This window comes from Ursus americanus, chromosome 13 (genome assembly GCF_024610735.1).
Source record: "Ursus americanus isolate L20-20 chromosome 13, mUrsAme1.1.p, whole genome shotgun sequence".
In the NCBI taxonomy this organism is placed as follows: domain Eukaryota; kingdom Metazoa; phylum Chordata; class Mammalia; order Carnivora; family Ursidae; genus Ursus; species Ursus americanus.
The window spans coordinates 41,472,472-41,719,865 of NC_142139.1; the positions used below are offsets into that span (position 1 = coordinate 41,472,472).

Below are 247,394 nucleotides of genomic sequence, written 5' to 3' on the forward strand. Positions count from 1 at the left end.
AGGGTTCTTCAGAGAAGCAGAGCCTATTGGGTACGTATTATTATTTTTTTTTTCCAAGATTTTATTCATTTATTTGACGGAGTGAGAGAGCACAAGCAGGGGGAGCGGCAGGCAGAGGGGGAGGGCGAAGCAGGCTCCCCACTGAGCAGGGAGCCCAATGCGGGGCTCAATCCCAGGACCCTGAGATCATGACCTGAGCTGAAGGCAGACACTTAACCGACTGAGCCACCAGACGCCCCTGTATGATTATTATTGTGATAAAGATGATAATGAATTTGCTCACATGATTATGGAGGTTGAGAAGTCCAATCTGTAGGGTGGGACATCAGGCTGCAGACCAAGGGAGAGTCGATTTTCTAGTTCAAAAGCCATGAGGCAGGAAGAGCCAATGTTGTGGATGAAGTCCAAAGGCAGTCTGCTGGTGAATTCTCTCTTACTCAGCAGAGGGGCCATCTTCTCATTCTATTCAGTCCTTCAACAGATTGGATGAAGTCCACTCACATTATGGAGGACATATTCTATCCAAATCATTAATCTCAGGGCACCTAGGTGGCTCAGTGGGGTGCATGGGTGGCTCAGTCGTTAAGCATCTGCCTTCGGCTCAGGGCATGATCCCAGCGTTCTGGGATCAGCCCGCATCGGGCTCCCTGCTCTGCTGGAAGCCTGCTTCTCCCTCTACCTCTCCCGCTGCTTGTGTTCCCTCTCTCAGTGCCTCTCTCTCTGTCAAATAAATAAATAAAATCTTTTAAAAAACTCATTAATCTCATCCAAAAACAACTTTGCAGAAACAGAATAATGTTTGACCAGATACCTGGGCACACTGTGGCTCGGTCAAGTTGATGTATGAAATTAACCATCACAGTAAGTGGGTGAGTAAATGAGAAACAGCGATTTCTGAGCTGTGGCACAGCAAGTGGAATGGCTCTCATTGGTCTTTATCACTGTCGGCTTCAGTTAAAATGATGTCTTGCGAATAAGAAGACACCTTCTTTCCTATCGAGGCAGCCCCAACAGACTACACAGATTGAAACCATGATGCCGTTCCACGTGGATCTTCCTTGGTCACTTGTGCCCAAGTGATCAAGTGAATTAAAGAAAGGGGTTGAGACATATACCGTGGTCTCCAGAGTCGAGGGATGACAGGGCATCTCTATAAGGGGTAAGATTTTTTTTTTTTTGGTGGTGGAATCCTAAACACATGCAATTACCTAGTTTTTCCAAGAACTTAAAATAAAAAGAAACTTTTGCTACCCAAGTGTATGTAGCCGTATTAAGACTAATTTGTTTCATTGATTTAATGCAATTAGGTGGTTCCGGTAAATTTCTGAAACTTGTAGATCATTGATTCTCTAAAATTAAACTCATGTTACATAGTCTGAGATCAGTTTTCTAGACTGACACTTTAGAACATGAGCTGCAAAATAAAGAAGGCTGGGAAACATGCCCCTGCTTTGTGATTTAAGTTGTATTTCTTGTTGTTACGTACTTAACACTGTACATTTTTAGACAAAAAGTGGGAGGGGGGGAAGTATTATTACTTCTCTCACCTAACTTAATTTACCTCTCCAATTAAACTAGCTTCTCCCCGAAAAGTGTTCTCATATTCTGATGTTGCTTTAACCTTTTGTTTATATAAATAAATACATGGACTTAATTTTTAAGGTAAAATAGAAATTTTAAAAACTTACACCTAAATACAGCTCTTACGTCTCTACTCCCCCAGCCCTCTATTTGCTGTTTCATGTTTCTAAAAATTATCCTCTTTCTGCTATTTCTTTTAAATTATTTTTTATTCAAAAATGCTAATATATTTACATAGTTCAAGATTTGAAAGAAAAAAAGGATAAAAACAACGAAAAGTCTCCTTCTCACCCTGGTCCCAGGTCTTCCTCCTTCCATCTCTGGAGGTGACCAATAAACCAGCCTCTCATTTATTCTTCCTGAGATTTCCTTGCATATACATACACTATTATTTACTGATCAATTTCAGGTATTAGCTATTGACTTTCAATCACAGTAGATGAAAATTTCTCTTTCTCTCCTACACTCTATTTTCTCTTTCCTTCCCCACAACTTATAGTACAAATCTTGACTAAATGACTACCTCCATTATTATGACTATACAAATATTATCACTGCAGAGCCAAGTAGTTTACTATAATTATGTTTCCTTTAGTATACTGTATTTTGCTTTACTCAGAGCTAATAATCACTTCATTTTTTTCATTAGCTTTTCTATGGACTTATTGTTAATGTTTTTTCAAGTGTTCCAGGAGATAGGTCACATGGTTATTAATAATTTCTTTCATTAAAAAAATTCCAAACATTTTATTGGTTCTACTTTCCTCCCCTCTGAGATTTTCCTGTCTTATGTTTCTGTTCTATTCCAATTTGGATGGTTTCTTTCTCTCCACTTCCGGTACGCTATTGTTTGCGGACTCATTTTTGTCATTCTTCTGTGTTTGATTCTTTTTTCTGGAACCTCAGTGTCTTTTTATTTCTTGATTTAATTCTGTTTTTCTAAAATATATCCTCTAGTAGTTTTTTTTTTAAAAAAGGGCACATACAAGGTAATTTTTGAGTCTTCAAATATCTGAAAATGTCTTTATTCTACCACACACTTTATAGTTTGGCTGGGTATAGAATGCCCAGATGAAAACCATTTTTCCTCAGGATTCTGAAGGCTCCTCCACTGCCTTCTAGTCCCTATTATTGCTGCTGGGAAGTCCTTTGCAGAATTCCCTTTCTGTTTCCTTCAGTATTTTTTTTTTTTAAGATTTTATTTATTTATTCGACGGAGAGAGAGACAGCCAGCAAGAGAGGGAACACAAGCAGGGGGAGTGGGAGAGGAAGAAGCAGGCTTATAGCGGAAGAGCCTGACGTGGGGCTCGATCCCAGAACTCCGGGATCACGCCCTGAACTGAAGGCAGACGCTTAACCGCTGTGCCACCCAGGCGCCCCTCCTTCAGTATTTTTTATACCAATGTATTCTGATATGTCAGAGTGATTTGCCATGAACTGAGCGTTTTTTTTTCATTAATCATTTTGGTCACTTAGCTCTTCTTTTCAAAAATTTCTTATTTAAATTCAATATAGTTAACATATAATGTATTATTAGTTTCAGGGGTAGAATTTAGTGATTCATCAGTTGCATATAACACCTAGTGCTCATTATATCCAGTGCCCTCCGTAATGCCCATCACCCAGTTACCCCATCCCCACACCCTCCCCTCCAGCAACCCTCAGTTTGTTTCCTATAGTTAAGAGTCTCTTATGGTTTGTCTCCCTCTGTGATTTTGTCCTATTTTCTTTATCCTTCCCTTCCCCTGTACTCATCTGTTTTGTTCCTTAAATTCCACATATGAGTGAAATCATATTACTTAGCTCTGCTTAGTATGGAAACCAATGCCTTTCATTTCTGGGAAAATGCACTCTTTTCACTTTGTTTATTTCTTCCCCTTTATTTCCTACTCTTTTCTGAAACTCTAGTTAGCTAAACATTATACCACTCAAATTGATCTTCTAATTTTCTTATCTTTTATGCTATTGAGATCGTCTGTTTTCAAATTTGTAATTTCTAAGGTGTCATTTCTGTTTTTTTTTTTTTTCTTATCTATCCTGTAGTTTCATGGACGTTATATGGCGAGGGGAGCACTGAAGATATTAAATACAGTGGATTTTTAAAAACATTTCTTCTAGTCCTTGTATTGTTTCAGTGGCTTCTGAATTTCTATTTTCTGCTTGTTTGTTTCAGACTTTCTCTTTTCTCGAATGTCTGATGATCATTGACTGCCCACATACTTAAGAGTGAGCCTCTAAAATGTTGTATTGAGGTCTTTGTGTGATTGGTGGTATGGCAATTGGTGGACCTTCTTTGAAGAATGATCTGGCAGTAAGCCAGGTTTTCTTTGGGAGACCCCAAAAGGTAGTGTTGGGAGAATTTTTCTTTCATGGGAATATTTAGTTTCTTTTAAGACTAAGAAGTCTCCTGAGAATACTTCTGCTTTGGATAGATAAATTGATCTCCACCATTCTGTAAGCATGAAAGGAAAGAGAATCTGGAATGCCTAGCATTTAATATACAGACCCACTTTATTCTCCAGCTTTCAGTTCAGTGTGCTTCAACCTCCCAGGAGTCTGTCTTAGATTACAATTCTGCTCTTGTTAATTTTTAAATCTTTCTTACCTAGCCACAGAACCCTGTGTGTGTTGTGGAATCAGCCATATAGTAATGTCAAGAATTTGGACTCTGCAGCTAGAATGTTTGGGTTCAAATCTTGGCTCCACTAATTACCAGCTGTCTGACTTCTCTCAAGTTCCCTAAGCCCTGTAGTTGGTGACTTCATGCTAAAGGTGAATAGTACAAGGCCAAGGGAGGAACAGAGCCCATAATTTGGATTTCATTTCTTTTTAGTCTGGGCTATTTTGTCTTTTTTTTTTTTTTTAAGATTTTATTTTCAAGTAATCTCTACACCAACGTGGGGCTTGAACTTACAACCCCGAGATCAAGAGTCAAATGCTCCGCTAACTGAACCAGCCAGGCGTCCCTGGGCTATTTTGTATTTTTAAAATGCTTTCTTTTATAACACACAAACCAATGAAAGCACAAAGGAATACAATTGCACACATGATCTTTCTGCAAAGATGGCATGGAGTTTTCCACTGAAGTAATTCATTGTTCACAGAATTTGGCAATAAGGAAAGGAAAAAGTCTCTAAACAAATAGCCCATTGAAAACCATACCACGATAGGAGGATGATGCAATGGCAAATGGCAGCATGGAAAGAAATCCTGAATGAAAATTTTGTGTTACAAAAGGATCAAAAGCTGTCCCACAAAATAGCAAAGAAACAATGTTTGTTTTGAAGTCTTTTTTTTTTTTTTTAAGATTTTATTTATTTATTTGACAGAGATAGAGACAGCCAGCGAGAGAGGGAACACAAGCAGGGGGAGTGGGAGAGGAAGAAGCAGGCTCATAGCAGAGGAGCCTGATGCGGGGCTCGATCCCATAACGCCGGGATCACACCCTGAGCCGAAGGCAGACACTTAACCGCTGTGCCACCCAGGCGCCCCAAGAGAGCACAAGCAGGCAGAGTGGCAGGAGGAGGGAGAGGGAGAAGCAGGCTCCCCTCTGAGCAGGGAGTCCATCCGATGCGGGGCTTGATCCCAGGACCCTGGGATCATGACCCGAGCCAAAGGCAGATGCTTAACCAACTGAGCCACCCAGGTGCCCCCTGTTTTGAAGTCTTACTCAGTTGTCATGTTTGACTTCACCCATGGAGTTTTTAAGAAGTTATTTGTTTTTCCTTCACTGCCACACTTAGAATCAGCATGGTGGACTTCTCAGCTCCTGAAGTCCTTTTGCCTCTGGGATAAGTATGAGACTATGGGGTGCAGAGAACCCTACACCTCCCATCGTAAGAGTGGAAGAAGGGAAGCAGCTGCTGGGAGGAAAGTGCAGGAGAGAAGAGATATAGACAGATTTCGGTCAAACCTTTATAAATAACACAATTTAGGGAGAAGACATGCCTAGGGTTCTATCCCCCAGTGAGCCTAGGCTTGCTGGGGTTGTTGAAAGTGGTCCTAAAGCCCTCCACCCAGAATTTCCCTTCTGCAGATTTTCTGGCTCAGAAGCATAGAAAATGACAAAATATGTGTTTGAATAACATGAAATATAAAAATATGTACTTTCCAAGGCTCATTTACCAATTTCCTTGTCATTTACTTAATTCTTGATTTATCTGTGGTGATTAAAAAAAAAAAAAAAACAGAGGGGCGCCTGGGTGGCACAGCGGTTAAGCGTCTGCCTTTGGCTCAGGGCGTGATCCCGGCGTTATGGGATCGAGCCCCACATCAGGCTCCTCCTCCATGAGCCTGCTTCTTCCTCTCCCACTCCCCCTGCTTGTGTTCCCTCTCTCGCTGGCTGTCTCTATCACTGTTGAATAAATAAATAAAATCTTTAAAATAAAAAAAAAAAAAACAGAGACAATATAGCCAGCTACTTATACATAATGAAAACATTTTAAATAGGAAAAATGTGCACAGGTGTATGTAAAGGAATTTTTTTTTTGCATTTCTAATATTAATTTACCCACAGTAGGGGACTGGTTAAATCAATTGTGCTACGTTCATAAAATAGCACACTATGCAAATACACACCAAGAAATGGGCTTGTAGAGATAAACATTTCCATAAGGAGAGTTATCCATGGTATGTTATTGGTAGTAAGGTAAGGAAATTATAAATTACTGTGAATTATTTGGTTTTAGTAAGCACTGTTTTTTAAAGAAGCTTTATTTATTTAAGGGGGGAGGGGCAGAGAGAGAGGGAGAGGGAGAGAATCTCAAGCAGACTCTCCACTGAGCACAGAGCCCTACACCGGACTCGATCTCACCACCCCGAGATCATGACCCTGAGCTGAAATCAAGAGTCAGACATTCAACTGGCTGAGCGACCCAGGAGCCCCTTAATAAGTGCTGTTTTAATAATACGTTTGTTTAGAAATTCATCTGGAATGATGCTAAACTGTGAAAGAATCATTTCCCTGTGGTAGGATAATAGATATAACTGAATTATTGCAAAGAACATTTATTGCTTTTGAAATTAGAAAAAACATATATATAGCTATAAAAGTGACAAAGACAGGCAGTGGGAAGCACAAAGTTAGAAGAAAATTACCTTAATACACACGGACTGGATAATCATGATTGACGATCAAACAGCAGACTTTCCTTGAAATAACTCAAAATGTTAATTTTTCACTTTCTCAAATGAAACCAGTTTAATAGGCTTAAAGATATAAAATAATGTCTTAATTTAGAAGGCATGGTGGTATGTAGACAGTGGTTGATTTAATTACATTGTTAAAAGGTCTTTAAAATACATTCTCAAAGTGTTGATTTTTCCAGCTATAATCTAGCACTTGTTTAAAATTCCTTAAAAGATTTTCATTTGATATAAATTCTGTAGTAGTGGGGGCGACTTGCTCTCTTCAAAGAAATCAGTCTATACTGAAGAGCAGAGAAGTTGCTATTCATGACAGAGTTGGGACCAAAATTTCAGGCAGATTCTTGAAAGCAATGTATTGTTGTGACTCGCATGCTTCAGAAAATGCAGACCCACACACCATGCTTTAATGTACAGATGGAACATACCTTCTTTGCTTTACTTAACTATCCCTATCCTTGTTATCTGGGAGACAACAGGCTTGGTTATCGAATTATAGAAAGAAAAACTGTAATTTGCCCTGCTTTTTTGCACTCTACCATGATAGATGAATTTCGATTTGATTCTACTTGACCGTTTGAGGTAGTGTTTTTTTACCTGTCATTTCTCTGGCGTGATTCAAGTTTTCTAAATGTATACAAATGTATATGCATGAGTGTAGCGTGTAGATGAGTGTGTGTGCAGTTATAGGACGTTTTACTCAAAAAGATACCCCCAAAGCACAGCTTTTATAAAGATTTTTATACTGATGAAGGTTCCCCGTCATCCTTCACCATCCTTCATAACATTGTCAGAAGTGCCAACTCTGTGAAATATTTCTCCAACTTTCCAGTCTGTAATTGGAATGTATTTGAATCTTTGACTTCTCAGTGTCTACGCCTGGCATCTACCCATGCCTAAGTATGGTACAGGGAAGCCATGTGCATTTCCCTCTACGGCACAGCACTGAGCAGGAGTGAGGGGTGTGTCTCTCGATAATGGCATCCGCGTAGTCAGGCATATTCTAGCCTCATCTGCATCTACACAACAGATGTGCTTGTGTCACTGCCCATGGAAACATTGATGGCACCTGCAGCTGGGATGCGTGCATGGTACATTTCGATCCACTGCATAGCAAAGTGCATGCTGAAGTGAATGGCCCAATTGTTGGGGTTAACAGTGTTAGCCTTTTAATTAAAGGAGAAGAGGGCAGAGGAGGAGGAGGGAGGGGGAGGGATATAATAAATAAGGAAAGGGAGGCTTAGAAGGGGTGGCATGCCCACAGTCTCCTGGTTAGCATGGGGTGTAGCCAGCTTTAGAACCGAGGCTGTCCGGTTACAGATCGGCATATCCACTCTCTGAGAAGGGACAAGGGTTTTTCCCATGTTCACGTGGCCAAATATAAGCCATTATAGATATTTACCCTGTACATAGTTGTTACTTGATTGCTTCTTATGTATTCTGTATCTCTCACCGTTCCTGCCGCCATGCTTTTGACATAACAGAGTTTCTTTTTTGAAATATTTTATTCATTTATTTGAGAAAGAGTGAGCGAGAGAGAGAGAGAGAGAGCACGCGCAAGCACAAGCAGGGGGGAGGGGCAGAAGGAGAAGCAGACTCCCCGCTGAGGGGGGAGCCCAATGTGGGCTTGATCCCCGGACTCCAGGATCATGACCTGAGCCGAAGGCAGACGCTTAACAGACTGAGCCACGCAGGCGCCCCACATAGCAGTTTCAATAAATATGCACTTAATGACCTAATAGAAAAAAGATGGTAATTCCTAGTTCAAGGCTTAGAGATTGTGGATTCAGTGACTTTTAAAATATTTTTTCTTTTGGAAGATTTCAAAATTAAACAAAAGTAGAAAGAAGAGTATAACAAGCCTCCATGAATCCAAACCAAGTGTCAGCAATTATCAACCTTTTGCCAACCTTGTCCCTCCTCCCCACAAGTTTTTGCTGTTTTGTTTTTTGCTGATATATTTTAAAGAGAATCCCGGATATGGCATTTCACCTATAAATACTTTGGTATGGATAACTAACAGACAAGGACTTTTTAAAAAATCAAAATCTTAACCACCATACAATTATCATACCTAATGACATTTACAGTAATTTTTAAATATCATCTAATATCTCATCCATATTCCAATTGATTGTCTCAAAACCATCTTTTGATGCGTTGTGGAATCAGAATGTAAATTATGTGCACATTACATTATGTCTCTTGTATTTTTTCCTCTATAGTCCCACCTGCCCCTCTTTTTCTAGTGACTTCTTCTTTTTCTTTCTTTTCTTTTTCCCTTTCTCCCTACCCCCTCCTCCCTCCCTCCTTTCTTTCTCTTTCCTTCCTTCTTCCCTCTTTCTTTTTCTCTTTCTTTCTTCTTTCCTTTCTTTCTTTCTCTTCCTTTCTTTCCCTCCCTCTCCCTCCCTCTTTCTCTCTTGTCTTTTCCTTCCTTCCTTCCTTCCTTCCTTCCTTCCTTCCTTCCCTCCTTCCTCCTTCCTTCCTTCCTTCCTTCCTTCCTTCCTTCCTTCCTTCCACTAGCGGACATTTGTCCACTACAGTGATTTTTCACTGGCTCTGCGAACACTTCCAGGAGGCAGTTGATGATGCCCGGTTTTCAGATTTTCCTTCCTGCTAGCCTCTGGAACGGTGTTTGTGCTGATGAGATTCTGGGTTCCACCTGACCTGTTCTTTCAGCGCACACGTGTGTATTGAAAGCCCACGGTGTGCCCACAGAGATACGGCGGCGTCCCAGTGCCCTCTCTACTGCGGTGACGAGTTGCCGAGAAACAGGTTGAGAGCACAGAGAACCACCAGGCTTAGAAAAGGGAGAGCGTGCCCTTGAGTTGGGATAGTTTCAGAAGCAATGTGGTGGTGATATTTCAATTCAAGGGCTCAGGAGCAAGTTCTGGAGTGGAATGTTCCAGGAGGACAGGACCTCGGAATGCACAAGGGTGGATGGAAGGAGCTTGGTGGGTAAGAGCAGGGAAACAAGCACAGTGAGTGAGCGCAGGAAGGGCGGAGGGCTTCACCCCAGGGGCTTGGGAGGAGAATGTATTTTAACCTGAGCACAAATGCCTCTTGACATGTCATGAGCCCGGATTAAAGCACGTTTTAAAAATTCCCTGACTAGGTGAAGGCATGGGGATGTGGCTGGATCGGAGTGACGGTGTTCAGGGCTGGGTCCCAAGGTCTGCAATCTCCCTCAGGTGGACATGTTCCCTCCCAGTAGTGAGATTTAGGGGTTGAGGAGGGAGAGCTGGAAGGTCATGGAAGACAGAGTGCTGATGTCTCCATGTGCAGATTCACAGGCTTAAGAAAAGAAATGCAGGTGCACATGGTGGCCAGAACCAGAGGAAGGACAGAAGCAGGAGTCCCAGCAGCTGCTGATCCTGCTTGGGCTGGTGCTCCCACCTCCTCCTTGCACTCTCCCACACCTTTTCTCTCTGCTTTCTGGACTGCAGAAGCTTGTCTGGAAATCCCTTCCCACTTGGAATCGGTCTCCACTAATAATCGCAGCACAAGGGTGCCTAAGGTGCTGGGCTGCAGAATGAGGGGCTTTCAAGGATGTTGTGGATAGGGCAACTCCATTCTCCATGGAAATGTTTGCACCGCCTGTGGTCTTCTTTTTCTTTCTCCTTGCACTTCTGGTGATTCTAAGTCAACGGGACGGTGGTTTGAAGATGTGGCAGCAATTACAGAAGACAGTGGCCTGCACTGAAAGTGCAATCAATGCATTTAATTTGACAGAAAAACTTTACCTTCCCACCCTGTCCCTTATTCATTCCAGCTGGCTGTGGGACCCCCGTTGAATGGAGAGTGGAGGGATATAAGTATCCGCCAGGACAGGTGGGGATATCCTTAGGTAAGGGGCTTCCCTAGCCCCTCATCAGGCCCACCAGGGGTGTCTGAGGGAGCTGGTTTTTGCTACCCATGTATCAGGCAGACTCCCCACCCTACAACAGCAGAGTGATGGCCAGCCCCCCAACACTGTGATTCCTTAGTAACTATTTCCTGAGAACAGGACGATTATTTTAGTAAAACAGTCACCTACTCATCTTAATTTCATTAATAGCATAAATTGTTTCTTTTCATTACAAAATGCAGATAATTGAGGAGTGCGCAAGGAATTAGCTCAATGACCTTGTGGAGAGCTCTGCCGCACATCAATGAATAGGCTATCAGCAAACCTGGTTCTTGCCGTAAAGACAGATAAGATGCAAATACACTCTCAAGGACAAGTGCACTGTATCTTCTAAAGTGTCACCTTTATCAAATGCATTGCACGATATTGATTGCTACCACATTCAAGCAGAACTCAACTGCTTAATGGCTAGTTACGTTCAGGGGGCCTAAATGACCCATGTTCCCACCTCTTGGTCAAGGGCCTGTGCAATTTTTTCAAGTGTATTGCTTCTATCAGGCAGTTATTGGAAATGATGTGCACGGTGGGCTATTCTCCGCTCTTGACTGCTGCGTAAGTGAGGATTTCTAACACGGCAGTAACGATGACCTCACTGTGACTGGAATGGGCGGCAGTCATGGAAGCAGGACTGGGGACTAATGAGAGGAGAATCTTGTCTGGTAGATCTAGGAAAACACACTGGGGGAAGCTACTGCTTTCAGGGGCCTAGAATCGAGCTTGATAGCAGAATGGCAGATTCATGAATTGTAAAGAGAAAAGAGGTAGAAGTGGCAATAAGCTAGAAATGCAAGCAATATGATTTCTTTTTAATTTGGATTTTTCCTTTAAAAAAAAGAAGAAATATTCCCTTAAGATTTGATATCTGAGTCATGATAAATAAATGTGTGATTCTGATTGGATTCTGGGCTGGAAAAGACACTGTTGTGACAATTGGTAAAATTGGAATATGACTATAGATGAGGTAGTATGATAAAATTCCTGAATTTGGTAACTATGGTTGTGTGGGAGCTTCTGTCCTTGTCCTTGTTCATTTTGAAGTGTTTAAGAGTAAGAGGACATGGTGTATGCAGTTCCCTCTAAAATGGTTAAAAAATATGTGATAAAATTAAGAACAATAAAGCAAATGTGGTACAATGCTAGTAATCGCTAAACCTGGATAAAGGGTATACCAGACTTCTCTACCATTCATGCAACTTTTCTGTAAGTTTAAAATTATTTCCCAATAAGAAAACTGTTGTGTGCTCTCAATTGTATTGGTTAAGACTTACTTCAGCTGTGACAGAAGACTCACAGTAGCTTGATCAAGAGGGAAATATATTTCTCGCTGAGGCAGAAGGAATCCAGAGGTGATTAATCCAGTTTATAAAGTTGTCAGGGTCTAGGGCTCCATTGCTTTTGTTATTTGTGTATCCTAGTAACTGACTTCCACCTCATGGTCTAAAAGAGCTGCTTAAGTGCCAGCCATTGCCCACATTCTAGCCAACAGGAAGGGGAAAGTTTTGAAGAAAAGGGTGAGGGGGAACCAAATGGCCATGGCAGCTGTGATAACACAGAGTTTCCTGGAAGACATCCTTTAGCCTTTCCAGGTGCATCTCATCAGTCAAAACATAGTCTTTGGCCACAGTTAGCTGCAAGAGAAGCTAAGAAACAAACCCTCTATTCTAGCGTTCCTGGGCTACATACAAATCAGGGGTTCTGGCATATGGAAGAAAGGGAGGATGATGGTGAACCAACAACAAACAGTCTCTACCATGAAGTCACCTTAAAGTAGACAGCTTCTGCCCAGGCAATCTATAAACTTGTGATCCACGAGCCTGTGGGGCGATGGGCTGGTCCTACCGTGTGAACGCAATCAGTTAATGCAGCAGGCGATGTGTGCGGGCTGTAGCTTGTGTAGTCCGCCACCATTTCCGATAGCCAAACTCTGCGGACTCATCACAGACCCACTTGCTAACAACCAGCTACTGGACTTGTTGAAGACCAATCCCTCAAATGGCTTTGATCTAAGAGAACAAACTTAAAAAAAAAAAAAAAAAAAGGCTGAAGAGGATACTGTGAGTCAGAATAAAGTCTGGAGGGCTTTTTGGCTGCTTCCCATGCTTACAGGGAAATAGGAATAATATTTATTTTGCAGTTGATAGAGGGTGAAGAGGCCTATTTTGTGGGAGAGTTTGCTGTGCTAACAAGCAGTTTTTCTATTCCTTGAGATGTTGACTTTGAGGCAAGGGGTAATACGAAATGATTCCTGGTCAAACAAACTTGAGAATCATGGCTACTGAAATCTTCTCGTAGATATTCACAGAGCATGTTAATACATTCAGGGCTCTGAGAAGTTCTGCAGTAAGGAAGTCAGTTTCACTCAGAATTGTCCAGTCTTTTTTTTTTTTTTAAGATTTTATTTATTTATTTGAGAGAGAGCACGAACAGGGGACAGGGAAAGGGAGAAGTACACTTCCCACTGAGCAGGGAGCCCTAACATGGAGCTAGATCCCAAGTCCCTGGGATCATGACCTGAGCCAAAAGCAGATGCTTAACCGACAGAGCCACACAGGCGCCCCCAGAATCATCCTATCTTAGTTACAACTTTGTGTTTTTCTTGGTGTCACTTATTTACTTCTCTCCAGGGGAGACTACCTCTGTCTTGGGAAATGCTCTGTCAAAGCATCTTTTGAGTCACGAAGCTCACCGAACTGCCTTTCGCTTCATTCTGAAACACTCATTCTGGACTCTGCTCGTTCGTATTTCACAGAAAAGGGGACTTCAGTCACTGCTTAAGCATAAAGACAACGTTTTTTTCAGAGGGCTGAATTTAGAAGCAAATGGAAGCCACAGCCCTGTGGGGATCAGTGGCTTGACACCTAAGAGTTTTTTAAGGGATCTTTCGAAAGTCAACACTTTATTTGTATCACAGCAAGACTGGACGGAGTCGCTGTGCCCCTGAGCCTCAGTGCATCAGCCCCTCCCCCCGGCCCTAGCACCCCCGCGCCCCCCAGCACTCCCAGCACCCCCAGCAGGGACTTGAGTGCAGACGGACAGCTGCTCTGTGCTTAGGATGCTCGTTAGGAGGAGGACAACCTTTAACTATAATAGACTTTTGTTGCCGGATCTCTATGGTTAACTGGACAAGCATCACAGCCCTGGAATTCTCTTCCAAACCATGCCAAATTCTCAGAATACTAAATTGAGTTTTATTTAAGCTGGTGAGATGAGGACAGATATTTTCCCTTGCCGTTTGAAACCTGCAGAGAACAAAATGAACTTGCTTTGTCTTCGGAGGGCTCACTGATAAACATAATTTTGCCTCTGTGAAGCTAACTAAACAAAGGGAATACTTTACCCTCAGTAAATTAAGAGCCCCATTAACTCAGTGCATTTTTGGTAGATTTTAAATAATTTTGCTATATTGTAACATAAGGTTTTCTTTTGTGAAGTTCATGGCGCATTTCACAGGCCAACTCCTTAATTTTTACCGTACCCCTAGGAGGTGGGTATTATTATTCTTACCAGGAAAATGGAAGCTCAAGACAGCCTCGGGTTGTGCAGCGAATTAGAAGATGGCCAGAAGCAGAGGCAAGAGCTCCCCAGTCCCACGTGTCAGCTGTCTAGCACATGGCCTTTAAAAGGCCAGTTTTTAGTGCTGCAATCTTGCCTAGGGGAAAAAAACCCCATCCCTTGGGAAAAATACTAACTAACCACTCCTGCTTGCTCCTTTAGGCATTCATGCATGCATGCATTCGTTCATTCACTCTACAAATACGTATCAAGTGCCCACTTGCATGAGGCATTGTCCTGAGTACTGGAGATGCCCTTGCCCTCACAGAGATATGCCTATATACTTGTCTCAAGTGGCACATAGAGCGCTCTGGAACGGGCTAAGGAAGAGGACCGCAGGAGGATGAACAGGTGTAATTGTAATAATAATGATAATAAGAGGTAACTCTTACAGAATGAGCCTTGCACTGTTCTAAGTACCAACTCACAGGGCACCTGGCTGGCTCAGTTGGAGAGCATGCAACTCTTGATCTCGGGGTCATCAGTTCAAGCCCCATGTTGGGGGTAGAGATTACTAAAACAATAAATAAGCTTTAAAAAAAAGTACTAACTTATGTATTCTCATAACAACTCTTTGAGGTGGCTACCATTATTAATCCATATTACAGATGAGGAAATTGAGGCCCATAACAGTTCAGTTGCCCAGTTCACACGGTACAGGTGGGATCCCGGCCAGGCAGTTGGCACTAACCGTGAGGCCTAATGTCTCTCTAGAAAACCTCTCAAAGGCAGGGGAAGGAGGAGAGATGATTCTGGGGGCCCTTTGGGCTCTGATCACAAGTGTCAGGCTGGGGGAGTGGCCCCAACACACAAGGTACCAACTGTGTGGTGGCCAGATTCTGAGTCAGGCTGGGACAGCCATGTGAACAGAGGAGGGGCTCACTGACCTCTTCGCCCCCAGTGGACACATTAGGCAGACTTATCCCAAGCAAAGACCTCCACAGCGGGCCACCTCCCATTCTGAAAACAGCTGTGGCTTTCAACTTGCCCTTGTCCACCAAGGATAAGATGTGCGGAGTTAGCGTCAGGAGGCAGAAGGTGGGGAGTGGCAGTGATGAGTACCGGGCACGCTTATCCTCCTTTGGACTCAGTCTTTCTCAGAAAGTGCTTCCCTATCTCAGGGCTGTTCCTTCTCTCTGGATAGGGTGCCCCCCCCACCGCCTCAAGATGCCTTTCCTGTCCCCTGGCACCTTCCATCACATCACCCTGGATTCCTTCAGAATTATTGTCGCAACGTATGGTCTTATTTATCGTCTGACTTTCCCAGGGAGCTTGTTCACTGCTCTATCTCCAACACTCAGCATAGCAGCTGGAACGTAATAAAGATTGATGAATGAATGAATGAATAAGTGACAAGGTTGGCTCTTGGTGTCTGACCCCAAAGCCCGAGCCTCACCGCCTGATGCTGTCATGGATGGCACTTGTTCCAGAACCTTCCCTGCCCTTGCTAGTACAGAGCCACCGCGCTCTCCCCTGAACACACACGCAGCCTTTGTGGTCTGTACCATCACCGGGTGATGTTGCCCAGGCTGCTTCTCACCTCTCACACTTGCCTTCATGGTTTAACGATTGCATTATTTCACATTCCCGTGACCAGGCCCCGTGGCCCCAGCCGGATGATAAATTTTCCTAGAGGGTGTGTGTTGGGTAAAGTAGAAAAAAGAGACACCTGCGAAGGGTGTGTGTGAGGGGTGGCGGAGGGCTGTAGTAAAGTGGGAGCAGTGTCTGAGGCCCCAGCTCTGCACGGAGGTTGTGGGAACCTGAGCTACACCCAAGGGGTGGGACGGGATTGTCCAGAGGGCTACAGAGGAAGGGAGCGGGAGGCTGTGGGATCAGGGCCAGATCCGAGTTTATGACAGTGTTGGCAAACTCACTCAAGAGAGGCCCTGGATGAAAAAGAGCCCCGGGCACCCCATGAAGAAATAAAAGAAGGTCAGAGATTGGTGATAGCAAACACATGCCAAGCAAAGATTAGGATCCCTTGCAGGTGCATATCAGACGATCATAAAGAACTTTCAGATCTGTGTTCTAGTTTCATCTCCACCACTTAGATTAGTCTTACCTTGGACAAGTTTCTTGACTGTTCTGAGCTTCGCCTTCCTCATGTGTGAAGTGGGGATAATAGTTGCCAACCTCGTAAAGATTAAATGGCAGAGTCAGGGTAGAGCACGGAGTACTACCGAGTAATGTAATGTCTATGACAAGGGAAAGCCGAGTGGAATGGTGATGAACTTCCTGAACAGAATGGGTGAACCAAGGGCCTTTTAGCTTGACCAGGGATTCTAGGTTGTGGCGGGGAGAGAATGTAATGTAACCTGCCGGGCTGCCATGACAAAATACCATAGCCTGTGTGGTTTAAACCACAGAAATGTGTTTCCTCACAGCTCAAGAGGCTGAAGGCCGAGATCAAGGTGCCTGCATGGTCCTGTTGGACCAGGGCCCCACCTTTATGACCTCATTTAGACTTAATCACTTCCTAGAGGCCCCAGCTCCAAATATAGTCACACCCGGATTGGGGTTGCAACATAGGAGTAGGGGGATGCACAAATATCTAGTCCGTAACGGGAGGATAAGGAATCACTTGAGTGACAAGAAGTCCTCTGGGCACTTCGGGGAGAGAGCCCGTTCTCCCCAGCTGTGGCCAGGGTGGGCTTCTGAGGGCAGGACAAGGATGGATGAGTTCGGCCTTGCTCACCTGTGATTGGCCTAGCGGTGACATCCCACTGCATGCACAGCCAAGATCGGCCCTTTGGGAATCGGGATGTTACCATCCATATGCTGCTTTCCTTCTGTCCTCAGGAAGTGGAGTGGGGGCTCTCAGATGGGAGAAACCTCATCAGAAGCACAGACCTGGCCGCCATCCTCCTGCCTCGTGACGCATTTCCATCCAGAGCTTCTATCAGCCCCCATCATTTTCTCTGTGGTGGGGAAGGCCGTTCCTTCTTTTTGGAATGCAGTAGTGTCTTATTCCACCCAAATACTATTTCTAGGACAGATTCCCTCCCCAGGCATTCTTTTCCTTTTCCTTTTTTCATTAATTAATTTTCTCCCCAGGTTTCTTGAGAAATAATTGACCTGTATCACTATGTAAGTTGAAATTATACAACATGATGGTTTGATTTGCATACATTGTGGAATGAGACCACAAGACGTTCAGCTAATATCTACCTTCCAATATAGATACAATAAAAAGAAAGGATAAAGGGAAAAAACTATTTTTCCTTGTGATAAGAACTCTTAGGATCTACTCTCTTCATTTTCCCGTGTATCGCACAGCAACGCTAGCTGTAGTCATCGTGTTGTACGTGACATCACTAGTACTTACTTATCTTATAACTGGAAGTTTGTACCTTTTGACCACCTTTCTCCAATTCCCCCTCCCCCTACCCAGCTACCCCTCCCCCCACCTCTGGTAACCACAAATACAATTCCTTTTTCTATGAATTTAGTTGTTTGTTTTTTTTTTTTTAATATTTTTTATTTGTGAGAGAGAGAGAGATACAGAGTACAAGCAGGGGGAGGGGCAGGCAGAGGGAGAAGCAGACTCCCTTCTGAGCAGGAAGCCTGATGCTGGGCTTGATCCCAGGGCCCTAAGATCATGACCTGAGACGAAGGCAGATGCTTAACCAACTGAGCCACCCAGGCATCCCTGGTTGGTTGTTTTTTAGATTCCATATGTAAGTGAGATCATACAGCACTTGTCTTTCTCTTTTTGACTTATTTCACTTTGCATAATGTCCTCAAGTTCCATCCATGCTGTCACAAATGCCAGGATTTCCTTGTTCTTTATGGCTGAATGCTACTCCATTGTATGTCTGTACCACAACTTCTTTAGCCATCCATCCACTGATACGCACTTGGGTTGTTTCCATGTCTTGGCTATTGTAAATACTGCTAGCTGTGGTCCTGAACATGGAAGTGCAGGTATCTTTTCGAATTCATGCTTTCCTTCTCTTTGGATATATTCCCAGAAGTAAATTGCTGGATCGTATGGCATTTCTGTTTTTGAGGACACTTCATACTGCTTTCCATAGTGGCTATACCCTAGCCAGGCATTCTTTTTTTTTTTTTTTTTTAATTTTTGTTTGTTCGTTTATTTATTTATTTGCCAGGAGTTCTTGATGTTCTCTTGGTAACGTTCCTCCATGGCGATTTGCTCTTTGTGCCCATTTTTCATATATACATCCTTCCTATGTATTTATCGAATGAATTACAAAACCAGTGAGTGAATGAGTGAATGAATGGGTCCTTTCTATTGACGTGTAATTGGCATGTAACATCATATTGTATCCAGTTGTACAATGTAATGATTCAATATTGGTATCCACTGTGACATGATCGCCACAGTACGTTGACCTACGATCTGAGTCTCTTTCATTTTGACTGTAGTCACCTGAGAGCAGAGTTTATTCTTTCTTTCCACAGAAACATTGTGGCCAAAAGAGCACCCGACACGACAGGCTTGTCATCAAACCAGCTAGCCACTTAGGATATAAATATGGCAATCTCGGGAATATTTTTGTTTTCACTGCATTGGCCTTTTTGCTCCAAGTTTACTCAGTTCCAACCTCGCTTACGTAAAGCAAAAAAGAACATCAGTCCTAGAGGCTTCAGCCTTCCCAGCTCGATTGTCCTTGGCCTTCTCAGGGTGACTCCGTACGTGGATCCTGAGCTGTAGAGGGGACTGCCGCCCAGTCATTTTCCGGGGTATGCTCCTTTCACATTCGCTCTGATGTTTACACATGGAGCAGCTGTGCCTTTGTGTTTGCCAAGAGCCAGCCTCCCTGAAGAGTTGTTTAGCCAATCGTACTCACTGTGCTTCTGCTTTGTCCCCAGCACCATAGGCAGTAGGGACGATCTGGGATGAATTATGCCAGCCGGGGAGGACACGCCTCCACTGTCAGGGAGCTCAGAGAGGACATAGACGCAGGAAATTACCTAAGGGAAACTGCAGAATCAGAAAAGGATTTCATGGTTCCTGTGGGCCTGTTAACCATGACCAGGGCTTATCTCTCACTGAGGAGGCATTTGATAAGAAAGATTGGGTTCAATTCGCAGGGGAGTGGGAGAAGCGAAGCAAGCAGGGTGCACCCTACAGACCGCTGTTGTCCTTAACACTGACCATCCCCTAGCTCACTGTGGTGGGGGGCTGAGGAAATTGGTAGACAAGTGGTTCTCAAGCAGGGGACTTTGTCCCCACAGGACACTTGGCAATGTCTGGAGATATGTTTGGCTGTCACAATGAAGGAGGGCAAAGAGATCCTTCTGGCATCCAGAGGGTAGAGGCCAGGGATTCTGATAAACATCCTGCAATGTATGGGACGGCCCCTCACAACAAAGAATTATCTGGTCCAAAATGTTAACAGTACTGAGCTTGAGAAACCCAGTGAGAGCCTGAGGGAGAGTCTGGAGTCTCGTCTGAGTGGTGGGAACTGGGTCACTTCAACTTTCTTGGGTCATCGCTTACTTATCTGTGACATAACTAGCTCTTGGGTTACATTTGGCTCTAACAATTCTGTGATTCAGTGAGGCTAACTGGAGATTAAAGATGAGATGTGACTATCTCCAGAATTTTGTGTTTTTTTAAAAAAGCAGAAGAAGTATGGAAAGTTTTAAGAGACTTTCCAGGAAATAGTGCTTAAACCTCAGATGAATCTTTAAAAATTAGAACCATCTTATCCCCATAAAACCTGTAAAAGAAACTGGAAGAGCGTTGTTCTCATGCTTTGTGGCTAAAGAAGGAATTCTTGTTGGGGCTCAAGGGACGGCCCAGAGCAGAATCTTCTAGAATTACACAGAAACTAAGATGCCAGACAGGTACACCTGAGGGCTGCTTTTCAAGTATTGTCTCAGCTGCCAAGTTCCTGAAAGGGGAAGCACAGCTTTCCCTAGCCTGGGCCATTCTTCCATGTCCTCCGACTGAATTAGAGCCACACCCTGTCTGCCACAGGTCTTCTTCATATCAAAAGTCACCTGTTCCTCTAGACCTTTAGAACTGACCAGAAGGGAAAGACTGAGAAAATAACCTTTATCTACTCAGGGAAGCTGGCCTAAAGACAGCACAAATTGTTAGAGTTGTCAGTAGATTGATCATACTATATTTATCAGTACTTCCCAGAAAAAGCAACAGATTCTAGCAAAATGCCCTTGCCACAAAATAGTAGACTTTTTTTTGTACTGTTAAAACTTTTTTCCAATATTAAAAATTCAAATCATGCTTGTAAAACATGCTGTTTATAAAGAAAAAATTCTATATGAAGATAACTCTAATTAAGGATCTATTACCGGAAATACAAATCAAAACCACAATGAGATACCACCTCACACCAGTCAGAATGGCTAAAATTAACAGCTCAGGAAACAGCAGATGTTGGTGAGGGTGTGGAGAAAGGTGAACGCTCTTACACTGTTGGGAATGCAAGCTGATGCAGCCACTCTGGAAAATAGTATGGAGGTTCCTCAGAAAGTTAAAAATAGAGCTACCCTATGACCCAGCAATTGCACTACTGGGTATTTATCCAGAGTATTTATCACACAAAAATAGTGTATTGTGTGGGTATTTATCACACAAAAATAGTGATTCGAAGGGGCACATGTACCCCAATGTTTATAGCAGCAATGTCCACAATAGCCAAACTTTGGAAAGAGCCCAGATGTCCATCAGCGGATGAATGGATAAAGAAGATGTGGTACATAGATACAATGGAATATGCTCAGCCTTCAGAAAGGATGAAATCTTGCCATTTGCAATGACGTGGTTGGAACTGGAGGGTATTATGCTGAGGGAAATAAGTCAGTCAGAGAAAGACAATTACCATATGATTTCATACATGTGTGGAATTTAAGAAACAAAACAGAGGAACAGAGTGGAAGGGAAGGAAAAGGAAATAAGATAAAAACAGAGAAGGAGACAAAGTATAAGAGACTCTTAGCTCTAGGATACAAACAGGGCTGCTGGAGGGGAGAAGGGTAGGGGGATGGGGTAGCTGGGTGATGGGCATGAAGGAGGGCACATGACGTAATGAGCACTGGGTGTTATATGCAACTGATGAATCACTAAACTCTACCCTGAAACTAATAATATACTATATGTTAACTAAGTTGAATTTAAATTTAAAAAGGATCTATTACCATGTCATAGTATGATAAATTTGAATTTCAGAATGTTTGAGCAACATTTTCATGAAAGTATCAGAATTTATTTGTAGGTATTTACCCTCACAAATCATATATATGTAATTAAAATTCTAAAACAGAATGCTTTCTGTACCAATGTAAACAGAGGCCCCAAAGGTCAAGAAAAAATGAGTAGATGCCATTTACACTGAGGAGCCAAAGCAAGGTTAAGTCCACTGTGAAGGACTTACTAAATGAGCAGCGAGTAACTGTTTTGTGACGAGGCTTTCTCTGGATCTTTGGAGAGGTTGTCAGTGTGTGAGCTTCCTGTCCCACCCCACCCTGTGGCAGAGGGAGGGGGTGCTTCCTCCCCACCTGAAACCAAGCGACAAAGGGGAATTCAAGAAAACCGGGGGCTTGACACTCTTCCCAAAGTTTGTGAGAGCATGAAGGCTGGTATGAGAACAGAGAGAAGGCCACATTAACATCATTGCTCCCCCTAGTGGTGGGGGCAAGAATGCAGCGTTTTCCAGTAGGCCAAGCCAGCCTCTCCTGAGGGTCCACTGAGGAGTCATTTCAAGAGAGCCTTGCCCAGTAGGGCTGTGTGGAGGAGTGATTGGGCCTCAACGAAGGGAAAATCTGTGTGAGGTACATCCTTGCATGAAAGGCACTGAGGCTCAATATCAGCCGGAGAAATGTCAGCCATGTCTTGGGAATTTCAGCAGGGGTTCACAACAGAGCAATCTCCCAGACCATAAAAGCTTTCCAGGAGACTAAGCGCCAGCTTCCGACATCTGCCAAGTCCCAAGTGGATAAATATCCTATTATGTCTGTACCCAAAGGCTGTGACCATCTTTCCCTAATTCTCCCTCCTTAGCCCAAATCTGGAAGGTCAGAAACAGAAGCTATGTGAGGAGGAAGTAGAGTCTGGAAGAAAGGATAAAATCCAATCTTCCTTCATAGCTCCACTTCAATTTTCCAGGGTGAAAGCATAGAAGAACTTGGGGAAGGAGAAGCTCTAAATAAAACAAGAGGTTGGAGTTGTTATTATACTGGAAGGGGTATATTTAAAACTACCTTTATGAAGAAGTCTAACTTACATATAATAGACCATCCATTCTAGGGGGACAGTTCTATGAGTTTGGACACATGTGTGTACCAGCATAACCACCGTACAATATTTCCATCATTTTCCAAAGTTGCCTGTGCCCCTTAATAGCCATTCCCCGTCCTCCTCCAGCCCAGGTGACCACTGATCTACCTTTTGCCTCTGTAGGTTAATTTCAATTTTATAGAAAAATGAAAATTTCAGAACTTCATATAAATGGAATCATACAGTATGCACTCTGGTATCTGGCTTCTTTCACTCTGTATAAAATTTCTGAGGTCTCTCCATGTCGTGTATATCAGCAGTTTGTTCCTTTTTATTCCTGAATAGTGCTCTATTGAATGGGTCTATTATAGTTTATTTTCCATTCACCTATTGATGGACATTTGAGGTTTTTTTTTTCCAGATTTGGGCTGTTATTAATAAGCTATGCATATTCTTTTACAAGTCTCCACACAGACACGTTTTCATTTCTTCTGGGTGATTACCTATGAGTGGAAATCACTGGGCTGTGTGGTACATGGGTGTTTACTTCTATGACAAATTGTGAAATGTTCATCCTTAATGGTCGTTCCATTTGATAGTCCTGCCGTAAACAATGCGTGGGAATTCCGGACTTCTAAATTCTAGCTATTCTAGTGGCTGTGTGGTGGTATCTCATTGCAGTTTTAATTATCATTTTCCAGATGACTAATGGTGTGGAGCATCTTATTATGTGCTCATTGCCATTTGCATATTTTCTTTTGTCCATGTCTCTTCAATATTTTATCCCATTTTAAAAAATCGATCTACTAGTTTTCTATTTTCTATAGAGCTGTAGCTCAATAATCAGAGTCTTCCTATAGTCTGGACGCAAGTTCTTTGTCAGATACATGTTGCTAGTATTTTCTTCCAGTCTGCAGCCTTTTCATTTTCTTAGTGTTGCCTTTTGAAGAACGGATTTTTAAAATTTGAGAAAGCTCTCTCAATTTTTTCCTTTTCTTGTTTATCCTTTTTTTTTAATGAGACATTCAAATCACTGAAATGAGATTGTCACTGCTATTCAAAGTGCTCAGAAGACTTTTGATTACCTAAGAGTAACTGGAAAAGTTCCTGGAGACCTGCCTGAGATTCCATTCAAAGGACCACCCCCTTCCCCCCGCCCCGGGGCCATCCCAGAAAAGGACTGGACAGCTGTTAGGCAGAAATTCTAGGAAGGTGTTAGCTCAGCTTCCTATTTTTTGTAGTTTTTTTTTTTTTAACAAAAACTTCTGTTTTCTGTTTGTAGTAATGTGTCACGGCAGCCCTAGCAAATGAATGCCGCGCCCCTAGGTATTTTTACTCCTTACTATCCTTAATTAATTCTACCCTCATATCTTATTTTTGCTGTTTGTTCTTCCTTCTCCAAAGTGATCCTCTTAGAATTTTCCCCTCTCGGTATTTGGCCGCTTCTGCCTAGATGTATGTTCACTAACTGCTCTAAACGTCACTTCCCTCCTTTGGAAAGTGGATCTGCCTACTAACGCCCAGGGCTGGGTGGGAGGATTAAATGGACTAATACATGTGCACGTTCTTAGAACAGTGCCTGGCATGTAGCAGGTGCTGTATGTATATTATGACCATGATTATTAAGTTCTGCCCCCAGTTCTGAGGGGGTGGCTCAGCTTTAGCTTCTTTAAAAATAATGGTACATTTTCTTCTATCATTTAGGTTATTGAAATTATTGCATTACTCTTTTTTTTTTTAAGATTTTTTTATTTATTTATGTGACAGAGAGACAGCCAGTGAGAGAGGGAACACAGCAGGGGAGTGGGAGAGGGAGAAGCAGGCTCCCAGCCTGATGGGACTTGATCCCGGAACGCCGGGATCATGCCCTGAGCCAAAGGCAAATGCCCAATGACTGCGCTACCCAGGCACCCCTATTGCATTACTCTCAGATCTAGAAGGACCCTTTTATGCATTCCTGGGATCAATTCTGAGCTAGGTTTTCAGCAAATCCCTTCATGGTCTTCAGCAACTAATTGAAAACTTTCGTGGTGTTGAAGCCTGTCATCGTTTAGCTCTTTGGGCTGGGTGATGAGCAAATGAGCCCAAGGCCATTGCCTGCCCACCAAATAAGTAAGTTTATTGCTCTTTTCCATGGCTACAGCCTGACTTTAGGCATCATTTTGCAAATGTGGGCCATTGGTTGTATAAAGACAGAGCAAAAGACTATAAGAGGCTTGTAAAAAGTCATTGGCGTGGTCAGAAAAATGAAAGTATGTTTATGTTGGTGTGTGGTTAGCAGAGTGCACTTCATAGCTCAAATTCATATGACATCTGACTTTAAGCCTTACCTTTCTCCGAGAGGTACAAAGCAATCATATAGAATCAAAAACATAGGGGCGCCTGGGTGGCACAGCAGTTAAGCGTCTGCCTTCGGCTCAGGGCGTGATCCCGGCGTTATGGGATCGAGCCCCACATCGGGCTCCTCCGCTATGAGCCTGCTTCTTCCTCTCCCGCTCCCCCTGCTTGTGTTCCCTCTCTCGCTGGCTGTCTCTATCTCTGTCAAATAAATAAATAAAATTAAAAAAAAAAAACACAGAACATCCACATCATCAGTTATAAATTTCCTCATCTACGAAGAATAAATGCATTTGAAGATAATGAAAGTTTAATGGAATGTGTTTAGAACTTTTCATTTCATTTCAGGTTGTGGGCTGACCTAAGAGGAAGTGATTTTTATCCATAATGTACAACGCATTGAAGAATGGCTAAGCGGAACAAAATCAAAAACCTTGTCAAAGTGAAGAAAGATTGTAGCTTTCATTCTTTCCGTCTGCAAAGTCCTTCAATGTCATTGATGGTTAAATCTTCAGCTTCTCCTCTTTATGAAGCCATGTTGCTAGGCATCCTTTTTATTGCCTTAAAAAAGAAAGTAAAGGATTTTAAAAATATATAATTTAGGTCTTGATGTTAGTAATTTCTGGAATCATCTGAGAAGTCTAATCGTCTGAGAAGGGGTCTGACCATTCATCCATACAGTATCCAAACTTCTTCTGATGTGATTTCACCCAGTTCCATTAACCATATTGTTACATGATCTCTTAAGATAAGAATCTAGTATTGTGTGTGTATCATTTCTTAAAAACTATCAGCAGACAATTTGATATTTTCCCTTAGGTACAGTGTTTTGTATGTTGGCAAATCAGGGGCTTGATAATGAGTGCACTGTGGGATGCTGAACTAAGTCAGTTAATTGGGGCTTCAGCCCTTTCGAAGGGTTTGGTGAAGATCTGCTTATGGGTAATTGAAGCTTCAGGTTGCCAAGAGGTGGGTGACTCAGAGGTGACTGTTGCGGATCAAGGGCAACATTTTAATTGGATGATGGGCATTCTCAAAGGGCATATAGTAATTTTCTGAATTGCATAATCTAGTAGTTAGAAATTTAGAAAGTACTGATGTCATCTCCCCAACTTTTAAGAGGACAAGCATCTCCCTCTGTAATTATTTTGTTTATTATTTTTAATAATGGCAGTAGACAAACGCCAAGGGATATAGCATGGTCAGGGATGTGTGGAACAGCTTTGCTAGGGTTTCAGTCCTATGTAGTTGCATTTTCTTGATGAAATCCCTGACCAAGTCTTTTATGTTTTCAAATCCTCCTTATCCTCCTTGTTTCAGTTCATTTCTTATTCCAACTTTCCAAAAGGTTTACCTGTGTTTAAATGAGCTAATAAATATAGTCCTGCCCAGGTTATAACTTGTGAATCTCTCTCTTCCCTATTGATTTTTAACAAAATATATGATGAAAGAAATAGTAAACTCACTGAGAATCAAACATATTCTGCAGGTCATTACACTCAGAGTTTATAGAGAATGGGAATTTTGTCTACTGATCCTATGGAGAGGTAGAGAATTTGAGATCTACTCAGTAGAAGATTAATCTAGGATCCGTTTCTAAATTTCTGTGTGTGGCAATAGTAGAAAGAACTCTGGACCAGGAGCTAAGACGCCTGATCCTGATCCTGGTTCTGCAACTATCTTGCCATCTGACTCTGGGCATATCATTTAATTCTGCAGGGCATCAGATTTCCCATCTGAAAAATGAGGGTGTCCGGTCAGATTACTTAGAAAATCTTTAAAGTTCCATGGTTGTTTTCTGAAAATGAAACTTTCTGAGTAAAATTTGGACGATTAGTTTTGGGCTTTTTCCCTGGTTTGTGTCTTTATCCCACTAGAAAGAGTCCCACTGCTCTTTTGGACATCTAAGATGCTTCTTAATAAGTTTGAGTCATTCATTCATTCATTCATTCATTCATTCATTCATTCATTTACATTGGGAAACATCTTTTTCCCAACAGATTCAGTTCCTCACACACTCTGCTCAGGGAGCAGCATGATGGAAGAGAAAGGACTTGGCTTCATTGCCTACAGGCTGGCTGACTTCGGGAAGTTAATTAAACTCTCTGACTCTCAGTTTCTGTAACAATAAAATGGGAATAATAACTCCTGCCACCACTCCTCCAAGTGGCTTTGACCGGTAAATGGAATCAAGCACGAGAGGAGCCCGCACGCGGTGGATTTGCTCACCCTGCTTGCCACCGCCCTTCCCCATCCAACGGTCTTGCTCTATCTCACCTTTCGTAGACAGGGTGCAAGGCGATCTGGCACCCAGCTGCCCCACAGTATCTGGCGCTTAATAGATGCCGAACAATGCATAAATGTTGAATGAATGAATGGATTGAATAAATCTTAAAAAAAGAAAAAAAAACCTTCCGTAAACTTGTGGGATGCCCTTACAAGGAAGGATCCTGTTGAACCCAGAAGATACTGAGGCTTTAAAAACCCCCATAAAATTAACCATTTTTAAGGGAACAATTCAGCCATACATAGTATATTCACAATGTTATACAAACACTACCTCTATTTAGTCCCACAATAAAGCCTGCACCCACTAAGCATTTTCTCCCTATTCCCCCCTCTCAGTCCCTGGCGATCACCAATCTGCATTTTGTCCCTATGGATTATCTGTTCCGGATACTTCATATAAATGGAATCATATCCTATGTGATCTTTTATGTCTGGCTTTTTTCACTTAGCACAAAGTTCTTGAGGTCCATCTATGTCGTAGTATGAATCAGTAGTGTGTTCCTTTCTATGGCCCAATACTATTCCACTGCACGTATGGACCACAATTTATTTATCTGTTAATCTGTGGATGAACATTTAGGTTGTTTCCACCTTTTTATCATGAATAATGGTGCTCTCAATGTGAGTATACAGGTGATGGTTTGAGTATTTTCAATCCTGTGCAGTCCATTTTTTCAATCCTTTTGGTATATACAGAGGAGCGGACTTGCTGGGGCATATGGTGAGTCTGTGTTTGACCTCTTGAAGAGCTGTGGTTTTCCTACACCGGCTGTACCATTTTACATCCCCACTAGCAAGGTATGAGCGTTCCAGTTTTGCCTCATCCTTTTTGACACTTTCCCTTTTTTAAAAAATCGCTATCCTAGTGGTTGTAAAGTGGTACCTTATTGTGTTTTGATTTGCGTTTCCCTAATGAGTAATGACACTGAGTATCTATCTTTTCATGGGCTTGTTGGCCATTTGTTTATCATTTTTAGAGAAATGTCTGTTCAAAACTTTTGTCCATATTTAGACTGAGTTGTTTCTCTTTTTGTTGTGGAGTCAAAAGAGTTCTTTATATATTCTGGATATTAGACCCCTATCGGATACATGATTTGCAAATATTTACTCTTAGTCTGTGGTTACCTTTTCACTTTCTTGATAATGTCCTTTGATGCACAAAAGGTCTTAATTTTGGTGAAGTCCAGTTTATCTATTTTTCCTTTTGTTGTTCATGATTTTGTTGTCTTGTAGCTTTTTTTTTTTTAATGACAGGATCATAATGCTTTAGAGGAAAACTACACCTTTTCCAGAAGGTAACCTGTTCTTTATTTTTTTTAATAATATTTTTTATTATATTATGTTAGTCACCATACAGTACATCCCTAGTTTTTGATGTAAAGTTCCATGATTCATTACTTGTGTATAACACCCAGTGCACCATGCAATACGTGCCCTCCTTACTACCCATCACCAACCTATCCCATTCCCCCACCCCCTCCCCACTGAAGCCCTCAGTCTGTTTCTTTAAAGTCAAGAGCTATGAGAGTCCAAATACAACAGCTCCTTTGGAATCATTAGAAGAATCAGAGGCAGCTTCATACCCTATTTGGAAAGGCCACCAGAGGAATCTGACTTTAATATGAATTAAATATCAGTGGCAGAATCATAAATTTTTTTAAACTGACAGAGATTAGAAAGGACAGTGCCTTTTGATGATTATTTTTATGATCAAAGTCAGAAGGACTCCGTATAGAATTTGTGGAAAATGAGTATATTTCAACATTTTTTCTGTGTCTTTGCTAGTTAATTTTGATAGCTGCTATGTTTCCCTATGTAAATAATGAGACTGTTCCAAATTGTAATGACTGTACTTTTCTGAAAGTTTGTATGGCTATAATTTATGCAATGCCACAAATCAAGCAAATAGCTCTTAACTTTATTTTTACCTCAGTGTATTATTTAGAAATCATACACAGAAAAAAAGCCACAGTTTATTTTCTTGTTCTTGGTTATTATCATAGGGTATTGAAAGGTTAAACTGGCATCATAGCTTTAGAAGCAGAATTTAGTTAAGATCAAAAAAGAGAGAAAAAGAAAAAAAAAAAGCCATGGCTATCCTGTCTTCTTCTTCCAAACATACCGAACTAACTTCTGCTTAGTTTGCCTGTGTATGATCGCATAAAGTGAGTATTTAGAAAATGAATGTGAACCATTTCTATTTGGGGACAAAAATAAGCCTATTTCTCTGGGTTCTGAAGACAAAGCAATCAAATCAAACATCGTCTCTGGGGAGCTAGTGAGTGCTTCTCCTCAGACACTGTGTTCAACCAAAGAAGCATGTCAGAAAGGCATCTTCCGAATTGGATTTTGTTTTTTGGTTGAAAAACTCCTGTCCACCTCAATAAACAGCCCATTTATTGACCCCAGAAGCATGAAGATGCTAATGCCACACCAGTGGTTGTGACTTTTAAAATACATATTATTATGTGTGAGGCATACGAACTTTTCCTTGAAATTGGTCTGCAGGCGGTGATTAAACTTTTCAACTTGGACTCCTTTCATGCTGCTGGGCTATAAAGATGAGGACTTGGCCCTTCCAGTTTGGCTCCGTCTCCAGCTCTCTGGTCTCCCCGACTTCAGGATGAAACATAATATCTTAAGCTGACAGAGCCTGAGGAGGCGGATCATTGGCTCCCATTGTCCCCTGATACTGCAGCCCCGCCCCTTTGGCTTGTGCTGACAAGCTGTTTATATTTTTGTAAGGGCCACCCTTTAACTCAGCAGCCTGATGACTATAATGGGCCCAATTGTCTGTGGGCCGCAGAGAGCTGAGTCCCCACATCCGAGGAGGCCGGGGCCAGTCTCTGATCCACAGGAGTGGCCGTTATGGAACACGGGTAAGGACGATTCTGGTGTGTGATGATGCTTTTTATGGGCTAGTTGGTTAATCCTGGGCACCGTTTAAGAGAAACAAGTTGCAATTGAATTGCTAGCTTTTTCTTGGTTTTCATGTGTTGCCTGCTAACCACGGAAGGAGAAGATCATTTCTCTGGGGTTTGCTGACAAAGCTCCTAAGGGTCCTGGTCAACCCAGGCAAGAAATGCGCAGGGAAGCGAAAAACGAGGGGAGAGAAAGTGGGCTTGACACCAAAGCAACATGGGAGAAGCAAAGCACACGGCTGCTTCAGTGATGTGGTGAGGCTCAGAGGCTGTTTTGTTTCCTGACTGAAGTGTTCACAGTCAGGAGTTTGGCTCTGCCACTATGGGACTTCTGTAAGCCGGCTGTTAGCCGATGGAACTCTGTCGACCCGCTTGGAAGGGGTCTCGTATCTGCTGTGTTTTCAAAGGGCAAACCCTAGTCGTCTTGTGTGTCATAAATAGTTCTATTCAGAAATGTGGGAATGGTTTGGAGCCGGCAGGCTGTAAAGTTTTACTGCCCATAAAAGTGTTCAAAGGGTACTCTGGCTGTCTGCAGTGGGGCTCAGGAATGAAGGAACAGCCCCAGGCGATTCGAGCATTTGTCCTTGACTACCCAAGAGAGAAGTCAGGGGAGCCAAGTGGCCGCCATGGGAGAGGGGGTGAAACCTGAAATGGGCTTAGCTAGCCCACCTGGGGTTCTTTCTGGTTTCGTGCTTGTATATAAATGAGCGAGGGCAGAAAACTGCTCGGGCTCCAGTCTTTGCTGCCTGAGTCCATCATCCCGGCTTCTCCATTGGGCGCTAAGACGCCCTTCGTGGCGCAGAGGGGGGCGGGAGGCAAGGGGGGTGTGCTGTGTTCCTCGGGCCACAAGGGGGAGGGGATGGCGCAGGGAGAGCCCTGGGAATCTCGTTGGAAATAACTGCCTCCTGCTAACGGGAAAATCACCCATGGCAGCTCTGATCAGAGAATTTTGTTCTGGCTTTTCTAAGGAGCCTCACGATGTGAAGTCGGTGAACTCACTGTCAGTGTTTGTATGGACAAGAGCCCGAGAAACTGGAAAGGTGGATTTTTAACTTTCAGAGAAACTAAAGGCAACTCATGGGACTTGATGACATCTGGCACTTTATACATCTTCCCACTTCTTTTTTTTTTTTTTAAAGAGATTTAATTTTTTTAAGATTTTATTTATTTATTTGACCGAGAGAGAGACAGCCAGCGAGAGAGGGAACACGAGCAGGGGGAGTGGGAGAGGAAGAATCAGGCTCCCAGCGGAGCAGGGAGCCCGATGCCGGGCTCCATCCCAGGACCCTGGGATCACACCCTGAGCCGAAGGCAGACGCTTAACAACTGAACCACCCAGGAGCCCCACATCTTCCCACTTCTAAGCCCCAGAATTTGTATTTGTTATCTGGATACACCTCATTTAAAGCCAACACGTTTGGGGGATCCTGGAGGAATTAAGTCAGATGCAGAGGTGTTTTTTAAATGAATTTGACCCAAAGCAACCTGAATGTTTCAGCTCAGTGTATGAGAATAGCAGGAGGTCTCTAAGTGAAGCCATCGTCTCCTGCAGTGGCCTGAGAGCCCAGGAGAGGGGGGATGAGTTGCCCCATGGGTGGTCTTGTAAAGGGACAGGCAGGTGGGGTGGAGGCTCAGCAGGGAAAGGACAGGGCTGCCTCATCCTGGCCTCCCGCCTCAGGCCTCACACACCTTAGCCTCCTTCAGATCTGTGCATTGCCCATTCCCACTGGGCAAACACCCCCAAATGGCAAGATGGCAGAATGAGGAAGGACAAAGTGGAGGGCCAGTGACAGAGAGGATGGGGTGAATTCCAGGAGACCCCACAAGACACAAATGTCCAGCATCTTTTATCAGAATGGTGGGCATGCCAGGTTCCCGGAATTTCAGAGGCAGAATTTACAGAGGCTAACGCCCACATAAGAGATGTACAATAACAGTGTTCTAGAGGCTTTAAACACTGAGGACTGTTCTCATGGGAGCACAAAATCAAATAAGCAAGCGTGTGTGGATGAAATACTCTGACATGGCACATATCAATGGTAATAACAAGGACCATTTATTGAGCACTTACTTTGTGCCAGAGTTTTATCTCACTCAGTCCTCACCAACTCCTTAAAGTAAGGACAGGTATTGTCCTCGTTTTACAGAGAAGGGAGCTGAGGCCGAGAGGTTAAGTAACTTGCACAAAGTCACACAGCCAGTAAGCCACCTGAAATGTGAGTCACCAGGAAGGGATCCAGGACATAGCCTTGTGTTATGAACTGAAGATTTCCTGTGGACTATAGCTGGCATTTATACTCACAGCTTTTCAAGAATTCATCTAGTCACTGCTACCAAAATGTGTCCTCCTGAAGAAGCTAATTGGCAATTGGGAAGGAAAGCCAAGAACTACTTCCTTTAAATGGGTGAGAGTGCCGAATCTAACAGTCTAGCCCCACTGAGCCAAAGGCCAGGAAGTGCCAGCTGCGGGGAGGCGTTTGGGGCCTGGCCCAGCCACATGGGTGGGCCCATGTTGCGTGATGTGGTGCCACAAGAGGGATGACACACAGAAGCAGACACTCAAGAACACGGAAGTTGAAAGGACAACCTCTGGTTTGGACAAACCTGGTTCAAGCCTACCTTTGCCTGCGTTCTTGTATAACATCGGGCAAGGTGCCTCTTCACTCTAAGACTCAGCTTCCCCAGCTAGGTGGTGGGGGCACAATGTCTGTGTCCCTGGCCTAAGGTAAGGCTGAAATGTAATGGGAACGAGTTCTCACAAATGCTCAGTCAATATGAATTCTTTAGTTATGACTGCTCCCAGCACCCAGAGGCAGTCCAAAATACAGACCGAGTTTGTGGAATGCCTATCTGGTTTGCCGGTGGCATCTGGAGAAGGGGAATGGTGGGAGGGCGCGGCATGGCAGACAGAGCTGCCAGCTGGCCCTCTGGTCTCTGCTCCTCCACCAGCCATCGGGAGGCTCCGGATAAGCACACCTGCTCCGCACCACGGTTTCCTGATCTTGTCCATGAGGTGACATCTTCAAGGTCCATTCTAGCTTCCCATCTATGACTCTAGATCTGACAGAAATCTCCCTCACAGGGACCTGTAAGCATCACTTCTTCATGGTGTGAAATCACCCCAGAGCTCACTGTTGATCATGCTTATCCATACGGAGGGATCATCTGAGAAGTAATAGATGGGCCTGAAATACTCTCCTGGAATCTGCTAGTTTGAGAATGTCCTTTGAAAAATACGCTTCTTATTTTCTCAGGAGGTAACACATTCAAGTCTGTTACTTTATGTGATAAGAAGACACCCATGTCTTTGGATGTTTGAAGATAATTGGAAAATGCATTAAACAGATACAGTTTTCTAGAGGCAAAACTTGGGCGCAGCTAGAAAAAAAGCAGCTCTGAGTAGCAGGAGATCCATTGCTCTATGTGTGGCCACAGGTGCTAGTCTCATATTTTCTTGCTTCTTCTCTCTGCCCATCTTCTGGCTGCTGCAAGACCCATGCCGCATCCGTACAATGGTGAACGTTCTTGGTGTGCCAAACACAGAAGAGGTTCGAGGGGCTCCTCATAGCCAGAGACCTGCCAGGTTAGGAACTCAGATGGTGTCATGTTCATTCCTTTCTCTCCTGCTGCTCTCTTTGTCTTCCTCCCTTCCTCACTCAAACATTTACTGATCACCTGTCACTGTGTGCTAGTCTCTGGGGATAGAGAGCTCAAAACCGTGGTGTTGGCTCTAGAGGAATTCACATTCTGTTGAGGAATTCCATGGGGCAGTGTTATGACAGACATATGTACAAGATGGGAGGGAGCACCCGTAGCCAGACTTGGGACATCAGTGAAGGCTTTGTGAGGAATGGATAACACAAGAAGGGAGGGAGTATGGAAGATTGAGGAGGAGTGGGTTAAATGGAGGTGGAGGGAAGAGTGACTGGTGCTCACAGTTTCTGATTCGTTTGGTCAGTGGTGGGTCTTGTGGACATCAGTGTACCAATGGTGGAAGCTGTTGAGTCAAGGGAATCGGCCGGTGCAAAGGTGCAGAGGCAGGAGACAATATTCAGGGAAAAACCAGTTGTTTGGTTTGTTTGAAACCCAGCATGTGAATGAATGAGTAATCCTGGATGAGATGGAACCGACAGGAAACGGAACCAAAGAAAATTGTCTCATGAGGACGAAGCACATGTGGCAAGATCTTGAGTGCTGAATATTTCAGGATCCATTGTACTATTATGTCTACTTCTGTGTTTATTACAAATGTTCATGGTAAGTTTTATGGAAAGTAGAATATCCCATAGAGGCACCAAGACCAGAACATAGCTCAAAGAGATCTGAACTTGAATCACTGGTCTGCTGGTTTCTAGTGACTACTGAGGACTCTGGGAAGTTACTTAACCTCTCCAGTTCTTGTTTTCCTCACGCAAACGTGGGAATAATAATCATATCTACCTTCTTGGGCTTTGATGAGGATTGAAAGGATAGAACACGGAGAAGGCCCTCCATAGTGTTTGGCGTGGAGCCATCCCTCTTCCATCACAGATGGATCATCTCGTTCATTCTGATTGAGGTTTCTAGATGATGCCCCGCGGAGTGCCAAGCAGAGAAGATTTAAATGTCTGACAAGTTACAGAAGTATGAACCTGCAAGGCAGGGTCTGGAGCTGGGAACAAATCTGGCGCAGTGGTGGGGAGTGAAGAATATAGCTACACCACAGACTCATGTGTGTGAGTTTGGAGGGTTTAGTCCCTGCAGATGATGGCTAAGGAACAGAGAGCCTGCTGACCTCCCTGAGTGGAGCAATGGAACACCGATTTCATTCATAATCCTTTGCATTCCATGTATTTTCTGTCTACCTAAATTTTCAAATGCGGCACATCGACATCGTCACGTTCACTTAATAGACATACTATTTTGTTATCCAGGATGTTAAAGGGACCTATCAAAAAAGATGGAAGGTGAATTTGGGATTGCACACTCTGGGGAACCCCTGGGAGCCATTGAGACACACCTCAAGTTGCACCTGCTGGAACCCCTATCACACCCTTATTACACCTGCAGCCCTGATCAGCTTTTCAAGGAGAACGGTTCCTGGTAGGTCTTTCACTACCAGGTGTGTTTGCCCACTCTCAGCCTGCACTTTCTAGTACCGTACCTGACAAGCTGACCCTTAAGGAAGGACACACTTCACATTTTACAGCTGAGAACTGCAAATAGAACTTGAGTGAAATTACTCAAACAGTTGACTCTAGAAACCGCAAGGAGCCAAACGGCCGACCTCTGACTTTACAAACAGCAGATACGCTCTTGGACACCAATCTCTGGAACTCACTTGGAAAATGTTATGTATCTCTTAAGGGGTGTGTAGGAGGAAAACATTTAAATCTGTAGCCTCCATGTAAATAAACGCAGGGCTGGCAGTTTTCATGTGTTCTTTGAAGTGTTAAAGAGCTAAATACGTATATCCTGAGATCCCACCAAGGACCCTCTGAGGATGGAGTTCTCACCACATGGGAACTTTCCTTCCCCCAACCTCTCTGCTCTTCCCAGAAGAGTAAAACACAGAGTGGAAACTGAACTCTGAAGCTGTAACCTGACTTTGGAACTATATACCGTAAAGAGCACCGTGTATTTTCCAAGATAACTTCAAGTCATAGAGTTTTCCAAGGTATTCCCAGTTGCAACATTGAAAGACAATTTTTTTTTTATTTATTTGAGAGAAAGAGAGAGCACAAGTGGGGGGAGGGGCAGAGGGAGAAGCAGACTCCCCACTGAGCAGGGAGCCCAACTCGGTACTCAATCCCAGGACTCCAGGATCATGACCTGGGCCAAAGGCAGACACTTAAGCAACTGAGCCCCCCACCCCCAGGCACCCTGTAATTTTATTTTTTACTTTTTATTTTTTTTTTAAGATTTTTTTTTTTAAGTGATCTCTACACCCAACATGGAGCTCGAACTTACAACCCTGAGATCAAGAGTCGCGTGCTCTCCCGACTGAGCCAGCCGGGGCCCCTGGCTGAGTTGATTTTAAATACAAGAGCTTCAAAATGTTGCTGAGGAGTTTCTGTCTGTCGCCCCAGTCCGGTGAAATCTGCAAGGCTGGCTCCTGCCGGGGCCCTCCAGTGTCTCACCAGCAGTGGGCAAGAGTGCGCTTCCAGAAAGGCCCAGGAGAGCCAAATGTAGTTACCGAGTCACTGACATACTGGTTCCTCCCCTGGGACCCGAGCATAAGAACGAGGGCTCTCAGGATAAGATTGTTGACCTGCACTCCTCACTGGATGATTCGATTTCCTTAAGAGCATTTTTTTTAAGGTTTATTTTATTTATTTGAGAGAGAGAGAGAGCACGAGAGGGAGGGGCAGAGGGAGAGAGAATCTGAAGCCCACTCCGCACTGAGCCCAGAGCCCGGAGCCCAACGCAGGGCTCGATCTCACAACCCTGACGTCAGGACCTGAGCCAAAACCAAGAGTGGGTTGCTCAGCCGACTATGCCAGCCAGACGTCCCTCCTTAAGCGCATTTTTAACAACAACAACAACAAAGCAGTGATCAGTGATTCCTTCGAAACATGGCCCCTTTGTGTCCTCCACAAGGATAACTATGACGTCTTCTGGAGACTATCTGTGGTCTGGGCACACTGGGGGCACAGCATAAATATTCATTAACGCTGGTCCATTGCGAAAAGAGAATGGAAAGACCCTGTAAGGTGGCAGTGACCCTACACGCCCCAGAAGTCTGGTTGGAACTGTGGCGAGGAAAGATAGCGACAAGGCCTGGACAAAGCAGCTCTCTTCCCACACTCCGCGCCCGCAGTGAACCAAGGGCCGCCATTGTCTGAGCTGTCACTGGCGGGCCCGGAGGGGGCCGTGGCAGCCGCCCAGCCTTCCCCGTTGCTGTCCAGGGGTATTCAGGGAATACGGGCCTCCAGTGGAAGCTTCCTTTCTCTCCCAGGCCCTGCCGCCCAGGGCTCCAGGGCGGCCCTCTGCACAGAGCTGGTGCTGTCTGGGCTTCTGGTGTGCCTTTGGAGGAGCAAGTTCTTGGCGGACGGGAGAGGCTGACAGTGAAGGGACTAGGGCTTGGGGACTGCTGGCCTTTGTCCTATCCAGAAATTGAGGTTACTGGGTCACAGCAGTGCCGCAATACCGTGTGAATTTCCAAGGCTGGCTGTAAACCTGGTCCTTTGGAAGGAAAGCACATCTGGCTTGTGTCCACACTCACACCGAGAGCTTTAAAAGTGGGGCAGGGGTCACCTCAGCGCAGCCCCCCAGGTCGTTTCTGTGGGAGCTGGGGTATGCATGCCTCCTTCCCCAAGTGGTGGGAAATCTCCACTCCCTGTCCTGCAGTCCCTGGGAAGCCCAAGGCGACGAGGGGAGGGGGGCAGGGGGCAGGGAGAAGAAAAGAGGAGGTGGGGGGTGCTGGAGATTAGGGAAAGCAGCCCAGCTTTTTTCTCTCCCCAAGTCTTGTCTGTTGCTGTGGCGGGAGTTCTTGTTTGGGGGACTTTTTTTTTTCCTTTTAGTCAAAGCAATGCATTCTGGTGCTGCCAGTGGAACAGCTCTTTCCAGTTCCTTCTCATGGTAAATGTGCACATAGCATCCAGGCCTAGGCTTGTATCTGTAATTCCCTTACTAATTCCGAAAGGGATTTAGGTTTTGTTCCGTTCACCTTCTCCTCACAGAGCACGTACTTTCTCAGCCACTGACTGGAAACCTTTGTGCGTGTGGTATCACCAGGCCATCAGGCTACAACTCTTCGACTAACGATGGCGAGGACTAACACTGCTTAAGCACTAACTGTATATCAGGGACTGTTCTAAGTGCTTTATGTTTACAAGCTAGTGAACACTCCAAGATAGATATTCTTATTCTCTATTTTCTTTCTTTTTTTTTTAAAAAAAATATTTATTTGAGAGAGAGAGAGAGAGCAAGCTGGTGGAGGGGCAGAAGGAGAGAGAAACTGAAGCAGACTCTGAGCTGAGCGTAGAGCTTGACCTCATGACCCTAAGAGCATGACCTGAGCCAAAACCAAGAGTCAGATGTGTAACCAACTGAGCCATCCAGCGCCCTTTAGTCTCTATTTTCAAATGAGGAAACTGACGCTCAGAGAGTTAAGAAAGTTGCCCAAGGTCACACAGCTGGTCAGGGGCAGGCTGGCATTTGGGCTCCAGAACCTGCATTTTTAACCCCTGTGCCATCCCCCGAGGGGTGCTTCATATGCTTTTGTATGGGTGCGCAAGAGTGTATGCATTTATTCCCCTATTTCTGGTCATTTCACATCTTTCAAACATTGTTTCTGTTATAAATAATGTGATGAATGGTTTTGTAATAATAACTAATAGTTCTTAACAAGTGTTAAACCACTATGTGACAGGCACTGTTTCAAGTTTTTTATGTGACTCTTTGTAACAACCTACTATTGTTACCATGTAACAGATGAGGAAACCGAGGCACAGAACAGTTGGTGAAATATTTTGTCCCGGATCGCACAGTTAGGAAGGGACAGAGCTATCCCAGAGCTACTACCCCTATGTTGTGGTCCAGACAAATACCCATCAGCGCACCTCTGATACTGCCTTGAGAAAAATTTTTAAGCTGGAATTACTAGAGCATAACGTACAAACATTTTTAAGGATCTAGATACATATCCTTAAACTACTTTCCAGTAACACTGGATGGTTATGCTAGTTTGTGTTCCCACGAGCACCCTGCAATTGATTAAGGAATCTAAGTTAGATAAGAAAGGCCTTGGTAAATGGAGATGTCCCTCCAGCCCCGGGCAATGTATTCATAAACCATTTAGCTTTCGTGGACCGATCTAGGCACTTCCTATCATGACAAAATATATCTAGCTCAAAACTACACTTGGAAAGGGGGGATCGGTGGTGCTGGTCATGGTCTGTTTCTTGATCTGGCTGGTGTTTACCCTGTTTTCGTTCCTTTGTGATAATTAATGGAGCTGTTGCTTTAGGACTTGTGCACTTTCCTGTTTGTAATTTATACTTATTAAAAGCTTATTTTATTTTAAAGATTTTATTTATCTATTTGACAGAGAAAGAGGGAGAGAGCACGAGCCAGGGGGAGAGGCAGAAGCAGACTCCCCACTGAGCAGGGAGCCCGACGCGGGGCTTGATCAAGGAACCCTGGGATCATGACCTGAGCCAAAGGCAGATGCTTAACTGACTGAGCCACCCAGGCGCCCCTAAAAGTTTATTTTAAAAAAAGAATCTATGTATCCGATATACATGTTTTGGATGTTAGCCTCAGAATACATTGAAATCGATCATAAAGAATAAGAAAGTGACTCAATTGTCACCATATTTTCTCCTTATGTTGGATAAAAGGACATTTTGAAAGAAACATTTTCATGGTTTCTTCTTTTGAATCGCTAATGCAAGAATTGAAAAGACATTGAATTACAACAGTTCTAAGAAGTAGGGTTCTCAAAAAGCCCTTTGCCTCTTTTTATTGTGTTTGTTTTGTCCAAGTAAGATTTTTTTGTTTGAGACTTCAAAAGCATGACACGTATTTAACATATGCAGAGCTTATGATGAGTGAGTTTTTGGCAAGGACCTGAGAACAAATACTAAGATCCCAGAGAGAATTATTCTCTTCCTGTCTTGCCTTTCTAATGTGTTCTTCCTTAAGGCTTGGTTTTGAAGTCATCTGTGGTTCTGTGATCTGGCCTGATGCCCCGATTGAGTAATGTCCCTGGAGGCTCAGGACCATCTTTCTGTGGCTAATGCATGGTCCTTCCAAAGGACCCTGATGCATGGGATGCATCAAGAAGATCAATATAGCATCCAGAAAACACTGTAAGAGAGGATGCTCTTACTCTCGTGGAAGCCAGTGGTCATTTCCTTGTCAGATTCCCAATTGTTTGGAAATATTATTTTAGCGCTCATTTCCCTTTGCTGATTTTATATCTGATCTAAAATTAATTGTTTAGCCCCACTCAGTTTCTCAGTCCCTGGACTCCAGTTGTAATTTTTATCAGTTATTCCTTTGCCATAGGGGATTTAAAAGGATGCAGAATAAGAGAGTATCTTGTGCCTTTTAGGACAAGACAAAAGGAGGCATGTTTCCCAGTTCCTCCTTTATTTACCACCCCCTAAATGGTCTCTCCATGAGATTCTGTGAGCTCTTTGATTAGGTTACTAATATTCCTTTGTTTAGACTGACTGTCTTCCATTTCTACCTAACATCTTACCATTACCTCTGTTATCAGTCGGCTCAGGTTGCCATAACAAGATGCCACAGCCTGGGTGATTTAAACAACAGAAACTTATTTTCTCAGAGTTCTGAAGGCTGAAAGTCTAAGATCTAGATACCTGCATGATCAGGTTCTTGTGAGGAATCCAGTCCGGGTTCAAAGATAGAGGTTGTGCCTTCACGTGGCCCTTTAACCGTGCACACAAGTGGAGAGAGAGAGCTCTGTGTCCCTTCCTCTTCTTATAAAGATACTAATCCTATTGGATTAGGGTCCCATCCTTATGACTTCATTTAACCTCAATTATTTCCCCATGGTCCCTATCTCTAAATATCTTAATGGGGGGGTTAGGGAGTCAATGCATTAATTTGGCCCTCCCTGGGGGTGGCAGGTGGGGGGGGGTACAAGACACAATTCAGTCTGTAATATTACCATAGCCAATACAATTAAAATTAAGGTTTGTTTTCCCTTTCAAAGTAGCTCTCTTTCCTCCTAGTGTCTCTGTTAAATGACTTTTAATTTTTTAGTTTGTCGAACACTTTTGGATTTCTGCTAACTCTATTACAGAAATCCAGACATACAGGAAACATAGACCCTATGCAAGTAGACTCTTCAAGGAGTTTATAAAGTCGTGACATAGGGGAACGGCACGCACAAGTAACCAGAACATTACATTACATGTTAGAAAACACTGTCAATGAACTACAGTGTGCTCTGAGAGTCAGAGGAAGAGATTACCTTCATCCAAGGGCCACTCTTTGAGCGTCCTCATCAGGATTCGGTCTAGAGAAAATGTAGGAACGGCCACACCAGGCTCAGCAGGAACAGACACCATGAAGGCAGGAAGGTACAGGTCAGTTGAAACTTGGGAAATCAAGAGAGGAACGCTGTGGAGTTTAATCTTGGGTCTTAGGTTCTAAAGTCAGCGCTGAAGGAGAGAGGCTCAGTGACAAATGGCCCCTGACAATGTGGACATACTGTCCCAATAGCACATGTTTTACCTCCAGTGTTAGAGGAGAGCACGGTTTCTTTGAGCACCGGATGAAGTAGGTGGCTATGTTCGGGGGCTGTCCTGGAGGTGCGTAGGGAGAAAGAAGAGTTGGGGGAGAGGGAGGGAGAGAGAGGAAAATGAATGAATGAGACCACGCTTACCGTGGCTGATGCTCACACAATGATAACCATGGGAGAGCCAAGATCGACTGAGAGAATTGCAGATTCTCCCCAACTTCCTCCCCCAAAATGGACAAAGAACATGAACTGGAAACTTAAAGGAAATATTAATGGAAATGATCATATTTAAAATGTTCCACATCGCTAGTGATCAAATAAATACAAATTGAAAAAAATGTTATTTTTAATTGAAGTATAAGTGACATATATTATATTAATGAATAAATACAAAATTTAAAAACGATTTACTATTTTCTCCTTATCAGAGTAGCAGATATTTTATTTATTATTTTTTATAATAATTTTGTATTATGTTATGTTAGTCACCATACAGTATATCCTTAGTTTTTGATGTAATGTTCCATGGTTCATTATTTGCGTCTAATACCCAGTGCACCATTCAATATGTGCCCTCCTTAATACCCATCACTGGCCTATCCCAATCCCCCACCCCCCTCCCCTCTGAAGCCCTCAGTTTGTTTCCCAGAGTCCATAGTCACTCATGGTTCATTCCCCCTTCTGTTTACCCCCCTTCATTCTTCCTTCCTTCTCCTACCAATCTTCCTGCTATTTCTTATGTTCCATAAATGAGTGAAACCATATGATAATTGTCTTTCTCTGCTTGACTTATTTCACTTAGCATAATCTCCTCCAGTCCCGTCCATGTTGCTGCAAATGTTGGGTAATCATTTTTTCTGATGGCTGAGTAATATTCCATTGTATATATGGACCACATCTTCTTAATCTAGTCATCTGTTGAAGGGCATCTCAGCTCCTTCCACGATTTAGCTATTGTGGACAATGCTGCTATGAACATTGGGGTGCATATGTCCCTTCTCTTCACTACGTCTGTATCTTTGGGGTAAATACCCCGTAGTGCAATTGCTGGATCATAGGATAGTTCAATTCTTAACTTTTTAAGGGACCTCCACACTGTTTTCCAAAGTGGCTGTACCAACTTGCATTCCCACCAACAATGTAAGATGGATCCCCTTTCTCCACATCCTCTCCAACGTTCGTTGTTTCTTGCCTTGTCAATTTTTGCCATTCGAACTGGCATAAGGTGGTATCTCAATGTGGTTTTGATTTGAATTTCCCTGATGGCTAATGATTTTGAATATTTTTTCATGTGTCTGTTAGCCATTTGTATGTCTTCACTGGAAAAGTATCTATTATCTTCTGCCCAGTTTTTGATTTGATTATTTGTTTCTCGTGTATTGAGTTTGAGAAGTTCTTTGTAGATCTTGGATACCAGTCTTTTATCTGCAGTGTCATTTGCAAATATCTTCTCCCATTTCCGTGGGCTGCCTCTTAGTTTCTTTGACAGTTTCCTTGGCTGTGCAGAAGCTTTTTATCTTGATGAAGTCCCACAAGTTCATTTTTTCTTTTGTTTCTCTTGCCTTTGGAGATGTGTCATGAAAAAAGTCAGATTAGCAGATACTTTAAAGGAACACCGTTGGTGAAGATGCATATCTCAATTTCATACATTGCTAATGGGAATGTAAATTGATATAACCTTTCAAGAAAGTAATTGTGCAGTCTTACTCTCTTGAGAGCCCTAGAAATGTGAATACACCTTGACTTGATAATTCCACTTACAGGGGTCTGTCTTGAAAATATAGAGATGTGGACAAAGATTTGTGTTTAGCAATTTCATTGAAGTTTCATTTATAATAATTGGAAGTTTAGAAACAATCTAAATGTGAACAGTCTGGAAACTTGCTGTATAAATGATACATCAATTAATGGCATATTCTTGGTTATTTAAAAAGGTGTTTTCTAATAATTTGATATAAAATGAATATTATAGGATTTTTTAAGATTTTATTTTTTATTTTCTTATTTTATTTTTTTTTAAAGAGTTTATTCTTAAGTAATCTCCACACCCAACTTGGGGCTCAAACCTACAATCCCAAAATCAAGAGTCCCACGCTCTACTGACTGAGCCACCCATGCACCCTTGACAGGATATGTTTTTTAAAAACAGGTTCCAGGGGCACCTAGGTGGCTAAGTTGATTGGGCCTTGGGGTCTTGGGATTGAGCCCCGCATCAGGCTCCTTGCTCTGCGGGGAGCCTGCTTCTCCCTCTCCCTGCCACTCTCCCTGCTTGTGCTCTGTCTCTGTGAAATAAATAAATAAAATCTTCTTAAAAAAAAGTTCCAGATTATATGTATAGTAAAAATATGCACAGGGGCGCCTGGGTAGCGCAGTGGTTGGGCATCTGCCTTGGGCTCAGGGCGTGATCCCAGCGTTCTGGGATCGAGCCCCACATCAGGCTCCTCCGCTAGGAGCCTGCTTCTTCATCTTCCACTCCCCCTGCTTGTGTTCCCTCTCTCGCTGGCTGTGTCTCTCTGTCAAATAAATAAATAAAATCTTTAAAAAAAAAAAAGTAAAAATATGCACAAAGAAGAAAAAGAGAGACAATAAATGGTAATGTCATTTACTAATTCTATTCATATTCGAATATGTACTAAGCATATTGTATGTCTTGCAATTTATTTATCATAGATAGTAGGTCTATAGATAGATTTCTGTTTTATTCTTTATACTTTTCTGGGTTTTCCAAATTCTCTAGAGCATCTAATTGCTTTTTATCTGAAATATGCATTTTAATAAATTCATTTCATCTCTTAGGGCCCAAGCCCACCCTTCCCTGAAGTTCTGGTTACTGGAGTAGGAAGTGATCTCAGTTTCCGGTGACTTTCAAATCCCTTTTATCTCATATGGTCTTGAATTACAGCCGCATGTACATGTGATTTTCTTTGCCACTAGTGTGGGAGCTCCTGGAGAGCAGGGATCAGGCTTAGAGGTCCTAAGTTTGTAAGCAAAGCCTAGCTCTCCCTCCCCACCTTTTCCGTAAAGCCTCTCCTGCTACTTGAAAAAGTGGGTGAGTTCTGCGTGTGAATCCTCAAGACAATTTTTTATACCTCTGTAATTCTGCTTTGGGCTGCAGTTAATTGTATTTTGAGCATCCTACTCATCATCCAGCTCCTTATTCCGGGAAGTAAACCTTGTTCCTTTTTGTGCCCAGAGAGGCGCCTTGCATTTAAAGTGTGTGCTCAGTAAACACCAGTTGGACTTATGACTGAATGAACCCAGGCCCTTTCCAGCTATTTCAAACAGGTGCCTTTCAGCTGGCCCTGAATCTGGAAAGTTTAAGATTTCTGTGCAGGTGCAGGGGCAGGAGGGCGGGATAAGAAAGCCTACAAAAACTAAGCAGACTCAAACCCTGAGCAGTGCCAGTCATGAAGCCCCATCCACCAGAAAAATCTGCCAGGAAATGCCTTCACCTTGACTCATGATGCCCCAAATAATAGTCTTTGCTCCTCTCTGGGTCCTGAGAACTTTCTCTGGGAAGCTTTCCCTTTTTTCACCATTTCACAAACTCCTAGAGATTAACTCCCAAAAGAATTCCATTCTTCCAGCCATAAATTGAACACTGTACATTCATCCTGCATCCCAGATTAAGTCCTAATCCTCCAAATGTGACCATTAAGAGAAGAGTTGAAAATCAAAGATTGTATACATGTTTCAGAATTTAAAAAAATAAGAAAATAAGTCACAAGGTTCAGTTCAGTTTAACACGTTGTGCTCCAAGTTTTGGCAAAGCCTTGTCCTGCACACTACGGATGGTGTAAAGATTAAATAGGACACTGATATCATTCATAAGATCCCACACGGTGATGGCAGTGTAACAGAGGGAAGGGAGGGGTGGAGTGGGAGGGGTCTGGAGAGAGGGAGAACACTGCACATGACTTCCAAGGTTCTGGGTCAGGACTGGATAGAGGTGGGAATAGTTGGGGGGGGCTGCTGGTAGCTATAATTGTGTTGGTGGTGGCCATCGATACTTTGGGTCTGTGCCCCGGAAATGTAAGATGTGGGCGAGTGGGATTCAGATAGAATAAGATAAAGTTCTGGGGTGCCTGGATGGCACAGTCAGTTGAGCATCTGACTCTCGCTTTCGGCTCAGGTTGTGGTCTCAGGGTCATGAGATCAAGCCCCACATCGTGCTCCACTCTCAGTGGGGAGTCTGATTGAGATTCTCTCTCCCTCTGACTCTCCACCCCTCCCCCAAACAAATAAATACATGTTTTAAAAAAAAAGAATGAGAAAAGCTCTAGGGGAAAAAAAACAAAATTCTGAGGCACTATTGGATAGAAGATGAGAAATGAGACAGATTGTTATAGAAAGTAAGATAGTAAAGGATTGTATTTAATAGAACTCAGTGCATCTGCCAGTGTTCTTAACTACTGACAATAGAAACTACTCTAGTTGGTTTGACCATAAAATGAATTTATTAAAAAATATAAGGACACCACAAAGAAAGTGAAAGGACAACCTACAGAATAAGAGAAAATATTTTCAAATCATATATCTGATAAAGGACTTGTATCCAGAATATAAAAGTTCAATAATAAAAGATAAATTTTAAAAGACAATTTAAAATGGGGGAAGAGGGACACCCGGGTGGCTCAGTCAGTTAAACATCTGCCTTCAGCTCAGGTCATAATCCCAGGGTCCTGGGATCGAGCCCCGCATCAGGCTGTCTCCTCAGTGGGGAGTCTGCTTCTCCCTCTCCCTCTGCCTGACACTCTGCCTACTTGTGTTCTCTCTCTCTGTCAAATACATAAATAAAATCTTTTTTTTTCAATGGGGAAAGAATGGTGGTTGCATAACATTGTGAATGTACTTCATGTCACTGAACTGCACACATAAAAATGGTTAAAATGGTAAATTCTAGGTTATGTATATTTAACTGCAATTTTAAAAATTATTTTTTAAAAATGTGCAAAAGATTTCTGGGGCTCCTGAGACACTCCGTCAGTTGAGCATCCGACTCCTGATTTCAACTCATGGCATGATATTAGGGTCCTGGGATCGAGCTCCTATGTTGGGCTCCATGCTCAACAAGGAGTCTGCTTCTCTCTCTCTCTCTCCCTCCCTCCCCTTCTGCTCCTCCCCACTCATACACCTGCGCATGTTCTCTCTCTCTCAAATAAGGAAATCTTTTCTTTCTTTCTTTCTCCCTTTCTTCCTCTCTTCTTTCTTTCTTTCTTTCTTTCTTTCTTTCTTTCTTTCTTTCTTTCTTTCTTTCTTCTTTCTTTCTTTCATGACTTTATTCATTTGAGACGGACAGACACCAAGAGAGAGCATGAGCAGGGGGAGAGGCAGAGGGAGAGCCAGAGGGAGAGGGAGAGGGAGAGGGAGAAGCAGACTCCCCTCTGAGCCGGGAACCCTGCACAGGGCTCTATCCCAGGACCTGGAGATCATGACCTGAGCCGAAGGCAAACCCTTAACCATCTGAGCCACCCAGGCGCCCTTAAATAAATCTTTAAAATAAAATAGAATGTGCAAAAGATTTCAACGGACATTTCTTCAAAGAAGATACACAAATGGCCGATAAGCACATGAAAAGATACTCAGCATTATTAGTCATTAGGGAAATGCCTAGCTAAACCACAATGAATACCACTTCACACCCACTAGGAAACTGGAACCCTCGTACATTGCCAGCGGTAATATAAAATGATGTAACTGATTTGGAAAACAGTCTGGCAGTTCCTCAAAATTTTAAACACAGAATTATCCTATGACCCAGCAACTCTACTCTTAGGAATATCCAAGAGAAATGAAAATACATGTCCAAACAAAAAACCGTACTCATGTGTTCATAGCAGCCTTATTCACACTGGCCAAAGAGTGGAAACAATCCACACGTCCATCAACTGATGAATGGATAAACAAAATGTGGTCTATTCATACAATGGAATATTATTTGCCACTAAAAAGGAATGAAGTACTGGAACGTGTTGCAGTATGGATAATCCTTGGAAAAAATTTGCTAAGTGAAAGGAGCAAAACACAAAAGGCTGCAAATTGTATGATTCCATGTATATAAAATGTCCAGAATAAGCGAATCCTTAGAGATAGAAAGTGGATTAGTGGTCACCAGGGGCTGAGAGGAGGGGGGAATGGGGAGTGACCACTAGTGTGCATGAGATTTCTTTCTGGGGTGATGAAAATGTTCTGGAATTAGATAGTGATGACGGTTGCACAGCTTTGTGAATATACTAAAAACCACTGAATTGTACACTTAAATAGATGAATTTTATAGTATGTGAATTTTATCTAGATAAAACTATTCTATTCAAAAAGAAGGATATTGGGGTACCTGGGGGGCTTAGTTGGTTGGGCGTCCGCTTTAAGCTCAGGTCGTGATCCCAGGGTCCTGGGATTGAGCCCCACGTCGGGCTCCCTGATCAGCGGGGAGCCTGCTTCTCCCTTTCCCTCTGCTCGTGCTGTCTCCTGCTATCTCTCTCCGTCTCTCAAATAAATAAATAAAATCTTTAAAAAAGTAAATGAAAAAGAAGAATACTAAGTGGCTCAGAGAATCTCCAAGAAATCTAGAGAATCAGGCTCGGAGGCTACTCAGCTGAGAGTAATACCTAAATTAGACCATTGGATGGTTCCAGAATGAGCCCTAGTTCTGCTCCTCTGAACACAGCCACCACAGACCCTGTGGTGGACCTTCGCCCCTGTGGGCCCTCAGGGTCCATGTCACTCTGCCAGGTCCTACCACCAGACAGAAAATGGCTTCTCTGGGGTCTGTTGTCTCTTATTGCCTTCATCCCAACTGAAGTCTAATGTCTATCCATCTGATTGCCAGAGTCCACATCACAGTTTCAAGCCCTACCTGCAAGGGAAGCTGAGAAAGCAGGATGTGGTGTGGGAGGCGAGACTCAAACAAATGTCTGCTATCCCACACTTCTCTCAATGGGTTTGCCTGGACAATGGTTTTAAAGTCATAAAATGTTGGAGTTAAGTGGGCCCTTTGAAGTTCATCTACTAGTCCGGCCATTTGATCCCATGATTGCAACAACCCAAAAGCAATAGGCAATTTCTAACTTTATCTTTCCTGGCTTTTTAAGCATGTGGCAGTGTTAAATACTCCTTTTTAAAAACATGCCCCTTCCCTGTGTGTGGGTCATCCCTCATGGACCTTTCCATCAGTTTTTCTCAGTTTCCACCCAGAGCTGCTCTCTGCGCCTGCTTAAAGCTGGTGTTTCTCCTCATCAACATGTTCAGTCCTGCTCCGAATAACTCAGTCCAAATTGTGTGAATGTCGTGGGTTAAATGGTGTCCCCCTGAAACTCGTAGGTTGAAGTCTTAACCGGCACTACCTCAGAATGTTACCTTATATGGAAATAAGGTCATTTCCAGATAGGAAATAAAAATAAGGACAGATGTAATTAATTAAAATGAGATCACCCTGGAGTAGGGTGGGCCCCTAATCCAATATGACTGGTGTCCTGACAGAAAGGGGAAATGTGGACACCCTCCCGCAGGGAGAGTACTATGTGAAGATTGTGGTTATGATGCCACAAGCCAAGGAACTACACAAGCCAAGGAACTACCCGAAGCGAGGAGAGAGTCCTGGAACAGATTCTTGCCTGGCACTGTCAGATAGATCATGGTTCTGCTGATACCCTGGTCTTGGATATCTAGCCTCCAGAAGCGTGAGACAATACATTTCTGTTGTCGAAGCCACTCAGTTTGTGGAACTTTGTTATGGCAGCCTAGCAAACGAAGTGAATTGTTTTCTACTCCTGTATTTACCTTCTGCTTAAAGGTGGACAACTCTTGAATTTGCATTCTAGTCCATAACACCGGAACTGCCTTACAGATCCAAGGGGCTGTCTTGCCTGCTGGGATATCTGCATGTGGATATCCTACAAAAGCCATACGGTCAACTTGCCTAAACTCAGCTCATCGTTTCTCTGGTCCCACTTGCTCCCCCTTCATTTCTCTGTCTTGGCAGAGGGTACTCTCCATCCACATGCGTGCACATGCGTGTCAGAACCTGGCTGAGAGCCTCCAGCTCGACTCTCCTCCTTGTTCCCAGGCACCACATCCTAACGGTTTCGCCTCTCTCACGTCTTTAGAGTCCTTCCCATCTGTCCTTGCCCACCTCCACCCCCTTCCTAGGCTGTCTTCCTTCCATTTACCTTCCTCAGTAATCTGTCCAAAACACAAAGGTTCCCATAGCTTCCAAAGGTCAAATCCCAGACTTTAGCAGATGAAACCTTAGAGGTCTGACTCCATAATCATATCTCTCACCTCTGTTTCTCTCACCTGTTTTCTGCAGCCATACAGAAGTTCAGATCCTCCCCCTGCCTCTCTCTCTACATTCTGCCTGATGCCTGCTCAGTTTTCAAAACTCAAATGCAGCCTCCTGTGGGAAGCCTTCCTTGATTTCTAGCATGATTGCAAACCTGCTTCTATGTTCCCTTAACCCTCTGGGCGTACACTCTATCATAGCAATTTCTCCATGCGCTGAAATTGTTGGTGTCCTCCACTCACCCCCCCCCCCACCGCTCCCCAATAGTAAGGCGCTTTAGAGTACAGACTGCAGGCTTTTTCCAACTTTCTCTTTTCAGCCTAGTGCCTGGCACATGGGAGGCACGCATGAACGTTTCTAGAAGGAATGGAGAAAGTCGGGGGTGGGGAGTGGGGAGAGACTTCCGACCCCAACCTATTTTACAGAATAAACAATAATTCCCTAAGAGGTAGTAATTTCTCATCATTTTCAGTGCTGATTGTGTCGCAGTTGACTCATTGTCAGAATTTACTAAAGTAAACGCAGAGGCTTTTTCCTGTCTCACATTCAGGCGTCGTGACTGCTTTCAATAGTATAAACTGTCCTGTAATGGACGCTGGCCCTTTTCAGTTCTCTCAGCCTCATCAAACAAGTCATTTCCCCGGGAGGGACAGAGTTTGCATTTGTGTTTACAGGACTGGCAGGGAGGACGGGCTTGCCGGACTAGACCTGCAAACCGAGCCAACCCCCCTCCCCTGCCCCCCTGGGCTGCGATTGGCCCTTCGCCGGAGGCTGGGCGCAGGAGCCTTTAGTCATCGCACTGGGAAACCTTTCTGGAACTGAGCACCCACTTGCGTGTTGTTCGCCTGCTCTTTGTGCGGGGATTAGCTGCGGTGCGGGGTTTGGGAATGCTGCGAGGGCTGGGCAACACGTAATCCAGGATTTGCCTGTGCCTCGCGGCTTATGGAAAACAGATGTCTGTCCGCCCTGCGCCTCGGCACAGAATGGAAATGACCAACCAGAGAGCCTTGCGGAGCCGGGGACCCCGAGCGAAGGGCCTCCAGCGTCCAGCTGGGAGGCAGCTTTCCTCCCGCTCGGCTGTTTCGGCCACCTCAGCCCGGCTCTCGGAGCACATCAGGCGGTGAAGCAACTCCACCTCCAGGCACGGCTCCGGGAGGAGCGGGCGCGGAGGAGCGCGCCGGCCGAGGTCGCCTGCCGCCGCCGGGGCCGCGCGCGAGCAAACCCCGGCCCGGGAGGGGACCGCCGCCCGAGCCGAGGCGGAGCCGCCGCCCGCCGCCCGCCGCCCGCCTCCGGCCGCCGCCCGCCGGCGCGCCAGTTCTCCGCCGAGCGAGTCGCCCACAGGCAGTAAGTCAGCGCCGGGGCTGGGGCGGCGCGGCCCGGTCCACCTGAGCCTTGGGCTCCGGGCCAGGTCCGGACGGACTGCGGTGTGGGCAGCCTGTCGCGAATCCGCTTCCGGATCCTTCCCGCGGTGCTGCGACGCCGGGCCGGAGCGGGCGCCGGTGAGGACGCGCGGCTGCCGGCGCTGTCAGCCCGGGCCGCGGAAGTGCTAAGCCTCGACGAGGCGTCGCACTCGGGCCCGGGCTGGCCCAGGTCCCCCGGGGACCGGGCCCCTCCGCCCTGCCTGCGGTATCTGTGCACAGCTTCGGAAGTGAAGCTGTTAACGTCGTTTTGCACCGAGGGGGAAAAGTGGATATTCTGCGATCTTAAAAGCGGTTGCTTTAATAATTTTAAAAAGATGGGTTTCCTCTCCCTCTTAAATTTGGGTCGTGTTGCAAAACTACTCAGATTTCCTTTCTATTAGCTTCCGTGGGGCTCTAGTTCATGCTACAGCTCTAGCTAATTAGAGAAGGGAGATGTTGATTTTTGAGGGTTTGCAGGATGGATATGATTTATTTTTGATGGATATGATTTATTTTGAAAATGCATGCCCCATGGTGAAAACCCGCATGTTGCTGACAAATTGGGGTGGAGAGAAAGGTTTGTCGCATGAAACGCCTGTCAGATTCAAAGCATTCTGGGAACCCCAAATTTGTTTCCACCTGTAATCCAACCCCATAGAGCAACTGGTAGCATTTTTACCCCTCCACTCCCCCAGGAAATCACCAGCTTTAAATTATGAAACAGAGACAGCTTTAGATTCAAATGCTTTTTACACAGTTAATTTTAAAGTCCTTAGAGTTCCAGACATCCAAAGATGAGGTTAGCCCCTAGTGAAAGAGGCATTATTGTTCTTGTGGCCTATGCACACCAGTGCTTTTTTTCACTAGACAATTTTTGACCTATAAAAATGGAGACTAATTTTTCCATCAATATTTTTAGAATGTGGTTATGGGATTGATGCACCATAACTTGTATTTCCAGGTTCCTTCACCAGGGGATGGGAGGAAGGACTGTGCCTGGGTCACTACCTCCTGGCCCTACTTGACCTCTAGTTTCAGATTTCCACTTGATTTCACCCTTAACAGATGTAATACCTGCCCTTCAGCTGAAAGAGACAAAAGAGCAGGAATGATTCAGAACACTTTGACTGTCACAACCTCAACCAACGAGGCAAAGAATTTGATTGAATTTTTTATGACGCACATTATGTTTCCTTCCTCTGCAAACGTAGGTACATTTAGCAATTAAGGATCAATTTAAAAACAACCAAAAACCTCTGCCTTCCTCCTCTCTTAAGGTAAATTGGGATTTGGCTGAGTTGGGCAAGGCCACATAGATTAGTGGATGTCTTCACGGTGAGATAACTCAGTCATACTCTGGACTCGGTGGAGGGTTAACACCACACCTCACTCACCTTCATATGTGCACATTCTTTTCCTTGTGCTCTCACTTTTCTTTCTACCCTTTTCTACACTATTCCTTTCAGGTACATACCATGACTCTATTTTGGATCATGGAATATATCATTACCTTCAGTGTCAAGGTTTGTTTAATGACAGTGTTCCTTATTAGTATTCTCAGATTTCCCCAAGTCCTGTCTTATTTTCCTGGAAAATTCTATGTTTATTAAATCCTCCATTGGAAATTCCACTGTATCTTTCAAAAGTAAACACGGCATCTACATCTTGAATTGTTTTTCTTGCATTATCATTTTAATGCTGTCTTCCATGGTTTCCTGATTGTCTGGTCAGCTTGTCATTTCTGCTTTGTCTTGGAACACTAGTGGAAGGAACTTCTCATAAGGCGCTGAATATAAATGGGGTAGGGAGTCTTTCTGAGAATTAACAGCATAGATTCTGACCTTTTCTTTGGTCTGCCCTTGGGTTGAATTCTGTCCTTTGAATTTCTGTCCGCTGACTACACTAGAAAGAGCTGGATATTTACCTTGGGGCTCAGGAGTGATCTGTTTATTGGCCTTTTCAGAGCGGCTGTAATTCACTACTCTCCAAGTGCTGCTTGGTGAGAATTTGCCTGTTGAGTGGAAATAAACCAATCGGGTAATACAGTAATGCCCAAGGAACCTTTGAAAATGCCATCCTGAAATCCTGGGGCGATAACAATGTCAGAACTCTCTCCTCTCACCACTCCACTAAAAATGACACTGCTCGCTGCACACCAAATCTATCCCTAAAGACAATTTTTAGCTTGATTTGTTCAGTCTCTAAAAGTTTATGCTGGCAGGTACTGGCAAGACGCTTTCGATGCCGCCGCTAATGATGTGGGTAGGAACAATGACTGTTTTCTTTTGGGTTTCTTTTCTTTTTTTTTTTTTAAAGATTTTATTTATTTATTCTACAGAGATAGAGACAGCCAGCGAGAGAGGGAACACAAGCAGGGGGAGTGGGAGAGGAAGAAGCAGGCTCATAGCGGAGGAGCCTGATGTGGGGCTCGATCCCATAACGCCGGGATCACGCCCTGAGCCGAAGGCAGACGCTTAACCGCTGTGCCACCCAGGCGCCCCTCTTTTGGGTTTCATGAGAAGATAGATTCCTGGATGTCCGTTTGAGAAGCCTCTCTGAGACTGTTATCTTAAAAGCCTGGGTCAAGGGGTGCTGGGGTGGCTTAGTCGGTGAAGCACCGGATTCTTGGTTTCAGGTCAGGCCATGATCTCAGGGTCCTGAGTTAGAGCTCCACGCTCAGCGTGGAATCTGCTTGAGATCCTTTCTCTCCCTCTGCCTTCACTCATGCTCTCTCTCAAAATAAATAAATAAACTCTTAAAAAAAAAAAAAAACTCGAGTCAAGGCTGAGGTACAGTCATGCTCTGTTATCAACATTTTTTGTGCCCTTATATATTAGACCTTGAGACTGACCTGCTGGATGGAAAGTCTAAATAAGCTCCTGCAAGTCTGTGAGTTTAGTTCATTATTTTCTCTGGAAGACAACAGAAGGTCTTTGATTCGGATAGAATTTGGTCTTAGAAGAACTGACAAGTGCCCCTCTGAGATAAACAAGAAGAGGGGAAGCGAAGGGGAGGAAATCTAGTGACAATGAACCACTGTGTACTACCCGCTCGGCTTTTATGTGTTTTTTGAGAATTTAGTGGAAATCAAACCTCAGAAACTGCGCTTTCATGGGCAAATATTTTGTCATACGAATGCTGGTTCTTTCCTGTGGAAAACTATCATTTTTGCATATCCTGCCTGTGAATCTCATCTTAATCCTTGAACAGAAATATCCCCTCCCTAGAATTTTCACTACATGGTTCTTTTTCTGAACATACTGGATGTCTGGATGCAATTCATATAGGCAGGAGGGCTGGCCAGGAAGATTAGGATGTGTCCTCGACGCAAACAAAAACACTGTCTGTCAGCGTCTTTATTAACTTAGGACCGTTTAGAAGTGCTCCGATAGCAGCTATGGCTTCTGCCTTAGCTGCAGGAAAACGAAGGAACCTAAGAAGTGCAAACTTCTGGAACCAGAGCAGTTTGTAGAAATATGGTGGAGGCACTTGGAATTCTGGGAGGTGATTCACCTTTTAAATCACTATCTCCTTATTGTAAACGATTTCCAAGTTTCAGAATGTTTGCTGTTTGGGGGATGTCTTGTTTAGCTTAAACATGGTCACTGGTTTAAACCAAAATATCGAGAGAGGCATAAAATTTTGCTGACCGGCTTATCTCCCGTTAGGGAAAGGTCTAGCACTTTAGGACTCTCATTACCAACCTTCAGGGATGATGATTTTGAGGACCAGGAAGTAAAGCAACTGGAAAATGTTTCCGATTAAGACTCCTGAAAAGAGAGATCTGACGTGAGATCAAAAATGTGAAGGACTAGACCCATTTTTGTTTCAGATTATTCTGTCCAATCAGGTAGAAGAAAGGAAAGATGTTTTCAAGCCCAGTCTGTCAGCTAACAGGATTATTGGACACATATTACATTTCAAGCCCCCTGCGTTATGACCTGAAAGGTACAATCGAGTAAAAGGCGGCCATCCGCCTTGGAAGCAATTTCAAGCCTCGGTGGTAACTTTAGACATTAGTGGGCAGCCTCCTCCCACCTGTGCACTGAGTTCCTCACCTTGGAAGGTAGGTCCAAGGCTGTGGGAGGACCCTTTTTAATAGTTAACTACAACCACTTCCTGAGGGAATCAGGTAGAGGGGTAGGGAGGGGGGAGTTGAGAGGGCCACCTCCATTCTGGGGGTAAATTCCCCTTGCCATGGGCTTTGCTTCCATTGGCAGAGAAAGTTGTGTCCTTGTCTCTTTCAGCACAATGTGGGTGAAATGACACTTGCTACATAATTCCAAGACCCCTATTCGATGCATGCCACTGTTCCTAGAACGTTTCTTCCCTAGCCACCGAGCAGTTCTGCAGGGACCAGGCTAGCACCCAAATGACCCACGATGCGGGCATTCCTGGAGGGTAAATGATATGTATCCTTGAACCTCACCTAAGGACATGAGATCAGGTCTCTTTAATCATGAAAATAACTTTGCAGACTAAACAAAGACAGAACTGTCTCTTTTGCTAACCACGTGTGATTTATTTAAATTAGTGTTACACGTTCAACAATGGTGTCAGAGCTAGATTATAAAACTGCCTAAAAGAATGAGTTTTCTGGGCCTTTGCATAGGGATAGAACAAGGCATTAGCCGCATTGAATAGGATTTGCATCTTGTTAGCTTGCCTGCGTGTCCTCGACTACTGGACACAATGGGAGTGTGCACGTCTATCTTTGTAGCTGGGCAGTCGGCCGTACTTATGATTCTGCTCTGCTGGGAATTAAAATAGAGAACTCGAGGCATGAGGAGTGGGGGGGAGGGGGACAAAAGAGGTAGGAATTTGTAGGATACTCAAAAGAAGGGGAGCTTGGGGTCAATCTGATACCACCCCCCCTTTTTTTTGCTGTACTTTTCATCTCCGTGACTTAATTATTTTATAAGCGGAAGTGGTGTTGTAATTCAAAATCAGTGTACAGTTGGCCTCAGCAACAGCACAGGCTACCTCGGTGTTTAGTAATCTCCACGGTGTTGGCAAGGGAATCGTCTCCATGCAGCATTGTGCCAGCTGGCTCCCCTTTATCGCTCAGCCCATGTTCAGAGTTTCCTTTCCTTCACTCACTCCGTGCATTGGATTCTGTTAGGAAAGGCAAAAATAATTACCATTTTAGTCAAAGGAGGAGATTAGAAAAATGAAGCTCTTAGGAAATGTTAGCATTTCTTGGCTACCCCCTTATTTAGCATGGCCAATCAGAGGTCATCCCAAGGAAAGTGGATAAAAAGGTACTCGAATGGGCTGAATGCTCGTGTCTTGATTGCTGCAGAAAACAAATGGCAAAAAATTCAGGGCCTTTCTCTTCTAAATCTCAGCCAATAATGCAGCCGCTGATCAAAACCAAATTTCATAGTTATAAAATGTGGCCTCCAGATTCCCGGTACCATTAAAAAGAATTCTTTACAAAGCTCTTTCCGTTTGAGAGAAGCAATGAATGCTTCATCAGTCTGATGGGCCACACACTCTACAACAAATGAGCCTTAAATAGGAAATCCTCTCTTTTGCCTCAGGTCACACGGAAGCCACACAGTCACCTTGCCTGATGAGGTGATATGACAGGTGCCATTTGCTTAGAGGAAGGATGAGAAGTTAATTGCACTCTTGTTGCTATTTTTCCCTATTTTTGGCTATTAAGTAGCAATTACCCTTGGAGTGTCCTTCATCCCTTTCCTCCTCAAACCTCTCAATCCAGAAACCTAAAGTACAAAGTAATTGATGCCCGAAGGCTAAAATCCATACAAAGCTGCCAAACCACCCACAAAAACAACATGAAAAAAATTAGAAGCCCAGAAAGGGAAGAGGTGGGAGTGAAGGGTGTGGGGGCCCTGGGCAAAGTGCCCCTTCCGCTTGGGACATTTACTCCAGTATCTCCACTTCAGCTACAGATCCCAGAAGAAATTTTTTTTTTAAGATTTTTTTTTTTTTAATTTATTTATTCGACAGAGATAGAGACAGCCAGCAAGAGAGGGAACACAAGCAGGGGGAGTGGGAGAGGAAGAAGCAGCCTCATAGCGGAGGAGCCTGATGTGGGGCTCGATCCCATAACGCCAGGATCACGCCCTGAGCCGAAGGCAGATGCTTAACCACTGTGCCACCCAGGCGCCCCCACAGAAGAAATTTTTAACACAATTTCATTGAGAGAAAAAAAAAACAGATTTCTCAGGGATTTCCTCGACAAGGATCTTACTTGTGGTCCACGTACGTTGTTTTGCTTCAACAAAGATTCTGAATTTTTGCTAAGCATCTATCACAGATCGAATTCATCCTACTTTCTAAAAAGCCTTTACATGTCAAGAATGGGAAATCCTTAAGAATTTGCTTTGACTACTTAAAGCAGTTTCTGTCCTAGGAGGAAGGCAGATTTATGGGGTTATGAAATTCTCAATTCCATCTGCATGGGAGCTGGTTTTCATTTGTAACGCAGTACAAAATATTCTTGGCATGTTGGGGGCTTATTCCACACAGAATAAGCTCCATGCTAGAACTAAGTCTACATAGAACTAAATTTCTTTTCCTAGACTTTTTTTTTCCTAAGCCATTTTCTCTTCACCTAGTCCCTTGGATAAATGCACTCACCAAAGTGCTGCCAGATCTGTCTATGACTAGGTTAGTCTTCAATCTTCATTATTTAGCCATTCTGCTAGTATCTGTTGATGGGTGATGGGGGGGGGGGGGATGGACGGACAGGAATTCACCAGTGACCAGAGGAAGGGAGCCATTCTAGGTGGAGACACTCAGTTCTCCAGCTTGTGTCCTAGATCTATTTTCTTTTCTTTTTTTAAAAAAATATTTATTTGAGAGAGAGGGAGAGAGAGAGAGGGTAAGCACATTGGGGGGGGGGCAGGGAGCAGCAGACTGCCCGCTGAGCAGGGAGCCCAAAATGGGGCTCGATCCCAGGACACCAGGATCATGACCTGAGCTGAAAGCAGACACCCAACCGACTAAGCCACCCAGGCACCACCCCCCCGCGCCTCATTTCCAGTCCCTAGAGATCCAGGGCTCAGCTTTCTGAATGTTACACATAATCTCTGCTATAATACTTATGTACTTTACTTGGCATGTTGTATTTGGTGTCTGCAACTTAAGAATGATCACTTGATTCACTCGAAATCACTGGCCAGTGTATAAAGTTCATGGGACAAATACCGAAGGTGAAGTAAAAGAAAAAGTTACTGGCACCCCTTTAAAATAGAAACATTTAAATTTAAAAACAACAACACGTCCAAATTCATATGGCTGGTTTTGTAGGGAAGGTTTGGGGGTTTTAGGATGTGAATACTAACCAAACACTTAGAGTCTGTATACTACTAAATCTCATCCTCACTGGAAGTTGGAGCGAGGGTTTGGCTCTTCCTGTTTCAATATGCTCATGGGAGGAACCATATTGGAATTCTAAATTGACAGAGATTAGCTTGCTTTTTGTATTGCAGGCCCATGTAGCAATTCTTGGTTAACTTTCAGTCTTAAAGCCGGTAGAATACAATGACCAAAGCAAAACAACACATTAAACTCTTGAATTAGTCATACTGTATTATCTTGTGGATTTATTGTACCAGAGCTGATTACATCAGGGCCTGTCTGTTATTTCTTCCAAAAGTCTGGGATCCTGCATGCTTTAGGTAGATTGAGGTGACTGTATGCTATCTATCTTTTATTTAGGAAGATAACCCTGCTGACCCACCAGGATGTGCTTTGCAGCTTTCCCCATCCTTCCTCTCACTCTGTATTAGTCATGAAAATTATTGGTCCCTGTGCCATGAATCTAGAAGAAGAACCATCTCGCTTGGCTCACGGGCATGATTTCATTAGCATAGCCACTAACTAGCTGAGCTAAATTGGCCCTGAGATGATAATAATGATTTAATCTCATGTTTGAGCACATCTTTACCTTTTAATAACCACTTCCACATAAATTATTCCATCTTACCAATGACTCTGAGAGATAACATTTTAGAGATGAGGAAACCAAGACTCTAAGAAGTCCAGTGACTTTTCCAGTAAAGGAGGAGTTAGGACTCCCATCTACGATGTCCTTCTCACTAAACCAAAATGCGCAGTAAAACTCAATTGGATGACATACGATAAAATAATACAAAAATTATGGGAAGCTCTAGATGAAAGGATGTTTTATCGAGGAAGCAAATTTAGGAAGGGGTCTAGAAAAGTGGTTTCCAGTAGAGAATAGTCACTTAGAATTTCACTCTAAACCTGAGAATACCACACAAAAAGTCATGAGGGAGCTACGTAAACAAGACATAATCGAGTGTCAACTTATATGATATAGACGAGAAGTACAATGACAATTCAGAGAAGAGAGAGAAAAACATAGGTTGAGAAATCAGGGACAGTGTAAATAAGAAAGAGGGATGAAAGAGCTTAAAGAATGTCGAGATTTAGATGGAAGAGAGAAGTGGGTAGGGCATGATAGACTGGGAACATCCCAAGAAAGAGTACAGAGCCATAGTCCAGGTGGAAATGAGCAGGGAGACGCCTCTGATTGGAGGAGGGACTGACCAGTAGGTCTAGGTAGGGAAGTCTTGGGAATTGAGGTTGAAGAGAGAGGATGGGGCCACACCAGAGAGGATCTGTAGTGCCAGACAGAGAAAGGTGAACTGCTATTTGGGTGCTGTAGTGTGTGGGCAGGGTAGGTTCCTTCTGAGGGCTGTGAGGGAGACTCTGTTGTGCCTCTCTCCTGACTTCTGGTGGCCTCACGCATTCCTTGGCTTGGAGGGGCTGTTCTCCTTGTGTCTTCACATTGTCTTCCTTGTACGTATGTCTCTGTGTGCAATGTCCCTTTTTATAAGGACACCAGTCATGCTGCATTAGGACCCACCCTAATGATCTCATTTGAACTTGATTACCTTTATGAAGACCTATTTCCAAATAAGGCCACATTCTTAGCTATTGGGGGCTTCAACATATCTTTTTCAGGGGGACAAATTCAGCCCATACCAGAGCCTTTAAAGAGTATTGAGCTGCAGAGTAAGAGGGAGAAAGGTTGTTTAAGTAAAGATGTCCTATCAAGAGAACTCAGAACACGCTGCGAGGAAGGAAGGGAGCCATGGGCTCGGAGTGGAGGATGGAGAGAGAGTAGGTAAAAATCTGCCGACATTTTAAAGGAAGAGTTGAAAAGATTAAAGTAGTTGCAATGCTAATACATTATAAGCCGAGAACGGGACAGTTTACTGAGCACTCTACCTCCTTCGGTCTTGATGACGCAGAAGGCTAACTGGTGTCTCCGGGCTTTCTGGTCTGGGAGAAGGACCGGTGGGGAAGTCATCGGCACCAGTGAGGGCAGCTGCCAAAGGGAGCATGTGAGGTGGGGACAGAGCCGAGGGCAGATGTCCCCAGGAACCATGTGTCCTCTCTTGAGGCATAGATTTGGGGAGTCACATGCATTCGAGCGATCCTTTGGGCCTTGGGAGTGGGGAGATCTCTGAGGGAGAGAAGTTAGAGAAAGCAGTGAGCTTTCTATTTTGGCACATTCCCAGAGTTAGAGGATTACGAGTGAGCCAAAGCAACATTTAAAGAGGCAGAGGAGAAACTGTCAAGTTCTCTACCTCCAAAGCTGAAGAGAAAGACGGTTTCATGTGGACGTTTCGGCATCAGGAGCCACAGGAAGGTGGGAGGAGAACAGGAAGAGAACTGGCTGGGGACCAACTGTGGGGAAGACTATGGGTTTATCAACTATGGGCAGTGAGTGGAAGGAGAAAGTGTCAGGGAGAGGGAGGGAGGGAGAGGACGGCCTTCACAGGGTGGCAGGATGGCAAGGAAAGGGTCAGGGGGCTTTTATTTTGCAGCTGTATTTTTGAGATACGGTTTATGTAGAGTAGTGCCACCCCTCCGAGTGTTGGATTCTGGGAGCTGTGACAACGCACCAGCATCAAGACAGAGAACAGTTACGTCACCCCCATCATTCCTTCGTGCTGAGGGGCTTTTCTAGAGGCTACTCATGTGTGGTCGAAGCCAGAGGGGAGGGGAACCCTGCTAAAGGAGAAAGTGATGATGCTAAAGAGGGAAGGAAGGGTTAACTCAGGGAGTGAGGCCCCAGGGAGGTGAGAGGAGGCAGATGGGCCACTCAGAAGGCGTTAGTGCCAGTGAAAAGGAACATTTCTCCTCTTCCCGTGAGGTGGAAGGAAGGACGAACATGTACATTTAGGGTAGGGGGGTAAATTCCTTGAGCCCTGCCAACAAAACCGTTTCCTGCTGAGCAAGATGTTAAATGTCATATTCCATAACTTCCGCCTTGGCAGTATTATTTCCTATTGCAATTACTGTCCGCAGGAATTACATCAAAGTGGAGGCCAGACCCATGGCTGCTGTCCTTTGGGCCGTGTGCCCAAAGCCTGCTGCCATGTAATCCTGTAGCAATTGTAGGACCAACACTTCAACGTTCTCCAAAGTTAAGGGCATCTGCATCTTTTCCGGTTCCCTACAGTGGAAAAACTTGGCAGCAAAAATGGCTTCCATCCCCATAAAAGCGAGTGACAGCCGTAAATGACTCACTGCTGACGAGCCAGCTTCCACAGACGTGTCCTCCGGGCATGATTTGGTGGAAGAGATTCGCTTCTCATCTTGTTCTGCTTTTAACTTAAAATCACCCTGAAGTGAATTTCCCTCCTCACGTCTGTGATGTCACTTACATCGCCTCATCCTCGCTGTCCCACTGCCATCCCCCGAGTCAGGGGTGGGAGTCAGGAGGGTGTTCAAGAGCAGTGCTCCAACTGTGGGTTTCAAGAGAGCGTTGGGAATCAAGCTGTGGGCTGTAACCAGCCTACTTCAAAAGTGAAATAGAATAAGAAACAGCAGAGGGCTCAGTGTGATCTCATGCAACTTATGTTTCAGGGAAGTATATATATATATCTGTACTGAACGGCAACAGAAAATATGGCTGTACTGTGGATCACAGGCACAAACATTTGGCAAGTGAAGGTGTAGAAGTGTATGGGTCCTCTACCAATAATGTGGCCCTAGGCAGGGTACTGAACGTCCTTGGGGCTTGGTTAGATCCACAGTCTGTAAAATGGGGATAAGAACAGTACCTATCTCACATGGTTGTTGAAAGGATTAAAGAGAAAATGCATGAAAAGCATTATGGACCGCGCCTGGGTGGCTCAGAGGTTAAGCATCTGCCTTCGGCTCGGGTCATGATCTCAGGGTCCTGGGATCGAGGTCCGCATCAGGCTTCCTGCTCAGTGGGAAGTCTGCTTCTCCTGCTCCCTCTGCCCCTCCTCCTGCTCATGCTCTCTCTCATTCTCTCTCACTGTCTCTCAAATAAATAAATACTTTTTTAAAAAGCATTATGGACTGCACCTGGTTAGTGGTCAATGCTTATTATTACAATCTTTTCCTGCCCAAATTTCCAGCTCAAATCTTTCTTTCTTTCTTTCTTTCTTTCTTTCTTTCTTTCTTTCTTTCTTTCTTTTTCTTTTCTTTTCTTTCTTTCAGATTTTATTTATTTATTTGACAGAGAGAGAGACAGCCAGTGAGAGAGGGAACACAAGCAGGGGGAGTGGGAGAGGAAGAAGCAGGCTCCCCGTGGAGAAGGGAGTCCAGTGCGGGGCTCAATCCCAGGACCCTGGGATCACGCCCTGAGCCGAAGGCAGACACTTAACAACTGAGCCACCCAGGAGCCCCCAAATCTTTGTTTCTTACCTAGACCTTTCTTCTGAGCCTAGAACTGTGAACCCAGCAACCCATTTGACATCTCCGCATGGTGGTCCCACAGTCATTTCCAGCTCAACATATCCAAACTTGAACTCAACTCGTCCCCACTTTTTGTCTCCAGTCCTCACCACCCCATTCCCCCTCCTGCCTCCGAGCATGCAGGCCCCTCTGCTGCTCCTCCTGAATTCACTTTTCTCTGGGGGTGGGGTGTGGCCCTTCGCCCCCCACCGAGGTTGTCTGAGCATCATCTTACTAATGCTTCTCGTAGAGAATTCTAAGCTTGGGTCACCATCATCAAACGCTTGATTAGTGAAATTCTGCCCCCAGTCTTGCCCCGTTCACCACACCTCGCTGTCGTGTTTCTAAGTCTTCAGGGGCTCTCAGAGCTTTCAGGTCAAAGTTCCTACCTTCAGCCTACAGAGCAAGGCCCATCATGGCCTGGCCTCTGCCTGCCTCTCCACCCTCATCTCTTGCCCCCAGCCTTGTCCTGCACACCATTGTGATCCCAAACAGCCTGTGGTTGGTCTTCCCCCTGCTGACACACATACCTTCAGGCTTCCTCTGCCTGGAATGCCTGTTCCACCTTTCCCTGTATGGCTAACTCTTACTTGGCCTTCGTGGCTCAAGACTGATGCTCAAGGCAAAGAGACTTAGGTTTGAGTCCCCTAATCAATAGTTAGTAGCCATGCGATTCTGAGAAGTGAGTTTCTGAAGCAGTCGATGTCAGTGTGTGGATCTGTAAAATGGGAATCACAATGCCGTGCTCATAGAGTTGTGAGACTTAAATGAACGATCATGGGTAAAGAACAGTGTCTGACACATAGTGAATAAGTACTTCATAAATAAATGGTTGACTATTATTTTCTTTATAATAGTCATTTTTAATTTTAAAAAAAGGCTCAGCTCACTTCCTTCTGCGCCGGAGCTCCTGACAGACCTGAATGTGTCAGGCTGTTCAAGAGCTGAGTTGTTTGTCCCGACTGACTCTCCTTCCCTCTCTTCTTCCCTCGACCAACCCCTACCTGTCCCTCAAGACTCAACCCAAGGGTCGCCTCCTTGGGGACTCTTCGCAACCTCCTGGGCTCCCAGGGTTGTCTTACGCCATCAGAGTTCTTGGCTGCCTGAACAGTGATACGCTCTTACCCCCCAGAGTCCAGGTCTCCTGAGGGCTCCATGCCTCGTTTGTTGCTGCATACCAGGCTCCCTCAGTGCGTGCAGATGCCTGACACATAGTACCCGCTGAATAAATGTTTCACTGATAAATGAATGAGCAAACTCTGGTAATCACTTCCTTACTGGTGCCCCTGCTTTCTCTCTTTCAAGAAACTTATCCTGTTCATTGCAACCAAATTCATTCTCTGAAAGTAGAGTTCTGTCGCTCACCTGTGCTTCTCAAATTTTGCTGTCAGTCACTCTAACACTGGCAGTTAGGGCCCTCTACAAGATGGCTTCTATTTAGTGTTCCAGCCTTTTCTTCTATTTTCCCCAGATCTTGTATCTTATGCAAAACTAGGCTGTTTTCACTCCCTTTGTGCCTATCCACACTGTCTCTTTCTGCGTGGAAACACCTATCATCTTAACTGCCTACTGTTCACCCACTCATCTTCACCTGTCACAGTCCCATGACCTTGGAAATCCCCTCACATGCTACCACACAACAATTCCAGAAGCTTTTTGATCCTTTTTCTGTCTTTTTTAAAGATTTTGTTTTTAAATAATCTCTACATCCAACATGGGGCTGGAACTTACAACCCGAGATCAAGAGTCACATGCTCTGCGGACTAGGCCAGCCACACCTTGATCCATTCTCTAAACAAACAAAAGTAGGTTTCCTCAATCCTCCTTTGCACCCTATACAACCTGCCATGAACTTCTCTCCTGAAGAAAGATCGCCCTTTATCTACCAACTTACTTACATACTTATTTTTTTTTTTTAAGATTTTATTTATTTATTTGACAGAGAGAGACAGCCAGCGAGAGAGGGAACACAAGCAGGGGGAGTGGGAGAGGAAGAAGCAGGCTCATAGCGGAGGAGCCTGATGTGGGACTCGATCCCGGTACGCCAGGATCACGCCCTGAGCCGAAGGCAGACGCTTTAACGACTGCGCTACCCAGGCGCCCCTTACATACTTATTTTTGATGACAAGTTCCTGACTCTAAGGATTGTGACTTAAATGTCTTTGTAAACCTAACGGCATCTAGAATATTGTTACTTATTGCTTCTCACAAGTGTTTGAGGAAATGAGCAGAACTGAATATCAGTTAAATCTGGTTCTCCTTTCTGCTTGCCTATTTAACTTCTAGGGGCTGAGGTAGGAAGAATTAGGTTTTAACTCTTGCTTTTTGACTCTTTTTTTTTTTTAAAGATTTTATTTATTTATTCGACAGAGATAGAGACAGCCAGTGAGAGAGGGAACACAAGCAGGGGGAGTGGGAGAGGAAGAAGCAGGCTCATAGTGGAGGAGCCCGATGTGGGGCTCGATCCCACAACGCCGGGATCACGCCCGGAGCCGAAGGCAGACGCTTAACCGCTGTGCCACCCAGGCGCCCCTGCTTTTTGACTCTTAAGTATTTTTCATTAACTTTACATTGACATCATGCTGTAAACGCATTGTATTAGGTGTTCAATAAGCATGTTTAATGGATTGAAGTTTAATTAGTAGTTTGTTTTCTTTTTTTTTTTTTTAAGATTTTATTCATTTATTTGACTGCCCACTCAGCAGGGAGTGTCTTTGTCTCACTGTCTCTCTGCCTCTCCCCCCACTCTCTCGCTCTCTCTTAAATACATAAATAAATCTTTAAAAAAAAAAAAAAACCAAAACCAAAACACCGGAAGCATCCAAACAATGGAATTGTTTTCAAAGGATTTTTCATCCAATTTTTTAAAATCATGCCAGTGTAATGATTGCAGAATGTTTACTCTAAGGAACAGCGTGAGTGGTAATGTGTGGTCTACAGCAGCACATGACTGGTTGCAACAGCACGATGCACTGACTACAAGGGAAGCTGGATTCAGCGGACCGCTTCACCAACATCATGGCAGGCTTACTGTCAGTGCCATGTTGGGTCGTTCTTGGTCATTTACATGTTTCGGTGGGTATCAGCTATGCTAAGACATTGAGTTTCAATTACACATAGAACATGTTACTTGCTAAAGCACCCTTTTCAATTACCGTGCTGGTTTTTTTTTTTTTTAAGATTTTATTTATTTATTTATTTATTTATTTATTTATTTATTTATTTATTTATTTGAGAGAGAGAAAGAGATAGTGAGAGAGAGCACAAGCTGGCAGGAGAGGGAGAAACAGGCTCCCAGCTGAGCAGGGAGCCCAACGCTGGGCTCAATCCCAGGACCCTGAGATCATGACCTGAGCTGAAGGCAGATGCTTAACTGAATGAGCCCCCCAGGCATCCCCAGTGTGCTGTTTTAGAGTTAAGAAAACTAAGCTTCAGAAACATTATTAATCCAAAACAGATTTTTGGATAAATACTCTTCTCTTGTTTCTAATAAGGCTGTTTTTTCAATCTCGGTTTTATTCAAACCAGTAACTCCTCTCTTGCAAAATTGCCTTGAGAACAAAATGGGGTATTTAACACAGAACCTGGTATAAAGTAGGTACTAAATAAATGTGAGTTCCCTTCCTCTTCATAGACCGTGAACCAAAATGGGGAAAAAATAATATTCATAGAATAAATGGCTGATATTTACTGAGGACTTACGTATATGTAGACCCTGCTATATCCAGAGAGAAAAAGACAGGTAAGATGTAGGCCAAGAGCTCATTCTCTCGTAGGAGAGGCAGACATTTAAACCAGTAATTACTGCAGAGCGTGGTAAGTACAACAGTAGAAGCATATATAAGCGTTGCTGGTAACTCGAAGGAGGGATGAATATCTTGCCTGAGTAAAAGGACTATCAGGAGAGTTTTCAAAATAGAGGTGATGCATCAATTGAATCTGTAGCAAAAGAAGAAAGGATTGGGTTCCAGGCAGAGGGAAAACAGGTATAATGGCACAAAGGTTTAAAAAACAGAGGAAGGAAAGTAACTGAGGACTCTCTGGAGGCCTAGAATGAGTGCATCTTAAATTCTTTAAGGAAGACTTGTTGAAGGACAAGCCTGGAGCCAACAAGATAGCAATTCCAGCTCCAACTGTACGTGTTGGAGCTGCCGGGCTTAAGTGTCCCATGGTTGGTCACGGAGTCTCAGTGTATCCAGGGATCGAAAGTGGTTTGGATGCTCTAGTCATGGCCTGGAGGCCCAGAAGATGGGCTCACAGGGGCAGAAGAGGGCCAGCGCCTCTTGTACAAAACCCCAGAGACTCCTTGTAATGCACCGAATGTTTGATCCATCTCCCACATGTTGAAGCCCTAAGCCCAATGGGATGGTATTCAGAGATGAGGCTTTGGGGAGATAATTCGGGTTTAATGAAGTCATGATGGGGCCCTCATTGATGGGATTAGTGCTCAGTCTCCCTAGTTAGAAAATAACTCGGCTTTGATAGAATTGTGTTGGCGATTTTATCTTAAAGATAGCTCTCTTTCTCTTTTTGCTTTTCTGTTATTCTCTTTAAAGCTGTTCCTTTCTGATGAGGGGAAAAAAGTATCTCCTTATTTGTAATTATCAAAGAATGCAATCGCCATAAAACTGCTTTGAATTCCCTTGAGTGCAAAACCACATTGTTCACATGATTGTTGCATGAAAGTGGAAAGAATGAGTGTCATAGAGAGGTGGTCTGCACCTCATCTTTTCTCTTGTTTTCTCTTTGCCTTCCTCTTTTCTCTGAAAAACATGACTTTTATCAGGGAGTAGTTCCCTTGTTCATCTTGGGCTTAATTAGAAGCAAAATTTTAGAGCAGCATTAAATGTCTATGCACGGTGGCACCTGAACTTTCCACAGGGGTAGGGAGAATCACTAAAAGCTGCCTATCATGCCCCTAATTCCTTATTTGGCTTATGTGCAAAAGATTAGTACTGCCAAACTGCACATTAGGTTCGCTAAACTATTTTTGAAACTGTTTTCCTTTAATACTACTGCAAATACTCAGGCCAAGCAATAAAAAAGACGAGACCCAACATCTTATTTGATAGTGTTTTCTTGCCAGTATGTTTTTAGATTCCCCATTTGAAGGAAGAGGTTTTACATTGTAGTTTGAACTACTTCAAAACTACATGTTTGTATAAGTGGTAAGTATTTTTCTCTTACTTAAAAAAAAGAATATCAAATAACTTTTAATACTTAGATTATCTTTCCCCACCGTGAAAGGACTTAGTCTAGGAATAAATAGTGTCCTATCTTGTGTGGCTTCTATTATCCGTGGGAGGCTCCCACCCAGGCTGCTAGGACTCTACGTATTGCTAAGAGCTCACTGATTCAGAAGTCATGAAGAAGCAAGAGTGAATTACAGAATATGTAAACAGCTATTTATTTTTCTTACTCCCAGTGTTTACGCTAACCCAATAACCATGTGAACGTGTTATAATACATATCTTAATGGCTGGATAAAAACATTCTCGGTAAGTAGTGTTGAAAATCTCTTGCTGCAGACTACATCTAACTGTTAGGTGGGTTGTGCTGTCCTGATAATCTTGCTTACCTGGCAACCTAGATAAAGAGGTAAACCAAGGCAAGCTCAAATGACCAGAACTTGAATTAATTCAGGAATAGCCGAGGAATTGCAATTCCAGAAACACAGGCTGGGCTGTATTTCTGGGCAAGGAGTGCAAAGAGGGGGAAGTCCAGCCAGAGTCGAAGCAGTAAGTTCATTGGCTTGAGGATGGGGAGAGACTCTTGGCAGATGTGCACTGGTCAGGAGATAGGACTTGGCCTTCTGGAAGGCAGGCATTAACCGGAAATCAGTCGCTCAGTTCTTAAGTTCCGCTCTTCTGAGGACCGTGTGTGAGATTCTCCATCCCATAGCCTCCGGCTCCATCTTAGATTGAAATCCTCTCGCACACCATTTCCCTAACAGATTCCCTCCACAAATCCAGCTCACAGGTACCTTTCGCTGAGGTTCAGTCATAACAGGTAGTGTGGAAGGTGTGTCGTCTGAGGACGTGGCCGGCGAGCCTGTGCTCTCCAGGGGGTGTTGGTCGCACAGCCCGGGGTAATGTCCCGGCAGGCCTGACGCTCAGTCATTCTTCAGCACCCACTGTCGGAAGCCACGTGCCAAGACCGCATGGGAGCCACATCGTCACTGGGCTGTGACCCTGCCCTGTGGGGTTTACAGGTTGGTGAGGAAGCAGCTCTAACCAAGGCAGCAAATAGATATGTCATTACACACTGTGACAATTGTCCGGAAGGACTCAAATACTGTGGAGTGCTAAGTAACAAAGGGGGCACTTAGGATAGAAGGGGCAGGGAGGGCCTCAGAGAGGAGGCAGCCTTTGGGCAGAGAGCTAAGGGAACAGGGGCAGCCTTGCAGCAGGACCTCCGGGCTGGGGCCAAGTGTGAGGGCGCAAAGTACCCTGAAAACTGGTGCCTTTCTCATGATTTCGCCATTTACCAACAAAAGGCAACCTCTCTTCCTGAGTATAAGAGCTCAGAATTTGTACTTAAGGTAATGGGTCGACTGATTCTTGAAAAGCCAGAAACAGTGGAGAGAGAGAATGATGGAGGGAAGAACAGGATGCAGAAGCCACGGGAAGTCTGGATGAAGGTCCCAGAATGCTGCTAAGAAAGCCTTATTAGAACAAATAGAAAAACAGAAATAAACCCTGGTTTTATAAAGAATAAGCTTTATGAGCAAGACGGAATTATGGCTGGATTCTTCCATTCCCATTCCTGGGGACAAACAAACATGTGTTAATAGCTTTTTAAAAATAGAATGGAAATTCTACTGAGGCCCATCAGGGAACAGGAAAGAGAAGGGCCCCGAAGGTGCCGGCCATCTGATGCCAACAAGGCAGGTCTTTTGAGTAACTCCTTGTGCTTTTATCACTTTACCCTACTCTCAGATTTGACTAGATTGAAGGGCTTCACACACAGTCCTAGCAGTCTGTACAACTGCTTAGTGCCTTCCAGTCTTCTGTGTTTATTTTGGTGTCAGATTTTTATTGTCAAGGTCATTCTGAAGATCTGCAGCTTCTGAATGAGGCAAAGTTGGTAAATAGCCTTGGTCTGTTATGTCTTATATCTTTTTTTTTTTTTCTTTCTATTCCCTGGAGGCTGCCCTTCTGTGAATCCCCCTCAAACAGGATGTCGTGGTTTATTTTTTCCCTGCCCTTTGCCATGTGGACAGCCAGAGTCTTAACCTTTTAGTCCTCTCAGGCTTTGTGGTGGGTTCCTGTTTCTCTGCTATCTTGGGACCTCCTGCCTTTTGACTGTGATGCTTGCGTATTCATACCCTTGAAACCATTAACTCTTCAAGCAGACCAGCTGTGCTCGGAGGGCTCTTTGTTATTTCCTCAATATAGTTTTCTATTTTCATCGAGCAAGACCTATGCTTGTATTTCCAGTCATTTCTGTTGAACTAACGCAGGCCTAACGAACCCCGCACAGCCTGCAAAGACCGCCAGCTCCCCAGGCCGGCCTGTGAAGACAGGGCAGTGGCACAGATGGAGAGAGGCACTCGCTCGGAGTCAGGCCTAGTTGTGTGGCACTGGGGGAGTCACCTCACCTCCCCAGACTTGTTTCTTTGTCTACAAAATGGTGATGAGACAGGATCTGGCCACAGAGGTCCAGGTGTTCTGCAGAGAGGCATGGTGGGGGGTGGAGGTGGGGAAGACAGCAAAGTGAGAGGTGAGCGTGGTGGCAGGGTCCCCAGGACCAGGCCCAATTGTTTGGAGAAAGTATTTTGTGGCTTCAAAACCATGCGACTCTATCATCTCTCTCTATGGTTCTTTGCAACTTTAAATACCTCAGATTGTATGAAAGGATGAGAGTGTTGTGCCTTCCTGCGTCTAGACTGCTGGGGAGGCTCTACGTGAGCAAGAAGGGAAGTGGATTCAGAGACTGCCCGGGGGCTGGGGTAGTCAACTGAGTCTCCCATGGGATTAGAAAGTAATGGAGTTTATGCTCTAGATTCGGTTGTTGGTCTGAGACAGAAGATCCATACGAAAGCGGGGTGGCTCCTATCCCTTTGGAGAGTACCCGTGCCACGCCATGGGGTTGGGTCAAGATGAAAGACGATAGCAGGTTCTTTGAACTTAGGCTTGTGCTTCTTGCTGGGTAGGGAAGGAACACTGGGTGCCGTTGGGTATATCCTGGCCACGGTCCCTTGCCAGATCCCAGCTCCTCACTTTTTCCTTTCTCAACAAGTCCTGCTTTCTTTCTACATCAGATAGCAGTTAAAACAAAGAGGCAATTCTGCAGGGAGCCGGCAGATGATCTCTGACTCAAGCTATATATACATCTGTGCCCGGGCTATGTTCTTTCCAGAGAAGAATCCCCACGAGTTAGAGGGCATTATTACGACATCTGACCTTGCGGCCTGCTCAGCACTTCAGCCAGGTTGGATTAAGCAGATTCGTTATCTGGTAATGATAGCAAGACATGGATAACGTATAGAGTTTTTCAAAGATGTACAAGAACAGATTTAATGCTTGGAAAAGCTTTAGAAGACAGCCTTTGCATTTCCTTTAAGTCAAGGGAAATAAGTTTAATTATTAATTGCAATGAGTCTGGAATATGGCCTTTTTATACCATTAGAGAAAGGATTTCTGGCCTGTGAGGAATTTGATATGAACTGGAGGGTAAAAATCTTCCTGGCTTGCCGTGGGAAGTAAAGCAAAATGTCCTGTTTCCATTCACAGATAGTTAGAAGATAGGAGAGGAGACGAGGACAGAAGGAATTAGGGATTACATGGCACCACTGGCCACGGAGTTGACTGTCTTGCAACTCAATCACTTGCAATCTGATTTCCACAGCAGTGGGACTTGGCCTGTTTTCTGGCAGTTTCCTCCTGTCTTCCTAAAATTTCCCCAGCCTTTGTTTACTATACCTCGTGTCTTCTCTCATCCTCCAAGTGTAAAACTTACGGGTGTTGTGATCTTCCGTGGTGTGTTTTACACGCGGATTTCTCGGGGCACAGCACTGAGAAGTGAGGTACACAGTTCTTACGCCTGTGGGGAACATCTCACCTCCACCCACAGAACACAGGGGGATCGTGTATCTAAGGAAATGATTGTCTTTTCCATTCCTTGTGCACAAATAATTCACAGATATTATAGGTATTGGTTACTTGATTGTCTTTATGTACAAATAAATTATAGTTGTTATTTTTCTTTTATGAGATTTTTGCTGTCCTTGGGTTACTTTGTAAACTTGTTAAAGTTCATTGGGCTGTGTCTTAGTATTCAGACTCTGAAGTAGGGTCTTATGGACTCATTCCCTTTGAAGCAAAATCCAAAAGGGCAGTCCCAGCCTCTTCATTAGGTTTGATCAGGGTGGGCAGACTATGGCCTGTGTTTCAAATCTGCCCCACTGATTGTTTTTTTATAGCCTGTTAGTTAAGAACAGTTTCTGTATTTTAATTTTATTTATTTATTTTTAAGTAGGCTCCAGGCCTGGTGTGGAGCCCAGTGTGGGGCTATAACACATGACCCTGAGATCAAGACCTGAGCGAGATCAGGAGTCAGATGCTTAACCGACTGAGCCACCCAGGCGCCCCAATTTCTACATTTTTAAACGCTGGGGGGAAAAAATTAAAAGGAAAATAATATTCTATGGCATGTGAAATTTATATAAAATTTGTATGTTTTTATAAATGCAGTTTCGTGGGAACACAGCTACATTCCTTTATATATATATTTTTTAAAGATTTTATTTATTTATTTGACAGAGATAGAGACAGCCAGCGAGAGAGGGAACACAAGCAGGGGGAGTGGGAGAGGAAGAAGCAGGCTCCCAGCGGAGGAGCCTGATGTGGGGCTCGATCCCATAACGCCGGGATCACGCCCTGAGCCGAAGGCAGACACTTAACGACTGAGCCACCGATACGCCCCCATTCCTTTATATATTGTCTATGGCTGCCTTCACACAACAATGTTGTTGAACGCTTGTCACAGATGCTGTATGGCCCACAAAATCTAAAATGGAAATTGGGCCATTTACAGAGAAAGCTTGCTGACCAGGAGGCTTGGGTAATTAGAACAACAGTTGGCTCTTTCTCGCTAGGCGCTGTGCGGAGCAGCTCCCAGGCATTGTCTTATTTAATCCTCATAACAACCCTGTGATGTGTACTCTTACTGACATTTTACAGATGAGGAAAAGGAGAGTCAAGAGGTTGTGTAATTTTCCCCAAATCAGACTGCTGGTCAGTGTCAGAGCTGGGATTTTTTACCCACATTTGTCTGATTCCAGAGTCCAACTGTCGCCCACCACAGACCACCATCCCAGTTGGGAGCAATACCCACGAGCACCTTGGCAGGTCTGGGGTAGAGGCCACAGATAAAAGTTATTTATTTGAGATCAAGTTTTTTTGTGTTAATTTATTATTTGGGGATTTATGTTTATGTCTCTCTAGTGAGTGCGCATAAGTTCCTTAAAGATAGTGACCTAACCAGTGCAGTGCCAGCTCATAGGAGTAGCTAAATTAAAAGCTTGCTGAACAAATTGGGTGGGGAGTAGAGAGAGAAGGCAGGAGAGACGGAGAAGAGAGACAAGAAGGGGAAAAACATTATCAAGGAAGAGTCAGGGTGCCCCCATCATTGGCCCCCCTGGCCATGGATGGCTGTATTTGACAGGAAGGTTACTCACCGCATACCAAGGCTCACAAGGATCAGTAGGACACCCTGGGCCTGGTAGGCCCAACCGGACCCATGTGCATACCCCCTCTGCTGTGGCCTACCTGCTACTATTCTGCTCCTGCTCCCCTTGCCTGGGGTGGCACTGTGGCTTCCTGGCACCCAGCCCAGACACATCGCCAAGCCTAGAGGTAGAGAGCTAGGCAAGTCAGTATTTGCGTTAGAACATGTCCATTTAGAGGAGGATATGAGAGCAAGGCCTCTCATTCTCATGTCCAGAGATGATGACTGTCATCAGAGGGGAAAACTAATAAGGAATCATTTTTTTTTTAAGATTTTATTTACTTATTTGACAGAGAGAGAGTACAAGCAGGGGGAGCAAGAGAAGCAGGCTCCCACTGAGCAGAGAGCCCAACGTGGGGCTCGATCCCAGGGCCCCAGGATCATGACCTGAGCCGAAGGCAGATGCCCAACCGCCTGAGCCACCCAGGGACCCCAGAAATCATTTCTTGTCTAATCTTTCCAAGGAGGCTGCGGACTCTAAAGGCAAGAAGCTCACTTCCACTGGCAGATGAACAGCACAAAGGAGCAGACCTTGTTTCTCATAAGAACAAGGGGCAGGTCCGGGGCTGGCCTGGAATTAGGAGTTAGTGTGAGGACTCACCAAGAGCAACAAAGTAGCGCTCCAGCCTCTTACTCAACTGTGTCAAGCCAGCTAGCCCACCGCAGCACTAAGTGGCTGAGAAGGCCAAGGGAGGCTGTGTTCAGCTGAGGGTGGTAACAGTGTATAGATACATCTTTTCTGAGTTTGCATGACTGCCCACTCTCATTGATTATTTTATTTGGCAGAAAAGAAGAATTAATGGGGAGTAGTGTATTAACTAATCTATTCGTTCATCCAAAATAAATAAATAAATGCTTATTGAACCCCTACATGAGCCAGGTTCCAGGAATACAAAAGTAAATCATCAGGCATTTCTAAAAAGAACTCAGAAATCTCGTAGTGGCAGCACTATTAGTGGGGCTACTATAGTAATATATGTATTGACTGCTTACTATATATAAGGCACTACGGTAGGTTCTCTCCATAGACGAAACCATTTAAGGATCACAATTACACTGTGAGGTAGGTTATTGTCCCCATTATATGGATGAGGAAACTGAGGCCTGGTGAGGTTAATTTATTTACTCAAAGTCATAAGTGGCAGAGCCAGGATTCAAACCCACCCTGACACTAGGGCCCATAGTCTACACTGCATCGCACAGCGCTAAGAGCCTTGGATACGATACCATTTAACCATCAGGACAGCCTTATGAGATAATATTTTACAAACGAGCTTACAGAGGCGATGAGCAGCCTGCAGGTAGAGCAAATACAGATGTGTCTCCAGAGTCTGCGCGTGAATTACAGTATCATGGTGGTTTGATTCTAATGTGATATGGGATGTGTGACCGGCGTGGCATGGTGCCACATACACTGCTTAGAAAATGCTCTCGCTTGATTCCATGTGTGGGGGAGGCAGCCTTCGGCCGGTGATGTCAGGTTCTCTATCCTCCTATTTATTACCTCTCTCCGCCAAGGTGCCCAGACTCCTACTTCAGTATCACCCTCCGGGTTAGAGCGCTGAGCTCAAGAAGTCCGCTTAAATGCAGGCGTGCGGGCGTGTTAAGGGGAGAAAGTCCCACCTGAACTCCGTAGCACCTAGTCACGTTAGCGCAGGCGCCGGCAGGCAGGAGAGCCGAACCGCAGGCCCAGGAAATGGGAAAGAGCCACAGTTGGGGCACCCCCATAGCGGGGGGGGGGGGTCAGGCCAGGGCGATCCCCGGGGCTCACAGCTTTTATTGCTGTCCCCGCAGGCCTGACTCCCTTCTCTCCCCCGGCTTTCCCATCGCCAGCCCTTGAATCAGTTACTTTACAGAGTGGTCCTGTTCCCCGGTGGGAAGTAAGGTTAGAAAAGGAAACCTACAGAGAAGGGAAAAAAGAGTGATTCATAATACAAGCAGAACCGTGGGCGCCTGGGTGGGGAAGGCCGCCTGCTTTTCTTCGGCGGGGGCGGGGCTCGGCGCCCTGGGGGAGGAGCCTGTTGCCGTGGAAACCACCGCCGGCGGCGCCCAGCCGGGCGGTGAATGCTCTCCGGGCTCCGCTGGGCCTGGGAGCCCGGGCTGGCTGAGATTGGTCCGCGTCCGTGACTATTATCTTAGAGTAGAGTCCTAGCCGTGGTATTGTCTGGTCGACAGAAATGAACAATTCTCAAGTTCCCCCTGCACTACCTGCTCGTTTGCAAATAATCCGTTTTATGGGGGTAGAGAGGAAGCAATATGCGGAAAGGGGAGGCAGCGCCTAGCAAGGCCTGAGTAGCGGCGCACCCACGTCAGCCACCGGAGGGCTCCCCGCGCCAGGCCCTCGGGGTTCGGTCCCGCCCGGCTCTGGTCTGGGCGCGGCCTCGGCCCGCCCAGCCACCGAGGGACCTCTGCGGTCTAGAAGCCCGGACTACTCAATCCCAATCTGCTAGTCCGAGCCCCTGCCCTGATTAATTAAACATGGTAAACCACCCAAGCACGCAGGAACTTGGCCCCGCCTTGTGTTTAATTGTCAGAATGAAAAGTGTGATCATGAAACTCCGCTGAAGGGAAAAACAACACTTGATGCTGATATGCTCATCAGTGTGGACGTTAATGTAATTAGGAATCCAGTGAAGACTGGGAGGTTAACTTCCCGGCGAACTCAGGACAGGTAAGAGTCAACTATGAATTATCCAGGCCAGACCATGGCCGAACAAGAGCGTTTTGTTTGCTTGCTCTTGCTTTTTATTTTTGCTATTGTCAGAGCAAGACAAAGAATAAGAAGGGCTAGTGTGGCGCTGGGAAGTTTGATATATGGATGGATGGCAAAGCCTTGTGTTTTGCTTCAGGCTTCTCTGTAAAGGACATCTTCAGGTGAGAAGGGGCTTGGGAAGATCAATGGGAAGGAACTCAGACTGGGTAGACCAGCAGCACAGCCGTGGTTGTGGGTTCCAGCTGCTGATCAGACTCACAAGGCACAGTTGACGGTTAGGAAATATTGGCATAAAATACAGACCAGGAGATATGGCACCTTTATCCCATTGGAGACCCAGCAGCTTCCTTTGCCCCCTTACCCACTTACGGTATGTACCAGGGATGAGAGCCAAGGTGTGAGGTGGTACTACTCCCTTCCCCCCACCAATCTGTTATGTCATCCGAGTTATGTAGCCACCTCACAGTCTTACTGGTGCACCCCACAAATGATGCATGCATAACATTTCCTGTTTATCTTTACTGTTTTCAAAGGAACACTGCTGTGGGAAAACCAGGTTATTCTCAGGTAGGCCTGCATTGGCCCAGTCCTCATGTTAATCTTTTACCCATGGTAGGTGTTGTGGGTTGAATTGTGTCCCTCAGAAAGACAGGCTGATGTTCCAAACACCGTACCTGTGAATGTGACCTTACTTGGAAATAGGGTCTTTGCAGACGCAGTCAAGTTACGATGAGGTTGTACTTTATGTGAGTGGGTCCTAATCCAATAAGACAGGGGTCCTTTAAGAAGAAAAAAGAGAGACACAGGAAGGGAAGCACCATGCAAAGACACAGAGACACACAGGGAGATGCCAGCCACATAACAATGGCGGAAGAGACTGCAGTAATGCCCCTACAAGCCAAGGAATGCCTGGGACTACCAGAAGCTGGAAGAGACAAGGAGGGATCTTCCCCAGAGTCTTTGGAGGGAGCTTGACCCTGCCAAACTCCAGTTCACATTTACTACACAGTTGCTCCTCCACTTTGGCCTGGTCATGCAACCTTTCTTTCTTTTCTTTTCTTTCTTTCTTTCTTTTTTTTTTCTTTTTTTGTGGGGGGGCTCTCTGTGTGGGGTGGCAGGGGCAGAGGGAGAGAGAGAATCTTAAGCAGGCTCCACACCCAGCATAGAGCCCCATCTCACAACCCTGCGATCATGACTTGAGCCAAAATCAAGAGTGGGCAGCTTAACTGACTGAGACCCCCTGGTGCCCCATGTAACCTTTCTGAACCTCAATTTCCACTATAATAACAATGATGCCTCCTCTGTTTCTAGATTAGCTTTGCAGATCAAAGAGAAAAATGTATTATGAAGGTGCTTTCTAAATTACAAACCACCAATCAGGGGCACCTGGGTGGCTCAGTCACTTGAGTGCCCGACTCTTGATTTCAGCTCAGGTCATGATCTCCAGGTTCTGGGATCAGCCTGCATCAGGCTCCCTGCCTAGCAGGGGAGTCTGCTTGGGGATTCTCTCTCCCTCACCTTCTCTCTCTTCCCCGTCCCCTGCTCGCACTCTTGGTCTCTCTCTAAAATAAATACATCTTTAAAAAAGATAAAAATAAATTATAAACCACCAAATATGAAGAACTGCCTCTCCCTATTGCTCCAACTATTTTCCAATTCTGAGATGAACATTTACCTTTATATCATGTTATGTTACTCATTTGTTTCTAGAAGGACTTTTGTCATTCTGTATCTACTTATTGGATATCTACTATGTGACGGGCACTGTGCTAGGGGCTGGGGAGTTAGAGGTAAAATATGGAGCCATCAATAATTTACAGCAAAGAATGCCATGGAGCACATAGGACTGATACCAAATCTAGAATGGAGGCTGGACGGTTTGGGATTGGAGAAGGAGGCAGGGAATTTTTCTTAAAGTGAATGGTGTCTGCTGAGTTCTGAAGAATTCAATGGCGTTAAACAGGGGAAGGAGTCAGGAAAGGAAAAGAGCATTCCCAACAGAACAAATGGAATGTGAACCTAGAGATTAGTGTTTCTTTTTCTTTTTTTTTTTAAGATTTATTTATTTATTTATTTGACAGAGGTAGAGATAGCCAGCGAGAGAGGGAACACAAGCAGGGGGAGTGGGAGAGGAAGAAGCAGGCTCCTAGTGGAGGAGCCCGATGTGGGGCTCGATCCCAGAGCACCGAGATCACACCCTGAGCCGAAGGCAGACACTTAACGACTGCGCCATCCAGGCACCTCTGAAATTAGTTTTTCTTAAAGGGAGTGCTATTGGTAACACAAATGTATTTGTATGAGACTCTCCCATGTATTGGAAGATGTTTGGCACCTGCCCCCAGTTAACTAAATGTTGGGACTACCTGCCCACTCCCTGAGCACACAATCAATATGACAGCCCAAAATGCCCCCTGACATTTCCAGATGCACACCCCACCACTCATGGAGGGGCTGGGGGAGGTATCATTTCCTGGTTCAGAGCCACTGTTAAAAAATGCATGGTGACATGTCTTGGAACTGGAGTATGACTGGGGAGGACAGAGGTGAAGAAAAATAAGGAAGGCAGGAGCCAGATCATAAATGACCTTGTATGCCATCCTAAGGAGTTTACTTTCTAGGAAAAATGTCCTTGATCGGGGTAGGTAGGCTGTATATGAAGGGCTTTGGGTTGAACCTGGCATGTAATCCATGGTCAGTACATTTTGGATCTGTCTCCCAGGATCTTGTCAAACCCCATTTAGTTAACACAGGTTCTGTTCTTTTCATATTCACTCTCTGTATGCTTCCTAAGTGTACATCGCAGTCAAAGTGACTGATGACAGTTAACTCGCTAATGTCTGTTCAACTGGAGGGAAATGGTGGGGGAGGGGCAAGACAGCTCCAAGAAGTCAGTGGGGTGTGCAGCATCCTCCATCCCAAGGATCTGGGGCGCTTCTCTGCTCTTGCAGCTTTATAATCTGGCTATGTGAGACCTCAATTAAGCAAGCTTGGCCTCAGAAAGAACCTGAGCCATGGTATCCCAACAGCCACTACCACCACCATCCCCCTGTTGCCAGGGAGTGACAAGGAGAAGATGCTGTGGCCTGCTAACACATCCCGTGGTAACCCAAGGCCCAGTTTGTGAATAGTTGTATTCCTCTGCCAAGACATGCACTAAAAATGAGGCTGCGCTTTCCTGTAATAAACAATGTTATGTTTGTTAGGTTGCAGATTGAGCCCTCCAAACTCATCTACCCATACAGTAGTGAAGCCATAGTGTTGAAGGTATTTGGAACCCAACTGTCCTATATAATGCTGTTTCCAAGAAAGAGATAGTCCCAATTCTGGGTAAAAGATCAGAAACACATATGACCCGCATTTATTCTATCTTCACCTAAGGCTCTAGCCACCCTGAACTACTGCTCTCAATTCCTATGAGCCATCTCTTGCCTCCAGGCATTTGCCAGTGCTGTGCTCTATGCCTGAAATGTACCACACACCTCCCTGCCCCAGCGTGTCCCTCCTGTGGGCTCCCAGAGCCTCCTCTTCTTCTTCCTGTCAAAGCACTTACCACTCCATGTAGCAATTGCCTGCTCACTAATCAGTCTTCCGCCCCAGATTTCACCTTCTTGAGGGCTGAGGTCCTCAATGCATACTCAGTGCCTGGCACACACTGGACATTCAACAAGTATTCATTGGCATGAGCGATCGAATGAGTAGCAGACCTTCTGTGCATACAAGCCCAGCAACAAGACCAAGGATCTCTCCCATTGTTCCACCATCTTCTGAGAACAGAGACCCGCTCCAGCTGTGGGCCCCAGAGTTTGGGTTGAGTAGAGGAAGAGAAGGAGGGAGGCCAGGAGGATGCTGTGGGGAGAGGTCAGCATTCAAGGGATTTGGCTTCAGAAAGGGCCAGCAGCAGCACAAGTGGGAAGAAGAGGGACTCCCACCATACAGGTCAGGCTCCTTTGTGATGGACTGTCTTAGGAAGAGGACATGGTAAAATGGAGTGGGGGTAGCCTGCTTGTAGTTTTAGGAGTTAGTGCTAATTAAATTGTAAACTTTTACAACAGAACACATGTCCACCCAACACCTGTATGGGAATGTTTATAGCATTCCCATAATAGCCAAAAAGTAGAAACAACCCACATGACCATCAGCTGTTTCTAGATGGGTAAACAAAATGCTATGTCCATTCAATGGAATATTTTTCAACCATAAAAAGGAACGAAATACAGATAGATGCTACAATATGGATGAACATTGAAAACATTATGCTAAGTGAAAAAGGCCAGACACTTAAGACAACATATTATATGATTCCATTCATGTCCAGAATATATAGGGGGGAACTATAGAGACAGAGAGTAGATTAGTGGTTGTGTAACTGTAGGGGGTGGGAAGGTAGGGGTGATAGCTTGATGGCACAGAGTTCCTTTTTGAGATGATGAAAATGTTCTAACATTGGCTGTGGTGATGATTGCCTGCATCTGTGAATATACTAAAAGCCATTGACTTGTATAGTTTAAATGGGTGGATTGTATGGTATGTGAATTATATCTCGGTAAAGTTGTTTAAAAACAAAACAAAACTTCTTTTTTTAAGATTTATTTATTTATTTTATAGAGAGAGAGCACATAAGGAGGGGGAGGGGCAGAGGGAAAGAATCTCAAGCAGACTCCTGCAGAGCAGGGAGCCCTGATATGGGGCTCAAACCCACAACCCTGAGATCATGACCTGAGCCGAAATCAAGAGTCAGACTCTTAACTGACTGAGCCACCCAGGCACCCCACAAAACAAAACTTCTAAAACAGGATGTTCACCTGGGCTCTTGAGAACTGGGTACCACTGAAATAGCATGGCAAAATTGGCATGTCCTGGGTCTGTCGATCTCACTGGATTCTCTATGACCCACTCCCCCAAAGGTAATCATAACTGCTCTGCAGAGCTCAGTGCCCCATCACAGGGCTCAATGCAATCAATGCCTGACTGCATGGAAAGAACGTGATGAATATTAATGTAATAAAAAATGAGAATTAACAATTTTATTTTTTTAAAGATTTTATTTATTTGAGAGAGGGAGCACAAACGGGGAGGAGCAGAGAAAGAGGCAGAAGCAGACTCCCTGCTGAGCAGGGAGCCCTACATGGGGCTCTATCCAGGGTCGCTGGGATCATGACCTGAGCCCAACACAGACGCTTAATCGACTGAGTCACCCAGGCACCCCAACAATTTTATTATTAAATAAAATGTTTAGTGTCTACTTTTAAACTAGTAACTAACCAACGTATGGAATACAATATGGTTCCCTGACTCCATTGCTGTAGAAAAGGGAACAATTGTTAAGTTCCATTCTGATATGTAATCTTTTTAAATTCTGAAGTATTATTTGTAATATGAGGATCTAATTATTTTTATATGGCTATTTTATCATTTTTATTTTATTAAACCCTTTAAAAAAAAGTTTAGTCACCTGCTAGGAAATCAAGTTTTGTGTGTCTGTAAGGTTTGTCAAGTTTCTCAACCCTTAACTGAAAAACATTCCCATCATCAGAAAAACAAGGGGTTCTGTTCACCCCTGAAGCAAATGAATGTACTGCATGATTTTTGTCAAATGATTAGAACCACAAAAAGCAGAGGGATTTCATTTGCATTATTCGTCTTTAAGGAACTGTTCTTTATGGACCCGGTTTCTGGGTACATACCAAGAGGGGGAAAAGATAGTAGATGCTTGTGGAACTGGGCTGTTTGACATTTCTATAAATTTACAGTTGTCTTTCAAGCTACTGAAAGCCTAAGGAAACAGATGCTATGTTTTTCCTAACGTGGAGAAGTGTGTGTTCGCACACTCACCCAAAACACACCTCTCAATTTGAACTCAGGCATCATACCCTTCGTTTTCCTTCTAGAATCTGTTCTCACTGCGTCCCCCTTTTGCTGATCAGCACACCCTCTTTGATTTGTAACTCCGGGCCGGTCCTTGCTGCGTGGAGCCGGGAGACGTGCGCGGGTGCCTCTCCCGGGGTTAATCGTGCAGCCACATTCTGGGTGATGGACCTGGGCGGCCCAGCACGAGAGCGTGGAAACAGCTGACTGCTGACTCAGAGGGGAAAGCAAGCCACCCGCGAATCTCATTGCAGCTCGCTGCTGCATCCCTATCCCACAATCCCTTGCCTGGTTTGCTGCAGTCTTTTCAACAGACGCTGAGTGAGAAAAAGATGTCCTGTAAGATAAAGATTGATTGGTTTGAATACCGAAAGGGGTCTCCCACTTGTTAATGACCCAGAAACATTCCTGCCGACTTTCCTGAGCCTTCTCTCTTTTCCTCCATTTTTCTTCTCTGTTCTGTTCATGAACTGGCACATCACTACACAGAGCAGAAGATATGCTGGGCTTCTGATGATGGCTGCACTGCATGGTAGGGAATTTTAACCAGTCTCTTTGCATGGTGCTTCCCAACTTGGGAGGTTAGCAGAATGTGCATTGTTCTTTTGGATTGCCGCGGAGCTGCAGCCACAGGCTTGGGAGGATTTAATTCTTTGCCTCGTTGATTAGTCTGTCTGCAGAAATGGGTAGGTCCTAAATGTTCCGGTTGCTGAGTATTATGCCAGGTGGATAACTGATTTCTCCGGCTCTCTCTATTCTGGTTTTTTCTTCTTTTCTTTTTCTTTCTTTCTTTCTTTCTTCTTCTTTTCTTTTCTTTTTTTTTTCTCCGCCCTTCTCTCTCGGTGATGCTGCATGCTCTGTAACTATCAGATAGAGGGAGACCCACTCTTTGCTTAAACAAAGGCACCAAATTAAGCATAGGGAGAAAGTCGTGCAAGATTTTCTTCCCAAGTTCCTCATGTGATCTGACTAGATTTTTATTTTTACTTGTCTTCCATTTTAATGTGTATTCGGCTTATTTTAAATAGAATATCTCCCCTACCCCCGCCCCCACCCCCTAGCATTTCTCCTTTGGGTGGGAAGATGGGGATGAAATATTTAAGTTGCAGGATTCCTTCCTCCATACCCCAGGGTGGAGGAGAATGTGCGGTTCGACCCTTCCCCCACCCGGTCCTCTTGTCGGAGAACCCTGGGGTTGAGTGCCACGGTTCCCAGTTACCATTGGAAACCCATTCATTCATAATGCATGACTCGACCCTCTGAATTCTGAATGCCATTGATGATCGGCAAATATGCAGAAGATGATTCGTTTTTGTTTTTGTTTTTTTGACATTTTCCCCTGCTTTTGAAGTAGACTCAAATCTGGGTGGAGTTCAATGGTAGTTTTATACAGGGAAAAAAAAAATCCTTGGGTTGGACCTTAGGTTTGCTTCCTGAAACAGTGGATATGATTTTTCTGACAGCTTTCTCTACTAGTGTGCCCCACCCTGTCATTATTCCTTATTTTGGGAGGACAGGAAAGCAAGTAGAAAGGGTATTTATTTTAAGCTAAATACTGAATGTTAATAAGTGGATTTCTGAACCAAAAGGCAAAATGATATTTCTATCTTAAGATAGATTCAGTGTCATTGCTTTAAAGAGCAGACCTGGATTCAGAATGAAGCACTTTAAAAATTATTAGTTTGTAGCTTTGGCTGAGATGGAATTACTGCGGCTTTATTCCCCGTGAATAAATTGTTAGAGGTTTTTGTTAATTTTTTTAGATTAGAATATGTAAGGAGAGGCATTGTTTGTCCAGATTCTTAAAATGATTTCTTAAGTATTAGGATTCAGCTCTGCCAAGTGTGAACCTATTTTCTGGTGCTTTTCATTATTTTCGGGCAGATGCTTTAGCAGCACTGTTCCTAGGCTGTAATGTTAAATAATGCACGCCCCTCCCGAGCAAGCACACAATGAGAAGTTTCATGTGTGCTGTGGTATGAGAAAGCAGCTTTTTGTTACAGAGACGTGAGTAGTGGCCTTTCCTAAACCTCTAAGTATTTCTTCCCAGTGTTCCCCTAGAAAGACCCAAGTGATTTGCATTGGAAAGATTAAAACAGGACTGAATGTACAAATGTTCTCTGATAGAATGTGCCTGTTTCGAGAAGTACGAATGCATGGTATATATTCCATATATTTTTAAAATGGAGAATAAAATCTATACATATTTTTCACCATAGTTAATATTATAAGCCTGAGATGACTTTTTTTTTTTTTTTACTTATATGATAAAAGCTTGGTGGATTTTGTTGCTTGCGAAATAAGTAAAAATACTCATTCTTTGTCTTACTAAGAATTGAAAATGTCCTTCATTTGGATATTGGGAGACATTAATTTCTCCAAACGTACGATTTCTTTTATCTATCTTTAAGTAGAAGAAATTAGAAATGTGTGGCAATTTAAAAAAATTTAACCTAGGTTTAATTTTTAAGACTCCCTTGTGCTTCTTTTCATTATCTCTTGGTTAAAACTAAGACTTGAACGAAACATTTGCATGTATGATTGAAGAGAAATACTTCCAAACTTTAAAAAATTTGCTGCCAAATCATTTACTCTCATAGTTTTTTTCTTTAAAAGATGTGACTGAGTTACATCTAATTGTGGCATAATTTTAATTTGCACACACCTGTGATTGCTTTTTTTTAAATGTCTGATGCCATCTGTGCCCTTTATTACTTATGTAAGGGTTTTAGTGTCAGAATAGAATTTGTTCTATAATGGGGTTGGCTATTAGAGTTCTCTGAATATCATTCTTGCGCAGATTATCTGAAATTAACAGATCAGGTTTCCTCCTCAAATTTGAAGGTTTAGATTAAACCACATACTGAGGGAAAAATGAGCCCAGTGTAATTATTCAAACTGCACCATGGAAGGAACCTTCACTACTGTTATCTGCATGCTAGTCTTTCTACCCTCCTTTACCCAAGTCGGCCCTCATGTTCACAATCGCCCGCATTCCTACATTAAGTGTTTTTTATTCTTCTTCTTGAAAACGTATTAAGGCAAACATTTATTCTAATCAACAACAGAGTTAAATAATGCACTTCCTATCCACCGGGGCAAAAAGGGGTTTGGTGTTGTGTGGGCCTATGCCTTCTGAGGTTCTGATGTAGAGTCAATTTCCCTTCCCCCTTCTTGCTAACCTCACCCAACTTCCAGAGCTTAGGGCCTTGGCTGTCCTCTGCCTCTTTTGTGGTCCCAGAATATGCAGCCTCCTTGCAGTCCCAAAGGAGAGCAAGGGAGGAGACTTGGCAAGGTGATGGATGTGGGGAGAGGGGACCCCAGCATCCTGACTGTTCCAGGGCACTGTAAGATGAATGTCAATTTGCCTGACCACTTAACGCTCCATCACACAGACCCAGCCTTCCGCAACTTAGAAAACCCAAAGTAGATCCTAAGAACTGACTTAATTATGTTGTAAAAGGTGAGGACTTTTATGAAGAAGGCAATGGCAAACAGTTACCTATACTAAGAGGTAGAGGAAATAGCTATCCATCTCCTAAAGACAAGTCGGGGGCTTGGCATAAATCAGCTTCCATGTGGTAAAACCCAGCAACCTAGGGAAGCTGTCATACATCCGATCCTGGAAATAAGAGGAACCCTTGGAAAATTTGGGCACATCCTTGCCTGGAGACAGAAGTTAAAGTGGATGGCCTCCTGAATAGACACCCACTCACCCCCAAACACACACGTTCATGCACATACTGTCATGAAAGCTCTTGCATCTGGCCTTCTAATTTACAAAATGGCCCATTTGGGATACATGCTTGATTTAACTAGAAATAGGTCACCCTGTTTTAATTTCACTGAAGATTGTCCTCTTTTCTTTCTTCTAGTCAAGTCCTCTGTTACAATGCAAATTCAGTTGCAGGTGAATAATAATATGCTCATAAATTTTCAAAACTAAAAACACCTTGTTTCTTCAGTCATGTTTTCACCTGGGCCTTGTGCTCGAGGTACCACCTGTCCTGGCAGTACAAGAGAGAACATTGTGAGTTACAGATAATTCTAGTGGTTCGAGGTTTTCTTTCTATAAATCTACCAGAAGATTTTTAACTTTTTGGGAAGCTGATTTTAGCATGTCTGCACCATTGTCATTGGTCCAAGAACAGCAAAAATGTCACATTGCTAATAAATAAAGCCAGCCGAGTGGCAACAGAGAGAAGCAGTAACCCACAAATGCCATAAAATTAAATAGAAGTGGAACCTAGTGCCTGTAGGAGGGCACATAATCAAATATGCTGCCTCCTATCCACAAATCACATGTTCAAATTTGATTTTCTAAAGGAATCTTGACCTGTTTCCCAACCGTGTTTCCTAGCCCAGCCAACAAGTTGTCACCACCTCTCTCCCCTTCTCAGGAAGAGGGCTTTCAGTCTGTCATTTGTCTTCCGCCCTCCCTTCCTGCTCTCCTGCACTCTGGTGTCAGCAATGAAACATCGGGATCATTTTCTGATCCAAATGGTATAATCTGGGGTGGGAATTGCGGTCTCAACCTTAGAATTGTGGACACAGGCATTTTCCTTTTGGTTCCTCTCCTCCTCTCAAGTTCTGTTTTTCCACTTGGTTGTAGTTTCCACAAGTTCTAGGAGATTTGAGAACACGAGCCAGGAAAAATACCAGAGATGACGTGAGGCAAGAAAGGCTGGGATGGGGTTTTTCTATGCCCAAGGATTCTGTCCTGTGCTCATTGCATTGTTGTTGCCCTCGAAAGCTGTGGAGTTGGCGCACCCCAGTAGTGAGGAATTTATGTGTCAACCTTCTCAGACTTTGTATTTCCACGCAGATGTGTCCTCAGTGGTTCCCAGTTTCTTTTCTGCATCTGTGAGTGTGTAACAGTATGTCCCTGAGTATTTCTTTACCCTCTGGCGGATGGCTTATCTTGCTGGAGATTAGACGATCACACGGGAAGGTAGGTACCGTCTGGTGTCAAATGAAAACATTCGCATGACTGGTGACGACCACGCTCTTTATTATGTAAGTCAGCCCGCAGCACTCTTCTACTCCTGGCACTGAGTCCATTCCCATGCGATACTTGACTTGTTCAGTTCATTCAAAGAAAGAATGAGTGTCTTTCGTGTACCAGGCACAGTTCTAGGTGCTGGGACTTCTGCAGTGAGCAGTCAGACAAAAATCCCTGCCTTCGTGAGTCTTACATCCTAGAGAGGTGGGGAGGAGCCATCGTGCAAGATAAACATATTACGATCTATATCGGAAAGTGACTGGTGCTATAGAGAGACATAGAGCAAGGACTGGAGATGGCAAGTGCTAGGAGATGGGGGGGCAAGTTTCAGTTTTAAACAGAGTGGTCCGATTGAGAAGGTGCTATTGAGAGGAGGACTGAACCCCTCTGCAAGCAGTATTGCTGCTGGTTTTCCTCTGACAGGGAACCTCAGCCAGCCTCCCCGCGTAGTGAGAGCTCTCATAACTGGTTAATGTCCATGGCACACTAATGTGGGCTATTTCTGTAGTTTAAAAAGGGCTCTGCTTGCCTTCCCTTCTCTGTCATTTCCTGTCCATTGGCCTTTTGTCAATACGTGCAGTGCTAGTTCCTACATCCAAAAGGATTCAGGTTCCGTCAGAGACAGAGTCCACCCCTGGCATGTTTGGGGGTGCTCTCCTCCAGAAATTGATGTTGCGGACCTCCAGGAGAAGAGCAGTTCTGTATTCTGATCTCTCTTATTAGCACGTGTTTATTTCTGCTGGCCCTGTGAGTAAGAAGGATCTCTGACACTTCAGAAACCATGATGGGGAAAGGAGAACAGCTTAGAATCCAGCACAGTATTTATTGCTTTTCTAATCGAACGACCAGAAACTGTGGGAGTGGCCAAACACTTTGATTAAAGGCTGTCATACGTTTTATGTGTATTGCTTGCGGCATATTCAGACTGATGGAAAGCTTCCCACAGTGCTTAGTAGCACTTTCTGTGCCTTGGTTTTCCTCAGCACAGTAGCCCTTTAGGAGTAGCCAAATTGTCTTTCTATTGTGGGTATCCAGTTATATTCAGGAAATGATCATTACCCTGGCGAAGTCGCGCTTTGCGGAACTTCGGGGGTTGGAGAACTTTTGTGTTGATTCTGAGAGTCCTGCAAATCCAGATGTCTTCAACAAGTCACTTGTGACAAATCTGTAATATTGTCATGATTTCAAATCAGTGTTCATGAGTAAACTTAATTTACCACATAAATTAACAATACTGACTCTCACCTACTACGATAATTATCATAAAATTAGGATGAAAATTAGAATGAAATGTTTTTAGTTCAGTGTTGGAGAATAAAATGTCACTTCAGGAAATTTCATTTAGCCAACGTATATCATTTGATTAAAACAAATGTTTTTTCCTTACCCAAACCCTAAAATTCTAAGATTAAAAAAAAACACTAAAATCAATACAATGTTTTCTCTCTGCTTTTTTCAATCCTCGGCATGACTGGTTATTTCAAAGGGCGATATGAAATTTTTCAAAAGTTATTCAAATTAAAATTATTTTTAATTGATTTTAACTGAAAAGTTCAATATGATTTTTTTTTTTTTAATATGAAACACCTCACGAATTTGTGTGTGATCCTTGCTCAGGGGCCAAGCAAATCTTCTGTATAGTTCCAATTTTAGTGCTACTGAAGTGAGCACCCCATAATATTTATCACACACACACACACACACACACACACACACACACCATACTGGAAAGGGTTGAACTTGTGTAAGATTAGGTATCAGATAAGGCAGAAGATTTGAAATCTGAGCTTTCTGATTCACTGATTCTCCTGGATGACCTTGGGCATGTCATTTAAACCCTCAGCTTCGGTTTCCTTATCTTAAAGACAGACAAATCCATTTCTTCCCTGTTCTGATGTCATAGGGACGTGGTTAAAGAAAAGCAGATGATGTGCCAACATTTTGAGCTCCTGAGAGATGAGCCACATTTAATTCAATCAATGAATATTATTCTCTATTCTAGTTCTTTAGGGAGACATCCTATGAAAGAGTTAGCAGATCATGCAGGCTAATTAGCCATGTCACACATACACTGCTTTAACTAATGCAGAGAGTTCTGTTGGAACGTGACCCTCTTGTATGGCGGCTGCTTTCACAAGGTTCTATCTGTTCATTAATCATGCTCTTTAATGAGCTTATCTGGAAACATAGAGTTGGAAAATGGCTGCGTCATGTATGTAACTACTCAAATACACATAAATAGTCGAATTTTCTTTTTTTTTTTTTTTAAGATTTTATTTATTTATTAGACAGAGACAGAGACAGCCAGCGAGAGAGGGAACACAAGCAGGGGGGAGTGCGAGAGGAAGAAGCAGGCTCATAGTGGAGGAGCCTGATGTGGGGCTCGATCCCAGAACGCCGGGATCACGCCCTGAGCCGAAGGCAGACGCTTAACCGCTGTGCCACCCAGGCGCCCCAATAGTCGAATTTTCTTAATACAAGCTGACATACTTTTTTTTTTTTTAAGATTTTATTTATTTATTTGACAGAGAGAGAGACAGCCAGTGAGAGAGGGAGCACAAGCAGGGGGAGTGGGAGAGGAAGAAGCAGGCTCCTAGCAGAGGAGCCTGATGTGGGGCTCGATCCCAGAACGCTGGGATCACGCCCTGAGCTGAAGGCAGACGCTCAATGAATGAGCCACCCAGGCGCCCCACAAGCTGACATACTTTTAAAGAATTGGGTGATTTGGTGGGGAGAAAGAAGAACTATCATTCACGTCTGAAAAGAGTTTCCATTAAAAAGTGTAGAATTGTTGATTCTGTAAGTATGGTGTATTTCCCAGCTTTAAACACAGGTCCCAGACCAAGTTAAAAACTTGGTTTATATATAAACCAACCTTGCGTCGTACACGCAGCCTTCTTCAAACACAAGGTCAGCGGAGGTGTGGTGGTTTAAGGAGTGAACAGGCTACGGGTTTTGCATTCTGGCAAACTTCTTAACTGAGCCTCGGTTTTCAAAAATCTGTGAAATGAGAATAATATTACTTCCTGCCTAGGGTCATATTGAAAATTAACTACTTTTTTTTTTTTTTTTTGTCAAAAGAGTGTTTCTGTTTGGAATTGGGGAGGCCATAGACACCTTATAAAGTATTTAGAAAATTAGGAAGTGCACTTTAGCTTAACCTTGGTTTACCCTTTGGGATAGAAGCCAGATGTTCTTCAAGGTAGATAATGAAGCTGTGTTTTATGTTGTAACTTTTCCCTCCCTTAGAGGTCCTCCACTTTTTTCTCTGTTGCCCTCTTCTAATTCTCTTTTTCTGGCATGATCCCTCACATTTTGAAAACTTCTCTGAATTAATTCACCTGGTCCGTCAGATGCCCACACATGAATACAAACAGACATTTCTTAAAATAATAGGAATCATCTGCCTGTTGTCCCTGCTGCATAGCAAATACATCTTAGCCTGGAATCTACACACCTTTAGTTCTGAAGAAAGCACTGAATCACATGCAAAGATTTTAATAGAAAATTCTAATTATTCTATCCCTGCAGGTTAACAGTATGTAGGGGTGGGAAAACTTTTCCTCTACACATTTAAATTCTGTCACTGAAGCCTGTGAATTAAACTGACAAAGGACAGATTATCAGGAGAAAAGGGTGGGCACATTTTATTGGTAGTTTATTTTTCCAAAGGAGTATATATACTGTATTCTACTGATGTTTATTAATTTAATATTTTTAATTTTACATGCATGGAGGCTTCACAGAAAAGAACTGAAAACCCAAAGAGGCCGTTCGACCGGGGAGCTTATATACTATTTTAACAAAGGATGACAAATTGTGGGGAAGTGGCTAGACAAAGGAAATGGGGGCTTCGGGGCAGAGAATTGTGGGAAAGTGACCAGGAAATGTACGGTACATAAGGGTGGTTTAGTAAGGTTTGTTACACAGACTCTTCTCCATGCTCTCTCTGATGAGGATTAGAGTCTCCTTTTTTTGGTATGGAGAGTGGGGCACCTTCATAAATGAAAATTTCCTTTCCAAATGGGAAATCTATGCTCCGCTTTTAGGCAGATGGGAGAGGGCAGAGTGCCCACACCCTCTCCCCCGCCTGCCAGCCCCTCCTGCCACCCCACATGTCCCCGTCGTGTCTGCTGGTTCTCAATTTGCCTTCAGCTCAAAATAATCCTTACATCAAGATGGCATATTTTGGGGTGACACTTTGATCTCCTTCAAGTACCATAGTTGGGAAAACATATTTTATTTTAATGAGACTATTCTGTATTATAGACTATATCTATTTTTTAAGATTTTATTTATTTATTTGACAGAGAGAGAGCACAAGCAGGGGAGTGGCAGGCAGGGGGAGAGAGAGAAGCAGACTCCCTGCTGAGCACGGAGCCCAAGGTAGGGCTCCATCCCAGGACCCCAAGATCATGATCTGAGCCGAAGGCAGATGCTTAACCGACTAAGCCACCCAGGCGCCCCTAATGTAGACTACATTTTATTAAGACTGTAGGCATATAGTCAAATATAGTCATGAATGAAGGCATGAACAGGCAGAGCTGTATAAGCATCGATCCCCTCAGCTGCCACTGCTTTGAAACCCAGCAACATGCCTCTTTAGACAACGCACTTCTTCCTAACTTATTTTGTTTGCATGGTGAACATGTGATCATTTTATTGATTTATAAAATAAAAAGGCATCTCACTGTGTTCCCTTGCCAGCGTTGAGGGTTGGTTATGGTCATTTTGAGGTCACTGGCATGGATTTCTACCTGTATTCATAGCACAACGCCTATAGCGAATGAATCGACGATTGATTTGCACTTACAAGTTATTATGTATCTTTTCTGTCTGACAGCAGCAGCGCGCAGGGTCAAAGACAGCCGGCCTCCCATGTCAGTGGTCTAGGATGGCCAGTGAAGCCACCCACATCCCAAGTCCTGTGGTGCGCCAGATCGACAAGCAGTTTCTGATCTGTAGTATATGCCTGGAACGGTACAAGAATCCCAAGGTTCTCCCCTGTCTGCACACTTTTTGTGAGAGGTAAGCCTCCTTTGTGCTCGGAGAAGAGGTTCACAGACTGATCTCTTACAACCTACCAAAGAGTTCTTTCCAGGATTCTCCTGTGACCAATGGGAGACAATAGATCTTTTGGGCTTATGATAGATATCTAGAAATACAATCATGAGTTGCCAATAAGTTGCTCTATTTTAAATAATTATAAGTGAGAGAAAGCAATCCAGAAGCTACTGATTCATTTCCACAGAACATGGAGCATTAAATATTTTAAGATTTTAAAATTTAAAATTTTCCCTTTGTTCTTCGTCAAGCAATTTTTGCCAACCATGGTTCCCTCATAGAGGACCTCTGGTGAGGGCCAATTAAAAATCTGTCATTGCCTCCCATAGACCACATCAGTAAAATACCTGCGTATTGAGGAGTTGGTTAAAAGGGGGCGCTTCCTCTCAAAGACACTTCAGAAGACGCATACTAATGAACATAGGATGTTTCAGATGGAGAAAAAAAATGTGTAGGAAATAATTATAAATTACCTGAATATGCAATTCTCTGTATGAAAACACATTTCTTTATACTTCTTGAATAGTTTTTTCCATTGAGTTAATCAGTTATCAAAATACATCTCTACCTTCTTATTTAACTTAGCACATAAGCAATTAAGCATATAAAATTTGTTAGTAATTTAATTTAAATAATTTAAATATTTCCCTGGTAAGGTCATATTTTTTCCTTAAAAATGACTATTTTTCTTAAAAATGAATAATTATGTTTTATAGCATCTTGTTATATACATTTTCTATTATTATTAAATAGACATAATTAAAATGCTTTAATTCTTGTTACAGAGTAGGAAATTGGCATTTCCAACGGCTTCAAATCAATGCTAATGACATTCGCCATCAATTTCATATACATTTGTTAAAGTTGATTTACTTTGGAAGATCTCAGTTGCCACAGAATAACCACATCTTGGTGGTGATGGATAGAGGGAGAAGGTGGATTGTTACTGGTCATTGTGGGTTTTTTGTTTGTTTGCTTTTTAGGGGGATTATTTTGGGGTGTGTGTGGGGGGGGTTGTTTGTTTTAGTTGTGGTATTTGGGCACTAGCACGTTTTACTTTATTCATTTTATACTTTGATGTAAGTATTTTGTAACTCATATTCCAAAATGACTAAATGGCGAGTGATGTCTCCTCCTCACTTAGTGGGTGTAGCTAAAACATGAACACCAGCTAAGTGTCCCTCTGTTCCTGGGCTCACATGGCAAGATCATTATCTGACGTCAAGCAGTCGGCCCCTTTATATACAGCACTGAGAGCTACTCAGTCTGAGCTTGGCAGACCTGCCTATCCCCCTCATGCTCAGTGCCCAGGCAGGCAGTTGATCCGCTCCCATTTACTTGCCCTAACAGGTAGGAAGCAACACTTCTGAGCTGTTCTGGGTCTGCCCCCAGCCTTCTTGGTTGGGTCTAGCCCCATCCACTTCTGTTTCTCCATCTAATGGCCAGTGGTGGAGATTTTCGAGATCCTATCACAACAAGTCCCTATGGAATGCATGGAAGGAGTTTTGAGGTCACTCTGGCTACAATATGGAGAAAGGTTAAAGGATTTGAGGGTGGGTGACAGTGTATAGAGCTACGACACAAACCCAAGAAAGGATGGTGTAAATCAGATGACAAGAACTGGAAACATTGGAAGGTATTTAGGAATTTCCAGCCTTCGGTTGTGGGCTGGATATGGAAAACGAAGGACAGTGAGGAAATTACTGTTCTCAGCATGGCTCCCAGTACTGCTTTGCCTAGATGAATGGACGGAGGTGCTGTTTGTTGAGATGGGAGGAGGACCCAGTTTGGAGGAAGAACATGGCTTTGGGTTTGGACATGTTGAGTTTTAGGACCCGTGAGACCTCTAAGAGGAGATGCCAGGAAAGCTGTAGAGATCAGGGGCTCAGAGGAGACATCTGTGGAAGAAATAGAAATGTGGGGGTGTTGTGCTTATGGCCATGCACGTGGATATGATGTCCCCGGGAGAGAAGGGTGCTAACGACAGAGCCTGTCCTGGCTCCGTAGAAAAGATAGAGCAGACAGGAGAACCGAGTAAGTGTGCTGTCACAAACGAGGGAAGATGAAGTTTCAAAAGAGGACGGCTGGGAGGCAGTGGTCAAGTTTGGTGAGTGCTGCTGAGGAGGAGAGGAGTGACAAATGTCTATTGTCTGGGTGTAGATTCCCTCCGTGAGCTTGGCAAAAGCTGTTTCGTTTCTGGTATTGACTCAGCCCTAGCTACTTCTGGGACTTAAGAAAATCAATTAATCTCCTTGAGGTCAGTTTCCTTATGTACAAAATAAGGGGAATGAGGCTGGATCAGAGGTTCGAATTCCGCTTGGTGGAGCAACAGGGAAACATTACGCAGAGCAGTTATGTAGACGGCAGGTGCCCGGTTGTCTGGGTTTGAACTCCTGCTCTGCCCTTGTCCACTCGAGTTCTGAAAACAAGCGACTTTGCTTCTTCCTGCCTGTGTTCTTTCATGTGTCTAAAGTACCTACTTCATAGGGTTATTGCAAGTCCTTTGAATCTGGTGAGCAGCATATATGTAAGTCATTAGCAGCAACGCATTTTGCTAATTAATTAATTTAATTATTAATTGCCTGTTGAGGAGAGGCGACGAGAGATCATGTTGATGTGACTCTGGGTGTTTAATCCCTGCTTCAAACACAACATTTTCACCAGGATGTCTTTTTAACATCTGAGATCTGCTTATGCTTTTGTATGTAAAAAGCATTTCAACACTAACAGAAAACTGACCCGTTTCTCCCCGTTGTAAAAGTCCACAAATCTGTGAACATGACCCTGGACATTCTAGACCAATGCTTCACAACCTTTAATGCGCATATAACCCCCCCCCCCCGCCCCCCGCCCCAGGGACCTAATTCAAGCAGGCCAGGAGCAGGACGCAAGATTCTGCACTTCTTCCAAGCTCCCTGGAGAGGCCGATGCTGCTCGAGCATGGGAAAGGCTCCACGGAGATAGACGTCAATGACGTTATTCTTTTCCTTGAGCGTAACCATTGGCCTAATCAGCTGACAGCGCCCATGGGAGTACACCTTACCTCTTAGTTGCGGAAATCTAATTTTCCTAGAAAAGGAGACTCCAGAGGGAGTTTCTGCAAAGGAGTCCATACAAGTGCAGGGAACAGGTGTCCCACCTGCGAAAGGAGGTGGTCCTGCTCTAGCCGGTGAGCCCCCTCTGCTGACGGTCCCCCTGCTTCTGCCTCCGCAACAGGTGTCTGCAGAACTACATTCCCGCCCACAGTCTCACCCTCTCCTGTCCCGTGTGCCGCCAGACCTCCATCCTGCCCGAGAAGGGGGTGGCCGCGCTCCAGAACAACTTCTTCATCACGAACCTGATGGACGTGCTGCAGCGAACGCCGGGCAGCAACGTTGAGGAGTCCTCCATCCTGGAGACGGTCACCGCCGTGGCTGCGGGAAAGCCCCTCTCTTGCCCAAACCACGATGGGAATGTAAGTGCGTGCATCGCAGACACGGCCTGGCTGCGCAGCTGCTTGGATCCGGGTGGGCTTTGGGCAGTCAGACGTTATTATGCACTAACACAGATCTCCACCTGGCAAATGAGCAATTAACAGATACTTTTAGCAGCGCTCAGACGATTTTCCCTGCTTACTTGCTCTGCTCAAATTCATGTAAATAATGAAACCAATCTTCATTGGGTCTAATAGCACCTATGATTAGTTTCCCCAGCAGAGCAAACCCACAACTATTGGCAAAGTGGGTATTCTTTGACCCACATAAACGTCTGTAGAGTAAATTATGGATAAAAATTCAATAATAGAGAAATTCTGCAAATTGAGAGTGATGATGAAAGTGTTAATTAATTAGAGTTCTTTATTTTTCTTACGAGGGAGATTTTTCTTATGCTCCATTAGGCCCTAATCCTTCATAATAAATAGAATTTGAAGATGTGTGAAGCCTTGATACTAGGTGATAGAGGATGAATTTCAAACATATTTCTTGCTATGAGCAAGCATAATAACTATTAGAAACCTAGGAGGACCTGTGTGTACCACCAAATAACTGATTCACAACAGCTCTGCCCCCTGATGGGACAGCATTGTCTAAGAGCACTGGCTTTGGATTCCGACTGCCTGATTCCACTCCTGCCCTTCAACTTCTTCCGTGTGTCAGCTCTGCCAGGTTTATTAAACTCTCTGTGTCTCACTTCCTCATCCGCAAAAAACAAGTAATAATACTACTTACTACATGGAATTACTTGGAGAATTAAATGTTTGAATCCTATAAAGCATTATAGTAAGCTCTTGATAAATGTTAGCTAATAAATTATTTCCTATCAGTGACTTTATTCGTTCTTTTCTTTATAAAGGCCACTTCAAAAATATTAGAAACTGCTTATAATATAAGGCCCAGGTGTAATAAAGCCACTGTCAAGCAAGCTATCAATTATTATTGTTAGAGCAAAGCAGTAATTATTAGCCACAACTATTACTTATTCACCTCATTTCATACCACGCTCTCTGCCCACTATACCGCAGCCTCACTGGCCTAGAACTTGCCAAGCAGCTTCCCACCTTGGGGCTTGACTGTTCTCTAAGCCTTCGAGGTCTGCCTCGAATGCTCCATGTTCCCTGTCTATGTGGCTAGCTCAAGCTCATCCTTCGTGTTGCGGCTCAGATTTCTTCTAGAGAGAGCAGTCTTCTCTAACTGCCTATTTGAGGCAGACCACTCTGACACCCACTTACTAGCCATTACATCACTCTCTTGATTTCCTTCATGCCATTCACTGGGCTCTGCTTGCCTCCATCTGTGTATTTCTTGGCCAATTGATCTTCTGGCTTTACTTTTAGAAAATGAACTCTAGAAGGGCAGGGACCATGTTCACCATTATATTCCTAGCACTATGCACAGCATCTTATACATGGAAATGTAGAAATAAACAGAGGCTATTTATTCTGAGCCTGCTCTCACAAGGAGTCAGCCACTATCACTTATGTTTTGGCAGAGACTCAAAGGCAGGCAGAGGAATGGGGAAGCTCCACAGTAGACAAACGGAAGGCTTTAGGGATGCTCTGATTGGAGGCTGTTGGCACGGGGAAGCTGGAGGCAGGCTAACTAGTAGTGGGGCTTCTTCTGTGATTGGCTAGGAGTACATATTTGGCTTTCTCTGGTTGATATTAAGTGGAAGTGGAGACAAAAACTAGAGAAGCTCCCAGTAATCAGTTCCTAGCCCCATGGGGCCAATTGTCATAGATGTTATTGTTTAGATTTTTGGATTGTTAGTAGAGGTAGAAGTCTGACTTCCCACAAGTAGGAAGTAGTAGGCTGGTTTCCTGCCTTGTTGATTGTAGATAAAGGGGTTGCTTTCCCGGACAGTTCTGTTTTTTATACATGATCTGGCTTGTGTCCATTTGTGAATTCAGTCTCTTAGAAGTCAGTCTTCTGACTATCCATCAGTAGATATTTGTTGAACGAATGTGCCAGACACCATGCTTGACTTTGTACACACCACTCTGCAAAGTGGGTATTAGTTACCTTCTTCTTATTTATTTATGTATTTATTTACTTATGTATTTATGTATCTATTTATTTATTTTTAGTTACCTTCTTTTTATAGATGAAGAAACTGAAGTTTGAACAGTTTAAGTCCCAGAGCTGACTGACACAGCATACAAGCTAGACCAGGAAGCAATAAAATCCTGAGCTTTTGGGTAGCCAAAATAAGAGAGACATTGTGGATTATATATCTTGAATTATTTAATTGAAAGCACATCAGGCTGTCAGTAGCCATGGTTTCCTGTGCACTGTTCTCCAAGGGATAATTACCATGTAAGTTTTGTAAAAGGAACGTTAAAAGGTGCCTTCAATGAGTTTGAGGATTCTTCTTGTGACCATCTCTCACACTGGCTCTTGCTGAGGCTGTCTCTTCCTAGAGCTCACATTCTACATACTAGTCTGTGAGGGCATGTCTGGCAGCTACATGAGTTGTCTTGAAGTTAGTCCAGGCATGGAGCTCTCTGGAAATCTGACTTGATAGAGGAGTAAAGTTTTAGGAACATTAGGAGACCTACTGTAGACACCGGTCTAAATTTGGGATGTCGAGAGCAATTGCGTAGAATGAGAAATATCGACAACTGTAAAGATTACATCAATGAGTAAAGGTAAGAGTGTCATGAATTCAGGAAAGAGCTTGTAGCTCAGTGCAGTGAGAGCATGGAGATGGGCGCTGGGGGCGGGAGCATAGATGAGCTAAAGGATACTGGGAGGAGCCTGGCAAGATAACTGGGGAGAGATTGGGGAGCTATGAATATCATGGAGAAAATGTTTGACTGAAATTTCATATGCAGTAGGGAAACATGAAAACCTTTTAAGTAGGAGATGGGTATTTTCTTGGCCTTATGGAGTAGCAGAGATGGAAGGCTGCAACATCAACTTTGAGTTTGTTGAGTTATCCAAATAAGAGACGCTAAGGGGTGGGAGAATGGCATCAATGGGCCTGGAGAAGAGAGGATGAATTTTAGAGAAGAGAGGACTCTTTCACTTCAGAATCTGCCTCCCACAAATAAAAAAGCATATGCTAAAAAATATGTTCAACTAAGCTATTAAAATTGTGAGAATTTGAGCCATTATTATTGGTGGCAGGCTTACTACAATAAATACTAGGTCACAAAAAAAACATCATTTTTTTCCCCTTTGTGTAGACCAAGTTCCTATACCACAATGCACTAAAATTGCATTAGTAACATCCATTATAGAAAAACCCTAGATCTTTATTAAAAGCTCATAATTACTTAATAAAAAAACTGCAACATTAGATTATTTACATCATACTGAAAGTGAAAACCTCATCTATTGAATGTATAGGGTAAAGTTAAATCTGTACTCAGGAAATTTTATAGGTTTATTTTCCTTATTTAAAAAGAGTTCAGGGGCGCCTGGGTGGTGCAGTCATTAGGCATCTGCCTTCGGCTCAGGGCGTGATCCCGGCGTTATGGTATCGAGCCCCACATCGGGCTCTTCTGCTATGAGCCTGCTTCTTCCTCTCCCACTCCCCCTGCTTGTGTTCCTTCTCTCGCTGGCTGTCTCTCTCTGTCAAATAAATAAATAAATTCTTTAAAAAAAAATAGTTCAATTCAAAAAGTTAGAGAAAACAACAAAGTAAACATATGGAACCCAAGAATAAGAAAATAATAAAGATAAACTTAGTTTGAAAATAATAAAACAATCGAGTTAATAAATCTAAGAGCTTATTTTTTTAAATTAATGAAATCACTTGACAGCTGAAAAAACAACAAAAGGGAAATGTAAATATATCAAATTAGGTCTAATAAAGAGATATCAGTACAGGTAAAAGGAATTTTTTTTAAGATTTATTTATTTTTGTGAGAGAGAGAGTATGTGAGCAGGGGGAGGGGCAGAGGGAGAGAGAATCCTCAAGCAGACTCCCTGCTGAGTGCGGAGCCCCATGCGGGACTCAATCCCAGGACCCCAGGATCATGACCTGAGTGGAAACCAATAGACAGATGTTTAACCAACTGAGCCATCCAGCCACCCCTAAAGGGAATATTTTAGAATGAGTAAGTCAATGCTATGTGCTAAAGGCTAATATACCGAAAGTCTGAATGAAATGGATGATTATCTAGGAAATTGAAAATGATCAAGAAAACCTGAGTAGACTGATAATTTTGAAAGAAACTGGTAAAACGTAATTTAAAACTGAATTCCTTCAAACCTGTATTAAACAAGTATGATCCATAAGATGTAAATTCTGCATCATAAGAATAGAAAGCTCCCTGATTCACTCTAGATATGCTCATAACCCTAATACCAAAATCTAGTGAAGACAGAAGAAAACTATTAATCAGTTTATGAATGTAACTGTAAAATTCTTTTTTAAATAAAGATTTTATGTATTTATTTAAGAGTGAGAGAGAGAGAGGGAGAGCATGGGGGGGCAGGGGAAAAAGACAAGCAGACTCCCTGATGAGCAGGGAGCCCGACCTGGGGCTTGACCCCAGGACTCTGAGATCATGACCTGAGCCACGCAGGTGCCCTGAAAGGAACTGTAAAATTCTTAACTAAAATGCCCCAGCAAATTCTTACTGTGTAAGAATTAAGAATTAAGGAAAATTATGAACATCACAAAAGAAAATGGGTATAAAGAACCCAGAAAATTCACAGAGTCTATAAAATGGCTAATTACAGTATGAGAAAAAATGTCAGACTTCACAAATAATTACATCTTTCAAATTAGCTACAGGTTTTTAAAGATAATAGAAAGTGCTGATGAGAATATGGGGAGACAATTCCGTAGGCCGTGGGTGGGAGCGTAAATTGCTCTGCAGAAAGTTTATGTCAATTTGTCAAACTGTAATGAGTGTTTTACACAACTTCCTATCCTTTAATTCAGTTTCTATTCCACTAATAGAAATATTTCTAAGGAAATAGCTGGAGAAGAGAATGAAGATAGAAGAATGTTCATTGAAAATTTTATGTTCTAGTAAAATTGGAAATAATCTGAATGTGCAATATTAGGGAAATGGTTAAATTATGGTTAAGTCTATATAACTGATTATTGGGTAGCCATTGAAACTGATGTTTTGGTAACAAGTGACATTTATGCCAATATGTGAGTATGCTTGTGTGTTTCTATAGACTTCTGTTTTTAATTAGTAAGACGACCCTGTATACGCAGTATGGAAAGGAGAAGGGTATTCTGTGCTGCTTGATGCCACACTGCTAAGCAGAATGTCTCTTAAGAGATGCTGATTCCATCAAAGTTAAAGAATCCTTTAGGTTAAAACTTCGCCTTGTCTCTCTACCAAACTCATCACATCAAATCCACTAAAAATTAAATCTATGTAGAGTTTGAACTTCCTTGAGGTAGATGATGCTATTTAAAGCATGTTTTGAGTGCTGTCTCTATGCTGGAATCATAAAATTTATAAACCAGCACAAGGCCTTGGAAATTAACAGCGTGTGTCTTGAATCATTCTATTGTTCCATCATGGATTGTAGGAGTTCACTGCTGCTGCTTTGAAACAGGGTCCTCATTGCATATTCAAGTCAAAGACATGCAATATTGCAGATAAATTGCTGCAGTTAATTGCCATGGGTAAATCTTTAAAAACAATTCAAGCGTCTGAAGGTTAATAAAATCAGGTAATTAACAATAAAGCAGGATGTTGTCCTCATAAACTGCCTGGTGCTGATTAGCACATGTGGATGAAAGCCTGTCATTTACTTTAAGTGCTGTGACACTCTCTGTCTTCTAATTAAACTGCCATGGCTGCATTGTCCAAATACAAAAAAAAATGGGAATAATGGTCAGTGATTTAAGAGGTTCTTTGCCTATAAAGCAGACGTTTGAGCTCATGCTCGCGGTCCCGGGAACACAAATGATCATTAAACCCTGTTATGGCTTGCTTAGGCGCCTTACTAACGAGGGCGTCGAGAGGTGCAAAGGAGATCCTCATTAAGAATGCCCTACCGCTGACAAGTCCCCACTTCCACGAGCCTCAGGGCGGCTGCAAGGCCCTGACGACACTTTCCAGCATGTTAGTAATGCATACTTCTTGCCTCGTCATCTGCACCAATGGTGACTACCCGTCAACAAAAAAAGCTAGTCCTGGCCTCTGGCCCATCCGCCCCTGGGAGCACCAACATCGTCTCACTTGACATGGATGAACCCAGCTGAGTCCCATGCTTCACACAATGAACTCTCAGCTGGAGTCAAAGCTGCCAGAACCCGAGCACAAGCATTTGAGAATGACGGGTTGTTCACACTTCAGACTGATTTTAGGGCCTTGGTTTCCAAGAAACACTTAGGAGACGAAACCAGGGACAATTACCCAGATATGCTGCTCTCTCTTCAAAGATGCATTTTTTTTTAAATTAAGGGAAAATTCACATAATGTAAAATTAAACACTTTAACCATTTAAAAGTATACAATTCAGGGCGCCTGGGTAGCTCAGTCGGCTAAGCATCCAGATTCTTGATTTTGGTCAGGTCATGATCTCAGGGTCCTGAGATTGAGCCCCACATCAGGCTCCACCCTGGGCATGGAGCCTGCTTAAGATTCTCTCTCGCCCTCTGCCCCTTCCCACCCTCTTGCTCGTGCTTTCTCTCCCTCTCTAAAAAAAAAATAATAATAATAATTTAAAAAAATAAAAGTATACTATTCAGTGGTTTTTAGTATATTCAAGAGGTTGTGCAAATATCACCACTAATTCCAGATTTTTTTCATCATGCCACTCCCATTCCCTGTTACCCCTAACCCCTGGCAACCACCAGTCTGCATTCCGTCTCTAGGGATTTGTCCATTATAGACATTTGATATAAATAGATCATAAATTATGTGCCCTTTTGAGTCTGGCTTCTATCACTTAGCATAATGTTTTCAAAGTTCATCTGTATTGTAGCATATTGAACTTTGTGCCTTTTTATGGCTAAATAATATTCCATTGTCTGGATATACCACAATTTGTTCCTTCATCAGTTATTGGATATTTGGGTTGTTCCCACTTTGGGGCTATTATGAATAATGCTACGAACATTCATGTACGAGTTTTTGCCTGGATGTATGTTTTCAGTTCTCTTGGGTATATACCTAGGAGTGGAATTCCTGGGTCACGTGGTAATTCTGTATTAAACTTTTGAGGAGCCACCAAATTGTTTTCCCAGTGACTGCACCATTTTACCTTCCCACCAGCAAAGTATGAGAGTTCTGATTTTTCCACATTTTCACCAACACTTGTAATTATCTGACCTTTTGGGTCTAGCCATCCTAGGTGGTGTGGAGTATCTCATTGTGGTTTCGATTTGGATTTCCTTAGTGACTAATAATGTGGAGCATTTTTTTTTTGTGCAAATTGGCCATTTGTGTATTTTCTTTGGAGAAATGTCTATTCAAGTCCTTTGCCAATTTTTGGTTTGGGTTCTTGAGTTGTAGAGATTCTTTATATGTTCTGGATACCTCATCCTTATCAGATATACAGCTAGCAAATATTTTTTCCTATTCTTTTTACTTACTTTTTTTTTTAAGCTTTTATTTTTAAGCAGTCTCTACACCCAACATGGGGCTCCAACTCACAAGCCCTAGGTGGAGAGTCACATGCTCTGCTGACTGAACCAGCCAGGTGCCCCTCTTTTCACTTTCTGATGGTATCTTGATAGTGCCTTTGATGCACAAAATTTTATTTTGATGAAGTACAATTTAGCAATTTGTTGTTGTTGCTGCTTGTGCTGTTGGTGTCTATCTAGAAAACCATTGCCAAATCAAAAGTTGTAAAGATTTACTGCTATTTTTTTTCTAGGAGTTTAATAGTTTCAGCTTATATGTTTAGGACATTCATCTATTTTGAGATAATTTTTGTATATAGAGTAAGGTAAGGGTTCCACTTCATTCTTTTATATGTGGATATCCAGGTGTGTTGGTATCATTTGTTGAAAAGACTATTCTTTTTCTCCAGTTGTGGTCTTGGCACCCTTGTCACGTATCAGTTGACCATAGACATATGGTTTTATTTCTGGATTCACAATTCTAGTCCATTGTTCTGTATGTCTATCCTTATGTCAGTAACATATATTTTGATTACTCTAGCTTGGTACTAAGTTTTGAAACTGGGAAGTCTGAATCTTCCAATTGGGGGATTTTTTTCGAGATTGCTTTGGCTATTCAGGGTTCCGTGTAATTCCATCTGAATTTTAGGAACAGCTTTCTCACTTCTGTGAAAAAGGATGCTTAAATTTTGATAGATATTTCACTAAATCAATAGATCAATTTTGGGAACGTTGCCCTCTTAACAATTTTAAATCTTCCAATTCATGAGCATGGACTATCTTTCCATTAATTTCCATTATTTAGGTATTCTTTAATTTCTTTCAGCAATGTTTTGTAGTTTTCAGTGTACTAGTCTTATACCTTCTTGGTTAAATTATTATGAAGTATTTGCTATTCTTTTTGATGCTAGTACAAATGGAATTATTTTCTTGATTTCATTTTCGGATTGTTCATTGCTAGTGTATAGAAATATGAGTGATTTTTGTTTGCTGATCTTTTATCCTACAGCTTTGCTGAATTCATGTGTTAGTCCTAATAGTTTTGTGTGTTGGGGGTGGGGGATGTATTCTTTAGGGCTTTCTCTATATAAAATCATATCATCTTTGAATAGAGAAATTCTTACTTCTTCCTTTCCAAATTGTGTGCATTTTATTGCTTTCTCTTTCCTAAATACACTGGCTAGAACTTTTAGTACATTGCTGAATAGAAATGGCAAGAGTGGACATCCTCGTCTTGTTCCTTATCTTAAGGGTCTCCATAAGGTATGATGTTAGCTATAGGATTTTTGTAGAAAGCTCTTATCAAGTTGAGGAAGTATTTTTCTATTTACAGTTTGGTAAGTGTTTTTATCATGAAATGGTGTTGGATATTGTCAAATGTTTTTTCTGCATCAATTGAGATGACCGTGTGGATTCCCCCCCCCCACTTTATTCTATTAATGTGGTTTATTACATATACTGATTTTTGTATGTGAACCACCTTTGCAGTCCTGGGATAAACTCCACTTGCGCATACTGTATAATCCTTTTAGTATGCAACTTGATTCAGCTTATTATCATTTTGTTAAGGATTTTTGCCTCTATATTCATAAGGGATATGAACTCTTCTTTTCTTGCAATGTCTTTGGCTTTGGTGTTGGGGTTGCTGGCCTCATAGAATAAGTTAGGATATGTTCCCTCCTCTTTTATTTTTTGAAGAGTTTGAAAGGCTTGGTTTTATTTCTTCTTTAAATGTTTGGTAGAATTCATCAGTGAAGACATCTGGTCCTGGACTTTTCTTTGTTGGAAGTTTTTTGAATACTGATTCAATATCCTATTATAGGTCTGTTCAGGTTTTCTGTTTCTTCTTTGGGTCAGTTTTGGTAGTTTGTGTGTTTCTAAGAATTTGTCCATTTTATCTCTGTTATTCAATTCATTGGCATACAACTGTCCCTAGTATCCTGTTTCTCAACGTTGTTGATCTTTACAAAGAACCTACTTTTGGTTTCATTGATTCTCTTTACTGTGTTTCTATTTTCTATTTTATTTATCTCCATTTTCATCTTTATTATTTTCTTTCTTCTTCTTGCTTTGGTTTTAATTTGTTCTTCTTTTTCTAGTTTTTTAAGTTGAAACTTAAGACTATTGATTTGAGATCTTTCTTCTTTTTAAAGTAGGCATTTATAACTAAAATTCTGCTCTGAGTGCTGTCTCTCGTAAGTTTTGGTATACTGGGTTTTCATTTTACTCATTTCAAAGTATATTCTAATTTCCCTTGTGATTTCTTCTTTGACTCATTGTTCAAGAGTATGTTATTTAATTTTCCAGATTCCCTTCTGGTATAGATTTCTAATTTAATTCCATTGTGGCCAGAGAAGATACTTGTATGACTTTAATCTTTTTAAATTTATCAAGATTTTTGTGACCCAGTATTGGTCTATTCTGGAGAACTTTCCATGTGTACTTGACAAAAATGCATATTCTGTTATAGAATATATGTCTGTTAGGCCTCGTTAGTTTATAGTGTTCAAATTCTGTATTTCTTTATTGATCTTCCATCTAAGTGTTCTATCATTAATGACAGTGGGGTTTGAAATCTCCAGCTACTGTTGAACTATTCATTTCTCCCTCCAATTCTGTCAGTTTTTGCCTCATATATTTTGGGGCTCTGTTGTTGGGTACAAATTTCTTGTAATTATTCTATCTTCTTGATGAATTTATCATCTAATCATTATATAATGTCCTTCTTTGTCTGTTGTAACAATTTTTGTCTTAAAGTCTATTTTGTCTGATTTTAGGATAGCCACTCCAGTTCTCTCTCTTTCTCTGTTGTTGTTGTTGTTGTTGTTGTTGTTGTTTAGAGAGGGAGAGAGAGTGGGGGCAGGGAGGGGCAGAAGAAGAGGGAAAGAGTGAGAATCTTAAGCAGACTCCACACCTAGTGTAGAGCCCTCCGACCTGGGGCTCCACTCACAACCCTAAGATCATGACCTGAGCTGAAATCAAGACGTTTAACCGACCTGGCCACCCAGGCATCCCACTCTCATTCTGATTGCTATTTGCATGGAATATCATTTTCCATCCTTGTAATTTCAATCTATTTGTGTCTTTGACTCTAAAATGAGACTCTTATAGACAGCATACGGTTCATTCATTGAGCAGTTTTTGAATACTTACTTTGTGCAAGCAATTACTTAGGCTCTGGGTAAGAGAGTTTCTGTGCTCAGGAACTTAAAATCTTATAAATATTTCATAAAATGGGGTATAAATAAAAGTGCTTTGGTGGGAGCATTCACTTTGTGAAAATCTACCAATCTTTAGTAAGACTTATGCCATTTTCTGTATGTGTGTTATACTTCAAGATAAAGAACCCTCCAAGAAGTCCTTTGGGAATTCAAAATTGGAAGAAGTTATTTTCAGCTGAGAGAATAAGGGAATACCTTCACCGGGAAACTGACTTTCAGGTTTTATGTTATATTGTTACTGACGGTTCATCGTATCAGGATAAGGTGGTTATTTTCATGTGAGCAGATGATATCATCATCATCATCATCATCATCATCATCATCGCTGCTGCTCCCTTTTGCCAGTACCAAGCATCATCTGAGTTCTTCGTGCATCTTAACCTACTGAATTCTCATAGCAGCCCTGTGAAGTAGGTTACTATTACTGTCTCCATTTGACAAAGGAAAACTTGAGACACGGTGAGGTTACCTAAGTGGTAGAGCCAGAATACAAATTGCTCAGTACTGCTTATCTCTTACAGAAAGAGTATCAGTTCTCAAAGTGTGGTCCAGGAACCCTCATGGGTCCCAAGACCCTTTGGGGGGAGCGGAGTCCACAAGATCAAAACTATATGTAATAATACTAAGACATTATATGCTTTCTTGACTCTCATTCTCTCAAGAGTGTACAGTGCAATTTTCCAGAGACAATATGATCTGTGTGGTCACAGCAGACTGAATGCAGAAGCAGATATGAGAATCCAGCTGTCTTCTATTAAGTCAGACGCTGAAGAAAACTTTAGAAATGGAAAACAATGCCATTCTTCTCACGACATTTTTTTTTGTTTTGCAAAATAGAGTTATCTTTCATGAATTATATTATTCACGTTCACATTCAATGGGCTTATTATTGCTTTTAATAAATAAATATTTAAAATTTTTCTGTTTCAATTTTTCCCATTAATATCTATAGATACAAGTCACACACATAAAAGCACTTTGGCGTCCTCAATAATTTATAGAGAGTGGAAAAGTGTCCTAAGATCAAAAAGTTGAGCATCACGGCCCCACACTGTTCTGCTCTAGGGCCGTAGCCATAGAAAACCTGGTTTTGTGACGACGGCAGCAGCTTTGGGGTCTGACCCACCTCTGTTTGAGACCTGGCACAGCAGTTTATCCTTTCCTTTTCTTCTCTGACACTGGACATACTGCCTACATCCCGGGAGAGCCCTGAGAACTCCATGAGAGAATGCCTGCTAAAGGCTTCGTGCATCGGAAGCCCTCGGTCAGTGGCATTGAACCTGGCATTGTTTTTGTGTTACCCTCAGGTGATGGACTTTTACTGCCAGTCCTGCGAGACTGCCATGTGTCGGGAGTGCACTGAGGGGGAGCATGCGGAACACCCCACGGTCCCCCTCAAGGACGTGGTGGAGCAACACAAGGCCTCTCTCCAGGTCCAGCTGGACGCCGTCAACAAAAGGTGCGCACGCCTCCCCCAGACTCCCGACTGGCTGTGCGTGAGGCTTGGCCTCCCGATCTCTTGCCTCAGGGGGATAATAGGTTCATGCTACCTAAATAAATTCTCCTTTGATGGTGTTGTAGTCAGAAACTAGTGAGCGATAAGGGTCATCCCTTGCCCCTTGGTAAAATTCCAGCCTCCTTATGTCGTGAGTGGTGGCATTTTTATTTTAGTACCTTTGAATGATTAAATGAATAAAATACATTCGAGGGAAATGCTCTCAGGAGATCTCTGAAATTCATGCCTGAAGTCAGGCTCTCTGAGGAGTTTTTCTTTGCTGCTCTTCTTGACATATACAGGACCATGGTGTTGACTGTCACTGGCTTGTCTCTGAGCCCAGCAAAGTGGTACTGACCAGTGATTGCTCAATTTTCCTTCTGTTTTCCTGCTTCCAGGCTTTCTCTTTGGCATGGAAATGAGGGGACAGAGTAGCTGTGTGATCCATGAGAAAGACCAAAGAGAGGAAATAGACAACCAGCTGAAAATAAATCGTCACCAGTAGTTGTAGTGAGAAAAGTGTGGTTATTCCATAATAATTAAAGGAACTTGGAAACTTGCAAAACGTTTCCAGGAAACTCAGAGTCTGGATAAGTTTTTCATATGATTAGGCGAAAAGATACAGCTGTATATTTAGGACAGTGGTTCTCAATTGTGGGCAGTTATATTCCTGGGAGACATTTGGCAATGCCTGGAGACAGTCTGGTGTCGCAATTGTGTGTGGGGGTGCTGTTGGCATCTGGCAGAAGACATCCGGGATAGTCGCCTGCAGCAAAGACGCATGGGGCCTACAATATTATAGTGTCAAGTCTGAGAAAGCTTGCTTCAGAGTGAGGAGAAGCCATGGTGTTCAGAGAGCCTCAAGGCTTTGGGCTATCAATTATTAAAATTAGATGATTGATTAGATGAAGCAGACGTGGACCCTCAAAGTCTCTTCTCTCAAAGGCAGTAATTATGTCGTGTCTTATTCATTCTGTTCTTCAGTTATTACTTTTTGAAGATGATGAAAGGCAAAAAAAATGTTTTTTGACAAAACATAGTGTTTAGATAGATGGTTCACTATTTCTGGGTTGATGTTAAATAATGATCTTTAACAACTGTCCTCCAGGCTCCCAGAAATAGATTCTGCCCTTCAGTTCATCTCAGAAATCATTCACCAGTTAACCAACCAAAAGGCCAGCATTGTGGATGACATCCATTCTACCTTTGACGAGCTCCAGAAGACTCTGAACGTGCGCAAAAGTGTGCTGCTTATGGAACTGGAAGTCAACTATGGCCTCAAACATAAAGTAAGATTCCAGCCATTCCTACAGACACCCTGTAAGAGACACAGTATCCTGGCACTTCACTGCCCTAGCTTACTGTGTTCCGATACCAGCAAAGGGGACTCAGATGGGTCCTGAAGTGTCATTGTTGCATAGTAAACAGTTTTTTTTAAGATGTATTTATTTATTTGAGAGAGAGAGAAACAGCAGAGGGGGGGTGGGAGTGGCAGAGGGAGAGGGAGAAGCAGGGTCCCCACTGAGCAGGGAGCCTGATGCCAACTTGATCCCAAGACCCCTGGATCATGACCTGAGCTGAAGGCAGATGCTTAGCCGACTGAGCCACCCAGGCACCCCAACAAGTAGTTTTCATTTAGTGGCACATCCAGCTATTTTTTTTCCTTCCTCTTTTCAGCAAAGTTCTATGATTCTGTAACCATAAGAACCAATTCATAATTTCACACAAGACAAGATTGAATATAAAGTAATGTTTTCAGGACTTTGGATTAAGCAGGATTATTTTTCTTCTTTAGTTATAATGTCTAATAGTCTCTTAATTGCGCTCTCATCCACACCAACCTGTTAGTCAACTTCAAAGTGAACCCTGACTGCGGCCTTTAACATGTCTGATCACAAAACCAGGGATCAAAAGCTTCTGCTCTTCGGGTGTGGACTTTTCATTTGTCTGGTTTCTGTTCCTTTAGGTGGCAACAGGGGAGTTGGGGACGTTATGGAGAGATACTGAATAATGAATATTTCAGATGCCGGGCATAACAATTTGTTTTCCAGGCTCATGGTGGTGACGTTTCTGCTAAGCCCCATCAAAAACACATGACCCAAGAAATATGTGTGTGGGAGAGTCTGGGCGAGGCGGAAGGGAAAGAGGAGGTACTGGGAACGCAGTTCAGAATCATGCCTTAGAAGGGGGTTCGCTGGGCCGAATTAAATACCACCTGCGGAGAGCCACGGGCGTGGGCAGGGGCAGGACCCGGTGGTGGCCGGTCAAGGGCCGTGCCCCCGCGCGCCGGCGCGCAACTTCCAGCGCGCTGAGCTCCTGCAAGGCTGCAAGCGCTCACCGACCTCGTTCTCCCCGCCCCCCCCACCCCCCGCAGGTCCTTCAGTCGCAGCTGGATACTCTCCTCGAGGGGCAGGAGAGTATAAAGAGCTGCAGCAACTTCACGGCGCAGGCCCTCAACCATGGCACGGAGACGGAGGTGCTGCTCGTGAAGAAGCAGATGAGCGAGAAGCTGAACGAACTGGCCGACCAGGATTTCCCGCTGCACCCGCGTGAAAACGATCAGCTGGATTTTATCGTGGAGACCGAAGGGCTCAAGAAGTCCATCCACAACCTCGGGACGATTTTAACCACCAACGCCGTCGCCTCCGAGACGGTGGCCACGGGCGAGGGGCTGCGGCAGACCATCATCGGGCAGCCCATGTCCGTTACCATAACGACCAAGGACAAAGACGGCGAGCTGTGCAAGACGGGCAACGCCTACATCACCGCCGAGCTGAGCACGCCCGACGGCAGCGTGGCGGACGGAGAAATCCTCGACAACAAAAACGGCACCTATGAGTTTTTGTACACTGTCCAGAAGGAAGGGGACTTTACCCTCTCTCTGCGACTCTACGACCAGCACATCCGAGGCAGCCCGTTCAAGCTGAAAGTGATCCGGTCGGCCGACGTGTCTCCCACCACCGAGGGCGTGAAGAGGCGCGTGAAATCCCCGGGAAGCGGCCATGTAAAGCAGAAAGCCGTGAAGCGACCCGCCAGCATGTACAGCACCGGCAAACGAAAAGAGAATCCCATCGAAGACGATTTGATCTTCCGCGTGGGTAAGGAGAAAGCGCCGCCGCGCCCGATGTCTGAGCTTTGCTTTGGTTGAGGGGCGGCGGGCAAAGGGTTGTTGCAAATGGGAAGCTCGCGGGTCGGGACTTGTACCTGAAGGTGTTGGGAGACACTGGTGTATTTTATTAGGTGAGTTTATGCAGTCTCTTCCAGAGCTTTTAGGATTTATTTTCCCCGTTTCCTCCCTCTTCTCTCCCTCCTAACCCTTCTTCCTCCTTCTCCTCCCTCCCTTCCCCCGCCCGTTAGCCTCTCTCCCATCTGTACTCCTCCTTCCCCCCAAGTCTTCCCCATCCCCGCCCCCTTCCCCTCCCCAGGTCTCCAATTTCCCCCTCTGACCTCCTCCTCCTCTCCCCCATGCCTACCCCCTCCTTCCCCTTCTTTCTCCTCCTTCCCCTCCCCCTTTCTCCTCCCGCTCTCCTCTCTCCCCTCTTCCTTTGTAACACAAGTGCTGCATATTCATTGTAGAAAATTAGAAACCGAAAATAAGCAAAAAGAGAAATAGGAAAAATCACAGCCCTCACAATGCGGAAAGTTTAAGGGACCTGTTGGCCATCTCACCGCTGCCCCCCCGCCCCCGCCCCCTCCTGCCATAGGAATGTCTTTTAAGAGTAGCTAAAGGCAGAGCTATCGTTATATCCGATCACTCCATTGTTTCTCTGAAATCTCCCGACTCCTGCAGCACTGTGGGCAGAGGGTCTCGTGCCTCCCTATCACTGCTTCTGCACTGTAAGGGCTGGGGGTGGGGGACACGGAGCAGCGCAAGTCGTGGTCACTTCCAGGTGTGTGTAGCTGGAGAACAGCCCCAGAGAGGGGACGGTGGGTGGATAGCTGGAGAATGGAATGGGGTCGGGGCGGAAACAAGATGATGAGCCAATAGATTTGCGAATGCAAATCTCAAATTCCCTTGTCTGCTGTATTGCCTCCGATTTTTTTTTAACTGTTAATTCTCTCGGTAGAATGCAAACTAAATATAAATATCAATGGCCTTTGTCACTCTTAAGAAAAAAGCCTGCATTTTAATGTTGCCCAAAGTAGCTTTATCCTGCTTATCTTTCTGCCTCTTAAGTCTTGGTTGCAGCATCTCTGAAAGGGCGCGGCGCGGAGTCTGGGGTTCAAATAGATTGGGGAGACCTTAGCCTCAGTGAAGGAAACAGACTTTTTTTTTTTTTTTTTTTTTTTAAACCCCAGAACCTTTAGAATCTGCCAGTGTGCACTGTAAGTCTCCAAGTCAGGAGAGGGATAACAGGCAGCATTTACACAAAGCTTTTCTGAGCAGAGAACTTTTTCAGTGGCACATCTTGGGAAACTAAGGCTCCTTGGAACCTTCTTGGGCAGCAGCTGCTCTGTGTTAGTACTGTAGGCTGCATCTTGTAAAGGCCATGGTAGGATACGTAACTTGTCCGTTCACAGCACGGAGGTCCTCCTGCATTCGCGGGCCATATGTGCCGCCTACGTGCCGCGTGCGTGCCGAAGTTGTAGATCGGCCTGCCGAGCGCAGGAGTGGGAGCCTCCCAGGTCTGCCGCTCTGGTTCTGCCACTTAACTTGAACTTCAGGCAGGTCTCTCGGCTTCTTTGAGCTCCAGTTTCCATGTCCCTAAGATGAGAATACAAAAATATCTGCTTCTCAGAGCTGTTGTGAGTTTCAAGCTTAATGTCTGGTGTGTTGGAGGAGCTAAAAAAACGAGACCTGTTGGTTTTGCACATGCATTGAAGGTCCTTAGATTTTCCCTACTACCTTTTCTTCTAAAAAATGTTTTACCTTCCTGCTCCCCACTGATCTCCTGCATTGAGAACAGGCTCAGTCGGTCTCCTGCTCAACCCTTTCCCCCTACCTCTTGCCCCCACCTCCTCCCCCCACCTCCTGCCCCAGCCAAGTGATCCCAGTTTGCTCCTGCTCCAGGCAGTGTGCCAAGTGGAGAAAGGCAAAGAGCTGGGTCTGAATTCTAATTCTCCTTAACAGCTGGGCAGCTCGCTTACCTCTTCTGAACCCAGTGCTCAGTTACTGGTAGCTACTGGTAGTTATTTTCCCATTGTTATTAATTTTAATCTCCATCATCACCACCTGTGATTCTCACCTAACTTACTTCTTAGGGTGTCCCCCCCAGTATTGATTTTGAATCCCCAGCTCCCACCAGAGAAGGGGGTGTACTCTTCTTCCCTCCTCCCCATTGAGAATTCACTGGTGATTCACTAGCACTGGTGGAAAGGTGTTTAAATGTTTAGACATCTGTAAAGAGCTTAGAAGAGTGCCTGGCATATGACAGTGTGTCTGAGTTTATTCGTGAAGTAAAGATGCTGTCTTCATTTGCCAGGGCTGCCGTAACAAAATACCATAGCCTGGGTGGATAAGCGAAGGAAAGTTCTTTTCTCGCAATTCTGGAGGCTGAAAGTCCTAGATCAAGGTGGTGTCGGAGTTGGTTTCCTCTGAGGCCTCTCTCCCGGTCTTTAGATGGTGGTCTTCTTGCTGCTTTGTCCTTTTATGGCTGTCCTCTGTGTGTACGTACACAGTGTGTACGTGTGTGTTTTTCTCGTAAGAAGAGATTAGGGTCTCATCCTAATGGCCTTACTTTAACTTAATCACTTCTTTGAAGACCGTCTCTCCAAATGCAGTTAATTCTGAGGCGCTGGAGGTTGGGACTTCCACATATGAATTTGGGGGGTTCAGCCCATAACAGATGTTAAGCATCTCAGATACATAGGGGCAGAAAGGAAGGCAGATCTTACAGGCCTATTTCTCCTTAACTTAATGTTATAACCCAGAGGTAGCCAAAAAACACCACTCTCAATGTGATAATTTGGCTCAAAAATTGTTTGCAGAGCACCCAGTGCCTGCTAGGCACTATGCCAGGTGATGGGAATGTAGAGATGGAAGACATGAGATCGCCTCCCTCAAGGAGCTTGCCGTCTGGGTGCTGGATGGATGGCCAGCTGACTCTAACGGGTGCCTGAAGGTGGTGTCTCTCCATCAAATGCACGCCAGGTGGAGGAATTCACCTGAGGCAGAGCCGAGGAGAGGAAGTTTCCCCCGAATATCGCGCAAGGGAGTAGGGGGCGCAACAGCAGAGGAGAGACTGAGGCAGTGGGTGGGGGGTGTTTTTAGAGAGGAAAGCTGAAGAGGTATAGAGATGCTGAACTCTTCCCTTTTTGGGGAACTGTGTCCAGTTGCAGGTAGCCCATTGGTCAGTTAGGGCCTATGGCTGTTCTGAGGTGGGTCATCTGAGGGGCTTGTCTGTATTCAGCCAGGTGCTCACTGTGGCCCTTTCTGCCGTCCATCGCTCAAGCCTGTTTGCCTAAAAGTGGCCTCTATGTTTAAGTCTTTGGGTTAGGGGATGGGAAGCTAGAGAAATGAGAAAGAATTTAAAGCAGGACACGAACAGAGAGGAGGACTTACCCAGGTTGCCAGGTGTAAGCAGCATTCCAGGTCGAAGGACTGATGCAAGGAAGAAAGGCCGGGTCTGAAGAGGAGTGAACATGAGCAACGCATCCTGTGAGAAGATGCAGGGGAGCAAAGGTCAGAGGGATAGAAAGTGGGGGAGACAGTGGCTGGAGAGGAGCCTGGACAAATCAGTGTCAGAGCCCACTGCTCCCTGAATGCCCTTTGGGTTCCACACCGGGCCTGTGATCTCTGAATTCTTTCTGAAATTTTATCTTTCCCCCAAGTTCCACCCTCTCCTTTGGAGTCTACTGTGATCATTACTGTTTATGCACGGGCCTTATTTCCCAATAAGATTACAAATTGCTCGAGGTCAAAGAGGATGTCCTTAATCATTTATAGTCCCCAACAGTACCCCAAAGAATACTTGGCCTAAGTACTTAGTTCATTTGAATAGGATCCGGTTTTGACCTACTGCATGATTTAACCTCCCTCTCACCACTGTCAGGCCCCGGCGTTGAGGTCCAGGGACATGCAGGCCAGACAACAAGGCACTAAGCTCAAGGCCAGCATTCACGTGTATTCCCTTGCCTGGAACTGTGCTAGGCAATGTCAGGCAAACCGAGCTGGCCTTCAAATAACTTGTCCTCTCAACGTCTATACTGTTGGCTCAGGTAGAGTTTATATTAATAATGAGAAGAGCTCAACTCTTTTTTTACAGTTATAACTTTGCTTTATTTTTAATTTTTTTTAAGATTTTATTCATTTATTTAACAGAGAGAGAGAGAGAGCACAAGCAGGGGGAGCGACAGGCAGAGGGAGAAACAGACTCCCCGCTGAGCAAGGAACCTGACGTGGGAATTGTGACCTGAGCCAAAGGCAGACACTTAACCAACTGAGCCAGCCAGGCGTCCCTATACCTTTGTTTTAGAACTTTAAGTTTCTCTGTACGATTCGGCTTTTAGGTGCCTAATAATAGAACATGCAGTTTGGGGCGCCTGGGCAGCTCAGTCAGGTAAGCATGTGACTCTAGACTTGGGCTCAGGTCAAGATCTCAGGGTCAAGGGATGGAGCCCTGGTTTGGGCTCCCCACTCAGCTGGGAGTCTGCCTCTCTCCTTCTCCCCTTCCCCCCCACTCACATTCACTGTCTTTCTCCCTCTCTAAAATAAATACATCTTTGAAAAAATTAAATAAAATACATCTTTAAAATGTTATTTTAAAAAATGCACAATTTGAGCAGTCCCTTTGTGCATGTGTTGAAGCCTGCTGCCTATAATCCAAAATTCATTGAAATTCAGCTACTCACCTGGCAGGGTAACCACAATTCTGCTGTTCCCTCAACTGGTCTCACACATACGGAGCTTCTCGAGGCACTGAATTTGTGCTTAAAGATACACAGTTTTCATAATACACGTATCAGCGTTCATTCAACAACCATAAATAACGTGTTGATTCTGTGTATTCATGAGAGTGAATCATCACTTTCTGGGTGACGTAAGGGATTTTCAGGGCTAAATTTGACTCCCCATCTTCACCTTCCTCACCAATTATCCAGTGCCCACGTTAGATGGAACTCTGCTGTTGAGCACGTGCCAGGTGCCAGATACTTGGCTAGGTCATGGTATAAAAGAGGGGTGAGATTCTGACTCTGACTTAGAGGGGGCGACCGTCCAAAGGAGACAGACGTGTCCGAAATGTACCTTCAGTTTGAATCAAGACACAGAGGTTGGGGTGGCGGGGAGTCCCGGAAGGTTCCCAGAGACAGCCTCTAAGCCTAAGATGGCTTTGAAAGAGAGTGTCAGGTGGAAGGGAAGAAAGGGGGTTTTAGGTGAAGGGAGAGCAGGTACGAAGGCATGAAGGTGAGAAACTGAGTAGTTCAAGGAACCAAAAATGATGTCATCGTCCTGGAGCTGCAAATGAAACAGAAGCAGAGAAAAGGTCATTTTCCTTGATGAGGAGCTTGCCCTTTGTTCTCTGTGTGTCTCAGTCTCTGCGGAGGGCCAGGGATGTGCGTTCTGTAAGCCACGGTAATGCTTATGCACCCTGAGGTTTGAGACACATAGCGGTGTGGGTGATGGGGAGGCCCAGAGCTGTGTGATGCCGTGTGGGGGCTTACTAAGCTATTTATTTCCAGAGTCTGGAGGCATTCTGGGGATCTACTCTAAAGTCTGTCCCAGGAAGCAGGGAGCTGCCCCCTCCTGCAGTAGTCCTCATGAGCTAATACGAGGCCCAGGATTAAGAGTTTGCGATTCAGTGGAGAGGAAATGGCAGATGTATAAATGCTCAGGAAGGAGAGGGCTTCGTTCCATGACCAAAATGAATTCTTGCTTGCTGGCTTGCATGTTGGATGCTGGAGGGATGGGAGCCGGTGGAGTGAGTGGCGGTTAAGGCTGTGCACTCTTGAGGCTGGGCTGCCCTGGGTCCGGGTCCCAGCACTGCCACTTTCTCCTCTATGCCATCCTGGCTAAGTTACTTCCTCTCTCAGTGCCTCAGTTTCCTCCATAAAATGGGTAGGAGAAGAAAAACCTGCCTCCCAGGGGATTGCGATGATTAAGTGAATTAATGTACTAAAGAGCTTAGAATAATGCCTGGTACTGAGTGATGTGTGGTCCGCTTTAGGGAGGCAAAGTAGCTTATACTAATTAACATTTTATTCCTAGTTGTAGTATAGAAGTAATAGGTAACCTGCGTGGTGGAGAGCAGTCAAGAACTGAAAAGACTGACTGCCTCATTTAAATCCCAGTCTGGTATTTATTAACTATATGATTTAGGGGAAATCATTTAACCTTCTGTGCCTCGGTTCCTTTATCCGTAAAATGGGGATGGTATTAACGCGTACTTGATCTGGTGAGGATTAAAATAGTATATGTAAAATGTATTCAAACAGTACAGGCTCATAGTAAGGACTCAATAATTATGTTGGCTGCTGTTACTGTTGTCCTTATCAACCCAGGTAAGGACAGTCAGGGGAAAGGGGGTGTATTTCCGTTTTAATCAACCAGGCTGAAGTGTACCATGGGGAGTTTGTAGAGTGTAGGTCTGGAGCTCAGCAAAGAAGTCCGGGCTGGAGATCCGTTTGGGAGTGAAAAGTATAGAGAACTGACTTTAAATCATGAGCTTCAACGTGGTTCCGAGAGGAAAGGACGGGGAACGGAAGCAGAAGGAAGGACTAAGCATTCTCTGAGCCAGGCTTTGCGAAGTCCATTTCTCTATGGCATCGGACTTAAAATCCCTGGTAGGGGTAACACACTTCCGGTTCCCAGTGCCCCCACAGCGCAGTATGCCTGCCACAACATCGCACGTGCCCGCGTGCACGCCGCCTCCTAACTCTGTGTTTGGTGACTTCTCGTTAGTAAGCTGGAAATCCGCCGTGAGCGGAGCATTTACACTGCGGAAGTGGGCGCAGGCCACAAATCAGAGCTCCGCCCGCAGCTCCCGCCCCTCAAGAGCCCAGTTACCAGGACATATAATTACCCCTACTGCTGAAGGAACCGGGGCTCCGAGAGCCAGGGCAGGACCCCAGCCGTCCGGGCCGCTGATGCCCCTGCCTTTCTCACTGCGCAACGATTCCTCTTCACCTTACATGTCTTTTTAACTACTGTGGTTTTCCAAAGTTGAGATATTTGCTACCTCCCACGCCTGAAAACTTAATTATATGCCCACTGTGAATGAGTTACTGTGTTAACTCTGATACTGGGCTGGAAAACAATCCCGAATGAGTTTAGGGAGGTAGCTTAGAGCATCTGTTGATGAAACACGGGGATTATTTTTCCCTGCACGGTTAGAGTTTGCTGACTAGAAGCCATGAGCTGGTTTTGTCAGCTACTAAAGAAAGTCATTAAACAAAAGGGGAGCCAGAAGATGTGGGAGGGAGAGAAAGAATCACAGTTGAATTGTTTCAAATTATGTAATTTCATACACCATACCTTAATGTCGGTGAGAAGAATTGAATGAAATACTCCTTCGTACTCCAGAGCAGGGTGCTTTCTTTTTTTAAAGATTTTTAAATTTAATTTTATTTATTTATTCGACAGAGAGAGAGACAGCCAGCGAGAGAGGGAACACAAGCAGGGGGAGTGGGAGAGGAAGAAGCAGGCTCATAGCGGAGGAGCCTGATGTGGGGTTCGATCCCATAACGGCGGGATCACGCCCTGAGCCGAAGGCAGACGCTTAACCGCTGTGCCACCCAGGCGCCCCTGGAGCAGGGTGCTTTCTTATCACGTAAAAGGGATGTGTAAAATCACTTAGCCGAAGTTCAGAGGCTTTATAGGAAGATAGGATACTTCCTCTTCTCCCCCGCCTCACCTCTGCAAACCACCACCTTCCCACCCTAAAATCTCTGAGGAGAGAGATCACGCTAACGTGGCATCTCAGGGCATTATAGGAACCCTGGCACACCCCTTTGAGAATCTCATCCGCAGGAATTCTTGCATTTCAGAGGGGAAAGATGTCAGTAATATTTCCTGAGTGCTAGGCACTGTGCTGGGTTATGGGGTGCAACAGCAAACAGGACAGATGGTGCCCCTGTCCTTGGAGCGTTCACTGTCTAGTGAGAGGCAGTTAAACAGTTCAAATGCCATGTGCTAAGGGATGGAGTTCCTAAGGGTTTTAGAGAGAAAGCATGATCCATATGAGCCCAAAGGTAATTATCTGTACCTCAGAAACCTGGTATTCTACGGGGATGTACTGTATGGTGACTAACATAATAAAAAATCATAAAAAAAAAAAAAAAAGAAACCTGGTATTCTAAAGTCTAATTAGAAAGAAGTCGGGGTGGGGGGAGAAAGAAGCAGGGGTGGTAGGGCGCTGGGGCGCCTGGGTGGCTCAGTCAGTTGAACGTCTAACTCTTGGTTTCAGCTCAGGTCATGATCTCAGGGTCGTGAGATGGAGCCCTGGGTAGGGTTCTGTGCTCAGCAGGGAGTCTGCTTAAGATTCTCTCTCCCTTTCCTCTCTGCCCCCTCCACTTGCTCTCTCTGTCTCTCTCTCTCTAAAATAATAACTAAACCTTAAGAAAGAAAAGAGAAAGAGAAAGCAGGGACACTTGACTGGCTCAGTCAGTAAAGCATACGAGTCTTGATCTTGGGATCATGAGTTCGAGCCCCACGTTGGGTGCAGAGATTACTTAAAAAAAAAAAGAAGGAATTTGTGTATTAGAAAAAGTATTAATGTAAAAGAGAAGGAGAACTGGGTGTTATTCTTTTCTCTGTCTTTACTACCTTTGTGATGTGTCTAGCTTCATTTCCTCATCTATAAAATGGAACAGTAATATTTCTCATGCTAACTCATGGGGTTGCTACAGGGAGTGCATGAAAGAATATATTATGAAATGCTGTAAATATTACTGGACATTTCATTTTTCCATGATGTAATGCAGGGCGTAATTTAGTCATTAATAATTCATCCAGGTACTCACTCATTCGACAAACATTTGTTAAGAACCTACTTGTTTGAAGATCCTGTGTTAGACCCTATTTTTTGCTCGATTTCATCCTCTTGCATTATCCCATTCAGAGTATCTGGATTTGTTTAGCGTTAATTCTCATATTAAGTTGGAGTGGGGGTGGGAGGAAATTAGCAGTTCTTGATCCCCTGTTTCAGTCCAGGGGCTTACCTTCTGTGATCTTCCTGGAGGCGTGGGTGGAGGTGGCCAGGAGGAGCACGGATGAGAAGCTCTTGGCTTAAAAACTCATTTCATGCTTCATCGGCTAGTTTAACATCTGGGAAAAACCAGTTTAATTATCTTATGGAATTGTTGCCAAATTGTTTATAATTACATTTAAGACCGGTGTTACTCATTTTACTAGCCAACACATAAGCACCAAATGAAATCTTGTACATCAAAGTAGTCAGGAAAAGATTTTATAAGTACTATGTATGTTTGTGTTACATTTATATTCATTATGAAAGAACTGGTTTTCACTATATAGTAAAATGCTTTGGAGGGGAGGACTTTTCTGTGGTCTAAATACGAAATACTAAAAATGTTGAAGAGTAAAGCATGATCCCAAATTATTTGTAACTTCTGGAATTTCTATTTTGTTTTGGTCCCGAGATACGTTATAAACACCTGAATTGTGGGCATTTCAGCATAATGATAATATGCTATAGTTCCACGTTACTACTCGCCATCAAGACTTCTGTAGTTTAACTGCTGGTGAAGATAGCATTAGCTGTCCCTCAGGAATATGCTGGTGGTTTCGTTTGATCTGCAGGGGCAACACTGCTATGCTTAACACTCAAACAAATTTTAAAAAATGATGATCAATAATTTCTGACAAGGTGAAAGATACTCAATCAGAAGGTAATTATCCGTCATGCCAACCCCAGCTATTTGAATATGAAGCCATGGGGCTTAAAGAAAAAGATTTTTAAAAACGAATATAAAATTAAGATGGCAGTGCCTGCTCCATCTAGCGCTTTCAAAATATATAGTCAAGGGGCGTCTGGGTGGCTCAGTCGGTTAAGCGTCTGCCTTTGGCTCAGGTCATGATCTCGGGGTCCTGGGATGGAGCCCCAAGTTGGGCTTCCTGCTCAGTGGAGAGTCCGCTTCTCCCTCTCCCTCTACCCCTCCCCCCGCTCGTGCTCTCTCTCTCAAATAATTAAAATCTTAAAATATGTATATTATACACACACACACACACACACACACACACACACACTTGGACTAACAGATGTTCTTCCAACCCTGCATTTTATCTACATGTGGGGCAACAGACTCAAGCTCCAGTTCACTTGAGACTGAGAGTAAGAGCTGGGCCAGCACATGGTGTTGGAGCTTAGTAGAGGCTGTAGAACCTCTTTTCAACACCAGGCCTTTGACCACAAGGTGCCGTTGCTCTCATGACCCGGTATTGGTAGGCACTGAGCATCTCCGTTCATGTCACACTGGGCACAGAGTCTTCCTTCTCCTTGTTCCAGTTGGTATTGACATGGAGCCCAATAAAATGTCTTCCCAGGTTTTATCTACACCCAGAAATGTACGTTCAGTTCTTTTTTTTTTTTTTTTTTTAAGATTTTGTTTGTTTATTTGACAGAGAGAGAGACAGCCAGCGAGAGAGGGAACACAAGCAGGGGAGTGGGAGAGGAAGAAGCAGGCTCCCAGCAGAGCAGGGAACCCGATGCGGGGCTCGATCCCAGGACCCTGGGATCACGCCCTGAGCCAAAAGCAGACACTTAATGACTGCGCCACCCAGGCGCCCCTGTGTGTCCATTTCTGCAAAGAAAAAAGTGTTAGTATTTTTTGCTCATGTACTTTCTCTCCTTCAACATCGCCTCTTCTATTTTCAGAAGGAAGATTAAATCTTTTTGACTAAGGCACCCCTTAGCTTTACTAAAGCTCTATTCTCCCTATAATTTTCCCCTTCCCTTCAGACATCAACCTGCTGCCTGCAGAGCCTTCTCTGAGTAGAACAGGCTTTGTCTTGAGCGGGCTAGACAAACGGTTAGATCAAAGATGGCAGCAGGCAGGTTTCTGTCCCTGCCTGGATCAGAAGGATAGCACCAGGGTCCGTCTACCCTGTTCAGGTGTTTCTTACTCCCCTTCCTGTGTGTCCTTCAAACCATGGGTGCACTTCAGTTTTACATAAGGAAGGACCTAGAACAGCCTGGGTTTCTTTATTTTTTTTTTTAAGATTTTATTTTATTAGAGAGAGCGTGAGCACAAGCAGAGGGAGCAGCAGGCAGAGGGAAAGGGAGAAGCAGTCTCCCTGCTGAGCAAGGAGCCCGATGCGGGGACTAGATGACCTGAATGGAAGGCAGCTGCTTAACTGACTGAGCCACCCAGGCGCCCCACCTGGAATTTCTTTATAGAGCCGCATCTTTATGTTCCAATCTCAGCTGTAGGACGCTTGCTTTGTTATTATGTTTACTTTGTCCTTAGTTCCTCATCTTGCTCATAACTTCCATGTTTTTTCAAATGTTTCTGACAAATTAAGTTTTATTCTTGAGAAACTTTGGCCTCGCCCCCAGTACCTTTTAACAAGTATGTATATGGGACATCTGGGTGGCTCAGTCGGTTAGGTGTCTGTCTTCGGCTCAGGTCGTGATTCCAGGGTCCTGGGATCCAGTCCTGCACTGGGCTCCCTGCTCAGCGGGAAGTCTGCTTCTCCCCCTGCTTGTGCTCTCGCTCTCTCTGTCAAATACATAAATAAAATCTTTTTAAAAAGTACGTGTAAACTGAGCATTTTAGAAGAATAGTTTCTTTTCCTGGTCCTTCAGTTTTTGCTGTACCTGTTAACCAGCCGTTATTCAGACATCAGCCGAAATGCCCAAAAGCTAATACCATGTTGGCACATACCTCCCTCAAGAGTTAAACACCCCTTCCCCTGCCACCAACAGATACCAACACGTCATTTTAAGAGAGTGTTAGCTGATACCACAAACATGCTTACTGTAGGGATTCTATGCAGATCAAGTCTAAAAGATCATCTCTTCTGATACATTTGAGATAAAATAGAGCCCTTTCTTCCACAATGCGGAAGATGTTCTTTTGAGAATCTGGATCTCAGATTTTTCTTTTGTGTTAATTAGAGAAAATGAGATACAGAGGTGGTGAGTAAACTTGATGGAGTCCAGGATCTCTGTGAAACAACTGACTGCCATGTGGGTCGGGTTGAAGCCAGTAACCAAAGTGTTAACGGGACTACTCCAAGCTGCAGACTGAGAAACATAGCTACAGCTGTTTACCCAGACCTTGTTTTTTGCCTTTAAATTTCCTTGCCTCTCCTCCTTCAGGGAGGCTGATTTGAGGCTCGTGCTCCTGGTCCCCTTCCCTGGCTGCCTCTAGAACAGACATTTTCCTTGCGGCACGGGCATACTCCATGTCTCAAAGTGACCGTATTCTCTGTGTATCAGGCAAAGGAACTTGGGTTCAGTTCCATGGTGAGAACCAGGTGATCTAAGTAAGAGGTTTCTGCCCAGCAGTTCTGCTGTCAAGTTTATTCCAAGTTGAATTCCATTGCCAGTTTCACTTCTGAAACCCACAAATCTGTTTCAGAAGAGTCTAACCATTTGTGAGCAGTGCGTAAGCACGTGTCTGACACCAGCCACCATCAGTGTGCCATCGTCCAGGTGCGCCTACGGCACTGCATTCGTGCCTAAAGCCAAAATATCAGATTGCTCTTTGGAGTAGGATAAAGAAATGAAATGATAAAACTGAGACATAGCTTTCTCTCCCTAATTGTGAAAATGCGAACACCCTTCGTGGTCATTTCTGAGTGAAGCTCAGTCTGTTTCCATCCGTTAATATTTACATGGTCCTATTGCAATAAGTTACAAACACTTGTTTTGAAACAAAAACAGACATCTGTTAACCCATAGATGCTTTGACCTTTTTTCCCCTCCTGCCTCATCTCTCATTAAAAAGCCTAGTATGGATGAGAATATTATTGGATTAATTAATTTTCCTTTGCCTTTTGTATTTATTTAATCCAGAAGGTGCTCTGTCAGGGTATCTTCTATGTTTTCAAGAAGAATACACCATGTATGAGATTAAGTCTTTGAAATAGTGCATAAGTAAATCAGTACTTGAAAATCAGCCTGCTAGTTTTATAACATCTGAGGCCCTGTGGTTTGTTAAATGTACTGAAAGCTGCTTTTTTTAAAAAAAATTATTAACATATAATGTAATATTTGTTTCAGGGGTGCAGGTCTGTGATTCACCAGTCTTACATAATTCATAGCGCTCACCATTAGCACATACCCTCCCCAATGTCCATCACCCAGCCATCCCATCCCTCCCACCCCCCTCCACTCCAGCAACCCTCCGTTTGTTTCCTGAGATTAAGAGTCTCTAATGGATTGTCTTCCTCTGGTTTCTTCTTGTTTCATTTTTTCTTCTCTTCCCCTATGATCCTCTGCCTTGTTTCTCAAATTCCACATATCGGTGAGATCATATGATAATTGTTTTTCTCCGATTGACTTATTTCGCTTAGCATAATACCGTTTAGTTTCATCTACGTCATTGCAAATGGCAAGATTTCAATTTTTGATGGCTGCATAATACTCCATTGTATGTATATACCACATCTTCTTTATCCATTCATCTGTCGATGGACATCTGGGGTCTTTCCATAGTTTGGCTATTGTGGACATTGCTGCTATAAACATTGGGGTACAGGTGTCCCTTTGGATTACTACATTTGTATCTTTGGGATAAATACCCAGTAGTGTAATTGTTAGGTCGTAGGGTAGCTCTATTTTCAACTTTTTGAGGAACCTCCATACTGTTTTCCAGAGTGGCTGCACCAGCTTGCATTCCCACCAATGGTGTAATAGGGTTCCACTTTCTCTGCATCCTCTTCAACATCTGCCGTTTCCTGCCTTGTTAATTTTAGCCATTCTGATGGGTGTGAGGTGGTAACTCATTGTGGTTTTGATTTGTACTTCCCTGATGCCGTGTGATGTTGAGCACTTTTTCATGTCTGTTGGCCATTTGTATGTCTTCTTTGGAGAAATGTCTGTTCATGTCTTCTGCCCATTTCTTGACTGGATTATTTGTTCCCTAGGTGTTGAGTTTGATGAGTTCTCTATAGATTTTGGATACTAGCCCTTTATCTGATATGTCATTTGCAAATATCTTCTTCTATTCTGTCGGTTATCTTTTGGTTTTGTTGACTGTTTCCTTTGTTGTGCAAAAGCTTCTTATCTTGATGAAGTCCCAATAGTTCATTTTTGCCCTTACTTCCCTTGCCTTTGGCGAGTGTCCAGGAAGAAGTTGCTGCGACCAAGGTCAAAGAGGTTGCCTCCTGTGTTCTCCTCAAGGATTTAGATGGATTCCTGTCTCACATTTAGGTCTTTCATCCATTTTGAGTCTGTTTCTGTGTATGGTGTAAGGAAATGGTCCAGTTTCATTCTTCTGCATGTGGCTGTCCAATTTTCTCAACATCATTTGTTGAAGAGACTGTCTTTTTTCCATTGGATATTCTTTCCTGCTTTGTCAAAGATTAGTTGACCATAGAGTTGAGAGTCCATTTCTGAGTTCTCTATGCTGTTCCATTGATATATGTATCTGTTTTTGTGCCAGTACCATGTTGTCTTGATTACAGTTGAAAGCTTCTTCTTAGAAGCTTCTTCAAGTCGGGTTTCTTCCAAGGGCTGCTGAGTGAGAGGGTGGGATTTCAGCAAAACTCTAAAATAAGGCCCTCTCCTCTTTTATATCCTTTTTTTTTTTTTTAAAGATTTTATTTATTTATTCGACAGAGATAGAGACAGCCAGCGAGAGAGGGAACACAAGCAGGGGGAGTGGGAGAGGAAGAAGCAGGCTCCCAGCAGAGGAGCCTGATGTGGGGCTCGATCCCATAACGCTGGGATCACGCCCTGAGCCGAAGGCAGACGCTTAACCGCTGTGCCACCCAGGCGCCCCCTCTTTTATATCCTTGATTGTAGTATTAGGTTTTTTATTGTTTCTTTGTGAAACCTAAATATATTTTAATATGATTATTAATATTAAAATAATATGCAGTTACAGCTTAAGCCTAGATTGCATTTGCCTAAAAAAGTGATTTTTTGCAAAGATTTTATTGGTTTGGAAGAGAAGTTTAGGAGTCTATGGATTAGGTCATGATGGGAGAGGTTCTCTTTTTAAGTATAATTTTAAAAAATACATTCTCAGGTTACCTATGGAAATCTGACTAATTCTCTTGAAGAAACTGAGAGATCTAATTCTCTATTGCTTAATTTCTGTGGTTTTGTAATTTGTTTCTAGGTACCAAAGGGAGAAATAAAGGAGAATTTACAAATCTTCAAGGGGTAGCTGCGTCTACAAGTGGAAAGATATTAATTGCAGATAGCAACAACCAATGTGTACAGGTACGGCCCCTAATTATATACCTTTATATGCATATTTTCCTACTTAAGACTTAAGATGCATGGTACAAAGAAAGAAAGAAAGGGAAGCTTACGATGTGGATAGGCTTTTCTTCAAATGGGGTTTGCATGTTCTGACCTGTGGTACGTGGGACACATGTTCTTGACTGTTTCTTCCTCACTAATTTCTGTGCTAGTTCACGTTCCAAGGAATGTCTTTTTTTTTTTTTTTGCAGATATTCTCCAATGACGGCCAGTTCAAAAGTCGGTTTGGCATACGAGGGCGCTCTCCCGGGCAGCTGCAGCGGCCCACAGGAGTAGCTGTGCATCCCAGCGGGGACATAATCATTGCAGACTATGATAATAAATGGGTTAGCATTTTCTCTTCGGATGGCAAGTTTAAGGTAAGATTAAGCTACCAACTGGCTGCTAAACAGTAGAGAGAAGAAACAGGAAATACAAGATGAATTTCAGCAAGTCTTCATATACAAAGCCACGTTGACGTGGTTACCTCTAACTTTGTTGGAGAGGAACAATGATATCGTCATAAATCTTATATATAGGAAATAGCGGCTTCATTTTATAAAGCAATGAGGTTGCTCAGTCACTTTCTTTTTACATATTATCAGATTTACCTAAAGTCAATGAAGAACAGCCGTAGGAAACGGTATTGAAGAGGCAATGGATATCTCCCAAATTAACCTGCAGATTGTCATGTATGAAGTGCCTTCTACTTTCTCAGGCCTGGGATAGATGATATGGGAGAAACAGAATTGTAAGACATGGTTTGTATCTTTGAAAAAAAATACAAGCCCCTTGAGGAAAAATGACACAGAACAATTTGTGTCAGCCTTCAATCAGTCATACATTGTTTGGTACAATCTGAAAAACTAGTGTTAAAATGTGTAAATAGGAATTGGAAGGACAAAAAAATGGCGGCTGGCTGCACAGGCAAAAGGTGAGTTGAGTTGCACTTTGCGGGGGGGAGGTCCCATCACTTTGACATATTTGCTCTTGTCCCCAGCATCATCTGTTTCTCCAGCAAGTCGCTGAAGAGTAGAGAGCCCTCTGGTGATACCAGAAATCTCTCTTCTAAGGTGTCATCAAAGAATATTATCGTGCAGCCTGTTTTCTGCATTTGTTCACAAGGAGATTATGAGACGCTTTGTCACAGGTGTTTTTGAAGGCCATAAGCACCGTGCCTTCTGCATCGCCCTATCCAGCCTACTAGAGGCTTCTCTTTCAGGTGACAGCATGAACTTTTGCTCAGAGAGATCAACACTTTGGAATCCCAAGTGTGCAACTTACTAACTACTGATATAAGTTCCATGAGCCTCAACAATCTCCTATGTCAAATTTGGATTAAAAAAAAATCTACAGGATTTGGATAAGGATTATAGGAGATTTGTTTCTGGATTTTATATTGCCTTGTATGAAATAGGCATCTAAGAAACGTTCTTTTCCATTGCTTCCAGTAACCCCGTCCAAAAAATGAAGTCTGTTTGATCAGCTGTGATTTGGACTTCAGGACATGCCAGCACCTGGTCAGAACTTCCTTTTCCAAATGTTCAGAGATGATGCTCTTCATAATCTGTTTTGGAATCCTGAAGAGTACACAAAGTTCACGCCGTAGTTTCTTATTGGAGGAATTTATATTTTCCTTTTTAAAGTTATTGGATCACTAGAGTCACCCCCTCATTTTTATTAAAACAAGTTACTTCCATAATTATTACCTTCAGGTTGGAGCCTCTGTTTTGTGTGGGGCCGCATCTTTTCAAGCTGGGAGAATAAAAAGCCGTTGTTTTTAACTCCACCATGTTACACACAAGTCTTCAATTGCCGTTGAGTTTTTTCTGTTCTGCTAGAAATTTGATAACTCCATATGATGGCCATGTGTACAGAAAGGTCTCTTGCCTTTCTGTATCTCTAACTTCCTCCCCTTCTTTTGTGTTTTCATAATTGTATCTGTAGTAAGACATAGCCAAATACAGCTTAAACATGAACAGAAGGAAGACTATCCAGTGAGTCCTTGAAAATACCCATCTAATTTGGAGACAACCCATTTCCTCTTGTTACATACTGTAGCGAAATCATGACTTTATAAATAAATGCTAAAATAACTATAAAAGCAGGAGTTTTGGGGCGCCTGGGTGGCTCAGTCGTTAAGTGTCTGCCTTTGACTCAGGTCATGATCCCAGGACCCTGGGTTCAAGCCTCACATCAGGCTCCCTGCTCAGAGGGAAGCCTGCTTCTCCCTCTCCCGCTCCCCCTGCTGGTGTTCCCTCTCTCGCTGTGTCTCTCTCTGTCCAATAAATCAATAAAATCCTAGGAAAAAAAAAAAAAAAGGGGTTTTATATCTAATATACTTAAATATTTTGTGTCTAATATATTAAAACATTTTGAAACCAGAGTTTTATATCTAGGAGAGAAGGGCTTCCTGAATTATGCATTTTTCATTCAATAGTTCAATCTGTACGTAATAGACACTTCCTGGAAGGTCTGGATCCTTATAGTTGGAATACTGTTGGTAGAAATTGGAATAAACAAGAACACTCATGCCCTCTAGAGGATTGGGGGAACGGATATGGTATAGTTTCAGCATACCCTTTTGTTTTCAGTAGGCATTGATCGGGGGTAAAAGGATAGCAAGTAAAAACAGTTTAGTACTGTAATGGGAGCTCATCCGACGGACCATATGCATGACCATTTACTGAGAGATACTTACCTTCTTTTCAGTGGGATTCAGTAAAATTAAACACGTGCTCAGAAAGACAAACCTCTAACACAAAGGTGGATTCTTCATATTTGTTCCTAGTTAATTCTAGAAATATAACAGCTTATCCCCTTTTCTTTCCTTTACTCACCAGATTCTTAGCTCTAATTTTCATTCCTCTCTGCTTCTGATTTTTTCCTTGCCGTCTTTTCTGCTGACGCACATCTTCCAGCCCATCTAGGAACCTTCCGTGACCCCAGAACAGATACAGAGGCCCCAGGCCACCGTATTCTAAAATATCTCATCTCTTCCTTCTTCAATTTAAGGATCTACTTGTTGAGTTAAAGACTCTTGTTTAATCGTTCCAAAGCCAGAGTCTAAAATATCTGCCCACTACTCTGTTTAAGACAGGGGACACATTGTCAGGCCAAATGCAGTAACTCTTAATTTCACGTGGTAAAATTCTAGTGCAGCTAGAGTAGGAGTGATGAAGGGAAAGTGGAAGGAAAAGAGGTTTACACTCAACATTTAAGGGTTTCTGTTTTGTTTTGTTCTGAAGACCTGCTCTAGCTCTTACCAGGTGATGGAATGGCAACAATTCTTTATTTTCTGTTTCTGTTCTGCATCATTATCTTCTGCTTGGTATTATGTGGCTGAATCATTCTAAAGTACAGCTAGTGTTCATAATGTTAGGTAGTAATAATATTCTTGCTGTAATAATCAGAGGGTCCTCTCTTCCTTTTGATGCCCACTGACGTATCTTCCATTATAACATGAAAGAATAACATGAAAGAAAGTATACAATTTCTTTACAAGCCATTATGGGATAGCCTCTTTGATCTCTGGGCTAGATTACAAAGTCAGAATCAAATTTATACAATAGATCCCCTTGCAAGAATCCCATTGTTTCCTTCCTAAGTAAATGTGTCTCTTTGTATTAAAGACATCAAATCTGAGTCTCCTCCATAAGCTTACAAGAATAAAAAATCGTGCATTGTCTGAACCCCCACTCTGAAAAATTCCCTGTCCCTCTCTCCGTATCCTCTTTCTGCACATACCTGCATGTCTCTGCTAGGAAAGAATTTAAGGTAATAACTTGTAAAATAAGCCAGGACTAAAGATATGGATTTGAGACTCTTACACACAGAGGTGGAAGTTGATGCCATTGAATAAATGAGATCTTAGAAGAAGTGTAGAGAATTACACTGTCCAATTTGGTAGCTACTAGCCCCAGTGGATACCGAGTTCTTGAAATGGGACTGGTCTGAACTGAGATGTGCAATGCATGTGAAATACACACTGGGTTTTAAAGACTTAGTAAAAAAGTGTAAAGTATTTCATCAATAATTTTAATATTGATTACGAGTTGAAATGATAACTTTTAGATATGTTAGGTCAAATACAATATATGATTAATGTAGTTTTCCTTTTTTCTTTGTTTTTTTCGATGTTGGGTACTAGAAAAATCTTAATTCCATATATGGCTCCTGTTATATTTCTGTCAGGCAGCGCTAATATAGAGAGAGAAAATAAGAGGACTAAAACAGAACCTATGAAAATATAAATTTGGGGGGATTAAAAATTTTAATTTAGGGGCGCCTGGGTGGCTCAGCGGTTAAGCGTCTGCCTTCGGCTCACGGCGTGATCCCGGCGTTCTGGGATCGAGCCCCACGTCAGGCTCTTCTGCTGCGAGCCTGCCTGTTCCTCTCCCACTCCCCCTGCTTGTGTTCCCCCTCTCACTGGCTGTCTCTCTGTCTCTGTTGAATGAATAAATAAAATCTTTAAAAATTTTTTTTTTAATTTAAAAAGTAATACACCCAAACAGGTTTTTAAAATAACCCTACAGATGAGCACAAAATGAAAAGTCAGAGTTTCTCTTGCCGCCACTAGTATCACTGGTTTCTTACTTTGTCTTCCAGGAATATGTATACAGATATAAACATATTTAATTCAGGTGGGCTCCGACCTATACCCACAGTTCAGTACCTTGCTTTGCTTAATAATAGACTTGAGAAAGCATTTATAAAAACACATAGAGAGCTCCCCATCCCGCTAAGCCTCGGTGCCTGGGAGAGCGGTGGCTCTTGCCTCCTCCCTCCCTTCTCAGGCGCTCTGCCTGGCGGCTGCCTCATCTTAGGTCCTCCTCCTCCTTCCTTGTCTACAGTGACCCGTCGCATTTTTTTGTTCTCTTTGGTTTCTGACATCGCCTGTTTGAATTCTCCCAAATCTACCAAATCAGACACTCAATACCAGGCACTTTTAAAAAGGACCCAGTGACCGTATTTGTCTCTGTAATGTGACTGAGACCTCCTCCAGGGTAGGGGCTGGTCTCGCCTTCGTCGACAGGGTGCCTGGAATCATCAGCTTCAGAGCTGGTGCTCCATTGGTGTTTGTAGCCTTAGTACATAAATGGGTGAACAAGTAAAGTACTTCTTCATGTCGCTATAAAAGTAAAGATATACGACGTGCCTTTCCTAGCAAACAGGCATTTATATAATCTACTCAGAAAAATGAGTAAGATTTAAAATGCATATGGTATGTGTTAGAAATCGAATGCTTTTTTCCCATCTTAAGATACTGAAAACCGGAACTATTCAATCATCATGATCACCCTAAATAATGTGAGACTTTTCAAATCAATATATCCAGCAAATATTTGTTCAGTACCTGTTGGGCACCAAGAAGTGTGCTAGGCTGTGAGTACACAGTCGTGGATAAAACAGGCATGATTCCTGCCTGCGTGGACCTTAACACTGCTGAAGTGCAATGGCAGATGCTTGGCAATTTTGATGTTAATTATGATCCACGATAGTGATAATGATAGCTTCCCTTTAATGACAGCTTAATCTGGGCTGTATTCTACGCTAAACACTTACCGACATTGTTTTGCTTAGTATGTGTTCCAAAAATGCCATTGGAAGTTACTGAAGTCTTTTTTTTTTGTACATTTTTTAATACATAAGGAATCTGAACCTTGAGGAAATCAAGTGCATTTGTGCTATTCGAGGTGTGTCTAAAGCAAGCGACAGGCGTAGAACTGTCTCCCTACTCGTGATCCCGTGATCTCTTGCAAGACCACATTGCGTCTTTACAAGGGAACTGTGACCTCAGTTAAGAGGATTCGAGAACATTTTTGGTGGTGATCCCCTTAAAGAGTAAGGATTTCTCATACATCTTAGTAGCAGATAACGGATGGGACAAAAACAGAAGATCGTTGTGACCTGAGTAGTTGTGCACCCCTGTTTGAACATTCAGGTCCCTGTGCATGCCTTCCTGCATGTTCCACAGTGTTTTAAACCTCGTTCTCTGTGCTTGTTCCTAACAGACAAAAATTGGATCAGGAAAGTTGATGGGGCCCAAAGGAGTCTCTGTGGACCGCAACGGGCACATCATTGTGGTGGACAACAAGGCGTGCTGCGTGTTTATCTTCCAGCCAAACGGGAAGATAGTCACCAGGTTTGGTAGCCGAGGAAATGGGGACAGGCAGTTTGCAGGTACACTCGATGGTAATATGTAAACCCCCTTTTTTATGCTTCTTCTGCTCACATTTGCATGATGTTGGAGCATGTGGAAGATGCCTCAGTCCCCAGTGTGTTTGCTGGCTTTGGGAAAGATATTGGGGATGAAATCTAAGCGAAAGCATGGTGGGATGCTTCTCAGTGACTCCACTGGCAGTGAGTCGAACTGCAGTCCATGTGTGGTTTTTATTGGCTGCCAAGTACAACTCCAAAGTCTAATCTTTGAATATGAATATTAAGTAGAACATAAATTTTAAGATAAAATATTTGTAAAATAAAAATGGTTGACAGACAGTGGAGCACTTCCTAGCTCTCCCTAGCTGTGGCTTTGTGAAGAGCTTCTGAATGGGAATTTTTTTCACCTTCCTAGGTGATGATAAGAGAGCAGGACTTTAGAATGTTCAGGAAGGGCAGTTCTGTTACCTCTCTTTTTGGTGTACCCCTTTGCAAGCACAAGCTTCTTAGTTTTTCACATCTGCAAGAGGCTGAAAGCAGTTTATTACATTTTCTTTTTGAAAGGATGCTTTTGGCACTTGACAACAATTTGCATCATCTTTTTTTGTGCTTTGTCTCCAGTGCTGCCAGGTTCTGAATGTCACCCCAAATTAGCAAGTATGGGTTTCTGCTCCACTTTTTTAAAAATATTAAATATTGGAGTCTTTTTTCCTAGGACTGAGAATCCCCACACCTTCCCCAGGGGGAAGTAAGGGCCCTGGAGGGATTAAGGTGTCCTCAGGGAAGCTGGCAGACGTGACTTTCAGACGGTGGCGTGGAGAATGAATTCTGATGCTTATCGCTCATCCCACTTCATAGGGCTGTTGGCGCGCTCAGCTTGCTCTAAAGCCAGATAGATAGTCCCACGTGTGGAAGGGTAGAGGACCCAGGCGATCTAGAGCCAGAGTTCTTTTAAGAACGGAGCCTGTCATTCTTTGTTCGTTCTTAGATATCGAATAGGTTAAGGTTTGTCACTGCTGGGTTGTTGTAATCATTTTTATTGTTACAGTCGTCACATATTTTTTTCACCTTTATTGCAGGTCCCCATTTTGCAGCTGTAAACAGCAATAATGAGATCATTGTTACGGATTTCCATAATCATTCTGTCAAGGTACGATCAACACATCAATTGTTCTTGTCTTTTAACTGCTTTTATTGAGAAATCAGTCCGAGAGAAGAGAATATAATACTGACAAATGCACAGGAGCTCAAGGAGTCAACTTAAAAGAGTAGATTCTGCTTCTCCCTGAGATGCAGGTTTGAATTTGGACATAGAGACTTTGGAGAGTCAGAAAATTGAACAGAACAGGGTGATTGATGAGTTTCTTAATTTGAAATGGGCATAGAGGTGACTTAAAAATGAAATTTGAAAAAGCAGTTACTTCACCACTTAGGCAGAACTTTCTGAAGCTTCGTATTCGTGGCTAGTCAGTAAATTAACCCAGGGTCACTTTTCCCATTGTCTGCATCATAATGCATTTCAAACAAAGTTACATATGAAACTCTGCTACAACCACAGATTTGGGGAGGGAAACAGCCCTCGTATACATTCCTAGAGCTATTCCACACTTCTTAGCATGCCCTCACACACTTGGTGTTCCCTAGAATACAGTGCCCATTCCCCTCGCCGGAACAGTGCGGTACATCTTTCTTAGTAGGTATAAGGGGGAGGGAAGATACGACATTCATTGTGAGCCAGTCACGAAATAGAAAAATGAATCAAAACAGATTTCTCATTTTACCGAAATGAGGACATGTTTCGTAACATTCTAAACCACGATTCTCAAGGTGTGGTGTGTGTTCCACTGAAAAGACGTCACGTGGTCACGGGGAGTGCGCTGGCAGACATTTTTATTTTTATTTTGAGAGTTATAGGTTTATTTTTAGGGTGACCTCTGTTTACATCAACTGGTACTGGTTTGTACTTCTAGAAGTGATATAAAGTTTTCCTTGTAAGTAAATTCATTGAGATTTTTGAAAGTGAGGCTTTTTTTTTTTTTTTTTAGATTTTTGAAATTTATTTGTCTGAGAGAGAGGGAGAGCACGAGCAGGGAGGGTGGCAGGCAGAGGGAGAAGCAGGCTCCCTGCTGACAAGGAGCCTGATGCAGGACTCGATTCTGGGACCCTGGGATCATGACCTGAGCCAAAGCAGACGCTTAACTGGGCTGAGCCACCCAGGCGCCCCTAAAGTGAGGCATTTTTAAAGGAAGGATAATAAGGAAACAGCATGGGTGGTGTAGACCAGTGATTAAAGTTTGCACTTAGAGACAACCATTGGGCAACTAAAGTGAAAAATAGTTCGTTCTTGTTGATAACTGGAATAGCTGCGTAGGGGTAGGATTTCAACACCCAAAGGTGTTGAATCTCTCTTCTGAGTCCTTCACTGCTTCATTTCCTCAGCTTGTCCCCGAAGGCATCTTTAACCTGAGTAAATGGAAAGGTTTTGAGCTTTTTTGGTGGGTGCCAAGTTCCTGTGCAAAGAATAGAGCAGAGTGGGCTGTGGTGATGGGGCAGGAGGAGGAGAAAGGATGCCCACCGTGGCTTACTTCTCAGGCTGCTTCCCGCGTGTTGTCTCCCCCAAGTTGCTGCCATAGTGGTAGAGCTCTGTCCCCACTCCCCCCACTGCCCTCAGGGTCTCTCTCTCCACAGGACCTGGCTTGGTAAAAGGAAGAGGACTGTGGGAAAAGTAGTGGTAGTGGCGGGGAGGAGGGAAGCATCAAAGAGGCAGTAGGGATTGGGCTCTAGACTATCCTCCCAGGGGGCTGGAACAGTCCTGTGTGAGGAGAGTAACCAGAGAGGAGTAATAGGCTGTTATCACACTTCTATCCCTCACTCCCTTTATGGAGGAATCATTTAACTAGAGGGCATTTAAGCAGAAGATAACCCGTGTCGATCAACAAAGGCCAGCAAACGCCTGGCAAAGATGCGGCCCAGCCCCACCGAAAGACAGTCCTATTAATCAAGTTGCTCTTTTCTACTAAGCGCAACTGTGGCCTCAGAGCCTTTCCGTCCCAGTGCTCCAGGCAGCCTCTATGAATCAACTGGCATTGGTATGTGGGAGGACTCCTATTTACCAGCCCTGGCTGACAATGTAGAAGGAAATAAAACCTATGTAAGTAATCAAAATGCAAGGCAGATAGCAATAAACTATTTCTTTAAAATAGGTGCCTATAAATAAAGTTCTGTAAGTATCCAGAAGAAAACAAAGAGCAGATTTCTGTAACTAAGACTATCAGGGAAGACTTCCAAGTGGAGGTGGTATTTGAGGTGAGCGGAATTTTGAAATCAGGAAAGGATTATCAAAGTTACCAAAAACGTGCTGTAAAAACTTGTTATAAAAATCAAAGCTGTAAAAACGATTTCAGCTCATGCATCTGCCTCTTAATATGTTTTCATCTGAATAATTTATTAGCAATTAAATGATGTTTTAGGTGGGAAAAATAGAAAGTATGAGAAATTTATAATTACTAAGATTCTGAGAACTCTTCAAATTTTAAGTACAAACTTTCAGTACAGTAGAGGTAGATTATTTTAGTAATTTAAATTCAGTTTTTCTCTTATTTAAGAAAACCAGTGTATTTTGTTTTTTCTCTTCATTGTGATAGCTGTTGCTGTATAGCTTTTATGGAATAGCTGGGCTTTTGTTTCGCATGTAACACATGGCACTTAGCAGCGGTTCTGGATTCCAGTCACTTCTCTGTTGGTCAGCGTGAAACCCGTGCCTGCAGGTCAGGGCTAACAGATGGTCGGGTTCTTTGGCTACCTGCAGCGTGCAATCTCTTTTCATTGCAAAACAAGTAAGACTAAATTTGGCATTCTCCATCATTCCAAAATAGAGCAGAAGCATTTGAGCCATTTGGATCATGCCAAGGAAAACATACTTCCTCAGAGAGATCAGTACAAACAAACAAAAAGATTATTGGTAGGACTTAATAAGGGAAAGACCCGAGAATAATAGATTGTGTCCTCACCAGCAAACAAACACTCTCATTGGTCTTTGAAACAAGAATGTTTTGTGTGAAAGGAGATAAAAGGAGTCGGGAAAGATTTTTTAAAACATAACATCGTAGCAAAAGCTGGTTCTTGTCTCATCCTTTCCAAAGAACCAAAGAGGTAGCTTACTTACTTGGCAAGTTGTGTAATTAATTCAAGAAGCAATCATGATTCTTTTTCTTCATCTTTTTTTTTTTTTTTAAGATTTTATTTATTTATTTAACAGAGATAGAGACAGCCAGCGAGAGAGGGAACACAAGCAGGGGGAGTGGGAGAGGAAGAAGCAGGCTCATAGCGGAGGAGCCTGATGTGGGGCTCGATCCCACAACGCCGGGATCACGCCCTGAGCCAAAGGCAGACGCTTAACCGCTGTGCCACCCAGGCACCCCTCTTTTTCTTCATCTTAAAGGAAGTTTAGCCTTTAGAGATGGAAGTGTCTCGCTTCTCTTTCCCAATGTACATAACTAAAAGAAAGAGTCATTTCCATCTTTCATGATCACAGAGGTGGCAATAGGAAAATCTGTAAAAGGTCCTGAGGTTATTTTCAAATTAGATCTGCACTCGGGTATAGTGAACTCCCTCAGTTCCACATTTTAGGAACCCTTACTCTCATGGTGCTTTGCGTGTAATACTTTTTGATTTGTTAAAGAGTATTTCTACACATGTAGGCTAGATGATAATGGAAGCTTAAAATAATATACCTGAAGATACTTCACAACCATTAAGTATCGTCTGAATCATCAAGATAAAAATCATGCTTTCTATATCTTATATTTAAACACATATTAAAAATTTAATTCTCTCCAAATCAATAATCTGTATTTGATACAAATACGGTAATATTCCATTAATAAGAATATTTAATTACCCACAATGACCCATTGCTCTTCCGTATCAGATATTAGGGAATTTGCCGAAGAGTTCTGTTTAGCTCCCCACGTCTGTCAGCCCCGGCCCCCAGTAAGCTCCATCCATCAAAGGCTCATGGTCATATGAACTCTCTATTTTAACTAAATATATATTGAGAAAAAAAATATAGAAAAGCCTTTCTCTTAATTCCTCACCTGTGCCATCAAACACACACACACTCACTTGCGTGCGCGCGCCCATGCACACTTCCCTGATGTAAGTGTGAAGTCCGGCCTTCTCTTTCCCGTGTTGACTTTGCAAAATGGTAATGAATTCTGAGCTTCTGGCCTAACAAAAACTCCTAGGTCCTGATCCAACTTTGATCATCCATCCTGTTAGAAATATGATGCCTGCCCTTGAAATTTAGCTATTTATTTAAAGGCAGAAAGAATAATATTGTTGAAAATTATAGTTCCACTTTCTCATCCTACCTTATATTTGTATATATTTTATAATTTATAACAAAAGTATTTTTCCTGTAAGTATTCAATAACCAGATATAGGCTAGAAATAAGAAGTGATTTAACAAACAATAAATCAAATTTATATAGCAAATTGGGGAACCATAAGTGATATGGGGGTCTACTTTGTAGACTTTTTTTCTTTTTTAGAATGTCTTAAATCATAGGTCTTGTTATAAAAAACCTGCTCTGATACATATTTTTTAATACTCCTAATGTTGGCTCAACTGTTTTCAATTTAAAATAAAATAATTTTAAAAATATCTCATACAGGTGTTTAATCAGGAGGGCGAATTCATGTTGAAGTTTGGCTCAAATGGAGAAGGAAACGGGCAGTTTAATGCTCCAACAGGTGTAGCAGTGGATTCGAATGGAAACATCATTGTAGCAGACTGGGGAAACAGCAGGATCCAGGTAAATGAAAATGCTAATGTATTTGTTTAGAGTGATTGTTACTCGTTGAAAGTGAAGAATTGGCTGTCTCCCAACTGGAATGTTTTCCGTTCTTCATTGGTTAGGGTCTTCATAGACCATAGGTAATCTCACCAGAAGTGCTGAACTAAGGAAGGTGGAGTAGAAAAAAACATCAACAGCTTACCAGAGTGAAACCCTCTGAAACTGGGAATTTTTAACATGAATCCCATAGACACCCCCCCCAAAGTATGTATGGATAGAACTCAAGAGGTCTATTGAACAAAAATATTATATTACTATTTTTACTAGCTTCTAACTAAAAACTATCATTTTCTTTAATTACGAACATAGGCAACAATCGCAGTAGTTTTAGTAATACCTATAACTTTGTCACCAAGAGGAATCACAGAAATTTCCATAGTATAGTTGCAGAGGTCTTGAATTATCATTTATGCTCATCACTTTAAAAAAAAATAGTCAATATTAGACCCATCACTATTTCTTGGTACTTTAATGTGTTGGTTAAAAAAGTACACGTATTACTATATCGCAATTTTGTAGAATTTTGATAACTATATTTTAATATAATTGTTTTCCTTTATAATCCCATGTATTTTGTTTTATGCATTTAAAATCATTATTCTGCTGAATAACCTGAATCAAAGGGGAGGTCTCAAGGAAAATTTAAAAATGCATTGCACTGAATGAAAATGCAAATACAGCATATCGAAGTTTATGGAGTGCAGTTAAGACAGTCCAGAGAGGCAGATTCTTTTTCTCCAGCTTTATTGAGATATAATTGACCTACCACATTGTGTGACTTTAAGGTGTACAGTGTGTTGATCTGATACACTTATATATTGCAAAAGGATTACCACCGTAGCTTTAGCCAGCACCGCCTTTTCACCATCACATTGTTAGCATTTCTTTTTTGTGGTGACAACATACAGATCTACTCTCTTAGCAACTTTCAAGTACCTAAGACAGTTTTATTAACTATAATTACCACACTGTGCATTAGATCCCCAGAACTTAACCAACCTCTAACTGGAAGTTTATACCCTTTGACCAGCTTCTCTCCATTTCCCCCACTCTTCAGCCCTGGTAACCACCATTCTACATGAGAGGGAAATTAATAACGCTAAATGCTTACATTAGAAAGTCAGAAATCAATAATCTGAGCTCCTACCTCAAGAAGCTAGAAAAAGAGGAGCAAAACAAACTGAAAGCAAGCAGAGGAAAGGAAATAGTGAAGATAGGATTGGAAATCAATGAAATGCAAGGCAAACAATAGAGAAATTCAGTGAAACAGAAAGTTGGTTCACTGAAAAGATCAATAAAATTGACAAACCTCTAGCAAGAATGATGAAGGGAAAGACACAGAATACTAATATAATTACAGAGTCTGCAGGCATACAGAAATTCTGTGAACAACTCTACATGCTTAAATTTGACAATTTAGATGAAACGGACCAATTCCTTGAAAAGTACAAATTCCACAACTCACCCAATACAAAACAAATAATTTGAATATCCCAAAGACTATTAAGGAAATTTAGTTCATAATTTTAAAACTCCGCAAGAAGAAATGTCCAGACTCAGATGGTTTCACTGGAGTATTTTACTAAACTGGGTAAAAGGTACACAGGATTTCTCTGTACTATCTTTGCAACTTCCTGTGTATCTATAATTATTTCAAAATTAAAAGTTAACAAACACATTTAAAAAGTAATAATGAATTTAAATATGTTTTCGTGGTTTGGGATTAATGGTGTCACGAATGGCATTTGGCCTTTTAGTTGGGTATAAAAAATAATAAAAATGGTTATAGTCCAGAAAAAAAAATATTAAAAACTGTTTTGAGAAAGGGGTCTGTAGTCTTTGCCAGACAAACGGATTTTGTCACAAAATCACAAAAGTGTGATTTTTTTTTTCTAAATTAAGAACAAGGATTTTGAATCCTCAAACTAAAGAAAGACTATTCTTTTCTCCCATTGCCTCTGTGTAAGCAACTGCATGAATCTAAACATACATTTGCAGACAGGGCTATTCATCCTTGCTGATGTGGCCCTGTGCAGAGCTCGTAGGACCTCAGAATGCACTGGTTAAATCTAGTAGCATCCAGATATCTTTGTGAAGACAGCAGTGGTCAACAGTTTACATCCGATGTACGTATTTACTTCTCAGGAAAGGACTAAGGAGCACCTGGCTGGCTCAGTCAGTAGACCATGTGACTCTTGATCTCGGGGTTTTAAGTTCAAGCCCAACAATGGGTGTAGAGATTACTTAAAAAAGATAAATGAAATCTTAAAATAGAAGAAAGATTGAGACTATAAATGTAACTCTAAATACTTTTATTTCTCCGTTATATTTATCTTGCTTAATTATGCCAGCACACATCTATATTTGAAAGAGGCATTCTCTATGTGAGGGAAAGCCAGAAGCCAGACAGGGAACTAAGTTCACAAAGCAGTTCTGTATAGGACCATAGATGCTAAGCTGTTTGGATTGTGGCCCTCATAAGCACCTGCCTCATCACACTGCCTTTTAAAACACCTATGGGCCTAACAGAATGGTCAGAATAAACCAGCCTGGGCCTTACGAAGGAGAAGTGTTCCTTTTATTTCACCATGGCAGAAACTCACAGACCAAAAGGAGACTGCTTCATATCCAAATGTACATGGGGCACCTGGGTGGCTCAGTCTGTTAAACATCTGACTTTTGATTTCGGCTCAGGTCATGATTTCAGGGTCGTGAGATGGAACCCCACAGGGGGTTCTGCTCTGGGCATGGAGCCTGCTTAAGATTCTCTCCCTCTCCTTCTGCGCCTTCCCCATAGAAAACAAAACAAAACAAATGTTGTGGGGCACCTGGTTGGTTCAGTTGTTAGAGCATGTGGCTCTTGATCTTGGGGTTGTGAGTTGGAACTCCATGTTGGGTCTATGTAGAGATTACTTAAAAATAAAATCTTAAAAAAAAAAAACAACCCACAAATGTACGTAGTCAAACCATTGACTTCTTATAACTCCCTCTTTACCTCTTTTCTGAAAAGGAAAAAAATGATCTTTATCTTCTCATTGTATATTATGACTTGCAACCATACCTCTGGGGTGTAGTTGCTGATTTTTCTCCGTTATGATTAGGAATAAAAGAGGGATGTGAGGCTGGAAGGGGGGAAAGTGGAGGCTGAGAGTAAGAAACGAGAGTCATTCATTTTCAGGCCCCACCAAAGGCTATTCCCCTCAAACTGACCACTGCAAGAATGGAAGTGAGATCTGTTGGCCAATGGCATGCTCCTTGTCAGTGACTCTGGGGTATAGAGAATGAGACGAGAAAAAGCAAGGTTAAGTAGAGGGAAGGATTGACTATGCGGTAGTGACCTAAACAAACCTATGGGCTTACCTGCATGCTTTCTCTAAAGATTCATTTTTATTTACTTTAGAGAGTGAGGGAGCGGCAGAGGGAGAGAGGGTCTTAAGCAGACCCTATGTGGTGCACAGAGCCGCACTCGGAGCTCGATCTCACAGCCCTGAGGTCATCACCATCTGAGCCAAAACCAAGAGTTAGATGCCTAACCGACTGCGCCCCCCAAGTGCTGCATACACGCATGCTTTTATATTGACTGTATGGTTTTCTAACTCCTATTTTATCCTACTACTATAACTTTGCCTATAACACTCTGACTTTATATTTTTTACAGGTTTTTGATGGAAGTGGCTCGTTTTTGTCCTACATTAACACATCTGCTGACCCACTCTATGGCCCCCAAGGCCTGGCCCTCACTTCGGACGGCCATGTTGTGGTTGCAGACTCTGGAAACCACTGTTTCAAGGTCTACCGGTACTTACAGTAATGGTGGGCAGCTGGACAGCCCCTTACAAAGGTCTTGCACTATAAACTGGAATGGATTTCTCAACGCGGGACCAGATTACACTAGACTTTCCATCCTAGAAGGAATCATTGGTGAACTTTCCAAGGTTATTTCCGAATGTAAACTATTTCCTTGAACACTGCATATCTGATTTCTGTAATTCACCTTTTAGGGTTTAAAGAAAAGAAATCCCTTCTACTGAATCTATGGAAACTGCAAAGTTTTACACCTGTGAACTATGGCTTATCGGACAGGGATTGATGTAGTTGAACTGATTTTTGCAAATCAAACACACACTAAAAAAAAAGAAGCTAGAATATTTAAAGGTATTCGTTAATCCTGTGAATGGTAGCTTTTGTTCAGAGCTTCCAAAAACGATACAAAACAAAAACAGAATCTGTTGCAGTTATATACTTTATTTAAGTTCGGTTACAAGACCCGGGGGATCTTCTAACCTCACTTTTACAGTAGGTATTACTCATGTGACATTTTTTGGTTATCGATAACTACATATACATTAGGAAAAAATAAGAGTGTCTTGCAGAACCCTCCCAGCTGTGATTAGGCAGGGCTCTTGAGTTTAGCACTTAAAAACCACTGCAAATTTCCCGTCCTTTCTGGGTTACATGCAAGATCCTTTTTGTGTGTTCTTTTCACCTTTTCTCTCCTGCTCACCTTATATCAAAAAACAAAGCCCATTTTCAGGGAAACCTGAAATTCCCAATGCTTTGAAAAGCATATTACAATAGCAAATGCAACCTTTTGGCAAACAAACAGCCCCCTCAACTCCAGACTAATGCACTAGAACATAATCGAGAAAAAGTTAGCCACGTTTTATGTGCCAGTGTTCTCACGTGTCTCTCCTCTTCCACTTCCCGAAAGCGAAAGCTTTACCTCCTGCAAAAATGTCAGCACATGTAGTAGGACACCAGTATCCTAGGACAGAGAGCCATAAGTAGCCCTTTGGAGGACTGATGGTGTCAACCAAAGGCATGTGGTTGATTAATGGTTTCCCCTTAGAAAGCAAGTGTTACCAAAGTCGTGTTATCTCGAGAGCATTACAGGTAAGGGCATGTTACGGTTATTTATCATTGTCTAATGAATAGTAGAGGCATTCAAGGACTATGTATACATGATTAGGGTAAGGTAGGATGTATCATATATATATATATATATAGCTGAATCTTTGGTGTATTGGAATAGGCAGCACTCTGAAAGACGGAAGCATCGTCCAGCACATTCCTTTACTGCGCAGTTTAAAGCCGTCCTCACAGAGTAAGCCCTAAAACAGGTTTAATTTTCACCATTTTCCAGTAATGATGATATCGGCTGACTTTTAGTCAGAAAAATGGCCTTCTGTGCTTTCAAAAACAAAACAAAAACAGGTCGAAAGAAAGAGAAACGTCGAACTTGAGTTACATTTAATTTAAGTACACATGCGTTTGGAGAATAATTTAGTCAATTGTTAATCTGTCATTGATACTGTAAAATAAGATGTGGTCTGTTTCCACTGTTTAATTTTCTACTCAGTTCTACCAAATAGGATGTCATGTTTGGCATTTTCGATAATGACTTTGGGATCTTTTTCACTGAAAGCACCTTAGAACTGTACTATAAGAAAACATTTCCCATATGTATAATGATATGTGATGTTTATTACTCATTAATTTATAATTCAGTTGTTCTCTTATATGGGACTTTTTTAAATTTAGAAGGAAAATCTAGCTACTTCCAATTGTCTATCAAATTGATTATGCCCAAATCAACCTCTGAAAGAAAATTTTTCAGGAAGATTTACATTTAGGTTTACTTTTTTTTTTTAGTTAGGTAGAGGTTTCAGACAAAGTTGTAAAATTCAATAGCCTTTTTAGAATGTTAAACATCTTACTGTTTCCTAATAACATCAGCAAACTAAGTCTTTGAATTTAAACATTTGCATTTAATGAGTGCTTCTAGGTGCCAGGCACCCTTGGCACTGGGGAAACAGTGATGGATGAAACAGACAGAAATCCCTGCCTGCCTGAAGCTTACACTCTGGGGAGGAATTTCATTTTGCCATTTGCTAACATTCTGCATTCAGGGTAAGCTAGACTCTTGATAGCTTCTAGACTGTTTAAAAGAAAACTTTTTAAATTGGTTTAATTAATGTTGGTTTACTTTCACAAGTGAAAATGGCTTCCTATTTAGATTCTGTCACAGGCTGTTGGTCTTAAGACTAGTTTACTGAAAAGAGGTTTTTTGCACAACATCGAAATTGTATTTGTGAATTTCGAAGTTAACCAGCCATCATACCATAACTGGATATCTCAATAATAGATTGAATACAAGGCTAATTTTTTTTTTAATCTGTCAATATTGGCACAAACTGGAATGGAAGAATAGATACTTCAGCTCAGACCTGTTCCACTATCTGTTACTAAAACACATGCTATGGGCACTCCAAGAAACACTGTTTTTCCCCCAGAAACATTTAATCATGTATGTTATAGATAACATTTCACATTTGGATACATAGGAGCATTTACTGTATTTCTTAGTAAGCATATTTGAGGGGGGGGGAAGTGCTGCTGATAAGATACGAATAGACAAGATTTAAATGCAATTTTGGCAACATTCTATGGAAAATGGTTCCTGGTAAACTGAGAAGGATATTAAAATAAGTGACTTTTTTTTCCCTGAGCTATCATTATTGTTCGATTTCTCCTTGTCAAGTGTACAGAACCTGTCATACATTCATGATAAGTAGCACTGAAAAATTACCCATTCAAATGTCCCCTGGGCACTTAATGGCAAAAGATTGCCAGTTCGAATGTAAAGGTCAGTGACAATGCATGCCTGGCCGAATCAGACCTCCCCTGCTGGACTCTGGGGACATAGTCACTTGACCATCCAGAAACACATGAAGAAAAAGCCTTTATGACTGTTCACCATTGTTTTAATGGTACTTAGTATCTTGATCAAACTTTAGTCTCCAGTAACAAGTCCCCGAGTTTCCTCATTTTCATTTACCCTTTGACTAGATTTGAGACAAAGAAATACTACAGGTCGTGCAACTAGAAGACACTTGCTTCTACTACTAAATATACAGGGTATGTCCTCACTTGGAGTTAACTGGAATAGCAGTACGGCAGCAAGTGTCTCTGGATCCTTCCCACCGAAGGATTCACATCAGCGCTTTGGTAATACCTACTGAGTGAAATGGGAGGAAATAGCAAATGAACATTAGGTACTGTGCCGATTACTTCAAATGGGAAAAACCTTTTTGTACACTTGGACTCTATAGTATCCTCCTTATTCACCAGCTTCTGAAGAGGGAGGAGTATTTTTAGTTTAATAATTTAAAAAGAAGACCGTTCCAGGTAGGATAAAATTGAAGCTATTTGCTGCAAACATTATCTAATTTTGCTTAAAGTCGAAAGTCGTAATACTGTTGCATTCTGTCAATGTTGCAGGGTTTTAAACTTTTCAATTATTTTAATATTTTTGATAACTAGGAATCTAGTATTGCCATAAAGGAAACTAAGTGCCCATTAAAGATTTGTTTGGTATAAATAAATGATTTTTTTGGTTTTATTTTAAATGACAGTAAGCTACAAATCATGATGTTAATCTTAGAACTTTCTGAAGATGAACTGTGTGGCAGTGATTGTGTGGTCTGTTTGTGGAGAATGTATGAAAGCTATTCATATTCTAAAATAGATTAATAAATCGGCCATGTTGTCCCAATGAATGTACAGCACGTCCATTAACTTTCAAAAGCAACACAGCCTTAAACTCAATGCTTTTGCTTTATGACATGGGAATGTTCTGTCATCAACAGAGTGTATTCTTGTAATAGGATTCTTTATATCATTCTCAATTCTATTGCCTTTCAATCCTATGTATGAGTATTAAGGGTTTTTGCTTCCTTTTTTTTCTTTTTAAATTTTGTACATTCCATCTTTCTAGGTCTGTTTCATACGTTTTGTGTATAGAACACTAAGTCTTGCGCTCTCTGACATTGATACTGATATATTCTCATCTGTTCCTTTATGACTCGAAATGCTGACTGCCTATTTAAAGAAAAGAATGAACGCTGTGCATCAAAGTGTTTGTATGTTCGTAGCTACATACGTACCACAGTATTTTGGATGCTTTAGTCTACAATAAAACTTTAAATTAATTCTGTCTTGAAACATAGGAGAAACAAGATTCATGTGTATATCTTTACCATGCACAAAATCTCAAATCATTATAATAAAGCTTGTTTTCTCCGTTTCCAGGGTGAATGTTTATTTATTGTAGGTATTGTTTGCTTTTTTAGAAGAGGGAAATGAAGAAATGTTCTAGAATATGTGGCAGATATCAATACCTCCACCAAACTGTTTAAAGTAGTAAAATTTTTATTGTTTATGATACCAATAATCTGGTTAGCATTTAAGGATGTATCTTAGATAGGAATTTGGAAAACCATGACGTGTATGCCTAGCACATATATTTAGAAGGTCAAATAGACCAAAATCACTATGCTTAAAGAATCATAAGAGGGACCTTCTGGAAATCATGGCAGTCACATTTCTAGGGGGTGAAGATCTAGAAAGGGGCCGCACTGTAACTACTGTCTTCAGGGTCCAAAAGTTAATTAAAATTCATTACAATAAAAATTTTTATATGACATCAAGCTGACGGCCAAGCATTCAAGCAGTACTCACAACATCTAAAGAATATGTCGGACGGTCCCCTGGAGGTTCTGTTGTAAAGGAACCTGATGGACGTACAAATCATGGGCTATCAGCTATGTCCTATCCTTTCAAAGGTTAGTTTCCATCTTTCTTAAATTGAATAAAATTTAAATTGGTCTCTATTCATAATGTCAAAGTTGTCATTTTAATGCCACTTCCCTACAGGCCCGTATATTCCCTATGAGACTTGAGGAGCGATAAGCTCTCAATCTTGAATGGTGTGTGGATTTGATATTTGGTCTTCTGTTCTATAGAGGACTCTCGTCCTCCACTGATTGTAAATAAATCATAGCCTTACATATACGCATACAGCTTTTTTTCCTGATGTATTGATAAGCTTTTTGATTTTTCATTAAGTCTCTGATTTATATTTTGCTGTGATGGAATGAATACTAAAATTTATGTTTTGAGTCTCCATTGTGAACAATGGAGGGACACAATAAAAATTCGGTTTTTCGAGGATTAAAAAAATCTGTAATAGATTATAAGTCTACAAGAGGTGACTAAGTCAGTCTTGGAAGGAGAGATGAAACAGAAATGAGAAAAAGGCCAAATGGGACACTGCCAACTAGTAACTGAATATTAGTGCTCTTGAATCCCGCTACTATTCTTCATTTCTTTTTCCTTTTAACCAAGCAGGCACCATTGCCATCATGGACTCTTTGGAAGTTCTTAGAAGCAGAGAGTGTGGCATTCCTGACAAAAGCCGGTTGCTCCACGTTTAAGCATATCTCATATTGTCCTTTGAGGACTCACTTCACATAAAGCCAGATGCACCCCATTCCAGAGCAGATGAGTTCAATTAAAGCTGCAGTTTATTATTGCCCAAGTGAAGAGGCGGGGAGGGCAGATGACATTCTCTCCTCTACCCGACTCTACTGTCTTCTGTTGTCATTGCTGTCATCATTGAACAAATGTCTAAGCACTTGTGATACACCGGGGATTAGGGTAGGTGTAAGGGATATAAAGATGAACCAAAGCCTGTAACCTTAAGAGCTTACAGTTTGGTTGGTGAACAAAGCCAGGTAATTATAATACCAGGAGCTGCTTTTATATGCATTCACTAGCAAATATTTGTGGAGTCTAGTATGTTTTAGCCACTAGGGAATAGTAGCAAATTAAAAAGTCCCTGTTCTCATGGAGCTTTATTCTACTGGGATGAGACCTAAATGAATGAATATAATTCTAAATGTATGAATATATATATATATATATATATATATATATATATATATATATATTCTAAATGTGTAAATATATATATGGCTGGCTACATAACAATTTGTGGGGACTGGCGCAAAATGAAAATACAGGAGCCCTTCCCCAAAAAGAATGTAAAAGGCTTTTTCCCTTTTTCTGTGGCCTCTTGACCCATGGTGGTGGTTTTCATTCGCTATCTAATGACACATACTCTTGGGCATAGGGATACTTGCTAGGTAAATACAGACCCTCATGGGCACCTCGGGCCCCACAAAGCGACTCATACTCAACTCAGACTCTTCCAGGCTTGTACCCAGGTCCCCTGCCAGGAGTGGAGGGTGGCAGGGGTCGCTGGGCGGGGCTGAGGAAGTGGACAGCTAAGAAATCCCTAAGTCAACGAAGAGGTAGTGTTCTAAATACCTGGTATATTTATTTAATACACATTCACTGACATAATGTTCTTAAATACCTGGTATATTTATTTAATAACACATTTACTGATATAATGTTCTTAAATACCTGGTATATTTATTTAATACACATTTACTGAGTGTTTACCATATGTTGGGCACTGTGCTAGGTCTTGGTGATACGGAAATGGTTGGCTTAAACTCTGTCACAGAGAGGAGTTGATATTACAGGGAAGCTGTCCAAGAAAACTGTTCTAAAATGAATGGGGGTGCTATGATAAAACTGCAGATTGCTCACGGCGTACCACAGAAGGGACCCTATCTGCTGTGCGGTGGGAGTGGGGAAACACAGAAAAAGATTCCTGAAGGCTACATCTGAACTTTCCAAAGGGGGGTAAGAGCAAGCCAAGTGAAGAAGAGTGGCTCCTATTGGAGGGACAGGTATGGCGGTCTGAGAGCCGACTAAGAAAAGCCTTCCCACAAACGTCACCTTTATGATTTTTGTCAAATCTAGATATCACCAGTGCAGTTACTTGATATTTTTCTTAAATATCACTTTCATTTTTTTCTGATAGGCCTATTTCATCCATATCCAAAGCAATGCATGAGAAATTCAGAGTGTAATATGTTACTTATACTTTTTCTAATACATATTAAAACACGTATTAAATGGCTACCGTTTACTATCTTAAAATCATCTGATGTACCGTCAATCATATTGTACTGTAATACACTGTAGAAAAACTAAATTAATGGAACTCTAAGCAATCAATATATACCTTCTTTGCTTCCGTTTCTTAAAGAAGCAATAGGAGATACAAATTCCCACTTCAGATGTCACTCTTCATGCTCTCAATAAAATTGGTATGCTCTAAGATGGTTCAAAATAACGTGCAATAATTTTCAAAACAGTTGACACGTCTGAGTTAATTTTGTAGCACCTTTAGGCTAAGGGGCCCAAGCTTTAGACCCAAATCCCCATCTATTGTCAGATCGTGAGGTAGCAGGTTTTCGACAGTTTTCATTTGAAATTCATTCTCTTGTGTATTTAAAAAAACAACAAAGTATAAATAAACCTAAGGGGAAAACAAACAAACAAAGTGATTTTGTGGGAAAGCAGTGGAGAGAGGTTGCAGAGAAGTGGGGTAACATTAGGAGAGAGAAGAAAGTAGGCCCCAGACTGGGCAAATCCAGGTAGATGGAGGGTAGTGCTTCCGTCCCCAGGGTCAAACCTCCTCTATTTTTTTAAGGCACACTTAGGTCGGTTTCTGCAGCGCGAAGAAAACGCGCACTAAAGTGAGGGCTCAAGACTTTCTAAAAAAAAGAGAGAAAACGGAGTCACATTCTACACCAGGGAGAAGAGGAGGGTGCAAGCGCAGACACCAGGCGCGCGAACCCCCAGTCCCCCGGCTCCCCCCGCAGGCCCCGCCCCTCCCGGGCCGGCCGCTCGGCACCGCCGCCAGGGGTCGCCGCGCGCCGTCCGGGCGGAGATCGTCCTTCCCCCGCCCCAGCGCCTCCCTCCCACCTCGTCCTCATCGCGGCTCCGCCCCGCGGCCCTGGCGGCGCCAAAATCAAACCCGCCCGGGCCTGCCTCGCGTCCGCCCCGCCCCTCTCCTCGCGCGCCGGCCCGGCCACCGGAAGACCCGCCGACCGCGCCATGGTAAGAGCTGAGGCCGCGCTCCCGGGTCCTGAGCCTCCCCAGTCTCCGGGCCGCAGGGCCCCTCGCCAGCGTGGGGCCCCGGGGGGCATCCGGGGCTTGGCTCCCCTAGAAGGGCCGCCGGCTCGACGCGGCCCGATCCCAGAGGCTGGGGCGCGTGCGGCGCGGGGCCCACGACCCCTGCGCCCCCGGGCCGGCCCGCCCCGCCGCACCCCGCGCTGTCCTCGGAGCACACCCGAGGAGCGTTCGTGAACGTGACCGGGTGTGTCTCACAAACTTAGTGACCGGTCAGAGCGCGAGCCGCTTCAGAACCAGAGCCCCGGGCTCCCGGGATTCGGCCGCCAAAGCTGCAGCCTCTTAGGAAGAACCGGGAAGGGTGTGAGCGAGACGGACCGGCTCCTTGGATCCTAATGGCTCTTGTTTTTCGACAATTGAGGGGTGCCATGTACTGTAATTTGTGGAGCACGTTTCTGAATGGCTCACGATTTCAGAAGTAACCTAGAGAGTCTTTTATGCCAGTAAGATTTCTTTGAAAATCCGTTGCTTTTTCACTAAAGGGGAGGAATCGATGGTAGGGAGTTAGTCCCGTTATTAGGGAAGCACTGAATTAGCCTTCCTTGCATGCCATGATAGGTTAAGTCCTGGTAAGATTCCAGATCGACCTTTTATCTCGGTGAATTTAATGTCTTCCACCTCATCAAATCATTTTCATAAACCTTCAGTTTCATGTCATTTTTTTCTGCTTCTCTTGGCATAGAATCAACATCTAATTAAATGGAACTAGGACTTTAATATCTTAATTTAGTTAAGTGGCCGTTATTTTGCTGGGCAAGGGTCTAGGTTGTACGATATTTATTTGAAGATACTTGTCCAGATGTAATTACAACTGATAACGGCTTCTTTGTGGTTAAACTAACAACGCAGCCACCTGCGCAGAAAATGGTCTCAGACACCGAGCAGGACCACAGTTAAATCTGTTACCAGTGCTGTGTGATTGTATGTTTCTCATCGTTACTGGCCTGATAAACTGACTACTGAGAACTGTGCCGCACAAATGCATTAACTTTATCCTTTTCCCTAATCTCTCTTTACATATGAGTCACCTTCTAATACTAAATGGTAATACAGAACAAACCTTTGTTCTCTTTCCTGATTGTGAATTAATAGCTGTTTGTTTTGATTTGGGAAGACTTCATGAATAAACAGTTATAAATCCAGGCATAATTTTGGAATTGGAGAAATGCAATGTACTGTGCCACTTCTGAGGGCAACAGATATCATCTACTTTTAATTTTTCAAAATTTTATTGTAATTGGTAAACAGGGCTGATTTTACGAAATCTGTAATTCCTAATTGGAGAAGATTCCTTAGATATATATTTTTTTCGTATGTTTTGTTTTGTTTTGTTTTGTTTTTTTATTTGAGAGAGAGAGCACCAGCAGGCAGAGCGGCAGAGGGAGAGGGAGAAACAGACTCGCTGCTGAGCAGAGAGCCCAATGCTGGGCTCCATCCCAGGACCCTGACCTGAGCCAAAGGCAGACACCTGGTTCGGTTAGAACCATTCAGGCTCCCCTAGGTGTATGGTTTTTTTTAAGTGGTTTAAAATACAGGTTTCCCCCACTCTTTGAAAGTAGTGTTCCTGTGAAGACTTTTGTAATCGGAAACGGCTTAAGGTGAAGAAACAATTATTAATTTATATGGAAAAAATTTTCAAGCATTCCTAGACCCAAAAAATAACCTCTTAGGCTTAATTAAAAAATTTTTTTCTCTCAGGCTTTTCAGATACCTTAGGACACATCTTGCTAACAGATGCACAAAATAAATTGAGATACAGCACAGATGCTCACCAACCCAGTTCAAAGCTGTGGTGACTTATGCTTGAGATGCTGAATGTAGTTCCTGGGGAAGGAGCGTGGCGGAGCCATTCCTAAAACAAACGCTGAACACTTTTCACTTTTTGCCTTTTTTCATACAAGTGAAAATGCTCTTACGATTTCTTTTGATTAGTGAAAACAGGTACTAATATAGGTCTTCTGAAAAGTGGGGATAGCTGTGTGTTGGTCAGCCGGAAAGTTTTGTTGTCCTCAGCTCAAGTCTTGAGTCCCCTTACTTACTAATTTGAATGCATCTCTAACTTATGTTGTCAGGAGATTTTCTTTAATGTTATTAAATGAGCCCTTGTTGATTTTTTGGAGAAATTTCTAAATATGAATTAGCATGGCATTCTTTTACATTAGTTATTTTAATTCTGGCCATGCTGTTGTCCTACTGTGGTTAATTATAAAAACTATTTCTAGTTATAGAAGCGACTAACGAATAAATTAGCCTGAAAACAATGTAAATGAATGTTCCAGCTCATCTGTATTTCTTGAGTAACTTTCATCACTCACCGAACTGAGTGATAAGAGCTTTCCTAAAACTGTGTGGCTCTAGGACATAGACTCCTCATTGTCTGCTTCTGGGTGGCAGACTCTTGTGGAGTTCACGAGTCTCTCCAGGGAGCTGTTTAATAATACCAAAACATTAGGAGCCTTTCCTCAAGCTTTGGATCTGTTTTCCACTGATGCAGCCACAGACTGAAGTCCTAAAGGGATCCTCACTGCCCCACAGTGCCCCTGAGCCGCCTCTAGATTCTGGGGTGAGAAAAGCAGTGTTCTCAATCCTGGGGCCAGTTAAAGCACCTGGAGAGGCTTTTAAAAACATCCAGGCCCAGACCAGTCTCAGAGATTCTCATTCAGTTCAAATGGAATGTGCCCTGGCATCAGTATTTTTTAAAAGCTCCTGAGATGATTCTGATGGCAGTTTGAAACGCACTGGACTAGAGAAATGAGCCAAAAGAGCCTTCTTAACTGAGTTTCACGCTTGGTTTATTCTCATACTGCTGAGGCCAGTGCGGAGGGAGACTCATTAAAGCGGTATTGAATGCTAGCTCTCGACTCAGGGTTTAGTGAATAGGTCTGTGTGGTTTCTCGGAGCTTGCCTACCTGAGATTTCTATGATTTATCTCTCCAAGAAAGGCAATAAATGGTTGCCGCAGAATTTATTATTAATTTACCCTGTGTTGTATTTATGGGAGTGCAGTGGGTGTTGTGGGATTTGGGAGCCTGAATAGTCTCAAATTTTAGGGCTAGAGTTTTAGATACGTGGCCTCGAAGTCAAGGGCTGGCCTTTGTGTCTGCTCTAAGCTAGCACTAAGCTCGAGGAAGGCAAGGGCAGTGCGTGTTCTGAAGAAGTTTTCAGTCGGCTGAGAATGACAAGTATACCAGTGGATTTGATGAAGGTGTGTTCTGGAACACATGGAGTGACACTCAGACTGTCCTGCGAGCTCACAGAAGCTCTTTTACAGAATGCTTAAACTAAACCTTGGGAGACTTTTTGAAGTTTTTGAATAGGCAAGAGGAGCAGCTGTTTTAGATAGAACAGGTTTTTAAAGACACAGAGATGGGAACGAGCATGCTGGGGGTGGAGAATTACAAGTACAGATCTTTGGACGCCTGCGTGGCTCAGTCCGTTAAGAGTCTGCCTTCGGCTCAGGTCATGATCTTGCGGTCCTGGGATTGAGTCTCGCATTAGGCTCCTTGCTCAGCGGGGAGACCGCTTCTTCCCCTGCCCACCGATCCCCTTGCTTGTGCTTTCTCTCTCTCTGGCAAATAAATATATAAAATCTTAAAAAAAAAACAAAAAGCAGATCTTTCTCAACTTACAAGGGAGTTACACGGTGACAAACCCATTGTAAGTTGAAAATATCATTAAATCAAAAATGCATTTAATACACCTAACGTATGGAACATCATAGCGTAGCTTAACCATGCTCAGAACACTTACACATTAGCCTATAGCTGGACAAAAGCATCTAAGACAGAGTCTATTTTATAATAAAGTATTGACTATCTCATGTAACTTGTTGAAAACTGTACTGAAGGTGAAAAACAGAATGGGTATGTGGGCACAGAATGGTTGTAAGTGTATCGGGTGTTTACCTCACGGTCCCGTGGCTGCCCAGCACCATGAGAGTATCATACCACCAATCACTAGCTGGGAAAAGAGTCAAATTCAAAATTCGAAGTATGGTTTCTACTGAATGTGTATCGCTTTCACACCATCGTAAAGTTGAAAAAGTCAAACGATGGTAAGTCAGGGACTCTCTAGTTTTTGTATTACAGCTCAAGTTGCTTAACTCTCCCTGTTACAGTAAAATTTGAAGTGGAGAGTGGTATCTGTGAGAAGTAGATTGGGGACAGGTGATAAAGGGCCTTGTATATCACTGTAAGTGATTGGATACTTCTGGATGGTTCAGAGCCACTGAAGGCTTTTAATTTTAAGCAAGGAAGAGGCATGGTTACATTTGCTTCTTGACAGGGTATAATGTGAACTTAGAGGATGGGACAAAGTGTGGCCAAAACTGGCAGAACTCGGTGATTGGTCTGATGTGGAGTGAGAGCGGTGCAGGAACCTGGGATGACCGCCAGGCCTCTGGCTTGGCTAACAAGGTAGTACTGAGCTCAAGATCTAGAACAGCAGGTTTGGGGAGTAGATGTGGGAGAAGAAGAGTTCAGTGTAAACCCTCTGAGTTTGAAGTCTGTCCAGCAGGCAGGTAGACGCTTGAGATTGAAGCTCAGGAGCATTCTTGAGGCTGATGTAAAGATTTGAGGATTCAGCATAAGTGTTAGTTAAAACCATAAACGCAGATGAAATCAAAGAAAAGGTGTGAGGAGATGAGGGGGTCAGTAGAGAACCCCAGGGGAACTGCAGTGTTTGAGAGCAGACAGACAAAAAAGAAATATCCACTTGAAGCCTACTTATTTTACCCACACAACTCATCAAGGAACACCTGATCATTTTATTGCTGTGAAAATGAGTTAGTGGGTATCTAGGTTGTGTGCATAGCATAAAGACTGGTGTACTCTGGTATGTGTTCAGAATGGCAGTGTCAAGCCCCTTTCGCCAGCTATTGTAGGCTTTCATTTTCTAATGGAGTATTCGGTTGGACTGAATACTCAGTCTCTGTTTTTTATGTCTGCTCTTTTAAGTGGTGTAAAGTGTTTCAAAGTTCTTACTGAACAATTTATGTTGCCTCATACTCCTGTGTGATTTTTGAGAAAGATGCAGATCACTTAAACATTAGTGTGGAATTCTCTACTAGAGATGATAGTTCTCTCTTTTGTTTTCTGTGAATCTTCACCTTGAGGGAATTTGGCTTTTTAAAAAAATTTTGTATTTCAGCTTTATGTATATATTCTGAATACAGTATATAGTAAAATTCATTATCAACAGATTTTAATTACCTGTTAATTATCTTAATTTTAAATTGGCTAAACTGTAGTTCTAGAATAATAGTAACTTGGAGTAGGCTTCCGTTTTCTACTTGGGTAGGTTTTTCCATCCTCCAGCCTTCCCTCCACAATGCTCCTCAATGTCAACTTACTAAAACGTAACTCTAATCTTGTCACTCTCCTGCTTTAGAGATTGTTCAGTAGAGTCTCATTGTCTAGAATAACGTACATGCCCTTGGGCTGGACAGTCCGATGATCTGGCCCCAGACAACCTTTCTCACCTTACCTGCCACTCCCTCTCCACGCACCACACAGCAGTCGTCCCTGGGTGCTTGTCTTTCTGGAGCATTCCATGTACTTCCATAACATCGTGCCTGTGTGTGGTCTGTCCAGGACACCATCTCACCATTTCTCGACTTCCCAAATCCTTTTCATCTCTAGCCTTCCTAGATAGGCCTCAGCCTTCCCCAGGGTGGAATTCATTCTGTCTTTGGTAGCAATTTGTGCAATGACCTCTTCATCATTTATTAGTTATGACTGTTTTCTCTGTAAAGTTGTAACTTTTTTGAAGGTAAATACAGTGACTTATCATTGGATCATTTGATAAATAGTGAATTTCTGTAAGCTGGCAGGCTCTGTCTCAGCCCCAGTTCTTATTACTACACTGGCAGCACTAACCACAAAGCTTGGAATACAGTAGTTAAAATGAGTCTTTAGAGTTTTCAAACCCATTGGCAGACAAGACCATAACATTTCAGGTAATGTTTCAGACCAAGTTGTTTTAAAATATAGTGTCTTTTCTTTTTTTTTTTTTAATGCAGTGTTTACTTTTTTATCTTTGTGCTTTAGTCAAAGAAAAAAGGACTGAGTGCAGAGGAGAAGAGAGCCCGCATGATGGAAATATTTTTTGAGACGGTGAGTTGTTTTCTCTAAGATTTTTAGTATTTTATGTAATTTTCTCCTTAAGTGTAGGTCATTCACAGTTTAACTGTATCTGTTTCATTAGATGTCAATGCTGATTAATTTCCTGAAGAATGGATGAAATTCTGCAAACAGTTTTTGTTTCTGTGAAGCTATGGAGTAAGAAAGAATCCTATCCCAATGTTCACTTCTGTCCAGAATGACCTTTCTGAAGCATATATTTGATTGTGTCCCCTTTCTGCCTACAAATAATGTTAATAGTTGACCTCTACTGATTGCCTCCTAGGTGCCAGTCATTGATCCGACGACTTGGTGTAGGTTATCTGATTCCATCCTTTTTAACTCTGTGAGATCAGTACTGTTATGATCTTCATTCTACTGATGAGGACATCTGATACACAGCCTATAAGATACCAGCCCTGAATCTCAAAAAATAAAAGCAGTAGTACCAGGATTCAGATCCAGGGAGGAACAACTGATTTTAGAGGCAGTGCTGAATCCTGCCTCCTTCTGTTTATGAATCTGTCTGTAGTGTAACACATGTATCATTGTACGTAGGCCACCTTAGTTTATTCCAGATATTTGTGCCTGCCACTAACAGGAAATATGTTTGAAGTTTCAGGTCCTAAGTGGCAGAGCCAGGATCCAAACCCAGGCACCCGGCTCTAGAGGCTGTTTTTTTACCATGTTGCTATACGTAGCTCCTTTCTTTCCAGGTTCAAGTCTAAATCTTAAGGCTACAAAAAACTCGAACTTTAACTTCCTTTGTCTTAGCTTCGTACTTGACAGGACCTTCAAAGTCTGGTCTGGCTCCAACCCACTGGCTACTTTCATTACATACAGGTGTGAAGAAGTTGGGAGAAAATGGTGAAGTAGAATATGAAATTAATAAGATAATTAATGATAATACTTGACATTTTCATTTTGATAATGCAGATTTTCAGCAAAACAAGCAAAACATTCTGGGGACCTTTGTTTTAAAAACTGCCCTCTAAGTGTAATCTTACTAATGTTACCTGCCTGCAATGACTTACCAAAAGTTATTGGCAATTCAGAACAGAGTATCATATTAATAATGATGATTAGGAAGAAGTGCCTGGGTGACTCTGTCAGTTATATGTCTCTGACCCTTGATTTCAGCCCAGGTCACGATATCAGGGTCATGAGATTGAGCCTGGCGTTGGGCTCTGCACTCAGCTCCGGAGTCTGCTTTAGATCCTCTCCCTCTCCCTTTGTGCCTTCCCCTGCTCACACACACTCTCTCTCTCTCTCTCTAAAATAAATAAATAAAATATTTTAAAAAAAGAATAATGATGATTAGATAAATTGATGAAGTTTCCATGTGAAGATTATGACTATTCTGCTGAGTTTGAATATTTTTCCTGTGGTCTCAGCAAGAAAAGTAGATTTAATTCTTACTAGGCAGTGGAAAGCTGGAGAGAGTGGTGGGGGAAATTATTTTGTCCTTTATGATATTGTTAATTTTCTCAAGTATCAAAATTGGCTGTTTCAGATTGCAAATTTTTCAACCCTACTATCAGTTAATAACATGATACCGATGAGTATTAGCAACTTCCAGAAGCTCAGTAGTCACTGAGTTTTTATGTAAAGCTAAAAATTGATTGTATAGATTGATTTCAGTTCATATATTCCTATATATTCATTCGTGTGTGTGTGTGTTTGAAGTTGCTAATGTAATAGAAAAACTTAAGAATAGCGTGGGAGCAATGAGGGGGCACTTGCACCTGAAATCTGTTTTACTGAATAGCTTTGTGACCTTAAGCAAGTATTTGACCTATGTCTCAGTTTCCTTGTCTCTTAAAAAGGATGGTAATAATTGTATCCAGCTGACAGTGTTGGTATGAAGGTTAAATAAGATAATCCATGTAAATCATTACAATGTCCAGATCATAAGTACTTAATTAAAAGTTGTCTAGCTTCATAACTGTGTGCCTTCCATGGTATCTTACACATGGTTTTACTCATATATATATATATATATATATATATATATTTTATAATTTATAAAAATATATATATACACACACAAATGTACATATATAAAGGACTATATATATATTTTTATAATTTATAAATATATGTATATAATTATAAAAATATATATATTTATAAATATATATATTTATAAATATATACATATATTTATAAAAATATATACATTTATAAAAATATATACACACACACACACACACACACACACACAAACGTACATATATAAAGGGCTAGAGCCCATTACGTTCATTTCTCCCTTATTACCTCTGTTTAATACTGTGGAGAACTAATATTTCCTTAAGATCATTTTCTCTGTTCACTTAAGTGACCATACTTCAGTTCTGAGGCTAGCACTTCGTAAGCCCACTTATTTACACAGCAATCCCACAAGGGCAGCTTGTCCGGGGCTCTTCCTTGATGACCACTTATAGGCAGATGGCTCAGTGAGTTCATATTTTTTTTTCAGGGAATCTAAAATGTTTGCAAATAGATTTGATTAATTGATTTTTAAAAATGCATTAGAGTTCTGAAAGCAGTAATTTATTTCATGTTTTCTGAGACCCTAAAGTATTACCTTTAAATGATTCATTTACAGACGTGCAAAATTGATTTCACACTCTAAGACCAGTGACAGTATTTTCCTTGATTTACTGAATCTTAAGTGTAGTGAGATGAAGTTACTTCTTCCAGTATTTTATTACAAAATATGAGAGAATTTTACAGTTAACACTTATATGCCCAACACCTAGATTCTATTTACATTTTACTCTACTTACTTTATCAGATATATATTCATCTGTCCTCTCCTTTATCCATTTATGTATTCATTTTGGGTGGGGTGGGGAGGGAATGCACTTTAAAGGAGTTCTTTATACATGTGGGGTACCAGTCTTGTCAGCTATGTTTTGTGAATATTTTCTGGTCAGTATTTGTCTTTTCAGTTTCTCAGTAGTGCCCTTGCATGAGCAGAAGTTTTAAATTTTTATGAAGTCTAATTTCCATCCTATTGAAGTTACCTTTTCAAGTTTATTTTAGAAGAAATAGAGCCTGGATTTCCATTAAAACAAACAATAATTCTGTTATAGTTACTGAATACTCGAGTATTTCCAGATACTTCACTTTTGTTATCTAAGCTCTTTTCACCACTTCAACCAAGGCTTAGTACAAGAATAGAGTGTTCAGGACACCTGGGTGGCTCAGTCAAGCCTCTGCCTTCGGCTCAGGTCATGATCCTGGGGTCCTGGGATCGAGTCCCGCATCGGGCTCCTTACTCAGCGGGGAACCTACTTCTTCCTCTGCTAGCAGCTCCCCTGCTTGTGCTCTCTCTCTCTGTCAAATAAATAAAATCTTTAAAAAAAAAAAAAAGGAATAAAGAAGTGTTCTACATAGATTTTTTTCCCCAACTACAAGCAAGATTACATATTCTGCATGTTTATCTTCCCATACTGTTTTGTTTTGCACGTGGTGGACATGCCACCTGTCTAGGTGAATCACTGATAGGCAGCCATGAATTGTATAATTTTCCTATTGTTTAGGTATAGCTCTTCCGTGAAACCGTAAGTGGAAACAAATCTTGACAACTGCCTGTTGTACTTTTAGTTAGAACTGCCAAATCTGTGGCATATGATATATGCTAAGCAAATGACTGTGTTTTCTTAAAGCGTTAGAGAAGGTGATTATCTCATGTTAAAGAATTCATTTTAAGTAGTCTTTATACTTCTTTGGGACGATTTTCTTTACATTCTTCTCTCCCTTTACTTTAAAGAACTGCATATTTGTGCAATATCTGTCCCTTTTAAGTTCTGTTGAAGGTATTGAACAGAATAATTGCAGTTTCTTCTAGATCTAAAATGCTTGATTCTGTTGCACTGTTCATTACCAGACACAGCTTTTATAGTAGTGTTTTACTAATATAGGTATGGTAAATATAAATATATTAGTAGAAGATAAATACATGTTTTTCGTCTCTTTTCAAACTCTTTTAAACAGAAAGATGTGTTTCAACTGAAAGACATGGAGAAGATTGCTCCCAAAGAGAAAGGCATTAGTGAGTATCAAAGATGGGCTGAGATATTTTGGGAAATATTGGTCATCTTTTCTGCACTAGTCTTTCATTTTATGAAAACATAAATTTCTAGAGATGAAGAATGTTTGTGAAAGTCTTTATATGATGTCCTTGGGCCATGGCCATGATTTTCATGAATGGGGTGTCTGCTTTAGGAAAATTACAGTGGAGTATGCATGCATACTTACACCTACACACGCATGCATGCACACATCCGTACACAAATACATTTATTTACAGGTGTAATTTCCTTCAAAAGAAGAAAAAACTGTTCAAATATGTTCACGTATTTGTTAAATGTGACTTTGTATTTTTACATGGTATATTCGTTTTCTGTGGCTGTTTAACAAATTATCCCAAGCTTGGTGGCTTACCACAGTAGAATTTATTCTCTCATAGTTTTGGAGGCCAGAAGTCTAAAATCGAAGTGTTGGTAGCGTTGGTTCCTTCTGGAAATGCTGAAGGAGAATCTATTTCATGCTTCTCTCCTAGCTTCTGGTGGCTGCCAGCAGGGCTTGGCTTAATAACATCATTCTAATCTCTGCCTCTGTTTTCCCATTGAATCCCCTTTGTTTTCTCCCATTCTGTCTCATATAAGGACATATGTCATTGGATTTGGGACCCACCCTAAATCGGATGATTTCATCCCGTGATCCTTAATTGTACCCTTTTTCCAAATAAGGTCACGTTCACAGGCTTTGGGAGTTATCTTTTGAAGGGTCACTGTTAAACCCACTACATATGATATATTTATTTTTTTAAACTTATTTTCCTTATATAAGCTATACATGTTTAACAGATTTGAAAATTATAAAGTATATAATCAAAGTCAAATTTTTCGTAAGCCCTCTTTCTGGGGTCACCTCTGTTAACATTTGGTTGTATTTCGATGTCTTATTCTTAGGTTCTATCTGTCTGTGTATGCATGTATCTGTCCTTTTTTTTTCCCCCCAGGGGGAACCATGCTGCATATGCAGTTTTGTGTTCATGTATTTTTCTTATAGCATTATATCATCTACATTTCCCTATGTCATTTGCTTTTTTAAAAAAATGATGTATAACATCTGCATCTCCTAATGTTTCATTCTGGGACCACCTACTGTGCTATAATTTGTATAGCCTGTCATTATTATTGAACTGCTAGGTTGTTCCCAAATTTTGCTGCTAAAATTAATGAGTACCATGCGATCTATAAATTTTTTTTCTAAAAAAACTAATTTTTTAGAGCAGTTTTAGGTTCACAGCAAAATGGAGAGGAAGGTACAGAGATGTCCCGTATGCTTCCTGCTCCCCCACATGCATAGCTTCTCCTATTGTCACCATCACTCACCAGTGGTGCATTTGTTACGGTTGACGCATCATAATCACCCAAAGTCCATGGTTTACATTGGGATTTACCCGTGCTGTCATACGTTCTGTGAGTTTGGATAAGTGCATAATGACACAGATGAGTATTTTTACTGTGCTAAAAACCCTGTGATCCATCTATTCATCCCTTTCTCTCCTCACCCCTAAATTTATTTCCACATCTCCTACTACTTCATTAGGAAATGTTCCTGGAATTAGAATAGAAAATAGAGACTTGGGGCACCGGGGTGGCTCAGTCAGTTAAGCATCTGACTCTTGATCTCAGCTCAGGTCTTGATCTTAGGGTCGTGAGTTCAAGTCCCACACTTGGAAAAAGAAAAGAAAAGAAGGTCTTGCGTAGTTTTAGGCATTTAATACATACTACTCCCAAAGTGCCTTCAGGAAAGTTTATGCCGAATTATATTCACATTCATTTCTCAGAACTGTGTGTTCATTTTTAGAATCCTTGATATTTCATTTCACTTTGTACTTCTTTACAAGTGAGGGTGGATTGTTTGTACATTTGGTGTTGATTTTTTTAAATTTGTTAAATCTGTAGTTTTCTAATAGATTTTATTATATTTGGGGATCTGCTGTAGGAAAAATTGAAGTGGACATGAAAATATGGATAATTTCTTGGTACAGTTTTACTTAACAGAAAGTAAGAATTGTTCATGAATTTCAAACATGAAATATGACTTTATATTTTTATATGCTATTTTTTAAAGCTTCTTTCTGATTTTTTTAAATCTTACTCCTAACCATAACATTCAGTTCACAAGTTTTTTTTTCTTTTTTAGTTTTCTTAACAAAAAAGGCAATACACATTCATTTTTGGAAAAAATAAGAGAAATGAACGAAAAGGAAATAAAAATGCCTCTTACCCACCATTCAAAAATAACCACTGCCTAACTAGTGCCTATTGTCTTTTAACTTTTTTTTTTAATTCTACATAATACATTTTGAATGCATATATACGCCATTAAATACTTTATAACATAAATTTAATGATTACATAGTATCCTATCGCAATAAAATACTTTTAAAAGTCCACTTATTTGGGGCGCCTGGGTGGCACGGCGGTTAAGCATCTGCCTTCGGCTCAGGACGTGATCCCAGCGATCTGGGATCGAGCCCCACATCAGGCTCCTCTGCTATGAGCCTGCTTCTTCTTCTCCCATTCCCCCTGCTTGTGTTCCCTCTCTCGCTGGCTGTCTCTATCTCTGTCAAATAAATAAAATCTTTAAAAAAAAAAAAAAAGTCCACTTATTTGACTGGTTTCCAATTTTTTGCTGTTGAAAACAGTGCTTTGACAAGCATCCCAGTGCATGTCCATCATTATTTTCTTTGGCCAAATTTTATAACAATGGAATTTCTACATAAAAGGCATGCATAAATCTAAGGTTTTAGATACATATTGCCAGATTTTCTTCCCATGTTGAGAGTACCCATTACCCTGAATGTTTTACTATATTTTTTAGGTGTTTTTAATTTGATAGTCAAGAAATCCTATCTCATTGCTTTATTTTGCGTTTCTTCAGTTATTAGTGGGGTTGACGTTTTTGTTTATTGACTGTATATTTTGTAGATGTCCATTGATGTACTTTTGTTTTTCTGTTGACGTATTTGTGGTTTTTGTTGTTGCTATTTTTAAAAGCTCCTCGTTAATTTATTAACCCTTGATCTGTAATATTTGCTGCAAGTGTTATCTTCAGTTTTTAGCCTTTTAATTGTATTTATGGTGTGTCTTAATAAAGAGTCTTTAAAAATGATGTTTTTTAGCTGCTATGTCAGTGAAAGAAGTCCTTCAAAGCTTAGTTGACGATGGTATGGTTGACTGTGAGAGGATTGGAACATCTAATTATTACTGGGCTTTTCCAAGTAAAGCTCTTCATGCGAGGAAACGCAAGTTGGAGGTTCTGGAATCTCAGGTAAGTCACTGCAGGTAAAGATTACAGATTTGTTTTGTAAGAAAGAAATTTGTTTTATTTAATCTTCTTTTCATGTAGTGGTTTCCATTAAATTTTAACATGCATTATTTGACTCAGAATCTAAAGATAATCAACATCTCTTTCTCCTAAACAATGCAAGGAGCTTAGAATGTTTTAACTTTCATCCTCCCACCTGCCATGATGTTATTTTATAGTATTTTAGTTCCTTTTAGGGTTACAGAAGAATGGATGGGAAGGTACAGAAAGTTCCCAAATACAGTTGATCCTTTAACAACATGGGGTTTGAACTACATGAGTCCACTTATACATGGATTCTTTTCGATACATATAATACTGTAAATGTATCTTCTCTTTCTTATGATTGTCTTAACATTTTCTTTTCCCTAGCTTGCTTTATTATAAGAATACAGTATCTAATACATACAGCATATACAAAATATGTGTTAACTGTTGTTGGTAAGGCTTCTGGGCAACAGTGGGCTATTAGCACTTAAGTTTTGGGGGAGTCAAAAGTTATATGTGGATTTTTGACTGCATGAGTGTCACCCCTAACCTCTGCATTGTTCAGTGGTCAACTGTATAATTCTCCTCCACTATCCGAAAGTGGAACATTCCTGTGAAACCTTTTGTAAGCTAAAATGGCATGAAGTGAAAAAGCAACTACCATTAATCTATATGGAAAAAATTTTTGAGTGTTTCTGAACCCCAAAAGGAGCCTCTCTTTGGCTTTTCAGATACCTGTAGGACACATCTTGCTAACAGATGCACAAAATAAATCAGGATAAAGTGCAGATGCTCATAGATCCAGTTCAAAGCCGTGGAGCCTGCTGCTCAGATGCTGAGTGTAGCTCCCAGGGAAGGAGCTTGCTGGAGCCGCTCTCACTGATCTGGGTGCGTGCTACCTCAGTACTGGCTAGCTGCACAATGAACGCTGAAACAGTATTTTTGCTTTTTATCTTTTTTTGTAAAAAACAAAAATACTCTTCAGATATCTTTTAGTTAGCAAAAATGGGTAGTAATATAGGTCTTTCATAAAAGGAAAATGGCATAACATGAACTTTTGAAGAGTGGGGATACCTGTACCATCCCTTCTCCCTACCTACACGCAATTTCCACTGTGATTTTCGTTTTGTATTTAGTGTAGTACAGTTGTTATAGTCGATGAGCCAATATTGATACCTTGTCATTAAATAAAGTCCATCGTTTACATTAGGGTTCACATTTTGTATGTTGTGTGAATTTTGACAAATGCATAAATGTCGTGTATCTGCCATTACAGGATCATACAGAATTGTTTTGCTGCCCTGAGAATCTCCTGTGCTCCAGTTATTTGTCCATCCTTCCCTCTCCCCTAATCCCTAGCAACCATTGATATTGTTTACTATTCTACAGTTTTGCCTTTTTCTGGAATGTCGTATAGTTGGAATCATGCAGTCTGTAGCCTTTTCAGACTGGCTTCTTTCACTTAGTAATATACCTTTAGATTTCCTCCGTGGCTTTTGGTGGCTTGGTAGCTCATTTCTTTTTATTGCTGAACAATATTGCATTGCATAGATGTGCCACAGTTTGTTTATTCATTCAGCTATTGAAGAAAATCGTGGTTGCTTCCAAGAACATGTATTTGGTCTGTATTATAAGATTCCACTACATTTTTTTTAAGATTTTATTTATTTGATATAAAGAGACACAGCGAGAGAGGGAACACCAGCAGGGGCAGTGGGAGAGGGAGAAGCCACCTTCCTGCTGAGCAGGGAGCCCGATGCGGGGCTCGATCCCAAGACCCTGGGATCATGACCTGAGCCGAAGCAGATGCTTAACGACTGAGCCACCCAGGTGCCCCAAGATTCCACTGCATTTTAATTTTATTTTTTTATTCTTTTATACAACTGAGGGGGTGAATAATCATGTGGAATTTATAGTGTAGGCAAGAAGTGGAATTTTAGGGAAATGGGCTATGGACTTGTTTTGGGGTGAGGCAGGGAAGAATCCTGATTCTCTAGAAGATAACAGGAATAGGAAAAGTGAATCAAGAATAGTAAGGAGATGAATTTTTTTTCTGTTTGGAGATATATGGGATTATGTTTCTTCACAGGAAAATTCTGAAACACTGCTTTTTTAAAATGTTGCTCCTGGGTCCAAGAAGGTCAAAGTTTGTAAGTAGCCCTGAGTCAGTCTGTGTTTTTAATTATAAGCAACACAAACTAACTTTGGCTGAGTTCAGCAGAAAACGAATTTATTGGAAGATAAAAGATGGACTTACAGAATCACTGGGAAGGCTAGAAACCCAGTTCTAAAAGAAGGCAGGAACGAGGGAAGGTGCACAGCCAGACTACAGCCAAGGTCACGCCATGAAACCTGTGTTCTGAGGATTCTGCTGCCCCAGAGCCATGCCATGACCCCTGCATCTGGCTCTGTTGACATTGCTGACCTCAGAAGTGGATTCCACTGGTGCTCATGACCCTGGCTAAAGAAGCAGATGTTGCTGCTGCCCCCCCACCCCCGCCAAACCCTCAAAAGAATAAAACAACTCTGTCCTAGCTACCAGTCACAGTTTTGGGAAGTATATGTCATTGACCAAGCCTGGGTTACATGCCTACACTCTAGTTGCCAGGGCAACTGGGGAAATAAAGGATTGGGGTTTCTAGTTTCTATGATGGGCAGTAGCTCCCTCCTGTCGGCACCCGCAATTCCTGAAAGAGGAAGAGGGTTTGGATGCTGAGTGGCACTCTTTCTCCTGCCAGGTTAGATATTTACAAAATAAATCAACAGAAAAAACTGGAAAAGAGCGCAGGACTTGGAGTTAGACTAATAACAACAAAATTATTGAATATGTACTGTCTTCTGTGTGCCAGATACCATTCTAGGCACTTGGGATCTGTTAGTGGACAGAGTGGAAGTGGGGAAACAAGTAGGTTAAGCTATTGGAATAATCCAGCTGTGAAGTAATGGTGGTTTGGACAAGGTGGTAGCAGCCCACCTACCCCTCCTTAGCTGTAGGCAACTAGTAACCTACCTCTTTCTTTCTTTTTTCTTTTCTTTAAAGATTTTATTTATTTATTTATTTTAGAGAGAGCGTGTGTGAGCAGGGGGAGGGGCAAAGGGAGAGAGAGAGAGAGAGAGAGAGAGAATTTCAAGCAAACTCCACACTGAGCGTGGAGCCTGACTCAGGGCTCAATCTTGGAACCCTGAGATCATGACCTGAGCCAAAATCAAGAGCCAGCCACTCAACTGACTGAGCCACCCAGGTGCCCCCCCATAAGCAACTTTCTGTTCTTGTAAATTTCCTTGTTCTGGACAATTCATGTGAATGGAATCACATAATGTGTATCTTTCATGATTGGCTTCTTTCATTTAGTGTAATGTTTTCAAGGTTTGTCCGTGTTGTAGTATGTATCAGTATGCCATTCCTTTTTATGGCCAAGTAATATTCCATTGTATTAAGATACCACATTTTATTTATCCGTTCATCAGTTGGTGGCTATTTGGGTTGTTTCCACCTTTTGACTGTTATATGTGATGCTGCTGTAAACTTCATGTACAAGTTTTAGTGTGGACACATGTTTTCATTTCTCTTGCGAATTGCTGGGTCATATAATAACATGATTAATTGTTTGAAGAACTTCCAAACTTCTCTCTAATTTGGCCGCGCCATTTTACATTCTTACCAGCAGTGCGTGAAGCTTCCAGTTTCACCACATCCTCACTGAAACTTATCATTACCTGACTTTTTTGACTCTAGCCATCCTAGTGGTTGTGAAGTGGCATCTCATTATGGTTTTGCTTTCCATTTCCCTGATGACTAATGATGTTGCGTATCTTTTCATGTGTTTACTGGCTATTTGTGATCTTCCTTGGAGAAATGTCTATTCAGATCCTTTTACCCCTTTTTTAATCTTTTAATCATGTTGCTGCATTTTTTTTCCTGCTAGGAAACAACACGCATATTCTTCACTCAGCAACTTTTTTTAAAACTTAATCATGAAATTAGAAACTTTATACAGGGTAATTTACTTTCAGGCCTTATTGCATTTTTCTATCTTCATGGTTTGTTCTTTTATCCTCTTTGAGAATTCCCTTGCCCTTCTTTTCTAACTAGCCAAATTCTACACATCTGTCTTCTCAGAAACCATCTCAAGCTCCCATAGCTTACAGTGTTTTGGGCCTTCTCTAAACCTATGATATTTTTGGCTTTACCGTAATATAATGTATTGCTTTGGTACATACTGCTGGTTTTCTATGTAATGAACATTGCTCCTTTCTTCTTTACTAACAAAACATTTTGTTGAGGCAGCCGCATGTCTTACGGAAAAAATGCTCATCTTCCCACACTCCCTTGCAACTAAGAGTGGCAATGGAAAACAGTTTTGAGGAGTGAGATGTAAGTGAAAGACTAGTTTTGAGATTTGTAGGAAAGTGTTTACTTTCCTCATAAAGGCAAAACCCTTTCCCCTTCTTTACCATGATGTGGACATGAGATTATATTGTAACCCGACAGTAAGAAGCATTAGGATGAAGACCTGTTCCTTAAGAATGTCAGAGCCTGAATAAAAAGGGCTCGGGTCTCTGGTGGCATTTTGAGATGCTGCACTAGCCTTGGACTACCTAACCTCTGGACTTCTTAATCCAGTTTTAGTCAAAAGTTCTGTTATTGTAGCTGAAGGTATTCTAAATGGATACAATTGCTTTGAAAACTTCTTTTACATAAATGTAACTTAGATTTTTTATTCGTTGTCTATCACTTTGTAAGAAACTGTTTGCTCCAAAACTTTGGGGCTTAAAGAAACAAATACTGATATTTCACAGTTTCTGTGGATCCAGGCATGGCTTAGTTAGGTACCTCTGGCTCAAAATCTCACATAAGGTTGTAGTCAAACAGTTGACTGGGGACGCATTCTCATCAGAAGGCTCATCTGGGAGAGGATTTACTTCCAAACTCAATCATATGGTTATTGGGTTTAGTCCCCTGAAGGCTGTTGGACTGAGGGCCTTGATTCCTTGATAGTTTTTAGACAGAGGCCTCCCTCATTCCTTATACCAAGGGCTTCTCCATAGGACAGCTCACAGTATGGCAGCTGCCTTCCCATAGAGCAAACATGAAGAGAGTCCAAGACAGAAGCTACTAGGTTTGCTAGCAACTTAATCTTGGAACTGACATCTCTTTACATCTGCTACATTCTGTTTTAATGAAACAAGTCATTAAACACAGCCCAGACGTAAGCAGAGATTACAAATGGGCATAAATACCAAGGGGCAGGGATCATTGGGGCCATCTTAAAGGATACATGTAGAGGATACATACCACAGATTTTAAATTTTGTTTAACTTTTTACATGTATCAGTCTTATCTTCTTGATTAGTTTTTAATAGCTTTATTAAGGAATAATTGACATACAAAAACTCACATTTAAAGTTTATGAATTGGTAAGTTCTGGCATAGGTATACATCCATGAAACCATCACCACAGTCAAGATAATGAGCATATCCGTCATCCCAAAATTTCTTCATTCCCCTTTTTAGTCTTTGTCTCCTGCCCTTCCCTGCCCTGCGCTGCTTCCCCTGCTCCCATTCCCAGGCAAGCACTGGTTTGCTTTCTGTCACTATACATTGGTTTATGTTTCCTAGAATTTTATATCAATGGAATCATACAGTATGTAGTCTTTTTCCTGGCTTCTTTTACTCAGCATAATTGTTTTAAGGTGTATCCATGTTGCTGTATTATTCATTCACTTTTATTGCTTAGGGATATTACATTGTCTGGAGATACGACAGTCTGTTTATCTTTTGATAGACGTTTGAGTTTTTTGTTCTAGTTTTGGGCATTAGAAATAAAGCTGCTATAAACATTTGTGTACAAGTCTTTGTAGGGATATATGTTTTTATTTGTGTTGGGTAAACACCTAGGAGTGGAATGGCTGGGTCATATGGTAGGTGTTTTTTTTCACCTGTTTTCTAAAATGCTTGTGCCAGTTTACATTCCCAGCAGTAATGTATGAGAGTTCCCAGTCCCTCCACATCCTTGCCAATACTTGGTATCATATGCATTCTAATAAGTATATAGCGATATCTCATTGTGGCCTTTTTCCGTTTCCCCAATGATTAATAATGTTGAGCATCTTTACACGTGTTTATTTGTCATCCATATGTCTTCTTTGATAAAATGTCAATACAGATCTCTTACCTTTAAATTTTTTTTTTTTTTTTTGGATTGCTCACATGTGAGCTGGGACGGGGCGGGGAGGGTCTGAGGGAGAGGGAGAATCTTAAGCAGGCTCCATGCTGGGCGTGGATCCCAACGCAGGGCTCAGTCTTATGACTTTGAGATCAGGACGTGAACCGAAATCAAGAGTCAAATGCTTAACCAGCTGAGCCACCCAGGTGCCCTCCTTTTTTGTCTTTTTTAAAACTTGGGTTGTTTTTATTATTGAGTTTAGACAATTCTTTATATATTCTGGGTGCAATTCCTTTATTAGATAAATGTTCTCTGAACTTTTTTCTACCAGTCTTTGGTTGTCTTTTCATTCTCTTGACTATCTTCTGAAGAACAGAAGTTTTTTTAATTTTGTTGAAGTCCAATTTATCAATTTGTTTCTTTATGGTCGGTGTTTTTGGTGGTATATCTTACCTTCTTCCAGGTAATTATTTGTGCCTGAAATTGGGCATAACAGGTGCTGATTAAGCATTTCTGGGTTGATTTCTTGAGCCAGAAAAACTCTGCCTTTCAGGGGAAAAATGGCCAAATGTATGTTTTTTATTTCTTTGCCTCTGAATTTAGCGTAATATCTACTTAGCAAGTGGAGGAGCTTGGCAAATAGAAGTAAGGAAGAGATCTAATTAGAATCTCCAGTACAGTGAATCTATTTTTAAAAAGTGAACTTGATATCACTGTTTGGTCTGAATGTTTGAGGAATAGGATGTTCTAATTAGTTACTGTTAATATACTCCTCTCCCTACAGGTCTGAAAGTTGGCATCAAATGTGTTTTGTGACACACCCCTCTCTCCACTTCCCCATTTACAAGCTGGAGGTCAAAGATTAATCTTACACACCTGCTCAGAAATCAGGTCAAGTTAGAGGTGAGCACTAGGTAGTTGTTCTGTAACTTCTGTTCTGAGCACTCCAGAAGTAAATGAAAAACATGATTTTGATATGTCAGTTGTAAAAGGTTGATAGCCCTTGACATTTACTATATATAGTTATTTAAAAAACAAACGAAACTCAGTGCCTTTTCACTGACCTAAACCTGCTTTATTCTTTCACTAAAATTTGATATGACATGTCAGTATCAGACGGTGCCCCTCAACCATGGTTCTGAAGATCACTTATTTTAAAGAAGCAATGTGGCTTAATGGAAAAAGAAGTAGTTCGAAGTGAGACATGGGTTGAAATCACAGCCTCACTTCTTACTAGTTGTGGGATCTTCGAAAAATTTTTTAACTCTTTAAAGCCTCAGTTTCCCAGTTTGTGAAATAGAGATTATACTTGAAAGGGTTGTGGTACAGATTAAGTGATATGTGTAAAGTGCCTGAAATACTAGGTACTCAGAGATTCAGCTGAATTAGTATTCACCCAGGAGTACATACCGTAAGTTTATTTGTTCATTCAGAACAAATATTTGAGGATCTGCTACGTGCAAACCAATTTACCAGATACTGGAGGTCCTTTGTAAAAGTAGAAGTGAAGATTCATGCTCTGTAAGAACTTGTTGCTGTGCTCAAGATAAGATATCTGCCTGTGAAAGAGTGAAATTTAGAGTGAAAAGTGTAATACGAGTTTTGAATGAGTGGTGATTAAAAGTGCTGGAAGGGAAGTTGGGATTCATATGAAGATAGAAAGTACTCAGTGTTGCAGTGAATCAGATTCCAAATTCAAGGTTGCTCTGAAGGATCAGTTTATTCAGCATATTGCCAAAGTGAAAGGTTAGCTTCCTTTGAGTTTCTTGTTAATTACTTCCAGATTAGAGAGAGCATGGAGGGACTCTAAATTTCCTTCGTTCTTTTCATTTCTTTTGTTCTTTTCATCATTCTGTTCTGCTTTGGTTCTGCCAGTGATTCCAATTATGTACAGAAATGTATTCATCCCTTTAGAACGGACATTCTTGTAGTAGATCTGAAAATTAAATCAAGAAACACATTTTTTTTTCTCCCTTGCCTTTAGGTTGTATGTATTGATCATTATTAAAGACAGTCTAAAAGCCTCATGGTTATAATTTATGTTTCTCTTTAACATATTCTAAGATGGCAAATAAGCCCATCAACTATGTGTAGTTTGCATTAACTGCTTTGAGAGATATTACTATATGCCTGCTCTGTGCATGCACTGTGCTAAGTTCTGTGGGCAATAGAAAAATACTAGAACATGTGTTTCATGTTCTGTACTTGGTAAGGCAAGATAAATACCTTAAATAACTTTCATGAAAAGACATAGTTAATTAGCCTTTTAATTTATGTAAGATAAGTGCCAAATACTATCTGTTCTATGGGTCCTAATTGTTCTATGAGTTGAGAGGATGAAAGATTTTTATCAATCCACATACTTAGGGAGACTTCCTAGAAATGATTATCTTGAGCTGCAAGTTGAGGGATTCAGGTGGATGGAGGAGATTCTCAAAGGGGGACGGACGGAGCCATTGATGCTGATGTTGAAAATGGCAGCCAAAATTCCCTGAGTACTTAGCCAGGTACAGTTTAAGAGTTTGTCTTAGTCCATTCAGGCTGCTACAACAAAATACGACAGACTGGTTAGCTCATAAACAACAAAACCTTGTTTCTCACCATTCTGAAGGCTGGTCAGGTAGGAGCACTCTCCTGGGTCACAGGCTTCTCGTATCCTCACCTGGTTTAATTGCTTCGGCATCTCTCTGGAGCCTGTGTATGTGGCACTAATCCCATTCCTGAGGGCTCACCTTCATGACAGCAGTACCTCCCAAAGGCCTTACCCACCTAAGGTTATCACCATGACCTTTGAGGGTTAGGATTTCAACATGTAAACTTTGGGGGGAACACAAACATACCATAGCAGAGCTTTTGCACGCTTCATAGCACTGGACTCCCAACACCTGCATGAGGAGGCATTAACTCTACCTCCGTGAGAAGACTGAGGCACCAAGGGGGTGAATAACTTGCCCACGGTGATAGTATTAGTAAATGGTAAAGCAAGATTTGAATCCAGGCATTCTGACCCCACATCCCTCGCACATAACCACAGATAAAGAAAACTTCAATGTAAATATGTTCAGTGGATAGTTGGTGACCAGTCTGGAAAGAAGATGGAAGTTGTTGTTGTATAGTAATGGGCAAATAAGGTTGGAAATTGGATTGAGGCCCATATTACAGGGTATCTTACTGGTTGGATTTTATTATGTACACCAAGCAGGGGAAGTTGAAGATTTTTCTGCCAGAATATTTTTATTTATTTATTTTGCTGATCTAATTGCTTTTAAAAATTAGATTATAAGCTTAGAAAATAGTGTTGTTACATTGTGGTATTAAGCAAAACTTCCCGCCCCCGCCCCCCGTATAGATGAGTAAGACATTATTAATGTTGCTGAGAATAATGTAATGTGTAGTAATTTATTTCTGCATGATTGAAATAAATATTTGGATTGGGTTAGAAGAAATAGTTGATAAACTAGTCTCTCTAAATAGCTGTCACATGGATGCATTCCTGAACATTTTCACGTAAATCACTAACTTTCTTGGGCAAGAAAAGCTCACGTGGAGCTGAGAGTGGTGGTGCATGTTTAAGGGTGCTGGTTCTTCTGAAATAGAAGCAAATATGTTATACTGTTTGGTGGTAGTAGAAGCAGCACTTTTGGTTCCACAGAAAATAGAAATAACCAGGTCTTTTTTTTTTTTTTTTTTAAGATTTTATTTATTTGACAGAGAGAGAGAGACAGCCAGCGAGAGAGGGAACACAAGCAGGGGGAGTGGGAGAGGAAGAGGCAGGCTCCCAGCGGAGCAGGGAGCCCGATGCGGGATTTGATCCCAGGACCCTGGGATCCTGAGCTGAAGGCAGAGGCTTAATGACTAAGCCACTCAGGCGCCCCAGAAATAACCAGATCTTTTTCTCCTAAGTCTTTGTTGTGAATTTGTTGTGAATTTTTATGTAGCTTAAAAATTAATTCCATTGTGGGAACTCCTCAGTGAAATGGCATTTCTCTGTATCCTGAAGAATGTATAGAACTTTTTAAAGGTCAAGAGATGATTTTTTTCTTCTTGATAACTGTTTTGGGAGTTTTGGCTAAAACTTGCTGGTTTTTCCCAGTGCAATAGTGATTTTAGTCAGTGTGTCTGTGTAGGTGTATGTGTGAGGAGAGAGAAAGTGTATATGTGTGTGTCAGTGTGTGTGTGTCCATGGTCTTTCTAACTATCTTTTGTAAAGAAAAGCAAGACAAAGCACATTAGGATAAGCTATTCTTTCCATCATCTTCTGGTTCTCCTTTTCTTTGTTTTGAATAGCTTGGCCTTAGAAATGAAGGAGCGATCTCAACCTCGAGGGAAGGGCTTCCTTCATTTTACCTTAGCTTCTATTGATGGATGTGGGATGGCGTCCTAGAACATGTACGTGACTACGTAAGAGAAATGTTATAATTACTGTGCGTGACAAGCTAGTCATAGTGTCACCTGGCAGTCTTGGAAATAACTGACCACTACTGATTTGAAACGCACAGTTTTTAGTCTTTTCCCAAAAGGAATACCATTTCCTTTTTTTTTTTTTAAGATTTTATTTATTTATTTGAGAGAGAGAGACAGAGACAGAGGTAGAGAGAATACAAGCAGAGGGAGAGGGAGAAGCAGACCCCCTGCTGAGCAGGGAGCCCGGCGCGGGGCTCTATCCCAGGACCCTGGGATCGTGACCTGAGCTGAAGGCAGACTCTTAACCAACTGAGCCACCCAGGTGCCCCAGGAATACCATTTCCAATATGCTTTTATTTTGTATTCACACCCCTGTCTATCCTTCTAGTACTCCCCGTTCTGACTTGGATATTTCTTTTCTTCCCTGCCAGAGCACCCTGAGTGTAACTCCAATCTACCCCCCTGTGCTGCAGCTGTTAGGTGACTCAACCCTATCATTAGTCAGCCTGTATCCTCAGGACTGGGCATAGTTCTTGGCAAATGACAGGTATTTGACAAGTGAGTGAGAATTAAAGGAAACAAAGGGTATGAAGTTAGTTCTAATGAAACCATGCACTGATTCAGAGAATTTCATTAGTGCTGCAGCAAGTCTTTGTAGCAGTTTTTAACTGATTTTTAAAAATTTAATTAAGGGGTCAGAATTATGGAAATCATACCTTTTAAAAGAAATTATTTTGCTCTGTTAAGGTCTTCCATAGTTCTTTATCTAAATTCTGATTTGCAACCCATTTATGACTAGTGGAAGGTAGTCTAGGGGACACATTTTCTAGGACTAGGTTTGTGTTAAACATTACATTTTGAAATCCACGCTAAGCTGGATTTCAGACACAGTGTATTGATTTGGGAGACACTAATAGATTCTCTATGATAATTTAAAGATTTTTTAAAACTGGTTTTTAGAAATGAGTATATAGAATTATTTATTGCCAAAACTGAGTAAATAAAGAGTAGATCCACTAATGGGCCATGTGGACAACTTTGAAATGTTTTTAAATAAAAATAAGCATTATTTCTATTGAAGTTCATTCAGTTCAGTAAATGTTTAGTGAATGCTTGCTGTGGCCGGTGTTGGAACTGGTGACAGAGACATAATGATAAATTAGGTCCTTCCTGTCCCCAGGACCTCACAGTCTAGTGAGGAGACACACCTATCCACAAATCATTGCAGGATGGTGTGATGTGCGTTCTACCGGAGAAGATGGTAGTAGAAAAGGAGCTGAAAGTTAATTCTGCTAAGGACAGCCTTTCGGTTAAGGAAGGAGACATTTAAGTTGGTTCTGAAAAGAATTATGGGAGCTTAGGAGAGTGTTGAGGGTGCAGGGCATAGTGGATAACAGAGACCAGTATGTTAAGGCAGTGACTTAAAAGAGAAGACTCCAGACCCAGAGTCTTTAGATTCAAATCCAACTTCTTCCATTTACTAGAAACCTCTTTTGCCTCTCTTTTCTCATATGTACAATGTTCCTAAAGTTTCCTACTTCACAGGGTAGTTGTGACATATAATAAATGGGTTATATATAACTGCTTACAATAATGACTGATACATAGAAATGTGGTTTTTTTTATTTTAATGTAAACTCTATGCCCAACATGGGGCTCACGACCTGAGATGAAGAGTCACATGCACTACAGACCCAGCTGGCCAGGTGCCCCAATATATAGTAATGCTTTAGCTTTTGTTATTTTATGCAAAAACCAGGTGTGTATAGAACTGTATAATGTGTGATAGAACCTTTTTTGGACGGGAAGATTTTATTTATTTATTTTTTTAGGTAATCTCCACCCAACATGGGGCTCGAACTTACAACCCTGAGATGAAGAGTCACATGCTCTACCAGCTGAGCCAGCCAGGCACCTCACGTATTAGGTGTTGTTCTTTATTGCTCCATTTCGTGTAAGGGATCCATGAACAATAGCTGGATTGGTAGGCAGATGCTGATAATAAAGGACTCTTTCTCTTGAAGGATTTTGAGTAGGGAGATGAGGTAATCACAGCCTTATTTTATTTTATTTTAAAGATTTTATGTATTTGAAAGAGCATAAACTGGGGGGAGGGGCCGAGGGAGAGGGACAAGCAGACTCCCTGCTGAGCAGGGAGCCCCGACTCCGACTCCAGGCTGGATCCCGGGACCCTGAAACCATGACCTGTGCTGAAGGCAGCCTCTTAACCAGCTAAGCCACCCAGGTGCCCCTCAGAGCCTTATTTTAGAAAGATGGTTCTGTGGGCAGTACAGAAGATAAGTAGGAGTGCCCACTGTAAAATTGTTCAGTTAAGAGACGATGAAGTCCTGAAATAAGACACTGGCTCTAGGCTTGAGGAGAATAGAGTGGGAAGACGTTTAGGAGTGGAATCTACAGTCTTGAGCAGTGCACACCTTGAGTCTGTGAAGTTCAGATTTTTTAAAAATAGTAATTTTTATCTAAATGTAGATTTTCCCCTTTGTTGCTTGTCTTTGTGTGTGGATGGAGAATACATGCTGTCTGTCTATATTCTCCGAAAGTCAGGTTCAGGTAGCCTAAATGATGACGATGATTATGTTTTTGAGTGAAAAGATACCCAAGACCCTTACATAGCCAATATAAATGCTCAGGTTACAAACTCACATGGGCAGAAATGAAACCTAATTTCAAATTTGAGCCTATTCCACCTGGTAGTAAAAAAGGAAGTCACCTGAGGGATTTCTCAGTAAGCCCAATAAACTGAGGTAAATTCAGCCAGTTTGAATTCTTCCCTCCCCAGTGGCCCACTTTCTCTTTGGGGTGAGCATCTCTACTCTGGCTCACATAGGAACGGTTTTGGAAGAAGCGTCTGGTCCTTGGCATTCATCCAGGCCGGCGTCTCCTGAAGGAACGAGTGTTCCCCCTTAGTCCTCTGCCTTGCAGCGGCACCTCCTGCTCGGGTTAGTGCACCCTTTCCCTTTCTCGAACATGGGAACCCTCACTCCCAGCTAGGTGTCCCGGACCGCTGTGGTTCTGTAAGAATGAGAAGCTCCAGGCCCACTGTGCTCCCAATAACACAGGCAGGAGAGCTTCTTCGAACCTCCTGTTGCCTGATAGTGTGGACAACAGCTGTAGGTAGGTCAGGGTTATCAGAAATCCCCACCAGTGCCTAACTCGTGCTTCCACGCTTTCTTCCTCCTCTCCTACTTTTCACTGATCATTTGGGAGGACAGAGCAGGACTGGTCTTAGAGTTTTCTGACTTAGACCTAGATTTTGAATTTTGAAAAAACAAAAAGAAAAAAACACCTCTCCTGGTTCCCCTTTGCTATTATTGAAGCTTGTTAATGCTCTGTTAGAGCATTTATCACGGTTGTCGTGTTTACACGTCTCTCACATTAAGTATGCGGCTCAAACCGAGAGACTTTATCTTCAGCTTTCTCTCCCCAAAACCTAACACTAAGCCTAATAGAAAGTAGGCATTTAACCAATCGAACAAATAAATGAACACATGATACAACAGGTCAACTTCTAAACCATGTTCTTACTAGCTTTAAAGTTTTCTAAGATGTTTGATAAAGATTACTTGTGTCTGCAAGTAATTGAATATCTGACTAATAGTGGCTTAAATGGAAGTTTCTTTTTCTCACATACAGTCCAGAGGTAGGTGTCTCTTAGTCTGGATCAGTGATGCAGTGGTCTCAGGGTCGGCATCTTCGTGAGCCTCTTGGCCTTTCCATCACAGTCATGAGATGGCCGCCACAGCTCCTTTTGTGAAGGACGGTAAATTGCTGGAATGGCTGTCTCCCTTAGCAGGAAAACAAAAGCTTTCCCAGAAGCTCTCCAGTAGACTTTTGCTCAATTTTTATAGGTCGAAGCAGTGTCACAGTGCCACTTCGAGCTCTAGAGGAAACTGGGAGTGGACCTGGGTAAGGGAGGAAGGAGGTTGGAGGTGGATTAGATAAGTCAGTAAGCCAAAAGGGCTGGCCGAAGGCATGGTAATAGAAATAGGACATCATTTTATGGAAGTATAAAGTTCTATAACTGTAGCACAATTGATCAGATAACAAAGTGTTTACTGATAATGTAGTCCATTCTCTATGAATACCTGAGTTATACAGAAAACACTCTGCTTTATCTTTGATTTTCTTTCCCTCCTTAGGCTGCAGTAGTGATGCTGGGCTGTAGTGTTATAATCAACAAATAACATTTGTATTTTGATTTTTCCTTGAAATATGGTAATACTTGACCATTTTCTTGTATAATCTTTTTTTTTTTTTTGCTAGTTTTGCTGCACAAATACATTTTCACTAGTGTATGTTTATACTTCTATAAATATTATCTGCCTGGGATTTTTCTACTTTTTTGAATGCCAGGGGTTCTAATTTATTTAAATAATTTTAATTTCTGCTGCATTGAAAGGTTCTTTTTTTTTTTCCTTAAGATTTTATTTACTTATTTGAGAGAGAGAGAGTGAGAGAAAGAGAGCGCAAGCAGGGGAGGGGCAGAGGGAGAGGGAGAAGCAGGCTCTTCTTGAGCCTAATGTATTAATTAATTACACTTTATCATAGGTATCTATGTATAGGGAAAAACAGTATATGCAGGGGCCTAGGACCATATCCCCTGCAGATAAGTGGGGGGACTACTCTATTACCATTTACTGCTGTTTTCTTCTCTTCACTCCCATGCCCTTCAAGACTGATTCCAAAGGATGTTTTCTCCTCCATACTTATTCCCTTAGATTGCATTTTTAGTCTGTATAACTAATATCTGAGTAAGATCTGTAGCTCTAAAAGAAACTTCATATTCTTTCCAGACTTCTGTTTTTAACTGAACATGTGTAAGAATGCAGAAAACAGAGATCATCCTGGGGTCTGTCACTTCCACAATTCTGCTTCCTTCACATTGGAAGATTAACTTCGGTTCTTTTTATCTTTTACGTAATCCATCACCACTTATTGTCAGTTACCTTTAGTTAGTTTAGCGTTTCTTGTACTTGCCCTATTTTCACTCCTGGAATTATCTTAGTCTGGTGTTTTCCAAACTATTATCAAGGCCCTGTTTTAGATTCATGACTATTATTTCATTCCCATTCCTTTTTTTTTTTTTTCATTATTTCAACCAGAGATCTAAGTCACACCAATAAGAGCTCTACAAAATTGACGTGAAATAACTCGTGCTAACGTATTTAGTTGATAGAAATCTAGGCTTTAAAATAGTACTTCCCTCTTCCTAATTGTAAGGAAGAGTTTGCATATTCTTTTCACTGAAGTCTCATTTTGGAAGAACTACCATTCATGGGACTTTAGCCTACTTAGCCTTTATCTTAAGTAAATATATGTTTTCTGTGAAGATTTTTGAAACAGGGAAAAATAACTCAAACCCAGGCAAACTAGGGATCCCTAGTCTGGTCCCCAACATTCTGTCCTCAGTCCCTCTCCCTTCTTGCTCTGCGCCTTCTTTTTGGGAAATCTCATCTACTCCCACGACTGCCATTGCCACCCACACACCTTTGATTCCCCAGTCTTTAGCTCCTGCCTGTCCCTCTGCACTGAGCTCCACACTTGTCTGTTCAGCTACCGACTAGACCTCTCTCCTTGGATGGCAGACAGGCAAAGCACAGTCTGAGTGTTTACAGCTCAGTTCATTACCAAACCTGCTTCTGTGTCTTCTACATTCTGGAACTACTATCCACTTAGTCACCCAAACCAGGTAGTTATCTTGGGGTTTTTTTCTTCCTTTCCTCCATATCCAGCTCATTCTAAACCTCAGTTGATTCTACACACCAGTATCTCTCAAATGCCTCCTTCTGTCTCCCGCTCTACTGCCACTGTTTTGGCTTAGATTCTCATTATCTCTGGCCCAGAGTTTTGAATTATTGTCTTTACCAGTCTCCCTGTCTCCAGTCTTCACTTTCTCCTATCTGCTGTAGTAGTTATCTTTAATGTCCTTTGGATGTTTTCCCAATCCTGAATAATAAAGTCCAAATTCCTCAGCTTGGCTTTAAAGCCTCTGTAATCTAGCTCCCGCCACTAGCCACTCTAATAACCTGCTGTTACCCCTTCGCTAGCCTTGCAGATCAGTTATGCCAAATTGTTTACAGCTTCCTAAGTGCTACTCATTTTATATCTTTGTGTTTTTCCATGCTGTGCTTGGCTGGCTCTTTTTACTAGTGCAACTAACAAACTCCAACCTGGCTGTTAACCAGAGACATCTGTCCATTAAGACCCACCTCAAGAATCTTTTCTGAGTTTTTATCCCCTCCTTCTCAACAGTTTAGAACTTCCTTGTGCTTTGACCATCTTGTATATATTTCTTTTATAGAGTGAAGTCTTTATATGACTTATTTCCACGGCAGACGTTCTTTGAGGGCAGAGATATCTTAATCATGTTTTTCCCCAGTGTGGAATGCAATTACTCAGACATGTAGAGACAGAATAAATGTTGTTGAGTGCATGCACAAATCAATACAGCTCTGTCTAGTTTCAGTCCCAGCTATTGTGTTCTTGGTCTAGGAGCCTTCCTCCTTGGCCTATAGTTTTTCTTTGTCTTCCCTACAACATATAGCAGTAAAGATGATTTCCACTAAGTAGTCGTGATTATAGTAATCTCATTTGAGAGGGGGGATTCAGCCTCAGAAGTATCATATATGAATGATTAAGCATAAATTTTAAGCTCCATACTTTCTTTTTACCACCACTTTGCCTGAATTATAGTTTGCTGGACACTAGCTCAGCATTACCCAAAGTAATTCTGTGGAATGGATATATAATAGGTGTTAGTTAAAAGGAAAGTTCTATAATCGAAGGTATTGGGGGATCCTGGATTAATAAAGATAAACTAGCTTATTTGAGTTTTCAGATCCTGTAATATGGGGGTACATACGTTGTGGATCTTACTTGACCCATTTTCTTTCTTTTTTTTTTTTTTTTAAGATTATTTATTTATTTGAGAGAGAGCACGAGCAGGGGGAGAGGCAGAGGGAGAGGGAAAAGCAGACTCCCTGCCAAGTGGGGAGCCTGACATGGGGTTCAATTCCAGGACCCTCAGATCACAGTCTGACCTGAAGTTATGCTTAACCAACTGAGCCACCAAGGCGCCCCTTACTCGACCCATTTTCATGAGAGATTAATGTTCCATGGAACACACTTTGGGAAATGCTGCCCAATGTTATGGGTTTTTTATAAACATGAATCAGGATATTTTCAGCCACAAATAACAGAGAAATAGATCCAAATTGGGTTAAATAATAGGGGTTCTTATATAAGAAGTTTAGAGGTGGACTGTGTCAGGATTGGTTAATCTAACCACAGATTGATGACTGGCTTCTCTGCCATTTTTTGGCTTTCCCTTTTTAGATGCAGGTAGCTACTGCAGCTACTATGTCTTCCATGATGGTATTCAAAGCTGGAAGAAAGAAAGATGTATTTGCTTCTTGTACATCTCTTTTTTTCCAGGAAGAAAATCCGAGAATGCCCCCTTTCCCAACTAGGCTTTTCTTTATGTCTCATTGGCCAGCTTTGAGTTACATGCTCACGCTGGAAGGCTAAGCCATCATAATTCATCCTCTGGGACTGGCAGGGGACCCGTTTCCTAGAATTTAAACTAATAATTACAATGGGTAATATTACAGCTGTGAAACTTGCATGACTTTATACTCAGAATTCAGAGGTTTTTTTTTTTTATAGGATTTAACGATTTCAGAGATTTTTATATTTGTTTGTTTGTATTTTCTTTTGTAGTAGTTAGCTTTGAACTAGGCTTTTTAAACTTTTCTTCAGAAATTATTTTCCTTGGGGGCGCCTGGGTGGCACAGCAGTTAAGCGTCTGCCTTCTGCTCAGGGCGTGATCCCAGCGTTATGGGATCGAGCCCCACATCAGGCTCTTCCGCTATGAGCCTGCTTCTTCCTCTCCCACTCCCCCTGCTTGTGTTCCCTCTCTCGCTGGCTGTCTCTATCTCTGTCGAATGAATAAATAAAATCTTTAAAAAAAAAAAAATTATTTTCCTTTGCTATTGGAGCTGGTTGCCAGATGTCTGAGAAGCCTGACTCTAGAGCTATAGAATTCCCTGTACTCTTATATGCTTCATGTGAGTTACAGGTTTGCTACCTCCATTCTTCATTCATAACTATCTTCTCTCCCCAAATCAGCCAACTTGGAGATTTACTCAAGAAAACTGAGCCTGCAATTTTAACGTCATGCCACCAGGTGGTGGCAGTGTCAAGTTAAAGAAAAAAAAAAAAATATATATATAGTCATATTCCTGGGATAGCCCTAATTTCAGTTAGTTTGGCCTGTTTTACCCTAAAAAAATCAATATTTTATACATTTTAATGTTTCAATATTTTTAATGTCTGTGGCTGTTTTATGTGTTCAGAAGTTTCACAAAAATAGCCCTGTTAGTTGGGTGTTTTTTGTTTGTTTAAAGTATGGTTCTTATTTGACCAAAGGGTATGGTTCAAACTTCCAGGCCTATATTTCATCAGATTCAAATATCGGGCTTTGTTCAGTCTTCCTAGTATTTATATTTATTTGTAAGTAAATTTCCTATACTATAACTCTTTGAAAAATAAGTTTAGATTAGATGCAAAACAAACTCAACTTTAAATTTTGTTAATAACATTTTTTTTGAAGATTTTATTTTTTTATTTATTTATTTGAGAGATAGAGGGCAAAAGCGGGGGGGGGGTCAGTGGGAGAGAATCTCAAGCAGACTCCACACTGAGCACAGAACCTGACATGGGGCTCTATCCAAGGACCCTGAGATCATGACCTGAGCTGAAACCAAGAATTGAACACTGAACCGACTGAGCCACCCAGGCACCTCTAATTATTATATTTTTAAAAGCTATATCTATCTCACCTTTCAATAATTTCTAACACTTGAACTTGCTGCAGATCTTATTCTGGTTGACTGTTCTCGACTCTTGAGTTAGTTTACCATCTGAATGTGTTGGGTTGCTCTCTTTGTTAAAGCTATTTTAGCTATGGAAGAGCAGGCTTTAGGTTGCCTTTTTTATCCTTTGAAATCCAAGTTCTGGTGAATCTTTCTACTGTAAGAGGCAGAAATAGAAAAAGAAGAATGGTTTTTATTTTCTTAAAAAGATAAAAGCCTAGGGGCGCCTGGGTGGCTCATCAGTTAAGCGGCTGCCTTCGGCTCAGGTCATGATCCCGGGGTCCTGGAATCGAGCCCCTCATTGGGCTCCCTGCTCAGTGGGAAGCCTGCTTCTCCCTCTTACGCTCCCCTTGCTTGTGTTCCCTCTCTCACTGTCTCTCTCTATCAAATAAATAAATAAATAAAATCTTAAAAAAAAAAAAGTCTTTATGAGCAGGTCCTCTAATCACTGACTTTCTCAACACTATTCTATCTTTTGACTTGTTCTTTGGCTTTATAAAGTTAACGTGGCATTTAATATAACATGGCCTAAATAGAAATTTAAAGCTTTAAATTTAAAGTGTATTTAAGTTAAATCGAACTTTGAGCTTAAACTCTTTAAATGATGCTTCTTAGCAAGTAATTTGTTGTATTTTAGAGTGGTGGCTTCTAATGAAACTAAATTACTTGAAGAAACTGAGTAAGTTATTGGATCAAAACATTCTAAGTAACATTTCAGCAACATTTTTATTAACAGTTTCAGTAGTGGACAAGCTTAATTCTTTTAAGTATTCAGAAATGGTAAGAGTAAAATGTGGGCATACCATTTCCCAGTGCTCTTGAAAGACAGTACGAAAATAACCAATTTCTTATGTAAAAATAATTTTGCTGATTTTACCATCTATGTAGATCTATATCTATTGGTTGATTCTGTCCATTATTACGTAAAAGCATGGAATTGGCCAACAATCCTGGAGTGTATATGGGTGAGCCATATTCAAAAGAGAGAGCAAGAGGCCACTGGAGCTATGTTCAGTTCCACCCAGAGAGTGCTGAAACCTAACCTAAAGTCTGTGTGGAATGAACCTCTGAAAAAGCAGACTGGAAGAGAGTGAAGGGCAAGCTGGAGAAGGGAGACGTGAGCGGTAGGCTGTTGTGTAGCCCTCAGAGGAATAGAATGTATCTTCTGCATCGTGGGGATTATAATTAGGGGGACACAACAGAGAAGCCTACAAAGAACCCAGGAGTGTGGCTGTGCAAGAGTTAAGCTTAAACATCTGCCAGGCCCAGAGAACACTGAGGCATCTTAGCAACAGTACCTAGTGTATGCTATTTTCTATCCCCTTTACCTGTTTTCTCTCCCCTTCTCCAGGCCTTGGTAGGGGTGGGGCACTGCAGAAACTGCAGTCAGTGGAATGGAGGGAGAACAGAAACTCTAGTCTGGAAAAGAGAAGGGGACATTGTGCCTCTTCTAGCAAAAGACCCACTGGGAGCCAGCTGTGGCTGGAAAGGGAAATCTTACCTTTAAATCAAGATTTAAAGTATTCATTGTTTTATTAGATATTTTAATTTCTGAATTGAGGCTTTGCTTGACAACTTAAAATAACTGTATTTAGTAGGAGTCATCAAGGAACTCATGACTCCCACCTCTTCAAGGGGCAGAGTAGTACTTACCTCATTGAGCTGTTTTTAAAATAGCAGCTGGGGGCAGGAACTAAGTTGCTTTTATGATTTTACCCCATGAGTACAGTGCAAAATATGTATAGGTTATTTTTTAAATACCCCATGAGTACAGTGTAAAATATGTGTAGGTTTTTTTTTTTTTAAGATTTTATTTATTTATTTGACAGAGATAGAGACAGCCAGTGAGAGAGGGAACACAAGCAGGGGGAGTGGGAGAGGAAGAAGCAGGCTCATAGCGGAGGAGCCTGATATGGGGCTTGATCCCAGAACACTGGGATCACGCCCTGAGCCGAAGGCAGACGCTTAACCGCTGTGCCACCCAGGCGCCCCTGTATAGGTTATTTTTTAAATAATAATACAAATCTCATCTTTATACCTAATTCTAAGTCTCCCCTTGATTAAAAAAAAAAATTTCACCTATTGAAGAAACAATTATGTCATTCCAGATAATTTTAAGCTTGCCCTTCCAAGTGGATTTTGGGTCTCTTCTCAAGCAGATGAGTTTCTTAATAGAGATTCCATATCAAGGAGATATTCTTGCCATGAGTCTGACAGACATAATAATTCCTATTTATTTTCACTGTTCATTGGGGTCCTCTTACAAGGAAGAGCAGATGTTGGTAGACAGTAACCTCTGCTGCCTAGCCCTCAATCTCTGAGTTTGTCATATTAGAACCCAGTTCTCATATCGGAAGAATCTAATCCTCCATAACTTTGTATCTAACTTGTTTCACTTCGCCAGTTGGATTTTGTATGTCTTTGGCTTTCAAAATATTGGAGTGACTTTTAATATCATACTCTGTGTAATACTATACTAATAAATATATGTCATTACACGTTTGTCCCAACCACAGAATGTACAACACAAAGAGTGAACCTTAATGTAAATAAACTATGGACTTTGGGTGATAATGATGTGTCTATGTAGGTTCAATGGACCACTCGGGGGGGGGGGTTGAAAATGGAGGGTTTCATTTGAAAATGAAAATGAATCTGGTACTTGTGTCTCTGGGGACAGGGTTACTTGGAAACTCTCTGTGCCTTCCATCCAATTTTGCTGTGAATCTAAAAGTGCTCTGAAACAAATCTATTACAAAAAATTAGGGGTACCGGATGGCTCATTTGGTTAAGCATCCGACTCTTGATTTCGGCTCAGGTCATGATCTCAGGGTCGTGGGATTGAGCCGCGCATGGGGGTCCATGCTCAGTGGCAAGTTTGATTAAGATTCTCTCTCTCCCTCCCCCTGCTTGTGCTCACACGCTTTCTCTCTAAAATAAATCTTTTTAAAAAAATTAAGTAGGGGTGCCTGGGTGGCTCAGTCGATTAAGCATCTGACTTTGGCAGGGGTCATGATCTCGGGGTTCCGGGATGGAACCCTGCCTTGGGCTTCACACTCAGCGGGGGTTCTGCTTGTCTCTCTGTTCCTCCCACCCCGTGCGTGCGTGCACTCTTGCTCTCTCAAATAAATAAATAAAATCTTTTAAAAAATTAAGTAGACCTATGTATATATGTTGACACGGAAATTTCACTAAAAATAGCAAGTTACAGAACATAACAAAGGATAAACCTATATGTGTCTGAAATACTCTTTATATTGACCCATATCTGAAAATAAAGCAAAGAAATGGGACAGAAGGATGCTCACTAGACTTTACAGGGGTCACCTGTGGAGAGGGGATTCTGGGGATGGTGCAGAAGTGGGGAGCAAAAAGTCTCTTTGTTTAAATTCTTCTACATTGTTTGAGTCTTTTAAAATAAAAATGTACTCATTTCTTGAGAATACATTCAAATATTGCTTATAATGGGAAAAGAATCTTTTAAATAATAGTGACATATGCTTATTATATAGAAAGTTTAAAAGTATGTTTCACAATACAGAAGTAATCATTTTTTAAATTTTGTGCATTTTCTTGCAGACTCTCAAATGTATCGACAGTTTTTTTCCAGCTTTTTAAAAACTCTATTCTGTATTTCACAGTGTCATTAAAAATTCTTCCAAAACATTTCCTTTGGCTACATAATTGTGGCACATTCATACCATGAAATATTGATTTAACATTTCTCTATTTTTAAGGCAATTACATGGCTCCCATCTTTATATATAAACGTCTTCACACTGTTCGTAGTTTCCTTATGACTAATGCCTGAATGAAATATCGCCTTAAAAAGTGAATTTTAAAGTTGTAGATACTCTAACAAAATTTTTAAAAATATATAAAATATTAAAATAAATGATACTGCTTTTTTTTTTTAAGGAGCAACAAGAGACATAGAACTCATTTTTCCATAACATACTGTGTGTGAATTTTGAAGAAGCAGTAGACTCATCTGGTTTCTCTTGCTGTTACCTCTTTTCCGCATTCCCTGTTGCCAGACATTCTTTCCCACCTATGAAAACTTCTGTATTCCTTCCCTAATGCTTTGACATTTTTTTATTTCTTAAAAGGAGCAAATCAGAATTCCAATGCAGCCAGCTTGAATCAGTCTTTCTGTTCTTCTTATGAATAGGCCGTTCCTCCAGGCAGTGAATTAGCCCTTTAGAAAACATTGGCATTATGTTTCTCAACCCTGAGTGTCTGTATAGGTGGTCTGGAATGCATTAAAGAGAGGCATTGTGTCAGATCCTCAAATCTAAAGATGAAATCCTCTTCTTACTAATTATAAGTCGTTTTTGTTGTTGTTGCTATTGTTTGTTCTGAATCACTGGGTTTTAAAAAATGATTTCGTGAAAGTTGGAAATGGATTTGGTATAGTATGTAGTTGGTTCTTGTTTTATTTATGGAAATGTATATAGAGTGTTCTTCAAAGGAATTTTATGGTGAATACCTTTCTGGAATATAGAGTATCACTCATTTTTCTATTTTTGTCAATGTGGACTTTTGTATTTCTTTTAGTGACAAAATTATGAAGATATTTTGTTTGCTTCTAGTTCATTTTTGCTGATGAACTAGATAATATTCTCCCACATAGTAACATCTTGTGTTTTGTAGTTAGTGAGGTTTGTTAACAAAACCGGTTTTTGTTAAGATCAGTAGTTCTCAGAAGTATGGTGCCCCCAAACCAGAAGTGTCAGTATCACCCATCACCCGGGAGCATGTTAGAAATGCAGATTATTAGGTTCCACTCCAGACCTATTCAGAAACCGGGAGGTGTAGTCCAGCAACCTGCGTTTTAATAAGCCCTTCAGGTGATTCTGATATATGCTAAAGTTTGAGGACTGGTTTAGATAATATCTATACGGTGGCTAAAAATCTCAGCTCTTATTACTTGAAAGCCTGGGTTTAGTTTAATTCCAGGGTATGTATTAAGAACTATAGCAGTATTGCTTCTAAGAGATATGTAGATGAAAAGCTGTTAGCAAGGGCTGCCTTACAAGAGTTGGTTTCATTGTTTTCTTCAGTAGTTGAAATGTTAAGAACAGAACACCAAGAATCCTTCACTATGGAGCTGAACCAAGTTGCTTCAGTACTTAAGATAATTAGCAGAAGCTTCTCATTTGATCACATCATTTAAGTTGTGCCTTCCTCCATTAGCAACATACTTAAAATGACAAGTCATGAAATCACATTTAAAACAGATATATTCAGAGTTAAGGAATTCCTGAATTAGCTCTCTTTCAAGTGCTTTTAAGTTATAAATAATTACAAGCAGACATACAGTACTTGGAAGACACTTCATTAATATAATTAAGATATATATCCATTAATTATTTGCTTATTTTTGTATAATTATTAACTATTTTTATAACATCTACCTATCTGGTTGTTTTAAGGACATTTTTAATTCAAATATGTTATGCTAATAGATATATGTATTTTTTCACTGGAAGAGTATTCCTGAATTTAAATGTCACATGCATTTATTAATTATTTCAGGTGAGTCCTGAAGGGTGGAATATTAACTTTTTAAACATGGTGTTATTTTATAAATGGGAACCCTTGTTTTAAAGAACCAGATCTCCTTGTTAAATTTAGGACTTTAAAGCTTTATTTTAGCTCCTAAATGTATAGCAGATTTTTTTTTTTTTTTTTTTTTAACTTACGAAGATAATTCCTCTCAGAAGAGGTATACCTGGTTTGGTGGTGGTGTCTTCTTGGCATCACAGATGGATCTTGTTCATGCTATGGATTAGAATCAGTGACTAGAGAACCATTAGGAAAGTTGACAATGTTTCCTTTATGCATATCGAGAAATGGAAGATTTCCTAAAACCAGGGTAAAGCGACTAACATTTTGAAGATACCATTTGTGATTTTTAATCTGTGACACATAATAAGTATTATTTACCCTCTACATGTAACTAGGTCATATTGTGAAAGGTCAGCATCTTATAATCAGCTTAAAGAAATCATTCATCCAATTATTAATTATTTTCTAAATGTTTATAACTCAAGAGTGAGAGAGGAGTAAAATATATTTTAAGGAGGCTCTTACCCAATCATATGAGTCTGAAATTTCTAACAAAAGATGTGATGGAGAATTTAATATTGGGAATATCCTGTGATTATTTATTTAGTCATGGGCCCAGGTGTGATTAATAAAATTAAGCAGGGGAAGCCATGTTTTAAAATTAACCAGTCCTTTTTGGCGTGGGCTCAACCATATGCTAATGGATATTCTATATTTATGGTCTCTTTATGCTGGTATTATTTGATCCATTTCCACGTACAACTTGACTACTTTCTAAGCTTAAGGGTACATACTTGAACTGATCACTTTTAAAGTAGGTAAAACATGCATAAAATCAGCAACAGGCTCATAGATTTTTTTCTTCTTTAAGAATTTAGTGTATCAAGTATGTAATTCCTTATAACGTACCTGATTTAAGACTAATAGGTGATGCATTCTTTTTTGACTATGTTAGTGAAACAGGCCATAACACTCCAGGTCTCTAAGAAACAGTCTGGAGCGTTTTCAAAAGACTGTAGGCAGAAGTGAAATGAAATTTGAAGAAAGAATTTATATAAAACATTTTTTTGAATTTTCAAATTCAATTTTTAACTAAATAATATACCTCAAGTTATTTGGCTTGGAATTGGGGGACCTGATAAAGATTTGAAAGCATATTATTCACTTTTCTGATTGGATAAGAGGAAATATTTTTGAACTTTTTTTTTTTTTTCATTCTGCCTAATGGATTCATGGTACTTGGTTTTCTTCAAATTAGAGAAGTTAGTTTCCATTGTAGTCTTTGACTTGTTACACTGACTTGGGCTAAAAACAAATCTCATATTGACTTCTTGACTCATAAACTTCATGTTAAACAAGTTTATCTTAAAAAGCCATTTTATTTGTTTTAATTTTCCAGTTATCTGAGGGAAACCAAAAGCACGCAAGTCTACAGAAAAGCATTGAGAAAGCTAAAATTGGCCGACATGAAACGGTACGTTTATCTGTAGATTCTTTAATAATGTCAATTCTAAATAGAAAAGTAAGAACTTAGAGCTTCCTGTGAGGATTGTACTATTCCTACCAGAAGAGAGGTGAATACAGCAAAGGACATGAACATAGGACCTGGTCGGATTCACTAATTGTAAATCTGGGTTTATCTTTTATTATTATATTGTATTATTATATTATATATGGCAGCACAGCATAGAAGCATAAACCCCGGAGCCAGACAGCCTGGGTTTGAAAGTCTCCTGAATTCTCTGTTCTCAGTTTTCCCAGCTGTAAAATAGGAGATAAAATCTACCTCATTAGGTTATTTTGTGGGTTAAACTAGCTAATATTTGCAAAGCGCTCAGAAGAGTACCTGGCACAAGGTAAGCCCTTTATAAATGTTTATGTAAAATTTTAAGAGTCATGTTTTTTAAGTCTTGGCACAGAACAAATTGAAAACAGTAACATATTATCCTTGGGGCTTTGTAATATTTCTAAATTATTTAAATGAATATTGACATTATTTTATTTTAAAAAATATAATGTTCTGAAGTATTAGGGGTTTTTAAAAATCACTTTATTTTCTAGTTTCATCATTATCTCAAGTATGGATTTATGACTTGGAAAAATATTGACGATCAACATGCACCACTAAGCATTCCATCTAGGCCTCTATTTGTACCACTTAATTGTGAAAGAGACTCAAAAACAGTCACATTATAACAAAGAATACACCACAGGCTTACAGTGGCTTTTCAAAATTATTTCGCATACCTTCTTTTATGTGAATAGTCAGCAGTCACAGATAGGAATTGGAGAATGGTAATTTTTGAAGAATATTTAAGGGAAGGGAAGTTCTGAGCAAAACTTGAAGCTGTTATATTTCTTTAATGGACAGTAGCAATTACCATTTCTTTATTTGATCCTTTTTTTCTTCCTCAGCATTGGCAATAAATTGTAGGTACACCTTCAACTAATATCCATGCCCAAAAGTTGTCTGCTGAGTGTTACCCAGTCCTCTGGATCCATTGCACCTGGGAAAAATCCTTGTGGGTGCTGCAGCTCTCAGAGGAATATAGTAGCTTAGAAAGGCTCCTGAGAAAGATGAACTCTTGTGTTCGTCCTGAGCACACCAATCAGGATTTTTCAGAAGCACCTAGCCCCCATTTACTTGGCATTCTTCATGGTGTTGCTGCCGCTGCTGATGCTGATGAAGAAGAAGAAATAGCTAACACACATAATCTCCTTGCTATGAGCCAGGCAGGTGCGATCCCAATGCGGTTTATATTCATTGAATCCTGCCAACAGTGCAAGGAGGTAGCCACTACTACTATCTCCATTTTTAATTCGAGTCACTAAAGGCACAAAAAATAAAAGTAATGTGGCAAAGATCTCAGTGCTAGTAGCAGTCTGAGATGTCTCCCAGTTCAGGGTGTCTGGAGGGTTATCATTGCCTTCACACAGATTCTTCACCATTTTGCTGCTTTTCTCATTTTTCATGGTGGAGCATGTATAATTTGGGTGTGGTTGGCAAATAATAACCACCTTATATTGTAGTTATTTTTAAATTTCTTCTGAGCTGTGCTAATACAGTATACACTGTAATCATGTGTGGCTGTTTACATTTAAATTAAAAATAAGTGCAATTAAATTCAGTTTTTCAGTAACAATAGCCATGTATCGTATACTCAGGAGGTCCGTTTGGCCAATGTTTCCTGCATCAGAGAGCACACATCTGGAACATTTCTATCATTGTAGAGTTCTGTTGGACTAAGCCACTCAGCCCATGCTGCTCTGCCTATGCATTCCCTTGTACAAATGCTAGCAAAGGAGCCTTTCTTCACTTTGGAACAAAAGAGAACAGTTAAAGGCAAAAGTAAAAAAATACAAGTACCAAAATATAAGTTAGCAAGGAACCTTAAATAAATCCCATTGAGGCAGCTTGAACTCTATTTGGCTTTGCTTCAGGATTATCCTGAAAGTCTGTACCATAACTGTTCACACATATGAATTGAGAACTATGGCACTGTGACTTCCTGTTAGTGAGAACTATGGCTAGAAATTTCAAATGGTGTTTATTGGATCCTGTTGTTTTAAAAGCTTTATTCTGGTTTACCTTTAAAAGAAAGTGATAGGAGGCCACAAGCAATAATTTGTTCTTTCTGATATCTTTAAATATTTTTAAAGGCTAATCATCCTTAAAGGTTGAAAAATTGTCTATCACACTTTTAAAGAAAATTGTATAATGATGATGTTGCCATAAAATATTATATATTGACAGAATCTTATGAAACTACCCAAGAGGCAGTATCTTTTCCTAACATTTGATAATCAGTGACCTTTCATCTGTTTATGATGTGGTCCATTCTACATATTAATTCCCATTCAACTAGTCAAAAATATATGAAAGATGCCTGAGATTTCAGAGAAAAATGAGAGTTGAGTTTGTTCTTATACTGTGAATATAGATATGTGTATATATAATGCTGTCCAAAGCCTAGTGCACATTAGTTATGAGAAATAAGATGAAAATGTTTATAAAACGTATAACCTTACAACATACGGCATTTTGCTTGTCTTAATTGTACATAAAACTGTTTTGAATGCAGGAAGAGCGAACCATGCTAGCAAAAGAGCTTTCTTCACTTCGAGACCAAAGGGAACAGCTGAAGGCAGAAGTAGAAAAATACAAAGAATGTGACCCACAAGTTGTGGAAGAAATACGTAAGTTTATATCACACCTGAAGGTTTTTTAATTTTTTAAAGAAATTTTAGAGGGAGGTGGAGAGAGAGAGAGAGTGAGGAGAGGAGCAGAGAGAGAGAGAGAATCTCAAGCAGGCTCCATGCCCAGTGTGGAGCCGGTCACAGGGCTCGATCTCACAACCCTCAGATCGTGACCTGAGCTGAAACCAAGAGCCAGATGCCAAACTGACTGAACCACCCAGGCACTGTCCCTTTTTTTTTTTAATTAAAAAAAATTTTTTTTTAATTTTCTATATTTATTTATTTTGAGAGAGAGGGTATGCAAGGGGAGGAGCAAAGAGAGAGACTCTCAAGCAAACTCAAACCTTGAAAGTTTTCAACTTTGTCAATAAAAGAGACTTTATACCTCTAGTTACCTGGTAACCATTCTCCACGTATATGAGAAAATCAAGCCATTAATAGTATTAATATTGCATTAATATTTCCATTAAAGAGTCTTAAAGCATTGAAAAGTGATAACTTTGAAATTATAAGCATTTTAAGAGGAAGGAAGGTAGATAGGGTAGAAGGATAAAGACATAAAATATAAGCTTAGGAAACTGAGGAGTCAGAGAAGGAGTTAAGTTGCCCCCGAGTACATCGACTCAAGAATGAAATCCACCATTATCTTTTAGGAAAGATAATACCAAAAATAAGATTTTACAAGTTACAGAAAATCAGTCTGTACATTGACTTGCCTTTTGAATATACCAGTGATGTTTTCCTCTACTTTAAAACCAATCTCCAAAACTTTATTTTGAAAAATTTTTATTTATTTATGTAAAGATAGAAATTTGAATATTTAAGGAAGTGAAAGAGAATATTATAAGGACACTGCATATAATTGCTTAGGAAAATACATATAACTTACTTCACATTTTCCTGTCTTAGCCTGTCTTTTTATTTAGGGAACTTTACTGAGTGAAACATTTATTAAAAAAAACTAATAATATGTGATTGAAGGCTTTGAGAGAAATTGAAAATATTTGGTACTTTAAAATTAGCTTGAGAATAATTTGATTACAATTAAGTTGTCCCTGATGGTAGTCCTTGCAATTAAAAAATATTTAAGCAGTTCAGTTCGTGTAATCTAAAGTTAAACTTAATTTTAGAGACAGGTCCCCGCTTTGCACAGCTCCAGGAGGCATTAATCACGTACATGGAGTCCACAGTCCAGATGATGGTATGTATTGGCCCTGGTCCAGCCAATTACCCAGGGTGATTTTCAAAGAGAGATGGAAGCAGAAGAGCCTCTCTGCCCCGAGCCAATCATTTTCTGTAAATCAAGTATTTAGAGAGACATGTTAGCTCTTTCATGCTGCCCACAGATTAATTCATTTATCATCATCCTGCAGAATAAAGTGCTAACCAAATCTGCTACAAAATTCACCGCTTTAATCAGTCTTGAAGTTTTAACTAATATCAAATGACCCTCCGTGAACGCAAGCACCTCAAAGCAGCAAGAGGCAGGATAGGCGGTTACTATGAGAAAGCTAGGCCTGCTCATGAATCATCTGTAAAAGGAAATGCATACTGCCTGTTAAAGAGGACAGCAAATGTGTGTTTTGTCTAGAGCAGCTTCTCGTGAAAGAAAACTTTGAGAACAGTTTTCTTCCCCAGATTACTGCCTTTAGGTAATTTCGTTTTAGGATCAGCATGGCTGTGCCCTCTAGTAGTTCATCATGAAAATTCTGCTTTCACAGTTATCAAATCCGATCCTTCATATATTACTCTTACTTGGTTCTGCCTTCCTTCCTGATTTCAGTTGTGTGTAGTTAGGGGACTTTTTCCTTGATGATACCAATTCTTTGCTCACCCAACTTCATTCTCTTTTCTTTCAAGGTCTTGCAACTCGTAGCCATACCCAGTCAAGGCTTCTGCTTTTCTACTTTGTGGTCCCCATTATATTGCCATTGCTTATGCCCTGGGCACATGACCCTGACTGACATCACCTCTACTTGTGACCTCCTATTTTTACAGTCCTTTTCATAATTTTGATTACTTCTGTCCACTCAGGAATCACTAAAACTTACTTCGTCTTACGAAACTACTCTGACCTATACTGATGGTGAGCCTAAGCCAGTGGGTCATATGGAGGCACAGAAGACCCACAAGGGTAGAGAATTGTGCCAGACTGATTCATGAAGAGGGAAAACTTTTATTTCAGCCATGTGATTTCAGATGTTGCCATTCTTGTATTTCTGAATCAAGGAACAATTTTAGCAGTTGCCTCACCTCTTGGAAAGGTGATGAAACTTGATGGAAGAAGTTTCAGGGTATATAAAGGATGATGAATTTTCTGGAGAGTAGCATAGGATAGTTGAGGAGGAAGTTCCAACTGTAATTTATACTGGTTGCCTGACCTCTGTTCTCCATCTTAACCCTCATGGTTGGCAATTTATTTCTCAACCTAAGGAGAACATGCCAATGTGTATGAGTATTTTGCAGGCTATGAGGTCGAAGTCAATGAGAAGAAAATGTTTTCTGGATAACAGTGAGTTTAGAAACTTTATCATTCTTCATCAACATCAGATCCAGGTTATCTTTTTATATTTAATTATGTAGTCACCTAAAATGGATCTGTATTTTGGATCCTGTAGAGTTTCGTAATGATAAATTCATGTGTATTAATTTTTGACATTTTTACATTATGCATATCTGATCTTTATAGGCGAATGAGAGAATAAGGGTCCTTACTTCCTGGCCTTGTATTATTTTTATTTCATTCCATTAAGAATATTATCTATTTTAATAAAATACATTAATTATAGAGAATTACAACTTACTTAATAGACAACAGTCATGTAGGATAATTCCGTTATTCCCTAAATATATTTTAGATGTGAAGGTAGGATATTTTTTCCTGTGGAAAGCTACCAAATGATAATCAGAAGAAAAAAAAATCTTATCAAAGCCTGTATACCTGTAAAAAGAATTTTAGACTAACTTCAGTTCATACTTTTATAGAGAAATGTCTAATTCCACTGGTTTAAAATTCAGAACAGCTGGGGCACCTGGTTGGCTCAGTCGTTAAGCGTCTGCCTTTGGCTCAGGGCGTGATCCCAGCGTTCTGGGATCGAGCCCCACATCAGGCTCTTCCTCTGGGAGCCTGCTTCTTCCTCTCCCACTCCCCTTGCTTGTGTTCCCTCTCTCTCTGGCTGTCTCTATCTCTGTCAAATAAATAAATAAAATCTTTAAAAAATAAAAAAATAAAATAAAATTCAGAACAACCAACAAATAAAATTTTATTCAAATGTGACACTTCTACTTCCAGGCAAGATAGAGTAGTAACAGACGGGATTTATCCTCCCACCTGAAAAACAACACATAAAATATACAAAATAGGTTTTTAAGATACATGATATCAGACAATAAAGGACAATGACTCTTAGAGAAAGGAAACAAAGTAAGTCTTAAAATTGTGTTGGCTTATTTTATTGCATTTCTAGGCTGTGGCAGAAGGAAGGAGAACCTAGGCAGAGCCCTGCAAATGGAACTGGGAATCAGGGAGACCAGTGTGGCTAGAGTTCACAGGACAGCATACTAGAGAGGAGAAATTACACAGAAAGAGATCCCTGGGTATCTACAGAGGGTTCCCCTCAAGTTTTCAGTGAATGCAGGTGAAATAACTACCCAAAGCTAGGGAAAGAGCAATTTCAGAGAATTAGAGGGAATAAGTGCCTGGCACTCACACAGAACCAAGAGGAATGCCTATTCTCACCAGGCAGATTGGAAAAATCTGTAATTCACAAAGCATTAGGTGGAGCACTCAAGAACATCTTGCCTCAGTTAGCAAGCACTAATTGGCCCTAGACTGAGCTTTGTTCTCCATCCGTCTAACAGACCATAACAGCCACGTCTTGAAAACATCAAACGATTGCAAAGTAACTGAAGTATATCCCAGAACAAAGCTGAAGAATATTTCTAGGAATACAAACATAGCCAGTACCCAACAAAATAAAATTCATAATGTCCAGCATATAATGAAAGATTACCAGGCATGCCAAGAAATAGGAAAACATGTTCCTTAATGAAAAAAAATAATCCTTCAACTAAAACTGACCCAGAACTGACACAGATAGTAGAATTTGAAGACAACGACATTAAAACTATTATAAACATAGGAGCACCTGGGTGGCTCAGTCAGTTGGGTATCTGAATCTTGATTTTGGCTCAGGTTGTGATCTCATGGGTTGTGAGATGGAGCCCTGTATCAAGGCTCTGTGCTCAGTCGGGAGTCTGCTTGGGGATTCTCTCCCTCTGCTCTTCCTTGCTCTGCCCTCTTGCATTCTGTCTCTCTCTAAAATAGATGAATAAGTCTTTAAAAAAAATGTATGTTCAGAAAGTTAGGTAGAAACATGGAAGATATAAAAAAGATTCATGTTAAACTTCTGGAGTTGAACACTACAATGTCTGAAATGAAAAATACACTGGATAGGATTAATAGCAGATTAAATTTTGCAGGAGAAAGAATTAGTGTATTTGAAGACATAGCAGTAGAAACTATCCAAAATGAAACTAGAGAGGAATAATAAATTTTTTAAATGAAAATAGCATCCATGACATGTAGGACAACTTCAAGTGACCTAATATATTTGTAATCAAAGTCCCAAAATGAGTGTATGCTGGGGGTGGGGTGAGTGTGTGAGTGTGCATGTGTCCAGGCCTGGAAAATATCTGAAGAAATAACTATCAGAAGAAATAAAGGCTATTTTTTTTAATTTGATGTAAATTATAAATCCACAGGTTCAAGAAATTTAAATATGTAAGTAGTAAATGGTAGTGATCTCCTTATTACTAAATCTGGAGAATTTCTTTAGATTTTAACCTCTATTTCCCCAAATGAGATTATTTCCTTTTCCCAGAGAGATTATTGTTTTTAAAACATGCTTTTTGATAATAAAGGGTTTCATAGGATTTTGCTATCTTGTTATTACAAAACAGATTATACTGGATTAAAGGATTATGAGTTTCACAAACTGATTTTAATAAGATTTGGTTCTTAATAGTGTGGCTGTAACACCCATGTTACAACAATCAGGCTAATCTCTAAGTCTGTTATGGTTTATTTTGAAGCAGTTTTTCTGATGATAAGAGCTGTAACCTTTATATTCATGTAGACATATTTATGTATAATCTTTTACTTATTTCTCAATAATTCTTGCAGGAAACATTTATATTTCATCATGCTAGTTGACTTATTGATATCTACGTTAAATAAGCTTTAGCAAGATTGATGCCAAACATCTAAGAAGTGAGCAGTCAAAGCAATAATGTATAAAAAATAAAATTTAATTTTAGCTACTCTGACCATTACTTAAGTGAGAACAGATAAAATAAGTTGTAATAAAAATTGAATTCCTACAAAAATACTTGAAAGTAAATCTTAGAAGTACTTAAGAAATCTTCTTAGAAATGCCAGGATGATAGTGATAATGATGGAGTATGGACCTCTGAAAATTTATCCTTCCATGAAAGCTGGCAAAAATTGTCACAACTTTTCGAGAATTCTAGATACTAACCAATGATTTGCCTATTCAAGAAAAAATGGCTGAATCTCAGCGAGAATAATAAGCTTATGGTATTTTAACTTGTCCTATTCTCATCCCCTACTCTATAGCTCAGCAGTAACCTTGAAAACTAACAGCTGTGCATTCCTGGTATCAGAGGGAGTAAAATGGAGCCGGAGCTCTTTAAGACTCTCATTTCCCCCAAACTGTCACTATTTGACATCTTTGGTGGTTTTCTGAAAGCCACCGATAGGAAGGATTGTCCTTATTTGATCTGGCTTATAGTATGCCCAGTCCTAACAGCCTCTTTCTGGGGAGCATTTGTCTAAAACAATTACAGGCAGGAGTTTTAACTTCACAGCTATTTTATCTGGCTTAACAGTTAAGCCAAACAGTAGAGTAATCAAAGAGCTTGAAAGGAGAGGCTGAAAGAGATGTTCATAGGTGCCTTGAAAAGCAACATGTTTTGGGAAATACAGAAAGCCATATGCATGCATAAGGCTGTGCACATTTCAGGAAGGTCCTAGGAAGTTCCTAATCTCCCACCTCCAGCAGACCTTAGCACTCTGCATGCAGGAAGTGAAGGCCAAGGCAGAGTTGTAAATTGCCTACCTGAGTGTTGAAATCCGCCCCAACACTCACACACACAGTCTCTCATCAAAGACTTGGAGTTTTAGTCCAGGTGTTTAAAGAAATCTCTGTTCAATTATTAGCCACCTGGTAAGCGAACTAGAGACTTCAGTGGCCACACATAACAAAGAATACAGACTACAGAATTAGTTCAGAGAAATCACTGAACAAACAATAACAACAAGTACCAAAAACAACAACCCTGGGAAGGGGGGGATGTATCTCATTTCCAGAGTTGCCACATTATATTATTTAAAATGTCCAACTTTCAACTAAAAAATTGTGAGATGTACAAAGAGAGTATTGTTCATGTGCAATGCATAATGTTGAACTTGCTAGACCCAGACTTTCAGTCAGATATTTTAAATAGGTTAAAGGAGCTAAAAAAAAAAAAAAAAAATGTCTAAAGAACTAAAGGAAAGTCTGAGAATGAAATCTCACCAAATAGAGAATATCAGCAAACATACAGAAATTATTAAAAAGGAACTAAATGAAATGCTGGAGTTGAAAACCATAATAACTGAAACGAAAATTGCCCTTGGGATTAACAGCGAATTTGAGCAGGCAAAAGAAAGAATTAGTAAATTGGGGATAGTTCCATAGAGATAATTCAACCTGAGGAACAGAAAGAAAAAAGAATGAAGAAATATCGACAGCATCTCAAGAAACCTGTGGCACAGCATCAAGAGTGCAAGCATACACATGAAGGAAGTCCCGAAGGAGAGAGGAGAGAACGGGACTGAAAGAATATTAAATAAAAAGTAAGAGCTGAACCCTTCTCAAATTTGATGAAAAACAGTCTATATACCGAAAAAACTTAAACCCCAATTTAGGACAACCTCAAAAAGATCCACATATAAACTCATCATAATCACCTTGGCAAAAGATAAGCAGAGATTCTTGAAAGCAACAAGAAAGGCGGCTCATCACACACAAGGAATTTTCAATCAGATTAACAATTTGTTTCTTATTAGAAGCCATAGAGGCTAAAGGCATTGGGACAACGTGTTCGAAGTGAAGGGGGGGAAATAACTGTCCACCAAGAATTCTATATCCAGAAATATTTTCCTTCAAACATGAAGTAAGATATTCCCACGTAAACAACAACTGAGATAGTTTTTCACTAGCAAACCTGCCCTAAAAAATATGGGAGTCTTTCTCATTGACATGAAAGGACGCTAGACAGTAACATGAAAAAATAAAGCACACTGGTAAAGGCTGCTTCATAGGTAAATGTAAAAGACAGTATATCTGTGTGTGTGTGTGTGTGTGTGTGTGTGTCCTATCCGATTTAAAATACAGGTGCATAAAGCAATAATGATAAGCTATTTTGTTGGGTACACAATATATAAAATGTAATTTGTGACAATAACACATGATTGTCTCTTTAGGCAAAATATATTTGACAAAATCCAACACCCTTTCATGATACAAACACTCAGCAAATTAGGAATGGAAGTGAACGTCCTCAAATTATAAAAGGGCATCTACAATAAATCAACAGCTGGACATACTGAATGGTGAAAGGCTATGTGCTTTCCTCAAGGATGACCTCGCTCACCACTTCTATTCAACATTGTACTGGAAGTTCAAGACAGGGCAATTAGGCAAAAAAGAGACATAAAAGGCATCCATGTTGAATAGTAAGGGAGGTCAGCGAGTTGGAGGATACAAAAATCAACATAGAAAAATCACATGTATCTTATATGCTAACAGTGAACAATCTGAAAATGAAATTAAGAAAAGAATACATTTACAAATGAATGAAATACTTAGGAATAAAATTAGTCAAGGAAATACAATACTTATACTGAAAACTACAAAACATTGAATGAAACTAAAGACCTATATAAACAGAAACACATTCTGTGTTTATAGAAAGACTTAATATTGTTAAGATGGAAATACTCCTCAAATTGATCTATAGATTCAATGTTAAACCTATCAAAATTCTAACTGCTTTTTGGTAGAAATTGGTAAGTCGATCCTAAAATTCATATGAAAATGCAAAGGACCCAGAATAGCCAAAAGAATCTTATAGGAGGGGCCCCTGGGTGGTGCAGTCAGTGAAGCGACCAACTCTTGGTTTTGGCTCAGGTTGTGATCCCAGGGTCACAAGATTGAGCCCCATGTTGGGCTTTGTGCTCAGGTCCAATTCTGCTTAAGTTTCACTCTCCTTCTCCTTCTGACCCTCCCCACTGGGTACGTGCTCTCTCTCTCTCTTTATTTTATATAAATAAATCTTTTTAAAAAATCATGAAAGAGAACAGCAAAGTTGGAAGACTCAAATTTCCCAATTTAAAAACTTACTACAAAGCTACAATAATCAAGACAAGGTGGTGCTAGTATAAGAATAGACACCCAGGGGCACCTGGCTAGCTCAGTCAGAAGAGCACGTAACTTGATCTTGGGGTTGTGAGTTCAAGCCCCACATTGGGTGTAGAGAGTACTTAAAAAAAAAAAATAAAGAATAGACATTCAGGTTAAAGAAATAGAATTGAAAGTCCAGAAGTAAACCCAATTGGTTTTCAAGACCAATGGTGCCAAGACCATTCAATTAGGAAAAAGTAGTGTTCTCAGCTCATGGTGCTGGGCATAACTGGTCATCCACATGCAAATGAATCAACCTGGACTCCCATCTCAGACCATATATAAAAACTAGAACAGATCAAAGAACTAAATGTAAGAAACTATAAAAACTCTTAGAAGAAAAAATAAGTGTATATCTCTGTATCCTTGGATTAGGCAGCAGTTTCTTAGATAGGACACCAAAAGCTCAGACAACCAAAGGAAAAACAGATCAATTCGACTTCATCAAAATTAACAACTTTTGTGTATCAGTACCTTACCAAGAAAGTGAAAAGAAAACCCACAGCATAGGAGAAAATATTTGCAAATCTTGTATCTGACAAGTGTCCAATATCCAAAATGTATATATTTTTAAAAATGACAGCTGAACAATTTTTAAAAACCCAATTTAAACATGGGCAAAGTATTCATTTTTCCAAGGAAAATATACAAATGGTCAATAAGCATAGGAAAAGATGCTCAAAATCATTAGTTATTATGGAAATGCAAATCAAAACCAAAATGAGATACTACTTCACAGTGCGTAAGATGGCTTATAATAAAAAGAATGGAAAATAATTGTTGGTGAGGATGTGAAGAAATTGGAACTCTTAGTTTGCTGATGGTATTATTAAAATGATATAGCCACTTTGGAGGACAATTTATCTGTTCCCTAAAATGCTATACAAAGAGTTACAATTTGAGCCAGCAGTTCCACTCCTAGGTATATATCCAAGACAATTGAAAACATGTTCACACAAAAATTATTAAATTATTCATATTAGTAATAAGCAACTCAAATGTCCATCAACTGATGAATGACAAAACAAAATGTGGTATATCCATACAATGGAATATTATTTGATAATAAAAAACGAAGTATTGATACATGCTCCAACATAAATGAACCTTGAAAACATGATGCTAAGTGAAAGAGGCTAGACACATACTGTATAATTTCATTTATAAGAAATGTGCAGGATAAGGAAATTCATTGAGATGGGAAGTAGATTAATGGTCTCCAGGGGCTGGGGGGAAAGGGAATGTGGAGTGACTGCTTATGGGTATGGGATTTTCTTTTGGGTGATGAGAATGTTCTGGAATAGGTAGTGGTGATGGTTTTACAACCCTGTTCTAAAACCCTGAATTATGGGGCGCCTGGGTGGCTCAGTCGTTAAGCGTCTGCCTTCGGCTCAGGACGTGATCCCGGTGTTCTGGGATCGAGCCCCACATCAGGCTCTTCCGCTGGGAGCCTGCTTCTTCCTCTCCCATTCCCCCTGCTTGTGTTCCCTCTCTCACTGGCTGTCTCTCTCTCTGTCGAATGAATAAATGAAATCTTTAAAAACAAACAAACAAACAAAAAAAAAACACCTGAATTATGCACTTTAATATGATGAATTCTGTAGTATATAAATTATCTTTTAATAAATAAATGCCATCATAATAAATAGTATTTATGCTCAGTTGATCATGGCACTGTTATGTGTTATGTAGATTAACTTGAAGACATAGATACATTTAATAGCCAGATGTATAATATAAATTTTTTTAAGGTCAGGTTTATTGTAATCTAATATATATACTCTAAAATTCTTATCATTAAACTTAAATTATTTTATCCTCTTGATATTGTAAATTATTTGAGAAACACATCTCACACTTATCTTTAAAGGAACAAGTACAGTAATAATGGACATTTAGGAAAGGGAAATTGTTTACATTGACTATTCATGACTAATATAATTGAAACTAAAATTTCTTTGAGGGGTTGAGCAGGTTTGTTGGATTCAATATGTCACTGAGCTTTTTTTTTTTTTTTAAAGATTTTATTTATTTGACAGAGATAGAAACAGCCAGCGAGAGAGGGAACACAAGCAGGGGGAGTGGGAGAAGAAGCAGGCTCGTAGTGGAGGAGCCTGATGTGGGGCTCGATCCCATAATGCCGGGATCACGCCCTGAGCCAAAGGCAGACGCTTAACCGCTGTGCCGCCCAGGCGCCCCTGTCACTGAGCTTTTTATATAAACTCTAATTTGTATAACCTTTTGTTCATATAAAAAATGAATCTATAAATAGATGAGTATCATTATTTATAAATATATATATTTTTCAGGTCAAGCAAATAAAGTAGCCAAAGAAGCTGCTAACAGATGGACCGGTATGTATTACAATGGTACCGATAAGCTATAGTTCAGCTTTTTCCATGCTTATGATACGAAACGCAGAAGCTATTGTGCCTAGTTTTGTTCAAGAAAAGACCTTCCCAGAAATGTATGTATTAAGTTTTTTTTTAAGATTTTGTTTGTTTATTTTTAGAGAGAGACCATGCGCATCTGGAGCAGGGGGAGGGGCAAAGGGAGAGGGAGAGAGAGAATCTCGAGCAGACTGTGCACTGAGCGCTGAGCCCGACACGGGGCTCAGTCCCACAACCCTGGGATCATGACCTTAGCCGAAACCAAGTCATATGTTTGACTGAGCCATTCAGGCACCCCTGTATTTTTATTAAATCATTATATTTCAGTTACTTAAGTTTTTTTTTTTTTAAATCCTACTTTGAGTCATTTTGTATGTAAAATACAATCTATTTGGGGGCGCCTGGGTGGCACAGCGGTTAAGCATCTGCCTTCGGCTCAGGGCATGATCCCAGCGTTATGGGATTGAGCCCCACATCAGACTCCTCCGCTATGAGCCTGCTTCTTCCTCTCCCACTCCCCCTGCTTGTGTTCCCTCTCTCGCTGGCTGTCTCTATCTCTGTCAAATAAATAAATAAAATCTTTAAAAATAAAAAAATAAATAAAATACAATCTATTTTTGTAAAACCAATGATGGCTTGCAGTTTAACTTTTGTGTAATTTTTCCTAGATAAGTTACTTGGGCTAATCACTTAACCTTCGTGATATTAGTGCAAGATAAAACTTTAAAGAATTTAATGGAATCCTAAAGATTTGTCTTCTTGCTCATGTTAATAATAGCTAACATTTGTTGAGGGCTAGACTATAAGCCATGCATTGTAAAGAGTATCTTTAGTGCATTCTCATTTTATCTCTGCAACAATCTTGTGAGGGAAATAGGATTATCATCCCTAATTTTAGAGATGGAACTGAGGCCATCAAGGGCCTACGGTGACCCAGGGGCTAGGCAGTGAATGGGAATTAGAATCCAGCTTTTCTGATCCCAGAATCCAAGCTCTTACCCACTGCATGATAACGTCTTCCCTATACCTGCTTTCATATAAATGCCTCGTTAATCCATTTGCCAATGGATATACCCTCTGGTCTGCACCAGAGTTGTTCTAAGAAATGAGAATTAATAAGGCATTTTCTCTGTGTCTTAAAGTATGGAAGAAAGTTATAGGGTTGTTGTCAATTATATACAGGTATGATTAGTACTGTTAAAACCTATCTACAAATTATACTGATGTTTTTCTAGTATTCTAAAGTAATGGTAATTGAATTTTTACTGTCCTGGTAAGAGTCTATTATACCTTCACATGTGCTACTCCTCATCATTCTGTTTCTCTGGGAGAGTATGGGTAAGATTGTATTGACACAGAGATGCAGAAAATTCAAAGTGACTGCCTTGAGTCAAAGGTAATAGTCACTGAATGTACAAAGATTTGAGCCAGGTTTCCTGACTCCATGTCCAGGCTTCTGTATGTCACAAAATGTTTAAGAATCACGTTTCCTTGTCTATTTTAGAATGAAGTAGATTGATAAAATCATTGTCATTGGCCTTTGGTTCCTATGAAATTTTTATTTATTACAAAGTAATACGTTCAGAAATAATGTAATGCTTTGGTGATAAGAAGAGGGTAAAAACAGCAAGCTAACATTAAAGAAAAGAATGAGATGTGTGTCCAGTAAGTATAAATAAATAATAAATACAGTAATATCAATATAAATATAAAATTTGAGAAATTCAAAATTTTGAGTAAGTGAAAAAGACAAGCATACTCGTAGGTTAAAAATAAGACAATGTGGGGCGCCTGGGTAGCGCAGTCGTTAAGCGTCTGCCTTCGGCTCAGGGCGTGATCCTGGCGTTCCGGGATCGAGTCCCACATCGGGCTCCTCGGCTGGGAGCCTGCTTCTTCCTCTCCCTCTCCCCTGCTGTGTTCCCTCTCTCGCTGGCTGTCTCTCTGTCACATAAATAAATAAAATCTTAAAAAAAAAAAAAATAAGACAATATGACTTTCCCCAATAGTTCTCAGCAAAGCAGCTCAGCAAGCATAGGGATAAGCAGCCTGTGTATATGGTGGGAAGAACTTGACTTTGAAAGAAATCCGGATTGTGTTCTTCAGGTGCTGTATCACTTATTGAACTTCTCTGAACCTGCTTCCTCCATTAGATTATATCTACCTTACGTTGTGGGAGAATTAAATAAAAGTTTGTAAGCCCTTTGACACAATGTTAGATATATAGATAAACAAATGCTCCCGTTTCCCTTCTTCTCTTAAAAAATCCTTTCATGTTTTTCACTTGATCATAAACGTCCAGTTATGAAAAAAAGGAACAATTTGAGCTTCTTTCTCCCCTTATGTTATTAGTTGAGAAAGAACCTGAAACTTTTAAAGTCATATAGGAAGGAAGATATTTTTAGCACAGCAGAAACAGCTGTTAGGAACCATATTTCCATTTGAAGGTACAACTTGCTCCTTCCAACATAAAAGTGTTGTGAAAAGCATGGAGTTAAAACAAATTATACCACAGAAAACCAACCTGTCTTCAAAACAAAAAGAAAACATCTGTAATACTTGTAACTAAAGATTATTACCTACTTATTAGTTAAGGTTTTGCTTTCCTTTTACCTAAAAAGGTCCTTAAAAATGTGTTTAGAATGGAAGGTGCTTACTGTTCAGTAATTCAATATTTCAGTTTTACAAAAGGAGAGATTACCTCAGGGTATAAATTATCACTAGAAATATCATATCTAAATGATTTATGGCATTAAATACACTTTAAATGTAATTTAACAGCTTATATAAAACCTTGCTTAGTAATTCAAGATAGTGGAGTATTTATGACTTTATGTGAGAGGCATCGTAGTGAGTTGGGGGGGGATAGATGTTGTGAGGTTCTAAACACAGACTCATGTTTATGATATTGCCCATCCAATTTCTGCATGTATCCTGGGGATGCCACCATGGAAATGAACAGAAATCCTACTAGTCTTAAGACTCTTTCTTTAAAGGAAAAAAAACCCACTATTTTTTTTCCATTTATAAAAATTTCCACATAATAGGAAAATTGTGTTTGACAGGGAATTAATTCAAGATCGCAGGTAACATTGTTTGAAGGCAGACATCCAGCAGCCCAAGACATGTTGAACAGTCTTTTTGAGTTGGTCCGTTAAGCACTATCGTGGATAGGCTTTCATTTGTTTGTTCTTTTGGTTTGGTTTTAATCTTTGGAGGTTTCCTCGCGTCTCGGCCTTTCGGCTAAGATCAAGTGTCATCGTTGGAGGTTTATATTAAAATGATTTCTTGCAATCGCGTGAAGCAGCAACTCCTTCCTGCTAAGCCTGTAGCCTTATTGTGCTGCTTAGTTTTTTCTCTCCCGATCCAGGTTTGAAGCCCATTCCTTCAAGCTTCCTACAGGGCTGCATCTGTTCTCTCATTTCCTGGCAATCTTTCTGTGCTTTTGCAGCCTGTTCTGGAAGCTGTACACATCCTACTTGATCTTTTCTCTGTAACATACATAACACTTTGGAATTCTTTAGTAATGTGTTGATTTTTCTCTCTCTCCTGTGTCAGCTTGAAGGCATAGGCTCTCTACCTTGTTGAGTACCTGTAATACACTTCATACCTGTCTCACGTAGCAGGGGGCCCGATGTAAGTATCTGACCGTGACTGACAAGAATGCATGGTTGTGCAGACACTAGAAAAACTAAACAAATCATTCTGGAGTGCCTCATGTTAGTAGTTGTCTCTCTCAGGTCTTCATGAAAACTAAAGATTTGCTTTAAATTGTTACATAAAGATTCATCTTTTACTCTCCATTGTTATTCCATTACAATCTAATTAGAAGAACTGGGGATATTCTGTTACCATTATTCTATTTGATGCAGTAGTATTCACTTTCAAAACAAACTTCATTCCAAACATGTAGTTATTATCTGATACTTGGAATTAAATTTCCTAAAATGATATATTTAAAGGTGATCAAACTCCAGGTATTAATTTGTTCAGGGTAACATAAAATACAGACACAGTAAAGTGAATATCACAATAAAGTGAGTCAAATCAATTTTTTGCTTCCCAGCGCATATAAAAGTTACGTTTATGCTATACCATAGTCTGTTAAGTATGCAATAGCATTATGTCAAAATAAGCAATGTCCATACCTTAATTTAAAAATAATTTCTTGCCAAAAAACGCTAACCATCACCTGAGCTTTCAGTGAGTCCTAATCATTTTGCTGGTGGAGGTCTTGCTTCCATGCCGATGGCTGCTGACTGACCAGGGTGGTGACTGCTGAAGGTCACGGTGGCTGTGGCAATTTCTTAAAATAAGACAATGAAGAAGTTCACCACATTGATTGACTCTTCTTTTCAGGAGCGATTTCTCTGTAGCGTGTAATGCTGTTCATTGGCATTTTATCCACAGTAGAACTTTCAAAATTGGAATCTGTTCTCTCAAACCCTGCCCCTGCTTTGTTAAGTTTATGTAACTTTGTAAATTCTTCCTTTGTCATTTCATTAATCTTCACAGCATCTTTACCAGGAGTAGAGTCCATCACAAGAAATCACTTTCTTTGCTCATCCATGAGAAGCAACTCCTCATCCCTTCAAATTTGATCCTGAGATTGCAGCAGTTCAGTTCTGTTCAGGCCCCACCTGGAATTCTAGCTCTCTCGCTATTCCCACCACATCTGCAGTTACTTCTTCCGCTGAAGTCTTGAGCTCCTCACCGTCATCCTTGAGAGTTGGAACCAACTTCTTCCAGACTTGTTAATGTTGATATGCAGACCTCTTCCCATGAATCATGGATGGTCTTAATAGCATCTTGAATGGTGAATCCTTTCCAGAAAGTTTTTCACTTACTTTGCTCACACCCATCAGAGGACTCACTCTCTATGGCTGCTATAGCCTTATGCAGTGTATTTCTTACATAAAGGGAATGCTGTGGCGGTTTGATCCTCTATCCAGACCACTCTGACTTTCTCCATATCAGCAACGAGGCCGTTTCCCTTTCTTACCATTTGTGTGTTCACCGGAGTAGCACTTGCTATTTCTTTCAAGAACTCTTTCTTTGCACTCACAACTTGTCTAGCACAAGGGGCCTAGTTTTCAGCCTGTTTTGGCTTTTGACGTGCCTTCCTCACCAAGCTTCATCATTTCTAGCTATTGATTTAAAGTGAGGAATGTGCAACTCTTCCTTTCACCTGAACACTTAGAGGCTGTTGTTGGGTTTATTCATTGGCCTAATTTCAATGTTGTTGTGTCTCAGGAAATAGGGAGGCCTGAGGGGAGGTACGGAGATGGGGGAACAGCCAGCTGGTGGGACAAACACACAAAATATTTATTAAGTATGCTGTCTTACATAGGTGCGGTTCGTGGTGCCCCCAAACAGTATAATAGTAGCATCAAAGGTCACCAGAACAAATCTAATAATATTAATGAAAGACTCAAATACATGAAAATTACCAAAATGTGACATAAATATATGAAGTGAGCAAATGCTATTAGAAGAATGGCGCCAATAGACTTCCTCAACACATGGTGGCCCCAAACCTGTGATATGTAAAAACTCACTATCTTTGAAGTACAATAAAGTGAAGTACAATAAATGAGATTAGATATTTAGATTCTTTTTATTTTTTCTTTTATTACATTGGAATAAAGATTTAATCATAAATCTTTGTACACAATTTATTTTGTTTCCCTGGGATAAATTCCTATAAGGAGACCTAACCCTTCAGTGGCACAATGCATTTTAAATTTCCCCGTAGAGGACACGAAGGGTCCATCTGCTCCTATCTTAGTCTGAAGATAGGGAACTACCTTCTGTTCTCCTCTCCCCTTCTCCCTCACACTGGCCTGATTATCTGGAAACCATTATCATCTGTGGGGAAGGGAAGAAGGTCTGGAGAGAATGAGTACCCTTTGGGAACAGGAGCAATTGTCATTCCTGAGGTAAGAGTGTTGACCTCTGCTGTGAAAATGTGGAAGAAACACCATTGTTAGCCTTTCCCTGTTTTTGGATTATTCTTAACTCAGGTATTCTTTAGTGGCAACTAATTTGCTGAATTTTTAAATATGAGATCCGGTTGCTCAAAGTACTAAAGTATTTTCTTTCTTCGGAAATGAATTGCCATTACTTTTGAAAATAAAGCATACTTCTTATGTTGATACTTCTGAAAGTAATAGAAGTAACAAAAAAGAATATAATTATATTTGACGTGTTTATGATTGTGTTTTCAATTCTTAAAAATGTTTCTCGATTTTCTTTATAGATAATATATTTGCAATAAAATCTTGGGCCAAAAGAAAATTTGGGTTCGAAGAAAATAAAATTGATAAAAACTTTGGAATTCCAGAAGACTTTGACTACATAGACTAAAATGTTTGATGTTGGTAAAGGCTCTGTGTACTTGTGAATATGTAATTTTAAAAATATTATCCAACTAAATGTGCTGAATTGCCATTTACCTGTAATTGTGTTTATCATTTTATTAATTTTAAATAAAGTATAAAGTGGAGAATGTTTTCACTTTTTTTGATCTATCAGAAGCAGGATTTTAACCATATTCCCAAGTGGTCATCAAAGTAGGATAGTGCAAATAAAATCATCCACTTAGGCTTATAAATAATTTTTTAGAGATCAAAGATATCATGACATGACATTTTTTAGTTTATTCAGATATTAAATACTGAAGAACTAAGGGTACCTTTGAAGGTTCTATTACAGACATACACCCACATATTAATACTTGGAAAAAACCTTTAAAACTTTAATGGTTGCTCTACTATTTTTCATTGTTTAGTTGAAAATGTATGTGATTGATTCTCAGTATACTGCATCCTATTTGTGCATTTCCTGTAGAAAAAAATACAGAACGTTGGTGTACTCAAGTTTAGAGTTAGGTAATAATTCCTCAGTCATGGAAACTACTTTCTTTTGACTTTTTGATGCCCTTAATTTACTGTCAAGAACCAGCGCATGGCCCTTTGTCCTGATTCATGCACTTTTTACAAGATATAGTGGCATTAGTATGGCACACATCACCACCTAGGGTTCAGGGTTGGTTTTTTTCCCCAACTACATAAAAAAGAGCAAATTAAAAATAATTTATGTTTTGTGTATATAACTTTTTTCCCAATTCAGCTTAGGTGTTGAGAGTATATTGGTAGGCACTCCAAGGAAAGCTTAAAGAAAAAGTCAAAACTAATGTGTGTAATGTCCTTTACACACATGCCTTCATTTTTTCTCATACTAATTTCGATGTTCTTTTAAGTAACTTGAATGAGATACTCCATATGTCTGAAATGACCCAAACAGCGTCCAAACCATTCGTTAGTGAATCTGGCCTTTGTATTGCAGGGAGTTGCTCTGGGCCTTCTTAATTACTTCCTGGAGGTTGGGGGGAGCAATTTGGTCCATCTTTGTTCTTTGTTCTCAAGGCTACTTTACGTTGCCTTAGGGCAAGAGCTCTTTTCACAAGAGAAAGTATTTGATGTAAGAGACAAAGGACAAAAAATAAAAATAACCAGTCATAAGCCTTTCTCAAAAACACCAATTGTGGGAATTCCAAAATTTCTAAGACACAGTTTGCTGTTTATTAGCAAATATACTTCATTGTTTAAAGAGAGGGTATGTGTGTTCCAAAAGGAAGCCATTTCTAATGATCCCTAAAAGATTTTGGGCACCTTTATAAAAACTGAAATATAATTAACATACAACTTTATTTTAGTTTCAGGTGTCCAGTGTAACAATTGGATATTTGTATACATTGCAAAATGATCACCATAGTAAGTCTAGTTACCATCTGTTACCATATAAAGTTATGAAAAATTTGTTCTTGTGATCAAAACTTTCAAGTTCTACTCTTAGCAACTTTCAAATTTGCAATATAATGTTATTGACTGGTCACCATGCTGTACGTTACATGCAGTACATCTCCATGACTTATTTATTTATATAAATATTTATTTATATAACTGGAAGTTTGTACCCCCCATCCCCATCCCACATTTCACCTACCCCCCACACCCTCCCCTCCGGCAACCACCAACATATTCTCTGTATCTATGAGTTGGGTTTGGTTTTGTTCTGTTTGCTTATTTTTTTAGACTCCACGTATAAGATTCCATGTATTTGCTTTCTGTCTGACTTATTTCATTTAGCATAATACTATCTGGGTCCATCTATATTGTTGCAAATGGCAAGATTGCATTCTTTTTTGTGGCTGAGTAGTATTCTGTTGTACCACATCTTTATCCATTCATCCATGGATGGACACTTAGGTTGTTTCCATATCTTCACTATTATAAATAATGCTGCATTGAACATAGGGCTGCACATATCTTTTCAAATTAGTGTTTTCATTTTCTTTGGATAAATATCCAGAAGTGGAATTTTTGGATTTTAGTTCTATTTTTAACTTTTTTAGAGAACCTCCATACTGTTTTCCATAGTGGCCGCAGAAATTTACATTTCTACTAACAGTTCGTGAGGATTCATTTTTTTAGACATTCTTAGCAACACTGGTTATTGCTTATTCTTTTGATTATAGCCACTCTGACAGGTGTGAGGTGGTATATCTTGTGGTTAGTGATGTTGAGCGTCTGTTCATGTGTCTGTTGAACATCTTTATGTCTGCTTTGGAAAAATATGTATTCAGATCCTCTGTCCATTTTCTAATTGGATTATTTTTATTTTTATGTTGTTATTGAGCTGTATGAGTTCTTTATATTTTGGATATTAACCCCTATTATAAGATATGTGATTTGCAAATATCTTCTCCTATTCTGTAGGTTGCCTTTTAATTTTGTTGACAAATTTTTTGTGTGTACAGAAGCTTTTTAGTTTGACGTGGTTCCATTTGTTTATTTTTGGTTTTGTTGCCATTGCCTTTGGAGTCCGATCCAAACAAAATATCCCCAAGAGCAGTGTCACAGAGCTCACTGCCTATGTTTTTTTGTAGGATTTTTATGGTTTCTCGTCTTACATTCAAGTCTTTAATCCGTTTTGAGTTAATTTTTGTGTATGGTGTAAGAAAGAGGTCCAGTTTCATTCTTTTGCATGTGGCTGTCCAGTTTTCCCATCACTATTTATTAAAGAGACTGCCCGTACCCCCATTGTATATTCTTGCCTCCTTTGTCATAAACTGATTGACCATATATACTTGGGTTCGTTTCTGAGCTATCTGTTCCATTGATCAATGTGTCTGTTTTTATGCCAATACCATACTGTTTTGATTAATACAGTTTGAAATTAGGAAATGTAATACCTTCAGTTTTGTTCTTTCTCAGGATTGCTTTGCCTATTTGGGATTTTTCTGTTAGTTTGTTATTAGTTTATAAAGATGTGAAAGATTTATGTATATTAATTTTGTACCCTCCAGCTTTACTGAATTTGTGTATTATAATAGTTTTTTGGTGGACTGTTTAGGGCTTTTTATAAATAAAATCATGTCCACAAACAGTGATAGTTTTACTTCTTCCTTTATAAATTCGGGTGACTTTTTATTTCTTTTTCCTGCTTAATTGCCCTGGTTAGGACTCCAATACTGTGTTAAATAAAAGTGGTGAGAGTGGGCATCCTTGTCTTGCTCTTGATCTTAAAGGAAAAGCTTTTAGCTGTTTTGCTGTTGAGTATGAGGTTAGGTATGGCCTTTATTATGATACGTTCAGTTTATATCCACTTCGTCAAGAGTTTGTATTGTAAATCGATGTTGAATTTTTCAAATGCCTTTTTTACATCTGTCGAAATGATCATGTGATTTTTATCCTTCATTTTGTTAATGTGCTGTATCACACGAATTCATTTGCAAATGTTGAACCATCCTTCCATCACTGGAATAAATCCCACTTGATCATGGTGTGTGATATTTTTAATGTGTTGTTGAATTCAGTTAGCTAATATTTTGCTGAGGATTTTTGTGTATAGGTTCATTAGGAGTATTGGCTTATAATGTGTGTGTGTGTGTGTGAGAGAGAGAGAAAGAGAGAGAGAGAGGTCCTTCTGGTTTTGTTATCAGGGTAATTCTGGTTTCATAAAATGAATTTAGGAGCATTACCTTCTCTTCAGTTTTTTGGAAGAGTTTGAGAAAGGTAAGTATCAAATCTTCTTTGAATGTTTGGTAGAATTCACTGGTGAAGCTGTCTAGTCCTGGGCTTTTGTTCACTGGAAGTGTTTTACTACTGATTGTATGTTCTTAATAGTAATCAGTCTATTCAGATTTTTTATTTCTTCCTGATTCTATCTTTGAAGATTATATATTTCTAGGAATTTATCCATGTCTTCTAATTTGTCCAGTTGGTTGGTGTATAATTATTCATAATAGTCTCTTATGATCCTTTGTACTTCCGTGGCATCAGTAGTAATTTCTTCTCTTTCATTTCTGATTTTTTGATCCTTCTCAAACTTAGGAGCTGGGGCTCGAACTTACAACCTCAAGATCAAGAGTCACATGCTTTATCGACTGAGTCAACCAGATGCCCCAGCCCTCTCTTATTTCTTGATGAGTCTAGCTAAGGGTTTATCAATTTTGTCTTTTCAAAGAACCAGCTCTTAGTTTCATTGATCCTTTCTATTTCGTTTATTTTTGCTCTGATCTGTCTTATTTCCTCTACTAACTTTGGCCTTCATTCTTCTAGTTCCTTTAGGTGTAAAGTTACATACTTATTTGCGATTGTTCTTATTTCTGGAGGTAGGCCTGTATGGCTATAAACTTCCCCGTTAGAGCTGCTTTTGCCGCTTCCCATAGATTTTAGTATGTTGTATTTCCATTTCATTTGTCTCCATGTATTATTTTATTTCTTGATTTCTTTGTTGTCCTATTGGTTAAGTAGCATGTTTAATCTCCATGTATTTGTGGTTTTTCCAGTTTTCTTCTTATAATTGATTCCTAGTTTAAACCATCATGGTCAGAATTGATGCGATTTCAGTCTTTTTAAACTTACTGAGACTTGTTTCGTGGCCTAGTGTATGTTCTATCCTGGAGAATGCTCTATGGCATTTGAGAAAGTGTGTATTCTGCTGCTTGGCAACTTGTTTTTAAAGACTATTTTATGGGGCTCAAAAGAATGATTGAGATGGGATCTGCACAGGAGCCACCCAGGGGCTGTGCCACCCTCTCCAGCCAGTAATGTGCTTATTTATTTTTTTTAAGATTTTATTTATTTGAGGGGCACCTGGGTGACTCAGTCAGTTAAGCGTCTGTCTTCAGCTCAGGTCATGATCCCAGGGTCCTGGGATCGAGAACTACATAGGGCTCCCTGCTCAGCGGGGAGTCTGCTTCTCCCTCTTCCCACAGCTCATGCCATCTCTCTTCCTCTCTTTCTCAAATAAATAAATAAAAATCTTTAAAAAATGAAAAAAAAATAAGATTTTATTTATTTGAAAGAGAGCATGAGTGGGGGTGGGGAGACGGCAGTGTAGAGGGAGAGAGTCTCAAGCACCATACTGAGTGTGGAGCCAGATGCGAGTCTCGATCCCAAGACCATGAGATCACAACCCGAGCCAAAACTCTGAATGCTTAACCAAATGTGCCACCCAGGCCCCCCCCCCACGCCAACGTGGTTATTTTCTTTTCTGGGTTATTTATTTATTTATTTTTATGATTATGTTCGGTTAGCCAATATATGGTAATGTGGCTTTAAATGTTTAAACTGACCCTTTGGGAGGTAAGATGGGGCCCGATTTATATTATTGTGTGGTATAAATATTCCCGGTACAATTTCAGATTACCAATGTGATGACACTGCAGAGTTAGGAAAAGATGCCCAATAGCCCATCATTCTGTAGTACTTCTACCGTACAGATATAATTGATGCAAATAATGTCAAGAATGCAGAGGAGGGTAGAATGTAAAATAATTAGGGAGTGATGAGTTTTTAACTTCAGTATCATTGTTTTTCATATATACTGGTTCATCATAGCGTATGTAATTTCATCTTTAGTGATGGCTGTGTTTAACAGGTGGTTCACTGTTACTTAACCCTTGGCTTGCCTACCCTAGCACATCATTGTTCTTAATCTTTAAGAGCTGCTCTTAAGTTTGCTCTTCCCTGAAATTAGAGATAATGATAAAGCAGCATTGGGCCATTGGGCCAGCCAAGCTCTAGGAAATCCTTAGTCCCAGGCTGGTTTTGTTATTGATGTGTAGACTGAGTACAACCAGGGTAGAACTAGAGTCAAATTACTAGTGATCCATGATCAAATTTGATTTGGTAAATAATGCTGTAATTGATACTCCCAATATCTTTCCAAATGAATTGTGAAGTTTAAGAGGAATTTGAGAGCTGATATCCATCTAATCAATCTTCTTCACATGCAGTTATTTTTTCAAATCTCACTATCCTATTTTTTTTTTTAAGATTTTATTTCTTTATTCAACAGAGATAGAGACAGCCAGCGAGAGAGGGAACACAAGCAGGGGGAGTGGGAGAGGAAGAAGCAGGCTCATAGCGGAGGAGCCTGATGTGGGGCTCGATCCCATAACGCCAGGATCACGCCCTGAGCCGAAGGCAGACGCTTAACTGCTGTGCCACCCAGGCGCCCCTCACTATCCTATTTTTAAAGTTTCTAGGAAAGTAGTCTCCTAATAAGTTTCACAGTTGTTCAGGGCCAGATCGTATCACTGATGTCCCTTCTGAGGTTGGTACAGGACTGAAGTGATCTGTAAGGATGAATTGGAAATGACTTTTCCTCTGATGTTTGCCACATCATTAGTCTAATGGGATTTTAAAGTTCTTGGCCTGTCTTGGAAATAGATGCTATTATCCAGCTTTATCAAGCATGCTTCTCTTTAAGGGATTAAAAAAGGAAATGAGTAGAGCTGCCAGCCAAGAAACAAGAAACCACCCTTACAATTCTTGAATACAAAAGTCTAAATTGTAAACCTGGTAAAACTGGGGGGGTTTTTTTGAGAACATGATTGGAATAAAATAGAAAACATTTTTCAGCCAATATGGCATCATTTGTAAGAGCAGTTAAAATGTGACAGATGGTAGGAATGTATCTTAAAATCATGCATAAACTCCTTTTCGGGATATGCTTTCTGAATATTTTCCATATACCAGGAGAAAAATGTACTGCATTATGAAATGTCCCACAGCAGTGAATTTAAATATACTTCCAGCTTAATTAAAAAAATATCTTCGTGAGAGAGAGAAGTCAGATAACATGGCTGCCTTTAGAAGTATTTGTTGAATCTCAAAGCTAATGATTTCTGTTAACCAAGATAGGCAAGGTACAACCCCTCGAGCCAATCCAAGGCCTGATTTTTACAGCCCTCGAGCTAACGATGTCCTTTTACATTTTTTAATGGTGTAAAAATGGACAGGAATATGCAACAGAGGGTGTTTATGGCCTGCAAAGCCTAAAATTATTTGCTCTCTGACCTTTACAGAAAAATTTGATCCGAAAGGTCAAAAACTGACAGCCTATGGGCTACACATGACCTGCAAAGCATGTTTTATCTCCACTGTATTTTATTTTTTAGTTTAAATTACTTGCCAACGTATTCATGTGGAAAATGTCACATGCAAATGGAGATTTTTCTGCTTCTTTTGGAAACTGGATGATTTAGTAATCCTCGATCCTCATTCCACACGGCAGCTAACCAACTAGAGGTAGTGCGACGGACTCAGTGGTAATGAGCTCTTTTCTTGGAGGAATGCCAGCATACAGCTTTCTCCTGTATTTTTTTTAAAGATTTTTTAATAGAGAAAGCACACGCGTGTGCACACGCGAGCAGGGGGAGGGGCAGAGGGTGAGGGAGAGAATCTTAAGCAGACTCCCCACTGAGTGAGGAACCCAACTTGGGGCTGGATCCAGGACCGAGATCATGACCTGAGTGAGCTGAAATCAAGAGTCAGATGCTTAACCAACTGAGCCATCCAGGCGGCCCACAGCTTTCTTCTTTAAGTCACAGTTTTAATTCAGGTTGACAAACTGACCTGAGGTCAAACTTAATTTCAACTTTTCAAATTGCAGAACAAAGAATCCTGGTGCTATTTTTAAAATTTATTGTGTTAAATTTATAAATTAGTACAGGGAGATTTGATATCTTCATGGTGATGAAGCGTCCTATTCAAGAACCAAGGACAAGTGGTATCTTTCCGCTTGCTCAAGCGTACCTTTGTGGTTTTCTAACGATTGCATAGTTTTCTTCACATAGATTGTTCACGTTTCTTAAGTGTATTCTTTTTTCCCCCGGATTCAGTTTTTTTAGTTTTTTTTTTCTAATTGGAATGTGGTTGACGTACAATGTTATATCAGTTTCAGGTGTACAACATAGTGATTCTACAATTCTATACATTACTCAGTGCTCACTATGATAAGCGATCATCATCTGTCACTATGTAACATTAATACAATATTAACTGTATTCCCTATGCTGTACTTTTCATCTCCATGACTTATTTATTTTATAACCGGAAGTTTGTACCTCTTAAACCCTTTCACTGACTTTGTCCATTCCCCCACCCGCTTCTGCTCTGGCAGCCCCCACTTTGTCTGTATTTGGGAGCCTATTTTTTTGTTTGTTCACTTGTTTTGTTTTTAAAATTCCACATACGAGTAAAATCTTACGGTTTTTGCCTTTTTCTGTCTAACTTATTTCACTTAGAATAATACCCTCTAGGTCTATCCATGTTATTGCAAATGGCAAGATTTCATTCTTTTTTTTATGGCTGAGTAATATTTCATGGTGTATATGTACATCTTTAACCATTCATCCATCAGTGGACACTTGGGTTGCTTCCATATCTTGGCTGTTGTAAATAATGCTGCAATAAACATAGGAGTGCATATAACTTTTCAAATTAGTGTTTCATTCTTTTTGGGCAAATACCCCGTAATGGAATTCCTGGATCATATGATATTTCAATTTTTTAAAGATTTTTATTTATTTAAGTAATCTCTACACCCAATGAGGGACTTTTACTCATGACCCTGAGATCAAGAGTTGCACATTCTTTAAAAAAAAAAAAAAAGAAGAAGGAGGAGGAGGAGAGTCTCATGCTCTTCTGACTGAGCCGGCCAGGTGCCCCTGATATTTCTATTTTTTAAAATTTTTGAGAAACCTCCATACTGTTTTCCACAGTGGCTGCACCAATCTACATTCCCATCAACAGTGCAGAAGGGGTTCCTTTTCTCCACATCCTTGCCAGCATTTTTTATTTCTTGTCTTTTTGATACTAGCCTTTTCGATATTTAATTGTGGTTTTGGTTTGCATTTCCCCCGATGATTAGTGATGTTGAGCATCTTCTCATGTATCTGCTGGCCATCTGTATATCCTTTTTAGAAAAATGTTCAGGTGCTCTGCCCAGTTTTTAATTGGAGTGTTTGGTCTTTTTGGTGTTGAGTCATATAAGTACTTTACACATTTTGGATATTAACCTTTTATGAGATATATCATTTGCAAATATCTTCTCCCATTCAGTAGCTTGCTTTTTTGTTTTGTTGATGGTTTCCTTTTCTATGCTAAAGCTTTGTATTTTGGTGTGTTCCCAATAGTTTATTTTCGCTTTAATTTCTCTTCCTTAAGGATACATATCCATAAATATGTTGCTGAGGCTAATGTTCAAGAGATTACTGCCTATGTTTCCTTTTAGGAGTTTTATGGTTTCAGGTGTCACATTTAGGCCTTTAATCCATTTTGGTTTATTTTCGTGTGTGCTGTAAGAAAGTGGTCCAGTTTCATTCACTTGTAGCTGTCCATTTGTCCCTGTACCTCTTCCTAAAGAGACTGTCTCCTCCCCCATTGTATAGCCTTGCCTCCTTTGTCATAGATCAGTGGACTCTACAAGCATGGGTTTATTACTGAGTTCCCTGTCTTGTTCCATTTATCTATGTGTTTGTATCTTTGTGCCAGTCCCTTACTTTTTTGATTACCATAGCTTTGTGGTATATCTTGAAATCTGAGATTATGATACCTCCAGTTTTGTTCTTTCTTAAGATAGCTTTGGCTAGTTAAGGTCTCTTGTGGTTCCATACAAATTTTAGGATTATATATTCTAGTTCTGTGAAAAATGCTATCAGTATTTTGGTAGGGATTGCACTGCATCTGTAGATTGCTTTGGGTAGTATGGATATTTTAACAACATTAGTTCTCTCAATCTATGAGCGTGGTATATTTTTCCATTTGTTTGTATCACCTCCTTGGTTAAATTTATTCCTAGGTATTCAGTTCTTTTTGGTACAAGTATAAATGGGATTGTTTTCTTAATTTATTTTTCTGCTACTTCATAGAAATGCAACAGATTTCTGTGTATGAATTTTGTATCATGCAATTTTACTGAATTCATTTATTCTAATAGTCTTTTGGTGTTTTCTATGTGTAGTATCATGTCATCTGCAAATAATGACAGTTGTACTTCATCTTTGGATACCTTTTATTTCTTTCCCTTGTCTGATTGCTGCAGCTAGGACTTCCAGAACTGTGTTGAATAAAATTCATGACAGTGGACATCCTTGACTTGTTCCTGATTTTAGAGGAAAAGCTTTTCTTTTTTCACCGAGTGTGATGTTAGTTGTGGGTTTTTCCTTTTTGGCCTTTATTCTATTGAGATATGTTCCTTCTAAAAACACTTTGTTGAGAGTTTTTATCATGAATGGGTGTTTTATTTTGTCAAATGCTTTTTCTGCGTCTATCGAGATGGCCATATGGCTTTTATCATTTCTCTTGTTAACGTGAGGTATCACATTGATTGATTTGTGAATGTTAAACCACCCTTGCATCCCAGAAGTAAATCCTTCCTGATCTTGGTGATTGATAGTTTCAATTTGGTTTGCTAATTAGCTAATTGCTAATATTTTGTTGAGGATTTTTGCATGTGTCCATCAGGGATACTGGCCTGCAGATTTGGTTTGGTTTGGTTTGGTTTTGGTTTTGTATTGCCTTTGTCTGGTTTTAGTATCAAGGTAATTCTGGCCTTGCAGAATGAATTTGGAAATGTTGCTTCCTCTTCTAATTTTTTGGAATAGTTTGAGAAGAGCAGGTATTGACTCTTCTTTAAATGTTTGGTAGAATTCACCTGTGAAGCCATCTGGTCCGGGACTTTTGTTGTTGGGAGTTTTTGATTACCAGTTCACTTTCATTACTAGTAATTGATCTGTTCAGATTTTCTATTTCTTCTTGATTCATTTCTGGAAGATTATGTGTTTCTAGGAATTTATCCATTTCCTCTAGGTTGTCCAATTTGTTGGCATATAATTTTTCATAATATTCTTTTATAATTCTTGGTGTCAGTTGTTATTTCTCCTCCTTCATTTCTGATTATGTTTGAGTCCTCTCTCTTTTTTTCTTGATGACTCTGACTGAAGGCTTATTCATTTTGTTTATGTTTTCAAAGAACCAGCTCTTAGTTTCACTGATTCTTTTCTTTTTTTTTAGTTTTAAGTTTCATGTATTTCTGCTCCAATCTTTATTATTTCCTTTATTCTACTAATTTTGGACCTTGTTCTTCTTCTAGTTCCTTTAGGTGTAAGGTTAGATTTCTCCAGATATTTCTTATTTCTTGAGATAGGTCTGTATCACTATAAACTTCCCTTTTAGAACTGCTTTAGTTGTGTCTCAAAGATTTTGTACTGTTGTGTTTTTGTTTTCATTTGTCTCCACGTATTTTTTATTGTCTCTTTGATTTCTTTGTTGACCCATTGGTGATCTTGTCTGTAGCATTGTTTAGCCTCCACATGTTTATGGTTTTTTCCTAGTTTTTTTCTTGTGATTGATTTTTAGTTCCGTACAGTTGTGGTCGGAAAAGATGCTTGATATGATTTCAGTCTTCTTAAATTTATTGAGACTTGTTTTATGGCCAAGATGTGATCTATCCTGGAGAATGCTTCATGTGCACTTGAAAAGAATGTGTATTCTGCCGTTGTAGGGTGGACAATTTTGTACGTATTTGTTAGGTTCACGTGGTCAGCCATTCAAAGCCATTGTTTCCTTGTTGATTTTCTATCTCGATAATCTCTCCATTGATGTAAGTTGGATGTTAAAGTCACCTACTATTATTGTAATAATGTCAATTTCTCCCTTTATGTCTGTTAACATTTAAAGCCTATTTTGTCTGATAGAAGTACTTCCACCCTCACTCTTTGTTTTTTGGGGGGGTTTTGGGGTTTTTTTGCTTTGTTTTTTCTTTTTTCTTTCATTTGCAGGGAATATCTTTTTCCAGCCTTTCACTTTCAGTCTGTATGTATATTTAGATCTGAAATGAGTTTCTTGTAGGCAGCATATATGAGGGTCTTGTTTTTTTATCCATTTAGTCACCCTATGTCTTTTGATTAGAGCATTTAGTCCATTTATATTTAAACGATAGGTGTGTACTCTGCCATTTTGTTCATTGTTTTCTGGTTGTTGTAGTTTTTCTCCGTTCCTTTCTTCTCTTGCTCTTTCCCTTGTGGTGTGATGGCTTTCTTCCGTGTAATGCTTAGCTTCCTCTCTCTTTGTTTTGTGTGTATGTATTATAGGTTTTTGGTTTGTAGTTACCATTAGGTTCATAGATAACATCCTATGTGTATAGCAATCTATATTAAGTTGATGGTCACTTAAGTTCAAATATATTCTAAAAGCACTACATTTTTATTCCCTCCTATGTGTTTTATGTATATGATGTCATAGTTCACATATTTTTATTTTCTGTATTCCTTGACTAATTTTTGTAGATATAATTTATTTTTCTACTTTTGTATTTTAACCTCCGTAGTGGTTTTATAAGTAATTAATCTACTTTTACTATATGTTTGCTTTTAACTATAAATTTTTTTCTTTTCATAATTTTCTTTTAGTTATGGTCTTTTCTTTTCACTTAAAGAATTTCCTTTAACATTTCTTTTTTTTTTTTAAGATTTATTTATTTTGAGAGAGAGAGCATGCATGAAAGTAGGGGCGAGGGGCAGAGGGAAAGGATCTCAAGCCGACTCCTTATTGAGCACTGAGCTCAACTTGGGGCTTGATCCCATGACCCTGAGCACATGACCTGAGCCAAAATCAAGAGTTGGACGCTTAACTGACTAAGCCACCAGGGTATCCCCCCTTCAAGTTTCTCATAAGGCTCATTTAGTGGTGATGAACTCCTTTAACTTTTGTTTGTCTGTAAGACTATCTCTCCTTCAATTCTGTATGATAACCTTGCTAGGTAGAGTATATTTGGTTGTAGATTTTTTCCTTTCAGCAGTTTGAATATATCATGCCTCTTCCTTCTGGCCTGAAATTTTTGCCGAAAAATCAGTTGATAGCCTTATGGGATTTCCTTTGTATGTAACTGTTTTCTTTTTTTCTTGCTGCCTTTAGGATACTCTCTTTATCATTACTTTTTGCCATTTTAATTATTACATGTCTTGTGTCCTTGAATTCAACTTGTTAGGGCTTTCTGTGCTTCCTAGACCTAGATGTCTGTTTCCTTCCCCAGATTAGGGGAGTTTTCAGCTATTATTTCTTCAAATAAGTTTTCTGCCCCCTTCTCTCTCTTTTCTCCTTCTGGGATCCATATCATGCAAATGTTATTAGGCTTGACTGTGTCACAGAGTTCCCTTAACCTATTCTCATTTTTTATTTTTCTTTTTTTCTTTTTGCTCTTCAGCTTGGTTGCTTTCTAATACCCTGTCTTCCAGCTCACCGATCTATTCTGCATCCTCTAATCTGCTGTTGATTCCCTCTCGTATAGTTTTCATTTCAGTTATTGTATTCTTCAGCTGTTAGTAGTTTTTAAAAATATTTTCTATCTCTTTGTTGAAGTTCTTAAGTGTATTCTTAAGTATTTTATCCTTTTTGCTGTCATTGTAAATGGAGTCTTCACTTCCATCTTATTTTCTAACTGGTTATTATGTATCCAAAGCTATTGGTTTTGCATACTACAGTTGGTCTTTAAATGACACAGGAGTTAGGATGCCAACCCCTACACAGTAAAAAATCCACATATAACTTTTCATTTCACAAAAACTTAACTACTAATAGCCTCCTGTTGCCTGGAAAACTTACCGATAACATAGTTGATTAACACATTTTATATGCTGTACGTATCATCCTTGCAATAAAGTAAGCTGGAGAAAAGAAAATGTTACTAGGAATATCATAAAGAAGTGAAAACACATTTACAGTACTGTACTGTATTTGTTGAGAAATATCCAGATAAAAGTGGATCCGCACAGTTCAAACCTGTGTTGTAAAGGTTCAACTGTAATTTTACATTCTGCTGTCTAGCTTCTTTTTTTGAATTTGTTTATAATTAATTCTCTGACGTTTCCCAGGTATCCTATCATATCATCTTCAAATAGACATAGTTTTGATTCTTCCTTTCTAATTCTTATGCTTCTACTTGTTTTCTCTTATCTAATTGCATTGGCTAATATCATTCATAAAACCAGGGTGGAGATAGAGGACATCTTTTTGTTTGTTTATTTCTGACCTTAGTAGGAATGCCATTTGTATTTCTGCATTAATTAAAATGCTGGCTTTTTATAATTTTTATAGTATAGAATTTATAATGTTAAGTATTCATTTTCTCAAATATTTGTATAAGGAAAGGTTGTTGAATCTGTCAAAGGCTTTTTCCCCATCTATGGAGATAAGTATATGATGTTTCTCTTTAAGATTATTAATAAGGTGAATGACATTAATACATTTTCTAATGCTCAACCATCCTGGCATAAAACCTACTTGGTTATGGTGAATTATTGTCTTAGTGTGATATTAAAATCTATTTGTTAACATTTTATTTAGAATTTTTGTATCAATATTTATGTGATACTGATCTATAATTTTTTCTTTATGTGCTATCTTTACGGATTTGGATATCAATGTTTACTTGCTTCTTTAAAAAGATGTGGATGTTTTCCTTCATTCTATTTGCTCTGAAACAATTTGTGTTTGTAACATTGGGACTCTCTGGTCTCTAAAGATAGTCAATTATAATTTTTTTAAAGATTTCTTTATTCATTTTAGAGAGAGTGTGCACTCAAGTGAAGGGAGGGGCAGAGGGAGAGTATCTTCAAGCAGATTCCTGGCTGAGTGTGGAGCCTGACGCAGGACTCCATCCCACGACCCATGAGATCATGACCTGAGCCAAAACCAAGAGTCAGATGGTCAATCAACTGAGCCACCCAGGTGCCCCTAGTCAATTATAATTTTAAATGAGCAAAAACCAAAAATTAGACCATTCTTTACATATAGATCAACACTATTTTGTTTTTCATTTAAAAGTTTGTGAAGTTTGTTTTCAAAAAGTTTGTTGTACTTGCTGTGTAGTATTTCTGTATTAAGATATACTGAAATTGACAGACATTTGGTCTATTTTCAGTTTCATGCTATTTCCAACAATATTTTCAAAAAATATTTCCAAACATGTTTATTTGCACATTTGTGGGAGTTTTGAGGCCAAATTCCTTGACCAAAAAAAAAAAAAGAAAGAAAGAAAAAAGTCCCTATTCAGAGGAATTGACCCTCTAAAAAGAATGAAAAATATAAGACAGAGCTGAATTTTATAGAAAAGAAGAGGAAGGGTATTGGCTTTGAGGACTTTTTTAACTGCTTTTTCCGTGGGTTTTTAGAATGAACTCTGCATAATTTTTTATTAAACGGATCTGTATAAAATGAGCTGGGAATCTATTATCAAAAACAGATTTGTAGAAATAGTGCCTTTTAGCCGGAACCTCTTAATAAAAAGAAAATTTGTAATTACTCTTCACATGTCTTTAAGTTAAAGATTGGCTTTCAAAAGGTAAAGCCTAAATGCTTTCTAAACAACATCTCTAGAATATAACTTACCAATTTGGAGACTGGATTTGCTGCAGAAAGGGTGAGTTATTTTGCAAGCCTGAACTTGGAAGGCATCGTGTTTCTCATAACATTTTGAAAAGTCACTATGGGAACTTTTTACACATTTAAATTGAACAGATGTATAATTTTTTTCTGTCCAGTTGTGGTTGTTACCATGTTTAAGTAAATGTACTTCTTGCTTACATGTGTTTCCTGTGTTATGTGAGCTCTGGGGACCCACACCTGACTGAGTTTAACTTGCTTAGCAATTTCCATCGAGCAGATTTGGTTTGATTCTTAGGTCAACTGCCACAAATATTTTGCCTTTAAATCCCCTAATAAAATCGGTTTGTTGTGGGATTGAAATGGCCTGTTTGTTTGCTTGCTTGTTTGCTTTTAACAGATAAAAATGTACTTTCTAACAGTTGCCTAGCGGATCCAGAAAGATAACTTCTTTTTTTGGAACGGTGTCAGCATTTGGCAGTAGCACAGCTTCAGGGAATAAAGTACCAGGATATCAAAGTTATTTTGCATAACCATAACTGAAAGTGTCTACGAGGTTGCTTAACTTTTCTCACGCCTGAACAGACTAGAAGCAGTGACAGCACATTATATTTCGATGTTATAATAAGATCATTTTAAGAGTAAGGTGTAATGTTGGAACCAAATATATTTGGAAGGGTTGGACGACCTTCTCTGTACTAGACAAAAGCTCCTGGAGAGCATGTTGATTTTTCAATTCTATAGGCCCCGAGCACCTCACATAGAATTTGACACAAAAGACTTGCAACTGCATCATCTCCTGCCCCAAATAGACGCCGAGCATTGCTTACCAATGCTTTTACTCGAAGTTATAATTGGCCTTATTCCAGAAGGCAGCTGTTGCTTTCAGTCAGCTCTCCCTCTCAGTCCCTACAACTATTTCAGACATTTGCCACCCCGGCCTCTCTGCTCAACCTCACTTTCCTCAATTTTCTCTATTTAAACAAAAACAAATCGTAAATTTGAGCCCTTCAAGCATACTTTCAGCTCTCTGACCATCCTACCTCCAGTTATTTTCACACCCGTACTTCCTGTGTAGACCATCCTCCCTGCTGTTGCCCGTGATCCAGCTCTGGTCGTTCAGAGACCTTGCTTTATTTTTCCTTTTCCCCTCCCCCCGAATCTCTTCCCTCTTTTTCTCTAGTGCCTGATCTTTCCTAACTCCTCTCCAGGGTTTCATCAACCTATATTACCGGAGAGAATCAAAACCCGTTCCTTCTCCTTATATTCTGACGCCCTAGGGTTTAGCTAAGTTGTCCAAGGCATTCCTTGAACGTGTTATTCACAGTCATCCGACATACCTTTTCTCTACTCGTTAAATCATTTGAACATTTATTTTAAGAACTCTTATTTGCCAGGCATTATATTAGGTGGTGATATGAATGAGTCCTACAGTCTATTTGCCTCAAAGAATTCTAACCGAGGGAGGGAAACACAGAAACAGGTAATTCTAAAGCTATGAAGAAAGCCAAGAGAGGAGCGTACATGGCGTTAGGGGAACACCGAAGAGGAACTGCCACCTCACCAACCTAAACCCACACTTTCTGGATTTAAAGCCATAGATACAACGTTGACTCTGAATCAACCTGTGGATATCACTGTCCCCACCCTGGATCCCAATTCTTATTGTATTTTATTTATTTATTTTATTCATTTTAGACACAGAGAGAGCATAAGCAGGGGGAGAGGGAGGCGCAGATTCCCCGCTGAGCCGGGAGCCCGACATGAGGCTTGATCCCAGGACCCCGAGATCACGACCTGAGTCAAAGACAGACGCTTAATCATCTGAGCCTCCCAGATGCCCCTTGATCCCAATTCTTGATATTTGTTTGATAAATCCACAGAGGGAAATACCATTATATTTTAGTAAACAAACATAGTAATTTTAAATAATAAGACTCTATCTATCTAGGGGCGCCTGGGTGGCACAGCGGTTAAGCATCTGCCTTCGGCTCAGAGCGTGATCCCGGCATTCTGGGATCGAGCCCCACATCAGGCTCCTCCGCTAGGAGCCTGCTTCTTCCTCTCCCACGCCCCCTGCTTGTTTCCCTCTCTCGCTGGCTGTCTCTCTCTCTGTCAAATAAATAAATAAAATCTTTAAAAAAAAAGCCTCTATATCTATGTAGATGTGTGTAATTGCTACTCAAAATTTACAGGTCATATGCTACCTTTTAACATGGGGGAAACAGACTATATAAATATTTATAATTGCTTGCTTGTAAATGCACAAAAATATCTGAAAGAATTCACAGGAAACTTGTGGTTAATTCTGTGAAAGGTAGCGATTTTTCCTCTGTTCCTTTTTATAAATTTGAACTATATATTACTTGTTGAAAAAGTGAAATTAGAGAAATCCTAGAAGTCTCCACACTGTCCGGCCCCAACTTTTCCAATCTTATTTTCCACTTAGTAACAGGAAGCAAATCTAGCTAGTTTTGTCTCAGTCATTAGTATGCCAACTTTCCTCAGCTGAGCCCCTCATCAGAAATGTCCTCAATCTAAACCCATTTCCTCCAGGTCTAGCCCAAGTCCAGCATCCTTCATGTGCCTTCTGAGACGGCCAGCTCACGGTGACCTCTCCTAAGGCTCCATATAACGAGTTAAGGTATGTCAGTTTTTGTGGCACTGGTCTTCTGTCGCTCTGTGAAGTTACCTAAATGTTCGTGTTTGGATGTCTAGCTGTATCCTCTTGATTGCCAGCACTCGCCTCCTTACATCATCCACATAGAAAGCATTTCAGGGGCGCCTGGGTGGCTCAGTCAGTTAAAGGTCTGCCTTCAGCTCAGGTCATGATCCCAGCGTTCTGGGATCGAGCCCCACGTCGGGCTCCAGGCTCAGTGTGGAGTCTGCTTCTCCCTGTCCCTCTGCTGCTCCCCCTGCTCATGCTCTCTCTCTCTCTGTATCTCTGTCTCAAATAAATAAATAAAATCCTTAAAAATAAAAAAAAGAAAAAGAAACTTACTTTAAAAAATTTTTCATATTTTTTGAATCCATTAATTCAGTCCATTCGTTGAGGGGGAATGTTAAATGGAAAGCTAAACAATAAGCTGTTGGAAGTATTCCCCACGTCCTTGGAGTATAGAGTAGTGGATTTGGAGTCGGACAAACTTGGGTGCAAGTGCTGGCTCCAACCGGATGAATTTAGGAAGTTATTTAATGTCCCTAAGCCTTTGTCCCCTCTTTCTTTCTTTTTTTTTTTTTTTAAGATTTTATTTATTTATTTGACAGAGAGAGAGACAGCCAGCGAGAGAGGGAACACAAGCAGGGGGAGTGGGAGAGGAAGAAGCAGGCTCACAGCGGAGGAGCCTGACATGGGGCTGATCCCATAACGCCGGGATCACGCCCTGAGCCGAAGGCAGATGCTTAACCGCTGTGCCACACAGGTGCCCCCGTGCCCTCTTTCTTAAATGCGGTTAAAACAACCGGCCTCACAGATGTTGAATTTGGAGAATTATGTGAAATAATGTAAACACAGAAATTAACACCGCGGTCAATAGAAAGTAGTTATATCCTTCTGAGTATTTGGGAAGTTCTTGCTAGGAGAAAATAAAATGCCCCTCAATGCAAATATAATGACAGAGGTCACTGTCACAGGTGCACTGTCTTCCAGGGCCTGGACGCCCCCAGACCTCACTCTCTCCTTGGAGTCCTTGCTGTTGCTGCTGGAGAAGCCTACTTTTCCCCGAATTCTCCCTCCCCCTCTTCACACCACCACCAACTCTCAACCAGCCTCTACAATGAGCGCATTCTCCACTCCTTCCAGGACAGGGGAAGATGAGTTACAGGAAATCCCAAGCCGGAAACCAGGAAACATTTTTCTTATAAAAACAAAAAACATTGTTCTACGTGGTGGTCAGGGTCTTTAGTAAAATTACTTATGGGCAAATGGGCTTCTCTGGCCATATCTGGAAATCTAAACCACTACATCTAAAATTGTTTCTATGGGAAACTATGTTCCAAGGGCCTAACAACTGACTTAGAAATGAGCTATTGGAATGCAACTTGTTTGGGGACTGTCTGTAGCTCAACATTCATAACTCATTGTCAATGAAAAAGGAAATGACATCTATTCTGCTCTTACTGAAACACAGTGCACATATGTTTCTATGACTGTTTCTTGAGGACACCAAGTATCTAAAGTTATTTAAAATAGCAGCCGCATAAACCCATCAGATGGAATTGATATTCTGGGTCTTAACTATATTTAAGTGACTAACTCCAGCAACTCGAATGTGCTTGTTAGGTATCTTTTAGACATTTTTAGAATTTAATATGTTTAAGGAAGGCAGCAAGAGCCTTTCCTTTTGCAGCGCTCCCCTTGTGGTTATATAACCAGCGTGCTGAAGCAAGGGCTCCCTCCCCCTTTCCCTGCGGGGAGACTTCTCTGCCCATGTATGGTAACTGTTCCACAGCGGTCGTGGTACTCGAGTGAGCAAGCCGAACCCTTATTAGGATCCAAGCTTAAAAGTTACACAGCCCAGGGACTAAGATTACGAACCTCCTGTGTGTAGAATCTGGTAGCTACTGTATGGATCAACCCAACTGACTCTGTCGTTCAGGGAGGAAGAGGCATGAATATAAATGATCTCTATGAGGTTCCTATTCTAACAAAAACCCGATTACTTGCCCTGTTTTCAACTCATCCTGTCCTAAGTCCCAAGAAAGCATTTTTCTAACTCCCTTACATTTCCACTTTGTCTCATTACCCCAGAGAGCATCAGGTGTGTCTTTTCTTGCCTGTTTCTTCTTTCTCGCATCTTCGTGTATATGTACAGAAGCAACTTTCCTGTACTCTCCGTTGCTATGTCCCGGGGCATCTCGACAGTCCTCATAGGAAAGCAGATGGTTAATCGGGGCCGAGTCTTAAAGATAAGGCATTCTGGAGCAGGGCAGATGGACGCAAGAAAGGCCCGAGATTCTGTGAGGTGATGTTTATTATTACGTAATATTATGTATGTTATAAAATACAGAAAGACAGTCATTTTAAAGGATGAGATAAATAAAGTCCTAAGATTTCCTTCCCACAGCCCACCAGCCCATCCTGTGCACTCTGCAGGTGCAGGACCCGTTTGGGAGACACTGGCGAGGTGTGCGGAGGGACGGCCAGACTGGGAGAGCGGACACGGGTGTGTTTACTGTGATAATCCAGGTAAGAAGTGGTGCAGGCTTGGGTTAGGGCATGGAAGGCGAGACATGGACAGATTTTAAACATATTTACAGGTTGAACAGAGGAGACCTGATCACTGGTCAGATGGCACGGAGGAGGGGGTGGGGATGAGGAAGAAGACAAGGTTAAAGGCACCTCCAGTTTCTGGTTTGAGTAACTTCTCAAATGAGAGCATCAATTTACCCTTTAAATGCAGCCGAATAAAAAACTCTGCCATTTAAATTTTGGAAGGAAAAAAAGACAGGAAGACCTGTTATGGTCATTTTAGCTGTGTGTGTGTTGTTTATTTTTGTGACAGGGATTACCTCTAGCCCTCACATTTTCTGTTCTCGTCTTCTCTTCCTGTAAGGGTAGGAAATTCCCATAGAAAGCCAAGGCTTCTAAGGCCCCACTTTTCTGTTGCTTCCTCTCTCAGACACTAAATACCTTCTAGGTTGTAAAAGTTAGAGGAATATCTTTATTACTTGCAATTTTGATTGTGATATATATAATATAAACTAATATATTAATTATGTTAATAATAATATATATCACAATCAAAATTGCAAGTAATAAAGGCATTATATTAATAATATTAATATATATTAAAATTATATAGAAAATACATACACGTTATATATAAATGATAACTCTTTTTCCCACTGATCCATTTTATGACCCTCTCCGTACACGTTCAGAACCACTCGAGTCTATTTCTCAGCATACAGTACACTGAAAGTAATGTTATTCACAGGTTTTTATAAAAATAAAAAACGTTGAAGGAGTTATGGCACATCTCTGGAGCTCTGGCTGGGAATCCCCTCATTAAGGGAGCCCTTGGGCTCAGTACTTATCTGTAGGCAAATGTCAGCCGCAACTACTGTTAAAAAATCCTTTCAATGGTACAGCCACTTACCGTGATTCTGAGGATCCAAAAAGATAATGGACTTATATATAAATGATAACTCTAAATTCATATGTGAATGTACGTCACTATCTTTAAGACAAAATCATTTTTAAATGCTCGTGGGGTAGCAACTTATATAGAAATCGAATCACTCAATCAATGAAATGTGAGAAGCTGTCAGACGCACAGCCCTGTTCCATAATTAAAAGTCTGCTTGAATGATTTTGAGTTCGGAATGAAATTGAGTGATTTGGAGTTTGGAACATAGGAGAGAAGCAGGCTATTTCTCCTCGATGCATGCTGAGCAAAAATAGGTTTGTAAATGCCCTGTTAGACGTGTGTAATTACTTTTGCTTCACTCTCTTCGTTAGAAAAATTTGTAAGCAAGACACAGATTTGAGCCCGTTCAGTGATCCTAAAGTCTAAGGGGAAATATCATCTGTAAACTTAGAAACGTCTTGCTAATTTTCTCCACAAGAGAGAATTTGCATAACTCATGAACTAATTTTAGAGACATGCAGCTTTGTGCCCCTACAGATACAAGTTTATAGGAAGGCTTGACAACTACTTTGGCGAGACGAGGGTTTTTTTACTCAGTCAGATATCTAGAAGTCATTTGTAACTATCACAATCGTTATTCATGTTCAAAAACTGCCGCTGAAAATGGGACCTGAAGTTAGAGTTGGGTCTTGTTTATCTTACTTTGCAGAGGTGGCTGGTGCTCATTGTGTCAGTGGCAGCCCTGGAAAGCAGAAATCCTGGCTTTTGTTCAAAGGCCTGAGCTCCAGAGAGGGTGTGGATTCCTGCTTGTAGGTAGACGCTGGTCTAAAGGCAAGGGGGGAGCGGTGACGAGTGGGCAGAGTCAAAATGGCTCGGCCAAAAACACGAAGGGTAGATTTCCTTGTTATTAGAAAGGAATTCCTCCAGGTTGGGTGGAAGGGGAAAGAGAGGGAAAGTTGGGGGTCCTAAGAATGCAAAGGACCCTTGCACGGCTTCTTAGCTGCACGGCTAAGGAGAAGGCAAGCCCCAGAGAGAGATGGCTCTGCAGTACGTAGGTGGGGGGGGACTCCCGCGTCCCCAATATGGCCCTGAAGCTGCCAAGAGCCCTTGGACCTGAGTGGACCTCTTTGCAGCAGGTGACATCTATGAACAGAAGATCAGGTGCGCAAGCCCCTGATACCATGTAAGACCGCGGGGCTGTGGCAAAATCTTGGGAAAGAGGGAGAGAACCTCAAAAGGGGCTGAGGTTCAGTCTCTCCCCCTGCAGGATGGGGCCTTAAAATGGGAAACAAGGTGATATAGAAAGTAAAGTACACTGGAGTGTATTTCGTACAAAAAAGAGCTTGTGGACTGAGATTTGGGACCGTTACAAAGGGACAATTTCTTTTTTGCATAAAGTGCGGAAAGACACTTCAGTTTAGCATGTCTAGGCAATTGTACTCGTTCCGGAATAGCAGGACAGGAATGAATGAGGGTTAACCTTGCCAGCACTCTAAAATGGAATGATATGGGAAGGAGTCTCAGGCCCAGTCCGAGTCATTTATCAAGGTCAGCTGACACAGGACTTAGATGTTTATATAGGTTTAGAATTTCTGGCAGGTAGCAAAGGGCCTGATGACACTTGAGTTTTCAGAGGCGGCTTACCCAATAAAAACTCTCACATTTATGTTTTTCCAGAAGACACCATCGAGGTGAAATGGGACATGGGGACTTGTGGCTCTGAGAAACAGTGGGAGGTAAAGCCTTCCCTATGAAATTCCTCTTTGACTAGCCAGAGAGCGGCAAACAATTCCACATGCACGGGGTGGTGGGGGGGTGTCTTTCCTCTCAGATGTTTGGTGGGAGCTAGCAAATGGAAGCACCCAGAAGGCAGACCAGACTCCCTTTAGCCAATGTCTGTACTGGGAAAAAGCACCAGCAAGAGCCAGCCGGGCTTGCAAGTATGAGCTGTGTGTTTGAAAGCAGAGCGTTGCATTTGGTATGAAATGGCCTGCCCGTACTTTGGGGGAAACAGACCCCAGGATGTGAAGACGGAGAAGGTAGCAGTAGCAAGGAGGTGGGGACAAGCCCAGAAGAGCTGTCAGGGGAGAAATGACAGGGAAGGGAGAGAGGGAGAGGAGAAAGCACCACCACGTGGGGATTTCTGATGGGACAGGAAGTGAAAACTATAGAAATAGAAAGAGGAACTTGGGGACCAGAAAGCTGTATTTCCCAGTGCGCTCCCCAACTCCTCTCCCCACAAAGAAGCAACCATATTAGGGGAAAGATAGACAGGAAATGTCCCTTCGCACCCTAGCCCCTGATTCTGTGGCTGAATAAGATACCAGCTCCGTAAGAGGGGACTGCCTAGGTTGGCAGGAGGGGTGTTCCCAGAGTGGAATGTGGCCTGTTGGCATTCAAAGAAGAATGCAGTTCCCATCCAACGTTAATGCTAACGCTTAAAAAAGAAGAAAAAAGGATGACAAACTGTCACTTTTTATGTGGTGCTCATGAGGGAGGGACGAGGGTAGGAAAGTAGGAGGAAAGCAACGTCTTCCAAGAAGTTACTTTATCAAGTGTTTACTCAGTTCTTGCTCCCGGCTAATTGTAAAAATAAATCGTGCACCTCTGCCGGCGGCGAGCGGCTGGCAAACTGCAGGTGCGTTTGGGAACGTCACTGTCAAGGTCCCCGTTGTGATTCAAAAGATATCTACCGTGCGCTAACCCAACTTTATGAATCACACAGTATGTTCTGGGAACCAGACGTAGATTACACCATGTTGAGACGTCTAGAAAAGCGCCAGCATACAGAACGGTCATTAAAACAATTCCGTGTTTTAAATTGTGGTGAAATATATGTAACATCACATTTATCATTTGAACCATTTCTAACGGTACAGCTCGTGGCATTAAGCACATTCACACGGTTGTGCAAGCCTCACCACCACCCATTTCCAGAACTTTTTTTTCATCTTCCCAAACTGAGACTCTGTACAGTTGGTATTAAACAATCACTCCCATGCTCTCTCCAGTAGCCCATGGCAACCGCACCCTTTCACTGTCAGTGTCTATGAACCAGCTATTCGAGGTGCCACATGAAAGTAGAATCATACAGTGTCCTTTTGTGACTGGCTTATTAAATACAGTATAATATTCATCCATGTTGTAGCATGTGTCAGAATTTCCTCCCTTTATAAACCTGAATAGACCTACCCTTCTTAAGGGGGATACAAAGGATCTCCTTTTTCTAAAAGAAAAAGAATGTATCTATCCATATCACTTTTTAAAACCGGCCACAGCTGTGACTTAAAATTTTTTTAAGTATTTATTGGTTTGCAAAAGGAGACTGGTGGTAGATTGCAAGGTAGCATTGGTTAAGGTCCTCTTAGTTTCTGGGCGGGTTCTCTTTAATCTCACAGACAAGAGACCAAATCCAGACTTTCTTTTTCCATTAGTGGATGAAACTGAGCACTCAGCTAGTTCTCAGTCCTTTTGAGCATTGCTTCCCCTCTCCTTGGCCTTCCATCTCCCTAATGGTTTTCCGGGTAAAATATATGGGGGCAAAAATAGGAAGAGGCATGCTTCCACCCTTTCGATCAGCATTCCTTATACAGGAATACCATACCTGGATCAAATTTTGGACACTTTCGTGCTGAGTGTTTGAGCGGGCTTCTGGTCTTTAGATAAAGTAGATTAAAGAAATGATTAACTTTCTCCTTTCAGCTCTAACCTTAATTCAAAAGTCTATGCCTTTTACTGAAGTAAGATTCTCCTTTTCAGCTCTAAAATTGCCTTAGGGTGACTTTTGGCCTTATTCCCCCAAACCAAAATGTCCTTTTTCTTTAATTCACTGCAGGGTGTCTGCGCGGTGGCTGATGGGAGGGCATGATCAGTTTCACCTTGCATTTTCAAATGACCAGCTGGCCTGAAAATAATCTCCAAAACAGATCAGGCTCCGAAATTGCTGTCGTTAAACACAGTACCTAGGCAGCACCAGGAACAATCAACAACTCATTGGCCCATCTAGCCACGCCCAGAGTGGGAGTCTAGGAAAATATGAACATTTACTTAAAGCCAATGCACAGATAGGATTCCCACGAAAATAACACAAGAGAACTACCAGAAGGAAATGGTAGATACTACAGTTTTTAGGCCTTTAAAAAATTTTAAAGATTTTTAGATATAGGGACGCCTGGGTGGCTCAGTCGGTTAAGCACCGGACTCTTGATCTCAGCTCAGGGCTTGATCTCAGGGTCATGAGTTCAAGCCCCATACTGGGCTCCATGCTGGGCGTGGAGCCTACTTAAAAAAAAAAAGATTTTTAGATATATTTTCTTTTAAGAGAACCCTATCATGTTTCTTAGAAGTCATTATGAGTTGCTTTAATCTAAATTTATTTTCTTTTTAATATTTTTAAAACTTATTATTTGAGAGAGAGAGAGCAAAGTGAGTGAGAGAGAGCATGAGTTGGCGGAGAGGGGCAAAGGGAGAAGCAGCCTGACTCAGGGCTCGATCCCAGGACCCTGAGATCATGACCTGAGCTGAGGGCATATACTTAACCCACTGAGCCACCCAGGTGCCCTTAAATTTATTTTCTAAAAGACTGAAACTAGTGAAGATGTCTATTTTCAGGTGGGACAATCAAGTCAGCATTTCCTCTCCCTCTTCAGGATAGTCAAGGAAAGGAACAGTATGGCTCCCTGCCCTTTCAGTTCACAAGTGAGTTGCCCACTGACGCTCCATGAATAAAGCTGGAAGATCTTACTTTGGGAGTAGAGCAAAGAAGACCTGGAAGGGGGAAAACCAGGAATGTAGAAGCCCCAAGAATTCCTATTTCAGGACTCCGTTCTTCGGGACATTTTTGCCTGATGTAAAGAAACATTGTCGCACCCAGCCGACTTCACTGGCGTGCCGCTCCCCGGCCTGAGCTGGACTTCCACAGAGAAGCAGCCAAGGGCACACTGACTACCCGTGACATCAAGAAGCAGCCAAGGGCACACTGACTACCCGTGACATCATATCACTCTGCATCTGGACCCAAGCCCAATGTCTATCTTCTTTAGAGTCCATTTCTCCTTTTTAAGAGATCTTTGCTTTTGCAGGAAAACTAAGGATATTACCTGGGTCTTAGAACAGCAGGTAAGTGAATGTATGTGGGGGCTGTGATATATGAATTTTCCTAAAAATGACATTACTGAGCAATTGGAAACGTGTTAATTCCAGCTTTCTTCCACGGATTTTGTGTGTGTGGTTAAACATAGTAATATAAATATATGACCATCTTGACCATTTTTAGATGCAGTTTGGTGACATTAAGGACATTTTATGGTTATTTTAAAAGTCTCCCACTGCTCTCCAGGCAGAGGCTGCTACCTACTTTCTGTATAAGCTGCATCTTACGGATAGTATTTAGAAACCTTTCATTTCTCAACTTCACTTTAACAAAACTCTGAGTAGTTTATCATGCCTTTTAAAAATAGAGGTTCTAAAATGGAGTGGCTCAAAGAGTACGTCTTCTTCTGACTGGTCTACTGCTCTTCTGACCTTTTATCCACTAAAGATAGCACTTGGGTTGATCTTAAACTTGCTCTCCCTCAAGCTAAGTGATGTCAATTTCTTTGTCTATTAATAGGTATCATTGCCCGCACTTTAGTCATGGTGGTTCTCACAGTGGTTCTTCTCTGAACCCTATCCAAGGTTATTTATATCACTGAAGTTTTGAAATCTAGTAGTAATATCTATAAACTCAACTTAAAATAAAACCAAACAAAACGCACCGAGGGTTTACCAGAATAGGTTTCTGGATAAGGGTCCCTAGTGTGAGAAGGAGCTACCGTTCCAATCGGGCTGTTGAGTTTCACCCTTTCTCTTCCTGTCATTGCTCATTCTCAGCCCCGCTGTGCCTCTGCCACCTCAGATCCAGTCTCATCGTAAAACTTCATCCCGACTGAGAAAACCACTTCTCTCCTTAATTCCTCACGGTTGAAACAGTATGGCAATAGGGTACAAAAAATGGGAGTGTTAAACATTTTCCAGAGTGACTGGATTGAAACTGTCCTGAGCTGTTTACATACCTCATGTCAGGTGGTCAACTTGCTTTTTTGTTCAGAAAGTGTTGGCCTGGGGCTCCTGGGTGGCTCAGTTTGTTAAGAGTCTGTCTTCGGCTCAAGTCATGGTCCCAGGGTCCTGGGATCGAGCCCCACGTCAGGCTCCCTGCTCTGTGGGGAGCCTGCTTCTGCCTTTCTCTCTGCCTATCATTCCCCCTGCTTGTGCTGTCTCTCTGTCAAATAAATAAAGTAAGATCTTAAAAAAAAAAAGAAAGAAAAAAAGAAAAAGAAAGTGTTGGCCTGTTGAACACTGCATCTGAAACAAACACTGATGTACTCTATGTTGGCTAATTGAATTTAAATTAAAAAAAAAAGTGTTGGCCAGATTATGAATGACATCTTAAAGGAGGAAAAGTCACCCAAACAAGAGCAAGGTTGGTGTTAAGACCATCTTGGTGTTTATTGGGGCTCGCGCCCCCTCCCAGCATGGTCTCGTGAATGTGGGCTCTCAGGGAATAGCTGTTGGCTGAATAAATGAATGAAGGCTAGGTAGGTTTGAGAGAAGGTCACCTTCTAGCCCCTAGTAAGCCAAGGAGCGTAGAAGTGCAAGCAGGGGCGGGTAGGGTAAGTCAGAGGGAGAGTAACGTTCGATCTAAGGTGAGGATGTGGGCCAAGCGAAGAAGATGAAAGCCTGAGTGAGTTTGCATTTGACCATATCACCCAGGCTAGGACAACCTCAAGTGATTTACAAATGGCTTGGAAAGAAGGTACGTCGTCGTAATCCTAGACAGAAACCAAGGAAGTAATTAATTCATTAAAAGGAAAGTGAGAGAAAGCAAGCAAGCACACTCTTTTGCCCGCTCCCACCTGCATTTTTGCATGCTTGTCACCCCTCATGGCACAGTCCTCATTGATCAGTGTCTTCCTAATACACTCTACATGGGTAGAGCCATACCCAGAACAAGGCTGCGTCCTTAAAACTACACTTTGTCCTAAAAGTATTCCTTTTTAAAATGCACTTCAAGTAAAGTCTCCAATTTCTCAGAGTTGGAAAACCCTCAGCCTACCCTGTCATATGCGTACTGAAGCCATAGTCACCGAGTGCTTGGCAGTCAGTACGTGCTTCAGATGACTCGGTTAACACACTCGACTCCAAGTCCAAGTGCCTGATAGGCTTCAGCCCCCAAGGGACATTTGCTTTCCAAAGAGGGTCTCATTAACCAAGTGAAACTAACTGATGGAATGATGTTGTACCTTTCTGTGCCAATTCTGGCCAACCTCCTTCTCCCCTCCCCACCATCAGGCTGGAAATAGAGGAATCAGCAATTGGGTATCGTAGTTATGTTCCTGTCGTCAGCCACAGGAAGCCGAGACGGCTTCTGTAGGGGGTAAGTCATAATAAAACCATGTTTAGACAGTTGACTAGAGAAGTGACGTTTATTGTAGATTTCTACAGGAGGGCTCCGCAGGTGGTCTCTGCCGCCGCTCCTCGTGCTCAGAGCCGTTTACACCGAGTTCAGCGGAGGAGCACAGGGAGGCTCTGAGCTCGGGGTTCCTGACGGGTGCCACATGGTTTGGTGGTACCGAGTATTTAGGTCGCATCAGGCGCCAGGACGTCAAGACCAGTTAGATCAAGAAAAGGGTGATCAAGTCTACTTGAGGGGAACATCGAGCAGGGGGCGACCAACTCTGCCTGGGGAAATAGACAAGGTCACCGACTCTACCTGAGGGAGCGGGAAGAAGGCTTCATCATGGGCCTCGTAGCATTTATCATCCTGTGTGATTATCAAATCTACCGTTTATCCGTCTGACTTCAGCACTCTGCTACTCAACGAGGGCATGGCCTGCCTCTCACAGATTTAAGGGTAGTTTCATGCCCTACTGGGCATAGCATGATCATTGCAAGAATTACTTTTGAAAGAAAAAATTGATCAATGTAGGAGAAACGTAGAGATGCAAAATAAAGAAAAGGGTTAGGTATTACGTGTGGAGAGAGAAGAGCAGAGCAAAAATGCAGGATTGGGAAGTTCAGTGGGATTTTCAGGAAACACCCTTGGCTCATTCCTGGAGCTTATGGTGATTTGGGGAGAGGAATTGGTGAAGGAATGCCAGAAGTGCAGCCAAGAATCAGAGTGTGGAGGGCCCTGTAGGCCCTGCTAAGGATTTAGACTTTATTCTGTAGGCAAGAGGAACCCTTTCAACGTTTTCCAGCAGGGAAATAATTAGATCAAATCTGTGTGTTAGAGGAATCACTGGCAGCAACAGCAGAACGGGAGGAAAGGGTGGTTAGATGTGGCAACCAGCAGCCCTCCTGTCAGCGGGGAAGGGCGCGACAGCTGTTGGAGAGGACACTCAGAGTAGCCCTGTTACTGTGGAAGAGGTGAGAGAGTTGAAGCCCACGTGAAACTTCTAGTTGGGTGTGAGCGCTGTGCGAGAGACCAAGACAGGTAATATAAGACAAGAGCAGGAAGGGGGAGGGGGAGACTGTTAACTCCACTGGAGTATTTGGAGTCTGAGGAGCCAACGCGTTTCCAGGGAGAGTCAGTGTGTACGCAGTCGCCAATATGAAAGGCGGAAGAGAAGCTGGGGCCAGAGATGGAGTTTGGGGTGTGGTCGTTGGAGCCATTTGATGGGATGAGAAACCCAGAGCGATCGCGTGGAGAGAAGAGAAACAAGGAGGCACAGGGGGGAATTGAGATTTTCTTCCCCCCTTTTTGAAGCGCAGTGCCTTTCTCCCTATTATAAACGTATCCGAAAACCAGCAACAGGCCCAAGTCAATGGAAATGACACTGAATTTTTTCTTTTTCTTTTTTTTTTTTTTTTAGAAGCTCTCTACCTTCTGGCCCTGGAAGAGGGAGCTGGCTCTTCCAGCGGCAGGACTACTTTCCTGGGAGTTGACCCCATGTAGTTTTTTTTTTTTTTTTAAGATTTTATTTATTTATTCGACAGAGATAGAGACAGCCAGCGAGAGAGGGAACACAGCAGGGGGAGTGGGAGAGGAAGAAGCAGGCTCATAGCGGAGGAGCCTGATGTGGGGCTCGATCCCATAACGCCGGGATCACGCCCTGAGCCGAAGGCAGACGCTTAACCGCTGTGCCACCCAGGCGCCCTGACCCCGTGTAGTTTTAGGTAATGCCCGCCGTTTGTGGAGTCAGCTCATTCGGGACCTGACCCACAGCCCTTGAGATGTCTGCACACGAACCTGGGCGTAGGAGCCAGCCCGGCCCGGAGGGGAAGGCTTGAGTCAGAGCGGCAGCACAATGGAGCTTTCAAACGCCTCTTCTGTTAACTGGCTTGGCATGTCTGCAGGTGCTGTGATGGGAGCTGTCTAAGCAACTTCTGGCAGTGACCAGAGGCGGGGGGGTGGCGGCGGAGGGGGGACCAGAGCACCACACTGGCGGGGAACACGACGGCCAAGATGTGTGAAAGGGGTAGAAGTTGAAGGTTATGCAGAGAACAGATGGGTGGGTGCCAGAGGCGGGGGGTGGGAAGTGGGGGAGATGGGCGAAGGGGCTCGAGAGGTACAAACTTGCAGGGAGAAGAAGACTAAGTCACGGAGATATAATGTACCAAATGGTGAGTGCAGTTGACATGCTGCATTATAGATTCGAAAGCTGCTGAGAAAGGAGATCTTCAAAGTTCTCATCAAGAGACAGAAACGTCCATGACTAAGTGTGATGATGGTTATTAACTACACTTACTGTGGGGATCATTTCACAATGTCTACCTCGGTCATTATGTCGCCCACCTGAAACTAAATGTCATATGTCAATTATATCTCAATAAAACTGGAAGAAAAGGGGTGCCTGGCTGGCTCAATGGATATAGCATGCAGCTCTTGATCTCAGGGTCCTGGGTTCGAGCTCCATGTAGGGTGTAGCGATCACTTAAGGAAATTCAAAAAAAAAAAAAAACACTGGAGAAAAAGCTGAAGAATATAAGAACTTAAGGAAAAATAGTTACTGGGGGATTAAACTCAACAGTGATCCCATGAATAATATCATTTGATTAAAATAAGTCATGAGAGGGGCGCCTGGATGGCTCAGGCAGTTTCAGCTCAGGTCATGATCCCAGGGTCTTGGAATCGAGCCCCCCCGTGGGGCTCCCCACACAATGGGGAGCCTGCTTCTCTTTCTGCTTCTCCCTTTGCCTGCCGCTCCCCCTACTTGTGCGGGCGTGCTCTCTCTGTCAAATAAATAAATAAATAAATAATTTAAAAAATAAGTCATTACAAATAGCACATTAAAGACGATATAGCAGAAGTACTTGGCTGGGAATATGGTCAGGTTGGGTTTTCTGAAGCATGTGGATCTGGAACTAGCCTGTTAGTGACAGGCAAGATTCTAATGGGCAGGGGGGTTGGGGGTTATTACGGGCAGGGAGAATGGTGGGAGCACGAAAGAGCAAGCTTGTGTGTACACTGGTATGGTAATTGGGAAACACGGTGGCTGTGTTGACTGTTTTTTTTTCTTTTTCTTTTTCTTTTTCTTTTTTTTCTTGCTAGGTGTAGAGGAAGTGGTCGCAGCAAGGACAGAGGGCAAGCAGACCAAAGGATGTAGATTTTCAGTGACCTCAAGTGAACTAGAAGGGAAATATGTAGAAAGTACTACAAGGGAAGACCCAGGAGGGTGGTCAGCCTATCTATGGGGGATAAATAACAAGTTTTCAGGTGACCAGCCTAGCAAGTGCCTTCCAGGTTTTTCCAGCAATTACCTAAAAAGTTTTACTGACTGCCATGATTGTATTCTACTACTAAGCAATAATATTACCAATATTTGTTAATATTTCAGTGCCTCTGATATGCCTATCACTATTCTAAACTAATAGATGAATTATCTCATTTAATCTTCCCTACAACACAATGATAATAAGCACTATTATTATCCCCATTTTACGGATGAAGACAGTGAGGCACAAAGGGGTTAAAAATTTACCCAAAGTTGGGGCGCCTGGGTGGCGCAGTTGTTAAGCGTCTGCCTTCGGCTCAGGGCGTGATCCCGGCGTTATGGGATCGAGCCCCACATCAGGCTCCTCTGCTATGAGCCTGCTTCTTCCTCTCCCACTCCCCCTGCTGTGTTCCCTCTCTCGCTGGCTGTCTCTATCTCTCTGTCGAATGAATAAATTAAAAAAAAAAATCTTAAAAAAAAAAAAATTTACCCGAAGTCAAGAACCAGGAGGAAATCATCCAGACAGACTTCAGAGCCCGAGTCCTCCTGCCTCTGAGAGTACCTGAGGGGGCTCAATAAGTCGTTAGACTCTGCAGAATCCCCTTCGTGTGAAGCTGGCGTGGCCACTGTGAAAAGTCAGCATGGCAGCTATGCCTGTATTCACCTTCCCCTTCTCTGGGTCCGTGTTGTCTCAGAAATGCAGCCTCTGGGAGTGGGACTAACGTTTCCTCCGTTGGAAATAAATGAGAGAAAAAGACCCTCCTCCTTTTGTGACCCTTGTCCCTCTCAACATTACAATACTATAGTTCTTACTGCTCAGAGATAGGAATCTACAGAGTTTATTAAGAACTCCGGTGCTTTCCCTTGAATCCCAAGCAATTCTGCTCGTTGTGTCCTCCTTACCACCTTTCATTCAGGGCACACGTTACACGTGGTGGTAGAGGGGTTCATATTTTCCCCATACTTGTCACCTGGACGTCCAGGGCAGCCTTCCTGATGACTGGTTTACTTTGCTTATTTGTTTATTCAGTTTTTCCTATTTGGGGTGAGGTATCTCTGAGAAAAAGCTATTGGACAACCTATTTTTCAGTTCATTTCGTAAGTGCCGGGTGTCTACAAATGTACCGCACGATATATGATGAGCTCTGTCCTGCTTACTGTCCTCTTACCCCCAAGGGAGTCCTGAAAACCCTTTCTAGACCAGTCATCCAGCAATGCACATTGCCTTTACCCAAACAATCTCCCTTTCATGGGAAATCATAGTCTTGTGGAGACGAGGATTTCACACCATGTATCACACCGTGTATCATACTGGCCTGAAGGTCAATATCCACCTTATCTTGATGTTGGGGGTTGATGAGGCTGACTCAGATGGGCCAATATATTTACATGTAGTTGATGGCCTCTATTCCTTTTTTTTTAAATTGGGGTATAATTGACATTTAACATTATATTACTTTCAGGTGTACGACATAATGATTTGATATTTGCATACATTGTGAAATGATCACCATGGAAAGTCTAGTTACCATCCATTACCATACACAGTTACAAATTTTTTTCCTTGTGATGAAGATTTTTAAGATTTATCCTCTTAGTAACGTCCAAAGCTGCAATGCAGTCTTATTAACTACAGTCTCCTTGCTGTGTATACTACACCCCCATGGCTTACTAATTTTATAACTGGAAGTTTGTATCTGGTGACCCCCTTCACCCATTTTGTGCTCTCCCCCAGCCCCCAGCAACCAACAGTCTGTTCTATCTATGAGCTGGGCTTTGTTTTTTAAGAATCCAGGTATAAGGGAGATCATAGAGTGTTTATCTTTCTTTGTCTGACTCATTTCACTTAGCATAATGCTCTCGAGGTCCAACCATGTTGTCACCAATGGCAAGATTTCATTCTTTTTAATGGCTGAATATTATTCGTGTGTGTGTGTGTGTGTGTGTGTGTGTGTGTGTATGAGACATCTCCTTTATCCGTTCATCCATCATTGAATGACTAGGGGACGCCTGGCTGGCTCAGTCAGTGGAACATGAGACTCTTAATCTCGGGGTTGTGAGTTCAAGTCCAACGTTGAGTGTAGAAATTAGTTAAAAAAAAAAAATCTTAGGGCGCCTGGGTGGCACAGCGGTTAAGCGTCTGCCTTTGGCTCAGGGCGTGATCCCCGTTCTGGGATCGAGCCCCACATCAGGCTCCTCCGCTATGAGCCTGCTTCTTCCTCTCCCACTCCCCTGCTGTGTTCCCTCTCTCGCTGGCTGTCTCTATCTCTGTCAAATAAATAAATAAAATCTTTAAAATAAATAAATAAATAAAATAAAATCTTGGGGCACCTGGGTGGCTCAGTCAGTTAAGCGTCTGCCTTCAGCTCGGGTCATGATCTCAGGGTCCTGGGGTCAAGCCCCGCATCCAGCTCCCTGTTCAGTGGGAAGACTGCTTCTCCTTGTCCCTCTGCCCCTCCCCACCCTGCTCACTCTCTCTTTCAAAAATAAATAAATAAAATCTTACAAAAATAAAATCTTTTTAAAAAAATGAACACTTAGGTTGTTTCTGTATCTTGGCTATTATAAATAGCTATGAACATGGGGGTGCAGATTTTTTTTTCTGAATTAATGTTTTCAGTTTCTTCAGATGAATACCCAGAAGAGGAATTGTTAGATCAATTTTTAATATTTTGAGGAAACTCCATACTGTTTTCCAGAGTGGCCGCACCAGTTTGCATTCCCACCAACCGTGCACGAGGGTTCCCTTTTCTCCAAGTCCTCGCCAACACTTGTTATTTCTGTCTTTTTGATAATAGCCATGCTGACAGGTGTGAGGTAATATCTCATCGTGGTTTTTGATTTCCATTTCCCTGATTTACGTACCCTTGCGGCTAGCTGAGATAATAGGTCTGGGGTCTGATTTTTCACGATGTGAGGACTTGTTCTAAATCTTGCACAGTGCCGCACCCAGACAACCGTGGTGTGTTCCTGCACTTTGAAAGAGGACACAGTTAATTGTGGAAGGTAAACTGAGTATTCCCTGATCAGTGGAGTGGCGGTACTGGATACCGGTACGAGTGGGGGCTCTTACTGGGTTCAAATTTCAGCCTTCCACCCGGCAACTAACTGAATCTTTCTAACCCTCAATTTCTCTCTCTGCCAGTGGTAGTTAGTACTAGTAGTATATATCTTGTAGCACCATTGTTAGGTTTAAATAAAATCAATGCTTAACACCGTGACTGGCAAATAATAAGAGCTCAGTAAAAAAAAATTTTTAAAGGAAAAATACAGATTTGTGGGTTAGCTGGCTATTTCATTTTATTGCCATCTCGGTTGATGACAACTCTACTTTGCTGGTTGCTCTGGCCAAAAAGTTTGGAGTCATTCTTGGCTCCTTTTTTCCCCTTCTCATCCCACATCCAATCTATGTTGGGAAATCTTATTAACTCTACTTTTAAAACCTATCTGGAATCTGAATACTTCTCATCCCCTCCACTTGCCAACGCCCAGTCCAAGTCACCAGCATTTTCAGACCAGATAACCACTTTAGCCTCCAAACTGGTTTGTTTCTTTCTTACCCTCAGTCTATTCTCAACATGGCATCAAAGGAATCCCCCTGAAATGTATGTCAGATCAGGTCAATGTGCTTAAAACCCTTCGTGACTCTCCATCTTTCTGGAAGTAGAAGTATACTTGCAGCATCGATGGTGGCCCATGAGGCCCTGGCTAATATGCCCTCCACCCACTCTGCTCTTTGCTCGGATCTCTTCTTGCACGCTCTCCCTCTCCAGTTGCACTGGCCTCTTGCAGGCATACTCCTGCCACAGGGTCTCAGCTGTACTCTGCCTGGAATGTTCTGCCCCTTGATGGCTGCCAGGTTGACTCCTGCTCAAATCATCATCTTTTTAATGAGGCCCACCATGAGCTCCCACTCCCACCACCCCAACCCTCCTTGAGTTATGCAGGAAAAATTTCTTGAGCCCTGCTACCACTGGTTCTTAACTACTCTCATCTTACAGCCAATTAGAGCAGACCCCCTTCCTTCCAGAGAGTTCCAACATTCTGGCTTTGGACTCGGGTCAATGAATCCAAGTGCTTATAGTCAGTGGCTTTTACAGCAAAATGCTGACCATGGTATCTGTTGTCCTGGGATAAGTAGAAATAAACATAGGAGAACATTTCTCAAGAGGGACTTTTAATATGTAGACTTCTGTCTTGATATTTGAGAAGAATCCACTTTTATTGTTAGAGAATTCAAATCTGGTTTTATTCCCAGTGTTCATAGTTTGGCTTTTCAGGAAATGAAAACACCTATTATACTTAAATAGATTTGAATCATTCTTTTCTATGATAATCTTAGGTACTGTGTCTCCCAAGAAGACATAATTTCATCTTTTAAAGAATATAAAAGGTTAAACTTCCTTTATTTTGATAATGTGCACTCCTACTTCAAACATTATTGTTTTTGTTCCCTAAAGGTTTTAAAGTAGCAAGATCAAACACATAAACTTGCAAATGTGCAGAAAAATCTTTTTTCTCAGAGAAGAAAGGACCTACAAGAAAACGAGGCCCCGGATCTGAGACAGAGGGGCGATCCGCAGGATCTGCAGCGGGCTCCACCAGCCCAGCTCCTCCTCTGGGTTGTTGAAGACCCACAGAGCCGGGGAAGGGAAGAGGCTTGCCTGCGCTCCCTTGGCTGGTCGACCGTAAGCCGTCCTGGAGGCCAGGCCTCTTGAAGGCTAGTCTAGTTATGTCTTCATTATCCCATACCAACTCGAAAATAATTTGGGCTACTTATGCAGCCCGCCAGATTTTTATTTTTTTTTAAACACTCGCTCATCCACATGGGGCACACCAGGCTGGGCCACCATCACCCCAGCGCCCTTCCGTACATGACGAGATCGGATTCGAACATCGGCCGAATGCTCTTCTGGAAAGTCTGAGTACTTGCTCTGGCAATTTCACCCTCCGGCATTAACCCACTTGTCACAAAGTATTAATTGGCTGTTCCTATGTGTGTGTCTGTGGTTCTTTCTCAGGATCTAATGAGGGAGAGCTGGGTCAAGGCAGAGTGGGATGAGCTCATGTTCAAGAGGGAAGAGACAAGAGAGACCTTGTCGGGGAAATTATTGGAATGGCAGGTATCACCATGGTAACCACGTTGGGGCTCTTCAGACACTTTAGGGCTGAGGACTTCTGAGGAGATTAATCAACTTTCCTTCTTCTCCCCAAGATGTTCCCAAGACCAGGTTGCTAGTGACACTTACTCCTCTTCTCCCGGCCACCGCTCTCCAGTCCTCAAAAGTTGCAAAAATAAAGACTGAGTCTTAAGCCATGTTTGTTCACAACACTTATTTTGA

The 247,394-nt window shown here is 41.5% G+C and overlaps 2 protein-coding genes and 1 pseudogene across 5 annotated transcripts; 2 read left to right on the forward strand and 1 right to left on the reverse strand.

Annotated features, from left to right (window-relative positions):
- The first annotated feature begins 29,778 nt into the window (after window positions 1-29,778).
- TRIM2 (tripartite motif containing 2) lies at window positions 29,779-146,073 on the forward strand. 4 transcript variants are annotated; one of them, XM_087866526.1, is made up of 12 exons: window positions 29,779-29,899; window positions 91,695-91,876; window positions 95,129-95,366; window positions 107,466-107,617; window positions 108,762-108,942; window positions 110,028-110,751; window positions 125,843-125,946; window positions 126,180-126,347; window positions 131,982-132,150; window positions 133,209-133,279; window positions 137,805-137,945; window positions 141,646-146,073. In XM_087866526.1, exons 2-12 carry the CDS (start codon window positions 91,743-91,745, stop codon window positions 141,796-141,798), a joined length of 2,235 nt encoding a protein of 744 aa, XP_087722652.1. In that variant the 5' UTR covers window positions 29,779-29,899; window positions 91,695-91,742; the 3' UTR covers window positions 141,799-146,073. The 4 variants fall into 4 exon arrangements, with proteins under 4 accessions (XP_087722652.1, XP_045654745.1, XP_045654747.1 ...); XM_045798789.2 differs by having other exon boundaries at window positions 29,787-29,899; window positions 91,692-91,876; XM_045798791.2 differs by lacking the exon at window positions 29,779-29,899 and adding an exon at window positions 50,415-50,763 and having other exon boundaries at window positions 91,692-91,876.
- On the reverse strand, window positions 88,421-88,519 carry LOC123793422 (U6 spliceosomal RNA; annotated as a pseudogene).
- A 448-nt stretch (window positions 146,074-146,521) lies between the features above and the next one.
- MND1 (meiotic nuclear divisions 1) lies at window positions 146,522-212,937 on the forward strand. Its single transcript, XM_045798630.2, has 9 exons — window positions 146,522-146,550; window positions 149,570-149,807; window positions 155,927-155,992; window positions 160,001-160,058; window positions 163,206-163,354; window positions 189,814-189,888; window positions 192,497-192,611; window positions 203,449-203,493; window positions 209,786-212,937. The coding sequence occupies exons 1-9, from the start codon at window positions 146,522-146,524 to the stop codon at window positions 209,890-209,892; spliced, it is 882 nt and encodes a 293-aa protein (XP_045654586.2). The 3' UTR covers window positions 209,893-212,937.
- Window positions 212,938-247,394: the final 34,457 nt, after the last annotated feature.

What these genes read in the sequence shown, in the direction of transcription:
- MND1 (XM_045798630.2), top strand. Translation starts at nt 146,522, where the DNA reads ATGTCGGACGGTCCCCTGGAGGTTCTGTT. An exon ending in TGGAGGTTCTGGAATCTCAG is followed by an intron (nt 163,355 to 189,813) that starts GTAAGTCACTGC and finishes TTAATTTTCCAG; the next exon opens with TTATCTGAGGGAAACCAAAA. An exon ending in ACAAGTTGTGGAAGAAATAC is followed by an intron (nt 192,612 to 203,448) that starts GTAAGTTTATAT and finishes TATATTTTTCAG; the next exon opens with GTCAAGCAAATAAAGTAGCC.
- TRIM2 (XM_087866526.1), top strand. Translation starts at nt 91,743, where the DNA reads ATGGCCAGTGAAGCCACCCACATCCCAAGTCCTGTGGTGCGCCAGATC. An exon ending in CTGGACGCCGTCAACAAAAG is followed by an intron (nt 107,618 to 108,761) that starts GTGCGCACGCCT and finishes ACTGTCCTCCAG; the next exon opens with GCTCCCAGAAATAGATTCTG. An exon ending in GGGGAAACAGCAGGATCCAG is followed by an intron (nt 137,946 to 141,645) that starts GTAAATGAAAAT and finishes TATTTTTTACAG; the next exon opens with GTTTTTGATGGAAGTGGCTC.